Here is a 288358-nt window from a genome sequence, read left to right on the forward strand (position 1 = left end):
GGTAGACAAACCGGTGCAAAAGTACAGACCAGAAGCGAAGCCGTAAACCGATAGTCGAAACCAGATCGGGAATCAAAGTACCAAAACCAAAAACCAGGAGACAATCTAAAAACAAGCCAGGATCAGGTAGCCAAAAAAACATGTGGTAAGTAATGAAGAAAATCGAGGTCGCTCTAACCAGAAAAAACCCTAATACTAAGCACAGTGCAGACTGTGAAGCAGCATTAAATTGGTAGGGGTAATTGGGCTAATTGGGAACACTGCAGGAATGCGAGGTGGAATGCCGATTCCTCCGGGGGCGTGGCGTGACACCTTTTTGCTTCTTGCATTATTAGTCACACTTCTGAGTTTCTGAAAAAGCACTCGGAACTTTATTCAACAGGAAGCTTTTTTTATCAGGCTTACTCGCCTAAGAAGTTAAAGGCTTATTGGTAGTGCACATCTTGGCATTTATAGAGGACATTATTAATTTGGGTGTGTATTAAACTCTTACCTGAGCAATTGTAAAGTCATATAAATATAAAGTCGTGTATCATGTCTTTCCTCTATAGAGTTACAATACATGCCTGGGGTCCACTTAAAAACCTTTAATAACCTAAGTTGTTGTATAGTAGAGACAACAGTAGTCTTTGGATAGAAGTCAAATGGATGACATTTTTTTTCTATCTGAAGGTCTTACAAAAATATATATATTTATAGCTCAGTTTCTACAGTATATTAAGGTTACCATCAAAAAGTTCGAAACATCTAGACTGGGCACAAAGAAAAGATTGCCTGAGTGGTCCAACGGGTTGTGTTTGCCCAAGTGCAGGTTGAGCTGTACGATCGGGGGTTCGAGCCTGGATCGTGGCTCTAGGCAGCTGTGACTGCGATTCCCAAAGCAGCAGCGCACAACTGGTTGAGCGCCAAGGAAGACAGAGTGAGATTACCTGGAGCCTGTGGCCTCCCAGGTGCTTGCAGGCTTGCCATACTGCTGTCGAGAGACACGCCTCTTGTCCACTGGGTGCTGGACCTGTGCCTGTGACATTAAAGACGAGAGACTCAAAGGAGGGCAGGTCGTCAGCCAATCTTGTTTTCTCTCGTGTGCAGTTGTGGGCTTTGTCGCCACGAGCTGAGACGTGCAAAATACAGAAACCAAAATTGGGTGGGTATAACCAAAAAAATAATAAGGCTTATGGGCAGCTTATTACTGCTGTCTTGAAGAAGAAACAGAACAGTTATTTCAACTGATGTGCAAGAATGCTTAGTGTGCAACATGATGCTGAGCCCAAACTCATTTTTTTAAATTATAAACGTTAAATAGAAAAAAAACTAACAAAATGATAGTCTAATTAATTCAAATGCAAACCTTGTTCCAAAGTATGGAGACGATTTTCACAGTATTGAAGCCTAAATCCATAGGAGGGATGATCATATAAAGCCAAGATGGCTTGATGTTCATATTTCCTCCAAGTCAGGATAGTTTTTCCTTCACATTTTGTGATTTCTTACCGAATTCTCGAACACATCTAATAAAACCACACTTGCACATGGGTATGTATAATGTGGCAAAGCCACCATTAGAAAAAAAAGGACGTCACTTTTTGTCAAAATACTAATATTTATTAACCAATGGCTATAAACACAAAAAGTAAAACATCAGTATTTTAAACATTTTAAAGAACTTAGATTAAACACAACCCGTGTCCCCCCAATCTGGGTGTCCTCCCAGTTCTTTGTCCAACATCAACAACCAAGAGCTAATTTACTGTATCTTCACATTTTTCTTGGAATCAAGACTTGGTTTTAAGTTTGAAAAAAAATAAAAAGGAAAAGAACAAACATCCTTAACGAATGCACAATCTCATAAAAGTGAAGGAACACTTCCATAGGCAATGAGAGTGGAACTTTCTGCAGACTGCTAGACAGATAGATGGACAATTTTATGTGAGAACTAGAGAGGACCTGAGACCAACAGGGCACTTGTGAAAAAAGCAATCTGCAGCACTTTCACCCAAGATCTTTGACAAGTGCTTGCCAAAGTCAGCTCTGTGCCAATATTCCTGAGCATCCTGGTGTTTTCAGGAATTTCTGTCTGTCAGTGTGCACAATGCTGACCATGCTCCTTAGTCCCTTCTTCCTCCTCTGAGCCCAACTACCATGTATCCTCAGATTCTCTGTTCAAAGAGCATGTAGGGGTCTGGGAGAAAGATCAAGGCTACACTGGGCCATCCAGGATCATCTTGTGAGGAAGACATGGCTGTTCTACTATGTTTGTGGTGCAAGAGACAGATTGGAGATGCATCTTTTCTCTTTTATGCCTGAGACACCTTGCTTTTGCTGCAGATTTTGTTTTCAGTACAAAAATATTTTAAAATGTACTGTTCAAAACATCACTAAACGAATAAGTTTTTTTTTTAAAAAGAGCTTAAACTGGGTTCCTTCTTACAATTTACAACAAAATCTACACATTCTCCAAAAGCTTTAAATATTGCACACTGCAAGGCTTGGAAAGCCAAAATATTTTGGGGTGCATATCCTTGTTATTGTATCATATTCATGAAGTTGCTGTTCATAAAAAAGAGTCTAGATCCATGTCACTAGTCAATTGACCAGGATTTCCCCAAGCAGTACTGAACACCTGGGTGAGTGCTGTAACTGTAGGCTGGGATGAGTAAGCCAGGGCTCTCTCAGCTCTCGATAATACTGCAACCCCTGCGACCCCCCCAGGCACATGCAGGCTTTGTGGTGCTGTCCAGGAAGGAGGTGCTTCTCTTCCAATCGGCGCTGAGCCCCCTGTGCAGACTGCGTGGCTTGAGAAGTGTTAGAAAACGACTGGTTACAAGGTGGGCGGGCTGGAGGAATTTGCATTACACTTCCTCATTCTCTCCTGTGTGCGGATGCAGGGTTCACAGCCGTCAGCCAAGACATGAAAAACATACAATTGGTGAAATGAATCACTTGAAGGTGCAAACTCCTTATAGGATTACTGCCAGGTTTCAATGCAGAATCTTTATCATATACTTTCCCCCATCAAGTGGTTATTCTCCCACACGTAGTTCCTAAAGCACAACCCACTTGTTTCACCATTAACTGACTTCAGATGCCAAGTTATGCTTAACTAGAACTAGGAATTACTTTAATCACTGTTGATTGGCTCAGCATCACCATTCATTAACACAGAACAGTGCTTTGGCACACTGCCCATAAACACAATTATCTGACAATTTTTACTTGGACATTCCTTGGTGGCTTCTTGGCATCTGCATGTTGATTTAACAGCTGGGTCGATTCACCAGAAGTTAATTCACATGTGCATGTACATCACTATATACAGACATTGTGCTAATCATATACTGTACCACTAAGTGGGTATATGAACTGGATACAAGGGCTGCTGGAGGGAAAGCAGACAGGACAGAGAGTGCACAAATAAAGGTTTCTTCCTACAAAACAAAAACCATAAGAGGCCTCAGTTTCCACTACTAGAATTACCTCTCTCAGGCTGCCAGACAAGGCCTCTCCATTAAAGGCCTGATGAAGCTGAGGGTCTCTGGCCACTGGATCGAGGCTGAAATCAGAATCAGAAAAGAGGCTGTCAGTGAAGGTTGAACCTCCACAGGACTTACTCATGAACTTTTATACATATTGATATACAGTCCATAATGGTACTCTTCATTATTTGAGTTTGTAACAGCCTTTTCAAATATTCTTCTTTTAAAGACGGTAAGATTTCGACTAAAGTGCTACACTTCATTTAATTTCAGTTAATATCAAAAGCCAGGATGTACTGTAGGGCATGCATTGTTATGCAATCAGCTTAGTCCACTAGGAGAAGCAAGAAAGGTTCTGAATCTGCATTTTCTGAGTTCATGCATTCTATATAAATCTTACCATACTTAATTAATATTTATACATTCCTTGGAGAAGAGCCGTTTTTAGGAGCACATGTGATAGTGACCGTGGATCATGATGTTCAAGATGCAAAGGTACAAAGCCTACCCCTTACACACCCTTGGCACACACATCAAAAAGTCTGGGAGTAAAGCCGTGCACCTGCTTTTACAATTTGTACAAACCAGGGAATCACTGGAACAGTTCAAATTTGTCATGGGAACATTCAAACATACAGCAAATGGACTGATCACAGCACTACATCTGCATGGAAAATCTGAAATGTGAATGTTGGTAATCAGCAAAAATCTTTTTTACAACACTACACAAAGCACGAGATCACACAGCCAGTAAGTCTTATAAGGAGTAGTAGATGGGGTCTCAATCACACAGATGGCTTTCTAGAAACATTCCCTCAAAATAACCACTACAATGGTCTTCTACAGTTTTGAAATATCCTGCAAAGCTCAGAACTGAAGGCTCTCCCATAGTGTCCGACACTGAACCCATCTAGTTCTGCCTTCATCGTTTCAATAGTGTCCAAAGTCGTGTCCCAAAGGTTTCACCTACCTGTACCATTAAGATTTGCTCCAACACTTGCAGTACTCTAGCTGTACGTGTTGTTACAGTTGCTGGGACACTGTCGCCCTGAAATCAATCAAAGCCCATTTTAAAAAGCGCCTTTTCATGGCGAGAACCACCTCAAAACACTTTAGAAAGATTACAACATACGTTAATTTTGAAATTCTGCACTCACAGCTCTTCTATTGCTGTTGAGCTGGTCTCATGCCAACAGTTTTTAATTCAGGATACCATAAACACAGCTATATTTTTATTTCTAAAGGGTAAATCAAACTTTCTATTGGATCTAGCAAGGAAACAACTTCTGCACAGCACTGCGCGTTAAAAACAATTCATAATGAACAGAGATTTATAAGTAGGCAAAAGAAAAAAACAAAAGAACGAGAACACAAATGATTAGAAAAAACACAAAATGCTATACATCCCGGAGCACAGAAAATACAAGAACGACATTACAACCCTTCCCATTGTCCAAGAACCTACCCTTATCCATAAGACAACATTGTTCTGATCTAAACTTGGCCAAAGAAAGGACAGAAGTAATACAAACACAGGTGAAGGGATTATAGAATACAGGAGCAACAGATCTCCTACTGCGACTCATACACAGTCATCAGATCTTTCAAGGCCTTTTTTGCTTTTTCAGACCCTACAAGTATTATTTTTTATGAAGCATTTTAGTATTATTTCTTATTCATATTCTTTTATTTGGCACTGTACTGTATCGTGAATAATGGTGAAGATTTTGTTTCTGGCAAGATTACATAGTTGCAAAACTTGAGCATTCCTCTCTAAAGCCAAGAATGGAAAATGCCTCCCGGCTATTATACTAAATCCTGTCAGCACAGCAATGTGCTCCGATCCCTCTGTCAATGTCTGTGCGTGTCCAGGCCTTACCTGCTCTGAGGAAATGCAATCCAAGCCGGGTATACTGACTGTGGGAGAGTCTTGGCTGCAGGTGACAAGAATGAGCGAGTCAGAGTTGAATCTATTAAGGGCTGAGAGTGCGAGAACCGTGTTGACCAGCTGCACTCACTGCACAAACTATGCAGACTGCTGTCAAGGACCTGGATGCGGAGCAGTGTAGGCTCTGCATAAGGGACCAAAGAGGCTATGTCCACTCAAAACAGAATACACAGACATATAATTCAGGCACTGAACAACTGTTTTAAAACTAATAGATAACCTTAAGGGTTCAAAACCTTACCTGTGGGATCAGAGACAGACTCACCTTCTCAATTGTCCAGCACCATGCTGTCTGGGACTGAAGGCTGCAGGGTTGCTGGATCTGCCTCCTAAAGTAAAAGCTCTTTCTGGCTCTTGTGATCTCTGGGTACAAGACTGGTAGACGACAGACATTTGGGCCTTCAGGGGTTGTGTTCCCAATTGTGTGTCACTGTGAGTGAACCAGCATGGCTCTTCGGCCCTTCTGCCTTCCTCATTGTCCCTTCTCCCTGGGGCCCCAGCACGGGATGCTCCCCCTGCTGGCTTTCCTCTGGGTTGGCCTCCCCCAGGCTCGCCTCTGCCGACACTCTGTGCAGAGTACCTTATACCTCGGAGGTACTCACTCACTACCTGGCCCTGGACGTCACAGGCCGTAGCTTTGTCCCGAGCCCCAAAGCTTTGTCTCGAGCCAGTTCCACCATCTTCTGACAGGTTGTGCCTCTGAGTGCCGGTGGAAAGTGTGTGTGTCTGAGCATAGGAAGGATAACTCCTCCCTGCCCTGCTCTCAGTGCACCACACACCGGCAGCATCTGCACTCTCTGCTGGGCTTTCTTGGTGGGTGTTCCCCGCAAGGTAGCTGGAAGGAGGACCCTCACGCATTCCCCACCTCTCAAAATCTTTACTTGGCAAACCCATTGGGGATTTGCTGGAGAGCCTGCTGGCAGAGGTATCTCCCACAAATCTGTACCGTTCAATACCTGCAGTACTCTTTACTCCCAAGTCATCTTCTGGTAACCTGTATCGTTCATAGCCCAGACCCTGTACTGCCCTAGGCTCTGACGTATTGTCACTGTATCTTCTGTCTTGAGATGGGTGCTCTGTGTAACCTGAAGCAAATTCTTTAAAACCAGCACCTGGTGGAAGCTTTCTACTGCTGCCGTCTTCAACTTGACAGGGTCCTGGAATGTCTTCTTTTAATCTGTCCCCCCAGACAACCGCAGGCTGATTCCTGCCCGTGTAATCCTCAGGGTACCTTTGACCCGCAAGATCTTCAGGTAACCTTCTTCTTTCGATACCAGTTTCTGAGTAGAAATTACTGTGGCATTTGGGTTGGAGGTTTTCCACCCCTTCTTCTTGTGGATTTACAGAGTAATGTCCCCCACTTGTGTCCTCAGACGATCTCTGGCCTGCAGGATTTCCATCTGAGCTCCAAACACACAGAGAAAATTTTGCCACCGAGACGTATTCTCTTAATTTTGTATGGCCCCTCTCTATTCTGCTCTCAGGGCACCCATTATCCGGAGGTTCCTCCAATATTCTGTTCCTTGCGATACTGGGATAGGGAGTGCCTGTTTCTTCATTCAGACTGTACCTGGAAGCTGATAATCTAGGTCTTTTATAGTCCAACTGGTATTTATCCTCTTTAACACCTCTAATGTATCTATAACCTGGTCTGCCTTCAGAATACTTCCATCCAGAATGATCTTCACCTCTTAAGCCTTCATTATCAGGTTCTGAGAACCTGTCTTCCGGGATATCCTCCCACTGTCTTTGCCTTTTATGACGCAAAAGGTATTTGTCATCATCAGCATCTGAAGGATGTCTTTCCTTTGAGAGACTAGGTAGATCGTCAGAATATTTCTGCCTTTCATAAGTTGTAATGAAATCCTGTGCTTTATGGCTCCTGGGGTACCTTGGATCAGGGCTCCCACCACGCGAGGTGTATGGGTCAAAGTCAGTGAAGTAAGATTTGTCTCTGTGTGCTGGAAAGCCTGCAGAACTGTATCTTCCTCTTGGCTTCTGTTTTAAATGATCTACAGGCTCTCTGCACGCCCCATAGTGATTCCCCTGCTCATCTCCAGGAGACCTTCTTCTAGAGTGATATTCTGGGTACCTGGTCAAGCCTTTTTCAGAACACTCTCTCCTGGGCCAGTAGTCACGATCTATATCCAGAGCCCTTCTCCCAGGATGCCTCTGGCTGGGAAAGTCCATACACCTCTCTTCCCTCATCTGAACTTCTGACGATCGTCTGCAATCACTGTCATCCGGACCCCTTTCATCTGCGAGGAGCCCAGAATAACAATTGGGGCGGCTTGTCCAACATTTTTGTAAATAGGTCACATGCACATTTTCATTAAAAGACAACATGAAATCACTGTTGTCCCCAGCTGACTTTTACACCTTGCCTTCATTGCATTCATGTGATGACACTAAAATGTGAATCGCCAAACAGATGTTACACTTATCAAATCTACTAAATGACCCTGGCATCTTCTCAGAAATGTAGGAACTGGGAAAAAGAAAGCAAGTGCAGAGACAAGAGTACACTGACCTTCTAACACATGATTAGAAGTCCTCTTGCCCTTCTTTTGACTCCTGTTTTGCAGGAGTTTCAGAGCTGTGTGCGACAAGAAGATCAAAAAGGGATTTTACTTCATCTGAGGAAAATGAAACACAGAGTGAAAGAGAAAATGTCAAAGTCCACAATGCATTTACATTCCAGGCCAAACTGTGGATTGTGTTCATAGATATCTTAAGGAGCAAACAATTATCCAATCGAAAGGTTCTAAAACGTTGAACTGTTAAGGTAACTGTAGATTACATGCATACTGATGATTCTGAGCTGTGTTCAAGAGCACAGCCATTTCTCATATATGGTATTATTCCATCCATCCATTTTTTAACTGTTTCATCCAATTAGGGGTCACACTGGAGCCAGAGCCTATCACGACAAGCAAAGGGCTCAAGGCAGGATACAGTCAGGACAGGACACCAGTCCATCCCAGGACACATACATACTCACACGTGAACACGGAGATAACACACGAACTCCACACAGACAGCACCCCAGATCCAGACTTGAATCCATTGCCCCAATGCTGTGAGGTTGCAATGTGAAGCACTGCCCCAACATACTGCCCATGTGTTGTTATTATATTTGATATATTGTCATGTTCTTTATACAAGCAGGAAAGCAGGAATCTTCATTCAATGAATCACATTGCCTGTTCGAATTCTGAAGACACTGATGAATTATACATTTGTGTGTGCATGCAGAGACATTAGTACTATGTTTCAGTCAAAATGATACATTGTATTATTGTATAAGTAATATTGTGGAATATATAGGTAGTACAAATTAATACAAATATTAATTGATATATCTGTGACTTACCTTCATCATAGTTCAAGGTCATGAGTTTTTGGTCATCACCTTCTGGTAGTACTTCTACCTAAAATTCAAACAGCTTTGTTAATGCACTCACAGTCTGGGCCTGTCACAGTAGCCTTTTAAACTTTGTGTACGCCAGCCCTTGCCAGCAACTTCTCTTTAGGCACGAGGCTCAACACTTCTGCACCAATCAGTTCAGTTTCCTGCCCATTTCATTGGAACTCTGCATTACCAGGTATTCGCCATGTCCAAAGGTCTTCTCCAGGATCTCCGCCTTTTCCCTCAGGAAGGAGCTTATCTTAGGAATTTGATCTAGGTTCAAATAGAATGGCAGCGAATCGGGATGCAGTTGTTTCTAGGGAAAAAGACATATTGTAACGTCAGTCCCCAGTGGAGAGAAAGGCAAGGGGAAGGGGATAGAGTGTAATTATGAACCACAAATGATTAAACTGTGTCACTTTTTGGTGTAAATTACCAACATTATTATCTTGATAGGCGGTGCAACAAAATGTATAGCGAGGATTCAATAAAGAAGCCAGGATTAAACAGGCAAATACTTAATATTGAATATGCATATATGCAAGGAGTTAAAATGCAGAAATGAAATGGTAAAATAATTAAAAACAAAGTGTCTGGCAAATCAAGGGGAATCATACAGCACTCATGAAAATTACAACAACATTGTATGCTAACATAATCGAAACATGAACCACAAATAAAAAACAAAATGGAGGTCTTATGATCAGATTTGGTGTATACATGTGTGAATTCTAAATCGAAAACTTCAGTCCCACAGACGGCAGTACACTAAATAACTCAGAATCTAATCTTCACCCCCATCTATTGAATTAATTTTTAAAAATCACTAATTCATATTTCTTTGCCTGTCATAAAACACTGCAATCATTCCTACACCTGGGAAAACTTTCCCTCTTTGAGACAAGAAAAACCCAGTGAGAGGTAAGCACCGACTATTTAATCCCTTCACTACCCACCCAGGTTCCCACAGAAATTTCGCTTTTATCCTATAAAACCAGCAATTCCTCAAACTGAGGCATAAGCCAACAGCTTTTCTTACTTACCATGTAGATGAAGCGATGCTTCCGGCTCGTGACATGAGATGTAATACCTGTTTTCATCTTGATTTTGCACAGGCTGCACAAGTAATAAGGAACTTGGTTTTCATCTGGGAAGCGATATTCTGTCACGTATTTCAGGCCTGCTCATGAAAAGACAACCAACATTCCTTCAGCACATGGCCACACTGTGCTGTTCTTTGTGTAAGTTCAATTCACATTAACGTGTCCATTCACTTTGTAACTGCCTGCTCTAATTCAGGGTCACAGGGGTGCCAGAGCCAATGGGCGCAAGGCAGGGTACACCCTGGACAGGATGCCAGTCCACTGCCAACTAACTTGCCAGTGAGGATTTTTTTGGATCAAGAAAACCGGAGCACCCAAAGAAAACTTGCACAAATACAAGGAGAACATGCAGACTCCACATAGATAGAACTCCAGATCCAAAATGAAACCCAGGGGCCTAGCGCTGTGAGGCAGTAATGCTAACCACTTTGCCACCATAATTAACATTACACAGAATTTAAGCAAGATTTCTGACATTAAAGCACAAGTTCTAAATCGAACACAAAATACACAGCTTTTCTACTTCGCAGGTGCTATACAACAAACCAGGTTAAGAACTGTGGAATCATAAGAACAATGACTATGACATTCAAAAACATCCAAATCCAAACGAAGGCACAGACATGGAGCCCTTGCTTTAAAAACTGTCAGTCACAGCAGGACCAGAAATTAATTATACTTTTAAAGATACTTGGGAAACAAACACATAAGGGTTTCCTTGTTTTAACCCAACAGCAGCAGTCTATGTTGTTGGCATAATAATTAGTATATGTCTGCCTACGTTGTAAGTCTGAATTGGTCTAAGGGCTTAGTAAAGTTTTCCCAGATTTTAAGCAGGAAGATATTAGCGAAGTGGACGCTGTACTCACCCACCACTGGTTCAGACCTCTTGGGGTTTTCAACATAGTTTTTTAAGGTCCCCACACTTTCTGCAGTCCAGTTTTCTACAAAGCCCAGAATTAATAAAGGATTAAACGAATGCAACCTTAATAAAACTCTCAACTTTCATTAATTGCTCTTGACACTATTGTCACATAGATACACACAGTCAATGCACTAACCTTTGCATTGAACAGTTTTCAGTTTCTTTCCAAGTGCACCAGATGACCACCAATAAAAACAAAAGAACGACCAGTGAATTAGTAAAATAGTCGATGCAACAGAACACTTCTCATCTCACTCTGTCTGCAAAATTTCTACATTATGGTGTAGATAATAAAACTGCCCACAAAGACTTGAACAGTCAGGGTGTATAGTAAAATGTGTAAATAAAAATTGTTTCACAAATATTTCGAAATACATCACAACCTTAACGTCTCAAGTTCTCTATCAAGTCACCCAAATATGCCTTTATTTATTTCATCAAAGGTGTTATATTTATTTTGATAGTTTTCCTTTTTGATGAAGAACTAAACCTGAACAGAACTGCCCAATTCAAGGATGTCTACCTATGGCAAATCTATCTTCTTCTGGATCAGTTGAAGTTAACTGATGATCAGCATGCACAATTCTGAGCACTTTGTTAGAAGAAATATCCTTACTGTAAAACCACATTTCACAACAGGACAGGCAAAGAACTGCTTCAGCCAAAGTGGACTGATATCTGAATGGACTGATAGCACTGTCAACTAAGGTTGAATGGCGCTATAGTAAATAAAGGTGACCACCAGAATGTGGGTAATTTTAGCATTCCTCCATGGTTCAGACGGTTCTTAGAAGCTTTATAGATTAAAAAAAGAGTAATACGCATTGGATGAGATTCTCTCAACACTGACAGATTTTGAATGAGGGATACTTACCAGTTTGTGCTTCTTTCCGTTCAAGTGCATGTTTAACTGTATCTCACTGCTGCAAACCACTTCACAGATCTACACAAAGACATACAGAGGAGATAACAGATTTCAAAGCCAGGCAAGAAACAAAATCAATCTAGAAATTGAAAACATGAACAATGATGGATTGCAAATCATAAAGACTGTTATTGAGCCTGTTATTACATGTTAGGCCCAATATTGTTTTATAATTCTCTTAATGTTAATCATGTTAATTAAGGTGCAAACGAGTTGTATCACAATACACGACAGACTGGTCATACACATTTGTACCTCAACGGCTGTACAACGGCACCCCAAAAACTGTGCTCATCGATTAATAATGTCTCAACAGCTTAACTATAATTAGGAGCTTCAGAGGGATAAATCAAGAATATACCAAAAAGACAGCTTCGCTGTCAATAGCTTGTGGCTCAAACGGTAAAGGTGAGCTGTTACGGCTCAGATATCACAGGTCTGACCCTGGGATGGACTGGTCAGCTAGGATCTTGGGGACACAGTGACTCCAGCCTGGACACCGGCAGGATTGGAATGACATCACCAAGAGATGTGCTGGGCCTGGAGCCAGCCCTAGATCTCTGTCAAAACTCGGTGGGGCTTGTAGTGGGTCAATGATCAAGCAGTTCTGACAGGAGGAGTGTCTGAGGAAAATGTCTACAAGTCTTCCTCCTCACCGGGTGGGAACTGGAGCTGTTCCTAGAGTGCCCAGTCTCAAATAACTGGTGATTCCACCCTTTTTTTTAAAGAAAACAGGATTTATTCTTGTCTAGAATATGAAAAGATCAGATCAGAATATTCAAGTCGGGGATGTTAAACTTTGTGCATCTTAATTTGATCCAATCTCTCAGGTTACACGGCACTGTGGCACCAGCTGCCCTATTTCAACAACTGGACTGGGAAAGACTCACTTCTGAGCATGGACATTTTTGCTCACATACAAATAGGACAATGGTCAGCAACAGTTCACACCAGACAGCACTAGATCAGAAGAGAGTGCATGGAGTCTCAGCTGAATACTGGCAATGTGACAATTTGTCCACTGTGCACAGTCGTTGTCCATGGTAACATGTTTCCCATGGTCATATTTGGACTGATTCAAGACCACACACAAGCAAAGGCTAAAACATTCTGCAAATGGAGTGATTTTCCCAAAAATTCCCTCCCCCCAACAATCTCGCACCTCACAGCAGGGAAATTTCCGTTCCTTGACTTCTTTCTGTGCATTGAGCTTCTCTATTTTCTTATTCTTTTCAAAAGGCAAAGCTTCTGTAAGAGAGATGGGTGTCAAAAGGCTGAGGCCCTTGGGAGGAGGAGATAGAAGCAGTCACAAAGATATGTAAATGTTAACCCTGTAGTCCTTCTGTGCAACAAAATAAAATAAAATCACTAGTCTGGACTAGACCTCAGTTTCCAACCTTCTGAGGCATCAGTTTCAAACTGCACATAAACGTACATCTCTTTAACAGGCCTGTCATGACTCTCATTCTTCAACCTTCCGTTTTAATTAAGTGCGCAGATACAGGTTGAACAGGTTTTGTGAAAAGGAAAACAGTATACAGTGTTTGCATGTAAAAGATGCTCAGCTAGAGCTGCAAAAAAGAAATGCAGGTAAATATACAGACCAACTGGGAGGTCGCTCTGGCACTTTTCTGAATCGCCACTGGGGAGCTTCGTGGAGAACGCTGCCACCTGATACTTCTCCATAACTGCGGACAGAAACACAAGAACCAGGGCTTGAGGCCAGACCCTCGACTGAGGTCTACAGAAAATACTTTTCTACTGCACGGCAATACATTCCGATTGTGAGTTTCAAACGGCCAGACTCTAAGAATAATTCAGATTTCTGTCTTTCTCACCCAGTTTTATACAGCAAGATGTATAAGGTACATTTATGCATTCACATCTCATACAGTCAAAAAAAAACGTGCACACAAGACTGTGCCATACATCTTTAAAGCACTGTTAGGAATCTTCACAAAGTTGACAGAAACTTACTCTCTTCCAGGCTCATTGTTTTAAATTTAGACCAGTCGTCAGGAGACAAGGTCTGCACCTAGAAACAAAACGAAACAACAAAGACCTTCAGAGACTAAAAAAAAAAGATTACATTTCAGGCCTTTCACAGTAGACAAAAAACTAATAAAAAACAGGTAAAAATAGGGTTTTCTTTCCTCTTTTTCCTTTGCTTATCTCTTCCAAATCTCTGCTTTCCTTTTTTGTACTACTTTTGTACACTTATTCCTGTTTTCATATTATTCTTGTAATACACAGTTTGTTTAGGTACCAGGTTTTTCATTCAATAATGATTGTTCACATTTGTTCAATATTATATATGGTACCATGCAATATTATTTCTTTTAACTGTAAAACCAAAAAACAAACTGAAAATAAAAACAGGTAAATAATAGACCAGGTATGACCTACTGCTGTGGTACAACAATTGAGATGTTGTCTATCTTTCCAAACGCATATCTGTTGCACCCTGTAGTCTATCACCCACTCCACACTATTTTCAAACAGGAGCAATTTAAAAAAAATACATGGCATATTGTGAAAGGCTTGTAGCTTCCATCATACATTTTAACGTGAAAGATGGACAGATCATTTGTTAGAAAATCTCTTTTTCATCTACAGAGCTAATACAGTGCTCTAAAATAAAATAGTTAATATGCATAGGGGCTAACTTAACAAAGATAAGAGACAAAAAGCCTTTGAGAAAATCTGAAAAACTCTTGAACACCTACTGTAGAGAATATATATATATAATGTTGCTGAAGAGTAAAACAAACACAAAAGATTCCAAACATTCCCAACAAATGATGTAAAGAGACTGGACAACATTCCCTAAAAACTGGAAATCAGTGTAGTTAAAATAAAGTCCTGTGCGAAGTGTTTTTTCCAACAGGTCTCCAGAAGTTGTTATAGAAACATCTGGTTCTGGTGAAAGGTATTGTGTTAAACTGGAAACCTCTTTTCTACTCTACTTGCCCTTCCTCCATGGCCCCCTAAAATGGGAACTGAGTTTTGCTCTGGAGTGGACAAACTTTATAAAGCCTCTGTTTCGAGACCTCCTTGAATAATGAGCTGTACCACGCGTGACACAGCTGGGTGGGTTGTGAAGTAGGGTTTATGAAAGGGGTCAACCCAACAGAGCCGTGAGTCACCTGAACCTCCCCCATGCCCTCCTTCGTCTCCAGCGTCTGCGCGATGGGTTTCAGGAGGTGAATCACCCCAGGGTTTTTCAAATTCTGAGGCAGCATGTCTGGATGAATTTCTTTCTAAAAGTGAAAAAACACTGGCATGTCAACTGCTTGCATTTCTTATTATGTTTCCACAACGGGTCCCGGTTTACATAAGGGGAGAATATGATATTAATGTAAAAAACTGTCTGCACAGATACAGAAGAGTCGGTAAGATGATTCCCTGGGGGCTGGGTGGCGCAATGGTTAGGGCTGCTGTCTCGTGGTTCCAGGCTCTGGGGTGTCTTGTTGTGCAGGATCCTCAAGCTCTCATTGTGCTCTTGTAGGTTTTCTCCAGACAACCGCAGTTTCCTCTCCCTTCCGAAAGACATGTCCATAAAGTTGACTGCCAACTCTAAACTCCAAATTAAGAAACAAAGATGCAACCCCTTCCTCACTAATCTATTCTGCGTGGGGTAACTCTGCGAAACGGCCAACCCAACACAGCAGAGACGAGATTCTGATGAAGATACATAGGATGTGTCCCCCCAAGTCTTTGGTCGTTCAGTGTAGCTCGTGGACAGTCACAATTTGCCGCTGTTGTCCACTACTGCAGCTCTCACATTGCTGTTACAGAAGAGAAATCTCCTCAAAGAGATTCATGTGGGCAATGTAATGAAGCAGGCAGAGCAAGCAGCAGGAGAGGTGCTATTTCCTACCATACAGCAGGCAGTCTGTAAATGGGGCCCTTTGTGTGGCACAGCACCACTGAGGGGCTGGGTGAGCTGAAGGCCAGGGACACCTGTGGGCATCGTACAGCTTCACTTCACCTGGTGTCATTTTCTTTATATAATAGGTTTCTACGATAACCTGGAGCATCGCTTTGCTTTGTATCGCAAAGGAATGTTTGACACATTACCTGACAGATGCCTGAGCTCTTGGCTAAATGCAGCACAGCTCAGTCTGAGCGGTCTTTCCAGCTTCAGAAGTACTTCATGACTTGTTTGTCATGCTAAAACATTGCTTTAAATCAACATATGATATTTAACCTGCTCTTGTCCTCAGCCCTTCACATTAACTCACTACCTTCACCTTGGCTTTGACTTTAGGAGCCTAATAATACAACATTGCAGCTCGCAAGCCTGAATGAGGGCAGTCCTGAAACTCCCTACTGAGTGCACAGTTCGTACCGATTCATTCAGCTTTCTTAGAGCTGAAAGCAAGTTTTAAATAAGGCCTCAAACAGAAAACTGAAATTGCAATGGCTAACTTCTTAAGTACTCAGCTGGAGCAAAAACCAGACAACACAGGCGAGACTCAGGAGCAGGAAAAAAGAAAGGAAAGGAAACTACCAGGTCGACGACTGGCAGCAATTTGTACCGCTGAATAAGGGCTCAGCTGCAACAAAATCAGCAGCAGACATGCTGTGCTCCGGGAGAACCACTGTATTAGCCTATAACACAAAGCAGTGCAGCACCAACATGGGCTACCCTTATCCCAATGCATGAAAAAAAGAAGCAGCAACCAGACACTTACTCGTACTTGCCTAGAGTGAGAAAATGAAATGCCCACACTGAAGTATCGCCACGGTAACTCCTCGTGGTAAGACGTCCAGCGTTATGGGACTGGATATACTGAAGACTACCCAACAAGGTGATGAAACCTTCCTTCCATCACACTGAGAACACACTTGTCTCCACCGGTAAAAAATAATTATTTTGTCATGTGATAAATCGCACCACACTCGGTGAGAATAGACCTTAAGTCAGTCATGTGTGTCACTGTTTGTTGTAGACAAATATCCCATGTACAGTGCCTAGTCTGTCATGTCTTCACTGAGAGTCTGAGTGCTGCTGTCATGGCTTGAGTTGATTAAACCTCCTTCTGAATCAGGAGCTGAAAGAAAGGCCAGAGGAAACTTGGACGAGTATTTGCCTGCATGCGTCTGTAATTAAGACTGGGTACTTATCGAGAAAAGACAAAAATTGAGTCGGGTCTGGAGAGCGAAATCTGTCTGAGGACTTAGTCAATTCACCGTCCCCTATCTTAGACCTTGGCAGAAACGGACAATCCCTGAAGCGACCTCCCCAAGAAAATCTAAGGAGTCAAAGGCAGGCGACTCCCTTCTCCATTATAATTAGTCTAATTATTGAATGAGCTGCAGGGGAACGCCGATGTGTTGTCAACAAACATCCTATATGTCATTTAGGAGATAATTAGGTTAAATGTGTAACTGACTATTCAAGTTGGACCGAACATCATAGGGCCCTGCAGGAAGTGGGCACTGCAACAGATAAAAAAAACCGCTCCTGCCTGCACAGATCAGAGCACGCGGGGCTCTCTGCCACTGCCTTTGGCTGCTTCCCAGGGTCTTTTAAGACTCATCTGCTCCCAGAAATAACGTACAGGTAACTGTCCCTTTAATGAAGGAAATGTCTTGTATAGTCAACTGGAAAAGACCTTAAGAAAAACGGTTTGATTATTGATTTGAAACCTCAGGTTGGAACAAAACCAAGAGACACCAGACCCTCCAGGAACTGGGCCTGAGGCCCTGCTCGAAATGAAGCTGGAAGCTCCTCTTACTCACAATGTAAGTAAAGCGATGCGTACGGCTGGCAACGTGGCTGATAGCGTCGTTCTGACACAGGACTTTGCACAGCTGGCAGAAGTAATATGGATGATCCGAGTCCCCCGTGCTCTTGAACTGGACCACAAACTGCAAGCCTGCAGGCAGACAAGAGGTAAAACACAATGAGGCTGACCCACATCCGGCACAAGACGTCTTTTAAGAGGCTACCCTCGGGAAATCAGCAAAAAGGGGAACATCAGACCTCCCCATTGAATCAAGTCATGGAAGAATCGGTTGAAAAAGAGAACAAGTCAGGGACGATATCATATCGTATACGCGACTGCTAACAATGTCAAACTGGAGCTGCCATGCAGGAAAAGTGAAAGCAGGCAGAAGCATTTCTACACCAACCCAGCCAAAAAGAAAGTAAGAGAATTCTTGAGGTACAAGAACTTGTCATTTCAAGCAACAGATCAATTTAATCTGGTGTTTCTTTTTTTCTCCTTTTACAACCTTAATAATTGCACAGAAAGAATAGTCACACTGATCCTGACCAGAACGACATGGTCTGTGCAGACCAATCAAAGGTGTGCTATCCAACCTCAGGGATAGTAATTAAACAAATTAATTAGAGACTGTGCCTTTTCTATTTTATCAGTATTAGTTACAGTGGCGACACTTACCAATAATTGGCTCCTTGCGGTTTTGCATCTCCATATAGACATGCAGAACTCCCTTCTTTAGTAAACTTGCTTCTGAATCAGGAACTGAGAGAAAAATCGGAGAAAACTGATCGAAATATTTTCCTGCATGCTGTTCCCCAAAATGACTGCAGCAAGACTGATCACAACTGTATCACACCCATAGCTCCCCTGCCATCCCACTACAGATCCTGTGTAAAAATGTCACTTCTCACTCTGCTGTGTAACCACCCCCCCCCACCAGGACAGGAGCTGATGCGGCTCCATGCTGTCAGTGTCATGTGATCTCACTGATCTGATGGCATGATACTGCACGACATTGATCAATCGATCACACTAGATGAAACAACAAGCTACAGATGAGCTGCTGTTGCACTAAATATTTTTCAAAGTGGGAAATATGAAGTGGGATTGTGTTCAAGGGAGAGAGAAAAGGCGGCAAATGTTTATAAAAGAGCTATTTCTTTTGTTTTATGAAACACCCTTTTCAGGTATATAGTTTGGTTGGAAATAAAATAATTGTAAAATATATAAGAACAGACTACATTTTCATGTGTGATCTACATTGGTATATTTACAAATTTATAAAAATGTATATTGGCATTATGAAAGAACTGTTGTGTAATGTCATCTGTATTTTAAATGGTTTTATCTGTTCTCTAAAAAAATAAATAAAAAAGCACCTTTTTCAGGTTCCACACAGTTACTTCAGTACACAATCCACCATCTGTAGTTATGCGCGTTACTTTTGTCTTAATGTATGCAGCATGCTGACATGAATTTGATTTTTTTTAGGCCCATATACAAAATCACCAACTTTTACTTTGCTAAGCATACTGTAAAAATATTTTGGTTGGGGAGATCTGTGCTACCACAGTTGCCAGAGTATCACACAGTCACAGTATTGTTGCATGAGGGTACCACAGCAGCTCTACGAGTTATTTTAGGGCTATTTAGGTAGAAACCGAGATGGGAACCCCACTGAATAGTGCTAGGGGAAGCGAGGAGGTGATTAGTGTAGGGTGAGACATTGTTCTTTTTATTTTGGTATTACATTATGTTGGGAAAAACAAGGAGAAACCGAAACATTCGCCATTATTAAGAAGACGAAGAGACTGCATTTCAGCAGAAGTCACAAACCTTGACACCCCGTGCAAAATATTATTTCTAAAACTTAAACCCTTTATAAATTCCACTGTCCACGCAAATACATTATATATAAATCTCTGACTGCTATATACAGTAGGTCTATCTGACAATGCTATATATTGTAATAAGTCAGATAAAATAGTCTGAGTAGAAACTTAACTGACAAAAAAAAACATTTTCAGCTGCCATCGGGTGATAGTGAGATCAGTAAAGCTAACTGCACAGGGCCTCAACGTGTGCAAGACAGCACGGCAGATTCGCTCACCTGTCAGGCCTTCCTGGCGCAACCTCTTTTGATGTAGAAGGAAAATGTAACACAAAGAGGGACAAAGGTGAGTTTTGAGTTTAACAAACTTTATTTTCAGTGCTGTGCAGCAGTGAAACGTACAGTATAAGGCACATACTGCAAATGTTTCAGTACAAACACACACATTTCACTCAACACACATCTTAATTTGGCTGTCAGTGATGAGCTGAACACGTGAGACATTCCATCCAGATCATTTTCCAATTAAACATGCAAGTAATTAATGAATCAAATACATTACAAATATACGCCATTTAACCAAGACATACCTCAAATAACCACCAAATATGTTGAGCAGTTTTGCCAAATACATTATAATTGCTCATTCATAGCTACTTATATACTGTAAATGCTTAAGGTATCAAATTCAGTTTTCAACCCATTTCTGGAATCTGGTTTCAATCCAACACAAAGAAAAAAAGACAGAAAATTAAGAATCCTTAGTGTTCTGTAGTACCCATTAATCCCAGAATCTTTAATTCCTCACTTTATTGGCACTGAAGCAAAACGCAAAATACCAAAAAATGCAATTAATCTCAACATTTTAAACTTAGTTTTGCACAAATCTTTATTCTTCATTGCAGGCGGGAGCATTTAGAACTGCTGAACTTTACCTCCGGTTGCTCATGTACTCAAATTATCGAGTATACATTGCCTATAGCTTTTTTGTGTGCTGCAGTTTCTTTCCTGTTTGGAATGAGATCATAGAATTCTTAATGAGCAGTTTACAGCTTTTTACAATTCAAGGGTTGGCTTTTTAATTTTCTAACCGCATGTTGCAAGAAATTGCTTTACAGGAAAAAAATGTGTTCGTACCTGTCTGTGCTTTCCTCCCACAAGATGCATGTAGTACTGTAAAATATTGACATCTTTCACACCGCAAAGCTGAAAAAAGAAATGGATAAAAAAACATGAAAACAGGAAAATGTAAGCAAAGGGCCTTCTGTCAAAGAACAGCTGAAGGTAGTACTGCAGATTTACACATTTTGCCTCTTCAAAAAGTTCTCGATTTCTCTCACCTTACAGGAGTGAGATTTAGGCTCCTTCGCACACAGCTCATTGCTTTTATTCTCGCTGTCGAGAAAAATAAAGAACAATGAAAAAAAAAGCCTGAACACTTAACCTCTGCAACTACACATACACATTTAATATGAATGTTCCAAGACGTCACTACAAATTCTTTCTCCAGTAGTGAGTCCTTAAACAGTCCAAGGAGTGGTCAAAAAGGCATCACAACATTTTACTGACAAACGTCAACATGTACAAGAGTTAGTCTGCACCCGATAAGGTACAAACAATTCACTCGCTGATGACATTTGGGTTAGGGTAGATTTTGATTCAGGGTCTCTCAAAACATGTCAAGGCATCCTCAGAAAATTAGGGGAAATCTTTACTCCAAATCAAGTGCAGCATCAAGAACATAAAAAACGTTTCAAAAGAGAGGCATTCAGTCCATGCAACCCATCTGGTATTGAGCAGATAACTGATTCCGGGAATAATCCTATCCAGCCTATTCTTGAAAAAAGTCAGGGTATCGTTTTCAACAACATGTCGGGCTTGGCTGTTCCACACTCCCACAATCCTTTGTGTAGAGAGGAGCCTCCTGTTCTCAAGAGATCATACAGAAGATCTGTACTGGCTACACTTAAGGTATCAAGATATTATATGAAAAATGCTTTTCAATTGGATTTTATTGTTAATTCATGAGTCTGAATGTCATGCATGTCGTACCTGTGCTCTGCACTGGGCAAGTGAGAAGCCTGGGCTCCGCATTCCTCACTTTTCTCTGTGGGGAAAAGCACACATATGAACGTCGTGGTCTCGTAGTTCATATCAGATCTGCTCCATCGTTACTGGTTGAAGCCTTTGATTCTGTAAAAAGTGTAAACTTTTGGCCTCTTTTAGAATCTATTTCGGACGCTGTCAAGTCAGAAACATTACATGATCCTTAAAAACCAATAGATCCAAGTGGTGGAGAGAATATCTTTTAGATGTCATCTTTAATTCATTAAAGTGATTCAACACAAAGACGCAGTCAGTGGTTTACAGGCATTAAAAGGAATTTCTCTCCTGGAAACGAACTAAAAACAATTTAAACATATAAGCTCACCTTCCGATTCGAGCTGTTCCATTTTCCAATGATTTAAAGAAAACCAACTCCAATTATTTAATAACAGCTTAATCTCTGCTTTATGGGGTATTATAATATATATGAAAAAAATATAAACGCGTATAGGGGAAGACAATTTGTTTTTACACAAAAACTTCAGATGTAGCGAAGCAGCAAGTAGATATCACTGTATAGATGCTGCAGCGATGTAAACATGGTGCTTCCGGTACTTCCTGGACGCGCAGAAGACGCTAATTTCCGCCGTTCTGGACGGCTTCAAGGAGTGTTCGACATTACGCAGATGTTTAAGAGCGAAAATAAGAAAATGTTCTTCGATTTAATACAGGTTTTAAAGCCTGACAGATCTCGAATAATCCCTGGGAATACAAGGTCTTTGTAAATTGTAAAATGACATTTATTTTCACACTATATTCAAATTTATGGATTAAGTCATTACTGTGCGACGAAACCGGAAACCGGCTTCTTTTTTTCATGTGCGTTGCATTGTTGGTTATGTTTGTATTTTTTTAAATTGAAAAGTATTTAGTAATCCGAAATACGAATGCGTTGGTATTGTGGTTTTCTTGTTTTTGTTTTACAATTTATATTCTCTTTAAAAGGTATTGGTAATAATTTAGCAAACGTTTTCTGGCAGCGTGTTATTTTGTGCTTTGTTTATTTTTCATTTTTGGATAACTTTTCTCCTTTGTGTTATGATGTGCGTATTTTAAAGTTTAAAATACGCACATAACTCTAACCCTCCGATTTTCGTCTTCTTCCTGTGACGTGAAAGTTCTTTAATTTCAAAACCGGAAGCGGAAGTTTTTCCTTGCTGAAAGATTTTTTTGGGGCCGGATTGAGAGTGTTACCTATTTTTCATACTTTAGGTAAGTAGAGAGTTCATTTATAAAAACAGCTCTAAGTCTAGATTGGTGGTGAATGTCACTTCTCTGTGCAGGGGTAAAATAACCCTGACGTTTATATTTTCTGTAAGTCCGCAATGTTTGTTTTAGATCTGTACTGCGTCTTCTCCGGCGACTTCGATTTGCGCAGATTGCGTCGTTGATCGTTGATTGTTCATTTACACGAGGTTATAATTATTCGAATCCCTTTCAGTTTTGTGTGATTATTATATAATCCGAGTTTTGCTACTTGGAATTAAAGTTACTTGTTACGTTAGAACTCTCGTAGACTTCAATTTGTTGGGCGAAGTAAAGTTGGTGTTCTTTTTGGTGCCGAACGACGCATTATGCCTTCTTAAAATCAAAATCTCTAAAAACTTAGGTAGGCAGGAAATATAAGTACTAGAGCTGCGTAAAAGGGTGTTTCTAATTTGTCTTCCGTTTCTTTTTCTTCACTGTATTTTAAGAAAGAAACATGCATTGCCGTAAATATTATACATTGAGTTTGCTGTGTATTTATTATCTCTTTCCTGCCATAAAGTGAAAATTTGTTCTCTTTTAAAATGTATGATGAAAATGAAAACCTAAAATTATGAATGTTTGAAGATCCTATCACAGGCGATGACTTTCCCCAGGCGTTTTGTAAATGTTTATACATATACATTTTCGTATCATTTCCCAAATGTGTTCTGTTTACAGAATGGATGTGGATGTGAAGAGCAGTGTGGTAAATAAAAAGCCTAACAAAGAAGCACATTTCTGTAAGGTGAGCATCTGGTAGCACTGCCTTTGCACATACAACTTTATGGTGACAGTCGTCGTGTATTTAGTCTTGAATTCAACAGCAAAAATGAATCTAGTATATAGTGTTTGAGTAAATAATGCAAAATAAATGCAGTTCAGCAGAGCATTAAGTGTTTGCCTTCCAATATATAACAATATTTTAGAGAAGTGGCAGATAGTGATTTGGTGTTTTATCCTCCTGAGTGCTGTGCACCTGACTGTCAGGTACTGTTTTTTTATCCGGGTGGTTTGAGATTTGATCCAGTATTAAATTGAATGTGTTTAGCAATATGCTGTATAGTGAAATCTGGTTATTTTTCGCCTTTCACTTGTTCCAACGAGTTTGGTCAGCACAGGAATTCAATAATAATCGCATCTTGTCAAGTTAACTGCAGGTCTGTTATTTGATTTTGAGATGTCTAGTTCCTTAAATAAAAAAAGACTTGTGCTTGAAAATTGAGAATGTCTTGTGTGAAAACATTAGATTCCGTTCTTTTCAGCACTTTTTTTTCCTTTACTGTAGTTATGCCTTATATATTGCACATCAGCCCAGGCCTTACAGGAGCATTGCAGGGGCGCTAAACACCAGAAGGTAAGTGAATATAATATTTATGCTGTCTGAACAAGCGTAGTGAATATTGTTTCGCTTCCCTGGCTGTGCAAACACGCAGTTAAGTTTTGAATTCGGCTGGTAAAGACGTATTAAAGCTGCTATGCCCCGAAGAGGCTCATGTGACCTTTAGGGTCTTGCGTATCTTTGTACTTGCGTTCTGCATCTGTTCTGGCAGTTGTTCAGTTGCAGTAACGCGGAGATCATTGTGGTATCTACAGCCGCTCCTCCGCCAGAGCGCCGAGTAGGAGACTGAGGCAGAATGGAAGCCATCAGATGCCACGACTCGTTCTGCCCACCAGGCAGCTATGCCACATCATGCATGTGGTGGTGGCAAGCTGTTCAGGAGCCATGGTTCTCCTTGGTGTCCTAATTCCTGTCCAGCTGCGTTTACTGACCTGGACCACCAGGCAGTCTGCCCCTCGGTTGTATATCATGTGCAGTTTCTGATGTGATCGCTATGTACAGGTAGTGGACAAAACAATTGGAAATCTCAAGGTTAATATGGCGTTGGGCCACCATGTGCAGCCAGCGAGGTCTGTGTGTGCTGTGGCGGAGAGTCTACCAGTGTGTGGGAAATCTGCAAGTCTGCAACGCCATATTAACCTTGGGATTTCCAAAGTCAGTCAACTTATGCCGGGTTGGTGGAGGTGGAAAAACTGCTGTCTCAGATGTCAGTACAAAATATCCCATAAATGCTTCACTGGGTTCAGATCTGGTGAATGATCAGGCTGTGATATATGGATAAGCTCAGCGTCCATCAAACAACTGGGCGACCACAGGTGCTCTGTAGATGGGGGATTGGGGCATTGTCATCCTGGAAGACACCATTCCTGACAGGAAAGAAAAGCTGTGACGCATCATGATGTGAAGATTATCACTCGGCACCATGAAGTAGTGATTAGCACTGACCTTACTTTCTAAGGGAATGGACGTATCAAGCCATGCCAGAAAAAAATTACCCCCCTCTCCCAGCATTATGATCTAACTGTATCTATTTCTCCACTTCTCAGTAGTCCTTTGCCTTTGCTGTTTGCACCACAAGGGTCACAAACGTGCAATGCTGGTGCGATGAGCAATTTATGCAATGGTATCCTGAGTGGTGTCTGGCTCTCGGGAGTTCTTGGTGGGCCAATTCTGAGGAAGCTGGCTTCCTGTGCTCCAGGTTAACGTTTGCAATCTGCAGCTGCTCATCTGTGTTGTCTTGCACTTTGGATTAATGCAGGAACATCACAATCCTGGAGAGTGCTCTCCTGTCTGCTGTTGTGCTTTGCACCAGGCCTGCTCAGCGTTTTCCTTCATGGCATTAAGCACCTCATATACAGGTGCTTCCATTTTTTTTTTGCCCACTACCTGTATGTTTTGGAAATTTATCAGAAATCTCAATACTGACTCTTGTGGTGTCCGTCTGAGTGCTTCAGAGCTGAAATCATCCTCTTTTTTTTTATTTATACGTTTATTACCCGTTGCACGCTGTTGACCACAGATGTGTGGCGAGTGTCCTGATTACATACTGCTTTTTCCTGTTCAGTCCATGATCATTGTGCTGAAAATGGGACCATTGTGTTCTAAGGCACACTTGGAGTAGCAGGAAAAGCTATGCTTCTAAGGAGGCCCTGTAGCCCCTATCAGCACATGACTCTGGAGAGTGTGAACTGCTTGCTGTTGCACAGTTGTAGGGACGGGTTCCTGGAGTGGCTCAGTCCTTCACTGATGCAGCGTGCTTCAGTTCAGGTGATGGTGGTCTGCTTGTATAAAGCAAGACCAGTCCACAAAGGGATGTTCATAGATAAGAAAATTCTGTCTGTCATGTTTCTAGAACTGGTTAACTTGTGTTAGACCAGTTTAACTGATAAGTCTAGGTCATTGCATCTCATTTCTTTAGGAATGGGAGCTGTCCTCACATAATTCTTTTAAGAGGCCCTGAGCCCGTAGAACCTGCTGGTCCAGAGAGCCTTTTTTTTCCCCCACTTAATCTTGTGCAGTGCAGCTGATCTGGTGCATAACAGTGGGTACTGTCTTGCAGGGTTCAGTGAAGGGAGGCCTGTCCTACTTGTGTTGTGCTTTCTGATCCTTTGGGATGAAAGCACTATGCATATCTTATTTCAGGCCAATTTATTGACCTCGCATGGGTGTAAAAACCCAGCCAATTATTATATTCTCGTTCTGCGAGAGAGAAATGGACTCAAGATTTAAATGTTACTGCTCAATTCACTCTTGAAATAGAGCGAGCAGTTAAATATACAAAACCAAACTTCAAATTTGTTACATGGTGCCTGTAAGTCATGAAGTAACTCCTTATCCTTTGGTGTTTAAATGTATTTTTTGGATCATTTGTAGTCTTATTTTCCAAGATGTCCCTGACAAAATGAGAGTGATGGAGTTTAGGTTCTCATCAGTGGACCTCTTGCAGAACAGAGAGGTGCAGGGTAAGATAAAGAGTTGTACGCTGTATGGGCTGAAGCCCACCGGTCGCTGATGTTCTCTCCCAGTGAGAGGGGCTCGGCTCGCTGTTAATCTGTGTTGTTCACTAACAGCTGTCTTGTCTTTTTCTTCTCCCTGATGGTTAAAAACACATCCTTTGACAGAAAAAACAGCAGCTCGGTGAACCAGGTAAGTTAATGATAAGACCAAAATAATGTGCTCTGGAAGCTGCTGTCACACCTGCAGGTTCCTCTTGGAGAGGTGCTGTGGGTTTATGGCCAAGCTGGAAGAGTTTGTCCAGCTTGAGAAGGCCTGAAAGGCTTGCCATAAAAATATGGCTCGGAAGAGAGTGAGCAGGATTTTCGATGCCTCTCTTTGACGGTCTTGCCCTCTCGTGGATTTGCTTCTGTTTCTTCTCGCGTATGGTAGATGAGGACTCCTCACAGATGCAGCTGTGAAAATGTTTTTTCCTCCCTGTAATACAGGGGAAGTAAATGCTGCATATTTCAGGTTGGCATCCGGTTTTATCTAATTTGCTGCTGATAAAACTGGGCCTAAAACCTGCTGAGAAAACAGGTTAAAAATCAGTTTGACCTGAATGGATCACAAGGGTTCAGAGTTGAACCAGTTTTGTGAAAGATGGCTACTCTTTTTGCCACATAATAGGGTTTCTTCCCTGAAAGACATCTACCCACGTCTGATGTTCTTTAAGCCGAAGTGTATACTAAATAACATTAGGAATCGCAAATCTGCTTTTTTAGAAACTTCCCAGTGTGCATTACGGATGTCCGTGATGTTCAAATGGGACTGCCTGTTCCTTCAGAGAAGATAGTTATCCTAATGCAGGACCATTGTAGCTCTGAAAAGCACCCGATCGTGGGCACAGCTGGATTTTGGTTGGCAAGGTCAGCCGGAGGCCGAGTGGCTTTGCTGATGCCAGGTGTGTCTCTGCCAGGACAGCCCCCTGCAGGCTTGGCGGCACGCAAGCAAGGTGCTCTTAAGTACTTTGCTTTCCTCACTATTAACCTGTCATTGTTGATGGTTGTCATCCTTCTACTTCGCAGGCTGTTTCTTTCTGCAATGTGATCTCTGTCGCTAAGTGGCATTGATGAGTGAATTCTGTGGGGAAGCGTGTGCGTTTCCGGACTCCCAGGACTCCCAGGCATTTCCAGGGCAGCTGAGAGATATACCAGCGTATCCTGGATCTGCCCTGGGATTTCTTCCCAGTGGGCTGTTCCCGGTACATCTCCAGCAGGAGGTGTCCGGGGGGGCATCCTCAGCAAATGCCCAAGCCACTTCAGCTGGTTCCCCTTGATCTGGAGGAGCAGCGAGTCTAGTGCGCAGTCCTCCTGGATTGCTGAGCTCCTTGCCCTGTCATGGAGAGTGAGCCCAGCAGTCCTATCGAGAAATTTCAGTCCACGTGTACCCGTGATCTCATTCTTTCAGTCGCTACCCAAAGTGCGTGATCATGGGTGATAACTGTGACATAAATTGACCAGAAGAGGAGCTTTGTCTGAAAGCTCAGCTCCCACTTCACCATGGTTCAGTACAGTTTCTGCATGATAACAGCTGCTGCACCGATCCACTGGTCAGTCTCGCGATCCTCTCTCCCCTCGCTTATGAACAAGTCTACCCTGAGATCCTCTCTCTCCAGGGGAGAACCATGATCTCAGATTGGGAGGTGCTGACCCTCATCCTGGCTGCGTCACACTCAGCTGTGAACCTCTCCAGTGTGTGCCAGAGATCCCAGTCAGATGAGCCAAACAGGACAACATCATCCATAAATGGTGTTATATTTTAAAATAAGAAAGAAAATAGGTTTCACAATCTCTTGACAATCTTAAAAATCTACTTTTGTAATGATTTCGATGATATTCCTGTGGGGCACCGTGGCACAGAGGTTAACATTGCTCTCTCACAGCACTGGGTTCAATTCCCAGGGGTCTGTGTGGATTTTGTATGTTCTCCCCACGTTTATGAGGGTTTCCTCCTCTCGCAGTCGCAAATCATACTGGTAGTTTAATTGGCTTCTGGGGAAAACTGGCCCTGGTGTGAGTGTGTTCATGCCTGTGTATGTGTGTGGCCTGTGATGGATTGGGGTCCTGTCCAGGGTGGACCCTGCCTTGCGCCCTTTGTTTGATGAGATAGGCTCTGGCTCACCCGCAGCCCTGAATATGAAGAAGCAGTTAGAAAATGTATGGACGGATATCCTTAACACCCGTGACATAATTTCCATGCCCTTCGGCAGCAACGTAACCTCTTCGTGGAATGTTAAATGAGCTGTCAGGACAACTATAGTAGCTGGAAGTCACAGGACAGTTGATATGAAGGCTGCAGAGGCTTCTCGCTGAGTGGCTTTTTGTACCACCAACACTGCAAAGATGCACAAAATGTGGGGATGGGATTGCAGACAGGGATACTGTTATACAAGGCATATGTGCGTGAGGCAAAGCAGTATCTACTAGGTCTCGCCATTGCATCAAGTGTTTCATGCTGTGTTGATGAGACTGTCACCTATGTGAAGGTGCGATTCCTAGAAAGTGTTGAAGCTCCTGTTCTTCAGTTCAGATAGGCTAATTGTATCCCATAGTGCAGCAATGGAATTCAGAGAGGCATTCCTTTTTTGCCATCCTCTTCACATGGAAATGGTGAAGAGCTTTTTTTTTAAACTAAGACGGTTTTGCGTAAGAGCGTGACACGGGGATGTTGCTGTGGTCTTTGCAGTGAAGGCGTAATGTGAAGGAGTGGACTTGTATCAAAAGGAGGGACTGGCGCAGTAGCTCAAGGTGTCCTTGTTGAATCCACACAAGTGGGTGCCAGGACACATTCTGTCCGTTCTGCTTCAGAAAAACATGAACTGTATGAATTTGTGCCACATTCATTGAAGGGTTTTTGCCATGTTCATGCGAAATGTTGGCGCAAGTGGTGGAAAGAGACCCCATTTGCTTTTAAACTGAAATCCGCTGATCTGCTGCCTTCCAAGGCAGAGGAAAGTTGTAATGAGCTGTCACACATTTTGCAGAGATTTTGCTGGTCAGAGACTTTTAATGATCCTAGTTTTGCAAGTTAACGGAGAGTGTCCTTAACACCCTCATTCTTTTTCTGTCCACTTATCTATGCACTTAAGGTTTTTGAGCATCAAATACAACAAAAAAACAGTAACTATACCTGTTTAATATTGAGCATGACTTCTGTCTCTCCCTTTCTGCACTTTACCTCCTAATTTCACTATTTTGTGCAGCAAGGAAACCCCCCCCCCCCCCACTAGAGTTGGAGTGATGGATATTATACTGGATGCTCATGAAGGGTTATTTAAGCTACTTCCATTTTTACTGTTTTGAATTTAATACTTCTAGAACATATAATGATGGGTGATCAAATGTCTTATTTATGCTATTAATAATTGTAACTGTGGGGCTGCAATCATTTCTATAGGTCTGGGAGATTCACTATACTTTGATGAAGTTGGAGAATGTAGGCTTTAAAAGATGCTCACAGTGAACATAAACATGAAATGGAATATAGCTGCTATCTAAAATGTAATTATCTGATAGATTAGGTGTTGTGAAACCGAGAAAACCACAACACTCACTGAGAGTTCAGCTTTAACAGTCCTGCTCTTAAAAACTTAACTCTATTTGAATACAGTTTTTGGCATTTTGTGTGGACACTGACACTGCATTGTCAACCATACATCCCTGAAACTGAAGCTGTCGTGTGCCATACAGGTGAATAAATCCTGTGCTCACCTAGTGTCGGTGGTGTTGTAGGCCATTGAAGTCCGCGTTGCTCCCTTCTGACTTCTCTCTGTATTAATCCTTCTGCCATTGCCCAGGCTCCACGCGCCCAGGAGTAAATGTGAAGTCTCTCCTGGACAAGATATTAGTGACCTGCACTGAACCCATAATAGGTGAGATATTGGAATGACTGGTGGGTGTGTGGAGCAGAGCAGTATTTTAGTATACTGGCAAGGAAATTATCTGCAGCAATATTTGTGGGCTGACTTTTTAGGCTTTTAAGTAGCATACTAACTGTGGTCCACTTGGAGAAGCTTGTAGTTTCTCTGGATAATTTAAAACTAGTGTTACTATGATGTGCAAATATTTCATCTGATTTCTCCTAAATTTGTCTTACATCAAGGCATCTGTTTTACACATGCAGAAACCTACAGAAGTTTTATACAGTATGTGTGTGTGGTACAAGTAAATGTTACTTGAGAGCCATCTACCCATACATATTCATTTTATACCACCCCTACAAGAATCCACACAACTATACCAGAGCCCTGTAAATGTACACCACCGGCCATTCACTTACATCACTTACAGTTACACGTTCATTTTTTATGAACTCAGTTATTGATTGAGTGGTTTGAATGAGGAATAAAAGTATTCCTCATTTTAAAAAGCCTTCACTGACAAACTCTAAAACATCTGTTTGAAGGCATTATTTGATATTGATCATGAGAGGGATCAGTGGAGTTACTAACAGCTAGTCTCAATATACTCCTTATATAAGTACTTTGAAAACCCTGCTGAAGTGCCTGTTATGTTTTAATGCTTTAATGCTCTTATTTAGCGTTGCTTTTTTTTTTTGCCATTGGCAGGCCTGCAGTATGTGTGGGAATACCGTAGTCCCAGCAGGACTGTGCAGCCGCATTACCAGTGCAGGCTGTGCAAGGTGCAAGTTCTGAAGAGCGAGATTATAGCACACATTAAAGGCTGGAAGCACTGCTACAGGTATATGGTAAGTGGCCTCCTTGAAAAGTCTTGTGCAAAAATGACTGTTTTCTTTCCATTCCACCAGAACAACTCATGTCAAAGTTTTGTTAGGTTTAAGTAGAGATGGGCACAATTTTTAGATACTTGAACAAATCCTTTCCTAGATGGATGCACATTCTGAAATAATGTTTATTGCAGCTTGTTTTCAATGTAAAACAGAACAATGACATAACCTTCTTTTAAGGCTTTCAAACTGAAGAATATGTAGATAGAATTATTGTATTTTTGTGAACTAAACATAATATAAACACAGTTCTGGCAATATAGAATTATGTCCAGGTCTTCATTCAAGAATCTTGATTTTTGTAGCATTAGGTATGTTGTCGGCTACTAATGAGTCCAATGTGAGTTTTGACCCATACAGCATTTTGGGAACTGGGTGGGTCTTATTCTGATGCTGCACGGGTTTGATTTCAGTTTTGATCTTAACTGCCCAAGATCCTTGAGTTTCAGAGAATATGAAGTATTATTTTTCTTGCAGTCAGGAGTACTGTGTTTTTGTTCAGCTGGTATCTGAATGGTCTATAGTTTTTAACATAGCTTTCTCAATTGTGCCTTCACTATGATTGTTGCACCTTTGCAGGCCTAACCCATTTTCTTTTTGACTAGATCTCGATGTATTTGAATGGCACTGTATGGCAGAAAGCCTTATTATCCCATTTCTCACTTTTTTTCTGTTTCAGAAAAAGGTGCACCCTGACATGGTCCCGTTTGAAGAAGACAAAGCAGTGGAAGATCCTATGGTTCGCAAGACCATTAAAGAATCTGCTGGCGAAGTGGAGAAAGCTGAAGGAAGGGGGAAAATCAAGGTCTCAGTTGCCACCTGCTGGTCAGATAGTGCAATCAGGGTTGTCGGAAATGAAGCTCGGTTTTGTACTGTAAAATGTTTCTGAGAAGGTACACAAAATTCCTTTGAGCGCACAAGACTACACCCCGTTCATAACAGAGAAACAGCACAGTTGTCGTACTGGCTGCCAGTCTGTATCGGGTGAACTCCTCTGGCCTCATGGTTAGTTTCCAATCAGAAGGAATGACACTTTTTTATAATATAAAAATCCTCTGAAGTCCCAGTCACTGTGCTGAGTTTTTCAGTCATAAGTGGGACTAGGTGTGCATTGGCTCCCTTGATTCTAAAATAAAGGCACTGTCACTGTAGTCCTTTAAACAGGAGTCATTTGTCAGCCTGTGAATTACCTCACAGTTCACTGTTGTTGAATGTGTCACTTGTGATTATTCAGGATAATGCTTTTCATTTCTTAAATGCATTTGTAATGGTTTGTTTTGTAGTTTAAATGCAGTAGAAAATGGGATTGGCATTATAAACAGTGATCCCTCAGGTGAAGGGTGAAATTTAGCTTCATTTTCAGATGAAACTCTTAACACTATGCTGACTGAGAGGGTGCTGTAAGCATTCCAGTTCTCTTTGCATTTTTCTGTGTTGTACCTAGAATTTATTTGTACTTATTATTAAAAACTAGAAATATCCAGAGAGAATATTTATTCCTCTCTCTGAGCCAATTGATTGCTGCACAGATGTAAGAGATCCCCATGTGAGCCTCACATACACATGTATGCAGGTCCGTGTCCAGGTGCGTCTCAGCTGAGCAATAAAAACCACAGCACTGAGTGTTAAAAGGTCACTTCCACTGGGACAGAAATGTAATTAACAAGGTATTTCCTTCAGGCTGTAGCCATGTACTGAGAGAAAATCTGAAACAGTCGAAAGCTGGAGTAATTTACATTTTTCTTCTGACTTGGTAGAATTTTTTTACTTGTTTTCCAAAGCAGCATCTCCTGATCGGTCAAACTCACTCCACCTGGATCTCTCTTAAAGGCTTCAAGTCTTAAATTTGGCCTGTGAGGAACACAGTTGTAGTTCAAAAGTTACTTGACTAATAGAATTCAATTGTGTATTTCACTTTTTTATCCTACTTTTCATTATCTAATATAATGAAGCAAAGATGTCGGCACATCTCCTCTTCCGTTGATTCAAATGACCATGACTACATAACACCCTGAATGCCGAGAGCACAAGTGCTTCTTAAGCCACCTCATTGGATTGGTTACTCTGGATTTAATTTATTTCAGGATTGAATTTGCAAGTTGTTGGCAGCTGAATGGAATTTTTGTGTTGCAGGTCCTAATGAAGGAACCAAGTGAGGTGGCAGCTTTCCAGGGAATGCGTGAGTTTCTATTATTATTGCTGCTAATAGCTGTATTTTGGTATTCTTTGCACTTGTTTTTGTTGTTGATAGGTTGAAGAAAAACTGGGATAAATCCATTTGTGCAACCAAAGTAACAAGTCAGAGCAATAGACATTGTCACTGCATAACATAATTGACAGACTAAGTAATTCTGAATAAAGATTCTCTCTTTACTCATACTAATGTTGTGATTGAAATAAACAAAGTGCCTTAATTTTCTCCGAACAAAAACAGTTACCTTTTGTTGACCTCATTAATTTCCTGAGCAAAATACTGTTATTGATGATTCTTAAATATGCCAGTGTGAGTGCGTAAAGGGGTGATATTTGAAAAGTGTTTATTCCCAACCCCCCCCCATCTCGAATTTGATCTTTTTCCTCCCATCATGTGTTTTTGGTACAGTTTCTGCCGTGAAGCCAAGGTCAGCCAGACTAGGAGGCCAAAATCAAGGTCTGTAACTTGTTTTCAGAAAACGTTTGTAACAGCAACCGGGCTGAAACTGTGCGGGTTGGCATCTCACAAGGTAGCTCGGCCACAGGCACAGACCAAACATGGGATCAGGCAGCACTTCATTAGAAATGAAGGAGAAATGAATCAGGATGTGTAATGTCTTGCTTTTGTTCACTACTGGTGTATCAACTTCTTAAAGGAGTGCAGTGCTTTCTGCAGACATGTCTTGTGAATGGGATACTCTAGATTTAAGTTCTATCCACACTCTTAAAGGTACCTAAAGTCATTGTCATCCACATTACCATATACAAGAACCAAACTAGTCTTACCAGTTCCAAGTGTGGTTTATCAAAAGTGGAAATGCTGCAAAACTGACCTTTTGTTCATTGGCGTATTTCTGCATAGTCATTGCAAATGCTAGTAACGGGCTCTTCCAGGAGATAAATATCTTCTGCTTCAATTTATTGTTCATTATTTCAAGGAAGACCATAGAATGAAATGCTGAAATCAAGGTTTTGATTAATGTGAGAGATCAAGCCCTTCAGCAGAGCTTCAGAATTCAAAATGAAATGCTTTCAAACCTGGTCCTGTGTTTTTCAGAAAGCCATAAAAGTTGCATCCATCTTTACATGGCTGTAATGAAACGCCTGGAGAATGGTGGGATCTGAAGGACATTCCGATGTCCAAAGCATCAACATGAATGTGTCTCTGAAATATTTGAGCTAACGGTGTGCTTTAATCTTAACTGAATGTGACATGGCTGCAGGACCACACAGTTTAGGTTGTGGCCTCACCCCTCTATGGCCCTGGCTAAAGATTCTTAGCTTGGATCCCTTCTGTTTGGAGTTTGCATGGGTTTACAGCGGGTTAAGGTTCAGCAGAAGATTCCTCCCAAAGGAATGACATGACAAAACCTGGTTAAATTTAACCAGCTCCTTTAAATTATCGCCTTTTAAAATGGGGTTTGATCCCTGGTTCCTACTGGCAGATAGAACCAGTTGAATTGCTGCATTCTAGTCACACTGAGATCTACTAGATGTTGTGAGTTAAAAAGCCAGATGAATTAGGACGTTTTCAAGTGCTGTGTTCGGGACCAGTTGTGCAGTGTAGACAGGGTGAAAATCAGTGAGGTATTTGGACTCGCTTGGTCTTGTGCTGTTCCTGGAAGTAATGCCATATGCAATTCCTCAGTCCCTGTTGTACTATTTGTGCTACTTTGGAAGATGGATGAGTTCCTGTGGAACAAGCGAGAGAAAAAGGGAAAGGTCAAATAGCACCATAGAATGAACAAATCTTTTAGCAGATTGAAGTCCTGATGTATAAACAGCTTGGCCGTGGGATCTCCCATGTAAATCGGGGTGCTTGTGGTCACACTCAGTTCTCGTCTTATTTTGTGTCAGGGGAAAGATACCCTCCTGCTTTTCCAGACCAGGGGTATCCTGCTGAAAACCCTCAAGGAATCTTTCCTGACTTTCCTGGGAGAATGTATTCGAATGATATGCCAATGGGAAATGATGATTTTCCGATGAGGGGGCATCTGGGCGACATGCCCCTGGGGGGGTACCCCGGTGATGGACGGATGTATGAGAGCGATCTTCCTTCACGGGAGCTCGGCGCTGGCCCCCAGCAGCGCTACTGTGACGATTTCTCCAGCGGCGGGCGGTGTCCTGAAGGAGGCCCTCCGCTGGACAAGAGAGTGAGGAACGATTATGAAGCCAGGCCCTCCAACATCATGAGGAGGTAACGAGCTGAAGTGCACTGCTTCGGTGGTTTGTGTGTTCAGGTTATGTGCTGCTTGTCTTTACAGTGCATTGCCTTCTTTAACAACTCAGATTTTAAAACTGCCTTAGTTTTTAAAAAAGGGTTCAATTGAAGATGCCTGTTTTAAAATCCATTATGAGTCTGACCTTCCTGACCCAGAGTCCTCTCTTTAATGCAGGGAATTCGAGAGCTTTGCTGGCAGGAGACCAGAGGGCATGCATTTTTCTCAGGTAATAAATACCGGGGAGGAAAGACCACACACTGTGAGAATGTGTTCTGTTATGTTGGCATGGACTGTATCTGAAGAATGTTTGCGGGTAATTTGTCGTAATTACAGCTAGACTGACTTTGTATTGATGAACCTTTGAACAGTGGTGATACGTTGTCAATATTATTCTAAACAAAACTGAACATCAGAAGAGTAAAGGTGCTCAAGACAAGCGAACTTCTGCCTGATTTTATTTTGTGTCTTCACGTCAGAATGAAGGCCCCTACTCAAGAGCCTCTGAGAAGAATATTCCAGCTACTCTTTTTGAATGTCTGGTATGTATCCACTCTTATCATGGAGAAGGTTAATAAAGTTCCAAGAGACCTGAGGAAACATCTCTTGCCTCTTTGGAAATTGGTTAAACGTTTTAATATAAATGTTTTATTTGCTTTTGTTTATTACTAACATTTATACTCCCATCGAGGTGCTGCAAATGAAACTGGTACGAACCTGTGACTTTCCAAAAGAAGTACCCAGTCGTTCTGTGAGGCCTACACAAGATAGGAGACACAAACATTCTTCTACTTGAAGAAATATAGCTTTAGCAGGGATTTGGGTAAACTAGTGCATATAAGCTGCAGAAAATGTATTCTGTAGCTATCATGCGGTAGTAGCTCCAGAGGACTGTAAAAGCTTTTAGGTTTGGAGGTACTTTGTTGGCTAAAAATCTTTCTAATTGAAGTTTGAAATTCTAGTTAAGCTGACTCTGCACTATCTGCAGTGAATGCAGTTGAAAATTTGATGTATTTCTGTGTCTTGGGAGTAATCCTCCCAACTACACCAGTTTACTGTAGAATAAAAGAAGTCTGTCTTGAATGGAGTCCAAGGGGATGGGAGTTCTGTGGGAATCATTATTATCATTCATGAATTAAAGAATCCATGATAATGAACAAGCGGCTTCAGGTAGTCTAGGCTTTCAAATGGATCTTGAATTTCATAGACTTTTTACGTTCTTGCTCCTTCAAAACTGTATGTTTGGAGGCCAGACGTTGATGTCTATATATAGTCTCTATCATCTGAAACTCTCCTTCAATACCCTCTGTAGCCACAGTGAGGTTTGGAGTTTTTCTGGCTCAGAGGGAAGAGGGACACGGTTGTATGAACACCAACCACTTCTGACACTAATGTGGCTCACCTTGCACAGCCTCCATCTCTCCACAGACCAGGCTGCTGGGAGCAGTACTTGTAGCACAAGTTCAGACAAGTTGAGAAAATGAGCCAGCGTGTTTGCATGACAAGTCTGCATGACTTCTTATCTGGTTCTGTTTTGGTTGTCCACTTACTGTATTGATTGTTTGCTCCTGTAAGTGTAAATATATATGTATTAAGGCCTGGATAAGCTCAATCTAAGGTGAGAGCCAAGAAAGCCTTTATGCCCTTCTTGCTTGGTCGCCTGTATAGAGTTTCGTAATCCAACCACATGTCATCATGGAACTCCACTGAATCCCTTTCCACAAGCACCATGGCTATATACTTTGTATTAGTGTTAGTCCTACAAGCCCTTGCATTTCATTTTGGTTGATTTTATCTGTTTCATACAAGGGTTTGGCATACCTGAATATAATATCCATTAACCTTTCTGTGGCTGATAGACCAGTTGTAGGACTGTATTAGAGCACTTTAAAAAAAAAACCTGGGATCCCATCCTATCATTTTCATCACCCTTGAGATGCTTTATCACTTCCATGCTTCTTCAAATTCCCTGCCAACATTTCCAGCACGTAAAGCTTATGTATCTGTTTCAATGAACTTTACTTTGCAGTTATTTCTGAGCTTCTACTTCTCTGAATGTTAAATATGGGGTGTTTTTCAGCTGATTGTTTTAACCTGTTTTCTGCAGGAGAACTTTCGTATCGAAACCGAATCTGATGCGCAGATCGTCTTGAAAGTGACCCAGAAGCTGACTGATGTGCTGATGGAATACAGGCTGAGGACTATGTCCGCGGTGAGAGAGCAATCCAGCCAACCAGTGCAGAGGGAGGTGGTAGATATAGGTCTCCCTGGGAAAATCGATTGAGCCACTTGCCTTCTGTGGAATCCGTTATTTCTGAGGCAAAATTATTTCAAAGCCAAAACATCATATATGACCAACATTTTATAAAATGTCATGCATATATAACATGCTATGTGGCATATACAGAGACAAGAAAAAGTTTGTGAACTCTTTGGAATTACCTGGATTTCTGCATTAATTACTCATAAAAATGTCGTCTGATCTTCAACTAAGTCACAATAATAGACAAATGCTATCTGCTTTAACTAATAACACACAAACAATTGTACTTCTTGTCAATATTGAGCACATCGTTTAAACATTCACAGTCCAGGCTGGAAAGAGTATGTGAGCCCTTGTATTTATTAACTGGTAGAACCTCCTTTAGCACCAATAACCTCCACCAAACGTTTCCTGTAGCTGCTGATGCGACTTGCACTCTTAGGGTAGGAGGAATTTTAGGCCATTCTTACTTACAAAACTGTTTCAATTCTTTGATATTTCTGGGATTCCTTGCGTGAACAGCTCTCTTCAGGTCATGCCACAGCATCTCAATTGGGTTGAGGTCTGGATTCTGACTTGGCCATTCTGTTGTTGATCTACTCCTGTGTTTTGGGTCATTGTCTTGTTGCATCACCCAACTTCTATTAAGCTTCAGGTGACGGACAGCTACCCTGACATTCTCCTGTAAAATGTCTTGATACAATTTTGAATTAGTTGTTCCCTCTATGATAATAAGCTGTCCAGGCCCTGAGGCAGCAAAGCAGCCCCAAACCATGATGCTCCCTCCACCATGCTTCACGGTTGGGATGAGGTTTTGGTGTTGGTGTGCTTTTATTCCTCCAAACACTCCAAGCGTTTCTGCCAAAGAGTTCAACTTTTGTCTCATCCTTCCACAGAACACTGTCCCAGAAGCGTTGTGGAACATCCAGGTGGTCTTTTGCAAATTGTAGACGTGCAGCAATGTACTTTTTGGAGAGCAGTGGTGTCCTTCCATTAACACCAATCTTGTTCAGTGCTTTTCCTATAGTGGACACATGAACAGAGACTTTGGCAAGTTCAAGAGATATCAGCAGGTCCTTTGCTGTTGCCCTAGGGTTCTTTTTCACCTCCTTCAGCATTGCACTCTGCGCTCTTTGTGTGGTCTTTTTTGCAGGACGCCCACTCCTAGGGAGAGTAGCAACAGTAATGAATTTCCTCCGTTTGTAGACAATTTGTCTTACTGTGGATTGATGAACACACAGGCCTTTAGAAATGCTTTTGTAGCCTTTTCCAACTTTTGTATCTCTACTATTTTTTTCCTGATATTTCTTTTGATCGGGGCATGGTTCACATGAACAGCTCTTTCTTGAGAAGAGCAGACTCTGTCAGTACCCAACCTTTGTGTGCCTTTTTTATAGGGCAGGGCACCTCCAACCCACACCTCCAATCTCATCTCATTGATTGGAACACCTGACTCCAATTAGCTTTTAGAGAAGTCATTAGCCTAGAAGTTCACATTCTTTTTCTAACCTAGACTGTGAATGTTTAAACAATGTGTTCAGTACTGTCAAGGAGTACAATTGTTTGTGTGTTATTAGTTTAAGCAGATTGTGTTTGTCTATTATTGTGACTTAGTTGAAGATCAGACCACGTTTTTATGAGTAAGGCAGAAATTCAGGCAATTCCAAAGGGTTCACAAACTTTCTTGCAACTGTATGCACTGGTTTCACCGGAGAATGGGTTCTGCAGAACCTTCAGCGGAATTCCACAGAGAGTAAGTTCTTCTGTTCTGTTTCTCAGATGGCAAGCAGCAAGCAGTCCTCGGGTCCTGGAGAGTATCCATCCTCAAGAGTGGCTGGCATGGACAGATACACAGGTACCAGCAGCAGCCTCCATAGGGATAAACGAGTTCATGAAGCACGGGGACGGATCCTGCATGTAAAAAACTCACTGCCTCAACTCACTTAGGACCATATCTGTACAGTTGGTGTTTTAGGTGGAGTGTAGATTTTAAAATCAGATTGTGGTTGGAGCTGATTGTATAACTATAGAGCTAGTTTTCCCACATACCGGGTCATGGATTCTGTTCTAAAGAAGCTTTGTATTTGACAGAATAGTGTAGTTTAAATGGAAACGCACAAGAACAAATGAAGAAATGTAATAAGCATAGTATTGCAACACTTGAGATGAAAATAAAAGGCTAACCATATTTTTGTTTCAGGGCTTTGGGCTGAAACCTTAGGGTGTATCTCAGCATTTGCTGCGATGCCATTCTGGAGGTAGTAGAGAAGTTCTGTTTGGTCATGACCCGCTTATTAATTTTTTCTTCTTCTTTAGGTCACAAATGCCTATGAAGATCGTGGCACGTACTCCCCTGTGTGTCAGCAGCTCATCCAGGAGATTAACACTAAGACCTGCTGGAGTTCAATCTCAGAAAATGAGGGGAGACTGAAGACTGGCTGCCACTGTTCTCTTTCTTAATACATTTATTGTTACATCTTTTGTTCTTTTTTATTGTTTTTTAACTAATTGTTCGTGGTCTGTTTTATGACTTGGTAAAATGCTACTTTGTGCTGGTAAATATTTTTTGTCAACATTAAGTTCTTGTTAGTGATTATTTCAGCACAGGTATTGATAAATAAAAGTTTGGCCTTTCCCCTTGTCTTGTTTGCAGTGTCATTAGTAAACAAGGTAAAGATGTCTGTTTAGAAGGAATAGGAAGGTTTGTTATAGTGCTATTTATAATATAATAATAATAAACTTTATTTTATATAGCGCCTTTAAAGGTGGCTTCTCAAAGCGCTTAAGAAATCACCCTCTGAAGAAGTGGGGATCTAGCATGGAGTTCCTGGGGTGTTTTGTTCTACCAAACCACTTAAAGGGTTAATGCAAGTTCTATAGTGCTTTCATTATTCACTGTTAAATACAAAATATTTGATGGTGTATTGCCCACAAAAGACTTTTCAGTGGTATTTAAATATATGGAATTGAAAAAGGAATTAGTAAAAATTCAACAAAATGCCAAATACTTCATGCTTGAATTGCGAAATACACATTCACTCACTACATGAAATGTCACTCTCTGAACACCAGTTTCTGCAAAGTTTTTCTGACGATCATTATGATATATGTGCTATATATGCTTACCTAATACGTAAGGCAGTAAATGGATAAATTCATGTAGTACTTTAGGTGGTCTTAAATTTCTTTAATAGTTCATTTTTTCTTCTTTTCTTTTTGTAAGACGTAATGATTCTTCTATACTAAGTATTGTTAGACTTTTAAACTCCATTGGCATGGACAGTTAATATCAGACACTTTCACTCATACAATCTGCTATAATTTCCTGAAACGGGATTAATCACAATTTCAGTTAGCGTTGACAACAGGGATGTTGTAGGACTTTAGGACAAAACACGCTGTCAAAATGCCGAAGGTACCCTTGGATTGTTTCAGTTTTATTCATGCCATTGATTTTTTTTATAACTTGAAGAGTTCTACTAAACGTGTTGTGCCTTCTGTCATTGGAATATAAATCCAGGTTAATATAAAATAATTGTACTCAACTGTACTAAAATTATTGATGGATTTCTTGGTTGCGATTATGTCCTACGTATTTCCTGCAGTTCAGATAAGGTATTCAAGGGAGTAGATTGCCAAATTATTTCAGATGAAGAGATAAGGGTTACGATCAACTAACAGAACGAAATACCTGGAAGCATATGAAATACGTGCTAGTCTCGAAGTCCACGTATTTCACAGCATACTCTCACTCCCTCTTATCCCAGTCCTAACAACATACGTTTAGTGAATAGATGCAAGAAAAATCGTCCAAGGCAATCTGCTTCAGGTAACAGCAAAACCCGTCGCGTTAAAATGACGTAATTTGTTTCGAAAGACCCAACTTAGTCTGTATTTAGTGCCCATTTTAAACTCTGTATGCTTACACGTTTAATTGCTACTGTAGAGTTGTGGTAACTTAGTAGTTGCAGTAAAACGCTAAAACCCTTGTTTAAATGCAAAATCCAAATGTAAAGAATATATTGTACCTTCGCGTACGGTAGTCCTTCGTTCAGGCAGTAGCATGGCGTGCTCAGCAGTTCTGTAATCAATGGAAGGGCAGAGTTGTTGCCACATGAATTGTGAAAAGTGGAAACATTGAACTGGACAGACCTAAGCGTTATCTGCAAGCGGGAGATATAATTCGTGAGTTTATATGATTAAAGAACTGTACCCTCTGAGCCGGTACTACAGTTTGTTTTCCGGGACTGCCTAGTTTATTCAGGCTCTATTAGCTTTCTTCTTGTAGGATGTCGAGAGACCCAGAAAACAATTATTTGGAATTTGTTTTTCTTCCTTTGTGGGAATTATGCATTAGGGACATAGTCCTGCGATTTTAAAATGAGCTATTAAGTTTTTAAACTTTTACTGTGGAAAATCATAGTTACCCGATTTGCTTTAGAGTTTTCGGTGTTTTAAGCCAAAGAGATTTAATTTGATTTATTGAATCGTAACTGCAAACGCACCAAATACTTTTGTTAATTTTACTGAAACGTTTTTATTGCCGGTTCAACTATAGCCTAAAGTAATTAAGGCATTTCTAAGCGTTCCATGCATGTTGCTTTGCCTTGGTATTTTATTTATTTTGTTGAAGGTTGGATAGGTTATGAGTGGTAAGCTGACAATCGTGATTGAAAACACCGGTACAGCAGCCCGTGAAGTATCTGCTAACCTATTGCCTATCTGTTCTTACTTTTTGGAAACGTGTCCTGTCATTTTGGACTCTTGATTTTTAATTTATGGGTCCCATAGCACAAGTGCAGATGGGCAATTTAAAGGGAACATCCGTATGGCAGGTTTCAGCAGTAAGCTGGCATTTAATGGTTGGTTTCTCGTCTTTCTCTCCCCCAGTTTATCAACATGACCAAGAAGAGGAAGAGGCAGGACGATTTTCAGAAAGTCAAACTTAAGGTTGGGAAAAAGAAACCGAAGCCTGACAACGTGACCAATGTCAGCTTCAAGACCAGGGGCATCCATCTCCCAGAGCAGCTGAAGAGCAGTGAGTCTGGACCCACTACGCACAGACAGCTCAGCATCAAGGTAATGCACAGACCCGCTTCTGTAGGAGCAGACCAGGAGCAGAGGGTCCATGCTCAAGACCAGGCAAACTCCTGTTGCATCAGCACAGGACAGGCGCATGGGCTCATACAACATCTCAGATATGTTGACTCAGCCTGACTTCTTTGCTTCCGTCGTTGCATCATGGCTACAGCCAGCAGCCATATCACCCTGCAACTCCCAACTGGCAGCCCACTAAAGCTCAGCAGGTGTGAGCCTGGTCAGTACCTGGATGAGAGACCTCCTGGGAAAAACTAAGGTTGCTGCTGGAAGAGGTGTTAGTGGGGCCAGCAGGGGGCGCTCACCCTGTGGTCTATGTGGGTCCTAATGCCCCAGTATGGTGACGGGGACTCTATACTGTAAAACAGGCGCCGTCCTTTGGATGAGATGTAAAACTGAGGTCCTGACTCTCTGTGGTCATTAAAAATCCCAGGGCGTTTCTCGAAAAGAGTAGGGGTGTAACCCCGGCGTCCTGGCCAAATTTCCCATTGGCCCTTACCAATCATGGCCTCCTAATAATCCCCATCTATGAATTGGCTTCATCACTCTGTTCTCCTCCCCACTGATAGCTGATGTGTGGTGAGCGTTCTGGCGCACTATGGCTGCCGTCGCATCATCCAGGTGGGGCTGCACATTGGTGGTGGTGGAGGGGAGTCCCCATTACCTGTAAAGCGCTTTGAGTGGAGTGTCCAGAAAAGCGCTATATAAGTGTAAGCAATTATTATTATTATTATTATTATTATTATTATTATTATTATTATGAGCAGACCCTCCTTATTTTCCCAATGCAGCTGCTGCTTTGGTGACAGTGCCTGTTGCGTTTGCTGGGCCCGCGTTTCCACGGGTGACCGTCTCCCTCCTCTGTCTTGTCAGGACCTGCTGTCCCAGCTCCACCACTACAGCGGGGGGGTGAAGCAGGGCGCGCTGGCGGGGTTGAGGGAGCTGCTGGCCAAGAACCCCTCCCTGCTGGACGCCCACCTGTCCAGCGTGCTGAGCGAGGCCGCCGCCGTCTTCACCGACAAGGAGCCCGGGGTGCGGGCGGCCGCCGTGCGGCTGCTGCGCTTCCTGGCCCCCCGCGTGCCCGCGGAGCGCGTGGCCCCCTTCTTCCCCTTGCTGGGCGCCCACCTGTCCTGTGCCATGACGCACATCGCCGAGGGCATCCAGGAGGACGCGCTGCAGGCGCTCGACGTGCTGCTGGAGCACTACCCTGCCCTGCTGGCCGCTCGCTCCGCCGTGTTGCTCAAGAACTTCCTGGAGCTGATCTCCCAGCAGCGGCTGTGGCGCCGGGGCAGGGGCGGCGAGGAGCGCAAGACGGCCCCCTGGGCGCTGTCCGTCAGTCCTGGCCGCAGGGTCACCTCCCAGCAGTGGAGGCTCAGTGTGCTCACTAGGTACTGCCGCGGAGCTCTGTTCCGGCTTGAGTATTATTAACCTGCCAGCAGCCATATCACCCTGCAGCTCACAGCTGGCAGCCCACTGAAGCTCAGCAGGTGTGAGCCTGGTCAGTACCTGGATGGGAGACCTCCTGGGAAAAACTAAGGCTGCTGCTGGAAGAGGTGTCAGTGGGACCAGTAGGGGGCGCTCACCCTGCCGTCTGTGTGCATCTTAATGCCCCAGTATAGTGACGGGGACACTATACTGTAAAAAGTTGCCGTCCTTCAGATGAGACGTAAAACGGAGGTACTGACTGCCTTTGGTCATTAAAAATCCCAGGGTGTTTCTTGAAAACAGTAGAGGTGTTAACCCGGCATCTTGGCCAAAGTTCCCCCTGGTCTTTACCAATCATGGCCTCCTAATAATGCCCATTTATGAACTGGCTTCATCACTCTGTTCTCCTCCCCACTGATAGCTGGTGTGGTGAGTGTACTGGTGCACTATGGCTGCTGTCCCATCATCCAGGTGGAGCTGCACATTGGTGGTGGAGGGGAGTCCCCATTACCAGTATAGTGCTTTGAGTGGAGTGTCCAGAAAAGAGTTATATAAGCGTAAGGAATTAATTAACTTATTGGGCTGATGCTTTTATCTAAAGTGAACTGTGCTTGTACGCAATTGTACATCTGGTAATTCAGTAAGGAAAACCTCTAAAGTCCTGAGTACAGTTCTGTCTTGGAGTATCTGTCTGTTGGGAGTTTGCATGTTCTTCCCATGTTGTCGTAAGTCTTTGCTGGGTCTTACCTCCCATAGATCTGCAAGCTACGATTGGTTTGCTGTCCTTTCTGGAAGGCAGGGCAAGGTAGTTGTTTCTAGCTCATCCTTTTCTGGTTATGTGACTGTAGTAAAACTGAAGCAAGTGAAGATGCTGGTTCAAATTGTTGAGTCTCCTCTGGGGCATTCCTGATGCACTATTGCCAGTAATACTGTTGCCAGTATCTCTAAATTTTCAACTAATGATTTTAGCCTGGTGTCACGGAAACATTTTCGGGGTAATGTGTTTTTAAGAGCAAGATACTTTATAACTTATGGAAGTATGACTACTAATTAGCTCCAAGCATTTTATACTGCTAGAAAGCAGTCTTCTGTTTGGAAAGCACTTTGCCTATATAAGTTAAAGTACAGCTGGGCATTAGTGCCTCATAGCTAAATTTGACCAGTGAGGCGTGCATATATTTACAATTCAGAAAGAAACATGCATCAGAAGATATGCATTTTAAATTGTATTTAATCTTTTAAAAGGTAAAAAGGTAAAGGTAATCTTTTAAAAGGCAAAACTAACCCCAACAGGAATGCGTAGAGCTGCCCTGTGTTACCAGGCTGTGAGTGTATTTTCAGGTGATGAGACAGAACTGTACTGGTATCTGCGTTGTGTGTTTCCAAATAAGAAAGTTAGTAAGAATGGCTCGATTTGTACTTGCCTGTACTTGATTTGTACTTTTCGGGCCTGGCGCTCAGCGTGGTGTGTGTGTCTCTCCAGGCTCGGGCCTGGTGCTCAGCGTGGTGTGCATGTCTCTCCAGGGGCCTGGTGCTCAGCGTGGTGTGCGTGTCTCTCCAGGCTCGGGCCTGGTGCTCAGCATGGTGTGCGTGTCTCTCCAGGGGCCTGGTGCTCAGCGTGGTGTGCATGTTTCTCCAGGGGCCTGGTGCTCAGCGTGGTGTGCATGTCTCTCCAGGGGCCTGGTGCTCAGCGTGGTGTGCATGTCTCTCCAGGGGCCTGGTGCTCAGCGTGGTGTGCGTGTGTCTCCAGGGGCCTGGTGCTCAGCGTGGTGTGCGTGTCTCTCCAGGGGCCTGGTGCTCAGCATGGTGTGCGTGTCTCTCCAGGGGCCTGGTGCTCAGCATGGTGTGCGTGTCTCTCCAGGGGCCTGGTGCTCAGTGTGGTGTGCGTGTCTCTCCAGGGGCCTGGTGCTCAGCGTGGTGTGCGTGTCTCTCCAGGGGCCTGGTGCTCAGCGTGGTGTGCGTGTCTCTCCAGGGGCCTGGTGCTCAGCGTGGTGTGCGTGTCTCTCCAGGGGCCTGGTGCTCAGTGTGGTGTGCGTGTCTCTCCAGGGGCCTGGTGCTCAGTGTGGTGTGCGTGTCTCTCCAGGGGCCTGGTGTTTAGCGTGTTGTGCGTGTCTCTCCAGAGGCCTGGTGCTCAGCGTGGTGTGCGTGTCTCTCCAGAGGCCTGGTGCTCAGTGTGGTGTGCGTGTCTCTCCAGGGGCCTGGTGCTCAGTGTGGTGTGCGTGTCTCTCCAGGGGCCTGGTGCTCAGCGTGGTGTGCGTGTCTCTCCAGAGGCCTGGTGCTCAGCGTGGTGTGCGTGTCTCTCCAGGGGCCTGGTGCTCAGCGTGGTGTGCGTGTCTCTCCAGAGGCCTGGTGCTCAGCGTGGAGTGCGTGTCTCTCCAGGCTCGGGCCTGGTGCTCAGCGTGGTGTGCGTGTCTCTCCAGGGGCCTGTTGCTCAGCGTGGTGTGTGTGTCTCTCCAGGCTCGGGCGCTTCCTGCAGGCAGTGGTGGAGGAGCGGCCTGCGGAGGAGGGGGCTGGGTCTCGGGATGTCCTGGACGTGGGAGAGAGGGAGGGCAGCTGTGGGAAGATCACACCGGTGGAGCTGACGTGGGAGGAGCACAGCTTCGGGAAGGGGGGTGTGCAGGTGTATGAGAACGCGGGGGCTCGTGCCTCTGTGTGCTCTGCCTTCCGGCTCAGGTAACCCCGCCCAGTCACCTTACTGCACACACCTCATCATCACGTGGAGCGCAGGCCTCCCCTCCCAGCCTGACCTCCATTAAATCAAGACAGAGAGCGTAGCGTCTCAGCGACCCTTTTATTTTACCTGAAAGAGCGTTCACTTCTTAATCCCTTCTGGTTTCAAAGCACGATCTAATGGGTGGTGCGAGCAAAGCCTAGTAAAGCCAGGCCTTTTTAGGAATAAATATGCTCTTTGTGTTTAAATACTGAAAATTATTTCTTATTTTTTGCCAGCAGATTATTCACTTTTTTACTTAAATTTTACTGGTTTAGCAAAAAGCAAAATGGCTTTTGAATCAGTCAGTTCCTTAAGTGATGTATATTTACTCAGTGAATTTTGTTTTAAAAAATATTTTCCCTGTCTCACAGTTTTCTTCCCTTTCCTACTTTAGTTAGAGATTGTGAATGTACAGTGATGTCAAAATCATTCTGTATTTGTACAATCAATGTTGAAAAGCTGTGTAATAGAGAATTTATTCATTGTACCTTTTATGGAAACATTCTTGGACTTTATTAAGTAAATTCAAAGAGTGCAGCTGTAGACTTTTTTTTATTAATTAAACTAATGTAACTTGGCAGTTGTGCAAAGAATGACTTTGCCATAGGTTTTATTATGATATGGGTCTGGTCTTATGCCTCAGTGGGAAGCTCTGTGTTGTTTGTACTCAAGGCCCGACACAGAGCCTGGGACCGGGTTGGAAGAAGGCCTGACTTCAGTTGAGACGGTGAAAGGCTTTGCGTCAACGCTAGTGCCCCTTCTGCTGGAGGTGTGGGTAGAGGCCTCAACGAGTGAGCAGGGCAGCTCTGAGAACGCACACCTGCTGCACCCCGAGGCCATGTCGCTTATGTACCAGGTCCTGAACATCCTCCAGCTGCTGCGCTGCCTGGCTCCACAGCGCCACGACCAGGCCGAGCTGGTAAGAGCCCTTTCACACCAGCAGAGCCTCTAAAATGCTATTTCCTACCTGTTCCTTAATTTTGTCTGGCCTATGGGGAGTATTTCTAAAAATAGACATTAAAATATATTTTAATTAAAGTATCCATGTATGAAGTGCCTCAGTGCAACAGGCAACTTATGTTTTAAATTTTGTGCATATATTTGACCATTCCCCCATGTCCTTGTCATTCATGCACAATGTTCAGTCCAAATGACTTATTTATGAGTAGTGCTGTAATAAGAAGAATACTTTATTGCTTTAATCAAATGTTATTTTTAATGAATGTGTGCTATTTACTAAAGTTTGTAATTTTTCTTAGTGCACTTTTCCTTGGAGAACTTCCTGGGGTATAAGGGCAGCCCCGGATGTGTCTTGCGCACCCGTATCTGAGTTTGGCATGAGGCCCTGCATGTTTCGGCTGCCGTTCGAGACGCTGCTCACTCTTGTCACCCTATGCTGTCTTAGGACGCCTGGTTCCGCAGCACCTACCTCAGTGACTTCAGACAGCACTTCATGAAGAACTTCCCTTACGCCCAGGTGGAGGTGGCTAAGCACAAAAAGAAAGGAGAGAGCAAGAGGTACGAGCCTGTACTTTGGAGGTTTCTTTTCAGAATTGAAACGGTGCACCCTTTGTGTGTGCGTTTCTGTGATGGACAGAAGATTCCCATTCCGTAGCAGTTGGATCCATGTCAGGTTTTTTCTTATGCGCTGCAGGCTCCTCAGTGTTTTGAAACGCGTTGGTTTTGACCCCACTTAAAACGGATTCTCGGTATTGTTCTTCCCACTTTTGTTTTCTTTACCTTCTTTGACAGATATCTACATTTCATGACAATAAGTTGATGGATAAGATCTACTGCTTCTTCAGCTCTTTTCAGCAGTTGACGCAATTTGTGATCGGCGTCATCAGCTGTATAATATTGCTGTATCACATCTATATCCCACCTCGAACCCTGTGCTGGTCAGGGTAGGCTCAGGCTTAACGTGACTCTCTGAGGGTAAAGTCATTATTAAAAATGGATGGAGATTTTTTTTATATTTATGAGGACCTTGCTATTCAAAGGATTGGTGAATATCTTCTGTCGTGCGAGGTGGCATACAGCTGTATCCAGTATTACCTGAAATAGAGGTTTCTGCTGTGGATGCGTTTACATGCTTTGTGATGTGCTTGCGGTGCAGGATTAAGCAGCAGGCGGCGGCGGCGGCGGCGGGAGACGCTGGTGTGGACCCGCTGGCCCTGAATCTGACGCTGTGCCAGGTCATGGCGAACCTGACGTCCAGCGCAGACGGCCGCCAGGATGCGGACTGGCTGGGGCCAGTCAGGGCGTTTGTGAGGGAGAGCCTGACGAGTGGCGTCCGGCTGGGTGCCCGGCACCTGGCCAACCTGCTGGAAGTGGTGTGGAAGCTGGTGCTGACGCAGAGGAACAAAGGTGGGTGAAAATAATCCAACTTTGTGATCTGGATCGCCGAGCCAAGCAGCTACTGGGTTCTTCACATCGTTTTTATCCGTTTGATTGGTGACGCCTCCACATCAGTTGTTTTTACTTTGCTCTTATTGCAGTGTAGTACATGCTCTGTGACTCGACACTGAAACCTAGGACCTGTCCTACTGGTAGTTTTTATCAACCTTTTATTTCTTTTGGCCAGCTCTTCTATCCAACGCTTCCTACAGTGGTTACAGCTATCTGTTTACTATACAGTCGCTGAATTTCTGGAGTCATCTAGATGAAGTACCCTTGAGGCAGTGTCCCCTTCTGGGATTTGAACCCACAATCCCTCTGACCAGGAGTCTAGATCTCCAAATAGAATAACTATTTAAGAATAAAGAATTGAATTAACTTTTACCGCCCTTAAGGGAATTTGTCTTGCACCTCACATGCTCATAAATATGACTATAATACAGTACAGGAACAGTACAATACCATATTACAGAACAGCAATCAACAACATCCATCAGAACCCCTCCAGTACCATAAGATTAATAACAGACAGTTAGCTACTCCATACTACTACGCCACCCTGCCATGACTGTAGCACTGTGTTGTTGTCAGCTCTGTTTCCATGTCTTGTGATTTCGAGGTGAGCTGATCGACTATTGGCAATCCCTTTCTGTTGAGCAGGTGTGACGGAGGAGCTGCTGCAGGCTGTCAGTGCGCAGTACCAGCAGAGGAACCTGACGCTGCCCGTCAGAGTCCTGCTGCTGCGCTTCTTCAGCCGCCTCTACCTGCAGGAGCACGAGGTCAGCCCCCAGGTCTCCAGGTACACCTCCGCTCTCCTCTCTTCTTTCCCGAGCTGCTCGTAGAGGGGATCTGCGTGTCCAAATCAGCTTGCCGGCAGCCATATATCTCTGCAGTTCACAGCTGGCAGCCCACTGAAGCTGAGCCTGGTCAGTACCTGGATGGGAGACTTCCTGGGAAAAACTAAAGTTGCTGCTGGAAGAGGTGTTAGTGGGGCCAGAAGGGGGCGCTCACCCTGCAGCCTGTGTGGGTCTTAATACCCCAGTATAGTGACGGCGACACAATACTGTAAACAGGCGCCATCCTTCGGATGAGATGTAAAACTGAGGTCCTGACTCTCTGGTCATTAAAAATCAAATTTCCCACTTGCCCTTACCAGTCATGGCCTCCTAATAATCCCCATCTATGAATTGGCTTCATTACTCTGCTCTCCTCCCCACTGATAGCTGGTGTGTGGTTAGTGTACTGGAGCACTATGGCTGCCGTCACATCATCCAGGTGGGGCTGCACACTGGTGGTGATGGAGGGGAGTCCCCGTTACCTGTAAAGCGCTTTGAGTGGAAGCAATTATTAATTATTATTATTATTATTATTATTCATTGTCTTATCTCTCTCTTTCTCAGGAGCAAAGTGCTGTCTCGCTGGCTGGCCGCCCTGCCCTTGCAGCTGGCACAGCTGGGCTTCAGGAACCCCCACCTGTCTGCCCAGCTCCTCCACACTGTGCAGGCTGCAGCTGCTCGACGCAACCGAGAGCTGCTGCACAGCCTCCAGACACACGCCTGCAGGCTGTACGGTGAGAGCAGGGCTGGGCGGGGGGAATGTGGCGGACTATTGGTCACCTCGTCCTTGGACAGCTTTTTACCACTCGCTGCCTGCTTCAGCGTTTAGTCGCAGGCTACCTGTTTTACCTACGCAAGCTTTAGGAATAACAGTCTCTTCTTTAACTGAGATGTAGTTAGAGGGTGGCATGGTGGTGCAAGGTTTAGCATTGTTGTCTCGCAAACGCTGGGGCCCCGAGTTCGATTCCAGACCTGGGGCGCTATCTGAGTGATACTCGTGTGGCTTTTCTCCGGGTGTCGTAGTTTCCTCCCACAGTCCACAAACATACTGGTAGTTTAATTGTTTTCTGGGAAAACTGGCCCCGGTGTGAGTGTGTGCGTGACTGTGTTTGTTCTTGCCCTGCGATGGACTGGCGTCCTGTCCAGGGTCTAACCTGCCTTGCACGTGTTTCTTGCCAGGATAGGCTCAGAGACCCTGTGACCCCGAATTGGATGAAACAGTTAGAAAATGGATGGATTTGTAGTTAGTCCCCTAAGGCCTTTGGTGCAGATTACATTTTGTACTTTAATTTGAAAATTTTTTTTCTGTTGGAGGTATAGGTATACAGTTCTGCGTAGTTTTGAAACAAGTCTGGGATGGCCACCCAGAGAGCGCAGAGAGACACGCCCTGCTCTCTTATTCCTCAGCTCTAAAGCACATGCAAGAATGAGTGTATTTTATAAAACAGGCACGGCCCAAATCAAAAATTTGTGTTACCATAAATGCAGTGTTTGGAACAAGGACACAGTGTATTTAAACACAGAGTATAGAATGGTGTCTCTGATGTAAGAATATTTGAAACACCAACACAATGTCAATTCTGATGCCCAGCTGTTTGAGAACATCACATACTCTTTTAGTCAGTTAAATAAGAATTCAGCAGCTCAGTCTGGACTTTTATTTTAATACTAAGAGAACTGACTAAGTGTAGTGTTTGATCTAAAGATTGAACAGATTGAACTACATTGAGTTAAAAGCTACGGATGCCTTATTTTATAAGTTACCGTCTGATTGACATGAAATAATAGGTTTGAGGCAGTTCGATCATTTCTGCTGTAGCAGCTAAGTCAGATGCTGTGCTTGAGGCTCCACTCAGTGGCAGATCATCTCATCTGTTCTATCGCAGTTCAGGAGCTAGATTCACACCTTTCCCTGTAGCTCCTTTTTATTCTTTCTGGCTTACAAGGTGTCCTTGGATGTAGCGAGTGAACAGCGCTTACAAACACAAACAGCATGTGAGCTCATTTTGCAGGGGTAAACAGCCATACCTTAACAAACCCTTCTCTCCTTGTCAGTCAACAAATGAAGAAATAATGCAATAGTGTCAGAAATCAGCGCCCTTCCTGTGTTACTTACAACAGTATTATGGCTGTACCATTCTTGACCTTTTCAGATTTTCTGTTTAATGAAGTAAGTATCAGTGAGTCAGTGCAGTGGGTCTGTTGCCGTGAGATGTACTGCTCTTAACATATAAGCTCTTTGCTCCAAATATTGGGAATCCTCACAGTGAGCAGCGAAAACAGCTTGAACGCAGCGAAGCATGTACTAAACAAGACTGAGATAATCGCAGCCTGTTTTGTCGGGGTGGGATGTTGAGGTTATGTCATGGTGGATGGTGTCTGGGTTTCAAGTGCACTTTCTACCAGGTTCTGATTGGATGGCGGAGAATTGCTGTGGCCTGGACAGTGAGCATCTAACCAGCCATGCGTCACCTATTAATCTGACTGTGGGCTAGTATCTTGGCCAGCAGGTGTGCAAGCAAGAGTCCACTTGCTAAAAATGACTTTGTTCCGCATTTTAAGTTTAACAAGGTTTTAAATAATGTCTTCCTTAAACCTGTCTGGTGTAGCTGATGTTTATATAGTATAAGATGGCCTTGGAAAAACAACACCTGAGATATGTGCTTATGGAAAATGGGCAAAATTTAAATTTGAGTATACATACATGAGAGTATACATAACAAAAACACATCAGGACATCATACAAGAACACGTCAGGACTTTAAAATGTGGTTTATTTATAGATAGCAAAGGAACAAGTAATAGGTTTATTCCATGCAGAAAAAAAGAAGAAGAAAACAACGTTTCGGCCGTGGAGCCTTCTTCAGGTGTGAATAAACCTATTACTTGTTCCTTTGCAGCCTACACATGCTGACGCAGCTACCCACCTGAACTACTTATTTATAGGTATATACAAATCTAATTGCTAGCATGATATCCTAGCCCTAAGGATGAGAGTTACGATGCTACCTGCCTACATGTATGAAGCTGGGGGAAGGGATCTATTTATAACCCAGCAGGGTGTTCTGTCAATGGGGGGTTGTCATCCTTCTCACAGATTTTCATTTCTGAGCTCCAGTTGGCTGTAAGAATCAAAAGGCTTTTGGGACCCGAGTCATGAACAGGTTTACAGCATGAGCAGAATTTTTGGTTCAGAGAAAAAGCTGCAGTTTTATTCCTATTCATAAATCACCTGACAGTGAAGCGAAGAATGGGGTGGGAAAAAAGCACACTGGGAAATAATGTTAAGTGCGCTTAGAGTGATGAAGCATTAGCAGTGGCCTTTTGGGTTTCTCTGAAATGTGTCAGTAAGGCGGTTTAAGAACCAGACTGCCTGGCAGGTGCTGCTCTTTTCTTTCTTTTCTTGTAAGAGACGGAGAGAAGGGGCAAGTGAGGCGTTGTGTGTGGGTGCTGGGGTGGCAGAGGGGCAGAACCACCCCCAAAAAACCAAATCTGATGGGGATCATGTCCTGGATGAATCTCTCCATCCCGACCCCTCTGGGTTTGCATGTCTCCCCCTATTTATGCAACTGTCCCAGTTCAGGCGCTCCTCCACTGGAACACGCGGCCTGGACGCACAGGGAAGGAGGTGGAGCAGAGGAGATGTAGAAAAAAAAAAGAACAAAGGAGACTGTGATATAAGAGTGCGTTTGAAATCTTGTGCTTCGCTCATCACAAGACACCGTTTGTCTGCTTGGCCGTGACATCAGCAAGTGCGCAAGAGGGGTCATTTGTCTCTGATCAATACAGATGGGGCTGGAAAGAGTGTAGGCGGGCTGAGGAGAGGTCTGCCTCAGCTTTTTGCCTTAGGTTGTGTGTGGTCTTACAGAGGCCTTTTCATTTCGAAGAAGGGAGCCTTCTGCCCAGTGTGTGTGTGCTGGCTTATAGATTGGTATGCAGGGATTCCTGGTCTCTCCTGCTGGGCTGTTGTCCAGCTGCTCCATGTTTCTGAGGCTATTTTTGGAAAGCAATCCAACTTCCGGCTCCAAGCTTGTATGCTTATGTACTGGGCGTAATGGCTGCAACCACCTTCAGAATAGTTTGGATACACTTCCTGTCTTAGAAAGCAAGTATTTCAGCTTGCAGCGTTTCATCCCTGGAACTATATAATCTAACTTTATTTCTTAAATTTACAGAGCATAAGGGGTTATAAGTGAACTGAACTAATCAATCGGTATGTAGGCACCTTAGATCTGGTTTAGAGCCACCTAATAAGGTTTAAGTGTCAAGCATGCACAGTGTCTTGTCACACAGTCTGTCTTAAATCAGTGGTCAACCCCTGTCTGCTCGAAATTATTTTGAGTAGTCTAGTGAGAGAGTCTTCTGTAAAAAAATAACAAGGGAAAGAAAACCTTCGCTTTCAATACTGATTTTCCTGGCAAACAATGAGCACAAGGCAGGATACACCTTCGACGGGACACCAGCTTATTGCAGAGGACACAAAGGTACAAACACACGTACACTCACACAGGGGCCAATTTTGCAGAACCCAGTTAACCAACCAGCATGCCTTTTGGCTGTGGGAGGAAACCGGAGCACCCGGATGAAACTCATACAAACCGGGGGAGAACATACAAACTCCACACAGATAGCACCCCAGTAATTGAACCCAGGGCCCCAGCACTGCAAGGCAGCTGTGTTAACCACCGTGGTGTTATTTAATAACTTATTGCTGCATTGCTTGTGATACTGTTGAATTAAAAGAATGCTTCATATACTGTACATTATTTAAAGCTATTTGCTAATGTTGTATGTTGTAGTAATTAAAGGATTACCTGAGATGATTAAGGCACTACAAAGGGATGATTGTTTAATAAGTGGCTTTAGAAAAAGCTGTAATGGCCTCTAAGTACTGGAGGACTGAAATGTATGTTAAAATATAGTATTTTCTATCACATAAAAGGTGTAACAGCTTTAGAGTTCAAAGAAGGGCAACAAGAATGGTTTCTGGAGATTGTCTGATACAGATGGATTAAAGGTTTACATTCTTATCACTGTAGGAGATATTAGATTGAGAGGAGATTTCTTCCAGCTGGTATATAACATCTCAAAGTGTCTGGATGTGATATTTCACAATTTCATGCTCGGTAGAAAAAAAGAGCACATGGGGGATTAATTCCAGACTGAATATAGGAAAGGCGTCTTCATGCCAAGTTGGGTATTTGAAACCCAGGCTGAAGAGAAGTAGCTAGAAGATATTTTACATTAATTTGACTACTAACCTGCTAATGTACTAATCAAACTAGTACAAAGGGCCAAATGACCTTGTCTTGTATCTATGTTTTCTTATCTTATTACGTGTGATAAAAACATAGTGTACTGTAAGTTTGAATGCTGTACCTTAATGGTACTTTTGCGTTCATTTATATACTTTGTAATACCTGACAATGGTCTTTCGGCCATTATTGATAGCCTTTCCTGATAAAGTGAGTGCTTATTTTAGATAATTCTACTCAGATTTTTTTTGCGGAACTCTGCATTTTTCATACAGAACATTTGTGATAAAATCTGGAGATGTATTGAGGCTCTGTTCCTATTCGAACACGCTTGGGCTGCTGTAGATGCTGGATATCACGCGAATGCCCTTGCATTGCGGTGTCAGTGCTGTGAAACTGTTGTCATTTCTCTGCAGACCCAGAGGAGGGCAGTGTGGTTCTGCTGCCGCAGGACTCCCAGCACCGCCTGGTCCAGCTGGTGTACTTCCTGCCCAGCCTGCCGCCTGACCTGCTGTCCTGTCTGAGCCGCTGCTGCACCGCGGGGAGAGTGTCCGCCAGCCTGGCTGCTGCTCTCATCCGTATTGTGCACATGAGGTAACCTTGTCTTCCCTGGCTTTACACCTCCTCTGACCTGTCCCTTAGTCCGTTTCGCACGGCCGCCCGTCTGACTGGGCCCTTGGTCCGTTTCACACTGCGGCTCGTCTGACTGGGCCCTTGGTCCGTTTCACACTGCGGCTCGTCTGACTGGGCCCTTGGTCCGTTTCACACTGCGGCTCGTCTGACTGGGCCCTTGGTCCGTTTCACACTGCGGCTCGTCTGACTGGGCCCTTGGTCCGTTTCACACTGCAGCTCGTCTGACTGGGCCCTTGGTCCGTTTCACACTGCAGCTCGTCTGACTGGGCCCTTGGTCCATTTCACATGACTGCGTTGTACTGCATCACAAACGTAGCAGTGGCCGTGCTTCTCTTACCTTCATAAAGAACAAAGTCAAAGGATATTTAGCCATAAAATTGACTGTTAAAAGACAGTAAGAATGTTAAGAGGATTTACAATGTGCATGTATCTACAGGGTTGCATCTTGATGCGATAGAATTTGCTGTTTGTGATGAGAGGACTTTCAGTAGGAAGGCTCGAGAGCTCTGTGAAGGGCGATGTCTGCCTTTTTAGATCCACAGGGTCTGTGGATCATGATAGATAGTGAGTACAGCAAGCTGTCTCTTCCATTTCTTTTTCATTGCAGTTTTATTTTTTTGTTTTTGCTTTTCCACTCCTTGTGGGCAATTTTACACGTCTTAAGGTAGCTGTTGAACGGCAAAATGAATGTTTATTGTCATCATCAGTACTTGACTTCTTAGAAATATGAAATGAACTAATTTAGCTATTGGAGATGTTTGGCTCTCTGTGGGATTTACAAAGAGGCTCGTCTTTGTTGACTGCAGAGTGGAGACGTGAACTGGATATTCTTTAGTATAAATTGGATCAAACAGTCTCACACAATGAGAGCCCTGTAGTTAGAGATGGCAGGGAACGCACAGATCCTTCTTGTTAAAATGTTTAAGCACTAAGCTGCGACTTGATTTAGTTGTTGTGTCAAAAACAGACAGCAACAAGGCTGACACTCATGGAGCACTGCAGTGAAATCAGGCAACTCTAACTGGCCTTCATGCTCGTAGTTTTTAAATCCTCAACTTAGATTTTGATCAGTCCTCTGGGGCAAGACAGAACACAGTGCCAGGGTTCCTGATCTGGGGATGTTTGTGCACTCATCAGGGGTGATTGACAGGATACAAGCCCCATAATGTAGGCTAGGTCTGAGATAATCAGTGCAGTGGTTTTAGATCTGGGGCTTGTGTGAAGGGGTGCCGACAGCCTAGTTCAGTGAAGCAGCAGTGTGTGATTGTCACTGGGGGAGCAGGCTCCTGGCTGCTGTGATGCTGTCCTGGGCTGTGTCATTAGCCCCAGGCCCCTCACTCATTTTATGGAGAGCAGTGGGGTTGTGGAACCGATTACGTGTTCCCCATGCTGTTCTCTGCGCCCATGTGGTTTCATGAGCAATGCACCCCAGAGCTCCTCCTTTTTATTCCCCCCCAAGCTTTTGGTCAATTATTTTCTTTTCATCTCAAACCTTATGAGTCTCTGTGGCTTTTTCAAACCGGCCCCCTTGACGTGCATTTTACGAAAGAGCAGAGGTTCTGATGCAGACGCATGGCTATCCTCAATAGGGTTCTTTAAAACCAAAAACACAACAAAACATTTGTGTGGTTCAAGAATTCTCCACTCTATTGTGTGTGAAGGGCACATATGTTCAGCAAGTGTGTAGGGTAATCACACCCTGGTGTTCACCCTTGCCAATCTCAAGCAATGCTAATTCCTAGATGTCTCCTGTGTTCATAAGAAAACTCCATAAAGGCACTCCTAAACTTTTTTATGTAATACTTTACAAAGGTGTTAAGCTGCTGAGCTATTGGGAATGACCCTTTCAGGGTTTTATGTTTTAAGATGCGTGTCAATTATGTAATTGGAATGCGATTTAGACGTATGTTTACAATGCAAAAGGAATCACAGAATCATGGCGACCAAGGGGTAGTAGTGAAGAATATTGTATTAGTGGACAGAATTCTGAAGCGAGAGAAAAGACGAAAGAAGTGTATATTTAGCACTGTACCTCAAAAAGTGCCTTCAGACCCAGGAACTCAATCTAGAAAAATTAGCGTGTAATTAATAATTTATAGAGGTGAAGCTTATAATAATAATAATAATAATAATAATAATAATAACAACAACAATAATAAATTGCTTACACTTATATAGCACTTTTCTGGACACTCCACTCAAAGCGCTTTACAGCTAATGGGGACTCCCCTCCACCACCACCAATATGCAGCCCCACCTGGATGATGCGACGGCAGCCATAGTGTACCAGAACACTAGCAGTCAGTATTTTGTAAATCCTCTTTAGGCTCTGATAACCACATGGAGGTGCTTCTTGTGCATTTTAAAAGGCTCTTAAACTCCTCATGAGGTATATTCAAACTCTTCCCCTACAGAAGCCACTACAGCCCCTCCAAGTTGTGTGGTTTGGTCTTGTGATCTGCTCTCTTTAGCACATACGATAAACATTTTACTAGAGACACTGAAGAGCAATCATGATTACTTATTTTGATGCTCTCTAAACCACTTGGGCATTGAGCTTGATACAGGCTTTCTATTGTCATTCTGTTATATAGTCCTGTTGTAAAAATGCTTGAATTCAAGACATTTCTATAAGCACTGGAATTTGTTCCACGGTTTTAATTTGTGCATCATCAAAGGATGCAAGAAGGATGTATCGCTGAAAGTGCAGAGTTATATCAAAGAATGTTTTGTTGAAAGTGTACACTGTACTTGTAAGATCTCATTTTGAATATTATGTACGATTTTGATCACCTAGTTACAGTAATACACTGCTGCTCTGGAATCAGTCCAGTGAAGAGCAACCATATATTTCTAAGCTGGATGCAAGATATTGTCCAGTGTTGTGTCCACAGCCAGACACTAGATGGCAGTGTTTCTCTTCTCTTGCTCTGTAGCAGACCTGTGTGCTCTGATGTATTCATTCACAAGAGTGTTGGTGAGTGACAGAACACTGTGGTAAATCTGAATTTCCACTTGTTGTACTGGGTACAAGTTTAATTGAACAAATAATTAATCATCAAGCTGAGCATGCAGAGTGAACAGTTGTTCTACATCGTAAGCTAATCATACGTTAGGACTGTGGAGGGGTGATGCACACCTTCTTCTGAGTGACAGAAACCAACTGACAAAAGCTGCCATTTTTCAGATTGTCTTCAGAACTGTGTTTTAAAAAGTTCCATTGAAGAGGGAGAACCGTAGATTAAAACATTGTATGGTTTTGTGTGCTGCTGTCACATTTGGATTTTCAGTCTGTTGAGCTGCACTGCCCCTTGTTAAACACTTTGTAGATCATGTTTTTTTCTCTGGTTGTTTACAAGGATGCTTTGTTGGCTAAAGGCTAAGACCAGCGGCATGTACTGTTAATCTGATTTCTTTGGGAAATTGTTGATTTAATGTAATGGCTGTGAGCTAAACACGCTATATAAATGTCCCGAGTGTTTTGTATGCTTTAGGATTACCCTGAAGATTGTTATGCTCAAAAGCGATAATGCCATTTACATCTGTATCGCTTCAAAATGCGTTTTAAAGTCCAACTAAGGCAGTAAATGAGCTGCTTCCACAGACATTCTGTAGGCAAACGAGAGGAAAGAAATCTCTAGAGATCGCACAACATTGATTAAAACAGTTACTTAACGGAAGAAAAACAATGAAGAATTGCTAGTGGGCGCAGCTCTTTTTAGACAAAAAAAGAAAATTGATTTAGTCTTTCATAGATATTTTTTTATCAGCTGGGAAGGGATGAGCAGTTGTATAAAAAGAGACTGTTCCTAGTAACGATAATTAAATCTTCTCCTGTTGTATTTAAAGCCCATCTAATTAGATGTCTGTAGGCTTTTTCCTGGCAGTTTCCATCATTTTCGGAAGAGGTTCTAAAGCTGCACACAGCCAACGGCGCTGTGGCCAAAATAACCCTGTATAAGTGCCTGGAAAGGGGCTGTGTGCCCCGCCAGCTGTGTTGTTCAAGTCCGGCAGCAGCAGAAAGGTGTGCTTTGCGTCAGAGACGCATGCAGAGATTGCTCAGATGGGGCTTTCCAGGGAGGGGGCAGGAGTGACACTGACGAAGGTAATTCGCATGTACAAACTGAAGAACCGATGCCAGACTTGGTGCTCATTAATCTGCAGAAACCAGAAAAGATGCAAGGCATTCTTCACCTCTGCTCATTTCTTTTGTTGTTGGTTTCTGTCTGATACAGCGCTATTCAGAACTAAAATACAAATTGATAGCAAGATCAATGCATAACCTCTCCTGAGCAAATTATTTTAGACCTCCTCATTGATCATACTGGAGAATAGGAATAACTATTTCTACTCATTATGTACAGTTTTATAATAGAAAGTGGATACCGTAGAAAAAGAATATTCAAGTATCCACCAAAGAACGTGTATACAACTGTAAACATCTACTCAATTACATTGTTTTTTTTCTATCATAGTATGAATTCAGACATTTCTTATTTAAAAGGATGCAAGTATTTATGATGTGTCCTCCTATGCAGTGCTCTCCAGCTGTTGTTCTGGAGCGAGGAGCTTTTGGACATTGATACTGTCAGTCCTGCAAGCAGTGCGTTTGTCACAGTGTCTGTGTTATGTGCTCGATTATGCATTACTTTGATCAGGGATTTCTCTTTTGCAGCGGAAAAATATTTTATTGTAGTATGCAAAAATGAACCGTTGCGCTATAAGCCTAAATTAGAATAGTTAGAATATTGTGTGTAAGTTTTGGTGTGTAAGACCACCTTATAGAAAATATATTCTGCTCTGGAAGCAGACCAGAGAAAAGCAAACAGATACATTCTTTAGCTTAAGGGAACCTCCTATGCTAACAGGATGGAGGAACTGAACCATTTTAGTCTTGAACATGAGATGGCCCCAGCAGATGTCAGAATAACAGTAAAACATCAGGGGACACAAGTGGAAACTACATGGAAGCACGTGTCTGGAAAGACCAGAACAGGAGGCACTTCTTTGCACTTAGGGTTGTGGGAGTGTGGAGTAAGCTGCCCAGCCATGTGGTTGTAGCTGTAATACATAAATAATTCTAATTAAATAAATAATTCACTGACAGCATAAAGCTGCAGATCACGCAAAGCATTTAAGATCCCGATACTCATTTGATCAGGAAATGGACTCCGTGTGTGCTGTGCCATGGTACGGCAAAAGTTGTTGCTCTTAAGAGAAAATCAACATCTAATTTGCTGTATGAGGCTGACATTTGACTCACGTCTTCTGGAATCGATGAGGCAAAATTGTCAGCATTTGATGTCAAAGGGCCTGGGACGGATACTCAGAAAAATGGATATGTCTGCCTGTATAACTATAGGCACATATCAAGCCTACACGCGGACCATCTGGTACAATTGATAATGGACATAAATTCCTTCTTTGAGGCAACATGTTATGGAATCACACCCCAGGATTTCACTGAATAAATGTTCCTATATAGTGCGTCTGAGAGAGCTGTGTGCTCTTCTGCAGCCTGTTTGTGAGTAGTGCACAATGGTAGTGTTGAATGTATTTACAGTTAACAAGTGAAAGCCTAAGGATGTTTAAGTGCTGTCGTAGACTAGATCATGTGTAAACTGGTACCCATGTGAGGCCTGTATAACACAATACCACTGTTCAGTGCATGTTACCCATACAGCCCAGCAGATTTAATCGCAGCATTTTTGTAACAAGTATGCAGTACTGTTAGCTGGCTAGGAAGGTTTCAAAAAGTCCTAATTACATGTGTGGGAAATAAAGATTTTTTTCACCACCAATAACCAACCTCCTTTCGCCCCAGCTTTTCTGATTGACCCAAAAGAAAGTGAACAGAAGGCCATTCTTTACGCAAAGGGGAGTGGGAGTATGGAACAGGCTACCCAGCCATGTTGTTTAAGCCAATACTCTGGCTTCTTTCAAAAATTGGTTCAGATCATTTAGCTACTAGCTAGTAAATAGCGTAGATGACCCAAATGGTCTCCCCTCCTTTTGTAAGCATTCTTTTGTTCTAGCTCATAGACATAATTTTGCTATTGCGCATCGCTGTCGGAATGTAATTCAGAATTCAGCTCGTTCACGTTTGGGAATCCTGGTGTGTTTTTAAAATTGCGCAGAAATAGGGAATCCAGCCTTCTGCATTCCTGGCTGGGTGCTGGTGAGTGTGATGACAGTTCGTCATGTCTCTGGGCTGTCCCTACTTTCCTTGTGTAACTGGATGACGCAGTACCAGGCTTGTCGCGGGTGATCCTGCTGATGTCACTGGAGTACAGTTATGAAAACTGAAGGATTGGAAGCTGAATGCAATCATTTTTAAGGAGACAAAGGAGCCTTTGGGAAACTTGGTCTAGAATGGCGAAAATGGGAATCAGCATATTTGCACGTGTCCTCGGGGCCGTTATGTAAATCCACTTGTAGAGCATGATCTCTGTTGGAAACAAATATGTTATTTTGTGAGTTTAGCTCCCTGACCCCCTTCCTCTCGAGGGTTCGGAAGCCCAGGATGGCATGAGAATCTGTGAGCTGTCCCAGTAAGCCTTGCGGTGTGCGAAGTCTGATTGAAGAGGGGAGGAAGGCATGTCTTTGTGACACAGCTGGACTGTGGGCTCCTGGTGTGTAGAAACTGGAGCGTGCTGATCACACGGAAAGCCTGGCTTCAGTCTGCACTCACTCCTGAGCAGTGAGCCCTGGTTACTGGGATATTGAGGGACCCCAGAATTACGTCTGCCATATTTCCATACACTCATAAATAAATAGAAACAAAGACAAAAGGCTAAGTGCTTGTTTTTCCGAGACTAGTTCGATTGGCCTAATACAGCTGGAATACAGGAAATGAACCCTTACGGCCAGTGTTGCTCTCAAGCCTTGCCCATTCCCATCATGAACCTCATGAGAAGTGAAATTGCTGATAAAGAGCAAAGCGCATCTTTCTTGTTCGAGGTGACATGCTCTTTATATCCCATGCGTTGGGTGGTGAGCACAGCAGGGCTTGAAACAACAAGCCGATAGTTTGGACCCATTTGTAAGGCTCAGCGAATCACAAATTGATTTTGTTGATTTCTTCACACACCTTATTTTGACCCTAGCAGGTTTTCTTCAAACTCAGTCGACTTGCTTTCTTTAACCACAGTTAACCAAATTATGAAATGAGCTACTTCAGCTTGTGTGAATCTGAGACCCATTTAAGCTTTAATTTGCAGCGTATTGATGTTCTGCATGGGCACAATCATAGATTTCTGGGAGTGGCTCAGGCATAGATAATCAAGAAATGCAGCACAGATTGGTTCTCAGAATTAAAATATACTGCTTTGACAGCAGATAGAATGTATACTATATAGCGCCACGGTCGAAACAGCACAGACATGGTTATATCTTGTAGCTTGTCTTGTACATCATGTAGAGCTGTCAGGTGTTCATAATACCAGATGTGTTGTGGTGAAACTGGGAAATGACCGGTGAACATGTGTAAGTCTGTTTTTGCATGTGTGTTTTATTTCTTGGATCATAGCAGTGAGACGTCTCATGTTTATGCGGAGTGACAACCCTTTATTGTTGAAATAGATCAGCCACGCAGGGTCCATGCTGATCATTAGCCAATTACCATTGACTGCCTCCTAATTCAATCAAGCCTTGCTGGGCCGCATTGATTTCTGTGCTTTCTCCTGGGAGATGTCACCACGGGTGGGGCCCCCGACGAGGGCCAAGATCTTCCCCGAAGGGGTGCGTGAAACAGCGACGGCCCGATTTTTGGCCGGCCCCCCTACGGGAGGCGGGGGTTGCAGTCGTGGCCTGTTTATGAGGAGGCCACGCCATCGGCCGCGCTTGTGAAGGTCTTCCTCTCCTTCCATCCCTGTTTGTGCTTTGTTGCCAGGTCCTCCCTGAGCGGCTGGACGCTGGGGGTGCAGGAGGCCGCCCTAAGTGACGTGGACTATTTCAGCTTCCTCTTCTCCACTCTCACAGGTAGAGCACGCTGGAAACTTCCCCCGTGTGTGACGTGCGAGCCACGTGCTCCTTTTCAAATCAGTACCCGAGTCAGGACTTTCCCCCCCCCCCCTCTTGCCGGGTCTCAGACTGTGTGGTTCTGCCTCTCCTCTCTGTGCAGGCTTCTCTGCGGAGGAGCTGTCGGTGCTGCAGGGAGGCAGTGAAGAGGACATGTGTGGCTCCTCTCCCCTGTCCCCACTCAGCCTTTACCACACCGAGCTGGAGCACTTCATGCACCACTGGGACGTGGTGGAGGTATGGTCATGGGCGACGGGCAATGCTCTTCCTCTGCTTCCCTTCATTTTTTCTCTCCTTCGCTTCACTTCTCTCTGTCATTTCTTCCATTTCCTGTTGTCCTGCTTCCTTACCTTCTCTTTTTTTCCTCATCTGCTCTCTCCCTCTTTCTGTCCATCCCCATAATTTCCAGTTACTCCCATCAGAATGCAGATGAACTTGAACTTTATTGCCATATGTAACCGATACATGTACTGGTACAATGGAATTCTTACTGACAGAAAGTCTCGATTGTTAAAACAAGTGTAAAAACACAAAGTGCAGACAGTGCATCAAGACAATATACAAACAGTAGACAATGTACAAGTAAACAGTTTGAATGTTAACGATACAGACATGTAAACAATGACTGGAGATGTGCAATAAATAAGAAATCATAATGAGGTAGATGGTGTAGGCGTGGTCCGAGGGGCATGGCTAAATGTGTTCGCCAATCGCACTGCTTGAGGAAAGAAGCTATTGAAATACTGACTCCCCAACAGATTTAAGTTCTCTTTTATACCTGTAGCCATATCGTTATTTAACACTTGACTTTCCCTGCAAATATGTATGCATATTGTTGTTCCTGTCATGTTTTTTTTCTCTTCTGTCCGTCTATACACCAACACTGCTGCTGTAAAGCAACTTGGCCCCCAGGGGATAATGAAGACTCTCTTTCTCTCTATCTCTGTTCAGAGATGAAGGCCCAGCTTCGGGCTGGTTCGTACCTGTACCACTGATGCAGCATTTTACTGCAGGATAGCAGGCGGTTACAGCCGTACTCTTAAGATAAGCTGGCAGCAGACTGCACAGATCTCTCTCTGTCCCATTTCCCATGTCTGAAAATCCATCTTGTCCCAACAAATAGTGCTTTTCATAAACAAAATCCCTGTCTTATGACTAAATAATAGTTTGGTCAGGAAAAACAGAAAAAAGAGCAATCCTTCACCACCCAGCTGTAATTATCCACAGTAAGTTGATTATGCACTTGATATTATCTGGTCCTTCCTACTGGAACATGCTGCTAAAACATTAGGTTGCTGTGGCTTGTCAGCTTACCTCGAGGGAGTAGTACAAACTACAGCAGAAATACCGCCTTGCCCATTTACTGTAGCTGTTACCCTGCTCTGTGTGTTTGTCAGCCTGATCCTGACACCTGCTGTAAGTGGCGTCCTGAGCAGAGTCTGTTTTAAAGCCTCTCTTGGGAGAGTCTACAGTTTTTAGAGAGCTACAGCATGACGTGAGGCATTTGCTTCCTTCACCCCATCAATCAGCCTGCTTCAAGTCTGTCTCTACTTTTGTGCTTTGTACAGTTTCTTCTCGCAGGCTTTCTTTCACGTGTTTAAACATTTCAGTTTTCAGCGATTGCAACCATAATGCTTTTGACTCTCATATTTTTTCTACACCTATTACAGAAATTACAGTTGTCTTAATAGACTACCGATGTTTTATTTGCTCTTATGTCGTAGTACACTTGCTGACTAGGGAAAGGCCCTTTTACAGTGCTTAACAATCAAAGGCAGTTGACTTGCATGTCTGCTTTGCCTTACGTTGTTCACAGCCCAGTGATTTTTTTATTTCACAGATGCTGCCTTGCCTCACGCATCAGGTCATATTGTTAGAACTTCCATCAAGACCCACTCTTGTGGTACCAGAGAGAGGAAAGCACCTTTCCTGGCTTAGCAGGCTGCACTCTGTAGACTGTTGTTTTGCGATAGGTAGTGCGACGTTATGTGATGGCAGCACACAGTTATTATCTAAAGATTAAACGCGCCCTGAGCTGCAGTTAGGGGTAGTTTGATTCTTTTTTTTTCCCTCTTTGCATTTCCCCTATAGGGAAGTCTTGAAAAGCTCAAAGTGCATGTGGAGAGCTTTCTCAAGAGTTTGCAGTAGAGAGTGGGGGGGGAAACCCAAGGCTTGCTTTGTAAATGTCAGCTGGAGGCGGCATCAGTCAGCGGCCGCAGTTAAACGCCACGCAGTTCAGCCGTAATGAGACAGATGTAGGAGAGTGACAGGGCTCTGGTACTCCACAGTTCAGCTCCTCACAGGGGTTACTTCTTAAAAGAAAAGGCACGACAATCTTTGTTCTCTTCCAGTGCTTCCAGTTGTTTGAAAGACCAGGAAGACAGATCTTACAGAGGAGGTGGTTTTTATATGGAAGGGGATAACCGATAATGGCTGATGGCTTTGTCCTGAGATGGCGTAATTATTTTAAACCCTTTCGTAAAGATCAATATGTTGGTACTACCTTTTGAAGAATTTTTATTATGCTTTATTCCAGTTGCTCCAGTTCACCTAGCTGTATACAGTAAGTGGGGATTAGCATTGCTGATGGAACATCCCTGTGATGGACTAGTGTCATGTCATGACTAGTGTCAGAGGTCATGTGTTGTCTCGTCTGTTTAACTCTTTGGAAAACAGGATGAGGTCTGACCCGATGAGTCTGTGGCTCAGGTGTGAAAATAACTGACCTTTTACATTACAGGAAACAAAATGGCAAGTTTTGTTTTTCTACCCAAAGCCTGACTTGAAGCCAGGCTTTCAGGGAGTGAAGACATACTGATTGGCTGCACATCAGGGTGAACACCTTTACTCAAGCTACTTGTCCACATGTTGAACCAGACCCGAGTTGAAAACGCTCACATGATCGTTAGAAATAAATGTGTACAGTTGTTTTCCGGAGGGGCTGGAACCAGAGAGTGATGGTCATTTTAGCACCCGAAGAGGTGGCTGTGTTTTATCTGTGAGCAATGGAGCTGAAGGAGGAAGGAATTCACCTTTAGAAGACGTAGTTTCACATCAGCCAGTTTGTTTGCTGGAGTAGACCTGTCTTCATTTCATCATGGTTACTGTTAGGCATGCTGAAGTATTGTGAAGTCAGGTATGCAGTAGAGAGTCAGATACTGTGTGAAATTTTCTAACATCAACTGAAGACATCATCATGTACGAAATTGTCAATTTCCTGTAGATCAGGCATTCATGATGATGGTGACACAGAGACCTTGATAAAGATGTACTTTTCCCACTGGTTAGCTTACGCATGATCCTCTAATCATGGATTTTGGAGGCAAATACTCTCATGAAACTGAACCTATATGGCACAGACGTATTGCACATTGGAACAAGGTGAAGTTAAGTCAACTCTGACACATAAAAATTAAAAACATAATTGTTGCTGCTGCAGCATGTTTGGCTGTTCAGGGGGAGGGAGTGCAGGTGGAGGGTGGGATTGGGAAGATGTAAGAAGCTGTGAGAGTGGGTAGGAGGAAGTACGAGGAGGGCTCAAGAGATTGAAATCTGGTTGACGAATTCCAGGGGAAGTTCGAAAGCAACAACCCGGAAATTAATGGAGAGATTAGGTAGAAGTTGGGGTGAAGTTTCTGGGATAAATTTGGTCTTTAATATCTGTCTGGTGTAAGAATCTTGTGAAAGAATACAGGTGTCTTTTGCCTGAGTGGAGCCAAAAATGCGTTCGCGGTTCGTTTTATAATTGTTGAAAACTGTTTAAATGAATTAGTGCTAGTTTAAGTCCATGCATTCATAGTGATAATATAATTCTAATTCCTTACATTTTCTTGGCAAATTGAAGGTCAGAGGCCTTGACAGAACACAAAACTGAGCAAATGTGAAGTCTTAAATCTGGTTGCTTAATCTTGTAGACTCTCGTGCAAAAACCAGACATTTATATTTTCACCATGGGAGGAACATGGCTATAGTGGACAGCTGTTCTGTGACAAACCTTAAGCACCATGGGGAGGAGGGGCATGTGCTGGTGGTTCTGTCAGCACCACGTGTCTCTTCAGTCACAAAAGTGACCTCACTGTTTATATGGTGTCGTTATGTTTGTCCATGGCCGTCTGTGACTTGCTGCATTGCTCTGGAGGAGAATTCTATGTGGACTGTGTGACCGTGAAGGACTAAGGAGATAAATTCTGTTCCAAACGCCTGCATAGCTTTTGACAGCCCATGCTGTAATCAGTGCTCCTCTCCGCACGGTCGTCTCTGAGGGGCCCTGCGTGAAGCAGTCTGATACTGCTGTGTCTGTGTCTTCTCCATTGTGTGCGTCGAGCATGTCATATCATGGATAGCTGTTGATACATAGCAGGAATCTTCCTTTATAAACAAGAAGTGTGCAACATTTAGATTTTTCTTTTTACCTTTGTCCAATACATTTGGGTGTCACAGTGCTGCAGTGTGCATCCCAGTCTAAGTACCCTACTAGATCCGATTGGGCGGTGGGCCTAGCTGCCCCTGTCTCTTCCCATCAGGGCTAGGCAGACAGGAATATTAATCATCTTGGGGGGTTAGGGCCGAGATTATTGACAGGCTCCTGCTGCCCTCCATTAATGCTGATTAGAGCCGAGTCTGCCCTGGGGGTGGGGGTGGGGGGGAGCACATATAAAGACTGATAATTTGTAAGAGCTCATGGCAAAAAAGAGGGAAATCAGTTTTCATTGCTTATTATCATGTCCGGGAGACTGTCACCTTATCGCATTTTAATTGAAACGGTGTCCAAGACAAGTGGTACAGAGCTGGGATGAGGCAAGGGAGAGGGGGAGCCTACAACATCAGGGGCTTAGATTGCCTGGATCACTGTTCAGTGCTCTTTACCTGGAGGAGCAGCTTGTACTGCTTTTGACTTCAAGGGCTGTGGCGGAAACAGATATTTAATGCCTTTGCTCATACTGTGGACAAGGAAGAGCTGTTCCATTCCGTTCAGCACATGCGTATGATTGTGTATAAGATTCTGTTGTATTCACAACCTTGTGCTCACTCCTGTCATGTTATGGTAATACTGCAGTCTCTCGCTTAGCACTGAGGGTGCATGCTAAAAAATGGAGCCCTGTGGGAGTCATTGTAATAGAGACAATAGCTTTCCCAAAAGCACGATTCAGTGCATGTGGATGAGAGGATCCAGGGGCCTAGAAACTCTGGGTGCTTCTGTCTGATCTGTCTGCATGTCACAGACAGAAAAACAGGCATACAGCCTTTAAATTAACAGCCAGGACAAAGAGCCATTGGTGATTCAGCTCTAACCCTGCACACCTTTTGCAGAACTGCCAGAATTGGGCCTTGTGCGATTCACAGTGCCAAGTTAGGTTGAGGCTGTTAAATAATCATCAGGCACCACTGGCAGACCACCCTCACAAGCCTATTCTTAATGCTCATGGGAGCATATAAATGGGTTACTGTTTATTTTTATTACTGTTTTGATTAATCTTAAACTAGTTTTATTTTAGGACTTGTACTGACTTTGTAGGCATCTCTTATAGAATCAATATAGCAATGTAGAGCCAATTATGATGTGGCTGTATCATTTGTTTTTGTTTCACTTTTTTATTCCTGTTTCTCAATGAAATTTACTCAGAATGCAAGCTGAAGAACCTCACCTCATGAACTGATTTCTGTTGATGGTTGCGAGAGAGGAATTGGTGATTCTTAATGAATTAATTGGAAACTCCCCAGGTTTATTGCCCTTATCACCATAATTTGACCTCTTACACTGAGCCCCAGTGGGTACAGGCCTCTGACCTCATCACCCGAATTTCACAGAGACTGTTCCCTCTGCTCATCTGCTTCCAGACAGTCCAGAGAGAAGCAGCTTTATAATTGGCTGATATCTCCGGCCAGAGGTCCTGATTCTCTGTGTCTGTTCAGGCCCTGACTTCCAAGTCAATGCAAGCCAACTGCAGAGTGTTGAAAATGTCCCTCACCAAAGGTCACTTCAGGGATGGCAGACACTAGGCGTAAAATAGACTGAAATAAGAGGCATTGTTTTCACCTCTGTTTCTTACAATATATTTCCTTGTTTTTGATTAGTTCTGTGCAGAACTTGAAAACAGCATTTACATGAAAACTAAGGTTTCATTATTGAACAAGCACCTTGTCCCTCTGTCTGTTTTAATAATATGAAGGTCTTGTGTTTAAACAGGGTTGTTCATTGTCAGGGTGCCAGAGGAAAGTGATAAATGCTAATGAAATGCAGCATAATGATTCAAGCCTGACATTTTTGCATGGAAATTAAGCCCTAACAAAACCTAGCCTGAGGGTCAAAAATAAATGATAATCTAAAAAGAAAGAACACTAATTTTGCTTCACAATTAAGCTTCAGTTTTGACTTTTTCATTTCTGTGTCCAAGTCAATCAGACGCACATTGGAAGAGCAATGGTTTCAGAGCATGGAACAGACAGTTATTACACAGCAGATTTCATTTGCTTCAGTTCCAGTAATGAGACTGTATTGTTTTATGGATATTAGAATGCCAATAGGTGAAGACTTCCCTTTTCCCCCCTTTTATTATAAATGTTTGATAGAAGTTCAAATTAATGAGAGAGATTTGAAGTGTGCACTCCCCTTTCGAATGTGACAGTGTTGGCTTTTAGATTTTACATGGGACGACAAAAACTGCAAAATGAGCTTTAGCAAGCAGTTGGTCCAGCTGTTAACTCTTTCTCCTCAGCCCCTTTTCTACCTGTTCCTGTTTGTTACTGCTCAACTCCTAGATCCTTGTAGTTTTTGAGCACCTGGGGAACAGCACTTGTCTGATACATCTCAGATCTCTGAGCTATTGCATTATTGTTCTGTAGTTTTCTTTTGAACTGTGTGCGGGAGTGTTTGCTATTGCTGTGTTTCTAAACTTTTGAACAATTACTACCACATGCAGAAGAGCTGAGGGAGTAACGAACTTCTAATGAAATTGAGATATGACAGGGGGGTGACCCCTTTAGGTGATCACATGCGATTAAGGCATCACTGGGAAATGTCAGCCCTGTATTTTGCAATAAGCGCCGAACCACATAACTGTCTTTTACAGTGCCTGAGCAGTATTGATTTTAATACGGCTGAGATAGAAGATTTTGGTATACATTTCTCTATGTTATTTATGCCAGAATTACAGTACTTTCCCCAGTGCTTGGTTTGTGAATTGATTAGACTTTTCTGGCCTAAGGTGCTTCAGTGCTGTGTTTTTGATGGAATCCTGTTCATGTTCAAACCTCTGGACCATGGATTACAGCAAATGTAGCTTATCTGTTTGGGATGGTAAATTAGGACTTTTTAAAGATAAAACATGGCTTGATTGGTAAGGAAAGCACTATTGTATGACTGATGGCAACCACACTGCTTTGCACATGAATTAATTGAGCATTAATTGCAGTGGAAGTGACTGGATACAAGCTGCAGTGCAGTGAATGTGCAGATGTTCAAAATGCTGTCTACCAAGGGACACAATTCTATGATCATATTGGTGTCTACCATGCCTTGTGTTTGTGCTCAGTTGTTCCTGTCGGTTCAGTTCAGGATAAATGTTCAGTTTTAAAATGTGTAATGTGAGTCTAACTACAAATGTCATGCTAGTAATGATTGAGACCTAATGCAGTGTATGACTTTCAGTTTCAAGGTGTCATCATGATCACAGCTTCTTTAGAGTGAGCAGGAGTGGTCAGTAATGCATCTGAAGAGTACTGGCAGTACTGTCACAGTTATTCTTCTAAAAAGGCCACATAAGAAACCCAAGACCTTGGATTAAGTTGATTTTGGTATAGAGGATTATATAGGTCCTTATGAAATGTATAGCAATGATTAAGAGGCACGTGGTAATGCCTCAGTGGCTGTAGTTTGTCATAAATAGGATGTGTGGGAATCGATTTTGTCTGGTCAGGCAAAGATCCCAGCAAGCAACAGTAAGAATATCTAGAATAATGGGAACCTGTAGTGATCAGAAGACTAAAAGAGATCTAAAAAAAAAGATCTAAATAAATGTATGGACGTAAGCTACAGCTATAGAAAAAATGGTAGCTGCTTTTGTTACATTAATATTAATAAATATCATCCATCCCTCACTGTGGAACACAAATTTGTGGATACTTTATTCGTAGTCTGCAGGTGATACTATGCTTGCTTAGAAAGATCTGTGTCACTGAATAGGCTCGTGACAGGTTTGAGACTGAGCCTGAGATACATGGGGCTCATCCTGTCCACATGTAAATTTTACTGGGCCTGAAAAGTTGTTATGTCATGTGATACGCTTCTGCGGATTTGTTTTAGCATTTTTTTCAAGCAAATATTTAACACTGACAGTTTGCCAGAGGGAAAAAACAACCCTCAACCAAGGCTGCAGAACAAAAAAAAGGTTCAAGTCGAGATCGTGGCTCGTGTTTACCATCGTAGAGGTGCGAGTTTCCTCTGTTCTTTTTGTCTTTTTTAATTCCCCGGTTGTTGTTCTTTGCTCCGGCCATGATGTTTTTGAACACACGCATTGCTGTGGTATTGAGTACAGGGTGTCCAAATAGAACTCAGATGAGAGACGAAGGCTGCAGAAAACTGGGGTGGAGGCATCTGACTGCCGATATGTGCTGTTTGTTCAGCCATTTCCCGTGTGCTTTTTATAAAAGGCAGCGGAGAAACAGGATGAAAGTGCCCATCAGAAATGTTTGAAACTCTGCCTCGAGCTTGTGCTGGCGCGATCCGGTCCAGGGGTTAATGCGAATGAGGGGAGTGTGCACAGTAATTGGAGGTGACACAGGGCGAATTAGATGTGAGCAGCACTGGGGCCAGTGTCAGACAGCACGCGGTGGGTTTTTGTGATATTTTATGAGCACAAACAATAAATAAGTCTGGGTACGCATGCGAGGTAATGGAAAGAAATGAAATTACAATAATAGCATTACTTTCAGGTTGGATTAAAGAGCAAATGAAAGGACATGTAAGCGTCATTCAATTTGGCTTTTATTATTAGCCATCGACAGCCATTAATCAGAGTAAAATCCACTTACAAAATGATTAGAAAAGCCTCAAATTATTATTTCCTAATTGGTAATAGCAAGTTAAGGTAATTGTTGAAGTAGGCAGTTAACAGCTTGTACTGCAGAAACTTTCCGGCACTGCAGTGATGTTGGAGTTCGAACATGGCGCTTAACTGTGCTAAAATGCAGGCCTGCTCCCTAGGTGACAATTTCACCTTATGACCTTGCACCTATGAGGGCTGCATTTTATTATCAGTTCAATAAATAGCACTTTTCCATTTTTATGTTTGCCTCCTTCTGGTTTTGCCCTACAAATGATTTTTGTTGTGTGGAGCGGTGGCTCTGTGGCTAAGGATCTGTGCCTGTGACTGGAAGGTTGCCGGTTCAAATCCCGCAGCCAGCAGAGGAATCCTGCTCTGTTGGGCCCCTGAGCAAGGCCCTTAACCACAACTGCTCCAGGGGCCTGTACAATGTCTGACCCCAAGCTTTTCTGCCTGTCTGCGTGTCTGTGTCTCATGGAGAGCAAGCTGGGGTATGCGAAAATATGAATTCCTAATGCAAGAAATTGTATAGGGCTAATAAAGTGAGGTTATCATTATTATGATTTTTTCCCTGGTTGGCTTTGTGGCTGAGGATCTCCACAGTGCTCTAGATCTGGATTTCCCAATCCTGGTCCCGGAAGACACCTGCATTCCAGCCCGGCTCTCAGTTACACACGCACGATCTTAATTCACTTCATGATAGGATTCATTTGAACTGTTTTCAGGTCTTAAACATGCTGGAGGTTTGCCTTTTAACTATTGCATTTCAGTTCCAAAAGTATGAGTAGAAAAAAAAGCTTTCTGGCGTTCCAGTCAATCAACATTCAGAAAGACGCTTTCAGTTTGAACCTAAAGCTGGGATACCTGAATATAAGAGGGTGGAGACTCCAGCACTAGGAATACTATACTAAAAGCCTTTTGTTTGTACCCTTTCCCATAGCCTATATCGCTAACAGCATGTGTCATAGCATAATCAGATTTGCCCTTCACGTCCTTGTGAACTGAGTGATCGTAGGATTCCACACTCGGCTTAAAGTCCTTTTTAGCAGGAGGTCCAGTAAGTGCCCCCTGCATGTCTGCAGCAGAGGTACTTCCTGAAAATACCCATGTCATAGTGTAACTTACCTGGGTCTGTTACTGTTGTGGCCAGGTGTGCATAACTGGCAATGTGAAATGCTTGGGTCAAGAGGATATATATATATAGAGAAGTGGCAATTGTGATACAGGGCTGTCCGTTCTGGTTCGTTTCCATTTGTGGATTGGGAATGACAGTTTCAGTGACGCTGCTACAGCAGCATGTATTCCTGTAATGAAATACCTTGCCGCAAAGAGGCTTTACAGAAATTGAATTTGACTGAGGCTTCACACCCTCCTATAGTTTTCAGCTGAGACTCAGTTCCTGGAAACAGCTGGTGCCTCTGGCACCTGCAGTATTTGTAATCCAGACAAATAGAACATTTGTAATGTCTGGGAGAGCTGGTTCCTACAGTGGTGCTCTGAGCAAATGTTTTTCTATTGGTTTGTATTGTCTTCTTTCTGACCACTGTCCACAGCTCCTTGCTTTCCATGTCCCCCTTACTGTCCTGAGTGGATATTTCTTTACCTGGACATAAATTATTCATCCTGTCTTTGGTATTTATTGCGAAATAAGTCTCATACATATAAACCCTATACAATAGCCCTTGAATCTATTCTTATTATTGATGAGCTGACAAGTTGGTTTGGAAATAATACAGGTGTATATCAAGATGCTTCAACATTTATGATGTAAAATGTAATTGTGTATGAATAGGAGTACTGAATATATAAAAAAGTACAACTATAAAAATAATTGTTTTTCAAAGTACATAATGTTCATGCCTTATAAAGGTTAAACATAATTGCTATACATTTAATTGTCGAATATGCCGTAGACTTACCTGATAGATTCAGTGAAAATATTTAGAAGCTTCTGGAACGTCACCTTGATCGCCACTGGCTGTTTAAGGAGTCTGAAAACAAGCAAAACTCTCAGAACCACTTTAACATGGGGAAAATCGGAGAAGTGTCAGATCTAACGGAAAAGATTATTGACCATAGTGGTGGCTATGAAAAACCACATGACGTCTCAGTTTTGACTTTGGTGTTTAATGTATCTGATGTGATGGTCGCTACCCCTCCAGAAAGAGGATGTAAGAACATTTTACCCCAAACATGAGGTCAGAAAAGTGGTTTGGAGAATAATTTACATCCCCGGGCTATAACTGGGAACCTTAAGAAAACAAAGAGTTTCATCAGGGCTCAGTGCCTTCTTTAAGATAATGTTTGAGGTTTACCTCAGGAACCCCGTGAGAATTCCATAGCAACAAAGAAAAGACACAAGGTTTGATTAACAGCTTCTACCAGACTTCCTTCGTCTAATGGGACCACATGGTAGTGGTGAATGAAACACTGATGGAGCTTTGAACAGATGTACGATTAGCACAAAGGATAATGAAAATCAAAGTCTTCGTGTAGAAGTTTTTTATTACTTAACTACTTTACATAAATGTTACAAGAGGAGGCCATTTAGCCTGTCTAGCCTGTTTGATAAATGAATTGATTTGAGGATCTCATCCAGGTGTCCAGTTATCAGCTTCGTCAACATGGCTAGGTAGCTTGTTCCATAATTCCCCAAAGCTTGGGGCAAAGAAGTGCTTCCAAATTTTTTAAATGTACTTTCACGTAGTTTCTACCCATGTTCTCTGATCTGTGTTTCACTGGTGATTCTGAAGAAGTTCTCTGGTTTGACAGATCAGTGTCTTTTAGAATTGTGAATACTTGTCTTTAAGGCTGAGTTCTTATAGCCTGTCAATGTAGAACATTCCTTTAAACTTTGGAATATATCTCATTTCTCTTCTCTGAACTGATACAATAACAGCAATACGTCTTGTGGAATGTGGAGACCAGAATAAACTAAATGTTTATTAGTACTTTGTACAATTTTACATTATTTTAACATAACTCTGCACTTACAACAATATATATATATACTGATTGCATCCTCTCTTGGTGCTGTAGTTAGAACAGAGGGACAGGTTCCAAAGTTTTTCGCAATGTCTAGCCATTAACTGGTATCTCTTGTCAGGAAACTGAAGCTTTGTCACTACAGGACTATATAATAGGGAAGAGGCTGAACATCCCTCATGAGGAGTAAAACCCTTTAAAATGTACAGGAAGCACCTTCTTGTGATTATGAAAGACAAAAGAAGGTTCACAAAATACTGCCAAGGACCTAATACATTTGACTATCATTCATTTAGAAATGTGTAATTTTGACAGGTTTTCTGTTTATATATACTATATTAAAAGTCATAAAAGGTATAAATTAATTTGGTCTGTTTTTAGTTTTGTAGACTTCAAAGCTTGAAGTCTTTATCCCTTCTTTTAGTCTTTATAAAGCATGAATCTGTTTCCCGTTCATTTCTCTGCTCCCAAGTTATTCACACCAGATTTAATGAAGCTGCATCAAATGCCAGCCTCACTTGGTATTTGCTGAACAGAGGCAGTTTAACTTCTATGAATTTTCAAAAAACCTCTTCCGTTGTGAAAACACCCCTGATTTCCCATATAATTTGTTACTTCTCAAGCCTGTGGAGTTTATTTAAAATTGGCGCTGTGTTGCGGCTGTATGATCTATTAGATTGTACCGTTTTTGAGAGCCCTCTTGCTCAGGCGCTCTGAGATGGGCCTGGGGTCCTGCCTCGCTCTCTTTTAATGATTTTGGGACAGGCTCTGGGGTGCTGCAGCCCCTGCACCAGGACAAGTAGCTTTCTAATGCTGGCTGAGTCTTACTAAAGTAACTGTGCAGTGGCAGTTTTTTGGTTTTCTTGCATGAATGTCCTGAAATGTCAAGGCTCTCTGTGCGTTACTGATGGGAGAGAGGATGGAACAGGACAAGGGAAAGATAGACCAGCTGATAGACTGGATATCAGATAGACCAAACAGATTTTTATCCGTTTGCTTTTTAATTTAACTTATGAGGTTTCTTAATTAAGAACAGGTATCTTCTTGAAAAGAGGTCTTGATAATCCAGCCCATGTAGGAACTAGCAGCACCAGCAGCATCATAAGAAAGTGCATTATTTTCAGAAATATAGTGAGCATCAGAATACACGTAGTATTCAATGTATGCACACATCTGTTTTAAAAAAGAAAATGCATTTGAATAAGTTTGGGCATCTTGTTGCTTAACTTGCTTAATTGACTTAGTTTCATAAATGCTAAATTCCTTAATAATGTGAGATTGTGAGTGGGGGAAAAAAAAGAAAACAGCACCTTTATGCCATTGGTATGGTAGAATCTGGACCAAGGTTTTGTTAGACCAAAGACCCGATGGCCTTTGCATGACGTGTAACATCTAGGGCTCAGAGACCAGTGAACAGCCAAATGCTTGTCCAGGCTCTTTGAGAGGAAGGGAGTATAATCCATCTGCAATCTGGTGTAAAGCATGTACGTAGCTTGTATTACTTCCAGGAATGGCTCCACATGCTCATAGCTAGTGACTTTTGCAGTAGATGATATGTTGAATTTATCTGTATTTGTTGAATTAAATGTCAGTGTACCTTCAACCAAAAATATGTTCCTAATAACTTTTAGAATTTGTTTCAGTCATATGTGATGCTTCTTTAAATGCTCAGTATATCTGACTTCCAGGGAAACAGCCCGTATCGGGGACAGTGATGACTATTCTTTACCAGTACTGCAGAAAGAGAAATTGTTCTCTTGGCGTGGGCTGTATCTGGAATTGCATTCCCTGCACCACAGGAATTCATCTACCCATTTTCTGAGCACTTCATCCAGTTCAGTGTCTTGGGGGAGACAGAGCTTCTTTAAGCCCCTTTAAGGAGTAAAATATTTAAAACGTTTTGTAAACTGTTGTCATTTACAAACCTTTAACCAAATGCAGGCATTCGGGTGGCACTGAGTGGATTTATGACATAGGCATTTTGGAACAGCAGTACTTTACATTGTCTGATTTCATGTTGCTGTGCTTTAAAGTTTACAACATGTAGCTTAGTGCTTTGCAGGCAGCAGCATGGAGTAGTTTTAGGGCCTTGGAACGGAGGGTTGTGGGTTCAGATACCTGCAGGGACACTTCTGTGATGCCCTTAAGCAAAGTTCTTCACTAGGTAAATCACTGCAGGATTAAAAATAGATAAAAAGCACTTTACAGTGTGAGCACCCCCTGTGAATTCCTTTTCTGTGACCGACATCAATCTGTGCAGAACTCTCCTGCTTCGGAAAAGCTCATCTTTCATCCTTGTTTCCTTTTCTCCCTTTTCACAGGAAGTGTGTCACTGCTTGGAGACAGTTGGGTCCAGGTCTCAGTGTTTTGACATCCTGCAAAATGCCATCTGTAAAAACCTGGTGAGTCAGAGGAAGGGATGCTGAGTTAATATACTGTATGCGATGCCTGTCTGTATTGGTAAAGCAGTGTGGAAGTCTAAACATCTATTGACGTCTAGTTGTGCAGGTTAAAAGTTCTCAATGGTAACACAAGGAGAAAGGTATCCATGCTTAAGATCTTGGTTTTTCTCATAATGGTCTGTGCAAATGGCCTTTTGACACAAAAAAACCTTATGTATCACTCCTAAGCATTTTACATATATTTTTCCCTACCCTAGGATAACTAATGATGCTGAAAATGCTGGGCACTGTCAGTGTTTGTTTTTTACAGCAGTGATGTCCACTTATCTGTGAGCAGTAAAAATCACTCTTGATAGTTTAGAACTATTTAGTGATGAAGAACATGGCTAGATCGGTGCTGAGGTGCTGTCTGGGTGGAGTTTGTATGTTCTCCCTGTATTCGCATGGATTTCCTCCCCCAGTCCAAAGACATGCAGGGAGGTTAAGTAGATAATTGGCTGCTGTAAAAAGCAGCTCTGCTGTGAGTTTGTGTCAGTGTGTTCCCTGGGGTGGACTGGCATCCTGTCCGGGGTCTATCCCACCTCGCACCCACAGCTTCCTGCGATCCCACTGCAGCTCTGCATCGGATAAGCGGTTACTGAAAGAGAGCTGATGATGAACGCGGTTAGACTACTGCGTGTGGAAGGTGGAGATTAATCTCTTTCATGGCTGTACTTACGAGTACCCATGGTACCCGTCTTCCACTGTGGAAAACCGTTTCAGTCCCTAAAGTGTGAATTAGAAGAGAGAGTTTGACGGCAGTAAAACGGTGCCGCTGCATCTCAGTGTTGATTACAGAGTGTTACTGAAGTTTATATCCTGTGGTATTTATGGCAAACAAAGTAGGCCCGTGGTGTGGTCAACGCAGTCAGCGTCCCTCCGCCTTCCTGCGGGTGAGTCCCCGTCTCTCACGCGGCTTCGTGCCGTTGCAGGCGAGGCTGCAGGTGGTGCCCGACAGCACAGCGGCAGCCCTCCTGCGATCGGTGTCCCGGCTCCTGGGCCCCTCCCTGCTGCCCAGCGAGGAGCTGCTGCGCTTCCTGGCGAGCTGCTGCCTCAGCCTCCTGACCCTGCTGCTCTCTCTGGACCACGAGCCGCCCGCCCAGGACAGCTCGCAGAAAAGGTCAGGACCCGGGTGGGGGGGCAAAATAATGGCATCAGCATTAAAATAAATTCCCTACACTCCTACAGTGCTTTTCTGATCACACCACTCAAAGCGCTTTACAGGTAATGGGGACTCTCCTCCACCACCACCAGTGTGCAGCCCCACCTGGATGATGTGACGGCAGCTATAATGCACCAGTACACTAACCACACACCAGCTCTCAGTGGGGAGGAGAACAGAGTGATGAAGCCAATTCATAGATGGGGATTGTTAGGAGGCCATGATTGCTAAAGGCCAGTGGGAAATCTGGCAGTGCAGCTGACCCGTGTCTGTCTCCGTCTCAGGGAGGCGGTGTGGGGGGCGTGTGTGGGCGCCCTGGGGGGCGTGCCGCGGCTGCTGCGGCTGGTGCTGCAGGCCGTGCAGGTGTCGGAGCTCGGCGAGGAAGAGCTCCCCCTGGTGGCGCAGCTGCTGCGGCTCCTGCTCCAGCACAGCCAGCTCCGGAACCACATGCTGGCCAACGCGACCCTGCTGCAGCACCTCGTCCAGGACCTCACGGTACGTAACGTTTCCGCTTGCCGCGACTCGTCCGGGGCCCTCGGGTCGGCGCGAGCGTGCGGCTCTGAGCCGGTCCCGTGTCCTGTGTCTCCGCAGCGCTGCTGTCGGGGGGCGGCTCGCGAGCAGTGGCTGACTGACCTGCTGTACTGCTACAGCGTCGCCCTGTCAGCCCAGCATCGGGGAGCGGCAGGGCCCCGCGACGCCTACTGACGTCCTCCACAGGCGGGCCTGCCGGCCTTCTTCTCTTTTCAGCTGATTTTTTTATGGTCGTTTGCCTCGAAGGGCCAAGGGATTGCATTTCGGAAAATACCGATCCGGTGTATGTTGGTAATTTAATAAATGTCATTTAAGGGGAAAAAAAAGTGAAGCTTTGCAAAATTCCTTGGAGATTTTTTAAATGATGTGTGTAAAAATATATGCTGTACTGTGAATGATGATACAGGAAAAACATCAATGCTATACAATAAGAAAACACTTCGTAACACAATCCAGCTTTTGTATTTTCAGTATTTATCTTCATGAAAAAAATGCTGAACAAGCATTTCAATTTGACCACTTTCCTAGTGTGCTCATGGTGTATTACTAAATGTAGGCACGGTTCAACTCGTATAAGCTAATAACTCTGTTCTGTAAGTATATAAAATACCATTAACTTGACCTTTATCATACAATAGACTGATAGTAAAAATAATATATGAAGCACGTAAGTGTTCCTCTCACTGTGTATATTACAGGAGTCTGTACCTTCAATTTAATCTACATTAGCCAACAGCAGATTTATTTTGGGGTGAAAGAGCTGACTCAAAGCCTCAGCTGCTTAAAATGCTTAGCTCTTCAAAAGGAAATACCAGCAGCTGTGTTGCTGAGCTCCGCCCGGCCCTGCAGGTGTGACTGCGCTATGACCTGGTGCTGACAGATGCCTGCTGGGGGAAAGGTTATCGCTTGTGCAGTGAAGATGTGAATTTTAACGCAGGTTGGGCGCTGCGTCACGGTGTCGCGAAGCGTCTCTGGGGGGGATACTTGGCTCCTCTTGCCGACTCTGCACAGCGGAGAGCAGACAGCTGGTCCTCCAAAATGCTGGCCGGCGTTATCTGTGTTTTACTTGGAGTCTTGTGTCTAGTTGTGCAAGTTCTCAATCAGTCTTCCTCATGCTAACACAAGGAGAAAGGTAGCCCTAGTTTAAACCAAAATCTTTACTCATGATGCAAATGGCTTTTTGGCACAAAAACACCTTATGTATTTACATAGGTGCTAAGCATTTTACATGTATTTTTTTCTACCCGAGGATAACTAACCTGCATCTCAAGCCCCCTTAAAGCCAAAGAATACTTAAGGGACAAATTAAGGTATTTTGTGCTCCTGAGCTTGACCAATGTGGCTAGAGTTTGTGCAGGGATGGACAAATGAAAGACTATACCCACTGATCTCAGGTCGATGAATATGCTTTCTCGGAAATTCCAATGTCCTTTGAGTTTAGTTTTGGTTACGGTCCTTGTGGCAGTTCTGCCTGTTGTGTGAGTATTGTTGCTGCTGGGGCTCATTCCCTGTCCACTGCTCTGAGAGCCTGGTCTGTGAAAGAAGGCCATGTGTGTGCCAGTCTGCTGGTGCGTTGTGTATCCCTGAAGTCACGATGGACAGCCGAGCCTCTCCTTCTGTCTCACTCCTTCTCCCTGGTTTTGCTGCTCCGAGCAGCGGTGTGAGGCCTCATGTGGTAGGAGAACTGCTTGGCCTGGCCCATGCTCTCCAACAGGTGCACACATCCCACACTGCTCACTGTGTGAAAACACACACAGAACACGTTACCACAGGGCTGTTACACCTCCTCTCTGTTCTTATTCTGTCCATTTTTATACATCTTTATTATCATATACACTGTATAGTTTAATCTCTGCCTGTTACCCATTATCTCAGTTTTTTTACCTATAATTTCTTCTCCTCCTGTACTTTGTGTACAGGGAGAAGCAGTCTACAGCTGTAGGACACCACTCACACCTACTGGCAGGGCCAGTTCTGACGGAGCGCTTCACAATTCTAGTCCTGAAGAGGAATCACGCTCCAGCATACTCTGTACTGGAGGCTTCTTTGACTTAGAAGCTGCACTCAACTGGTCCAGTTAAGGAAATAGTTTCAGCTTGACATATTTAAGATTTCTCATTAAAAGCAGACTATATCCATTAACCTCAAAGCCTGAAATTCTGCAGTCCTGCTTCAGAGTAATGCCCCTATCTACTTTAAATCTTTATATAAAACATTGACAGTTAATTGCAGACAAGACCTTACCACAGGCCACATGCAGGTGTGATGCAAGGTTCACTGCTTAGTACAGGAGATCCCGAGCTGGAGATCACACATCAGCTGGTTTACATTCCAGCTTGAGCTTAATTACTTAATTGCAGTCTTAATTGAACTAATAAGTTGCTTGTTTAGAGTATTTGGAAGTTTTTTTTCTATATAAAAGTTTGAAATTTTATGTTGTTTATGAAATGCAACAGTTAAATGGCAGCATCCGAGCATTAAAGGCTAAAAGCAGTCAAACTGAACTGTTATTAATTCAGTGAAGGGTTCAGTTGTGTAACGCAGACCTCAGCTGGTGTGTGCACCTCCAGGATCACAGCTGGGAAGACTGTCATACTCACAGCGAGGCGGCGGGTTAAGGGACAGGTCGAGCAAGATCTGGGAGTGGCTGCGAGAGCTCAGCACCGCACTTCTGCTTAAGCGCTCCCTCCTGGCCTGGGATCCCCCTGTTGCACAAAACCAGCAGGAGAAACACGGCTGTAACCTGGAGTGAAAACGTGAGACCAACATGGCACAGTGATGGCGGACTGAACCTTGGGCCAAACGTACCATACATGTACACCTCCCCATTACTGGGTCTGCAGGCGCAGCAGTTACATCACCGCTGCTGTACAACACTCTGAGGCCCAGTATGCCACTCTGAGGCCCAGTACGCCACTCTGAGGGTCAGTACAACACTCTGAGGCCCAGTACAACGCTCTGAGGCCCAGTACGCCACTCTGAGGGTCAGTACGCCACTCTGAGGGTCAGTACGCCACTCTGAGGGTCAGTAGACCACTTTGAGGGTCAGTACAACGCTCTGAGGCCCAGTAGACCACTTTGAGTGTCAGTATAACACTCTGAGGCCCAGTACAACGCTCTGAGGCCCAGTACAACGCTCTGAGGCCTAGTACGCCACTCTGAGGGTCAGTATGCCACTCTGAGGGTCAGTAGACCACTTTGAGGGTCAGTAGACCACTTTGAGGGTCAGTACGCCACTCTGAGGCCCAGTAGACCACTCTGAGGCCCAGTAGTGTGTTTACATACTCTGATTAAGTTGTAGAACAGCTGTAGTGCAATAGTTTGTAAGCCTTTACTAACATTGCTTTAACACACTATTTCTTTATATGAGAGTCTTTTAGCCCAAGTCCAATGCACCACATATCCTGTCTAAGGGAACAAATAAGACTTCTTATTTGTGGTGCTAACTACAGCACCGTAAAACTCTAAAGTGGCTTGTGATCACAGAAAACGTACGGGAGCATATTTCATGAGGGTAGAAATATGATGTATCGTCGACCGTCTTAATTAAAACAAGGTGAGTCTGAGGATAATTATCCTGTAAACCTGACAGTTTCAAACGTCCGATGCAGGCCTTCTGGGCAGGCGCTGGGTCGTCTTGTGAGTGGAGGTGGAGTGCAGTTCGGAGCTGCAGACAGCGCCCTGACATTCCCGCTGACAGCGCTGAACTTTTCACACAGGCCAGGCCTGTCAGCGCGGGCGGGGGAGCTCGGCGTGGGGCAGCCGCCCGGCTCTGAAGGCAGCCTCTGTCTGCGAGAGCTGGCAGCCGGCCCCCCGTCCTCTCCCTTCATCACCTGCTCATGTCTGCTAAAGGCCAGGCCGTCTCTGCGCCGCGACCGAAACCTGCCGCTCTCTCGGCTGTTGTTGCGGCGGCGGGAGTGGCGCTGGGGACCCGGGCACCGCGGAGCGCCGTCTGACGTGTCCAGGGCGAGGGGGCGCGGCCTGGCACAATCTTACAGAGCCCCCTGCTGGCCCCGTGCTCCGGGAGACCCATGATCTTGAGCACTTCGCTATAGTGCCTGCTAAGAAAAGCGGCCATTTTCTGGTTTGCAATTCCAAAATTAACATTTATTTATTTGGACATTTGTGATGACAATATGCAGTCTAGGGACTGAGGGAATCTTGTGCTAAAAGGTGCGGTCATAGCAGCCATAACACCCTGCAACTCACAACTGGCAGCCCACTGAAGCTCAGCAGGTGTGAGCCTGGTCAGTACCTGGATGGGAGACCTCCTGGGAAAGCTAAGGTTGCTGCTGGAAGAGGTGTTAGTGGGACCAGCACGGGGGGACACTATACTGTAAAAAGGCGCCATCCTTCAGATGAGATGTAAAACCAAGGTACTAACTCTGTGTGGTCATTAAAAGTCCCAGGGCTTTTCTTGAAAAGAGTAAGGGTGTTACCTCAGCCTCCTGGCCAAATTTCCCATTGGCCCTTACCAATCATGGCCTCCTAATAATCCCCATCTATGAACCGACTTCATCACTCTGTTCTCCTCCCCACTGATAGCTGGTGTGTGGTTAGTGTACTGGAGCACTATGGCTGCCGTCACATCATCCAGGTGGGGGCTGCACATTGGTGGTGGTGGAGGGGAGTCCCCATTACCTGTAAAGGGCTTTGAGTGGAGTGTCCAGAAAAGCGCTATATAAGTGTTAGCTATTATTATTAATTATTATTAATTAAAGCCGTGTCTCATGCCAGGTCAGACCTGCTTTCCTCAGTGCAGATCGAAAACTGGATCCTGTTTCCTCCTTACTGACTTCCCAGATGAAAGCATGACAGGATCAATGAGCTAGAAGCAAATTAGCAGACTAAAAGGCCGTCTCCCATTCAAATTATAACCTAGGAGATGTTAAATGAGAAGCAAAAGTCCCTTCTGCTTTTGCACTCCAATTGTTAGTTGCTTTGGAGGTATTGAAGATGACCTTCACACACTAGCTAGCTGCCGGCTGTGGGGTTTTGTCTCTTACCGTAGATACTCTGCAGTACGGAGCTCTTCCTCCCGCCGGCCCGGGTGGGCGGGGCTCTGGTGGTGGGCGTGGTCTTAGGTGCCATGTGGGCGGGGCCGGAGTACAGCGATTTCCCCCACAGCAGCTGGATGAGCAAGGCCGCGGCCTCCGCCGGCGCTGCTCCCATCGGGCCACCACGCATCGCTGCCCTCAGCTGAGTCCGCACGTGGAATCTGAGGCGCACGCAGTCACAGCCAGCCACAGAGAGAGAGACAGGGACGGGCACAGGGTGAACAGGGCTGGAGGGGGAGGGCATCAGTATCTTTACAGACTGTGCTGCAGTAGCCTCTGGCACACTCTAAAAACTCATGCGGATTTCTGTTCATACAGCTAAAACAACTGGAGTACAATTTTGATCACCACATTCTAAAAACCATTGCTGTTCTGGTATCCACCCAGAGAAGAGCAGCCAGAAATATTCTGGGGCTTTAAGTAGGAACTACAGCACTATTTTTATATTTTAGGGTTAGATAGAATCAGCATTGATGAGTGCAGCTCAAACCACAATAAAAGTAAAATGTACACAGTAACGTGTAAAACTTCCAATTTACACCACAAAATAGACTGAATTCAGGTATGTGCAGCGCCGTGTTCTGCGATTCAGGTCAAGGCAAGAAAACATCCGGTGACTTGAAACAGCCCTATGACGTTGTGAACAAGCAGGCTCGTGAATACATCTCGTTTAATCCAACAGAAATACTGTTCTCGACTTTGAGACACTTTTTCCAACAAGCGCTACTTTCTTGTTAACTCTGCATGCAGATCACGTCGGAATTCTGAGGTGAAATGTCTGCTGCACAACCTGTACTTATTCGTGCACACACTCGTGCAAACTTTCACTCTTTCCCGTGACGAGACCAGGGATCTGTGACAACATGGCCACTTACAGTTTTTTCACGCTTTGAAGCTGAATTCAAAACAAGTCATTTTTCTCTCCACAGTCAATGAATATATACTTTATACAGTCTATAAGGTCAATGAATTTCCAAGATTCAAAAACCAGTATGAGAAATGAGGACTTCCCTTTAAGGGAATGCCCTACACTCAGGATATTCTGAAGGAACTGAACCTTTTTAGTCTTGAAAAGAGAAGATTACGAGAGGACCTCACATATTCAAGATCCTTAAAGACATCCCAGCAGATTTCTTCCAAATGAACCATGAAACATGAACCAGAGGTCACTGCATGAAAGTGCATTTAAGACTGAGAACAGGAAGCACTTCTTTACTTTGTTGTGTTTGTGGGAGTGTGGAACAAGTTACCCAGCCTTGTTGTTGAAGCTGATACCCTGGTTTCTTTCAAGAAACGGCTAGACGAGATTCCTGAATCAATTAACTACCAAATGGGCTAGATGGCCTGCATGTTCTCTTGTTTGTAAACTTTCTTATGTTCTTAAGTGCATACATGTTATACAAAAACAATTCTGTATGCAGGAATGAATGTTGCCAGACTACATTTATAAAAAGACAGTTACAGCATTTCTGTTAAAGTGCTGTAAAATGCTGATGCCGAGTGCTGTACAGTGTTGAAGAAATTTCAGTTCTGTGAAAGAACACCAGAAATCACAGATACATTTGGCATCAACAAAAGCCTTGTGCAAACAATTACCGTGCCTTGCACGCTGCAGGGCCCAACAGTGAACTTTTAGCCTCTCGTTAAAAGTAAATGCTTCTTTGAATTAAAACCCCATTTTCTTCCAGCTCCTTAGGTGTTGAAGTGTAAGTAGGCGTCTGGTCACAGAGAATGAAGGTGGCAAGGACAGGGTAGGATCATGGCGCACATGGGCACCACATGTCTCCAAGCCACAAGAGAGACCATTTTCAAGGCCCGTTACTGAAAGCTTTCTGCACTTTGGTGAGATCTGTAAGAAGATCACTGTCAGAAGACAGAGAAGTGCGACAGACTCGGTGGGGAAGGTGGATGGAGACGAGCACAACAAGACAGCGGCAAATCGAGAGGAATGATGAAACAAAATGATTTTCGATGGGGGGAAAACACAGTCTCCCCTGATCGGCCCTTGTCACTTAATTGGCTCCTCAACAAGAAGACTATGGGACAACCATGGTCTGACCATCACTCCAGGGTAAAAAAACTGCAGTCCCACAGCAACGCGCTGATCCGAATTCCCATCGGTTTTGCCACAACATGCCCACGCACGGGGTATTCACATCAACCTTCTGGGATCTGGACCAACTGGATGTACAGATATGAACATGCTTGTGTATATGCACTATCTTGTTATTATGTGATGGCCAGTTCTCACAGTGTGTACTCCAGCCATTTCTGCACAGCAGCATCCCCGTTAATGCCACTTGGCCAGATCAAGAGTTTTTCTAAGATTCCGATCAGCTCAGAGCACCGAGACTCAGAGGAGAAGGTGAAGACGAGACAAATCGAGACGTATGAGCAAACAAAATGATTTCGGTTGGGGAAAACACAGCCTCCACCGATCGGCTCTTGTCACTTATTTAGCTCCTCTGATCCACTGATCCTTATTCCCATTCATCCAGCTTTTCCACAACTCTCCCACACCTGGGATATTCATGTCAACCTCCTGCCTGCGAATCGGCATCAGGGCCTTACAGGATGTACAAGTCCACGCCACAAGATAAGTACACATGTATGTGTTCACCAAACAAGCCCGATGGGTCTCCATTCGTATACAAATTATTATATGTTACTGTAGGATCGCCAGTGCCATGTTTGGGGTTTTGTTGTGATCTAACCCTGCTCAAGGGTTTTTCTCAGATCAAGCTCAAATGCCGATGGAATGGATCCTGGGAGCGCTTGCAGGATCAGCCTTTGAAATAACATGGTGGAGCAGAGGCATCTGCTGTTTTGGACTGCAGCATCAGAGGATCGGGTAAGTGGTTGAACCACTTTTCCTCTTCTATGTTGCGTTCTGCGGCATGACGTGGCATGTGATCATCTGAGACTCGGATGTCTGCGCTAACTGCGCCAGCAGAGCCCCCAGGTGGAGTCAAAGTGGGTCTGACTGGAGTGACAGGGGAATGCGACACCGCTGGTGAGGACCGCAGGTTCCCAGCCATTTAACCTTGACAGAAAATGGCAGTGTAAATTACCCCTGCTTCAAGGCTGCTCATATTTAACAACCACCATCAGCCTTTAAGACCAGTCACTGCTGTCTTCTGCATCACCCCCCCTCGCCAGAGCGCGCTTGCCCAAGTCGTCCCTATCGATCACCGAGCCCGTCATTATAAAGCCATAGACAGCACTCCCAGCTGCAGCCCATGCTGAGCGCCAGGCCTCTCTCTCTGTAACTCCAGTCAAATGGCTTATCGATCCCCCTCCCCCACAGCTGTGATGTGAGGCCTCATTTGTGCTCATGTGCTGCACGCTGGACACAAAGGCCTGCTGGTTAAGACTGGGGAAGGCGGGCTTGCCCTTGCTCTGCGGCACGGTCTTTGTCGTCAAGTGGGGAGGTGTAGACAGCAGAGCTGAACACTGGGATTACTAGGGGGGCAATAAAAATGATCAACAGGAGAGGAGCCTATGGGGTCATTTTCCAAGGGACACCTGCTATTTTAGTTAAAAACAGTCTTGCATTCAATCGTTGGATGAGCCAACGGCTTGCTTCCTGTCCTGCCAGGTGGAACAGTACTAGTTAATCAACACAGACTCTCACTGCTCAGCCTCAGATTTGAGTGGGCACACTTCTTATCAAATGCTGCTTTCTGGAAACTCGGTAATCGCCATGCCAAATCACTGACCGCGTAGAGTACAGGATCGTTTATATTAGGAATCTGATCGGAGACTCTTATCATATACTGTGATAACTTTCCCTTACTTTGACTTTTTTTTAATGGATGATTCTCAATCCATCTTTGTCATCGATCACTTGACTGAATTTGATCATTTCGGCCGAAAGATAAGTCGTTGCCTCCACTTCATCAGTAGGGAAGGGACTCAGTTATAAAATCTAAAACATTTTTTAAACATTCTAAATCTGAGGGAAAGCTAAAGTGTTAGCTTTCAGCAGGTGGAAAAAATGGAGTTAAGTCCATTGAAGGAACAAGAGTTAAATGAACAAATTAAGAAGAAAAGATTTACATACATAAAGTCCCGTCCATCTAAAACATATAAACATCACAAGCAGCAATGCCAATTGTAAGGTCATTCTGCACTGCCCTACTATGATCCCTGTGAGTGTGCGTCTGTGTGTGTGTGTGTGTGCGCACGTGTGTGCCTGTGTGTGTCTGTGTGTACTCCTTGTGCCCGTTGCTTTCTGGGATAGGCCCTGGCTCCCCTGCGACTCTGAACTGGATGAAGCGGTTAGGAACTGGGTGGATGTTTTTCTTTCAGCTGGGCGGTAGTTGCTTGCTAGTGTTTGCGTCCGAGGACCCGCGCGGGTCAGTAATAGCGGCGTGCGCAGATCCCTCACCTCCTCCAGGCTTCCTGGATGGTGCTGGCCGCCCGGTTCTTTCTCCTGAACAGGTCCTTGCGGCTCCTCTCCCTCTCCACCACCTGCAGGCGCAGCTCCAGGGGTGCCAGCTCCACGCTGCCGCTGGTCCAGGGTCCCGCGGGGGCTTTCGGGAGCGGGGCAGGGAGGGGCCGGTCGGGCCGGGGGGCCGAGCAGGGAGGAGGGTGGCTCTGGCTCCGGGGGTGGCGGGGTGCCAGTGGAGGTAGCTGTGTGTTCTGGGTGGGGGTGTGGGTGACGGGGGCGGCCAGTTTGGGGGTTGGCACCGCCGTGTGGGTGCCAGGTTTGGCACTACCTGGCCTGCTGGAGCCTGCTGGGGAGTGACGCTCGCTGTTTAGACTCTTCCCTTCTGGTTTAGAAGCACCCTTGGTAGTTTTTGGGGGGGTTCCTGTCTGGCGCGCTGGTCTTGAGTGGGCCTCCTCTTCACCCCTGTCCACAGATCCCTTCCTACAGGAAGCAGGAGACTTCTTCGAGGGGCCAGGGGAGAGGGGAGTGTCCTTCTCAGGGGGGGCTAGGGCCGCAGGTTTGGGGGGCAGGACAGGCACAGCTCGAACGTCAGCAGTCCTCCCCCTCTGCTCGCTCTTGGCAGATCTGCTCCTGCGTTCTGATTGGACAAAGGAACACCATGAGAAAGGGGGGTCATCTTCTGAGGGATGGAAAGAAAGAATAGGAGGAAATAAAGAGAAAGGGACAAGTAGGGGCAGAGAAATAATAATAATAATAATTGCTTACACTTATATAGTGCTTTTCTGGACACTCCACTCAAAGCGCTTTACAGGTAATGGGGACTCCCCTCCACCACCACCAACAGCACCCACTATGACGGCAGCCATAGTGCGCCAGAATGCTCACCACACATCAGCGTTCTGCCTATTAGTGGGGAGGAGAGGAGTAATGAAGCCAATTCATAGATGGGGATTATTAGGAGGCCATGACTGATAAAGGTCAATGGGAAATTTGGCCAGGACACCGGGGTTACACCCCTACTCTTTTTGAGAAAAGCCCTGGGATTTTTAATGACCACAGAGAGTCAGGACCTCAGTTTTACGTCTCATCCAAAGGACGGCGCCTGTTTACAGTATAGTGTCCCCGTCACTATACTGGGGCATTAGGACCCACATGGACTGCAGGGTGAGCGCCCCCTGCTGGCCCCACTAACACCTCTTCCAGCAGCAACCTTAGTTTTTCCCAGGAGGTCTCCCATCCAGGTACTGACCAGGCTCACACCTGCTGAGCTTCAGTGGGCTGCCAGTTGCGAGTTGCAGGGTGATATGTCTGCTGGCTCAAATAAACAAAGGGACAGGAATGGAGCATGACACAGAGAGAGAGAGCAGTGAGAGAGCTTTAGGAAAGAGTGGTACAGCTATGGTCCTTCAGGAGTGCTCAAGGCCTAAGGAGTGACTCAGTAACAGAATTAATGATACAGTACCCACTTTATACAATAACACTGGATCATGCATGATATCTGATTTATCCTGTAACAGACATGAAGATATGGAACCAAATTCTGTTGTGGATCACAGTACCTCTGTTTCGACAGGGCTCCCCAGCTTTGCCCTTTGTGTTGTGACTGTGCTCTGCCCCAAAGGGTTTCAGGGTGGCGTGGACCCCAGGAGCCCTGCTGTCACTGTCCGAAACCAACAGGGACCTGAGTTTCGGTTCCAATCTGTCCACCGGACCCTGCTGCTCCTCCTCTTGACCCTGCTGCCAAGCCCCCTGGCTTGGTTTCCCCGCCTCCAGACCTTGCTGCTCCGCCTCCCGGCGTCTCTGCTCCTCCTCCCGCTTCCTGTCAGCGAAGACAACAGCACGCTGGGGTCGGCAAATGGGACAGAGGGTACTGGACACTCACCCATGAACCCATGAAGGGCACACCGCATAAACATCACGAATAACAAATGCTGCCCTACCCGGTTTGACGAAAACATAATTATGGAACAAGTTATAGCTTTAACCGGTTGATTATAAAACATAATTTTCTAAAGAACAAAGTTTTAAAGTGGCTTTTGCAGCCATGGTACATGGAGCAGGTGATCTAACTTTCCTTCAAGATGGTGCAAAGCTGGTGTGTGAAGGAGTTAAGATCTCAGTTCAGTGGGGTTTTTTTTGTGCTGATTTCTATTTCCCCCACTGAGACACTCCCAGGGCTGTCAGACAGGCAGGTACACAATAGACTGTTCCCTTGATCTGCTATCATCCCCGCTCTGACAGACTACCTGCCCCCCTCGGCCCCCCCCCCCCAATTCGTCTCCTGCTCCCTGACAGCTGGTAAATGTCATATCACACCACGGCGCGATGTTGTCCAATTAGCGCTTGGCAGCACGTGGCCCCGGCTGCAATCGCCAGAGCATTAGCGCAGAGCGCAGCCAATGACAGGTTAGTAATGTAGCGTGTCATCATCAGTTGCCATGATGGGTGTCAGGAGTGGCTCTGTGTCAGATCGCCGCCGCCTGTCAGAGGAGAGTCTTAACTCCATCTGTCAAGAAAACCCCCCTTCCCTGCCCCAGCTGAGCTTAGTGATCGAAACTGGGAGTCTGAACACACGCTAATTGTTCCAGGACTTGGCTGGGCTGTACTCCCTCTCACTCTCTCTGCCTGTGGTTTTGATAAGAGCAAATCGTTTCAAATAAAACTATTGACACGATACAAATGGATTGTGACTGCCGGCTTCGTAGCCCATATGGATTTTGCAGCCCGCGCTCCTAGCATACTGATAGATGAGCACCTTCCAGTTTGCGCTGCTGTTTGATTCCGATGCCAAAAACACAACCTGGCCTACAACGTGCTCGGAATCTGGCTTCATCTTAGCGCAGATGCTGTACAACCCCTGCGTAACTGAACACGGCCAGGGAACTTTCCTGGTTATGCTGCTTGGAGAACCCATTATGTAAATGCAGACGTGTTGGCAGTGTCACCTGATCAGACTGTGAGAGTTTATTTGTGCGTGGCCATGTGAGCCCCTCTGATAGGTCCTGGGCATCTCAGGCTAGGATTTCAGAAGTCCCACTGGCTGCCAGTTTATATTCCAGCTAAAATATTCCAGGACCACCTCTACTGCAGTACGTAATTAGCTGTTCATGAACTACAGCAGGTGCCTTTCTGCTTCCGCTTGACTAGCAGGGTGATTTTCAAAATGGGATCAAATCTCACTTCCAGGTTTCCTGCATGTTACAGTACAATTACACACGCCAATCGCACTTTTTTGGGCTCGCATGACCTTAAAAGAGATTAGGAGGGATGCAGTCTGGAGAGAAACCCAAAGGGAGAAGAGACGTCACAGCTGGAATAACAAGGGATGGCTGGTGTTGCTCTAACTGGCAGTCGTGAGTGGTGCCCATGCTGAGAAGGGCAGCAGGGGGCGGAGGTGGCCCAGGGTGCCGTGCGGCGGGACAGCGGAGAGACTCACTTGGCCGCGTCCTTGCGCAGCTGCTCGTGCCTCATCAGCAGGTTCTTGCGCTCGCGGAAGGCCTGCCGCACCTTGTAGCCCTTGTAGACGGCCTGGATGGAGGCAGCAGCGATGTCCTGGATGGCGGCGATGGACAGGGCACCGTGCTCCAGCATGAACTGCGTCACCTCCTGGTGCTCGCCCAGCAGGGCGTAGTCCAGAGGGGTGTACCTGCACACAGGAAAACAGCTACACACCACACGCCCACTGGGAGGAACCACCACTCCACACGCCCAATGGCACGACCCCCCACACCACACGCCCACTGGGAGGACCCCCCACACCACACGCCCACTGGCACGACCCCCCACACCACACGCCCACTGGGAGGACCCACCACACAACGCCCAGTGGCACGACCCCCCCCCACACCACACGCTCACTGACAGGACCCCCACACCACATGCCCACTGGCATGACTGGGCATGGAAGCAAACAGTACTCTCTCACAGCCAAGCAAACCCAGATTTGAGCACTGGAATTTCACTATCAACCACATTATCTGCAGTTAACACACTCTCACATGGGCCTTTAAGAAACCCTATTTTAGCTTACACTAGGAGCCATTAATGTTTGTGCCTTCCAGAATCATTATAAAGACTATAACAGATGCAAATGCAGTTTCATATATTTACATACATAATATTTGCATGTGCACAATAGCTGACAAGCAGTCTGGAGGAGTGAATACATCTACAGATACCTCACTGTACTAACACAGCCAGAGACCTTCAGTAACAGAGCCATACAGACCTCTCCTCGTTGTGCTCCATGTGGTTAGGGAAAGCACCGCATCCCAGCAGCAACTTCACGGCATCCAGGTACCCGTTATTACAGGACCAGTGCAGCGCCATCCTCCCCTGCACACACAGAGCACTTCATTCATTCCTCATGCCCTGCAAAATTCCCTCGTGTGCCTGCCCAATCCCGAGGCCCAAATCTGCGATCGCGAAGCAGGCGGATTGTGCCGAGAGTTCAAACCGTGCAAACATTCTGCGCATCCTGAACCCCCCACATGTGCAGTTATTAAGACTTGTCCACCCCCTCCTGCAGCGACACTTATCAGCACTGGGATACAGAATATAGCATGTAATTAAATACTGAAGAACAGCCCATTAGTAAATGCTCTCCAACTTCCCTGTGCAATTTAGTACATTTCCCCTGCCTTCCTACATTCATTAGCCTATAGAAGAGTAGAAGAGTTGTTTCAACATGGGTTAACCTACATCTCCATAAATCAAACAGGATGAACTGGACAGTCTGTAAAGAAGGAAGGTCTCTCAGCCTTGGGATTCCCAGAGGTTTCCACTGTGACGTATTGTGAAGGAAGGCTGGAGGTGAGGTGCAGTATCTCACGTCAACGAGAGAGGAGCAAGTGGAAGAGAATATTCTGGGTCTCTCCATGGGCTGGACCTGTGTTTTTCTGACACAGCGTTTCTCACTCCGGTTCTTCGGACCCCCATAAACCCCCCATAAGTCTGTGAGCCAGCCTGTCCTGAATCCTTCATTTGAAAAACCCAGAGCAAGCATACAAAAAGTGAAAAGGTGCAGATTTATCTAGAGTTCTGGGGTTGTGGTCAGATCATAAGTCCGGACCTCGGTTCTGATGCCAAGATCTGGAGTACCACCCTTCCCTCTGTGTTGTACACTCCATCACCGCCGTGCTGGATAGCATCGGTCTCTATAGTCCAATGTGACACCGGGCCTGCAGGGCTCACTGTAGAATGAGCCACGCCCAGTGGGTGCCCCCTGCAGGCTCAGAGCTGTGCCACTTCCGCCAATGCTATCTCTTCTGGCCCCAGTCTGATCCACAGCTCACAGGGCATGTGCGGAGCTTTGCTTACTGGTGCCTCATTGTCCTTCAGGAGAAACCAGCAGACAATGGCTCCTGTGTTGTGCCGACAGCCCGAGGAGCAGAGCAAGGCAGAGGCGATAATGACCACTTGGTGGTCGGAGAGGAAAGGAATTGACGAGAGAGAGGCTGTTTCACATCTGAAACACGGTACCTCCTGCAGTTCACAACTTCTTCGGCCAAATCTCTGGCGTTTTAGAGAGCATGTGAGCCAAGTGCATACATGCCAGCAGAATGTAAGAAAGTACAATAAAACTCACCAAATAAAAGTATAACAGTAACCTACGAGGGACGTAAGAAAAAGTAGGCTGTCTGTAACTCCGTACTGAAAAGATACTCATTGAAAGATAAACTTGTCTTTCCCCCCCCCCAATTCAAGGATATTTAAAATGTATCTATACTGTGCTGTGTAAAAGTGTGTTGGGCTAATGATTTGGAATTACTGATGACTCTTATTGCAATATTTGAGAGTTTGTCTCAGGTCTTATTTACTAGTACCAGCGGGCGAAAGCAAACTCAGCATACTACAGTATGCATTACATTGAACGTGAACGTATTTAACCTCTCGCATACTGGACCTGGTGTACTGATTTCTGTTGGTTTAAGGCCCAGCCTGACTCCTTGCTCAGCTCAGCTAACAAGACCACACTAGAAGACAGTGCAAGTCACCAAGACAACAGTACTTTCTTCTAGTGTGGTCTTGTTAGCTGAGCTGAGCAAAGGAGGCAGGCTGGGCCTTAAACCAACAGAAATTGCTTTCTACTTTGTGCAGTGCAGGTACTGTATATATGTCTACCAAAGGCCATGCTAAATTGATTCTTCCTACGGCAGCTTTTCCTGCCATCCCTCCCCAGGGCATCCTCTGTGTAATCATCACGCACCCCCATGACCTCTTCACCTGACCGGACGGCTAGAGTAGAAAAGGCACAGGGTCTATAGTGTCTGCCCGCACGCTCTCAGAGGACAAGCACTGCTCCCTGTTTCACAAAGCACATCTGCTGAGGGTACAGCGATCTGCCCATGTGATATCTTCATTGCTTTTTCAACGAGCCTTGAAAGGTTAAAAACAGACTTCAGAGATAGGGAAAAAGATAGGCCTCACATCAGAAGCGTCTCCATTACTTTGCACAAAAAAAACACAGTGTTTCTGAGATTATCTGAATGATACACTGCTTGACAAAATGTTACAGTATGGACCACTGGAGTGACACATCACATGTCGTATCTTATAATTCCTGGGGGATGTACAGTAAAGTAACAGCAAGCCAAGTCAGTGGGCTGCGATATGCTGATATGATAGATATCTGACAAGAGCCATGTGCTTTTTGTGCATTGCTGGAAGGATCATTTACAGGGGTTTTACAGGCAGTGGTGGAAAGAGTAAAAAAATGTACCCACAAGAATTTAAATTTAGGCCACTAGAAGATGCAAACATAAGAGGCAGGTGAGAGGTTTTACAAGGGGTTTTCCAAAAATAAGGCAAGTAATAGCTTCTGTGAGAATGCATTAATTCCTAGATCTGTCTGGGCATTGTGGTTCATCATGATACTAACACAATCAAAAATAGAAGAAACTGGTGTCGATCTCCCGGAGTCCTGCTGCTCAAGTGCTTCTTCATGGGGCCGAAGTGACGGAAATCATGGTGTTCCTGTTTCTCAAGGCAGGTGGTGCAGATCCTCTCACAGTGACTCTGAAAACACCTCTGGGTTTGGCTGATAGTGTGTGGCCTGGTGCTGTCATGTGGAAGACGATGCCCAGACACAGCACAGCAACCCAGGGTACTCTCAATGACCTCCTGCAAGCCGTCCAGCCTGTGAAAGTAGTGCTTCGTCTTCACAGTGCGTCACCTTAGCAGAGAAAGGACTCTCCTTACTGATGGAGTTGTTCCGAGTGTTTTTTTTTATAGCTGCAGACAACTGATATTTCCAACCACATGACAGGCTGCATGCAAGTTTTATCTCCTGTAACGGAGCCCTGCAGGGTATGAGCCCCCTTCTGGAGCAGAGAGAGCCTCAGATGGATGGGGGAACATCAGTGAACTGCTATGGCACCCCTAGATGCTCACAGGCACCATACACAGCACCCACATCTGCAGCAGAGGTCTCTCTTGATAAAGACATCTCACTACACCCACATCCGTTTCTGGTATATGACACGGGACCCTGTGGGCTGGCAATATATTTTAGCCCGTGTCATGCCCCTTTCATGTAAAAATCTACTCGCACTGCACACCTCAGTGTCAGACTATGTTTCACCACCAGGCCAGCCATTATTAAGCTGGTATTGCAAAAAGTCCTCTATAGTGACGCTGTTAATGGATAGACTGGACCATTGAATGCTCAAAGTGGTTGGATAAATCACATCTCATGCTGTTTAGCACCGATGGAAGATCAAGGCCTGCCCCTGAAGCATTAGGCCTTGTTCAGGCCTAATCGTTCAGCATCGTGGTTGGAGGTTTGCTTTCCAGATGTCAAAGCCACTGAACAAAGAGCCTCAGCTGCTTGGTTTGTAGTCCCACATCTCCACAGGCAAGTGTGACCCACCGGTGCAGGGTTCTCAGACAAGCCTTCTAATTGAACTAATTATTGGCTCAATTTGCATGGTTTAGCAAACCGATCGCTCCAGATTTACAAAAAAAACCTATAAAACCTGCTGGAATGTGGCCCATTAGGACTGGGGAGTGTCTTGGTCCCCTGATGAATTCCCATGAATATATTGAATAGCAGGTGGTTGTAGAGGGAATAAAGGTATCGTGCTGGGAAGAGAGGTGTCAACTCGATTCCTGGAGGAACTTAATGTATTCTAGTTTTTCTTCCAATCTGAGACTTCTATTAACCTAATTACATTCTCAGCCAGACACATACAATAAGATACTTAAGGTCTCTTACAGCTGATTACTCAAAACACTTCACTAAAGACAGAGTTACAAAGCCGGCTTCACAGCTCAGTTGCAAGTATTACCCTTATGCGGATGATTAGAGAGTTAGATCCACGACGTAACGAGCTCGGGCTGGAACAAAGAGCAGAAGACATGAGCCTCTCAAGAGCTCGCTCAGCCCTTCCATGGGGTATGGATGGTAAGGGGGGGGGGGGATAATTCTGGCTGTAAAGTTGGAGGGGGTTTCTCGGGGGGGGAGATGGAGTTGGGAAATGGGGGTTACCTCTTTGTCCTGTATGTTGGGATCGGCCCTGTTCTCCATCAGCACGGCCATGCAGTTGATGTAACCCCCGTAGGCGGCGCACTGCAGCGGGGTGCGGCCGGCCAGGTCCTGGACGTTGGGGCTGATGCCATTTTCCATCAGGATCTGACACACCTCCGCGTTCCCGCCAAGGGCTGCCCAGTGCAGAGCCGTGTGGCCATCCAGGTCTACCAAATCCACACGAGCGCCCCCTGCAGGCAGAGATAAGATACACACACACCTACAAAGACACAGTTCTCATAGACATTCCCTGCCGACGTCCACACACACAAAGGCACAATAACTGAAATCCCACCAGAAGCCTCTCAACTTTGCAGCACTTTAGAAGCCAACAGCAAAACTACAATGCTGGCCTTTAGTGCTTCTTCTTTGGCGTCGGCAGGGGACGTAGAAAGGCTTGCAAAACTATTCATCGCCTTCCAAAGACATCCCATTTTCCTGAATTACAAATGGAGTTTGTAGCAGCTTTTGCTGGTAATTAACTTCTTTCACCCATAGAAAGTGTTCAGTTTGAGCAGCCCAGTTCCTGATTACATATATTCACTCTAAAATGCTCAAATGTGTGCGTTTTACTCGTAACAGAAAAAAGGACATCCCTAGAAGGAGGCGAATGCTCCTGCAAGGCCCTGAAATACTGAAATACCCCAGATCAGACAATGTGGTAAGGGACGCGTGGTCTAGTGCAGATGTATGGGGGCCCGGCGGAGGGCCGTACCTTGGATGAGGGTGAGGATGACGTCGCGGTGGCCCATCTCGCAGGCGCGGAACAGGGGCGTGTGCTTCATCACGTCCAGGGCGTCCACCAGGGCCCCGCGCTCCAGCAGCAGCCTCGCCGTGCTCACGTGGCCCGAGAGAGCCGCCGCGTGCAGCGCTGGAGAGAGGCAAGCACACGCTGCTGCATGCATGGCAGGGCACCCGCAGGCCAGCGCAGGCACCCTGCTGCACAAGCCCTAGCAGACACAGCTGAGCACTGATGGAGCACATCACTACAGCACCTCACACACACCTGATGGAGCACATTACTACAGTATCCTCACACACTGATCACACACACACCTGATGGAGCACATTACTACAGCACCTCACACACTGAGGACACACACACCTGATGGAGCACATTACTACAGCACCTCACACACTGAACACACATACACCTGATGGAGCACATTACTACAGCATCCTCACACACTGAGCACACACACACCTGATGGAGCACATTACTACAGTATCCTCACACACTGAGGACACACACACCTGATGGAGCACATTACTACAGCATCCTCACACACTGAGCCACACACACCTGATGGAGCACATTACTACAGTATCCTCACACACTGAGCCACACACACACACACCTGATGGAGCACATTACTACAGCACCTCACACACTGAGCACACACACCTGATGGAGCACATTACTACAATATCCTCACACACTGAGCACACAGACACCTGATGGAGCACATTACTACAGTATCCTCACACACTGATCACACACACACCTGATGGAGCACATTACTACAGTATCCTCCCACACTGAGCACACGCACACCTGATGGAGCACATTACTACAGTATCCTCACACACTGATCACACACACACCTGATGGAGCACATTACTACAGTATCCTCCCACACTGAGCACACGCACACCTGATGGAGCACATTACTACAGTATCCTCACACACTGATCACACACACACCTGATGGAGCACATTACTACAGTATCCTCCCACACTGAGCACACACACACCTGATGGAGCACATTACTAGAGTATCCTCACACACTGATCACACACACACCTGATGGAGCACATTACTACAGTATCCTCACACACTGAGCACACGCACACCTGATGGAGCACATTACTACAGCACCTCACACACTGAGGACACACACACCTGATGGAGCACATTACTACAGCACCTCACACACTGAGGACACACACACCTGATGGAGCACATTACTACAGCACCTCACACACTGAGCACATTACTACAGCATCCTTACACACTGAGCAAACAGACACCTGATGGAGCACATTACTACAGTGAGCCACACAGACAGTTGTAGATTTCCAACTATTTTGCCTGAAAACAGGAGGCTCTTTCACAAGTGTACAAGTTACCACTTGAATGTGCTACAGTGCCGTCCAAATGTTTTGGGGCAGTGAGGCCTTAACTGGGATTTTCACTATGAACAATTATTTCTGGAGAAAGAAAAACAAAACGTACTTTTGTACATTCAGTTCACCTCTCTCTGGTTACTTAAACAAACTAATAGTGGCAATTGGTTTTATTCTCAAGGAGTACAAGATTTGGGACAACTGGCTTAACGTTGTCTCTTGCTGGCCAGTTGTTTTATTGTTGGACATTCATGATCATAGAAAAGCTGAGAACATCCTGTTGCTCTGGCTTCAACGTTTGCATTCAAATGCCAAAATTAAAACCTTTCTGTAAACAAAAGCAGGGCAATGTGAAGCTTGAAAACAGAAAAACTCAGTCAGAACCACAGCAGAAAAAATCGGCAGACCAGAATAAATCATTTGAAACATCCTGAGGGGGGACTCGGACAAAAAAACATCTGGAGTTGAAAGATGATCAGAGCTTCACAGAAACAACCTAAAACAAATGTCCATGAAATCAACACCGTCCAAGATGCAGGGATGAGGGTATCAAAATATTCTCAGTTTGCAGACAATGGAGAAAGCAGAGTTACAGCGGCCACATCACAAGACATAAACCTCTCATCAGCACCAAGAGCAGAAAGGCTAGATAAGAATGGGCTCAGAAGTCCAAGCTGAGCCAGGAAAGGTGAGACCAAGACAAACCTCAACCACAGCGATGGAAAGGTTGAGGTGTGGAGAAAGAAAGTGCAGAAGCTCCAGTCAACACCACCTCTTCTGTGAAGCCAGGCGGAGGTAATGTCATGGCCTGGGCACGCATGGCCGCCTCTGAAACTGACTCGCACGTCTTGACTGAGGATGTTTCGAATGATGGCAGCCGCTGAATGACTTCTGAAGATTTCAGAAACATTTTGTCTGCTTATGTGGAAGAAAGTGTTTGCATACTTATTGAGTAGCACTTCACCATGCAGTAAGTCAATGACTTACAATAATGACTTTTGAGGCAATAACTGCATGAATTCTGTAATCCATTGGACTCTCCAAATTCTTCATATAATGTTTTGAGATGCTTTTCCAAGGCTTTGCTGCTGCTGCACTGAGTTCTTGCCTGTTCATGGGGTTATTGCCTTGGTGGTGGAGGGGAGTCCCCATTACCTATAAAGCGCTTTGGGTGGAGTGTCCAGAAAAGCGCTATTTGTAAGTGTAAGGAATTATTATTATTATTATTATTATTATTATTATTAATAATAATAATAATAATAATAATAATAATAATAATAATAATAATAATGGGCCAATGGAAATAAAGAGAAAGTCAGGAGAAAATAGTGGAAATCCTAGACTAGCCATCTCTAAATTAAAGTGTCTTTATATGAACAAATGTATGCATAAAGTACAATGTATACAGTATTGTCTATATCTTTCATATTATCATATCTCTTAATCACTTTAAAATTAACAGTACTAATCAAACAGAAACACCCCCACAGTTTTTAGTAAGTCTGATATCTTACTAAAATTGATATCTATTTAATTTGCTTTAGAAAATGAAAAAAGTGGAAACATTTGGTGAGACGGGCCTTCACACCTTCCCTGAAAGAAATGAACTCTCATGTGTCTGAAACTCGCCACTTTAAACCTACCCTGAGTGGCTCTGATGCAGATGGGCACAGGTTTACAGCCAAGCTAATTCTACTGCAAACTAGACTGAACTCACTTTCCCCTGCTTTCTCTGCACTCCTCGGTTGGCGACTCTGAGCTAGTGGCTTGCCTGTGGAAGACAAGAGGGAGCCCAGTCTTCTGATGGAGAACGGGTCGGTTTCACAGCAGACGCAGCAGGGACTGCACCGCCAGGTTTTACAGATGATGGATGAACCGCACAGCCCCAGAAAATAACCTCTGTAGACCCGTTCTCCGGGAGTCAGGGAACACATCCAAGAATCCCGATTGTGTTTTCTTTGTGCTCGCAGCCTGCCAGATTACAGTTATTGATGGGCCTGCTGTGAGGCTTAAATCTTCTTCAAACACTGCCTCTGTCTAGCCTAACACCATTCAATTGTTCCTTTGTATTTAAAAAAAAACGACAGTGTCACATCGCGTCAGCCCCTCAGAGACTTGCATGGTGGCCCAATCTAAAGCATTAGCTCATCCAACCCTTAAATAAAGCACTGCCTACAGCAACATTCTCCTCGCCAATACGGACCTTCAGGAAATCTTCAACGCCAATAGAAAAAGTGGGTGAATTGTTATGTTACATTTGTCTGCCTCTCCTAAACTAGTTCGGAGCAGCGTGACACAGCTCGTTGTGTCTGCAACAGGAGAGTCTAGAGGAAGTCAAGACAGCGATGCCTTCGGACATGTGTTAACGCTCAACCAATTTGTTGCATTAAGGAGGCAATTTACATATACATGCATATTAATGAGGGAAGTGTCAGGCTGAAGCATTCACCAGTCTTTTAAAGTGGATCAAACAAATTAGTCATAAGAGTTAGTCGTACAAGTAAAGAATCAATGTGCTGAAGATAACGGGCTAACTGGACAATTCAGCACCAGGACTGTTTCCCAGCATCCAGCAGTCTGTATTTTAGGATGTGGTCCTTTTCACAGCTTTGGCACTTATTCTGCTGAAGGCAGAGAAAGGGGAAAATTCAGTTTGTTCTTTGTATGACAAGAGGGGGTCAGTAGGCCTTTTATTAAGACCATGTGGCTGCTACACAGCCCACGCCTTGATACACTGGATATCAAAAGTCTACACACCCTAATTTTAATTTAATATTTTGTTGATGTAAAGGCTGAAATCGAGACAAATTATGGCAGACCCTTTTTCACCTTTAATAAGATCTTATATCAACAATATTGTAGTTAACCAACAATATTTCAGTGAAAAAAGTGAATCATTTTCAGGAATAATAATTCAAAATAAAAAAAAAACTTTTAATGCCTTGGTTGCATAAGTGTGCACACACCCTTTAACTAATACTTCGTGAAGGCACCTTTTGCTTTGATTACAGCCTGTTTGGATAGGTCTCTATCAAGTTATCCAATGTAAATCAGACTGCAAGTCCAGAAAACACAAAGTGCTGAGCACTCATATACTTCCTCTGCAGCTCCAGGTTCTCTGAGCTCTGTGTTACAGCTCTGCAGCTCCAGGTTCTCTGAGCTCTGTGTTACAGCTCTGCAGCTCCAGGTTCTCTGAGCTCTGTTACAGCCCTGCAGCTCCAGGTTCTCTAGGCTCTGCAGTTCCAGGTTCTCTGAGCTCTGTTACAGCTCTGCAGCTCCAGGTTTTCTGAGCTCTGTGTTACAGCTCTGCAGCTCCAGGTTTTCTGAGCTCTGTGTTACAGCTCTGCCACTCCTGGTTCTCTGAGCTCTGTGTTACACAGGGCTCCAGGTTCTCTGAGCTCTGTGTTACAGCCCTGCTGCTCCAGGTTCTGTTGTCGTAAGAGACCCAGAGTCAAAAACGCCTCTTGCATGACCCCTCACACATGAACCTCTGAGCGAATACAACTTGTACCACTCCTCAGTGGGACCTAAAACCGAGCCTTGGCCACTTCCCCAAGCATGTTAAAGTGGCTTAGGCGCCACCCGACCCAAGCTGTGGCTGTTCTCTCCCAGCTTTCCCATGACAAACCCTGCTCTCAACCTCTGCTTCCTAGAGTGCGGCACACAGCAGTCCGCAGGCCGAGCAAAGGTCACACCCACCCATGGGTATGGCACGGAAACAGGGGCATACATGCCCCGGCAAGCACGTGCTGAAACGCAGGGGTGGGCTTGCACAGGAAAACCGAGCCGTCACTGAAGCGGAGCGTCGGCCTCCTTGCTTTCCCAGAGCGGTTCCTCAGCCCTGTGAGGCGTAGCCCCTGCGCGGAGCTGCTGGACGTACACAAGCTGTCTTGTACTCCTCGGCTTCAGGCCGCTGCCCCGGCAGGGAGGATGCTGCCTGCGGCGCAGACCCTCACAATGGAGCCTCTGTGAGCGGACCCCAGAGCTGCCAGCCGCCCAGTCAGCGATGTCGGCACCGAGCCTCCCTGCCAGTCAGGCAGCACGCCGCGGGCAAGGGTGGCGGGGCTGCCAGGCCCACACCGCCATGGAAACTGGGAGGAAGAGGTGGAGAGCCTCCCTTCCTCGAGAAGGCCGTGTGGAAACCTCTCACAAGGACCCTTCCCGGCCTGATCGCAGGCAGCACAGAACTGAAGACTCACGGGCAAAGGATGTACTGTTTCCCAGGTGTTTGCCCTCTGACTTCTGCACTGCTTCGGCTAGTGCCATATTGTCAAAGCCGTGCTCACTGCCTCCCCTGCTAATCCTCCTCCTTCAGGAGCTCTGTGTCCTGAACCTAAAGCAGTGCCCTTGACAGTCTTTGACAGGAGATACCAGTTGATATATACAGTATTACAATTTAGAAACAGAATTTAAAATCCCGCTATCTTACAAACAAATCAAATTCCAGCCAAACTTTTGATCTTTACTCTTTACATTTCGTATCCAGCAATCCTGCAATCCTGCCTCCCTCAGTCACATGCTCTACACTTGGTCAGTGGTCTTTCCAGGACAGAGGAACAGGGATCAGAGGCACTGAGCGTGCTACAGAAGTGATGTCACCCCTTTTGAAACCTAGACAGTGTAGAATTCCCTACACTGAATTCTATCTGAATCCAACTTTCCCTTAAACCCTCTGTAATTAATCAGATACCACTTAACATTAGAGAAAGCCATTACAACTTTGCTAACTGCCAAATGTGATACGTTGTATTCAATTAGCCTATTTAGGCTTCAATCCATATGCTGGTTCCGCTATGAATCACTGGTAACTGAAAATCATCTTTAAATGATTTGAATCACGTTTTCACATTTGTAGGCTGCAGTATTAATGGATTATTCGTACGATATGTTTTTAAAAACAGCATGCGATATCATCACACCAGTTTCCCTGTGCATTTATATAAAGGTAATTCACTTCATATAGCGGCAGTGTAATATGCACTAAAGTGTGCAAATGTAAATCAAATCTAGTTTAAAGACACAAACGCATTTAGCTTGATCCACGTCAGCCTATGTACTGCAAACAAATGACACCCTAATCATTAATTAGGCCATTTCAAGGTATGGAGATGCTGTATATATTACCGATTGCCAAAAGTCCGTTTTCCCATGACAGAAAAAATGAAGACTGCTACTGAAAAAAATTGAACACCAATCATCTCTTCTTGTAATTCACAACTTTTGAATGAATTCGCCCAAGGTGGTTTAAAAGAAGTATATTATTTAATTGTCTGGTTTCTTACAGATTCCCACTTTAGAAAATATTCCTCAAGTGTTTTGAAAACATGAATTTCAACAAGATCATTTATAGACAGCTTCTGTTTATTATACTTATCTGTATAAATGAGCTTGTTGAAGTTAATGTCTTATCTTTCATATCATCTATATAAAGTGGTTTTGAGATTGTAATGGCATAAAAACGAAATGAGCTGCACAAATGTAAATTAGTGTTGTAACAGTAGCGAGTAAGAAGGATTTTTCAAAGATCCTAACAGTCGTACTGGTTGGCGTGGTAGTTAGCACTCGGATCCTAGGATTCTGGATTCAATTCCAGCTTGGAGCACCAGTCTGTGTGGAGTTTGCATGTTCTCTCCGTGTTCAGGATTATTCCAGAGACGTACTGTATGGGCTAGGGAGGTTTGCCCACTCTATACCGTCTTTTTTAATGGGGCATTCAAGGCAATTTCCTGCCTGCAGGGGGTTTTTCACAGTTCATCCAGTACTGGCTATATGGTTACAGAGAAATGAAACACTTTGGGCTGCATGCCATCCTCTCACGTGCTGCTTTTGAGATGATCTGGTGTTTAAGCCAGAAGAAAAGCCTCTTTTTTCCACACGATGTGGCTTGGTGGGTAACTCAAAGTCACGCACACAAATCGCGCGCCCACGTGCAGAATGTCCACGTTGCGTGGCACCTCGGAGAGAAGCCCCGCACAGACCACAGTGCGCCATTCGTCCTGCCCGGCGGCTCATCCCTGACATCACTGCCAGCGGGCCTGCCCGGCTCACGTGGGGAGGGCGAGGGCAGAGCATTCCTCTGGCGAGGAGCTCTGGCCAGCTGACGGCTGCAGCCGTCGGTTTGTGAGCATGACCTTATGCCACTTTCCCCTGACCCAGCCCACTTCTGGCATCTGCCGCTGGCAGAGTTCCACCATGGAGCTGAGGGCGGGCAGTGCCAGGCTGGTTTCAGAAGGAGGGAGGCTTCTGTTACTCCTGTTAGTTCTGTGGCAGGCTGCGTGATAAGAGAGAAGAGGGCAATGCATTGTACCAGCGCAGGGGATGCCCCGCTCATGCTCATGGGCACTGGTACCACCCTGCAGCTTGCAAGGGTCACCTCCTGCGGGCTACGGGCATGAGCGCGCTGGAGGGAGCGTGGCAAGGGCTGGCCCTACGCAACGCCGTGAGCTGCACCAGCTTCCGCGTCACTCCTCGCACGGCACAGGCCCCGCTGGCCGGCCGGGTCTGTGAAAGCGTCGGTCTGATAAGGGACCGGACAGGAACTGACTCCCGCCTGCACTGAGGCTCCAATGTGCAGCTTCCGCCTCCTAGTCCACAACACGGCTGCTCGTTTCCCCCCGAATAACTGCCTGCCACACTCTGAGCGCCCAGCGTCACGGTCCTGCCACGCGCAGCAGGAGTCTAGGCCTGAGCGAGGTCTGGAGAAACGAGCAGGCTCCCCTTCCTCAGAGCTCATGACATCTGTCCACTAGGTGGCGACAGATGAGCGCAAATAGGCCCCCGGCACTTAAAGGCGCAACAAGAGCAGAACTGACAGAACTATTCAGCGATTCAATTAGTATTTACTACCAGGGAAAGACAGTGTTGCCGCCTAAACAATGCAGTTGATTCTTACTCTCGTGTGGCACGTTAATGAGAACCACAAGTCCGTTTACAGTTGCGGTTCAAATCATTGCTTTGGAAGTGCTTTCATCTTTCCGTCATTATCTATCATTCTTATAAAGGAGAGTCACAGCAATCACTACCGCGTGCTACTGGCTGAACATGGTCTCAGCACGCACAGCTGCTGCTAAGACAAACCACTTCGCCAGGGAAACTGTGAATCCCAAGGAAGAACCAAGCAGGAGAGGCAGACATGTCATCAGCGTCGTCTTCTCAGAAGAAATCTGCCTTTTTTCAGTAGAGCTTGAGCTACGTTGCCGCACTGTTCCGAGACAACAAGACCCCACTCAGATGCTTTAATCTGAATCCCCCCTCCCTGGCAAAATCGGGAACTGAAGGCTCGGACGCCTTACAGTTGTAACATCTACCGACTATGCTGTAAGAACAGTAGTGTAAATCAGTGGTCCTATAATTCCATGTCAAAAGGCTTCGATCACTCCACGGCTCGATCGGTGCAATACAATTTTTTTCCTCACAAATTTGCACCAAGAGATGGGCAGGATTTGGGGCTGGCAAAAGCCATATTCAAGGATGCGGTATAGACCTCTCTTGAGAATACAATTCTTAAAATGCCCTGCCTAAAATATTTTTTGAGTCAGAATTTTTCAATTTTAATAAAACACAGTAATGTAATAAATAGAAGATACACATACAGTAAGAAGAGCAATCTTGTCTGAGGTTGAATTATATCTAACTGCAGCTGTCAATAACTGATGGCATTTTTCTGTGCTTGCCCTGGAGACAAGTTAAATCTGCTCCCAACAGGTGTTTCTGTGATTGTTAATGTTTCTAATGGAAAACTGATACAACTTCGTTAGCACCAAACTGGTTTCATTTATTTCTCAGTGACTCTCCTGCTTGACTTTTTTTTTTGGCAGACTTGGGAGACTCAGGGTGCTGAGGTTTATGAAGAGGCAGCTGAGAGTACATGCCTTATTCAGGATGGGATAGGAGACAGACTCACCCCTTCGTTGAGAACAGCTGGAGTCCATTTATACACTAAAAAGCACACAGTGCCTTGCAGAAGGCTAAAACCGTTGTGTCTTTAAAAGGCCCTTGAACCCACGACCCTGAGGTCGTGGGCCCTGAGCCTATGTGGCAAGATTCCCCGGCTCCCTTGCAGTTCTGCAGAAATGCTTACCAGTGCCTCCATATTTGTCAGTCATGTTGATGTCAATGTCAGCTTTGAGGTCCAGCATGGTCCTGATTACATCATCGCTACCCTTCCCAGCAGCCCACATGAAGGCTGTACGGCCCTCCAGATCCACGTCGTCCTTTACAGAGGGGTGTTGCAAGAACACTGCCACTGTGTCCTGATCAGAGAGAGAGAGATAGACACACTGAAACTGTGTCCTGATGAGACAGAGACACACACATTGAAACTGTGTCCTGACAGGAGAGAGACACACACACTGAAACTGTGTCCTGATGAGAGAGACACACAAACACACACTGAAACTGTGTCCTGACATGAGAGAGACACACAGACACACTGAAACTGTGTCCTTATCAGAGAGACAAACACACACACTGAAACTGTGTCCTGATCAGATAGAGACACATTGAAACTGTGTCCTGATCAGAGAGAGACAGACTGAACATGTGTCCTGATCAGAGACACACACACTGAAACTGTCCCGACAGGAGAGAGTCAGACACCACACTGGAACTGTGTCAGGACAGGAGAGAGTCAGACACACACTGAAACTGTGTCCCGACAGGAGAGAGTCAGACACACACACTGAAACTGTGTCCTGATTAGAGACAGACAGACAGACACACACACACACACTGAAACTGTGTCCTGACAGGAGAGAGTCAGACACACATACTGAAACTGTGTCCTGATTAGAGAGAGACAGACACACACACACTGAAACTGTGTCCCGACAGGAGAGAGTCAGACACACATACTGAAACCGTGTACTGATTAGAGAGAGACAGACACACATACACTGAAACTGTGTCCTGACAGGAGAGAGTCAGACACACACACGAATGAAAATAAGAACAGCTCTCACCGCGAAGTTGCTCTGGGCGCTGTAGTGTAGCGGGGTGGCTCCCTGGCTGTCTGAGAGGATGGTGCCAGACTTGTTCCTCTCCAGGAGCAGGTGCACGATGCGGGCATGACCTGGGCAAACGCACACAAGCTTTAGCACACAGTCAGTCACATGAGGGTACAGAGCTGTCTTCACGCCGACACGTTTCTGGAGTCGCCTGCGCAAGTTCAAACGCCATAACCCAGCAAAGACAGGCAAGAAGCTGAAATTGTCAGCAGTTACAAACGTCTTGGCAAAGCTAACCTTTGAGAAAAATACAGAAGCTATACAGTATGTAAGAGCCACCAGCAATTGTTCTTCCTGAGAAAACTCTGCTTTTAATGTATTTTAATTTTAATCATGTAGTACAATGAAGGCCTTTTTCAGCAGAAGTTTTATGAAACATTCACTATGGGTGTCTGGTTTGGTAACCTTCATACACGTGATAAAAAATGAGCAGGAAAATGAAGGTAGCCAGCGACGGTATCGTCAAACAACAGCTACAGCTGGTAGACATGTATATCAAGCTTATAGTGTGGAAGTCAATCTAATCATTTGCACAGTGAATGTGAGCTCTTCCCACTACGGCATTAATTTAAAAGCAATAAAACAAAGATATCCTTTATTCCCACAGGTATTAACCTGCTCGGTTTGCACATCTAATTGATTATTTTATTTCATGTATAATATTTTATTTCATGTATCATGTATCTTAGGTATCTAGTTCAATCACCGATGACCCAATGTCTTTATTTTACTAAATTGTGACAATTAGTTAAACCTTCAGACTTGTTTGGAAATCTTATCCATGTACAGTATGTTTTTTATCTGTTCATGGATTCAAGATGCCTTAAATGAATTCTGTTATGGTTCTTCTTACCTGCCCGCAAACCAGATTTCCAGTGGGGACAATAAAGAAATTAAGTAAGAACTTTCAGCTTTTTTTTTCGACACAAAAACCTGCTCAAGATCCAAAACTATAATACTATTGGCTATGGTTAAATTTGAATCTTTAAATTACTATGGTGAGAAACAATCAGAAAAATCCAAATTTGCACCTTTCACAAAAATGCGGAAGATTCAGAGTATAATTTTAGTCTTGGATAATTCAGTCAGAACAGCTTCACAGCCTCTGTCAAAAACATTTCTGTATAAACAATACTAGCAGCTCATGTGACTAGTGAATTGGAAATTACATTTCTCTTCTTTAAATCACCAGTTTCTAAAGGCCTGGGACAATTAAATATCAACAAAACCCATCAAACTGGTGGTGTGCTCATAAAACTCAAAATTATTCAGCCCTCAGAGACCCGTGTTCCTTTCATTGAAACATGACTCACATAATAGATCGATTGCTTAACGAGTGATCCTAATCTGTAAATAACAGGTGATTCAGGGCGATAAGAATAAGTGGACTGGGGCTCTCCAGGACCAGATTGTGAGACCTCTGGCTTAATCTATATCCATCAGATTAAAATCTTTGCTAATGCGCAATCGTCCCATGACCAGGCAGTGGCACCTGATCTAACTTTGTAGCTTAACTTCCCTGTTTTAAGTGATAACTGCCGTTCTCAGATGTGCTGAACTAACGCTGATGAATATGTGCGCGTTTCTCTGTGATGCTATGAAAAGCCACACAATCGGCGACTTCACTTCCGTTACAAAATAAAACGGGGACTGTGTCAAAGGGAAGCAGTTGTGTGTGGAACTGAACGAAGGCGTCTGGGAACCGATGCCCTCACTCGCTCACTCACCCAGGAGAGCAGCCCAGTGCAGGGGGGTCCTGAACAGATTGTCGTAGGCGGTGACGCTGCAGCCCTCGTACGATGTCAGCACGGCCACCACCGCCTCGTTGCCATCAGCAACCGCGAAGTGCAGCGGTGTGCGGCCCTCGTAGTCCTGCCAGTTCAGGAGGGACTCTGTGGGGGCAGCCTCCTACGGAGCACACACACGCACAGCGGGGGCTCACACACAACACGGCGAGGCGCAAAGTCATTGTTTATCACACCACCCGTACACAACGTGCTCTTCCGAACTCCACAACCTGCTTAACCGACACCAGACGCAAGCTCTGAGTCACTGCCAGCTCCAACGCTGGTTGGTACAGGCCGCAGCCTGAGCGTGGCCATTTTAGCTTGGCGCACAAGCAAAACATTTAGTGGCCACACAGGAATTTTACTGGTCAGCTTCGTACTTCAGAAATAATATGAAATTTTCTTCCATCTGTCTTCTGAACTGCTTTATCCAGTGCAGGGGAAACCAGAGCATAACCCAGCAAGCAATAGACGCATGGTGGGATACACCTTGGAATAGACACCATCACAGACACACACTTACACCTGTGCCAGTTTTCCCGGAAGCCAATTAACCTATCCGGATATCTCCGGAAACCAGAGCGCTCAGAGGAAACTCACATGAACACGGGGGAGAACACACAAACTCCACACAGATAGCAAACTACATCCAGACTTGAACCCTGGGCCCCAGCACTGAGGCAGCAACGCTAACCCCTGCTAACACCCATCTGAACGTTTATACCTGGTTACCTAAATAATTACTACAACAACCGAAAACAAGGTTTTCGTGTCAGTTCTCAAATACAAAATTGATACAAGAAGGTGGTGACATACATTTTAATTCAAGAAAATGCTGTAACAGGCTGAACGAGCTGAATCCTTGCAGCCTGGAAAGCCAGTTGTCGTAGATCTAGGTCTAGTGCCTAAGGCGGTTGTTCAATATTATCTTTTCAGAAATGCTTCAGTACCTAAACCAACTCTGTGTGTGCACGACAAACTTGTCAACACATCTCAGATGCAGTCATGCAAAGCAGAGGAAACACCCAGATGAAATGATCCGATCATTTCAACCAATTGCAACCTATGGGATGATATCGAGTTGAGGCTGTAAAATGTCCCATGCTTTTTACTCTCACTGCCACCTTTCCTGTCTTTGGAACAGCTAATTGGAAAAGGGGCTTAATTTTAGTGCTCAGAAGACAAAAGGCAATTTTAACATATCTATGACTGTGAAGCAAATATTCTCATTTAAGTACTTAGATTGTGGTAGACACCTTATTATTAAGATTAGAGATGAATCAATGAAAATATTCAACTTGGTCAAGCTACAGCGCTGAAATAAAGCACACTTTAAAATCCCCAAACTGCACAGACCTGATGTTAAATGCTGAACGTACACAGATTGGGATGTTAAAGGTATAGTTGTATTGAAACTATTGATGTATTTCAAAACAATATTTCACAGAGGGGGTGAGTAAGACATCATAAATCAATCAGGACATCTACTGTATATGATAAATAGCACTTCCATTGGCCCTAGAGGAAATGATAGATAATTTGCTACAGCTATTATTATTATAGTAGTAGTAGTATTTCTAATCAAAACAAAATACAGGCCAACTAGCATAATACACAATCTTAGGCTGCACTGTTTTCTGATTTTTGCCAGGAGCTACCCTGCAACTTTTGCCACCCTGCAACTCACAACTGGCAGCCCAGTGAAGTTCAGCTGGTGGGGACCAGTAGGGGGCGCTCACCTTGCAGTCTGGGTGGATCCTAATACCCCACTATAGGGACAGGGACACTATACTGTAAAAAGGGGCCGTCGTTCGGATGAGATGTAAAACCGAGTTCCTGACTCTCTGTGGTCATTAAAAATCCCAGGGCGTTTCTCGAAAAGAATAGAGGTGTTACTCCAGCATCCTGGCCAAATTTCCCATTGGCCTTTACCAATCATGGCCTCTTAATAATGCCCATCTATGAATGGGCTTCATCACTCTGTTCTCCTCCCCACTGATACGTGGTGTGTGGTGAGTGTACTGGTGGATCATCCAGGTGGGGCTGTGATGCTTTAGAATGTACTGCAGGAACATTATGGAATTCAGAAATGTTTCTCTGTACTTTTGCAAACTGGAATACAAGTATTTTATACATCCTTTATTAACATAATTGTGTGTTAGGATGATGTCTGAATCCCTATGTTACACTCATGCCTTCTGGTCCTGGTCTCTGTGTTGAACCGGTGTTGAACAGGAGGATTTAAAGACACTCAACTGACGATTTATTCGAATGGAAATTTTGTGATCATAATTGCCCTTGTTCTGTCCCAGTGGCTCTCAACCAGCTGGTTACAGCTCCACTCCAAGTGGTCCTTCCAGCCTCCTCCACCCTAGGGGTGCCTGTCATCAGCTGGGCCGGACCAGGATAGGCCCCCCCTCCCCCTCTTCTGCGCTCGGCTGTGGGTGTCGAGTGGAGTGAAACCGCGCCACAGCGCCGGGCTGTCTGTCTTGCAGGGGGAGCGGGGCGGCCGACATCGCCAACTCAGACACCACAGCTGCTCGGCCACAAATCGAAAGGTCGTGGGTCGGAGGAAAAGCACGGCACTCAAGCCCAGAAAGGCAGAGGCCCTCTTCCACTGATCTCATTCAGAAAAATTAAAAAAACACAGCATTGTTCATTGGCCCTTGGCTTTGATCACTGCAAAAGCACACAGTCAATAAACAGGGTCACCAAAACAAGTCCCTCCACCGAAAGGCGCATCAGGAGCACAGACAAGAGGCGTGTGGGATGTCACGAGAGAAGCCAGGAGCATGGGCTCCACCCGCTTGGTACGGTTGACTCACCAGGATGCAGCGCACAGTGTGCGTGGCGCTGGGGTCCTTGTTGTGGGCGGCCCAGTGCAGGGGGATCTTGCCCTCGACGTCAGGGATGCCGATGTTGGAGTCGTGCTTGATGAGCAGCTTGACGTGCTCGGGGTGGTTGTAGTAGGCGCTCCAGTGCAGGGCTGTCTGCTGCAGGGGCCGACACGAGAGCGGGGTCACCCGCCGAGCTCCACGAGCGCCGGGCCCCACGCTCTCCCCTCCACACCCCGCAGCACCTCGAGCGACAAGCGAGGTGCCGAAGTGCCGGCCTGCCCTGGCCCTCCTCACAGCGCAGTTCAAATCACCAGTGAGACTACTGTCAACTTTGGCCAGTTAAGCAACAGACTTTAAGAAAATAAGAACCGGGAGTGGGAGGGGAAACCCTGGCATTACACAAACCACTGGCTGCTAACGAACAAAAAAAAATACCCGCTTGTTCCTTTTTCAAAAACAGCAAGAAAAAAAAAAGGAACTGGAGAGAAATAAAGATGGCTCATCTCGCAAAATGAAGGGCACGTGCCTGCATCAAGGGCCAGCTACAGCAAGCAGACAATAGCAGCACCGAAACACTGTGTTTCCTGTGCGGAGGTGCTCAGAGCGTGCCGTGACTGGGGAGTTTGTGTTCTGGGTCCCTCCATCCTCGCCTGGGAACTGCACGATCTAAGCAGCCCACAGCCTCAGTGTTTGTGTGTTTGTGGATCATTTTGATCGGTTTTGCATCACACTCCCAGGCTATCACTTAAAGACAATTACACAGCATGCCCCGGACTGAAAGACACATCGGTCAATCTTTATTTAAACAGTTCAAGCAGGGAGCTGCGTCACCATGCGTAGGCTGCAAAGGAACAGATAAAGGTTTATTCCATGATGAAAAGAGAAGAAAAGAAACACGTTTTTTCCTTACACCTGAACAAGGCTCCATAGCCAAAATGTTGTGTTTCCTTTCTTTTCTTTTCAGCATGGAATAAACCCACAGCCTGTTCCTTTATTTAAAAGTTCAAGCAGGGAGCTGCGTCAGCACGCGTAGGCTGCAAAGGAAGAGGTAAAGGTATATTCCATGCTGAAAAGAGAAGAGATACAATGTCTTTTCTTTTCAGCATGGACTAAACCTTTGCCTGTTCCATTTTTTTTACACAGACGCATCCACAAGAAACAGGTTCGCTTCTGTGCTCTCAGCTCGGCCAGCGAGCCCGTTCTCAAACAAGAGTTAAATACAGGTTGGCGCTGATGGGAGAGAAAAGCACCACCTTATTTTCCACTGGGTCTGTGCGAACCCCAGCTGCAAGTTCAAAATCCGCTCTATTTATCAGCGAGGTGGTGGGGGTGGGGGCGCCGTTTATTAAGGCTGTTCCTTTGAATTTAAAAAAATCTTAACGATTAGCAGCTACTGCTTTGCACATTTGGCCTGCACATGGTGAGTACTGTACCTATCACTCTGCATGCAGTAGGACACAACCAAGTAGTGCTCAGAGGGTCTTTCAGCGCCAGGGAGTGACCTTCACTTGGCAATGCCCAGGACACCTCACAATAAACACCCACACCGAGGAGGACAAAATTAATTTAAGTGGGTTGCCAGTTCTGGATTTTCCATTTTTAATATACTTTTAAATGTAGTTCAGGTTGGTAGCTGCATCAGGATGCGTAGGCTGCAAAGGAACAAGTAATAGGTTTGTGACACCTGAAGAAGGCTCCACAGCCGAAACGCTGTGTTTTCTTTCTTCTCTTTTCAGCATGGAATAAACCTATCACTTGTTACTTTTTTAATGTACATGCAGACTATGCTATGAACTCTCAGTCCAGTTAACAGCTCTGTCTTGTATATTTTCTGCGTGATTAGCAACACGGAGCGTCAGACCGGCCAGGGGCTGGAGAGTTTAAGCTCAGAAGGTTAAACTCTCCCTGCACAGGGTTCGTTGCTGAAACTCCGTGTGTACGCCAAGCCCAGGCAGCTGAGGTTTATTAAACGAAAAAGCAATGCTTTTATTCGAATTTGTTTTATGAGAGTTCACATCCTTCCTGCAACTTGAGAGCAGCTCGCACATCTCAGGCTGTGTTAATTGCGGTGTGTGGCAGTGATGGCTGACTCGCACATGACCTCCGAGATCCCACAGAACCCCCGAGCCTGAACATCTGGGACAAAGCAGAGCCGACGTGTGTCGAATTCCACAAGCAAAACTTCAATGGGACCCCTAATCCCTACTACGGGGGGTCAAAGAAACGCCAATCCAAATCAACCACAGGACAAGATGTCTGGCTGCCTCTCACAGCTGTTCGCTTACTTATGCCTGCACATTAACAATGAAATTAAGGCCGTGCCAGCAAATTCTTCCAATTCAGGGTCGAGGGGGAGCCGGAGCCTAGCAAAGGGAATACCCAGGGTACACCCTGGGCAGGACGTCAGTCCATCGCACAGCACACATTGACACACATCAGGGCCAGTCTTCCCAGAAGCCAATTAACCTCCCCGTATGTCTTTGGTCTGTGGGAGAAAACCCAAACAACCGCAGGAAGAATGTCTAAACTCCAGGCAGACAGCAACCCAGGTACAAAACTGAACCCAGGGCCCGAGCACTGTGTGTTAACCACTGCGCCACCACGCAGTCTATTTTCAATAATGTCTTAGCATTCTTCTGATAGCATCTGCAAGGCGTGTTTCGCGGTGGGCCTGCCTATCACCTTGTTCTTGTCCTGGGTGTCCACCTCCCCAGGAGCCATGTATTTCAGCAGCAGGGCCAGGCACTTGGGGCTGCGGTGTCGGGTGCTCAGGTGCAGAGGGGTCATCTCCTCCAGGTCCTTCTGCAGCCAGTCCGCCCTGCGAGCCAGGAGCAGCTTCATGAACCGCACACTGCCCTGCAAGACACACACTAGCCCCGGTCAGTACAGCCTGACTCCACTATACACAACACACACACTAGCCCCGGTCAGTACAGCCTGACTCCACTATACACAACACACACACTAGCCCAGGTCAGTACAGCCTGACTCCACTATACACAACACACACACTAGCCCCGGTCAGTACAGCCTGACTCCACTATACACAACACACACACTAGCCCCGGTCAGTACAGCCTGACTCCACTATACACAACACACACACTAGCCCCGGTCAGTACAGCCTGACTCCACTATACACAACACACACACTAGCCCCGGTCAGTACAGCCTGACTCCACTATACACAACACACACAGCGCACTGTCAGTACAGCCTGACTCCACTATACACAACACACACACTAGCCCCGCTCAGTACAGCCTGACTCCACTATACACAACACACACACTAGCCCCGGTCAGTACAGCCTGACTCCACTATACACAACACACACACTAGCCCTGGTCAGTACAGCCTGATTCCACTATACACAACACACACAGCGCACTGTCAGTACAGCCTGACTCCACTATACACAACACACACAGCGCACTGTCAGTACAGCCTGACTCCACTATACACAACACACACACTAGCCCCGGTCAGTACAGCCTGACTCCACTATACACAACACACACACCAGCCCCGGTCAGTACAGCCTGACTCCACTATACACAACATACACAGCGTCCTGTCAGTACAGCCTGACTCCACTATACACAACATACACAGCGTCCTGTCAGTACAGCCTGACTCCACTATACAGACTGCCTGCTTTTAACAAACAGCCTTACAGATATTATTCCTTAATTCCATTAAAAGCGCTTTACAGGTAATGGGGACTCCCCTCCACCACCACCAATGTGCAGCCCCACCTGGATGACCCATAGTGCACTACTACACTCACCACACACCAGCTATCAGTGGGGAGGAGAACAGAGTGAAGCTATTTGATAGATTGGGATTATTAGTAGGTCATGACTGGTTAGTGCCAGGGGAAAATTTGGCCAGGATACCAAGGATCATCTTAAGGATGGCACCCTTTTAAGAATACAGTGTTCCCACCACTATACTGGGGCACTGCGATCCTCACAGGCCGCAGGGTGAGCGCCCCCTACTGGTCCCACTAACACCTCTTCCAGCAGCAACCTTAGCTTTCCCAGGAGGTTTCCGATCCAGCTGCTGACCAGGCTCACACCTGCTGAGTTTCTGTGGGCTGCCAGTTGTTAGTTGCAGGATGATGTAGCTGCTGCTATACAATAATGGGCTGATTAAAATGATAAAAATGGTTTATTTAGAGTTGTACTGTAAAGAGATAGCAGGTGGTGATGTTGGGTTTTGCACATCAGCATCACAAGTCGGAAGTAAGAGTTATTAATAGCTTCAATATCAGGTTTGCTAAGCTCCAAACAACTTTGATTCTAGGCTTATGTGCAATGCTGTCGGGCTCTTTCATTCTTGTTTCACGTTTCATTTCAAACATGAAAGGTCAGGTCATTCATGAATTCTTTCAATTACGTACTACTGCCTCTTACAAACTTTTCCCTGTCTGATGCGGATAACCTTATACACACTCCTGCTCCAGAACTGACAACTGTAACTTGTTAATGTTTTGATGTGTACACTTTAATAGGCTACAAGATTTAATAAGTTCTGAACCAGCTGGCCAGTGGATTTCCTTATATCGTTCCAGAAAAATCTAGATGCATTCCTTGGTTCTACTAGAGGCTATGAATGAAGACAATAAGATGAACCATATTGTGTTTTCTCATGTGGTACCTTTCTGTGATTACCGAATTCTATTCATCCATTTTCTAACCATTTGATCCAAAACAGTGTTGGGGTAGAGCCAGTGCCTATCCCAGCAAGCAATGGGCACAAGACAGGATACACCCTAGACAGGAACCCAGCCCGTTTCAGGGCACACACAAACACACCAACTTTCCCTGTAGACAACTAACCTACCAGTATGTCTTTGGATTGTGGGAAGAAACAGGAGAACCGAAGGAAACCCACAGGAACACAGGGAGAGCATACAAACTCTACGCAGACAGCAACACGGGTCTGGAATGGAACCCAGGACCCCAGCATTGTGACAGTGTACCTACCCGGCTTATTTAAATCCTAGAATATTTGAAGAGATTACCAGTTCATGTTTGGATTGATTTTATAATTAACTGTCAACTCATAAGATTTTTCCTAGTAAAGATACACTCTTCCCTTACATAGATCAGAGTTCCAGTCTCACTCCATAATAGCTGCAACTCAGAGCACCTGCTTGACCCTTAGAAAAATGATATTTTCAGGTGTAATTTTGAGGAATTGTAATTTTAAGGAGTTTGTAATCTCAGCTTCATTTCCAAAGTTGGGGGCTTTGTTGTTTAATCAGGTGGAAGTAATTTAGGGTAAAACAGCCAAATCAAAAACAATTTTCTACACAGAAGTCAGAAACGGGGCTTGATTCAGGTGGAAATTGGGTTTTAGTCCGAAAAAAATATATCTGTTATGGCTAAAGCCATCCTTCAGATGGAATTCAAGGTTACAAAGCACTTTTATTTTTGCCGATATTATCTGGATATAGGAAAAAGAAAACTTTACTCCAGAAGCTACAGAGAACAGAATGCCAACAGCTTGCTGTGTGAATGGGTACTCTTGAAGGCGTCATTGCAAATGTGCACTTGTTCTCAATTTTATTTACCCGTTTAAATAAAGGATTCAATCAAATAAAAGGATTGACTTGGCTGTTACCTCCCGCTCAGACACAAGGTCATAAAACAAAAAGCTTGGAAGAGAAACACAAATCCTAGTGCTGTATAATTTCAAATTTGAAGGATCACCACAACAAAGATCGGATTAAAAAAAAATGAATTGCACTTGCTGAACGCCACTTAAAACAAGGTTGCGTTGCATAAAGGCTTTGCTGCTGTCACAAAAACCTGTCCGCATTACATTGGTCTCAGTGCGATCCAAAATCTGAAGGATATTTTTTTTAAAAAAATCTTTCACGAGCTCACAAAGTTTATGTTTCATCTCTTCTGCTGTATTTTAGTAAAGAAAAGAACTGAACTTTAGGTTAGTTCAAAATATACAGGGAAAATATTCAAGTTACGTCTAAGTACAATGACAAGCGATGGAGGGACTGGCTGGGTTATCCTGGGTAAAGCAATCTCTGTGCTATTACAAACAGTGCAGCTAGTTCAGTATCAATCCTTTAGTGCAGCACCAGTGCTAAGATACCAGTCTGGCTCAGGGCCTTTGCACACTTGCTCTGAGGACAGAGAGACAGCTGGTAATTGCTGGTTTCCTCATGAACTCCCCTGCTCTTATTGACAGCCTGCCCACACAGGCCTCTGGAAGAGTGTGGAGGCAGAAATCCCTAGAAGGAACCCCGTCTCCTCTACACAAAGATATCGGCACGGGTGATCGGCGCACGGGAAGCAGACAGCGGCGGCGGTGTGGAATCGATTTTCCTGGACATGGGAGCCCATGCTGGTCCTCTCTGGGTCTGTGACGGAACAGGGCAGGGTTACAAGCTGGGGGTGGGGTGTGGCATCCGCCTGAAGCGGCTCAGATGGGGAGGTGGGATGGCTCTGTCCCTTCAATGCTTTTCTGGATGAGAATGACAGCAGATAGATGGATATAGAAGGGCCCGCCAGATGAATGAAAAAAGTGGATCATAGTTACAATGCCAGGCTGTGTGCTGCCTCATTTATAACCTGTACAGTAGCACCGATTGACTCCTCAAGTACGTCATCCTACAGTTGGCAGAAAGACTGCACACGCTATTCCAGCCAACGTTTTCCACCTATTTTAAGAGCACGAGTATATAACAGTAGATTTGTCCACGTGCAGTTAAAGCATGAGGTACTAGAAAAGTCAACTGAGTGCATCACTGATACAGCCTAATTTGGCATCTGCTCTTCCATTCGAGCACAGTGAGGTATTGTGTAGGGAGAGAGAGGTGAAGAGGCTGGAACTACCCCATCCCAGAGTTACCAGTTCTCAGATCATAGCTAGCATGTCCTTAAAAGAGTTTGCATTTTGGCTGGTCACCGAGCCACATAACATTTTCATAAATGGATACATTATCCACTGGAAGGACTAATGAACAATAAAGGAACCGATTGTGCCGCAATCCACAGATAGCGCAGATCGGAAGATCCTGTGTTCACACATCTGAGAGCTATTTCATTACTCCTGCTTTACAGCAGCTGCCGGTTTCATTACAGCAAAAGAGGATCCAGGCACCCTTTCCAATGATCTCCCATTCCGAGTCACTCTAGTTTCATTCGAACCATGGAATCTCTACAGAACAACAGCTTGATCTTTATTGAGGGCTAAAAACTGAATGGCAGGGGAACATTCCCTGTGAATCTTATGTAGGGGAGGACTTTACCACAACTACATACTTACAGTATCTCCAGAATCCGATGTTAGCCACAGGTTAACGTACACATGGGTTTTTGTTTTTGGGGAAGCTTTTTATTAAAAAGAATGTAACAAATTAAAACCTCTCTCATTTGTTTCCCTTAAGGATTTTTTTTTCACGTAATCCTTTAATTAACAATGATGGCCTGAAAGCCCATTTATGCAGTAGGGAAGCTACGACTGCAATTTAAGTGAATTAACTTGCTCAAGAGCAGTGACCCCAATGGGATTTGAACCCGCAACTCCCTGGAGTCCAGGGCTGGAGTTATCATGAAAGTTGATTACTTTTGGATGGAAAAGCACCAGGACTTCAAATTCATCATAAATGAAAAGAGACAAAACCTAGAATAGTCAAGAAATATATAATAATAATTATATAATGATAATATAATAATTGGAACAATAAGCCAAGGTCTCTGAGTTTCCAGCCTTTCCTTTTTAACTGTTGTTGTACAATATCGCATTGGGCAAGAAGAGACCTCTTTTAGTAGAGAGTTTTTTTTTTAATTTCTTATACTTCGCTTTTCTTTGCAACCCTGGGGAGAAATGGGACAGACCAAACTGTTTTGATAAGCAGAACAGAAGACCCAGAAAACAGATGTGCCAGGGAGCAGAGGCAGGAGAGAAAAGGCATCAGAGAGAGAGAATGTAGGCCATATCTGGGCAAACAACCCCAGGCTGAACTGCCTTGAAAACATTTTAGTCATTTCAAAGAAGAAGCAAAGAAAAAGTTGGTTACCAGTTAAGGTAGAGTGGTAAAGAAGGAAGTGGTGTCCATTCAGCAAAGGAGAGACAGAGCTGTGTAAAAGGCAGAGACTGTGGTAGAGATGGGGAAAGGGGGTGGAGGTCCAGACAGAGGGAGAGAGAACGGAAGAGATATCCAGTTGGAGAGACAGAGAGAGCCGTGTGTGTGCGGTGAGCGGGGTGGGAGGGGTGGGGGCTGTGTGTCCAGTCAGGATGAATCAGGCTGCTGTCTGACAGCCTCCCCTGCCCTGACAGGGCAAGAGCCGCCCCTGCCTCCCTATTCTCAATCCAATTAGAGCACTAATCCCTCAGCTCGTCGCTCCGCGCCTCAGCACGGCAGCTATTGATCAGTTGTCAGCGCGGTTCACACCCTCCCCGTCCGGCCCGCTCTGACAGGAGACAAACCTCTCAAATTAGACCGCACTCCGGCTGCCCAGGAGGCCCCTGCCGCCGCAGCAAGTAAAAGGCCAATAAAACCATAGAAAAATAGATATAATAACAAAACCCCCCGAACACATCAGAGCATTTTGACAGGGAGCCCGTTGGCTAGAGTACAGCCAGCAAGCGACCCTAACCCCGGCCTCTTTCTCTCCCTCGCACTGGCACTTTGACTGAATTAAAGGGCAGGACAATTAAGGAGTCTGACCAGCCCGGATCAGCCCAGGATAGAACGATCATCAAGGGAGAGGGCCGTCAATAGCAGACAGGGGCAATGTCAATAGCAGCCTCTAATGCCCACATCTGCACTGACAGCCTTGCTCCACTTGGGGGCACTGCCTCCCCATGACTCTGCCATTGCCCCCCCACCCCTCCTCCTCCTCCCCTCCTCACATACTCACTCACACCGGAGAGGCGAGCGCGTCGAAGGCTGGCCGACAGCCCTGTGAGCGCGCACAGCCAGCAGAGCACAGACAGCTAGGAGCGCGAGAGCCCGAGAGGCACCTGCGGACGCGCTGCACCTCCCTGCTGCTGAATCGGACATGTGTGTGCTATTTACTGGGTACACGGGAAAGGAAATGACTGGGAAATCAGTTCCATAAGCGCCGGGGCCCTGGGTTCAACTCCTGGGGCGCTGTGTGTGTGGAGTTTGCATGTTCTCCCTGTGTCCTTGGGGGTTTTCGCCAGGTTCCCCGGTTACCTCCAACATTCCAAGGCACACTAGTAGGATAACTGCCTTCTGTAGAAATTGGGAAGGGTATATCTTGACTCTGAAAAACCCTATGTGCTGACAATGAATTATAAAAGCAATTCAAACTTTAACGGGTAACCTCTGCATATAATCTAAGATTAGAATTAGGTGGGGTTCAGTTCCTGACCTGGGGTGCTATCTGCGTGGAGTTTGTATGTGCTCCCCGTGTTCATGTGGCAGGCAGGCAGACAGACAGACACTTTACTTTTACTGCTGTGGAAATGTGTCTCCCACAGAAGTACAAAACACACAAGCAAATCATAAGAGCCCTATAAAATCACATGAAATCACAACAACAGTATGTAATGCATAAATAGTTGGATAAATAAATGGGTACGAAGGGGAATACATTTACATAACTTCATTGAGTGGTTTTATTTCAGAGAGGACAAGGACTTCTTATAAATGTTTTTATATTACAGTAGACTGTGTAAACTGTTATAGTATCAAAACTACCAAAAATAAAAAAATTGCATATTCACCAAATTCACAAAGGCTTACAAATTGATGCTCTATATTTGCAAATATTTCTGCACACCACCACTTGCAATATATATCAGTTTAGTTTTTAGTTTTGACACGCAATTGACCATTTCAGCCCCACATTTCACCTGAGGGCAGTGTTTTACAAAACAGTACATTGCAAAGATAAACTAGTGTCACTGTATGGCATGGCAGTGAACAGGAAACACAAAATAAATATTTTCTTAAAAAAAAAAACAGCTTTCCGTATGTCGTTAATTTCACCCTACAGTCTGTATGGTAGCTTTATCTAAAGCAGAACCAGACTTGACAGAGGATATAGCCGGCACTAAGTGAGAGTTTAAAATTAGCTTGGTTCTCAGTGTTCCCCTGCAGGACAGCTTTATCCACACAGCTAATCTTTGAGGTGAATCACTTGATTTGCAAACACAGTTCTTGCACACTCAAATTAGATCAGCTTACCGCTCAGACCAGACAAAACACTGTCCCCATTTAACCGAGCTAAAAACAACACTGACATCAGGTCCTCTCTGTTCCTGCCCTGGCAGGGGAAACTTTATCTGCACCTGCCCTGTGCTGGTGGCTACACCTCACTACAGGGCGTTCAGAATAAATCAGGCATTACAGAAAACACGTTTCTGCTTACAATTAGCAAAATAATTATGCAAATCTAGCAGCCCTCTGAAACTCACACTTATGTCCAATTTTTAGCGAGTACCAGTTAGTCAGCTGGTGGTGAAAATGAGTTGCATCTCTAATGATACTTGTCATGTCACTTGTCACTCTTTTACAGCACAATGCTAAAGACCTGAAGTCGGCCACAACTAACTTTTTTTTATTTCACATGATACAGCTCCAAAATCCGCACGAAAAAACAGTTCGGTCCTGCGGATAATACTGCTGCTGCTGAAAACATCAGAGGACACATTGAGGCACAAAAAAATCAGGACAGAAAAGAAAAAAAATTAAATTGGAAGAGTAGAAGAATACAACCGAGAAAGGAATTTGTGCTCCAGACTGTGGTTATTCTTGTCCCATAATGCCAGTTGCACAGCTCGGCAGAGGCTTAGCAAGCTGCTGACGAGCTATTTTTTAACATTATTTGCAAAACAATATTGGAAGAATGGTATTAAAAGGAGGAAAAACTAATATGTCATTTTTACTCATTGGATTTACTTCCACGTTGTGACCCAGGAGAGAACATCCTGCCCCATGCTACCACGGACGGGCTTTGTGAAACCAAACTAAGGTATGCCAGGGAAAAGATTTGTTGGGTTTTTATTTAAAAAAACAAACAAACAAACAAACATATTTCTCGAGTGGAAAAACTCACAGCGCCACGCAAGGCTTTGCATCACCGTTAGCAGAACGGGGCGAATGATAATAATATAATACTAATAAACTTTATGTTATATAGCGTCTTTAAAGGTGGCTTCTCAAAGTGCTTTACAGGATGACAATAACAATAAATAAGAAGAATACAACAATAATAAGAATACACAAGATAAAACACAATTACAATATATAGATGAGACCGTGGATGGTGGTACTAAGATGAGCAGAGGGGTGAAGAATGGAACCAGTTAAGTAACAGCTTTTCTAAAGAAGAGGGTTTTGAGTCTGGATTTGAAGGAGTTTAGAGAAGGTGACTCTCTGATATCCTTGGGCATATGAGACCAGGAGGAATTCCTCACGAGAGGAGGCGTGCTCAGGCCCACTGATTATACTTTCCATGAGATCTAATCCCTTGACAGCGTCTAATCTGTTCCGGAGAGATCCTCCTGCATCAGCATCGACATCACAGCCTGCCCCCTCCCCCCCCCACAAACACACACTGGATCTCCCCGTTCCTCGGTGAACTTATCCTCCGCACGTGGCGGGACTGCAGCGGGCCAGCCGTCTCCCGCGGACCCACCCGGCTCAACGCGTTCCCAGAAAATCCACTCAGCCTCTCTTGCCTGGATGCGTGAAGCACGCCGGTTATGTGCACACGGGACGGAGGAAGAATTTTTTTTTTACGCATTTTCTCTGGGTGGACACACTGATTCACAGTCTGGTTTTGTATAAAAAAACAACAACCCTCAGCTCTGTCAGGGAGGAGGTGAACTCGTGCCCTGGCAGGCCCTGGCTGTATTTTCGGAGGAGATGGCAAAGCAAGGCCATTACCCCCGGCCCTGCTCCTGTCACACAGCCCCACTGTCAACAGGGGGCCTCCGGAGCCATGTGGAACCACTTTGTTGCCTCTTCAGGCCCACTGTGCTGATGAGACACACATTGCGACCATTATTGAAAAATGCAGCTTTTATTGAACTCGCAGCACAGGCTAAGCCTATAAAGTCGAGAGGACAGCAGACTCCACTTCAGGCTGCTCGCTTTTGTTCTTTTTTAAAAAATAAAAAACCCCACCCTCACCCCACAGAGTTGCTTGTCTCCAGAAGTTTCTAAACCTGAAACATGTTGTTTTCCTAAACACACGACAAACATTTTTGCCTTAACTGAATTTTCACCCTAGTTTAAAATTCAGAAAGCTCGTTAGTTTTGAAGGCCAGCCATTCCACATCATTAACACCACTCAGCACAGACAAATCAGAACGTGGTCCTCTCAGCACCACGCAGTTACAGCTCCTGATTCACCAGCTCTCTCAGAGGTGAAAGATCAATAACGCAGCTTTAGAAAAACTTTTAAGACGAGTCATCGGAGATAACATAAGCCAAAATGTTGGTTACCTGCTTTTTATTTCACTCTTCCATGCCCATTTCTACACCTAACCATAACGCAGATTTGTAAAATGTGTTCAGGTGGGAGCTCACCATTCAAGTGAAATTTGTGAATCAAAAGCAAATTTGCTGAGTGAATTATTGAAGTGTGAGAAGCCTGCTTTGAAGTGCACCTGTGGCTCCGTACAGTGCTTTCTCAAGCACAGCCACTAGTTGGTGCTATGTGCTGTGTCTGCGGAACAGTGGCTACGTTTCATGCTTGTTAACTGTCAGCCTGGTCAGCGCAGACAGGCAGAGCAGGTGCTGTACTCTGTCGTATCCTTCAGTCTGGCCACACATACAAACAAAACACACAGTACATTTGGGCAGTAAAAGAACTAGGACAATTTAGTAGGGTGCAACAACAGCAAGTCCTATTTTAAAAATAAAAATTCCCTACACTTATATAGCGCTTTTCTGGACACTCCACTCAAAGCGCTTTACAGGTAAAGGGGACTCCCCTCCACCACCACCAATGTGCAGCCCCACCTGGATGATACGATGGCAGCCATAGTGTACCAGTATACTTACCACACACCAGCTATCAGTGGGGAGGAGAACAGAGTGATGAAGCCAGTCCATAGATGGGCATTATTAGGAGGCCGTGATGGGTAAAAACCAGTGGGAAATTTGGCCAGGATGCCTGGGTAACACCCCTACTCTTTTCGAGAAACACGGAAGACGTTTGTTTGTTTTCGGAAGACATTTCGGGTCGAACAGGTGCAGTGCCTGTCGTGTGGATAAGAACATGGTGTTGGGGCCCCTAAGAGTCTCCCCAGTAAAGACGCCCATGTGCAGCACTTAACTGAGCCCTCCTCCTTGGCTCCACCAGCTGAGCACTGGCCTTAAAGCTCCAGTTGGCTCACAGGAATGAGTGGGAGGTGGACGGCGTGATGTTATCTCTCCTGCTTAGGAAAGAGAGCTTGTGCAGCGAGCCTACTGGTGTTGAACTGGCCACTCCAAGAGAAAATTAAAAAACTGGAGTTAAACGGGCACTCTCTCTGTAAAGAGCATACTTTAGCAGGAAGCTCAGGGTTAGCCCCTGCCTTATAAATCAGTTATATTCAGTAACAGCAGAAATGTGATTTGTTGTGGAAATGTGTTACAATAAATGCTACACTACTGGGCCCAGAAAATCAATTGAGCCAGTGCTGCGGGCAGAGAGCTGTGTCTGAGTGCAGTGTATTACTTTCCACCTGCTAGTTCAAGGCTTTGAGCTGCTTTATTTGAAGTATTATCCCGAGCAACAGCGCAGTGCGCACCATTATTTAACAGCTGGTTAAAACAGGGCCTGCCTCCGAACGGGCGGCGAGACTGACCTTCTGCGCCGCCAGGTGGAGGGCTGTTCTCTGGCTGCGGTCGGCCTTGTTGACGTGGGCCCCGGCTTTCAGCAGCGTCTCGGCGCAGTCCAGCCGGTCGGCCAGCACGCAGTACATCAGGGGGGTGCGCCCAAACTGGTCCTCCCTGTCCCGCAGAGACGGATCCGCTGCGGGGCCACAGACACGGTTAGAAAACGTCAGAAGGGCTGCAGCTCCCTCTCTCTCTCAAAAAGGAAAAGGAAACCGTCAAGCCTTTTGTTTCCATGCGTAGTCCGTACAACCTGTGTCCGAGTTGAAGAAGTCAGGCCTCTACCACTTACACGATCAGAACGAGCTTTTGAAAACGGCTGGAGGATTTTCTGTGTGAGAACTCTGCCTTGCCTCCTAATGAGTCAAAAAGGGTCAATCCTCCCCTTTAGTGTAGAGTGGTGTTTTCCCTGTGTGCTGTATGTGGCCGTCTCTTATTCGAGCGACTGATCCCAACTGCAGCTGCACGCTGCGTCAACCATGGATGTAACAAAAAAAAAGCCTCTTTTCTCCAAAGTCTCAGTACATCCTAAATCCCAGAACCACAGGGATTTAATAATAACAATAACAATAACAATAATAATAATAATAATAATTACACTTATATAGCATTTTTCTGGACACTCCACTCAAAGTTCTTTACAGGGAATGGGGATCCCCTCCACCACCACCAGTGTGCAGCCCCACCTGGAAGATGCACCAGTACACTCACCACACATCAGCTATCAGTGAGGAGGAGAACCGAGTCATGAAGCTAGTTCGTAGATGGGGATTATTAGGAGGCCATGATTGGTAAAGGCCAATAGGAAATTTGGCCAGGACGCTGGGGTTACACCCCTACTCTTTTTGGGAAACGCCCTGGGATTTTTAATGACCACAGAGAGACAGGACCTCGGTTTTATGTCTCATCTGAAGGACAGTGCCTTTTTACAGTTCAGTGTCCCCGTCAGTATACTGGGGCCTTAGGACCCTCATAGACCACAGGGTGAGCGCCCCCTGCTGGCCCCCCAAACACCTCTTCCAGCAGCAACCTTAGTTTTTCCCAGGAGGTCTCCCATCCAGGTACTGACCAGGCTCACACCTGCTGAGCTTCAGTGGGCTGCCAGTTGTGAGTTGCAGGGTGATGCGGCTGCTGGCATTTCTCAGGGAGAGAGGGAACTCATCATCAGGAAACACGGGTGTGAACTGCTGGACCATACACATACACACCTATGCACACGTCTACAGAGCAGCTGCTGTGTTCTGCCATCAACACCATTCCCCTCACACGAGCCCTGGGCCAGATCAGGCTCATCAGCAGTGGGAGGGTTCTTGGAAATGTCAGAGCTGGATAACAATAATTTATCAGGTCGGGATTAAACCCCTTTATTTTTAGCTGTGCACATAATAAGGGCTTGAGCGCTACGGTCAAGACTGGGTGAGTCCTACAGTAACTGTTGCTCCTCCTGCTGACAGTCTCTGTGTTCTGTGTTGCCATGTCAGCCCTGCAGGCAAACGGCACTGGGACTGTGGATGAGCCACAGGAGATGAGGGCGAAAAGCAGCGATGGTGACAGAGTCCCTGAGGAGGGCTTATCAGACTGGGCTACGGGGCTGTGAAGAAGGCACAGCAGGGAAGGTGAAGCTTCAGGGGGTCAGCAGATGAGTTGGGGAGAGAGGAGAGAGGGTGGCGAGAGTGTGTGTGCTGGGTGGGCGAGCGGCAGGGGGCTCAGAGATCAGCGGGGGCAGGGTGACTGACCTGTGATGAGCCTGTGGAGGGCGCTTCGGTCTCCATTGACAGCGGCGGCGTGGACCTGTGAGCCCAGTGGGGGGGCACTGAGGAGGGGGGTGTCCGCAGGAGAGAGGGGCAGCAGGGCTGCCTGCAACACATACAAAAACACACCGTTACACGCGAGACACGCAAGTGCACACACAAAGGGAACCTCAAGACACGCACAGCTTGGCTTAAGGAAGCTTGGAGCATGGCGTAACACCCACCCCCCCTCAAGCCCCTCACTCTTCTTTTGCACAGTATCACACAGGAGTTTAGTGGAACAGTGGGTAACTGTCGTCTTCACAGGGATGGCAGCCGAAGCCCGGGCACAGAACACGCGACAGGAAGGACACGTGGGAAATTCCCGAACAGCAGAATGTGCCTGTGAGATCCGCGAGGCGCGGGAATCTCTCACTGGGCAGCAGGCCTCCCTTTGCTCATGCTTTATTCACCCCTCATCAATACTGCAGCAGGCTGGGGTTCTGGGGGCTCCCAGCCCAGTGGTTCCCCATAGCCAGAGGAGAAATCAATTAGAGATTTGGCTGTGTCATCTCTCTCTCACACACACACGGCCAGGCCAGCACATACAAGAGAGTTCATCGGCGCTCAGCTGTTGTCATCCCTGTCCGCAGCCCCCTCAGAACAAAACTCTCATCGCTCAGCTAGCAGACCCTCAGCTCAGAGGGAGCCTTCACCACTTTAGAGGTTTCTTCTGCCGGAGAGACTGGTGGAGCCATACAGAATTCCACTGCACCACAGCAAGCCAGATGCAAGCCAATCTGCGCCATAGGGGTAGGCCCTGTTCTGCCACACAGACGGCTGAGAAAGGCATACTGCTTCCTCGCCAACTGACGTGGTGATGAGAACTGTCCTGGCCCTCCGCAGTACGGAGCCAACCAGAAAGACTTGGGGCGCACATCATCAGGGACATTGTGGGCTGGAAACAGATTCGAGGGGCACATTCAAGCTACTGGGAAACTGTACAGAATTTGGGAATTGGAAACGTAGTGGCGTGTTTCCCTGGCCTTACGGACTGTGGGGGGGTGGGGGCCGAGCTGAGCTTGGAAGCTCATAAGCGTACTTCTGTGTCACCGTATCACACGGAAACAAACAGGGGTCCGGACTCACTGCACCAATCGCACATTTTCAAGCCACGACATCACCGGCGGCCTCGTGTCTATCGGAGGGCTCTCCCGTTCAGCTCATATAGAGCCCCTCCGCCGCGGAGAAGCCTGCCTCCGCGGCTCGAGGCTGCGTGCCGGGAATGTTCCCACACGGAGAGGCCGCGCCGCGTAGACCACCCTTTGAAACCTGCAGAGCGGCGTTTTAGCAATCTGCCAAATTCCGGCAAGGAGCCACTCGTTTCATTCTGCAGCACCGCCCGGCGGGGGTCACTGTGGGCTCGTAATTGAGCTCTATAAAACCCGGCGAAGGCAGACATTATGTGCACAGTGGTGCTTTAAAAACAGGGCGGCAATCCTGGAGCAGAGGGCAACAGCACTGGCAGCCTTCAGCTGAGCGCAGGGCATTCCCCACAATGTTTTTGATGATGGTTTCATGGTTCCTAATGAGCAGACAGAGAGGAAGAGAGAGAGGGAGAGAGGGTGCATCCATCATAATGACACCACTCTACACACACAAAGGCATTAGAGCCCTCAGATAGGCAACGCTGTAATTATCGAGCACAAAGACGAGAGAGGTTGCTGGAAGGAGCCGAGGCTGTGGGCGGACGAGCTCCTGTGGGCTAGGGCCTCCGTTCAAAACTCATTAGCCTGGAGAAGCGGGCTGAGGGAGCGCTGCCTGACCCTCTGCACGGCCCTGCTTACAACTGGCCACGCCAGCGCGACCGAGTGGCTCTTCCGGCGCACTTGTAGCGAGACGATGGGTTTTTAAACACTTTCAATTTGACGCGCTTTTGAATAGTGCAATCAAACGTATGCAGCCTGATCGATCCCCCCCAAAAAAACCAAGTTGGGAGAAAAGTAGCACTCTTCCGAAAGTTCACGTGGGATCCAAAATACCAGCCACGAGGTTAAAAAAATGTTGAAGAACTAGGGCCATCCAAGCACCGGCTCAGGGCCTCCCGGCTTTCTGTTTGGCTCAATCCCTGTGGCGTTTCCCCGCGATGCGCCAAAAATGAGCGCGTGGGGTGTTGCTTTTCTTTAATTCTGGGGTATGGCAGGGCAGACCCAGTGTCAGGAGCACAAAGACGAGGAGCGGCTCTTACGACGAGGGCTCCTGGAAAGGTGCTGGAAAGTTGGCAGCACGCTTTGCCTCGGTGTCCGAGTTGCCGTGAAAATGAGAGAGAAAGCAGAGGAGCTGAAAACAATAGATGACTGTGGGGGAGACTCTCATATTGAAAGGAACGTGCAGAAGGTGGCCCAGGACAGCCTTGTCCCTGGTATCCCTCGGCAGTTGAACTCAGGATGAGTCGACATTACAACAGGGCCTTTATCTTTTTCTTTTCTTTATCTTTTACCCCTACAAATACACAGGCTTGTAAGGCAGGTTTACCACGGAAACAAAAAGACAAAAGATAGAAAAGGTTATTCCGGAAAGGGCTTTAAGTGCCTCACCACAGACTGGCAGAGCACGGTCTGTTGAACCCTCAGCAATCAGGTCTGCCCGACTCCCCCGCCCCCCAGCTCGTGCTGTGCCAGCCCGGCCAGGTCAGGGCTGGGAACGCCGCTGCATTCCTTATTTCCCTGAAAGCTGTGGGAAGTGGATTCAGAAACCTTCCTGAATGCAATTACTGCCTGCCGGGGTGGCATTCCGACAGGTAATTACCAATCCCATTGAACATTCTCACGTTCCTCTGCGGAGAACAGGAGTACTGAGCGGCCCGGCCCTTCCAGTCTGACACGGGCACAGGCATCGTCGCAGGGGGGCTAATTGGGGTTAGTTGTTTTGCCAGACTCTGGAATTAATGGGCCTGTTTAACAGCCCCCATTGATAAAATGGGTCGACTGCTCTTAAGCTTTTATTGAACGGTTAAAGGAAATACACGTCAAACTTAACACGTTTATTTGGCCTGAACTAACAAACATCCCCCCAATTAGCTTTTCGGTACGGCTCTGTTGTTTTTTTAAGATTGTTCTTTAAATAATTATTTGAATAAATGTTAGACATTGTGGTGTCTGTGAATTCACATAATGAGGGTTCTTACAGTCCCCTGATCACAATAAAGACCAAAGAGAGGTTTGGGGGTTTTCAGGCTTAAACCAGGGTGAGTGGTGTACTCAGCAAGTGATTTTTTTCATTAGACTTGTGCTTTATAACCTAACAGTCTCTGTGTTTACAGGCTCACTTTTGTCAGAAACAATCTCCCCTGTTTACTCACTCTCGGGCTTCATTAACAGTGCTAATACAAGAAGAGGCACTCACACCAGTTTTTATGGAAACAATTAACCTACAGTACCAGTATCTCTTTGGACTGCGGGAGGAAACTGGAGCACCAAACGAGCAAGGGAGAACATGCAAACTCCACACAGATAGCACCCCCATTTCTGGAATGGAACCCAGGTCCCCACTGCTGAGTGACAGCAATGTTAACCACTGTGCCACTATCCTAACCCTAAACATGTTTTGAAAATTAATATTTTATTTGCTTGCTTATTATTAATTAACCTGCTTGCTTAAACTGAAGAATTTTATATTTGAGAGTTGTTAAATGCCAGCAGAATAGCAAAAAAAAAAATCAAAAACCAAAAAATGTTGATCGCAGATGTTGATCACAGAATGAATATTTGGGGGAAGCATCTTTGGTAGAAACTAAAGTTACCAGTCTTTGAATACTTCCGCAAGGCAGTATATATATTGACTACAAGTACTGCAATATAATATATATTAAGGGATATTAAGTGCTGGGTCATATTCTTTTTTTTTAGGATACAGGGCATTTCTCTTGTTATAGACTATCAACGGTTATAGACTATCACTGGATTGCAGTTTATAAGGTTTGAAATCTGGGTCTGTAAAATGTAGGCCTCTGAGATGTTTTGTGTCTATGCATTTTTGTTTAATGTTGTGTTTGATATTATTTCTTTATTTAAATATTTGTCAATTTATCACGTTTTGACTCTGATTGCCCTTTTGTCAGAACTGTGCTAGAGAACATAAAGAACTCATTAGTCAGAAGTTACATGCCTCAATTAGTTATCTACCACTCATGTACATTTAGATATTTTTTAAATGTCCTGTTCTCACCCCTATTTTGTAATAATATATATTTACATACGTGTTTCCATATGAATGTATTAACCAAAAATGGGCTACAAACACAACTAGCTTAACATTTTTTTATAAAACCAAGTCAGAGACACGTGCAGCAGGGAAGATGGTATAATAATGAGGGACTTCAATTTCTGTAACAGAGACAGGGGACACACAAGCTGTAATGATGAAAACAGTTATTGATTGCTTTGAAAAGCGGAGGTGAGGAGGAGGTTCTTGAACTGTCACAGACTTTTCAAACAACCAAGATGATGGGTGAGAAGTACAGTACAGAGGCATGAGGGACTCTGGTTATCTTTCAAGGTGTTTTTTTTTTCAAAATATTACTCGTATAGTATTAAATTACAATTTATAGTTTCACGAAAGTAGACGTAAAGAATAACACCATTTAAGAGAGTAACCTGGAATAAAATGATATTGAAGCAGTACATTTTAAACCTGTAAAACTAGTGAATGAACAAATCAGACTCTAAAATAAGAACATTCTAGAGAACAATGGCCTAAAAGGTTTAATGGATCAATTAAAAATAACAGCTGAAAGAGGACACCCTGTACACAAATAGAAGGAACCAATACTTAAAATAATGTAAGCACACATTTAAATTACAGGTATTAGAAGCCTGAGAAAAGGAAAGGGCACTGCTACAGACCATAAAACTAATATGAACATTTTTTCAATACTACACAAAACAAAATTACAGCAGAAGATTGAAATTAAATCATCACATGGAAAAAATGATTTAATTATAACAAGTTTAAAGAGATGATCGTACTTGATGAATAACAAATTGTCATATGTCTCAAGTTAAAGAAGCATACACACTATGTCTCAATACAGAGACCAAAAATACTAAAAGTATTTTAATGAACACTTGCTGAAAAGCATTACCATCACAATCAACGAAAAGGGGGAGTTATTCATCGCCCAATAAATGGAATCTTTTGTCAGACGTTTAGGGCTCATGGACATATTAAGAAAAGAGCACACAATTATGGTCATTGACTTAAAGAAATGGCACTACTGCCTTTTACTGTTCAAAAAAGAATGACCATAAGACTTAAAGGCATGTAAAAGACAGGTGTAAACTAATCTTTTTAGTGTCAAACTCATTATGTGACGTAACTACTGCAAATCCTGAAAGACACAAAGTCAGTTCTGCTGAGTATTTACAACTCATCAATAAACTAAGAAACTGTGAACACAACCACAAATGAAAGAGGAGATGCATTCAAGACTGAACATAGGTGGCACCACTTCATACAAAGAGACGAGCTACACAGCAATTTTAGCTGAACTCTCCTGAATTATCTCCAGGAAAAAAAGGTGGGATGGGATTCTTGGAACAATAAGATAATCGCAACAAATGAGACTGTACAATCAATTGTATTCTTATATACAACAGGACCTTTCAATCCAGAGAATCAAGTCTCAAGGGACTTTGCATGACTTATACATATACAGTAAACAAGCACAGTAAACTAAAAATACCATGTATAAATGCGAAATGAAAAGAAAGAAAAAGATTATGAACTGAAGGCCATCAGAACACATGTCAGTTCTGAGGGGAAATTTAAAAACGTCCACAGAGGCAGCACTTTTAATATGGTCAGGTAGGGTATTCCACGAATGAGGGACTCCTGCTGAAAAGGCCCGGTCCCCTACCATATGATGTGAGGTCGTTGGAACGTTGAGAATCCTAGAGTCAGCGGAACAAAGGGAGCAGACTGGGATGTGTGGGGACAACAGATCTTGGAAGGTACACAGGAGACATCCAGTTCCTGGATGGCTTTTGAATGTGTTGGGTTGAATGGGATGCTTTCTGTTATTGGCTTTAGGTTGTGTGTTGGTATTGTATGTCTTAAGCTGTATGAGCTCACCAAACCAAATTCAACACAGCTAGTTATTATGGCAATAAAGTACTTAATCCGAATTTGGAGATGGTTGAAAGGTTACAAATGTGAGGAAGCTATTCTCCCATTCTTAAGGCCGACCCTCAGTGTTCTAACTGTCCCAGAAAAGGGCTGGCAGCCCTGTACTGTAGTAGAATGTGAGGTATAGTACAGGGCATTAAGACTCAATCCCTAATCCACCTGTACTTTGAAACCTGGAAGGAGCTGCTGTAGAACATGTCTATTAATACCTGTGCCTTTTCTCCTGCGCTGTGCATCTGATTTTGGGTCTTCTGTGAGCTTCTCTCACTCCAGACCAGAGGCCTCAAAGTTCCTGGGAGGATTCAGCATTTTCTGCTGAATTCTTTGTTTTACATTTTACACCAGTGATGTGCTTAACTCCTCTAACTTTCCTGGACGTTTTGTATTAAACATGCTTTCAAGTTCTTTTGCAGTCCATGGCTTAAAGTCCCAAATTCTCAGACCGGCTATGAAATCTCGGTCACAAAATCAATTCATTGATGGTATAGAAAAAATGTACACATTTCGAATTCTGCACAAAATGGTGAACTTTGTGAAAGTACTGTAAGTGGCCTTGCTGTCGCAAACCCCAGATCTCGCCACAGGTAAGAGCAACAGTCTGTGAGAATTGGGACGTAAAACAGCCCTTCCTGCTCACTAGTCCCTGTCATGACTAATGTAATGGGATGCACAAGCGTACAGGTTGTGCAGCAGGCGTTTCATCTCAGAAATGTTACAACGTGATCTGCATGCAAAGTTAACAAGAAAGTAGTACTTGTTGGCAAAAGTGTCTCAAAGTCGAGGGCAATATTTCTATCAGAAATAGCAAGAGCTATATTCATGAGCCTGCTTGTTTACAATGTCATAGGGCTGCTTCACGTCACCGGGTCGTTTGTTGCGACATTCTGAATTGCAGAACACGGCGCTGCACATACCTGGAAATTTAGTCTATTTTGTGGTGTAAATTGGAGGTTTTGCACACTACTGTGTACATTTTACTTTTATTGTGGTTTGAAATACACTCATCAATGCTGAAGCCTTCTAACGCCAAAATATGAAAATAGCACTGCAGTTCCCCTTTAAATATAAGTTACAGTAGTTTTCCATCTGAGACCAAAGGCCACTTGACCATTTGGTCTGCAGTGTGGATGCACAACTTGACTTGAGAGAGGAGGACGGAGAGCTGAAATAGGAGAATCTAAATTTAAAAATGAAACCCAGGGCCTGGCGCAGTTCCTCTGACAGCGTGGCGTGCGGCAGGAGACCAGAATTCTGAAACTGGTTCAGCTGAAAATCACATCTCTTTTTAGTTCCACTAAAAATAGTCTGTGGAGTTCATTCTCTAGTGACCCACTTTTGTTTAATCCCAAAAATGAATGTAACTAACCTGTCCGTTAATTAAACAGCACTCACCAAAGGGAGAAAAAAAATCATTGTTTTCATATTCAACGGCCGCATACCATCAGCTGCTTAAAATAAAATCCCTTCAGCTTCCTGATTTGGATCCGTAGGCTTTATCGGTGACCTCAAAATAGTTTCTTGAAAGGAGGTTTCTTCCATTCAGGCAGAGGAATTAATGCGTTCTGATGTTCATTTCTTAAAACACTGAGACTCCAGGAAACCAGGGTCATTCACACGTGAGGGAAAGGACAGCAAAACTAGGGCACTTTTTCTAAAAATACTTTTAAGGAGATTCCCACGGAAACCAAGTCAATGAGAAAGTACCTAAATCTGATTCATTTAACATGTTCGAGGAGGGACAAACTTAAATGTTAACACCATACTTCAAATCCGCTTACAAAGAGCATACCGGTTCCAGGTCGTTTAAAAATGGCTTTAAAAAAGGAAAACCGAGACTACAAACCTGGAGTTTACTCATGGCCGTGCTCCAGTTGAGTAAAGGCAAAGTGCCTCTCAACCACTGTAATTGCCCCGAGTAAGGGCACGTTTTAGAAGAAACGCACAAGGGTTCAATTCACACTCGGACCTGAGCGAATGCCACTTTTTCTGGGGGTCTTGTCTGATCACACGGAGAAACCGAGATCCTTAATAAAGGACTGTTAAGCAATACCTGAGGGCGCTGCACTGTGCTCTGGGACTGTGGGGGCACAGGCAGCCATGACGCCCACAGAGGTGCCCGATTTCAGTTTGCCCGTCCGTGCCCACGTCACTCAGTGCCACGTTACTACAGCAATGTGCTCGTAGCGTGAGACCGGCTCCCTCGCAGCCCCCCACCACCCCCCCCATGCCCGGCCCGCGCCGCGCCGCCCCCTCCAGCGCTACAGCCGTTCTGGAATGCATTAGGGATTCACGCAAACGGCAGACGGGCTCCCGTGCCAACAGCAGGCGAGTTGAGCCCAGGGTTCACGTTTCTGATGTGTGCGGGCACTCTTCCAGCTGTCTGGCACAGCACGGGCAGAAAAAGAAAGAAAAAAAAAGAGAGAGAGCTACCCGACCCCCCCCACCCCCACCCCCACCAGTTGCATTTTCTGGACTTTTTATTGGCAATCCAGCTGAATCAGGGCTTTGCAGGCCAAGCCATAAAAACACCCTGGTGCACAGCAGCTGGTGGCTCCGGGCCGCGGTGTGAAGCTGCTGCCTGGTGGGAATCTGGGAAACATTACGAGAAACGAGCAGAGAGGTCAAAAGTTGAAGGAGGAGGGATGAGATGATTAACCTCCCGCCTGCAGTGGCCAAGCCTGGTACACCCCCCCTGGGGCAGGGGTCCCAGACTTCATTCCTAGAGGGCCAGTGTCCCGCACTGTCCACCTAGAGGGCGCTCGACTTCTGTTCTTAGTTCCCTGTGATTATTCATGTCTTTCCTGTGTCTGCTCTGCTCCTGGCTCGGCATTGAGGGCACGGATGTCCTGAGACCCGCCTAGCACCAGGTCGCCCCACGTCCGTGACCTGAGGGCATAGGTTTCTATACCGACACCGTCTTACCCCCTGAGTCTGGGCTAACCCTCGTGTTGCCCCTTTTACACCTACGCATTGGGTCTCTACCGCTGTCCTGGTCATTCCACGGCTTGCCCTTCCGACATCCGTGACAGTCAGCTTCTGGTCTTTTGGTTTGTGTTAGAACCCCGAGGAATCAATTCAACAATCAACTTAATTATTTTCTCAGACATCTTTAATTGAAGGTCTTTCCCCCCACCAAGTTCAGAATCGATCATTCTTCTGGTTGCACCCCTCCAATTTGGAATTGCCGACGGTGTGTTTTGCACACCTCGGCTCACAGCTCAGAAACCCCACGACCGCACACGGGGGACGGGTGAATGAGGAAGAGGAAGCAGACTCCTCCGACTCCACCCGCCTTCCCGCCACATCGTCATTTAAACATGCCACCGGCTGCAGCGCCCTCTACTGGAGAGGAGGCTCTGATTGGAAGAGAGGGGTATCCCTCACTGAGGGCACCGCATTGCCTGCTGGGGCGCTGTGCTATTCACAGCGGGGGAGACCCCCCCTGGATGATTAAACCCACCCTCCCCTTGGTGGCCTTAAGATGATTGCACCTCGTCTGTCGGGGAATCCCAGTCACAGCTACTAACACGACCCAGACTCGAACCCGGGACCAAACTGGAACCATTTGAGTCACTCAGAAAACACCTCATAAGGTCTTTTGTAGATAATTACACACAATATTCATGCTAGAAAAATCCCCCGGAGTCTAGGTAGAAGTAATACAATTACAGCTAATTAACTGATTAATTAATTCATTTATTTATTTGTTAGATCAACTACAGTATGTGAATTCAAGTGCATCTTTTTCTAAGCTGCATGTTGTTTAACTTGTTGTTGTTGCTGCTGCTGTTCTGTGTTCATGGTTTTGGTGTTTGCTTAATGTCTTTGTATTCTTTGTATTAGAGCATACATGTAAATACGCATTTCACTGGACTTGTGCATCTGACAATAAACTGAACTGAACAAAAGCCAGAAGACACCACCTCCCACACACAGGAATTGAGTCTGATACCACAGCCCTGGAACACAGACTGGAAGAAACCGCTGTCTGACTTCAGACCAGTGGAGGAGACATACTGGGCTAGACTGCTCTTCTTTTCTTACATCTGTAAGTGTCATAGACCTACAGTATCTTGTTTGGACTGACGAGCTCTGGGCTCCCTTGAAAATTTCAGTGTAGGCACTGAAGCCGGACTAAAAAACAATTATTATTGCTTTTGAAAAACTGGAAAGCAATCACTCATGTCTGCAGTGGTAGAAACATGGAAGAAAACTGGGTTTCTACACAGAATGTGGACTTCAGGGCAACTAACCGTGTATCTCTAACAAGGTAAAGAAAGGCCAACTTACTGAACAGCAGTGACTTTAACCAGAAAATAATATTTTAAAAAGGCACGTGATCTGATTTGTGCAGAGGTATGAAAGCCATTTTCAGTTTCATCACCTTTCACCCACTAACACCTGCTAACGAGCGAGGAGGGCGAGCCTGCGAGGACACTCTACAGACACAACACCACAGAGCCCCGTCATGGCCAGAGGGGAGGAAGTTAGCTCCAATTATCTGCATCTGAGCTTTCAGTCTTCAGCAAGCGGATATCGGCGAAGGCTCCCTGTCTTCTCCAACCAGTCCCCTGCTCCCCACCAGAAAAATAAAACTGGGAACTGAACCACAGGCCCTTCTTCCTTGACACAGGCCTTTCAGCCCACTCTGTTTTGACGAAGAGACAGGAGACAATGTCAACCTAGCCATTTGTGGAAATATGTCATTTCCGACACGTCTTACTGCAGGCCCTGCTGGATTTCATTCCCGATACTTACGCAACTGAGCCATTAATTGAGTTAATAGGATTCATTTAAACTGTTTGACTGATCTCAGCTCTTAAATATGTTGGAGGTCGCCTTCTAATTACGACATTTCATTAGTGTTCAAATCAAGCAACTTGCAAATTCAACTAAGGTTTCAATTGAGTAATTAAGCTTGTTTGGAACGAAAACCAGCAGGGGTGTGGACTGCCAGCACCAGGATTGGAAGATCAATTGTTGTTTCGTGTTTTCTGAGGATGTAACAATGTTAAAGAACTTCACTTGACCCATCAGCATGCTTGAGGAAGGGAACACCCCAGCGCAGAATTTACACTCTTGATCAGCAGCGCAGGCTAGAGGGAAAGATCAAAAAGTCAGTCTTGCCGCCTGCCTTCTAAAGCCCAGCGATTAAACTATTAGCCACGAAAAACAGGCCCCATGTGACAGAGCGACTCCACACCCAATCTGTGTGCAGGTGTTGACAGAGAGGCTGATGCAAGGTACTAATGAGCCCGCAGGGGACCACAGCCCCTTCAGCAGGGAGAGTAATGTAATTACCTCATCCCTGAGCTGTCAATCACAGCATCAACAAGGTGTGCATCCCCCAGGTGCAATAAAACAAGGAGCCTGGCACAGGTGAGCACTGCCATCCTCTCTTGAAACATGAGGTTCGTTTTTCCACTGCAGGTGAGCAGGGTGATGTCTGTACTGTGCAGGATTTAGGGGTTAATTCCTGCTGGGTGCACAAGGCTGCAGGCACAAGTTGCCGTCTGTAGTTAGTTCAGCTCGCCGTGCTGATCGTTACAGAAGCCACATTAAAAATTTGGGCAGATCCACCCAGAACTAAGATGCTCAATTGGACCTGATGGGCAGGCCCACCATTCCCCTTCCTTTCACGGCTTTGGCATATTATTTTTGGAAATTGTAGATTTTAGAGCCCTGCCATATTAACTTGTAGCTACAACACCAACACAACACAACACAACACCAAGCATAAAACGGAGCACACTCAAACATGTGAAGCTTTTGGTACACGGTAACCTGGCCTCGCACATTATGACCCAGCTTAGGGTATGCACATTATATAAGTGCAGCAGTTCTAGGTTTGTGACTGGTCTGATAAAATGTTGATCAGGAAGTGTGGAAAGATCATGAGTCCTGTCATCCCTACTGTCAGCGTTTCAGAAGGAGGAACAGCGTCTCTTAATTGGCACTCTCCCCTTTGGCTGCCAGCTCTACCACAGAGCCTGTCTCCTCACCCTAATTTGCCCACTGGAGTCTCCTATTATTATTAGCTTGCAGCGACGTTGCAGATGCTGTGCAGGTGATTATTCCTTCCTCCTCTGGAGGACATCCTTTTCCAAAACATCTGCGCATTTCCAATCGTGGAGTTAGAATACCAGCTTCCATTCACACACCGCCAGCGCGTGACATCCTGATACTCCTGTGGCCGTCTACTGAGCCACTCATTGAGAAAATTAGAAAAGACGAAGGAGAGAAGATGGTCATATGACCACCGATAAAGAAGGACATAGCAGGAAGTAATCAAGACAACCCGTATTTACACATGACTCTGCAAATAATGAACTTGAAACTGAAATCAACACATCCTCGTTGAACAGCAGGCTATTTTTCTGCACAGTGCAGAAACTGTCGATCTAGTCTACCGAGACCACTGCATTCTTCCACTGCTGAAGAAGACTGTGGATTCTGGTACAGTACAACTCCTTGTCATGCTTTCTTAGCTCACTGCTGACCACCTCCTTCTGGCCATGGTCATTTTTAACATGGGATATAGAAATACACTACAGCTAAAACAACACCAAGCACCACAGGAAGCCTACTCAAACATGTGAAGCATTTTTCAGATGGTAGCTCGGCAGTACTTGGCTACAGCTGGCCACCGAGGACATTTTTGGAGGGGGCAAGACGGGAGCTGTCCACGGGGATGGGATTCTGTGACAGTCCGTCAGAAGAGCAAGATGGCTTCAGAGGTGCATGCACTCTGTGTGTGGCCCTGTGCTGTTTGGAAGCAGCGCCTCAGACATCAGAAGGGTTACAAACGAGAGGAGCTTGTAGCTTGTAGCTAACTGATCTGAGGATCTCACCCAGCCTTGTCTTGAAAGAAGCCAGGGTATTGGCTCCAACAACAACATACTTGTTAGCTTGGGTAGCTCGTTCCACACTCCTACCACCCTTTGCGTAAAGAAGGGTCTGCCTGGTCCAGAACGGCGTACCCAAGCCCTGTGGTAGAGCAAGAGAAAAGCCTCGCTTCCATCAGGGCAGCTCGAGACAGATTGTCTTCTAATCGTCTCCGTGGAAACCATTCGGCATCTGAGGCCTTCCCCCCCAGGCCCAGGCCTTTGGGAGAGCCCAAGTCCGTCCAGGCTGTTAGCTTTCCAGCGGCCCCCACCTCCCGTAATCCTCGCCTGGCGACGCGCTGGTCACTGCGGTCACTGCGGACGAGCTCCGTCCTTTGCCAGCTCTAGTCCGGTGTCACGCCCATGCCAAGGGGGCGACTGCGGGGCTTGTCTTTGATGTCCGCCTCCCCCGTTCTTAAAGCGGTTTATCCGCCTTCTAGCTGTGTTCCCATCGCGAGCCGAGCGACCATACGCCTCCTCCTGACGGACACGAATGTCAACAGGATGTGTTCCCCTGGCAACGGGACGAGGAGCTCGACGACAGCCCTGCCCGTCGTCCATGCCCCGCGGATGAGCCTCACACTGCTACGCGACTGTTCAGTCCAGAAAGATCAGGAAATACTATTTTTTCAGGATTTGAAGCTTCTCTATGAAGCAGATGGTAAAAGAAACCAGACGCATTCCTTCTGTTCCAACCCTTTTAAAAATGGCTATGTAGACGGCACAAATGTGAACTGCCACACGAGAGAGTCACTTGGCTTGCACGTGATGGAAATGCAGCGAACCGAGGGGGTGAACACAAGCAGCCAGAGACTTACCGAATGCAGCCAGACCCAACCTGAAACACAAGGCAGGCTGCACCTGGTTATATGTACAAATACTGCACTCTTATTGTAATACGTGGCGATTTCAAACAGAGGCATTACTGCCTGGGGTGCCTAAAGATCTTTACAGTCTGCAGTGTAGACAGGCTTTCGGTTTAACACCTGCATCTTCCCACAGAGTAGCACCTGTTACCGCCTTGGCATAGGGAAACAGCAACATGCCTCCATGCCCTGCAGTACTACGGCTTTTTGCATGCACTCCTAACCCTCAGGCACTGGAGTCTGGCCACCACAGGCTGTGAGAGGGTGAGAGCCTTGCACTGCATGAGGAGCAGAGAGCAGCAGAACAGCCGACAGCTGACAGAGGGCCAAGAGAGACAGGATGGTAAGGGGCGAGGGACAAGGGCCGGTGCCAGGGCAGAGTGCCCAGCACCAGCACGGACTCACTGGAGGATCACCCTAATCCCGGCACTGGTAGGATCCCCTTTGATCTCGGGACTTCAAATAGAACAAGCCCCCCCTCACCCCCGCAGGCCTGACCAAACGCTCCCAGAGCTCGCAGGCACAGGCACACTGGCGAAAGAGCGTGACGAGGCCCGTCTGGGACAGGAGTTAGGCATCCTCGGGGCCATAACGGACTGCTTTTACTCCTTTTCACTCGCTCAGATATGGAAATCAGATCCCCACTTTATCACACTTTGATCTGTTTCACGTTTTCAGGGCTGCAGGCTTTTGTGCTGACAAAACGGAAAATTCCAAACAGTAATGCAAAAAAATACAATGAGTGCTGCCAACCCAAGACAGTTGCCACTGCTAATTTCTCAAGTAACAAACGTCTTCACTAGGTGCACAGTTTACCTAGTAAAAAGAGCACACAGTCATTCAGTTATGACTAACTCCAGGGTTGCAGTTCAGAATTAACATTATCTCATTTCTCTATACCCTGATCTCCAAACGTTTGCTTGATCTGCGCCCAAATACAGACCACAAACATTCATACACATAAGCTGTATATTTTAAAAAGTATATATGTGCACATACAGGTATGCATCCCATATCATCAGCCTCTGCTGGACCAAGATCTCACCAGGATTCCTTGGCAGTCATGCTAGTCTGGTTCATCTACCCATCTAATTCTTAGCCAATGTGCTTTTTGTCCCCAGTTCTGGATTACTCCATTAAGATAAGATAAGATCACTTTATTGGCCATATACAATTTCTTGCATTAGGAATTTGTCTTTTCGCATACCCCAGCTTGCTCTCCATGAGACACACAGACAGGGAGAGAAGCTGGGGGTCAGAGCGCAGGTTCAGCCATTTATACAGCGCCCCTGGAGCAGTTGGGGTTAAGGGCCCAGGGGCTTGCTCAGGGGCCCCACGGAGTAGGATTCCTCTGCCGGCCACGGGATACGAACCGGCAACCTTCCAGCCACAGGCGCAGATCCTTAGCCACAGAGCCGCCGCTCCGCCCTGCACCTCGTTACTCCTGTAGTATAGGAATTAAATATGCTACTTGCTGCACACCTGGCCCTTTGCAGTTTTAGTTTCTTTTGTTAAAAATCTTCATACTATTTGTTTACACTACTGTTTACACCATACACAGTTAATTAAAATACGAAATGCAAAATACAGCACTTGGGTAATTTCAACAGAAGCACCTAAAGCCGGTAAAACTAGATGGTTCAAACTGCAGAACAGGGGCTTGCCAGACTAGCTGGAGGAGAGCACAGGTTTGCCTTTGAGTGACACAGGTCAGCAGGATAAGCACAGTGATGACAGATACATATTGTAACGCAACGGGGTTCAGGCGGGCGCCCTTGCCTTCTGCCTACACAGGTCGGCCCCGCACCGTGGGGGACGGGAGCCCGGGCCTCCAGCGTCACTCAACAGGGACCCAGTTTGCCCAGTAGCTGTAGTCCTGCTATTACAGGAAGGGCGGTGACGTCACTGCTCTGGTAAGCCGGCTCTTACACAGTGCCTGTCGGCCGTATGCGTTACACTCTCCCCCGCTTAACTCGCCGTCCTCGGCGAAGGGCTATCCCACCCCGCTCTGACACCAACGTAACGCACCACTGACGGCCGTATGCATCACAATATCATGTCATTTGCCAAACCGCTTCATACCATACGGTGTCGTGGGAAGCTGGAGCCTACCTGGAAAGCAAGGAGGGCAAGGCAGGGTACACCCCGGACGGGACGCCAGTCCATCATACATGGGGACAATTTGGAGGCCACGGTAAAGCCCGAGGGGGGGGAACTTTGGCCCGGACACTGGGATAACTCCTTACTCTTATTGAGAAACGCCCGGGGATCTTTAATGACCACTGAGAGTCAGGACCTCGGTTTAACGTCTCATCTGAAAAACGGCGCCCACTACAGTATAGCGTCCCCGCCACTATACCAGGGCCTTCACACAGACCGCAGGTTGAGCGCCCCCAGCTGGTCCCACTAACACCTCTTCCGGCAGCAACCTTAGCTTTCCCAGAAGTCTCCCATCCAGGTACTGACCAGGCTCACACCTGCTGAGCTTCAGTGGGCTGCCAGTTGTGAAATGCAGGGTGATGTGGCTGCTGGCTATGACAGATACATTAAGGAGTTATATGAAGTGTTAAATAGCGTGGACACAAACATCTCTATCTCGCGTCTTGACCCTGTGCCGCTTACATGACCTGACGCAGCTGTTTGTGCACCTGGGTGACATTTCCACCAGGTGTGTTAAAACAAAACTGGACAACTGCCTAGCCTGGGAGTTGCTTGTCCTACTGCTGTACTTGTCAGACCAATCCTCTCATTCCTTGCGTCCCCTGGCCTCTGACCTGCTCGGCTCAGTGCTGCTGGAGTGACAGGCAAATGAGCAGTCCACAAGCCGGAAGGATTTGAATGTTAGTTTGAGTTTATTACCCCATTGCCGCCACAGGGCTCCTGCCATCTCTTTCTCATGAGCCCTGAGGCCACTTCCAGCTGGAGAAAGCCGGGTGACGTATGGAGGACTGTGCACAGGGAATGTATAGTAGTCTCACAACACAAAACTCCTTCAACCGGCCTGTCAGCGACAGTACAAAAAGCTCTCCTGGTCAATCATTTTAACTGCTCGGGCAAACACAAAAGAATTATTTCCATTTCATATGCATCAAACTCACAAAGCGCAGCTTAACATGTGTTACAGAGGTCAGACCCACACATCTTAATGAAATACGAAGTGTTAGTCTGGGCCTCCAAATAGTCATTTTGTTAAGTAAGCATTTATTACAAACTTTAGGGATCACTGCTTACAATAGCATAGCTTTCACATCCTTGACCTCTCCCTTACTCTCATCACACCCTGTCATATGGGCTGTGTGGAATGTTTCAGATTCACCAAATTCTGTTCTGTAACCTGACAGAGCTGTTATTTTTTTCAATTCAATGCCTTTACATCGTCACTGCAGCAAATTCTTCAACAGCCATTTTTACCAAACCCACACAATTTGCAACATATTACCGAGTCAATATTTCATCATTACACCAAGTCTTGGAGGAGTTACTGACATGCAATTTGAGCCAAGCCAAGGCAGGCGCTGAGAAAAGCAAAAGAATACATCCCATGTACAAAGGCATTTACAATAATAGTTCTTATTAATTGCTTACACTTATATAGCGCTTTTCCGGACACTCCACTCAAAGTGCTTTACAGGTAATGGGGACTCCCCTCCACCACCACCGATGTGCAGCCCCACCTGGATGATGCACCAGTACAATCACCACACACCAGCTAGCAGTGGGGAGGAGAGCATTTTTGGGGATTTTTAATGATCACAGAGAGTCAGGACCTTGGTTTTATGTCTCATCCGAAGGACGGTGCCATTTTACAATATAGTGTCTCTGTCAGTATACTGGGGCATTAGGACCCAGTACTGGCCCCACTAACACCTCTTCCAGCAGCAACCTTAGCTTTCCCAGGAGGTCTCCCGTCCAGGTACTGACCAGGCTCAACCCTGCTGAGCTTCAGTGGGCTGCCGGTTGTGAGCTGCAGGGTGATATGGCTGCTTTATACACAAATGTGCACATGTAAACAATATACATAAACAAACATGCATATATTTCCACATACATATATAAGCACATATATCTACATTCATCCATTTTATAACCAATTCAGGGCTGCAGGGAACCCTGCAGGGAAGCCAAAGCGAACTGTGTAAGGCAGTATACACCCTGGAGGAGACACCTGTCCATTGCTGGTCACACACAGAAACAAACACACACACACTCCCACCAGAGCCAATAGTTCCCAGGAGTCTGCAGATACACATCATATATATATATATATCTGAACATATACACCATACACAAACATGCCAGTTCCTACTCCTTACAGAACTGAGCACTGCGTTAGGTAAAGAGGGCATGATGGGATGGAATTTATTTCTTCACTGGCCTGTCTCGCCTGCAAGCACATGAGGCTGGTGTCCATGTTTGACACCAGTGCAGCTGGGAGACCAGACATATCGGGAACAGACAGGTGAGAGCAGCTCTGTGGCCACGCCAGCTGAACGCTGACTGAGCTTCTTGCCATCACGAATCAGACTGGGAGAGCAGGGCCACTGCCGTTACAATGCCTGGGCACTGAATGCTTAAGTGGGCTAAAACAGTGATCTAATTAAATGCCCAATTAGGCTGAAACAAACCTTCTGTCCACCGGCCAGGTGGCTGATGATTACAGTAAGCTAATGGAAACCAAAAAAACAACAACAAACGTTTTAAAGAGGAGGTTCCCATCAAGGACAGTACTGGCAAGAAGTTACATCAGAACATTTTGAAACGGTTCCTGGATCATCTTAAAGGAGCACTGGGGACTCCTGTGATTTCTTGACTGAACAGGCGTTCTCTTATCAGACATCTTGAAAGTCCTGCTCCTATTATGGCTCGGAGCTGCGCAACCAATTTCCAGTAAAAGTAAGCCCTGAAAACTTGTCTCAGCCAGCAGCTACAGCTACGTGTGCAAGATGGAGTAATCTAGCAAAGAACACAGCTCTGAGCCCTCTTTAAGGTACAATGTAATATTGTGGCGAATGTGAGACAGTGAGTACCCAGCCATTCTATTGATGCGGATCAGTCAAGAACCAGTTGGGCAAGATCAACTGCCATGTAAGCAGGATTGGTCAAAAGCACCTGCAAAAGTCCAACAGTCACCGTGCTGCACTTCATGAAGGCAGATTTCCTACTGGCAAATGCTGTGGAAAAGACCAGCCTGATTGTGCACAATGTTGCTACACTGATAACCCGAATCACAAGCTCCCTTCTGCTCGAGTAACAGAAGGCACGGGAGCTCTGAAACAAACATCTGAACAGAATCGTAGCCTGCAGATGTACAGCAGGACAGTGCACGAGGCGAGTTCACAGGACCTGCAAAGAATCAGCAAGCCAAAGCTTACAAATGTCATGGCTAAATTATTGAACCGAAATTAGCAAGTACCCATCATTTAAATATTTATTGCATGCATAGATCAATTAATCAGTAGAATCCACTTGTGATGGATTTCACTTGTTAAGCTGATGACTAAAACTCACAACCGCAGCCAAGCTTACAGCTATTCAGAGTTCACGACATGACAGCCTGTGGAACTTCAGCATTTATGTTTCTGCCAGTCTGAAGGTCTAAAAAATGCTTCATGAGGGTCTCTCCAATCAACTTTCAAGAGTTTTGGACTTTTCTATAACCACATGTATACAGTAAGGCCTGCAGTAGATGGAAGTTTCAATTGGTCTAATCATGCAGGTAATTATTTTACCAAATTAAGCAGAACAGCATTCAGGAAACAGTCATAATCTGCAGTCCAATAAAAACAAGCCCCTGGGTATTCTGCAAGACTCAAAAGAGCTCTGATTCATGGGGCTAGCTGATCCTCAATTTTAAAATATCTCATCCAAATTACAGGATTATTTTGGTGAAGGGTGTAACAACTCCTTTGTTCAACTTAATGCACTGAAAACCAAAGAGATGGTCATTGATTAAAGAAAGCAACAACCAACTGCAAAACCAGAGTCACTGAGGAGCACGAAACTAAAATTGTCAACAGTTGCAAATATCTTGGCACCACTGTGGATTTCAAGCTAACTTTCGAGGAACATACGGACGCCATATACAAGAAGACCTCTGCTCTTTCCATGTGTGTATCACAGGCAAACTTCCCATCTGGGACAAGAAAGCAAGCAAGGGATTTTAATTTCTTTGAATGTAGGCGTGGTTCTAGAAGCTAGAAGCGGCCCTGCTCTTGCTTCGCTGTCGGAGAAAGGCAATGTAGGCCCAGCGATTTCCCAGCTCCATGCCATGCTGTTCATGTCCTCGGAGGCAGGCCTTCAGACAGCCGCTGCTCAAAAAGCAGATTTGTTGTGCCGCACTGTACCGATGGTTTACTCTTTCAGCTTGCTTGCACTGAAAGCAACGGTCTGGCATTTCCCATCATCTGTAACTGTGAATACAAACAAGACAGGAGGCAGCTGCTCAGCGACGGTTTTTAACCTGCCAATTCTGAGAGGCAAACACAGCGACAGAAGGACCAGGTGGATTAACTCCAAATCACTGGGGCTTCCAACAGCACTCGTGTGAGGGAGCTTGTACTGCGCCGAGCTGAGGCATACCCTCCTGTGCTCTGTCTCTGAGCTGGAGGCCGAAACACCAGCCTGTGAGTCCAAACCCGTCTTTAAAACTCAATTAGGAAATCAGGAAATCATTAAAATAACCCCTGAATTCAGACCACCAAATGTCACTGAGAAAACAGTGATGGCTCTTTCAACAAAGTGGCTGCACAATATCTAGTTATGTTCTTTAATATGAAGCAGAAGGATTAACCAATATTTGCACTTTTTAACTGATCCCTTTCCGTGGCACAAACTACATGGGAACTTCTGTCAACATGAAAGTTTCGGTCTTTCCTTTATTTTCACCCTATCCCCGTCTTCTTCAGTACCTACAAGTGACAATGTGAATGTATCTTCCTACTGCACTCCTTTCAGTGGGTACACAGCTAATGTGCACTACAATCTCCCTAAAAACAGCAATACAAAATGGCTATACACTTTACTAGTTGGTCTGGAGCCCTTTAGCTATGTGCTCTGGTCAACGATAAAATCAATCTTCTACGATTTTAAAGACAATGGTCTTTTCATGTTTCAGCATCTAAGGCAGACCGACTTGCTTCCTGATTTTCCTATACTGTATTATGCACCTGGAGCTGCGCTGAGCTCTCTGTGCCTATAAACTACCATGGGATTATGATTCCCCCTCTCATCCAGAACTTGATTTAATTGTTTCAACAGCTACAACAAGGTATCTAGTGTCTCCTTAGAATGACCATTTTCTAAAATCAATACTCAACCAGCCACTTTTCCACGGGACAGAGAACTAAACAAACTGGTTGATATTTTTAGCATTAAGCTGCATTATGCATTAAGCAATTAATTTAGCAATTTAGCAAGTTTTAAAGACAGGTTTCTGACTCACAGACTGGTGTTTCGGCCTCCAGCTCAGAGACAGATTTTGTGATTTTTGTGATTCTTGTGATTTTTGTGAGCTCGCAGAAAATACATTTCATTGCCAGCAACTACTGCTGGACCCTGGATTGTTGTGCATTTGATAAATAAATTTTGATTTGATTTGATTCCTGATTGGGTGCAGTATGGGACAACCATGTTACCACCTTGTACGTGACTTTTGACAGAGCGCTTCTGGTAGCAGATGACTGATAACGCTCTGAACAAACTAGTGCGATTGTGCCAACAAGCTGCAATGTGCTTTGTGGCAGCTCTCAGGTTACTGTCAGACATGACGCCTTCTACTGCAAAACATTTGGCTCGAGCCGAAAGAATTGATTTTGCAGGACTGTTACAGAGTCTGAGATACCTCTAAATCAAACTTGATTCTGTTGATTTAGTGGAGTCCTTCATTGAAGCAGGCTGCCCAGGCAAACAGTACTATTGAATGCAAAAACGGTGTTGGCATGGACGCATATACTAAGTATCAGAAAAAATGCATTGCTTATAACTGCAGCAGATTTACAAAGTTATCGGGAAGATTACTTTTTTTTTGCACTGACATTTTATTGAGCATGACATGAAATAGGTAGGAAAACATTTTCCTATTAGGAAATAGGAAATTCCCATTAACAGTGGTCATCACCAGGACTGATCGACACTGGCTCGACTGTGCAAATCACAGCCTAGTAGTGTCTTTAACCATCACTGAGAGCAATGCAAGTCGTCTACCTCAAGCATAGCATGCTTGGTACAAGTTTGCACACCGTACTGGTAATGCATTCGCCTGTTCACTGGTCTCTGAAGCCTAGATGATCCCAGCTCATCCCACAGGTGTTCAATGAGGCTCTGGTCTGGCAGGCAGAGCAACAACAGCACAAGTCCCACATTCCCGTCTTGCAAGAAAGCCTTTGTTACCCGAGGAGCATGAGGGCATGTGGGTGCCCTTCCAGAATGTTGCCACATCCAGATGAGCCCCAAGGCTAGGAACAGTGTAGAGCTGTTCCTAGCAGTGTTTTTAGTGCAATCAATCACTAAAAACACTGTCCTGTAATGACCCGACCAGACACTCCTGGCCAGACCATCACACTGAGACCCTCTCATCAACTCTGGCAAGATACAGTGACTCTCTCTCACAAGTCATAGCCTCACATGACTTGACGGACTATGACAGGCTGTAATGCTGTTCCAGGACAGAAATTGTCTGAGCAGGCGCATTGGCATAATGGCTTTGGTGTCGACTCGCATGCTGGAAGCAGAGGTTCGAGTCCTACTCAGGGCGTGAGGTTTTGCCAGCAGCCATATCACCCTGCAGCTCACAACTGGCAGCCCACTGAAGCTCAGCAGGTGTGAGCCTGGTCAGTACCTGGATGGGAGACCTCCTGGGAAAAACTAAGGTTGCTGCTGGAAGAGGTGTTAGTGGGGCCAGCAGGGGGCGCTCACCCTGCGGTCCATGTGGGTCCTAATGCCCCAGTATAGTGATGGGGAAACTATACTATAAACAGGCGCCGTCCTTTGGATGAGATGTAAAACCGGGGTCCTGACTCTCTGTGGTCATTAAAAATCCCAGGGCGTCTCTCGAAAAGAGTAGGGGTGTAACCCCGGCATCCTGGCCAAATTTCCCAGTGGTCTTTACCAATCATGGCCTCTTAATAATCCCCATCTATGAATTGGCTTTTATCACTGTTCTCCTCCCCACTGATAGCTGGTGTGTGGTGTGTGTTCTGGCGCACTATGGCTGCTGTCACATCATCCAGGTGGGGCTGCACACTGGTGGTGGAGTCCCCATTACCTGTAAAGCGCTTTGAGTGGAGTGTCCAGAAAAGCGCTGTATAATTGTAAGCAATTATTATTATTAATTACTGTTGATGTATTCAGCCACCAAGCAACAGCGCGGTGGCTTGTGAAGCCGTGAGTCTACTATGTACTAATGGCACATAGGCGCTGTTCCCTTGGAAGCAGAGCATGTTGGTCCCTTCCTGCTCTTTCTTGGTTTTCACCAGGCTTGACATTCAACAAGGTTAAATGTTGATCACATTCCGCATTGACACACTCGCTACAAAGGTGATTTTGTGCTGATGCAACAATCCGACTCACTAAAGATTATCACAGACTGTCTACATTTAATCAATATGCAAAATCTGTATCATTTATCTCTCTATTTTATGATGCGCAGTAAATATTTTGTTACCGAACCTGCTTATTAACCCCCCTTTTGTTTGTTCCCCTTTTTTGTGAGCCCCCCGTTTCTGCGTTTATATTCCGAAAACACCAGGCAGTTAAAAAAGAAGTCTTTGCTAAGACTACCAAAGGACCTCATAAAATACAAAGTTAACACTCATGCCAAGAGTCACGAAACACATTTGATTGGTCACCTTTAAAATCACAGCCTGAAAATACACTAAATCTCATCTTGCACTAAGAAAGTTTCTTCCCTTCCTTCTTTTTAACACACAAACAACTCAGATGAAAGCTGGTGAGACAAATAGCCAGAAAAACAGGAGAACTGTCCCTTACCATGACTTAGTGTTGACTTCGGCTCCAGCTTCTTTCCTCACTCCATCTTCAGCCTAGCTGCACACCCCATTCCCACTCGGAGAGAAACTGTCCATCCTAAACAGGAACAGAGCACTTAAGCACACCTCACCTGTACGCACGGCCTGTCAAGAATTCATTTTGAATGTTATTTCATGATGTGAATCTTTAGGCAGTGTGTATTCTACTGAAAGTCATTGGAGAAGCAAAAATGAGACTTGAGCATACTTGTAATTTCTTTGAAATTGAGGATCTAAGCTACCTAGTAATTGATTTGATTCCAAGCACATATATATACTTACAAGATGGAAATAAATAAACTAATATAATAATTAATTGCACTTCGTATAGTTTTTGTAGTATATATAGTTCTTATAGAAATGTTCTTCTACTGTACAGACCTTTTCATCCCACAGGATCTCAAAGCACTTGACATACAGAAGAGCCCTTCAACCCACTTCCACCACTGAAGGACAGCTGCACAGCCATTCTGTGCCAGCAGCCTCACTACACAGCAGAGCAGGGAAGAATCACTTCAACACCAGAAAGAAAGAGGGAGACTTGGGTGGACGACACTGTGCAATCCCAGACTGCAATTCAGCTCCGGCTCCAGTGTCAACATTCTTATTAACAGTGCCATGGGATCGTCAATGACCACCCAGATGAGACTTGAGTTTCATGTCCCGTCTCCCAAGGACTGCACCTCCTACAGGACAGGGTCACCGATCACTATCCTGGGGCTTGGTTTTTCAAAATGATGATCAAGAAGAAAAAGTTTCCCCTACTGGTCCACCACTGCCCACTTCCAGCAGTTACTAGCTTTCCTCAGAGGTGGCCCGTCCCAGCACTGATCAGGCCCAGCCCTGCTAATTTTCAGAGATCCGAGGACATCTGGTTATAAGGCAGTATTGATGATGCAAAAGTGGTCACCTAAAGCCCTTTCTAAAAACCTACACTGCACAGGTCCTCCGGGTAAAGAAATTCTTTATCGGCATTCTTATTGCTGACATCTATCTCTGTACTACAGCACCAAGTAACTAGAGGTAGCTGTAGAGTATGTTCAGGAAGAGAAGGATATTTTAAGAGACAGGCATGCTAAATTAAGTAGACGGGAAATGGTGTATTACCGCAGGAATACTTCACTTTCAGTTAAAGATGACCAGGCCAATTATCCTAATAGCGGATGAAGGAGAAATAAAACAAGAAATTACAATGAAACAATTTTATCCCAAAGTGATCCTTGAATCTTACATATGCAAACCTAAACCTAAAAAGCAGTAATAGCTTCTTCTTCAAACTTGTGTTGTCTCTCTAGCTACCAAAGACACATTTTTTTGCGATCTTTACTAAATTTAGGTAATGTCTGCAGCACCGCCGGCGCCGGGTCATGTAACTCACCAGACAGTCTGAGAGGGAAAACTACTGGAACGAGTCATCATGTATACAGAAAGTACAAACAATGTTCTTTCAAAAAAAACAAATTTTCTCTCTTCCACAGTCTTTTCCACGATTGAAAACACACACACCCGCTGAACTCTGGGAGTTATAGTTCGTCCCAAAGCACTTTACTAGTACCAGAATCACATCTGGGTTTTGAAATCTTAAAAGACTACAAACTCCAATATCCTTTTCCCTCGAGCCTTAGGAGTAGTGAAAGCGTTTGAAGGCCGCTATGTTTCTGGGATTTGTGGTTTCATGCACGATGACGGAAAATCTACGAGTCATCAGTAAAACTACAATTCCCATCTTTTCAGTGAAAAGTATCCGGAACTGTCGCCCAGGTAGCTGTGGCCCCGGTTTAGGACACTGCTATTCGTTTCCTGCTACAAGAGACTGGAGGTAGTACGGAGAGAGATACCAGGAAGATAAAACAACATCGTAACCTCAACTGACTTTACTATACCATGAAACTTACTGCAATTTTACCCTCTCCAGACTTCCACTACATTACAGTATTACTGGTAGGTGGAGTCGAGTCGGGTTATTGTAATCGAGCCGCTGTTCATCCTTTGCCTTTGAAATGTTGTGTGAATGTGTACGTACGGTGGAGAGCTGAGCTGAGCTCTACCGGCTGAAGGAAAAAAGGGTGTTTGAACACAACGTGGCCTACAGGACAAGTTAAAAATAAAGATCGATACACGAACAGAAGTGAGATACTGGCTCTGGTTGACTTATTCGTAGGTCGTGGGTAGAATCAAAGTCGTTTTACAGCGTTCAGCGGAATTATTATTATTATTTTGTTCAGGCTGCTTGTGTATAGAAGTGTGTTTCTCTCTTTCCTTTCCGCAGTGCTTGTTATGCATCAAGAGCAAAACCATCAGGAAGAAATATATTTATGCTATTCAGATTTTGTCAAATTAAAACGGCTAGCCTCGTAATCCATTTGAAGTCTTCGATTATACCATTGCGATGTTCTCGCTAAGGAAGGTAGTGAATCTGGGATATAAAATTCCCCTGAGATTTTCCCCCTAGAAAGGAAATTAGTTTAATTAAATTGGAAGACACACGATGCATAACTTCTGTATTGGTTCTGACTTCCTGTGGGGACGGATATGGATTTCACAAGTTGATTTCAGTTTCGCTGACAGCAGGAGTGCAGCATTCGTGAAGCGTTTCACTATGCAGATGTACCAATTATCTACAAAAGGCAGCCAGGGTGATGTGCCACAGCAGCGCAAGTGTCGAGACACGTCGGAGAGGCTGCGATTGTATTACCTTTTGCAGCTTGGAAGTTGAAACTTATCTGAAGTTTCAAGTTTGCTGCTGACAAGGTTTCACACAGCGCTGCAGGTGTGCGCCCGAAATCACGTTTCACACAGAGTGTCAGCACAGCTCAGCACACCATGGCCAGGCGACGGACGATCTTTACTGAATTCACTTCGTTTTATTGATTGGATATGTTTTTTAGTAGTTATATTTAGAGAGCTGGGTCTCCCCCTCAAACACCCCCTCCCCCTCACGTCTTGCTACAGCGAAGAAGCCGGTTAGAGAAGAGTCTTCTGTTGTGGCTCATTCTCATTGGTCGGAAACCCGGAACTTGTCAGCAGAATGCGGCATGAAACGGCGGCCTGTAATGTTCAGATACTCCAAGAAGTTAGCAGTCTCGGGGATTTGAAACGTATTTAATAGCTAGATTTGTGAAAAAATCTCTTCTCGGGAAAGAGAACCCGATTGCCGAAGGGTTGATTTTGTAGTTTTGGGGATATAGTATGTTTTGAAAAGGAAACAAGTCTCTTGTACTGTCTGGATTTTACATTGTTTTGTTTTTTGCTTTGAAGTTTCACTCAAGCCTTTTCAGTATTTAAAGCTTATGGTGTTAAAATGATAAAATGATTGATCAAACAACTTAATTCTGACTTTTAGACTTTTAGTCCTGGTTTTAAGCATGTTTTGCAAGTAACTTTTTAGTTAATTTTATGCAGGGACCTCCAATTTAGTTCAAAGTATAGTAGAGGTACCCCTTAATTCTCCACTGAATTATCTTTTCTGTGGAAAAGATACCTATTTATATCAGAACTGTACATTACAGCATCAAAATTAACAATGTATTTTGGACATAGTAACTTGTTTGTACCAGTTTAAAGCTTTTGTTCCCAACTGTAGTTTTCAAGGAGCTTTCAGGTACAAAGTGAAATCAAAGTTCTATCAAATCACTTAATTTCAAGCTTTGGATCCAGGTTTTAAGCATGTAAGAGGTTTCCGTTTAGATATTAAATGTTGTAAGTAGCCTTTTAGTTAATTTATTGCACAGACCTCCATTCCTGATCCTGGAGGCTGGTTTCCATGTAGGATTTCTAGATCTCTTGAAAGTACCAGCACCTGAAGAGCAGGGAGAAGCTGATAGCAGTCTAATTGAGGAGCTGGATTAGGGTTGTGTTGCAATAAAGACTTGTAGACACACCTGCCCTCCAGGACCTGGGCTGGAGACCCATGATCTAAGGGTTCAGTTAAGTAGCCGATATCTTAGTTGGAATGGAAGCAGCAGGTGTGGACGTCTACAGGGACGGGAATTGAGATGCCTTGGTTTACAGCAGGTACTTCCAGTTATAGTGAGCTCTGGAAGGTGCCTCAACTCTGATCTTCTGAGTCCTGTGTCACGCACATACAGGATCCAGATAAGAATCCCTGCTTTGGGGGCTCAAAGTAAACTCCATGTTTCAGTGGTGGGCTTCATTTTTGGTTGTTGCAAGGTCATTCTTTTTATGTGCTTTGTGTCTATGTGGCGTTTGTGTGGCCTATATATAACCCTTTTCACGCGAGTCTCACCACCCCAGCCTGCGCTCTCATGTTGTTTGTCTCCGTCTCCATGCCCCAAGGCATTCTGAAACTCTGACATCTTGGATCCTTAGTTACCTTGCCTGCCGTGTCGGTAACAATGCTCAACTGAACACCGTTTGCCTTTTTAATGGAGGGAAGTTAGCTCCAACTTCTGTGATCATGTTGTGGGGGGGAAGGAAGATCACAGATTGCAAACCCTTATCCTTATTAAAGTAGGGAATCATTGAACCTTGCATTAATTTCCTACATTTTTTTCCATTGGTCTTTCTATCAAAGCGTGTTCTGTGTGCGCCAATGTACTGTTTGTATGAGTTTGTGAAAGACCGTGCAGTGTGTGTATGTAGCTGTGTAAATGAGGGAGGAAGACCAGCAGAATGTTCTTCTTTACCTGTTAATTCTTTTCTTTTTAGATTCAGCTTTATTAGGGCTAGGCAGGACATTGGGAAAGTTTTAGATTCCAAAGAGCAGACTTTAACCAATGAGATAAACAATGCTAAACACAGGTGCAGCTCGCATTCATATATCGCATTAGATGTGGAAATTTAAGGTTATAAGGGATGAACACAGCAGAGATTTCAGAAAACAAGCTTGACAGTAGAGTTCTGTTCGTGTGTGTGAAAGACAATGGCGAATGTCAGCGGGTGCAGTTGACCCTTTGTTTCATAAACCCGGATGGTGGTGTTGTGTTTTAATGTAGTCTCATGTTTTGCGTATTGATCTGTATAGCAGATTTGGTGTGCTCTTTTTTCTTATTTGTATAAAACAGGATGCTCAGTTCCTTTTGATTTTAGCCCTCCGTTCCCGTTGCCTGCCACGATCCAGCCTTCAGTACAGCTGCGTGATTCGGGCTCTGTCTTTATAACCGCTGAAAGGAAAGGATGTGAACAGCTGAGGCTAGAAGCTTGAAAGGTCTAGATCCTATTAAGCTGGTGCTGGAGTGGAAGTGGACTTTGAAATGAGAGTGAGAGATGACTCTCAGGTGGCTCAGTCTGTTCTGTTCCATCGTGGCTGGCGGGAGTGTCCCAGACCTTAGGGAGCAACATGAAAGGCACTTTCTGTAACCCTCATGTTACCTAAAGATACGTGCTGCTAGAAACAGGATCACAGCGCCTTGCAAAAGTATCCAGACCCCTGCACAGATCCTACACTTTAAAGCTTGCAGTGATGACACCCTGGAATAGCAATGAATATTTGTAACACACACAATCCTCTCTGTGCATTCCAATTCAAAAAGCAAAAAGAAGTAAATAGGAAATGAATCCTGATTGCGTAAGTATTCAGACCTTTGCTGTGTCAAATCTTAATGAATTTTGGTGCCCAAAATTACCTTTATGAGCCACGAAATAATTTGTGTGGCCTCTGTCCCTTTTCAATAATAGTGGCTCATATGTTTTCAGGATATACTTGTCTCTGTAAGGTCCCTCGGTCGGGAAGTAAAATTCATGCAAAGACTTGACCATGAAAGCCGAAGAGCTTTGAGAACAACTCGGGGATAAAGCTGTATGAAGGGACAGAGCATATCTTTGACCGTGGTGAAATTGATTATTAGGAAAAATGGATCAGGCTGTCCCTCCAAAACAAGCATTGTTAAGGAGCAAAACACGGTTGAGGATGCTGCTGTGAGGCCAGTTGCAGCTTTGAAAGAGTAACAGAGTTCTGTGGCTCAGTGACTGGTTCAGTGGAAGAAAGATGGGTCAGCAATATCCCAGTTACTTCACAAAGGAGGCTGGTGTGGAATTGAAGACATGTCAAATGTGACTTCCTTACAAGTCAAGTGTAAGGAAAAGTGAACTTCCACGACTGGCCCAGTTCATCTCCTGACTGGAATCCCATTGAAGATTTCTTGTTAGACATGAAGACTTCTGTCCATAAGCAAGAGAACCTGAGCAAAAGTACCTATATTTACCAAGATCCGTCCCAAAGCTGCGTGCAAAGTTGGTAATGACTTCTTACCCATAACAACCTGTTGCTGTAATTGCTGCCAAAGGTGCTTCTGCCGGATAGAGTTCCGTTTTTTTCTGCCTTTTCCTGTAATGTATCATTCAAAGAAAGATCTTCAGTTTTCACATTCAGTTTATAAAGAAAATATATTTTAAGTTCACACACTGAGACCCCATAGGAAGGGTCTGAATACTTTTGCAGGGCAGAGAGAGGGGCTTTCTGCTGACTGTGGATTTGCATCTTTGGATGGCAAGCTATTTCATTGCGAGCTGTGGAGTTCATCGAGAGGGATGTAGGACAGTAAGAAATGACCTCTAGGCCTGGTCCTGGTGCGCCCACAGCCTTCAGGTGTTTTTGGTGTCGGCTGTCATTTTCCCTTTGTTGTGTGTCACAGAGAAACACTCTTCAGATACGTAATTGAAGGCTCGGTTGGAATGGTAACCCCAAAGACCTTGGAGCTCTTAAAGAAAGCAGGGGTGAGGATCGTCTGCAGACCCAGAATGACACTTCATGGTGGGGTATAATGGCTACCAAAGTCTGGGCAGCTTGGCAGTGTTGAAATACAGGTGCCTGCACTTGCAGGAATGTCTCATTGGCCTTTTTTCCCCAATAAGTTCAGGATTGTTCAAAATGCCAGATAAATCTGAAATACTATAAGTAGACCCTTGGTGGGAAAGCTCCAGGCCAGTCCCGTACTTAGGAATGTAACACCTGTGTGCTTTACGTTTGGGGTCACTGCTTTCAGTGATACTTTTGATTAACCTTACGAAGAGTATTTCGGTATTTGCCTTGTGATTGTCGGATCTGAATAATGCCGCTGCAGGCTGCGAGCGAGCAGTATGGAGCCTCCTCACTGAACCCAGTGCCATATGGCAGCTCCTGGCAGGACAGCTGAGATGGAGCAGAGCAACAGGACCCTGTGTGTGTGATTTCTCAGTAAAAGAGCTATATTTTTCTCTAGATCCTGGCTAAAATTAAATCAGACGATAGACCTAGTGCTAAAAGCAAATTCCAGAAGCTAGTTCTATTTCCACCTGCAGGTGCTGCCTTTCATTCCACAGGTCTGTCATTTAACTACATGCACAAGCATCAAACTGTGTTATTGTGTCCTTGCTTCTCAAGGCACAATATGTTACATTGTGACAACTGCGACACGCGGGGTGTAAAAAATGAATGTCATCAGACAAATTTGATAAAAAAGGCAATGTGATATATTTAGATCATTAGTTACAATTTTTAATTAGAATTACAAGAAACAACAACAACAGCAAACAGCCCCACTTAACACACTATTAATAAGATTATTCCCGTTTTAGTTGATGCTGTTGAAGTCAGACATTTTATGGCATATGATTAGCATGGTTAGGCGATCTAGCTCACAGTGCTGGGGCCCTGGGTTCCATCTCAGGGGTGCTGTCTGTGTGGAGTTTGTATGTTCTCCCTGTGTTTTTGCACTGGTTTTGTCTAGGTGCTCTGTTTTCCTCCAAAGGAAAGGAGTCCAAAGGCTCTGCAGTCCAAAGGCTGCCTGGTAGGTTCAGTGACTTCTGGGGAAAACTGGCCCTGGTGTGAGTGTTTGTGTGTGCTTGTGTCAGTCTTTGTTTGCCCTGTGATGTATTCACAACCTGCCCAGGGTGTATCCTGCTTCCAGGGTAGACCCTGGCTCCACCAAGACCCTGTACTGGATAAAGCAGTTAGAAAATGGATGGGTGGATTAAGAGATGTGTCTGAATTCAATGAATCTTAAGGTACCTTCCAAAAAAGGCATTTTCTTAAACATTGAAGCTTTTATGCATCAAGATGACGTTTGGTCGTCTTATTGTTATTGTGGTGTGTTAAAATTGGAAAAATGATTCAAAATAATCTTATTTATGAAATAAAACGTACAACACTAAATACCAGCGTTTCATTTTAACTGAGAAAATAACAAAGGCCCAGGCCGTGACCTCCACACGCCAGCCGCAGGATCGATGCTCTCCCTCCGTGTTGCTTTCAGCACAGTGTGTCATCACCGCGGCCCTGTATCCTGCAGAAGCTAGAAATTGAAAGTCTGTGATGATTAAAAGTATACGCTTTCTATGCATAAAGGCGAAAGTAAATTTGGACTTCCGCAAATGAGTTGTGGAATTGCTTTGTTGATGGGTTGTAGGGCTTTTTGACAGCTGGCGCAGGCCCCAAACAGAGCAGTGCAGACTCAGAAGACGAGCTCCATCTGGCTCTGTTTCTCCCTGCCTTTATTATTGGTCAGTGAGCACTGAAGGTTCAGTATGTGCTGGCTCAGCACCCCAAACAAATAATTAATAATAATAATTATAATAATAATAATTATAATAATTGCTTATACTTATATAACACTTTTCTGGACACTCCACTCAAAGTGCTTTACATGTAATGGGGACTCCCCTCCACCACCACCAATGTGCAGCCCCACCTGGATGATGCGACGGCAGCCATAGTGAGCCAGTACACTCACCACACATCAGCTATCAGTGGGGAGGAGAACAGAGTGAAGAAACTAGTTCATAGATGGGGATTATTAGGAGGCCATGACTAATAAGGACCAATGGGAAGTTTGGCCAGGACACCGGGGTTACACCCCTACTCTTTACGAGAAACGCCCTGGGATTTTTAATGACCACAGAGAGTCAGGACCTCGGTTTTTACGTCTCATCCGAAGGACGGCGCCTGTTTACAGTATAGTGTCCCCGTCACTATACTTGGGCATTAGGACCCACATAGACCGACGGGATGGGCCGACACGCCTGGAGAAAATTCTCGTCCCAGGAGGCGATAGGGTGGGAACTTTCAGGAAGAGCTGGACACTCTGTCCAGTTACTGCTGAAGCTGACCTGCGCTAATTGCTCTTTGTGTTCCGCCAGCGACATCATTGACGGATGCCTGCCGGATAGTGTGGTTTTAACTCGAAGCGCGCGTTAGAATTAATTCTAGCGCCACTAAAGCACTAGTGCGTAGCTGATCGGTTTAACTTTTTGGTAATGGTATTGGACAGAAGGAGAATTGCTAAAACCTTGAGAACTGAAAGAAGGGTATGAAACTGACCCTGATGAAAGCAAACTGCTGAGGAAAGAGTTAAAGTAACCGAAGGGACGTGACCCAGTTTGACTGACGTCTTCATATGCAGCATCTGTCTCCATCGATGCCCGTTTCCGTGTGGCACTCCTTAAAGTAAACTTTACTTGGGACTGCTGTTCTGCTCAGTCATCAAGATCTTGGAATTTGATACTAATCCATGTCACGTTCCCCTGCGGTTTAGTAAACGTAATATACGGGCATACTGGTATGAGATGTGGAGATGGCTGTATTCAGCCGTTTTTCACGAACATTTCAGCGTTTTTTATTCATGTCATTACAAGCACAGCCAGAAGTGTCAATGGGGATATTGAAATTAATCAGCACATTTGACATTTAATTAAGGGGTTAAATAGCATTAAACACATTTAAGTATTTACAGTTTGGTGAGCAATATTACAATACAGAAAATATGGGAGCAGAGAATGCCATTGCAATAGGAAGAAAACTACAGTTGTAGTAGTTGTAGTAGTAGTAACAAAAAAATACTGCTGTGACCATTGAAAAAAAATGTCGGGTCTAAGAAGTGAAGCGATTCTTATATGGGGGGGTGCCCTAGCAGTGCTTGGCTTTGAATTCCTGACACAGGGCACAACTCCACTCAGGAAACAGCATCTTGAGCATTCGCAGTGTAGCTGTGACGGGCAGCAGTTACCAGCAGAGTCAGAACAAGGTGCTCAATTCCTGCGCCGGAACACAGCGGGTTCAGCAGTCATCGGCACCCTCGAATCTGTGCTTTTCCCCAGGAAAGATCAGCGGAGGTCCTGATAAAGTTCCGGTGCAGCCCAGCGCTCTGCTAGTGCCACAGGACAAGATGTGCTGAGGGTGTGGCTCACGATGTGTGTGCACTCAGTAGTCATTGTTTGAGTAAACGCATTGCTCCTTACTTTAAATGCATCAGCCGGTGGAGGCTGTGTTTCTGCGTCACCTTGGCACACAGGAGTTCCAGACCATTGTCATTAAGTGCTCTAGAATAGGGGTTTCCCCACTTCAGACCCCAGAATAGTACATTTTCTCTGTTTAAGAGTTTCAGGTTTGGATAGAGGGATGCATTGGTCCAGTTAGACCTTTAACACTCTTCTCCCAGGTTAAGAGCTGTTTCTAGCTTAAGCAGACAATACCTTTGCTGGTTTCCTGACCCTGAGGACCAGAGGTGAGAACTTCTGACCTTGACCATGAAACAGAGGGCTTCCACTGAAGGAAACGAGCACGCAGAAGCTGGTAGTTTGAGCTCTGCCACATGAACACAGAGTGACTCCTGAGATCGAGGGAGGATCTTTTTGAAAGTATTTCTCAAATGGCACACACCCGCTTGAAGACCCGAAAGCTATTTACAAATACAAACATGAACATGGAAATAAATAACAGGCTACAAGACTGATTATAAAAACAAATGGCTTGACGTATGCTAATCAATTGAATGCATGTGGCTGCTTCATACCAGGATCAAAACGAAAAATGGTTATGACTGCATTTCTAGACTCAACCCTTTTTTAGAGTAAAGCACTAGGGTGTATAGTTTCTTTCGACAAATGAAGTCTGCGCTTTTGGTTTAATGTTGTTCATTAGAATGCTCTAACTGAGCAGTGGTCTGGGTTAAAGATGTTAAACGTCAGCAAAGATCAATCGAAAGCTAAAATATGTTAATTTGTTTAGTATTTATCTCCTGAAACAAAATTTGGTGAAAGCAACTTTGGCAGAAATTGTAGCCACAAGCCTTTGGGTAAGTCTGTACCAGCTGCAATTTTTGGCCATGGTTCTGTGCAAGCTTGCTCTCGCTCTGTCAGGTAGGTTGAGGATGACTGATGGAGAGCGTTTTTAGTCTCTCCATGGGCTCTCAGGAGGATTCAAGTCACTGGGCCACACAAGGACCTTCGCTTTCTTGTTAAGCCACTCCAGTGTAGCTTGAACTTGTGTTGTGCGTCATTGTCTTGCTGAAGGGTGATTATTGGTCTCAGACTGTGGCTGGTTCTCTTATTCTTGTCTTTTGCTCCATCCATTTTGCCTTTGACCGTCCTTCACCTTTCCCAGGCCCTGCTGATGAGCAGCAGTCCCATAACGCAACTCTGCCGCCACACTGCTTGACAGAAGGGCTGACACAGTGGCTGAGCGATGCGCTGTGTTGGGTTTGTGCCAGGTGTGACACTGCGCATTTAGACCAAAAAGTTTTACCGCAAAACTGTTTGCCTCTTGTTTGCCTAATCGGTTAAACGCTTCCTTGCAAATTGTATATGGGGTTTCAGATGTTTTTTTGTTTTGTTTAAGCAGTGGCTTCCTTCTTGACACTCCGCCATAGAAGCCTGCTTTGACACAGACATCTTCTTCCATTGAGCTCTGCGTCTCTTTCCAAGTCCCTGTTGGCCTCACTGTAGCATCCCTGACCTGTTTGCCCTCTGGCCTGCCTGCTCTGTCTAAAGGCCCTCTCTGATCTAGGACTCATCTGGGCAGAACAAAACGCCTTCCATTTAATGATCAGCATCACTGTGTCAAACGCATATCCAGTGGGAATTTTTTATACCCTTCCCCTGGTCTGGTGCAGCTGAGAATTTCTTTAGCTTGCTCCCTTTATGCAATCTGAATTATCAGGTCATATTAGAAGCTTTTAGACAACTAGATTATTAAGGGATGTGCTGCCTGTCTTTGGGAGGAGAGGGGCAAAGTGTTTTATAGTTGCAATAAAAGTCCAGGAAATGAGTTATAAAAGAGGACCTGCTGATAAAGTGCTCAGTGCATTCATTCTGTCTCCTGTCCTCCAGTTGGATTATCTCAGAGCAGAATCCTAACAAGCTGCCTTATAGGGTGTACTGTAAGAGAGATGTAACTGTTGTTTGCACTCCAAGCTGTCTGAATTTGTCCACAGGATTGTTAATTTTATTTAAACGCTGTCCCTCCTAGTGTGGCAACATTACCCGTTTTGCGTCAGACCACATTATTATCATTTCTATACTTGAAAATGCCTCTCAGGAACAGCATTTTCCACATGCAAAAGAAAAGATGGCCCACGTTTGACTCCTGTGGACTGGATTCAGACAGTGGATGTTTGTACCAGAGGCATTGTGCAGCATTCAGAAACTGATGCTCATGAGAGTGCCTTTTAAATGCTACAAAAATAAACAGGATGTTTAAACAGTCCTGGAGCCCAGCTGGTTTGTGCCTTCAATGGCCTTACTGGTGTGGAATGTGAAGCAGAGATGCTGTAAAGAGACCAAACGTGCCTCCCAGGCAGAGCATTAAGGCAGCTTCCCAAGGAATAAGTCACATTTCCATGCTGCTCATTCACTCCTACCTTTCAGCCTCAAACTCATCCAGGTGTGTGGCCTGTCAGCCAGTCCAGTACTGAATTTGCATGGTATTGTTTCTACAGTGTCCCAGAGTTTCCTTTCGACGTTTTTCAGGTTCTTAAACCTTCTTTTTTTACACTTTGTGGTGTAAAGTTTTGTTCTTATGTAACAATAACCAAGAGGAGTGCCTATATTTTAGGAATACTTCCTTTGATAAAACAATATGCAGTCCTGCCAGGCTAGAAGCCCAGATTCAGAGTTAATAGACTTTTTTTTCCTGGCTGAACTTAAAGGGTTAAACTCCAGAGCTGGGACAAAACCAGTGTTTTGTCAGAGATGGGGATTTAGGGAGCAGGGGTGTAGCTGGAATCAGTCCTTGGCCAGGTCAGGAATCGCACCTCATCATTCTCTCAATTCAGAGTCTGTGAATGAAAGCGCTGGTTCTCCTCAAGGGTATCTGCATCTATCTGTTTTCTCACCAGTTTGTCCAGAACAGAGTCGCAGTATTGCAGGGCATGCCCAGAAACACACACTCGCTCGCACCAGGGCCAATTTTATAGAAGCAAAGTATCCTACCAGTGTGTGTTTTAGACTGGGGGAGGGGGCAAAAAAGGAGCATCTGGAGGAGAACATGCAAACCCCACGCTGATAGCCTCCCACAAACTGGCCCCAGGGGCTGCGAGACAGCAAATCTAACCACTCTTAAGGGCTCCTCTCTTCCTCTTGTTTTGTCACTCTGTTATTTCTGACATTTGAAGATATTTGAATTTGAAGATACAAAATTGGTGACTTCCATGTCACCAAACACAGCACTCTAGATAAGGTCACCATTAGCAAAATGAATGTGTTTATACAAGGTGATTATCCTTTAAAAAAAAATCACTATGAGAGTATTCACATTAGACTCTGGTGATTCACAGAGTAGCTGGGACACTGTGTGTGTAGGGGAATTGAGGGCAGATGAAACAGGAGCTTGCCATCAATTTCAGCAGCTCTAAAAACCCATTAGGGGTTTGTCTATGGGACAGTGGCTTGGCGATATGCCAATGAAAAATACAAGATTGAAGATAACAGGCTTCATTGTATAGCAGTTTTAACCACTTCGGCTTCCAGTCCGCAGGTATTTGTATATCACTTAGCCGACACCAAGATGCTTCTTGCTTTCATGCCTGCTTACTGTATTTTCAGGCTGTTTTTAGATATGGAGTTTTGGAATATATGTAGGCTTAAATATGTATTTGTCATCACTTCTCATTGTTCAAGAGCCTGCAGCAAGTACAGCCTGAAACTGATTAAACTGGAACAATGAGAGGCTTTATTTCCATCCCTGTGTGCTGTGTACAGGCTCATGTCTCATCCTCAGGCCACTCTGATAATCCTCAGGAACTCCCATGGAGTGCAGTGACGAACGCTCAGTTTAACGTGGGGCTTCTAGAAGGTTTTTACAATTCCTTTGAACGGCTTCCATCTTGTTTTAGTGACGGCCTCGCATTCCTACGCTGACGTTTGCAATAATGTCATTATTATTCCCAATTATTTGGTCTCACTGGAATGGGGCTATGGATATTTGATCTCGCCGGAATTTTAGGGCTCTTTTATTTTCCTGTCACCTCCGTTTGTTGCATAAGCAGTCTTTGGCCTCTGCATTCCGTCTGTGCTCGTGACAGGTGCAGCTCTGCTCTGCCCCAGCTGGGATCCGGTCGCGGATTCTTGCAGACTCGGAGCAGACGCAGCCCTGGATGACAGCAGACTCCGAGTCCTGCTCCTTCACTGGAATCTCACCTTTGGTGGAAATGGCGAACACAGAATGTTATCCTCACCTGTTTTATGTGGAAGTGTCTTCAGCGGGGCTGTGAAGAATTGTGGACCTGTTTTGTGGCAATCGTGTAAGCTTTATTTCTGCGCAAATGACGTGCAAATGTGAAAATCGAATCACAGTTTTTGCCATCCCGTGAATAGGCGAGGCATACCCAGTGTCGTTTTTTATGAGTCAAGTATAGCTGTCCAGTCAGTTAGCTATGTGACGCTTCCCTCCCCGCACTCCCTCTCATAGAGCCAGATTAATAATGGACAATTTAGCAAACAATAGGCTGCTATCGATCAGACTGATTGTGTGTTAAATTCTTGGCAGTATCCCTCCCCACCACACTGCCCTCTGGTTATACGGCAGTGCTGTTCAATTCACAGGCCTGGGAGCAGTCGTTGCCACTTCTCTCCTCGCTCCTGGCTCAAGAGTGGCTGTGTCTGCTTGTGCTCTGCGTATAATATACTGCACGCATTCACTTGTGCACACATTACAACATCGAACCGTCTGCTTATTAAAACTGGACCTCAGATGTCCCAGGGTGGCAATTCCAGCACAAAATGCCTGACCTGCCCTGCTGTACAGCACAGTGCTGTTCTTATAACTCTTTTTGGCTTAATCTTTTCTGTGCATTTCTTTTCCATTTTGTTCTCATGACGAGGCACTGACAAGATGTTTTCCCTTAGCGCACAGCACATCTATTCACTGCGGTCTCAGGATGTCAAGACAGGAGCCATTCCAGGAGCTTCCAAGTTGCCAGTGTCAGTAGTGGAAATGAATGGACGCCTGTAGATTCCCCCCCCCCCCCCTCTCCTGTGTTCAGTAAATCAGCTCAGCTTGATCAAAGCTCGCCTCCTTCCATTATTCTTCCCCCGGCCTTTCTGCTTCGTGTGTGGTGCAGACTGCTCGATTTAGGACTTTCCTGTCAGGCTCTTCTGCAGTCTACCCTAGAAGCTGGCTCAGCGAAACGGGAGATGGCAAATATGAGACAAGATGGTTTCAAGGCAGTGAGTCTTCTTGAAATGTGTAAACATCAAAATTAACCAATAGATGCCAGGTTAAAGAAAGGAGTGTTCCTGACAGAGAGGATGAACCAGTTTTGACCAGTGACTACACCAGAATGTAATGTTTAGGCCCCACTTCAAAAAGTCGTGGGATTTTTTTCCGTTTATGTTGTACATTGTTTCAGTGGGATGGAGCTGTTCTTTTTACCCAAGCAGTCCTGTGAAGTATGTGTAGCTGGAGATTCAGTTAGTGGTAGTACATTAGATGCAGGATCTCTTAGACAGCAGTTCCAAACCTTATCTGACCAGATAAGTGCACTTGAGGAGAGAAGGTTTTGGCCTGACCCATGAATGATTTATAAGACAAGGAATAGGTGGTAGAAAGCAGCCTCCATTTATTCTTTTTAACTACACCAGCCGTTTAGTAGTAGTAGTTTCAGAAAGATTCATTGAAACATTTCATTAGGTGTCTGAATTTTTTTTTTTAATTTGGGGATTCACCAAGTTTTCCTTTAGGACCCTCCCAGTCTGGGATACCATTAAGTGTAGCTTGACGTAATCTGCTCTGTCCCGTGCTGGAATTCGATCCCAGTCACCCCTAGGGTTGGACCTCAGACAGGCTCTTCTACCACAGGAGGAGGTGATTGTTACTTCTATAACATTCTCAGGGCTTCTGAGACCTGCTGCACAGCCCTTGGACTAGCACAAGAGGGACGAGGACCATGCACGCCCTTCTCCAGCATGTGCTCTGGGCAAGCCAGGTGCTGTTTGTCAAGTTCGTTTCAAGCAGAGAAACGATGGTCTCTCTTTCTCTCTGGTAACGTGCCTCAGTCTCGGGGTCCTGAGAAGCCACAGAGGAAGATCCTGTGTGTTAAACTGGTGGTACCCTGGCTGACTCAATCCCATCCAACAGCTGTGTGTCACTGCTTATGGGGCCTCGGCAATAGCCAACCCAGACTCTAGTGGGTGATGTGAGGACAGTGTGTGGTCTTCATTCCGTCTCGGCCTCGTGTGAGATGCAGCACTGTGCTCTTTAAAGTGACGATAGCTATAAGCCGGAAAAGCTGCTTTCAAAAAAGCACCTCACTTGTGCTCCTCCAGCCCAACCCTCCTTCTCTTGGTCTGTACCTCCCTCTTTTCCTCGGCTGCACTTGTCAAGGGCGCCATTCAGAGGAGCCATTGCATTCCAGCTGTTCTGTTCCAGCTGAAAAGCGCCATGCCCGATGGAAAGCAGCAGTGCGATTAAACAAGTTCAATAGTCGTATTCAGCGGCCAGCATCAAGTGGGAAAGAGCTGTGGGAAGAGGGGAGAGAGCATTAATCACTGTGTCCTTTGGGCGGCTGGTTCCTCATCGCTGGAGTCCACTTGCGCCGTATTTCTTAATTTGTCAGAGGGGCACCTTTCATCGTTCCCTGGGTACGACTGCCCAGCCGTTAATGTGCCACTGGAGACTCTACAGTAACGCTTTCCTGCGCGCCGATAATTTACTCAACATATGAATAAATTAGCCCCTGGGGCAGCGAGCCTGCGCTCCTCTGCTCCCTGATTAGTGGCGTGGAGCTCGGCCCTCACGCAGCCCCCCTCTGTCTCCAGCAGCACCACCGCGCAGCACAGGCTCTGCTGAGCTCAATTAAACAACCAGATACAGGAGGCAGATTCATATTTGTTCGCTGTTGGCTAATGGCGCGCGTCTCCGCATTCATATTCCTGACTGTGTCCCTGCTCGGCCCCGTCCTGTCTTTGCTTGCTGCTGTTTTTCTCTGGGTTTTCTTTAAAATTGGGCTTTTTTTAAGGTCTTTCTTTGATAATTGTGTGGTTGAGGGGAGGGGATGGATTCTGGTTCCTGAGAGAGAATTTCTGGAAACGCTAAGGTTAATATTTGGCACCTAGAAAGTGCCGAATCTGTATTTTAGCTCAGAGGTCCCTGGGACTCATTTCCATCCCAGAGCAGATAGCTTCAGTCACGTGCACACAATCAAGAAAAGGCCAGCGAGGAAGGTTCAAAGCGAGGACAGAGTTTGAACTTGTTCGGGTGAGATTATGGTCTTTGCGTATGACAGTCTGTCACAAAAGCAGGTGCCTTAACTGTGTAAAAATCTAAAATATCTTATTACTTCAGTGTCTTCACTCTCTGTGGGGGGGAAGACGACAGAAGAGAAGAATGCAATCTGGCCAGCTAGGAGCAGACACAGCTCAGCCATTCCTGGATTTTTGTTTGATTACGAGCTCATCAGTAATGAAACGAGAAAGAAAACCAGATTTCAACACTAAACCCACTGGAGAAGCCGCACAGGCCTCTGAGCTTCATTGTAGGCGTTGTTCGTCACAGGACTGCTTTAACGTCAAGTACTGTCCTTTTATACTCAGTGCTTCAGGTGTAGTTTTTGCATACTGCTATGAAGGGAGATAGAGGTATAATCAATGACAAATATTTTGAGATTGAATCAACTGGTGTTTTTCCAGCTAACAATTGAACGCTCCACTGCGTGTGCAGATTAGAGCAGTACATTAATATTCAGCACGGATATGTCCTGATTCGATGAGATCTGTGTACAAACTAGTAGGGTTAGTGACTTTTTTAATTACTGGTGCATTGATATTACGTTCTAGCCAGAAATCAGACTGTAATATGCGAGATGTTCTGTGTATCAAGGGTATCTTAAAATGAAAAATGTAAAACAGCAAATAGGGAATACTGTATTAATCGGATGCTCCTTGGAGAAAAACCCAGAGCCAAGCAGTAGCCGTTTCTGAAGCTGGACGAAAGGGGAAAAGGGATACAGTTCTGTAGAACAGCAGCTCTGCCACCCTGTTGAGACTGAGAGACTGCACAGCTCAGGTGTCTCTTACGTTCTGAAGAATACAGTGTAAGTACCCCTCTGTCAGCTGATTTTGGGCAACCAAAAAATAGTGTATCCGTATTGGCATTTTGGGAAGTGGGGGAAAAGTCATTTTGTTGTTACTGTTGTTATAGCATCGTAAAAAGTGGGTTCCAGAATCGCTGTGGAAGAAAGGAGGAGCTGGGTGTCTATCATAAAAGAACATGGGAAAGGGGAAGAACATGACTTGACATTGTGGTGTGGACTGAACAGCACAGTCCTCAGCACAACGCACAAAGCTGCTAGAGACAGAGGTACCAAATTGTGATACATCACCACGACACACTCTTGGCTTTCAACAGTGGTCGGGCGATTGGACGACATCGAGCGTTTAGTGTTTAGACTTTCGTGTGGCCGTCAAGAAGGAATGAAGGCGTTCTTTGTGAGTGGAGTTGAGGTAGCTCACGTCAAATAATGAAGTGTGAAAAGGAATTGGGTACAATTAAAAACGGGTTAGGGGCTGCAGGTAGTTTGAGATTCTCCTTTTGAATCTCCTCAGAAAATGAATAGAAGACCTTCAGAAACTGTCATGCCATTGTCCTCACCTCCTGCAGTCCTGTGTATCACGGGGAAGACCTTCAACTGCTCTTCCACTGCCAGCAGAAACTAGCATACCGGGCACACACAATGAAATGTGGCAGCTCTCAACTGACAAAGTGGTGACCCATTTTCACCACCCCTGTGATGTACCAGTGTCCTGTCCAGGGGTAGGGGGTCAAAATGCTTACTCATCTGTGTTAAAACCATGGAAACTAGAATGTTGGCTCGTTTGTGGAAATTACATGCCTACCATTTTGACTTAGGGCAACAATTGTGAGGTGAGTCCCTGTCCAGTGAGCAAAAACAAGTAATAATCTTATTGTTCCAGTATAGAATTCCAATATTGGCCTGGGAGCTGCAGTCAACTGGTAACTGTCGTGTCTGCAACTAGGAGAGGCAGTGCTTGCTTGGGAGCCCCCGCCTCTCATCGCCCCCTGCTGGAGGCCGTGTGCACCTGGCGCCCCCCAGTCAGTTGCGCTCAGCGCAGGGAGGCATGGGACCCCTGAGCAGCGTGGTCGGTGCTTGTGAATAGACCAGCTGCTGGTGTCTGGCTTGCTAATTATTCTCTAGCAATGATCTTGCTAATTAGTGAGCTACCTATCCTGTAATAAGGAGCACTTATTTATATTTTTTTCTTAGCGTGGGTAGCGGAAACTGTTTTTTTTTTAGTGATTTATGATTTTTTTGATGAAGTTTGCTGTTTCCTGGTTCAGTTTTTTGTTTCCCCAGTTGTTTGGCGATCTCTCTCAATACAACAACACAGGCGAGGTGGACACAGGTGTATATATGCTGAAATGCACGCTGTCGGGCAGCTCATGCACTGTTTTTTGCAACTCAAAGTGAGTTTGCTGAGTGTCTACAGCAATACTTAGGTGACGCTGTGAGCGGTGAACTATCACGCTCTGCCTGATAAAAGAGTGCAGGCTGACGTAGCCTTTAAGCGAAGCAGTGATCTCTGGATGAGAGGGCCCTACCTGCCCAGACGCCCTATTCTTTCTGAAATTATGAGTGGTGGTCGATTTTGTAGATTCTCACAATCTGCTTCTCCAGCAAACTGGAGGTTTACAGAGTGGTGTTTTGACACTACAGAATAAGCAGCCATCTGACACGTGCAGTTAATTGCTTGCTGCTAATTAGCAACACAGTTTCCTAGTGAAATCACAAAAGCCTCCTTTACTGGTGTTTGAATGCTTGCATTCGTATTGCCCTGAGGGCTGAAAAATAGGTTGCGTGTGGTGAGGACGGCAGTTATGCTCTCGGCATCTGGGAGAGAGAGATATCACAGGTAGGTTTACTGTTAAGTACATAAGAATAGCAGCAGATGAGTGGGGGGGCATGTGGCCTATCTACCTGTTTGGTAGATAGTGGTATAATTGGAAACTAAGTAGAAGTGCATTTAAACTGAGAACTAGAGGGGCTTCTTTACCCTGAGGGTGGTGGGAGCATGGAACAACATATGTTGAAGCTGATACTCTGGCGTCTTTCAAGAAACAGCTTGATGGATCAAGTACCTACTATCAAATGAGGTGGATGAACCATTCTTTTGTAACCATCCTGGCTTCTCACTTGATCTAAGGATCTCATCCAGAGAGGCTTGAGAGAAGCCAGATTATAGGCTTTAATGTTATGACATGATGACACAAAGCACTACACAATATGTACATTACAATTCAGGGAATGGATTCATTTTTGACTTTACTCCAGAGGAGACCATTGTCCATGTGTCCTCGTGTGACCCCCTCCCACACCCCACTGGTCTGCTGTCAGTGGGGCTTTCTCTTTTGCTTTCACCACTGTCACACTATACTGTAAAAAGGTGCTGCCCTTCGGATGAGACGTAAAACCGAGGTCCTGACTCTCTGTGGTCCTTAAAAATCCCAGGGTGTTTCTTGAAAAGAGTAGGGGTGTTACTCCAGCATCCTGGCCAAAGTTCCCACTGGCCTTTACCAATCATGGCCACCTAATAATCCTTATCTATAAATTGACTTCTTCACTCTGTTCTCCTCCCCACTGATAGCTGATGTGTGGTGAGCGTTCTGGCGCACAATGGCTGCCGTCACATCATCCAGGTGGGGCTGCACATTGGTGGTGGTGGGGGGGAGTCCCCATTACCTGTAAAGCGCTTTGAATGGAGTGTCCAGAAAAGCGCTATATAAGTGTAAGCAATTATTATTAATTATTACTTTACAAATATGACCAATACGCACCTCCTGGCTGTTCGTCCCTCATCTGTCACCAACGTTTCCTTCCACCGATGCAAACAGCAGTGCTGTGGGAGCCTGTTTTCTGAAGAACTTGGTATCCTGAGAGCGAGAGGTGTAAATAAATAAGACAGTGAAACATCCCTCACTCAGCCTTGCACTGCCCACAGTACCTCTCGTCAGGTTGGCCAATAAAACCTTCCTTCAGGCTTTCTGAGGTGATTAGTTACAGTCTGAATTACTGACAGATGTAACAATTAAGAGCAACGATCTTCTGCCTCTTAATTGACAATTGCTTTGTGGGAGACTGGGAGGCCTCCACTAGCTCTGGGTCATAAGGTGCCGTCAGTCACACCTGCCTGAAAAGTGCAGTGCCCGTCTTGGCGATACACAGTTTGAGCTGCTGGTGTGGGAGCGCGCAGGCCTGTATGACTCCCTCCACTTTCTTGCCGCGCTGGTATTTCCTTTCCTGGGACGAACGGGAATCGCGGTCTTCTGGTTAACGGTTTTTACAAGGTGGCGTTGTCATCTAGCCTGGCCACTCTGTTCGGGAAGCCCTGCAGTAAGGCACAGAGCGCAAAGCCTGCTGGCTGCCGTTCGGGAAGCGCGGCCTTGCGCGAACAGTGCTTTAATTGGGGAGAGAGTGGTGAGCAGTGTGAGTGTGTGATCTGAGAGAGCGGAGGGCTTGACAGAAGGAATTAAGCCACCCCTAATGTCCTCGAATCAATCTCCAATTAGCTAGGCAAGCTAGGAGTGTGTGGGCCTCAGATCAGAGCTTGGAGCAATATTTTGTTTGCTTAACTGCGTCGATCAGTCCAGTGCACTCTGATGAATGAATAATTTTTGCTGTATCGACCCCCGGCTTACCTCTGGGCGCTTTTGGATTTTGTTCTGACACGATTACGAGGCATTTAGCTCGAGGCTTCTCTGTGCCATTCATTCTCCGAGAAGATCATATCCTCTGGTTCATAAGCCTTCATTTGGAGTCATTGTCGTGATGTACAGTACGTCCTGCACTGAGGTGTTGGCGATTCAGTGTTGCCGATTCCTCCTCACGCCGAGTCTTGTTCCAAAGCAGCTGTTGCTAGTCCAAGGATGCCATCCAGCCGTTGTTTGAAAGTAGCGATGTTGGCAGCGCTGTTTGATGGTGTGGCAGTGTTGCGAAAGGTGAAGGAAAAAGAAGAACTCCACATGGCATTCCCAAAACAAAGAACAATCTTGAAGTATCTTGCAGCTATTACTGATTTTTTAAAATTGTATTATTTAATAAATAGTATTATTTGTTAATCATTTCTAAATGCTTTGTCTAACAAAGACCAGCAGGGGAGATGGTGCCTCTCTGAGCAAACAAGAGGTGCAAGGCAGGGTACGCCCTGGATGGGACGCCAGTCCATCGCACCTGGGACAATTCTCCCAGAACCCAATTAACCTAGCAGTATGCCTTCGAACTGTAGGTGGAAACTGGAGTACCTGGGGGCAATCCATCCACACGTGGGGGGAACATGCAAACTCCACACAGATAGCAGCCCGGGTCCAGAACTGAACCCAGGGCCCTGGTGCTGTAAGGCAGTAATGATAACCACGGCTTCCCCATGCCACCGAATATTAAATAATATCATTTTTTCATGTAATTTTATTATTTGATATCCCTAAAATCGAGTTTGCACTGGGAGTCATGTTTCTGTGCCTGAGGCTGGCTGTTCCAGCGGCGTCTGTGATGACAGTCATGGAGTTGTAATGGAGGAAAGTGTGTCACAAATAGGACTGCAGGGCACTGCGATGTGCGACACTGCTCTGACTGTGGAGTGGAGTGGGGGCAACAGCAGTGAACGCAGAAGTGAGATCTCTTGCCACAGCCACCTTTCAGCTGTGAATCCCCTGAGCTTTGAAGTGTGCAGTTGACTCGTTTTAAAAAAGCGCACCGGTGAAGATCATGGTTAAGATCGTTTCACGATCAGCAAATGAACAGTGCCGGCTTATTGGAGATGAACTTTGAGGTGTGTTCGACCAGGCCCAGCTAGTTTCGACCGGTCAGGAGTTGAGGCCCGTGCACTGGTCTGGGCAGCCCAGTTAGTGGAAATGCTGGGAGTACAGAGGGCCCAGTGGGGTTCTTGTGAGCTCCTGCAGTGAGGTATTTGGCAAGGGTGAGGGCTTCTCCAGCAGGCAGGACTAGGCTGGAGCATGGTGTGTGGTGAGACTGTCCTAAGTTGTGGCCCTTTGCCCAGCTCGGTTTCCCAAGCGCTGAGGGGAAACCAGGAGCCACTTGGCGTTCCTGAACTGCAGGGTATCGTCCGTGGCCCAAGACTGGCTCTGTTCCTGCTCCTGCTGGTTGTGGTTTTTGTAAGATGCTGTTGTTTTTAGTCATTAAAGGTTTAGGGTTGAAAAATGCAGAGCAATTTGGACTGGCAAGAAAAAAAAGTCCCTCATGCAGTTCTAATAGCAGGTTTCCTAGGTAACAACCAGATATTTTTCTAATGCAAAAAATGTTAATTATGTTTTGCGTAACGGGCACTTTCTGTAGGTTGCACTTCATGGGTGTATTTGATATTGCAAATGCTGGGTGCCTGGGACATCCAAGGGCCCCATTTGCTCCAGATAAGGTAAAAAACTAAGGAATTTAATTTATACACCGTTCTGTGAAAAAGTATTCATCCCCCTTTCTTTTTGTAGGATGGCCAAGTCCATGTCCAGAAATAAACCCCATAGAAATTTCGTGGCAGGACCTGTAACAAGCAGTTGGTGTTGGAAACCCCTCCAAGTCAGTCCTGAAGGAATGGGCCAGAATTCTTACACAGCAGTGAGAGAGACTGATGACTACTTACAGGAAGTGGGTTTGGTCGCAGTTGTTGTAGCTTAAGGTGGTGCAACCAGTTACTGAGCCTAAGGGGGCGTTAACTTTTTCATACTGGGGCATTGAATGTTGGAGGACTCCTTATGGAATAAAAGAAAGAAGCGCCAAACTTTGGTGTTATTAGTTCACTCAGACATGAAGCTCTGGTAACATTCAGGGGTGCAAATCCATAATAATTTAGAATATCCGAAAGGGAGCAAAGACTTTTTTTTTTCAAAGAACTGTACGCCTCGTGCTTCCCTGGCACGTTTTCCATTATAAAAATGCCCCCAAAAAACATGAAATTGCTTTGAGCGGTTACTTTTTAAAAAGCAGCCAGGAAAAATCTCTTGTGCACAATGCCTCTCATTCCCTCCCTCTTCAAAGTGTTTGTCAGGTTCAGCGTTGTGTTTTTCCAGGAACCGGTGTTTCTCACTTGCGTATCGGCTCCTATTCCCCGCGTTAGGAGAGAGAGAGGCCTTGTGGTAACGCCGCCTTATTCTCCCTGGTCTATGTTTAGAGTGCAGAGCGGCTTGTTTTTCGGTGCCTGCGGTTCATTACTGCACATTGGGGACTGTCAGGCCCTCAGAGAGCATCTGATTGGCAGCTTTCAAAGGAGACTTCAGGGGCTGTTACTGCTGCCCGTGCAGCCCCCCAGGGGCACAGCCCCGCTCTCCTCCCCTCCTGTCGCGAGAGAGGGGGCGGAGGAGGGGACAGGGCGGGCGGACAGGAGCCGGAGAGCTCCAGGTGTGTGTTGCTGCTGCATGGCGCTCTGGATTAGGAGCCAGACTAAGAGGTTTAGCTCCATGAGCAGTGCAGCAGAGGAATCCCTTTCTATGCAATGCTATCATTGCGATTTTACTGCTAGTTAGGGGAAGAGTTTTGGAAGAATACTGCTCGGAGGAGATGAGGTCACAGATTGTGCTTGAGAATGGGGTTTGAAAGTTGATCCCGCGCCAGCCCCTGCCCTGAGCTATGAGGGGGGGGAAGGTTGTTCTTCGAGATGTGATTCCCAGCAGATCCCTGCTCCTCTTACTGCGGGCTCAGTTCAGAGCCAAACTAGCACGGTACGATTCTCAATCGAAAAGCTGCGTCAGCATATTGTCTGTCAGTTATGAGTATAATTGAAATGTTACCGGGCAACACTGCGGTGGAGCAGTTAACAGCTGCTCCTTCGCAGTCCTGGGTTCCTGGGTTCAATTTCAGTCCTGGGGTGCTGTCTGTGTGGAGTTTGTACGTTCTCCCGTGATCCCATGGCTTTTCTCCAGATGCTCCAGTTTCCTGTCATTGTCGGGAAAACAGATTGGTGGGTTTTGTCCATATTACATTTCTTTACTTTGTTATGGAGAGCAATATTTGTTATTGTTAACAATAATGAGAGTTGTGTAACGATAAAGAGCTACTGGATTTTGAATGTTCGTGTCAATCTGTAATTTTTAGCAGTGTGAGTGTTTGTGGAGATAATCCTGTAGCAGTGAAAGAATGTCAGGGCCTAGGACATTGAAAGACTCATGACTGATAGGTTGCGGGTTTGAGTCCCTACTGTAGACACTGCTGTGGCACCCTTGCTCCAGTTCATCGGCTGTATATGTGGAGACCAGCATTACAGCGGTCAAGGCCCCCCCCCCGAAATCAGGATGAACTCTGGACCAAAGAGTAACTATGTGACTTGTTTTAACTGAAGAATGATGAACAGGGATTTAAAAAATACAGATAAACCGATGCTAAAAAAGGGAATTATTTTAGAATTATTCAAAACCGTGGTGTTAGGTTTTCTGCAGTTACCACCGTTTAAGTGAGAATGAAGCTGTAGTGAGGCTAGAGGGTCTGAGTAATACCCTTGTGTCTGATTAGAAAATGTACATTAGTGTGTGACAGGATGCTCTCTGGTGTGGTATTAGTGGACCAGAAAGTGGAACTGTTCCCTCTAGAGCAGGAATTCTAAACCAGTGTCCTGGTGCTGACATGTATATGACATTTTAATGCAAACAATTCCTCTCCACACTGTGAGTGATAGAATTCCCATTCCGTCCTCTTTGCAAAATGTTAAGCCTAGTTCTTCGGCCAGATTTAATATCTTTAGTAGAATCTCAGCTACATAACGTCATCCTACCTTAAGAGGCGCGAAAGTATATTTTTCCTCTACCCTGTGTCCTTTAGGGTATGATTGATGTGTGTATTTTACTCTGGAATCCAGCAAACAGTTTAGAGTTGTCTGGAGGGGTAGATATGGCCATTCCATTGTATCACAAGCTGTGCCTCCGACAATCCCCAAAACTCTCTCAAGTATTGTTTATGCACAGTGGCCCTGTCCACTACCTGGTGTGTGTGTGTGTGTGTGTGTGTGTGTGTGTGTGTGTGTGTGTGTGTGTGTGTGTGTGTGCGACAAACAAAATGCTTTTCAAATACAAAGAGCAGCGCATGAGGACACTGTGTTGTGTTTTCCGTCTGAGCAAAGTTAATGGCATGCTGTTTTCTTTTTGTTTCCAGGTAACGTGGCTCTATACTCCTGTGAGAAGTGAAATAACAACTCTTGATAGCGGAAATATTGACGAAACCTTAAGTAAGTATAGCTCTGGTATGCATGAGGTTCAGAGCAGACCACTTCGCCATTGATCGCCTGTGGAGCGCTTTTCCTCCAGCCTCCTGCAGGACCCAGAATTCCGTGCTGTGAAATGGGCCTGCGGAGAAGTTACAATGCATCGTTGCTGTTCTGCATAACACTGGCGTTACTTGCCTGATATAAGATGGAGGTGTGCAGAAACCCCAGCTATAAAAAAGACCTTTGAAATCCTTCAGGTTTTTCTTTTTGTTTTGTATCGGGACATATTGTCAACTATTTGTTAAGTTACAGTACTGTTGTGCAAGGCAGAAGTGATCACACACTCCATTACCAGCAATGTCGGTCACTGGTCAATGAAAAATATTTTGAAACTATAGATGTGTAAAACCGAATGACATTTAGGACGAAGAACCACACAAAAGCAGTAAGATTGGTGGGAATCGTATTTTTTTAATGTGAATGAACTGCACACGTAGCTCCTGGAGATCATAGATCGAAAAAGCACTGGCTGACGTGAGGGAAGAGTGTTACAGGATGAAGAGTTGAATACGCGTTTCCTGTCAGACATCACAGGTGGCTGTTAATTTATTCAGGGAAGAGGGTTCCTGAGTGGCTCAGGTGGTGATGGTGCTTCCATCACCACCTGACAATGGGAAATTTGGACAGGAGACCAGGGTTACACCTCTACTCTTTTTGAGAAACACCCTGGGATTTTCAACGACCGCATAGAGTCAGGACCTTGGTTTTACGTCTCTGCTGAGGGGTGGCGCCTTTTGCAGTATACTAATTCCCCAGTAGTCACTCTACTGGAACATTAGGACCCACACAGACTGCAAGATGAGCGTCCCCTACTTGTCCCACTAACACCTCTTCCTGCAGCAACCTTAGTTTTTCCCAGGAGCTCTCCCATGCAGGTACAGACCAGGCTCACACCTGCTGAGCTTCAGTGGGCTGCCAGTTGTGAGTTGCAGGGTGACATGGCTGGTGGCTATATAGAGTTTGTCAGATAAAAGAATATTCATGGACAGCAGGACTAAAGAACGAGCAGAATGAGACTTCCTGGTCTGTGGTCAGTGGGCAGTGCTGCCCACCAGATCCCACCAGAATAACAACACGTTTTCTTAGTGTGCTGTTCGACCACTGAGAGACCAATCCTGTATTCATTACTTTGACCGTGTCATTTTTTTTCTTTCCAGACAATGCTGGTGTTGCTTTAGTGAATTTTTATGCGGACTGGTGAGTATTTAGGCCCCCTCCATTTCTTTAAAACTGCAAACAAAAAAAGCATAATTAACACCTTTATATTTGATTTCATCAAGAATTGAAAGGTGGCTTTAGCTTTGTAGACTGCAAAATGTCAAAGGACCCGGTATTTAGGTGCTTTAACCTAAATGCTTTGAATATGAGGAACAAAATGCAAGAAACTGAAGTTATTGCATTAGCAGGTAATCACAATGTAATTAGAATCCCAGCAACATGGCTCACAGTGATAGTGAAGAATACCAAGATATTATAAAACATTCAACAGTTGGAGCATTATCTAAAAGAGCAGTCTGGCACAGGGATTAAAACTAGAGGAATCAAGTCTTAAAACTAGACTAAAACTAAAGGAATCAAGTCTTCAAGACTTATAAAAACATTCCAAGTATGTAGTGTTAAGAGTATGCTATAGAACACCAAGTTCAGACATTGGTTGAATTCAGTCTTATATAATGAAATCTCAAATGTATAATATGTAAAGCAGGAAGTGGTCCTCATGGGAGGTTTAAGTTTTACTCATATGGTTTGGGAAAAGACAATCAGGATGTCAACACCTGAAACTGATGTGGTAGACATGGTTTATGACAGTTTCCTTATTCAGCACTTTGGAGCATCTACAAGACTATATCTGCATTGATCTTTTCAAACAATATTGAGTAAAGAAAACAGGTGAAAAAAACAGGGAGCTTTGATTGTAAAATAAGATGCTTTGAGGCATACTTTGAAACAGGTAGAATGCAAAACAAAAGTTTATAATTTCAAGAAAGCAGATTATGAGACAGAGATTAAGAGACGTAAAATGGGACAGGTTATCAAACCAGTATGGAAATCCTGTACCAATTAGATTACGTAAATAATTTGCCCAAACTATTAAGTAAATCAAGAAAATCTAAGGAGAAAGAAAGCACTTTATAAAATGGTAAAAAAAAAATGAAAAAGGAAATCAATAAATAGCAAGCACAGGTAAAAAGGAATGAGCTATCCAATACAGTGTAATTTAATGAGCTGTAAACTGTATGTTTGCCAGGCTTAAACAAATGTCCTACATTTGTTAAGGCTAAAGTAGCCTCAAACAGACTAAAATAATTTATTGAACAGAAAAAAACCTCCAAGATTAAAGTCCTGAACAAAGAGACATGAGTCAAGTATTCAAAACCCCTGCAGGAATTTACTATGTGTCAACCCTGTGGACGTCATCAGAATTGACAGTCAAATCTGAGGACTCAAATGTAAACTAAAAGGAAATGTATTTAGAAGCAGCCCAGCTGTGTCGTTGAAGCTTTTACTTTCAAGAAATGACTGGAAGGGTTCCTTGGATCACTTAGCTACTGACAACCTAATGAACTTGATGGGTTGAATAGTCTCTTCTTGTTTGTAACTTTTCTTGTGTCCGTTTACTTCAGATCAGACAGAAGAGATGAGAGGAAAGTAAAAAGGCAAGGAGTAGAGGAAATAATAAAGCCAGATGAATGACAAAATGTCAGAAATGAAGAACAGGATTAAAAGGAAAGCACAACGGAGAGGGGAGAGAGGAAAAAGATGGGGATTGAATGAATGTACCTGTTTTTGAATTTGATACAGCGCTTAGCTGTGAACACGGGGGGTGGTGTAACTGTGTTCCCTGCATGCTTGTGCTGTGTCCCAGGTGCCGGTTCAGTCAGATGCTGCACCCCGTCTTCGAGGAGGCCTCCAATGTGGTGCGGGAGGAGTTCCCCGACCCCAAACAGGTCGTGTTCGCACGCGTCGACTGCGACCAGCACTGTGAGTCCCGCGCGACACGCTCGCCTCACGCATGGCCTCTGTCCGCGCTGGGGGGGACGGGGACGCGAGAGATAAGATCACTTTATTAGCCATATACAATTTCTTGCATTAGGAATTTGTCTTTTCGCATACCCCAGCTTGCTCTCCATGAGACACACAGGCGGGGAGAGAGATGCTCTGGGTCAGAGCGCAGGGTCAGCCATTTATACAGCGCCCTTGGACCAGCTGGGGTTAAGGGCCTTGCTCAGGGGCCCAACAGAGCAGGATTCCTCTGCTGGTCACGGGATTTGAATTTCTCTGGGCAATGTCTTGCCGAGGGCTTTTTCCTGCTGGTCAACGGCAAGGGACACGTTTTGCAATCTTAGTCGGGATTTTGTGGCAGCAGGTGGAGAGCTACAACCCCAACAGGGCTGCAGGATTCACAGTCTCCTGGTTTCCCTGGGTGGCACTGCAGGGTTATCAGTGACTCCATCAGTGTTGTCAGTACTTCAGGTGTTTGGCTATGAAGGAGTTTTTCGATACAAGTGGAGCCTACAGGCTGTGAATTACACTCATCTGCTTGCGCTCTCAAATTATCAGTCATTTTTCTTCAATGACTCAGTTGGGCCAACTCCTGAGACGCATGATCTAATGGATTAGGGCCTGCTGAGAAGGGGCGAGGTTCAGCGAAGGTGGGGTTGGTGAGCTCACATGCTGGCTGTGGTAGCTGCTGATCTTGTTCGTACATTGTTTGGTATACAGGCAGTTCTCAATCTACACTGCGGATCTGTTCCTGAGTAAAAACAAGGAATTAAGAACTAATCTCCCTTATAAATGCACAGAAATGGGGGGAGGGAGCATTCTGAGTCCACTCCCAACCAGAGGGCTAAACTCCCGAATAGTCACACACATTTATACCCATAAAACATCTATGCAGATGTGTTAGAAGTCATTTTTATACCAAATGGTTGTTTGTGTTGGTCCATTTCATGTAAAAAGTGAAGGCAAGACTGTCATTACGGGTCGGTGATGAACAGTGTGAAAAACAGCAGCACTGTGCCTGTAGGTGCATGTGCACTGCATAGCTATCTTCATCTCTAAGTCACATTACCAATCAGGTTTTCCTTAGGTTTCGCCAATAATTCTATACACTTATTTATAGGCTTTTTAGGTTGAAAAGGTTGTTCTTCTTTGTGAAGAGATGAGTTCCCTTAAACTAACAATATTTACAAATTCTTTGCTTTTAAGTCCTTTTTTTTCTGTATAGCAGCTTGGCGTCTTGCTCCCTTCCCCCTGGGACAACTGGGTATGTGCAGTATATATATACAGCTGCCTGTAGCCCAGGCCTGTTCAAGTGAGACCTCAAGGCATCCTAAATTAAGAAACAGTACATGTTTTGGGGGCAATTCAAAACAAAAAAGGACAAATTGAAACTGTAAATTGAGAACTGACCATATATTGTACATCTTAATGTCAGACTGTGATTCTGCTGTGTTTAGCACACGTCTAATGAAAATGCTGCACCATCTTGCTAAAGTACACTCCATCCAAACTTAAAAGCTACATGAAATAAATCCCCAACCAATACCAGATATATGGCCGTAATATGAAAATGAAATGAAACTCTGTTTTTAAGCCAGATTTGACACACACAGCAAGGACTAAAAGAAATTGTGATTTTTTTTCCTTGTATGTGGTGCTGTCTCTTCAGTAATGTCCTGAGTGCCCATGAGGGTCTGTGGCACTGTCAGTCCTCTCTGCAGGGTAGTGAGGGGTCAGGCATAGAGATGGGCAGGATCTAGTCATTGCTGCCGCGTGTTCAGTAGTGTTGCTGCGGAAATGGCCCACCGACACTATTCATTTCGACACCTGCCCCTGCTACTCTTCAGATGCAGCACATTTCAAGCACAGCCTCTCGAACAGCAGCACGCCCAGGCCCAGGCCCAGGCGCACACGCGCACACACACAAAGGCACACAGTGGCTTTGCATCTGCAGCTGGACCACAGTCTTTGAGATAAAGCAAATTAAACGGAATTATTGATGACCTGCACAGCGTTTGATGGCTAATGACAAAACTGCACTTCCCTCTGTAGTCCAAGTCCGCTTAAAGACTCCCAGCAGGGAGGCATGGGGGAGCTGCTCCCACTCCTGCTGAGAGAAGTAAAGAGGAGACTTTGGAGAATTTTTCACCCTCTTCTGGGCACTGCCTTTCATCTCGGAGATGAGTGAGCTCACTGGTGTCTTTCATTGCGGTCTCCGTACAGGGTTGATTCTCTCTCCCTACCTTACACAGTCCTGTCTCTACTGGTCCTGCACCAATCCTGTCTCTTAGTCTTGTTTTTGCTCGACCAGTGGCCCTCTCTTCTTAAGCCCGTCTTGTTTCTAGTGGTCTGACCCCTTCCTCCATCTGTACTGGGCCAGTCTCCTGTACGATCTCTCTGGATCAATCCCCACCCTTCTCGTTCTCTGTCTTTTTTTTTTCTGGTCCAGTTCGTAAGCCCATAAGAAAGTCCAGGATGAGGAAAGGCGGTTGGGAGGACCTGTACTCGATCAATAAGCTGCTTCTGCATGATTGTTTGTCGTGTGCTAACATTTGTGTACTGCTGATCCTCGCAGTGTTTGGGTACGCTTATTTATTTAATATTTATTTATTGAAATCATTATCAGTAAAGCACATCAAGCAGTTAAAAACGGGTTGTCGCAATATCTTGGAATTACATTTCTGGTATGTGGCAGCCCCTGCCGTTACCCAGTTCCACACCTTGCCTGTACTTCCTAGAACCTCATTCTACTGCCTGAGCCGGGAGCAGCCTGCGTCTGTTGGCCCCATTGAAAGACAAAAAGTGGATAACTTTCGAACTGCAATTAAAGACCAAAATCACAATTAGAATCTCTGTCGGCACCCAAAGGTCACTGTGATCAATTCGTCAAGTCGTCTTATCTGAATGCGCTCCTGCGATGACACACAGACAGCTGGAGCAGCCCCGCTTTGTATGCATCAGTGTCTGTGCTGAAGCTGACATTCCACAGCCGCAAATCAATCGCACAGACATTTCAAACTCCGTTAAAAAATAAGCCTGTCCCCAACTATCGAGTTGGCACCGGAGCTCTCGTGCCTAAGACCGTCTACTTACTGTCTGTGCTGGTTCTGGGTGACGACCTGCCAGGACGTCTGTTTCCTCCGCGCCTGCTCGGCCCGTGTGTTCACTTCCTGCCGTTTGCCCTGGCGGCGGCTCTGGCTTCCACCCGGTCGAGCTGTTGGCAGTCGTGGGGTTGAGGGAGGAGCAGCGAGGGTGGCTTGTTTAATCGCGAGCAGGACCAGGCTGACTGTGGAAGATGGTCACTGCAGTGTCTGTGCCCTGCTGCTCTTCATAGCCTAATGGGCCTCATTAATAAGACATGAATCGGGAATTACAAGCTGAGCAGCACATTGTACTAATGATCTTATGGCCAGCCACTTCTGGTGTGATTTGCATAATGAAACACTGAATTGCTGACCTTTAAGCTCTTTATTGTAAAGCTGCAATTAAAAAGGGAGCAGTGCCCGTTTCAAAATGCAGCACCGATATGACTGGAGCTGTAATTTATGCCCGCTTGAAAGTTGGGCTGATTGCACTCGAAGAGAGAGTTGAAAATGAGAGGAGCGGCACGGACGCCGAGCTGCAGAGGTGGTCAGAGCCGCGAGGGGGCTCGTCGTCTGCAGGTCCGGCAGTGAGGGCTGACTGGGGGGCGGTGAGGGTTTGGGGGGGCTCAGAGTCTGGGCAGAAACTCTCCCCGCTGCGTGACCATTCAGTTCACTCCAGCGCCTGTCTTTTAGTACAACAAAGACTGAAGTGCATCTAAAATACTTGATAATTCATCAAGCAGCTGAAGAGCTGACCTGGTCCAAATTCCTGCAGTGAAATGGATTGGAAGCAAGTTTAAGAATCCTGTGTGGGGAGGGCTGTATCCACCATTTTGACGGGTATTGCACAGACCATAGCCTTGGTGAAAGGCGCTGTATAGCTTCGTCAGGGTGTATTTTTTCCCTACCCCACTTTATTGCTCCCAGCTTATTGCGTTTTGCCTCTTTCTCTCCCCGTCAGCCGACATCGCTCAGCGTTACAGGATCAGCAAGTACCCCACGCTGAAGCTCTTCCGGAACGGCATGATGATGAAGAGGGAGTACCGAGGTCAGAGGTCGGTGTCGGCCATTGCGGACTTCATCCGGCAGCAGAAGGTGGACCCCGTGAGGGAGCTGCAGAGCCTGGAGGAGATCAAGGCCGTTGATGTGAGGAAGCCCAGCTTGCCCCGGGTGCCCAAAGACACACCTCACACACCTCACACACCTCACACACCTCACACACCTCACACACCTCACACACCTCACACACCTCACACCACCAGCTCCACTGCAGGGACGTAGCTCACGAGCTACCAGCAGTTCTCCGTCGGTTGGTCCTGATGCTTATTTTTTCTTCTTACAGCGAAGTAAACGGACAATCATTGGCTACTTTGAGCTGAAGGACTCTGATAACTACCGGACATTTGAGAAGGTGGCAAATATTTTAAGGGACGACTGTGTCTTCCTGGCAGCTCATGGGTAGGTGTCCTGGCACTGGCTGAAACAGGGCAGTGTGCTTCGAGTGTCTGTGCTAGGATGGAAATAAGACCCCTGACAGCACAGGAGTGGGATACTTGTATGTACATATACATTAACTATGTATAATTTCACACTCGCATGCGTCCTTACTTTGAGTAAACCCACACAGGCAGATCAGGAGTAAGGGAAAATAAAATAGTACAAGATTAGGAAACCTATGCAATGTCCATTACATAATGTCTAATAATAATGTCTATAATAACATATCAAATATGTATATATTTTTATATATTTATATAAATATATGTATATATTTTCCCAAAAGATCCCAGAGTATTTTTCAGATAGGATGGGCCTCAGTGTATTCACCTCTGAAACGCAGCCCCCACCTGAAGGACAGCCTCTCTACACAGCACGTTATGTGGAGAAGTGAGAAACAACTCAATGAAAGGGTTTACTTTAAGGAGACAAGACTATACAAGATGAGCCCAGCCATGGATTTTGGCAAGAACTTTCTGGGGTCACACCCCATACTCTCAGAAACAGTGCCATGGGAACTCTGATGATCGGACCATCAGTCGTTAAAGCCTAGGCTTAATGTTCCATCTGAAGGACACTCTTCTATCAAGCATGGGTCTAGCTGTTCTGTGAGGTTAGGATTCTCGGCCTTTTGAAACCGTCCCTTTGCCGCAGGTTTTAATTCCTGCTGTTACACTGCTGCAGTTCACAGGTCGAACCCTGGCATTACCCTACAAACTCACAGCCTCCAGACCCCTGTGAGGCGTCAAAAGAATAGTGCCTCAGTAATGCCCTGAACCCTGGTTCATTCGGAAATCAGCCCTGTTCGTGTCTGTTGATTTAACTGTACTTGGAATACAGTGTATTTCTATTAGAAAGGTGTTGCATGGATTCGAATTTTGTTGTAGTTATCAGGGGTTACTGACTGTACATGAGCTCAATTAGTGTCAAACACAGAAGACTACTAGGTGATTTGATACGAAGGCCCAGCGGACTTGTATTACAGACTTGAAACAGGAACCGGGGGAGACAAGTGGGAACTATGTGGGAGTGCATTTAAACCAGGAGCAGGAAGGTGCTTCTTTACACAAAGGGCTGTGGTAGCGTGGAACAAGCTACCCAGCCATGTTGCAGAAGCTGGTACCACGGCTTCTTTAAAGAAGCAGCTGGAGGAGACCCTTGGATCACTTAGCTACTAACTACCAAACAGGCAAGACAAGACCAATGGCTTCCTCTAGTCTGTAACTCATGTGAAATGCAACCACTGGTCACTTTTAAGTGCTTTCAGTCATTGTTTTTTTAAATGTGTTTCCAAGATGTTTTCTGTTTTTTTTCCCCACTAGTCAGACTTTTAACAGACCATCAGATACAGTCATCCCTCATCCTCCCTGCATCCAGTTACGTCTGCCATTCACAGTGTTTAAATTAAATTATTAGGTCTGCAGAGAACTGACAGCTTCTTATTTAATTTCTTTGCTTAGTACTTATTTTGATGACCTGTTCATTAGTAATCAAACACGACAAAGACACCTTATCTCTGTTCGGCCCTGAACTTTGCATTGATGACGGGGGGCTGAGGCTTGCATGCTTCAGAGTGCTGGTGTGTTCTCCAAGGGAACCCTTAACCTCAGACAGCCCATCGACCCTGCAGTGTGTCCACGGCAGCTTGCTTTGCTCTTTTTAAAATGATCCACTATTCCTTTCTCCCTTAGAGCGATCCGATTTCAATACCCCCAGCTTATTCCTCTCTCTTTCTGTCAAACAGAGACGTGTCAAAGCCAGAGAGGTTCAGCGGTGACAACGTGATTTATAAGCCTCCGGGGGTGAGTAGTTAAACCTCCCTTTCCCTTTTGTCAACACCGTCGGGCATCTCAGCCGATCTGCAGCTCGTCTGCTCCCATGCAGATGTTGTCCAGCGGGAGAGTGAGCCATAGAGGGCACTGATGGACCTTTCGGGCATATTTGTCCCCCACCTGTCAAAAAAAACTATCTCCGTTCTCTCCCGCGTTAACTCTCACTCGTTTATTCCTTTCACCAATCTGCTCCAGGAGAACATCCCCGACATGGTCTACCTGGGCTCCCTGACCAACTTCGATCTGGCGTACGCCTGGGCCCAAGACAAATGTGTTCCCCTGGTGCGCGAGATCACCTTTGAGAACGGAGAGGTAACAGCACCTTCGCCTTCCTCCGACGTTCGTCAGCCACCAGGATTTGATTATATAGCAACTCTTCACAGTGAGCACCCCAATACCTCACCACCAATATGAACCACACAGCACACGCCTGCAGTGCTCTTCATCAAGTGTTTCCTCCCCCCTGGCCTGTTTGCAGACGACCCTGCTGGTATTTTTCTTCTCCTCCATCTGGACATTGATCTCAGACTGGCCTTCTGGTGTTTATCTGTGCCTTTTCTTCGCTAAAACAACAGTCACTATTGATCTTGAAGCAAAACTTAAGGGAAAAACAGCTTTGAATGGAACATCTGTCTTTGCCCTTCCTGATGAGCCAAAACCAGACTGTTCACTTATTAAGATTTTAAAATCCAGCACAGGAAGGCCTTGTTGCTGGCACTTGGCAGCTGAGTGCGTTCAGTGCTGTCCTGTGGCACTTACCACCATTAGAATGCCAACAACTGTGTGTCATTCATTCTTTTACATCAGCTATGAAATCGGAAAGGACCGACTTCCACGTTGGGTTTAGTGCAGACGTGGATTCGAGTGTCATCCGCACAGCAATGCCCATCAAAATGAATTTGAACTCAAGCAGCCCGTGAGGAACTCCACTGGGGCAAAAACCAGACATGACTGCACGCCCCCTCCAGGACCGGTTTAATGTAGCCTACGTCTCCGTGAAGCAGGGCAACGTGCCAGCACGAGGGGGGAGTAGTCTGGGACCCCGCTGGAAGGGTGTCTGTGCCTGCAGAAGTATCGGGCTTGACTGCTGCTCCCAGCACCCCACCCTGGGCTCAGCGCCGCTGTCGCTGGCCAGCTCCTCCCTCAGAGCGGAGTGCCAGAGACAAAACAAAAAAATGTGGCAGCCCCTTCTCAGTTGACTGAAAGTTCTTGTAGCGCAGTGTTTTCCACTTGCTCATTTGCATGTGAATGTTCTTCCCGATATTTCGGCTCGGTTGGCGTGGCTGGAGGGCCCTGAGTGTACTTTTCCCACAGAGCCCTGGCCCCAGGGTCCCGGGAGAGTTCCCGGGGGGCGGCCGCTGAGTTTTTGTCCTGTGCGTGTCAGTCTCTCCCCGCGCCCCCGGCCCTGTTTGCACAGGGGCATGTTTGGGATCCCAGTCCGGCTCTCTGCTGGGCCCCTCGCCTAGCAACCGGAGAGCCCCGTGCCCCCCAGCCGCTCTGTCAGCCAGACAGCCCTGCAACACAGCCACCGCCTGCTCGGGCCTGCTCGGGCCTGCTCGGGCCTGCTCGGGCCTGCTCGGACCTGCTGGGCTCGCTCCATCTCGGGCCATGACGGTTTTATGTGCAGTACACCACCCGGACTAGTGCCATTTTCTGTACTGTTCTTCAAATCAGTGGCTTCTTTCAAAAGATATACTGTAGGTCACGACAGGCTCCCCTGTTAAAGGTGAAAATGTGGCATTTAAATGGGTTTTTTTCTGAATCTTAAAATAATTCCATTAATGTAATGTACCAATGTTGTTTTCATTAGTACATAAGAGTGGGCACTGTTGTGAGATGTTTGGGAGTAAACATTTGGCTGAAAAGGCAGTGCTGGGAACACTGGAGCTTAGTGAGGGTGAGCAGTGTGTCTCGGGATGGGGGACTCAACCCAGGTGTGAGAGAAGAGGCAGTTGCGGCGTTGCAGTTGGGGGGGAGCAGGGCTGGGCGTTTGACGGATCGCTGGTGCGGTCACTCAGCGTGGCTGGGCCAGGGGCACAGGTGCATTGTGGGAACTGGCTGCTAACAAGACCTGTCTCCCCCTGCCCAGGAGCTAACAGAAGAGGGGATCCCCTTCCTCATCCTTTTCCACATGAAGGACGACAACGAGAGCTTGGAGAAGTTCCAGCAAGAGGTGGCGAGGCAGCTCATCAGCGAGAAAGGTACAGCGTGCTCCCCTCCAGGGAGAGGCGGACAGAGAGCAGCCAGAGGGAGCAGGGGTGTAGCACATTAAACGACACCAGCTGCCGATTCCTTTTCCAGGGACGTTCCAGGGAAGCTGGAATCTTTCAGAGAGAAAAGGCCTAAAAATTCCGCTTTGCATTTCCAGACAAATGCATAATAAACTAGAGGAAAATGATCGGATAATGAGGCGTTCTTCTCTCTTGATGATTCCATGGTGCTCCCTGTACTAATCTTGACACAGAGCTAGCCTGTAGAGTTTCTCTATCCACTGAAAATGCTGAGTGTCAAGAATTCAATTCCTGAGTTCTTTCAGCAGTCCTATTTAAAACAAGAATCTGAGGTTTTTCTTTTCACCACCACATGTCTATTGTTCTCTACAACATTTATAGTTACTGGTTGTTACAATTTATTATGTACCATTTTTTAATGTACTGTCTACATTGTGTGGTGTCGTCTGCTGTACTGGTATGTCCTGAGAGATCGACATGAATAACAATTCCAATGTTCATGTACGTCTGGCATTAAACTCCTCTACTACTACAGCCACTATTTTTATCGGCAAATGTCATGAGTGCCTATTTGTATTTGTAGAAAAAAATAATGATGAATAACAGCTGTTATATTCCTAGTTGGTTTCAGCCGAAAGCGTCTCATAAATTTGTAAAACCTATCATAATAGGAGAAAGCGCTGTGGAACTTGTGTAGTCAGGGTGAATTGTCATGAATATTTTTGAAAATGCCCACAGTCCACTATAATCCAACGGACGTCAGGGTATGCTATGAAGTGGCACTTCCTGTTGCTTATCCTGCTTCCTGTCTGTGCTGTAGGCTCCATTAACTTCCTCCACGCAGACTGTGACAAGTTCAGACACCCACTGCTGCACATTCAGAAAACCCCAGCTGACTGTCCAGTCATTGCCATCGACAGTTTCCGCCACATGTACGTCTTCCCAGAATTCAGCGACTTGACGTAAGTACTTTGCTCCAAGATCTGATACTTTTTTTTTAATTAAAAGAAACTTTTAATTAAATAGGCAATAGCAGCATTTTCCCTTTCAAACCTACGCGCGGTAAGGTTTTTTAATCATGGCTGCACAACTGCAACCCTAAGGGTTATCTTCCAGTGCTGAGCACCTAGTGATTAAACCCTCATTACAATATGAGCCCAAAACTCCAGGCGCTACCTGCCTTGGGTTCTCCCTGTAAACACTGGATTCAATTAAATTGGCTCCACGTGCTTAATAAAGACTGGACTTGTGAAGGAAATCGTGATTTTTACAAATCTGCACAAGTGATTTGAAACGCTCTGACCTTAATATATAAGTAACCGCTGCAGGCCATAACACACACGGGTCAAAGAATGTTATTTTATTGAAGTACTTTTCTGTGCTGCTTTGCATTCTGCTGTTGTTTAACCTTAGTGAATTAATGTGTAATTGTTTTCATGTGAGAGGTCCCTTCTCTCATCAGTTTATTATTCTCCAAACACAGAAGCCCCCCCACCCCCCCATACTCCTGTCCATGGCAGACTGGGCGCAGACTCCAGTCTGCTCCTTTTCTCTTTGAGGGGAAACACCTGAGTGATGTTTCCAAAGCTCTGAGATGGTGGGACCACTCAAGCTAGGTTGTGTTCTGGCTGGGATCTCCCTCTTTCTTTTTGCCACTGTTTCAAAAAGCCCAGATGATGCCAAGTCTTCACAACAGATGCTGGTCCTTCTCAAGGCAGTGCGCTGTTGCAGCTCAAGCGACGGTACAGTCCCTGTACCTGGTAATGCTCAGAGTCCCGCGGCTCAGTTCCCTCAGCCGGCTGGGGAAGTGCTTTTCATCTTGGCGATTACAGCGCATTTGACATTTGCTAGATAAAATAGATCTGTGTATGCTGGCTCTTTGCGGCTAGTGACAGCAGATGATGGGGGATGAAATTTAAATTGATTGTCTTCCCCTCTGCGTTTATCAGGGCTGCGCGTGCAATTACCGCTGCTCTGGAGGAGCTGTCGGAGGCCTGGCGTCGATACGCGCTGCCTGACTGGCGCTGCCGTTTGGGAACGGGTTGTTTGATGCCTGCAGCCGTGTGTCGCAGGAGGCGCGAGCCCAGCAGCTGCCCAAAATGCCAGATGTGCACCAGCACATCTGGACATATCCATGCAGCGCTGTAGAAGAGCTAGGCTCTCAACACACGGTCCGCATGAGAGGCCTCAGACGGATCTGAATCCAGAAGACCACTGCTGTGTCGGCGGCTCTCAAGCCCCTTCCCGTGAATGAGGAGGTGCTCCGGCCTCTGGGCGGTGCGCTCCCCAGCTGGGCTCCTGGCAGCGCCGGACTGACTGCTCCTTTTTTCCCCAGGGTTCCTAGTAAGCTCCGCCAGTTTGTTCTGGACCTGCACTCTGGGAAACTGCACCGAGAGTTCCACCACGGACCCGACCCCACAGACACCACCCCGGGGCAGGTGAGTTTGGGAGAGAGGGAGGAAAGCACAGGGCTAAGGCAGAGATCGCTCTGGTCCTGAGGGAGCCCTATGTCTGCTGCTTTCTGTTCCAGCTGGTCCCTTAATCACCCGTGCTAATTACTGCTGGGAATTGATCTGCTTGCCGATTTCCTTTTTTTTTCTGCACTTAGGCCTGGATTACAGAAAAACCCTAGCTAAAATATACTATAGCCAGCAACTTCAAATTAACAATTTGCCCCCTTATTTTTCACTTTAAAGCTCATAACCGGCAAGTAATGGATGCAGAACTGACGCAGGCGGGAATGATAATGTATCCGAACGCTTTCGCTACGAACATTAGTTTTGCCTTCTGTGTTGGTCCATTTGGTTACATTTCAGCTGTCGCACCTGAGTGAGGGGCTCCAAAACTCAGCAGTTGACACAAGTTCTAAAACACACGAACAGTTTTTCTGTCACGGCAGAAAGGACGTTTGCACTGCTACCTCAGTGGCCTCGGACTTCCCTGTGCGGAATGCAGAACTGCCAGTGGAGCCATTTACACAGTGTACAAGGATCACTCCTGAGGATATTTGACAGACGAGGACTATGCATGTATTTAAGACATTTAACTCAACTTTCCTCTGAAGTTGACTCTCGGGGTAGCCAGGGTGAAATATCCCACTGGCAGGACTGTTGTACAGGGTGGACTTCTTGTGCCCAGTGTGGAAACTTGGCGTAAACCAGGCTCAACCCTGAATCTGCACAGCAGGGAGAGGAAACTACACACTGCCCTCTTGTCCTCTGTGTTCACTCCACGTTTGCCAATTCATTATGAGTTAAAGCTCCCGTTTGCCTACATTCGCAGCTTGAATCAGTTTTTAATTTTTATACAGTGCATTCTTGTCCAGAGCAGCATTTGAACTCTTTCTAAATCTGTTTTCAGTACAGGGCAGGGAAAAGGTACTGTACATGTGGCTCACCAGAAGTTTTACTCATAATGTTCAAAAGTGATCTGAGTGATCCGGCTTACATTAGTATACAGCAAAGCGTTGGAAAAAATCTGTGAGGCACTGGGCAGGTTACCACAGCCGTGTCCCACGTATCGGAGCCCTGTGCAAACGGAAGCTCGGTCTACGGTGTGAGGGTCCCTGCAGCGGAACGCCTGCTGTGACAGCCCTGACAGTGAGCACAGCCAGAGACTGCGGCACCACCAGGGCTCCTGGGCCATGCGGGATAGCTCTCCGGGGTTAATCGGTTAATCTGGCTTGGTGAATTTGCAGGAGGAGAAGAAAGAAATGCCCAGCAGCCCCCCAGAGAGCTCCTTCCAGAAGCTGGCACCCAGCGAGACCAGATACACCATCCTCAGGGACCGGGACGAGCTGTAGCAGCAGTCTGAGACAGCGGGCAGGACAGGCAACAGGCGAGTGCAGCCGGAACCATCACGAGTCTTGTGGACGAGCAACCAGACCCAACGGCACCAGGAATAACCTATATTTTCATAACTCTTGCGTGTACAATTTTTATTTTGGATAAAACGGAGAAAACATTTCTCTCTTGGGGGTGGGGGGGAGGGTGGGACGGACAAAAAATGTTTTTATTTTTATTTTTGGAGCTTGTAAATATGTCTGTGCTTAGTGGGTCTTTCTATGCAGTAGCTAAGAAAAAAAGCAATTTTGTTTTTTCCTTTGGGTTCGCCCTTAGACGTTTTCTACAACTCATACGAGACTCTGCAGATGGATGAGTTGTCCTCGTTAAATTAAAAAATATTGCCGTTTTATTTAAAACCCAGTGCGATTCTGATCTTTGGGTGTCAGTTCCAGCTCTCCTGTCTGAAGTGAGTTATTCATTTTCATATGTCCAGGGTGAGAATGTGGACGTCACGTGTGTATAAGTCCTTCTGCAGAACTGCAGCTCCGCTCACTGCAGTTCATTCCACAGGCGTGGGTGTGGGAGGGGATGGGGGGAGACGTCATTTCTTTAAAAAAAAACATGAGGGGAAAGGAAATGCAAAAAAATAAAACCTTTTACAAGATCTCTTTATTCGTCCATTTATTGCTCCGGTCAAGTTGTTTATGTAATAACACAAAAGAGAGTCATACGCGAAGGAATATGTTTTGCAGCTACACCAACAAAACCATGTTTTCATTGCATTACATTCAGGCACTGATCACTGCACGATTTCTAACACTATTGGCTCACTAGAGAATAGCATGATGCAGAACATGCCCTATAACAGTCTGTGCGCTCATATGTGTGGGCGTGGCACAATAGTGTTATAAAATAAAAACCTGCTGAAAATGAGGACCTCTTGCATATATCTGCACATACATACACATACGTGAAACCATTCACTATGCCATCTGATCGCCCGTGAATCAACCTGCACCAGAATGCAAGATGCCTTTTTGGAGTCGGCAGACAGATGGGGAGGTGTTCAAAAGGAAACCTGTACTCGGAGGGTAAACGTTTAGAAACCTGCAACGTGAGGGGAAGGCAGGCCTTGTGACTAATGATTAAGAACACCGACAGTGCAGTGTCCTGAGGTCACTGGGACTTAGCCTCCGTGACGTGACTGGCGCAGAAACAGCAGTGTGGTCTCTGCAGCACATTTAAAACACAGCAGTGCTTTGTTCCGCTCTTACATCAACATGTATAATATGGTGCTACCATACCGGCTCTGTGTGGTACATCAAAAGTTGCCTTCATAAAGGGGCTTTCCAGCTTACTTAAGTCACGGCTCTCCATTGATGATCTAATCACATTTCTAAAGACATGCACCTTAACATTTAAAAAGATTTTTTTCCACCATTCCTGAGCTATGTTTTTGTGCCTGATATGGTCAAAAACTTAATATCCTGTCTTGTTCTCTAAAGTGCATTATTATTGAACAATTGGACAGCAAATCATAAATTATATAAAACCATAAGATGGTGGCATCAGTCCTTTGGATTTAATTTCACTTCTCCTTAATGGAAGTCATTACATGAATAAAATGTTCGATCACATGTTTTGTTACAGGTCTTATGTCAGTTGCTAATTAAAATACTTGTAGGAACTCAGTCCTTGAGTGTAAGAGTTGCCTGTGCTTGATTCACACCATTTTGTTCTAAGATAAATTAGAGATGTCTTGCTCAGAGCTTAGGGAGAAAGTGTAATAGGCCATTCCCTGTGTGATAGTGAAGGGGGGGGGTGTTCACTGTTTGAGATCCTGTAAATCAAGCACTGTAAAGTAGCACTGCTTTTTTCCCGCTCTGTAACACATTCTTCTGCACGGGGGGGTTATTGCTAACAATAAGGTTATGTACTGTCAACATATCTTGGGTGCGTACTATTTGTATACCACATACAGTGATGTCCACTTGTTTCCCTACATCAGTCACTTTTTTATCTCCAGTAAGAATAGTGGGAGTTCCTCAGTGCACATGCAGAGCTTGCCAACTTTGGCTCTTTCAATTCATGCTCCAACCAGGACTAAATGATTATTTTAATGATTCTTATATGGTATGTGTTGGCAAAAGTTCTTGATTAAGATTAGGACTAGACTACTATTATACTACTATCGTACTTCATTATACAACCTAATTCAGGGAAGCTATTCTGACTTCGATTTGTACTTGGTATCAAATAAATAACCGATAACCATTTGGAATACTGTGCAGCTAAATGAAAAGGCCAAATTTGCCTTCATCCCTCTCAAAGGAAGGCTGTTGACCACAGCTCTCATCACACTACCACAGAGGCTCTGTGCCTGTGACTGCAGAATGTTCTGTCTATAAATGGAGAACAGTTTGAACAGGTCTAGTATTCATCATGAAACTTTATAAATTGGTCTCCATTTATCATTGTGGCCAGAAATGCACACTAATCAGAAGGAACACAAAATCTGGAAAACTAATCAAATGAAATACTGTAGCAATGGAGAGGAGCTGTAGCATATGAAAGAATATGCCTCCTTCACTTATGTGAGAATACTTTTCACTCCGCAGCTGCAAACCTGTTTATGACCTAAAACACGAACTTCTTTTGGTACGTACTTGTATTCTCAAACACCACACCCACCCAGCCAGCCACTGTTAAAGTCACAGTTTGACAGTTAAGTATGCAACCACACTGTAATCATGCCACATTGTGACTAAATAAATGTACTGGCCTGAAGGACAGTGTTTCCCTTTAAAATGGCTTCTTTGTCTTGTCTTTGGGGCCTTCTTACAGAGTTTCTATTGAAGCCAGCTAGGGTTTTTACCACTGCTTCATAGGAGATAGTAAAAAAAAATCCCTGAGTGGTACTGTGCTTCTAAGACTGGAGCTTGCGTAGCCACAGAGCTTACGATCTGCACCACACTTGTCCCCAGAGGCCTACAGGCTCCTGCGGTTTTCAGAGTCTTCGGTCTCATCTGCCAATTACTTGATTGTTCTCTAAACACAACATATTTAACGGTTCTCCGTGTCTAAAGTAGTTGAAGGTGTCTTAAAAACCACTTTGAAAACTTGTGATTGTACACAATTCCACATTTTAAACTTGAAAAAAACAACAAAACACAATTCAACACAATGAAAGAGATTCAGGCTGCCATAAATCTGTTCCTTTTCAGAAAAGCCTGCATTATCACTCGGTAAGAGAGACAGATGACTGAACAGAGGGTCCGCTGTGCTGTTGAAACCGTCGCTGAGCTGTCCAGATGGCTTCCGCGATCGAGCAACAGATCAACAGGAGCAACTGCTTATCCAGGGATTCCTTAAAGAGAGTTTGGGTCCTTGCATCATGTACAATTTTACAATTTACCACACTTTGAGGAAGAGCACAAGCAACGGTAAACCTAAGACTTGCTTCTCATCTCTTACTACCCTGTAATGTTTTATAACAACACTATTACCAGCAGGACCTCAACACTGCATGACAAAAATTACCAAGCAAAAAAGGCTACTGCTGCCTTCTCCTCAGTTGCACTTTGCATGAAAGCCTGCTCATTCTGATACTATAAAAATCTATTGGTGAATCATTTTGAGGAACCCACGATTGTCAGGGCAAGTACAAAGACCTTACCACAGCCTTTGACAGATTATCCCTGCTATTACAATAGTCGGGCACAAGGTGGTACTGTGTGATCTGTGCTTACAAGTGTACCTTAACCACTGCAGTGAATATTGTACTGGATTTAAGACAGGCAAAGACTTACAAATGCAATTATTCAGAAATGAAAAATAATATTCACCCTGATAAAAAAGAACCATCCCCAGTTTTCCTGTGAAGAAATTTAAAATGATCTGTTTGCAAATTATTGTTTCAGCTTCTGTCCTCTTCGTTGTTGACAGAGCACTGCTATGTCATCTGAAAGTAATCAGAGGTTTGTCTGCCTCTGATCATTTAAAGACTGCAGCATTTTGCCATGCTTTGCTGTGGGGTTTTGATCTAATCCTTAAATAAATCAGTACAGCACAGGCAAAAAGGATTCTGTCTAGTTAACCTGTCTTCCCGTTTAAAATAGGCAACAGCATGACATAGAAGAGGGTCTTTATCTTAAATGCTTCCAAACAGAATAAATCTAATCCACTCCAGTAGTTGCTGCTTTATGGCTACGAAAATCTGTTGACATCAGTTTCTCCTACATTTTATTGAAAATTACACAAGTGACACCAATTATATAATTTGAGTGGTGAAAGTACACTTCGTCTCCAGGTGTTCACAATTTGGTTTATGAAAAACACACTGGAGACAGAACTGTGCATCCCTCTCTCTGCACAGCTGAATATGTGCCAGGTCTTCTCACTGCACATGGGCAGGGCAGCAGGAATCTGGGATATTAGAATCAGCTACAATTTGAAGGACCCAAGTAGCAGATGTTGGCACATTTCCTGATAGCTGTGGTACCCAACCCCAAGGGAGTTCAAAGAATTCAGACTCTCAAGCCTCTGCATCTGATATCTGTAGCAGCCACCTAGTCCTGCTGTAAACAGAATGATAGAAAGTCCTTTTTTCACAGCTCATGCACTTGCATCAACACAATGCACCCTGGCCTTGCCCGTTCTCTTGTGTCGGAGTGCTCCGACTGAAGGCCATCAGTGTCAGTGGAGGCACTCGCACTCGGTCCCCCAGTGGTAAAGTGTAGGAACTGCAGCCCAGGCATGCGCGGGAAACGCTCAGCTGCTCAGCTCCCCAGCTCAGTTCTGTGCATGAGCCGAGACGAGGCCTTGCAGCAGGACAGGAAACTGCTGCAGGGTTTCATTCCCCCCCGAGCTGTTCGCAGCTTAACAGTCTTGTAGAGAAAACCGACCCAAGGCTTGCAGTGTATCTAACCTTCAATGCAAATTCAGTGACAGATTCACAAATGTCTCAGCTGATGGTGGCATTCTTGTCTGCCAGAACCCAAACGCATCAGCCCACTCAACAACAGCAAACCAGCACAACACTACTTTGAGTTTGCAGCTAGTCAAGGACACACAGGTCCTTGGATTTGCTCTAGGCCTTAGCCAAAACCAGGACCCAGGCAGGACATTTTTTTTTAGGTGTTAAGTAGGCATTTTACCATTTATAGACAGGGACAATTACTTGTACGTGTTGCTTTCATTTATTTCAATCACTTGAAATTTGGCAACCAGTGTGAAAAAATGCAAAGACCAATGCAAACACCTGGGAGACAGTTTAACTTGGAGCTCGTCGTCGGCTCAGCCTGGCACACGCCTTCTTCAAATAAAAGTGCCACCTGAGTCACATGACTCCCAATTACCCATTCATATGTCAGACACTTTTTCTCTTAAATCATTCTCTTCAGCATCAACTGATTCAATAAAGTAAGTGTATATTGCACAAGGCCACTGTATTGTAAAATTCCCTCTCCCAAGCTACAAAACCTGACACTATAAGCTCACAATCCTTCCTTGTAGAATTTCATATATTATGTGCTTTTCAGTGAAATGTTTTAACCTTTGTATTACCTCCATGCGATATCTACTCCCGACTGTCCCCTGAGTACATTACTACCGTTTTTTATATAGGGGGAAATTCAGGGACCAGCTAAAGTCCTGCAACCTCCTGTATCTTTACACTGAACCAAAAGACACTCCTTTCTTCAGATCTTACGACATTATCAATTTTAGGTACCCTGGAGCACCGATGCTTGTAATTCATCCTGCACCTTAGCAGGCTGCTTCTGCTTTCCACGTAGAGAGTTTCAAGCTGCACTCCAGCGCTCAGTGAGGCAGGAAATGCCTTTGTCAGATAAGACCACTCTCATGAGCGGGGCTCACCAGTACTTCCGCCAGGCGAGCCCAAGGGGTACCTGCAAGCCATCCATTCCATTCCAACTTTAGATGAGAGGCCGTAGGGACGGGCCTGATGATTTTACGGCAACTTGTGTGTTTGGAACAATTAGAACAGGCACAGGAAATGTATTTGAATAGCATCTTTGGCAAAGTCATTCAGATTCCTGTCTATATTCTTTCTGCTCCCGGAGGACAATAAGAGGTCTTGCATTGACTCATAGTTGTGATGTTTCCAGGGGTTAGGGAGCTAGACACCTAAAAAACAAGGCAAACTCTTCCCCTTGCCGAGTGGTTCAGTGAATCCTTGGTGTCACTCTCTGATCGGGCTGAATCTGTGCAGCACTGGGGGACAAGTGGAGAGAGGCTGACAGTGGAGAGCTGCTGTCAACTCATGTTGCACAAAGCCAAGTCCAATTCCCACTCCATTTCTTTTTCAAAACTCAGTTACAGTGAATTCCAGGCCCTTTCGTGACCATGTGTTACGGAATCCCTGTAAAGGGGCAAAGGATCGGATGAAAAGGGAATGGAGACGAGAGGTAAAGATGGGAGCTGATTTGACAAAGAGGTGGAACGGGAAAGCGAGACACACAAATGGGACCCGCTATCCCCTCGCCTCCCCCAGACCCTCTCCTCTCCTCTCCTCCGCTCACTGCTTCTTCTTGTCCTCCTGCTTACAGAGCTCAGGGCAGCTGGTAGACAGTTGCTGCAGCTGCGTGTCCACCTTGGCGCGCCGGCTCTTCTGCAGCAGGTTGCCCCCGGCGTATCCCAGCAGCCCTCCGCTCACAGCCGCCGCCACTCCTGCCACCTTGAATCCCGCCAGCAGCCCCAGAGGGCCCCCCACGACCCCACCGATCACAGCGCCAGCCACGGGCAGCATCGCCATCTTGTACCTGGCAGCCTGCAGAGAAAGAAGGAGAAGGATGACAGAGGAGGGGGGGGGCAGCCAAAGAGAGAGAGAAAAAGAGAAGTCAGAAAGGGGGGAATGGGGCAGTTGGAGAAGAAATGGGAGAATAAAAGAGATGGAATAAAAGAGGAGGAGGGAGAGGAAGAAAAAGAAGAGAAGTGAGGAGATAGGGGAGAGTCAGAAAGAGATAAGGAGATGAAGAGGGGAAGAAAGGGATGAGAAAAGAGATAGAGATGTAGAAAGAAGAGAGACAAAAAACAGATGTTAGAGACAAATTACATTTAAATACAAAAACACAAAACAGCTAAAAAAGAAACATCTCATCATTTTTTTTTCAGGCTGTAACATGAATGAAAGCCAGGTTCTCTCAGCACCACATGCTTCCAATTTTTCATCTGCATCCCATTATAACCCATTAAAGATCTTTTCTTTTCCCAGGTTCCTGTGTAAAAGGAGATGGGAACAAACTGCAGGAGGAACAGCAGGGCAGTCACTTTATTAATTTTTAATGTGGAAGCATTTTCGGTTTTTTTATCAATTTTCAAATGTCACTCAAACTGAGCTGACAGACTAGCAGCTGTGTTCTTATATCACTGTCTGGCCAGGCCTTCTTCTGTCACGACAAACATCATCGGCCATAATTCAACCAATGTCCCAACTCCCATTGGCAGCCCAGGGCTCAGCTCAGGCAGTCTTTATCTATCCTGTGCTTCAAGAGGGACTGGGGAGGTGAGCTGTGGCATGGTGAGATGGCAAAATGAATAGTCTTTCCAGTTTGCTGTTCACTGATTTTTCACACTGATGGGTGAGTACGTGGCCACATACTGCGTTCATAAAGGTTTAAGTGTTATCCTGGCAAAAACAAGTAACGAGCTGATTAAGTTTTGTTTCTCTCACAATAAATCACTTTTAAATGACGCCATTTACATATGTGTGTGAAACAGCAAGTGAAACTAACAATTTGTGAAAGCAGTATGGGCAAAACTTTACAACATCCATCTGTTCTATTTCAATCCTATTTCATTAGAAATGGCGGATATGAATAGCCTATTAATATAGCTTGACTTCAAATATGTTTCATATTAACTCCACAGGAAATTGTATTTCATAATAACATTGAAATAACACCTTTTGTGAAATGTTACCAAAACTGGTTCAGATGTAAAGATCTACAATTCTGCCTATATTGATCTTTGTCTTTGAACTGAACTCACTGATGGCCAGTCCGAAACGTGGTGGAAGGGCATTTTGCCGACATTAAGAAATACCACGTCTCAACGTCTCTTATTTAAAAAGCAGCTCACAGCTCCCATAAAAATAGAATGAACATCAAAATTCAAACCTTAATACAGAACTGGCTGTTTTCACAAATTTAATTTAAAACCTCCAAACTTTAAATGACTCATGAACATCCTCCTAGTGTTACTATAATTGCACCTGGTAAGATAGAAGATGGCGTTCATCAAACACTTTCTAAGGGGCTGCCAACTTCTGACACTCCTCTGATCTCCGATATCTTCTGAAGTCAACACTTTTAAACTGCTGTTTACAGACAAATTAATTAACGACACTTGCCTACAAAGCGAGAGCATATTTTTTCACTCACCCTGTGCATTTAATTGCTTTTTTTTCCAAATTACAACCTTCTTTATTTAGGTCTTAACAGACATTCTGCTATCATAAATGAAAACAGCAGTAGAATTTTAAGAAACTGCACTCATCAACATCTGTGAGGGATTGGACCAGGTTGTGCTCTTAATTGCTTTAAATGTGATGTTACATAAGAACATAAGAAAGACCATTCAGCCCATATGGCTTATTTGTTAGTTAATTCCTAATTGACCTGAGGGTCTCATCCAGAGATTTCTTGAAAGAAACCAGGATATTGGCTTCAACAACAAGGTTGAGTAGCTTGTTTCACACTCCCACCACCCTCTGTGTAAAGAAGTGCTTCCTATTCTGAGCTTTAAATACACTTCCAAGTAGTTTCCACTTGTGTCCTCTCATTCGCGTTTCACTGTTCATTCTAAAGAAATCCGCTTGTTGGACTTTGTCAATGGTTTTAAGGATTCTGAATAGTTGCTACGGGTCCCCTTGTCTTCTCTGTTCAAAACTAAAAGGTTCAGCTCCTCCAACCTGGGATTGTACAGTATAACATCCCCTTAAGACTTTGTCAATATCTTTGAGATTTAGAATATCTGAATACCTACTCTGTAACCTGTAGTTCAGGTCACACCACAGACACTGTCAGAGGCCTGGCCAGCACTGAGAGGGACAGTCCAAGCACAGTCCTATAGCTTTAGTATAAGCTCTTCATTTTGCTGAACAAAATCTAAATCAGGGCTTTTTAATTCCAGACCCCAGAGGTCTGCTTAACCCCTCAGCAGCTAAAGGCTGTGGAGAACTTATTAACTGGTCCCGTTAAACCTTAACTAGATCAATACAGCAATTATCCCAGGTGAAGAGCTGTTTATAACAAACGGACACTAAATGTAAAAAATCTGCTGGGAAAAGGGCTGATCTCAACCAATGATCCAGTTGTGAGTAACTGTGCATGTACATCATTCTTCCATTTCAGAAATATCGACATTCCTCTGATGTCTCTGACTATAGCTTCTCTTGACTGCATCTTCTCTAGAATTGATTCTCCAACACCCTATTCGCTGGGGTATCTAAATCCACACTGAACAAACCTCAGTATGTCCACAAATTTCAGCAACCAATCCTCAATGTTCAATCCTGACCAGGTCACATGCAAGTGATCACATTACTCTTGTCCTGGAATCCTTGCAGCTATCCTGGCTTCCTATAAGGTTTTCGTGTGGACTTCAAAATCCTCATGTACTCCTACAAGGCTCTGTATGGCTTAGCACCTCTGTATGTGTTTGATTTATTATCTTCCTACTCGCCAGCTCGCAACCTTCAATTGTCTCTCTGGTCTCCAGTTTGTCCCCCCAAGCTTGCTTATTCTCTATGGGTGCCAGGGCCTTCTCTTGCTAAACTCTTGTTTTTAATTGTGCTAATGATGTCGTCTCCTATCATTGTTCCTTCTTACTGTAAAGCATTTTCAGAAGCTACTTTTGAAGGTGTTATATAGATAACGTTTTTTTATTATATACTGTAATATGTCTACATTAAGAATACCAGAGATTACACAGCATTGTTCTTTTAAAACAAAAGACTGATTCCGCGGTTGTTACTTTTTCTTCTCTGAAATCCTGAGTTGCCATTTCACCTCCCTAGCTGTGCCGCCCTTAACGCTGACCCAGAAAAACAAAAACACAAAACCACACACCTCCTCCAGACGTTGCTGTCGGCCCGCCACACAATCCTCCTGCTCACCTCCAGAGCGCTTCTGACCCCACCCCCCACCACGTCTTCACTACTGGAGCGTTCTAGCCCCATTTGCGCCCAAGAATCGGGAGTTTTCTGTTGACAGAGCACCCTGAGAACTTGCCGGCAGCTTGTGGTACAGTGCATAGCTTCATGATCACAAGAATACTGTACTGTGGTACAGTACATAGCTTCACGATCTCAAGAATGAGGAGTACAGAAATGGGCAGCCAGCACATCATCACTTTGTCATTGCTGACCAAGGTGAATAAGAACGTCTTTTGGTCAGGTCTTATGACATTTTGCCAGAGGTGGGGGTGGAGGTGCTGGGTAATTCTAGTTTCTCACCTCCCTCCAATCATCAAAGCTGAAAAATACATTAAACCACCACATGTCTGTGTAATCCATCTCTCTATTCTATACTATGACTCTGCTGTAGCTCTATTACTGTTTAATCTGTTTTTTACCAAGGAGTACGACAGTAGGCCACTATGCAACGTCTTTGAAATGCAAAGCAAATTCTAAAGACAAGGTAGTAAAGGTGTTCTGACAACCACAAGCTTTTTTTTTGTTTCTTTTTAGATATAATACAGTAGAGCAATTTTGTTTTGTTTTTTAGGTAGGAGTGAAAAAAGCTTGTGGAAAACTGAAGAAAAAATGTGCCACTAAAAACACTTTGGAGATGATTGTCCTGAGGAAATAGCTGTAATGGCTTCTATAATCTCTGGGCTGCACCAGGTTCACTCCAGCCAGGAGAACAAGGCAGACTGGTGGGCAGGCAGCCAATTTCTGTATTGTAAAGAGAAAATAAAGGCCTGCTAAATTAACACTTAAGGCATTTCCCCTACCCAGCCATGGCTAACCCCTGCTTAACCAATCAAGAAGGTAAACAAGTTATTAAACGTAACTGGAGGTGAATTTACTCTCTCCACAGTAAGCTTGTGACAGCCGCCAGAGTGGTGAGAAAGAAAGACATTACAGCTGTAGTGATTTTATTACGGAAAATAAAACCAGCTTTTCTATCTGTAAGGATGCCATGACTCTACAGTGAAGAGGAAACACTATATGTTTCAGTGCAGTACAGTTTTTTCCACATAAATGCTCCTCTATATTATGAGATGGGAACAACATTTAATAATTATTATTATTATTAATAATATTATTTAAACTACTATTCTTTATAATATTGTACTGCCTAATTTGTACAATAAGTAGAAGTGGTTCTCTTTATATTTTTTTTGCTATTCTTCTATATTCTTTAGTATGTTTTTGAGAAAAATAAAAATATATAAAATGTGTTCATAAAAATATGTTTTGTTGTTGTACTTTTTTAAATTGATACTATTGTTCGTTGATCTTGAGAAAACGTGGTGCTTCCTATTTGCATGAAGCAAGTGATTTGACTAATCATTCTGTACAGTGCCATGGAAAAGTATTCACTCCCTTCCCTTTTTGTTGAATTACGAGTGATGTATGCAATTATTTTAAAGTGGACATTTTAAGTAACACATGAAACCTGATCATTGGAAGGAGGTGAATATGTTTACAAGGCACTGAATGTAAAGAAAGATTATCCAAATCACCTACATCATGAAAATATGACATAAAAAAGAAGCTCGCAATATTATATAAATTAGAAAACTCCTACTTGTGGTATAAAACGGCAAGAAAGTGACGGTACAATATTACAAAAAACAGTCACATAAAGGTCATTCCCATCTCATAATATAGAAAATGAGTAGAGAGTTTCCTCTTCCTATGAGTTCCATACAGTTAGACAAGCAGTTTTGTTCTCAGTAATAAAAACAATACAGCTTTATTAGTAAAATGTTTTTTTACAAGCATTTGTACTTTAGGAAAATAGGAAACCTTTTTCCTGAAAGGGGGGTGAACATTTTTACGAATACTTTTAAACATAGCAATTAAATCAAAGGTACTGTTAGTTCATATTCTTAAGGAATATCGCTCAGTTGTTAATTGGTAACATTTATGAATGATTAGCTGTCCTGTGAATTTAATGCTGTGAAGAAAGACTTTGACCAAAATTTGAAAATATTTTCTTCAATAAAATATCTGCAAAAGGTAACTTCCTTAACTCATTTAAAAAACACTGCAATTACAAACTCTTCACTTCATCGAGGAAAGGACAAATAACAGGTTGTTTAATAGAATTAGATTTGAGAGCTCTTGCTTTGGTTTGGTTATTGAATAAATGAAAGCAGTTTGGGAATATGGCAGTGATTTTAAACACCAAGGCACAAACCTGTTTTTATCAGTGTTTCGCCCGTATAACAGTGTTGTTGGGTTTGGAATACACATAAAACCACTCAAGATGCCGTAGTGACTGGCTGGAGAACTCACAGATATAAGCAATGGCCATCAAAGCACTGCTGAGGGCAATAAAGCACTGCTCTGGCCCTCCACATCAAGAGGGGTTTGTCTAGTTGGCCATCCCTGCCTCACAAGGAACAACACAGAACAGACGCAGAGCAGGCAGCCCAAAATAGTAAAAATACTTTTACTTTCATTATTAGTATTAGCATTTCTTGCTGGACGTCCTGGAGTTTTTTTAAAAATTTCAGAACACACTTCAAAAACAAACAAAGCCATTTATTAAAGGCTATTTCATAGCAGCGTGGGCTTAAATGTTCTTTTTCTACTCTCGGAATATTGTCTCACATTGACTCGCTGCGAGAGACCATCCAAACAGAGATCGATTTCCTTATTTCACTCCTCTTTTGCATCCCCCACCCCCACCCCACTCCCTCGCTCGCTCTCTCTCTCTCTCCCCCCGCCCGACTGCAGGTTTGTCCCCACTTCCCTTATTCCGTTAATTGCCGGTTCCCTCAGTATTGCAGGAGGCGGATCAATGGGGTAAACACTGCAGATTGCTGGCAGGCAGAGAGCCATCGATTCCTCAGCAGGCGCTCTTCCCTACCTGCCCCAGGCTCCGGGATCCTTCTTGAACGTTCGCAGCGGCAGTGTTGACATGGTCTTCAATGCTGTCAATCTTCTCCTGTTGGGACTGAGATGCGATGGAATTATGTGTGAGCAGCCCTGCTGGGAAGCAGCGGTAAGCCAATACACACAAATTTAATACCCCATAATCAGGGACTCGGCAGCCACTTTCATCTGCTAGTCAATGTAGCTGCTACAGCTCCTAATGGCACTTTATTAACACCGCCGTACCGACCTTATTGCTGCCTTCTCACCCTGTTGCTTTATTCCTCAATAATTTTAGGATGTTTTTCTTACTGTGTGCATGTTTTGATTTCAATACATTTAGAGGCAGGCAGGTGGGGGCAAGTATTTAAAAGCTTTTCCAGATAACAGACTGGTAAAAGAAGGAAAAGTGTGTACCAAGATGCATTCCGCATTCTTTATTCTTATTTTTCTTCAATTACAGGTTGCACGACTAGGTGAAGGGAGCTGGGTTTACATGGCAGTGCAGGGCGCTTATAAAATATTCAGAAAGCAGCAGCTGTCTCTCAAGTCTGCGACTGGGGAGTGCCAGTGGGAGCCCCTCGTACCTCCCACCTTCATGAGAAGCAGCTCTTAAACCCACTATCCACTCAGCACCAGCTGGAGGCGCTGTGGCCAAGGGGTGCTGGCAGTGTGGGTGCTTAGACCAGGAAGCAGGGTTAAGATGTCACAAATCCACACTCACTGTCCTTCTCTATAAGCATACAACAGGCAGCTCCTCAGATCAAGCTAGAATATACAGTTACTCTAGATCATGCAATTAGGTACAGTTCAAGACACAGAGCTGAACTGTAAGTATTTGCTTGTTCAATTAGTTGTATATAATTGCATAATCAGAAGAAAGTAGGAACCACAAGGAGTAACGTTTAGCCCATCTAGCCCGGTAGTTATTAGCTGATAGATCCAAGGATCTCATCCAGTCATTTCTTGAGAGAAGCCCAGATATCGGCTACAGCAACATGGCTAGCTCGTTACAGACTCCCACAGCCCGAAGAAGTTCTGAGTTTGAAATGCACTTTCATGTAGTTTTCACTTGTGTCCTCTAATTTGCACTTCTTTGTTCATTCCGGAGGTTTCCGCTGGCAAACGCCTTTGAGGATTTATACTTGTATCAGGAACCTCTCCTCTGTTCAAAGCACAGCCTGTCAGTGTAGGACATTCCCCTAAGCCACATCATGTAACGGGTTGCTCTTCTCATTCATTTATATTCATATTGATATAGGAATTTATATCTTTATTGACTGAAAAATCAGGAGTTACGCATTTGTATGGAATAAAATGTAATGTGTTTTTGCACTGTGCTGATCTTAAAAATGTGCTGGCTTATTTCAGCTTTCAAGGGGTTCAATGGCAATATGTTGTTTGAACCTGCAGGACTGCAGTGTTTACTCAGGCCTGTGGTGAGAACTAAAGACAACACCAACCCAGCCACCAAGAGAGACAATATCAGCGGAGGTTCACGCAGGATGTTCCAAAGAAGAACTCACAGGGCCTGTTATGCAGCATGTCTATTCCGTCTCTGCTCCATAAAATCATGATGACACGGTAACTTTAGAAGCACAACAGTGTGGCAGAGCAGTTGACTGTCTTTCCTGTACAACTTTTCTTTGCATAGATGTTTAGGCCCTACCTGTTAAACAGTGAGGAGACCTGCTCATACAGAGCAGGTCCACACAATTTAATCAGCACTTAACTACACCTAATCCCTTGAGGCTGTGATGAGCAGTAGTTTTGCCCATCCGAGTCTCAATCAGCCCGAGGACTGAATTCACAACTGCAAGCAACCAGGCACTAGCTGTGCAGCCACGCAAAGGAACCAAGCCTTTTAACTCACTTCGGGTCTTAATCACAAAGCCCTTTCCAGCAAGCGAGTTTCTCCCTTGTTTCAGAAAGCGAGAACGGACTGTTACAAAATGCAGCAGCGTCAGTCAGGCTGGCTAAAGTAGTTTCAAATTTGTATCCTGTAATGCTTGTGTGCCACTTCATAGCTTCCCTGTGTTATTTGAGTATTTGGAATAAACAGATAGAAATTTAGCAAGTCTGTGAAAATGAGAATACAGGCGCTTGATATCTAGCCCTGAAAATGAAAAAAGTCCAAATGTATGCAACCAAATCAGCCGTGTTTTAGTTGTCTTCTTCACTTCGTGGACAGAGAGGAAAGAAAGAAAGCTAGCCTTTTCTAAGCACTGCTTACCCAACTAAAGTATCATCATGAAAATGTAATTCACTGTTCCCAGACTGGGTTTGCTGTGGTAGTATGAGTGTGTGAGTGAAGAAGAGCTGCCTTAGTCCCCCCGAGTGTACAGCACACAGTCCCCCCTTTTCCACACAGCCTCCACCCCCGTCTGTCAATCAATACAAACCCCAAAGGACACTGCTCCTCACAATACCCTGAATACATCTAACCTCTCTACATTTAACATGGGAGACCCAGGTCTACAAAGGAGTTAACCAGGGGAGTAATGTGGAATTTTCAGACTGTAATCTGTTATTTCTGCAATTAAATCAGAGACGAAGTGTGAGCTGCCTTCACAGTCTCAGTGCACACAGCAGTCGGGCTGAGGAATCCGTCTATAACTTCCTACTAATATTTTAAATATCCAGCAGTTGATACATGTATAACTTGTGCTTCCCTTGTACCTCTAAGCTTTTCTTTTTGGGGACACGTCTTCTAGAGCAGCAGAGCTCAGGGGTTAAAATGGGGTTTACAGGTGTGAGAACAGATCGAGATTTGTTTTTCACAATACTGTATGTGGCCTGAGGCACCTAGATGGTAAAGCAACAGAAAATATAAACTAATGAATTCTGTAGTGCCTTGTGTCTTCATATATGTGGAATTCTTGTGCAGATAGAGGTGTTCATTACTTTTTGGTTATCGTTTTTACTTCAACACTGAATACCTTATCATGTCTTGCTACTATCATTCTGATTCACTGGTAACCTCTAACAAACAACTTGATGAGGTTTGTGGATCAATAAACTACCAGCAGCTGTGCGAGAGAGATGGGCTGACTGGTCTCCCTCCGTTTGTCACCTGTCATGTGTCCTTTATGTTCTCTGTCAAATAGCTTCTCCATACATCTCGATGATTTCCGTCTGCTTCCAGGACATGTTTTTTTGAAAACAAAGATGAGCCGAGGGGTCTATTACGAACTGTAAAGGTGATCGATACTCACATGGACCAGCTCAGCAAACTCATTCACAAGGCCATTTAGCTCTAACAAGTCCTACAAAAAATGAAAAAAAGAAAGTGAGGAACATTCAAAGTTCACCTAAAAATAGAATGACAGGCACAATTTACTCATGCTAATGAAGACAACTCCTTAACATCCAGAGCTGCAGGTTTCAAACGAAGGCTTTCGCCTGCACTGATAGTAGGTGAGCATTTCTCTCCCTTCTGTATCTGGGTGTGTAAATCTGAAAGCACGAGGTGTTGTTCTGCTGGGCTATACAGCGGTAAGTACTGTATAGACATGCTGTCCTGGTTACCTCCTCCAGCGTCTCCCAGGACTCTGCAGCGTTCTGGTCTCGGGGTATCTCTGGCAGGGGCAGCTGGGTCTGAGTTTGGAGGGGAATGCTGCTCTCCTCGCCGCCAGAGAAACTGCCTGCCAGAGGGAGAGAGAAACCTGGTGGGAAGACTTGACACGAAGGCCAGCAGAAGGCGTGGATGTGAAGTACAAATTAGCCCCTTGAACGGAAATCCCAGCAGGCAGCTGGGTCCGCGTGGGTGCGAACTCATTTACTACGCCACTCGGAGCGGCAGGAGGCGTGCCCGTGATGGCGGCACGTACCTAGTGCGGTGAGCGAGCGGGAGAGACTGGGAGCCGGGGGACTCTCGGGGCCCGGGGGCTGGACGCCTGTCGGCGCGGCGGTCTCGGAGTGGAGCCGCAGGAAGTCGCCGGCGGCGACGGAGGCCTGCTCCCGCGTGGGCCGCACCAGCCTGTCCAGTGCCCTGGCGTCCTCGCTCCGCACGCGCGCGCACAGCTTCTCCATCTCGCGTATGTTGGCACGCAACTGCTGCAAGACAAGGGCACATCCATCGCGGGTCATGAGTAGGGCTGCCAGTTTTCTTAATAATTTTAATTTCTTAATTTCTTAATTTTCTTAATAATTAAGTTTTCTTTATTATTATTTCTTTTATTTCTTTATAAAGAAAGGTCTGGACAAACATTACTGATTACACCAGCAGCAAGACAGAAGAAGCAGCCTATGCTGGCCATGAAAAAACTGCAGTAGTCCCATTATTTGTGGGAGAAATCCTACTACATAACCCTACCATTGAAAAGCTTAAAAAACAGCTGCAGTATTTGAGCTCTTCAAAGGTCTTCAGCTAATGATGATTTAAAGAGGCAAAGAAGAAATCCTGCGGGATTCTGTCCCCTCGTGGATAAGAGCTGGGCCCAAGCACAGACTGAACTCTATGATCACGGGTTCGAACCTGTGTCATGTCACTAGCTGATTGTGACTTGAGTGCATGAGGGATTCAAAAGTGGGTTTGGAGATGCCTACCGTTCCTCAATCTTTAATTCCACACCTGTTTTGGTGATCCATAAAAAAAAGCAAATAGTCTCTGTTGGTCACGTAAAAACCACAGCAGTCCCATTACTGGGGCTGTTAGTTACACTTACAGGAAGGAGGAGTAAGGTAGAAATCTTGTCTCATAACAGCTATTTGGGCTTTGAGAATGAGCTTGCAAATGCTGTACTGAGATGAGCTGCATTAAGCATAGTCATCCTCCAGGCTAGTTTTGAAAAGGAGCTGACACATTCCATGTGTTTGCCCCAGAGAGCAAAGGGTTTTAAATCAATGAATCAGCCTCACACAGCATGTCTGAGTGAAACAGGCTTTAGGGTCAGAGGCTACGGACTTATCAGCAGATGTACCTTACCTCCCATGTGTTGAAGAGAATATTAATTTCTTCTGAATAAACACACAGGATAATACGATTAAGCTGTTAAAGTCTGGTTTACTGTCCAGTTAGCAGAGATACAAGGCAGCTAGGTAAAAATGTTCTATACCAGTCCTGGGGAGTCAGAAAGTCTGATGGTTTTTATTCAATGTCTGTGCTTAATGGTCTAATTGAGCTAATCATGGACAAACTAAACACTTTCCAAAGGTCTTCAGCTAATGATGATTTAAAGAGACAAAGAAGAAAACCTGCTGGATTCTGTCCCTGTAGGATTGGAGTTGGGCCCAAGCACAGAATGAATGTTTATGATCACGGGTTCGAACCTGTGTCATGTCACTAGCTGGCTGTGACTGAGTGGATGAAATAACTCAAAGGGGGGTTCGAAGGAGTCTGCCTGCACTTCCTCATTCGCTCCTGTGTGCAGATAAGGGATTTATAGCTGGGAGCCAACAAACTGTAGGAATCACACTGTTGGCTATTTCCAAATCGTGGGGGTTTAGCAAAGACAGACAGTAGTTCTAAAAGTATTTTAAAAACCCAAACACCGCACAATCTCAAGCTGGCTTCCATAGTAGGATGTGAAAAACAAGATGAGGCAAAAGAGATCTGTCCTAAGGATGAGAGCTACAGCAAGTACTCCACTGGCTGTACTGACTGGCTCCCTGAAGCTTTACTACATGGTATCAACTCTCAATCCTCTGCGACTACGTTTGTCACTTCTCACTCTCTTCAGGGCAGTCCAGTCCATACTGGACAACTGCAACCATGTGTAATGTATAACTCTACCAAGGAAGCAGAGAAGATGCACAGAAACGTCGCAGTGAGTGACGGCAGAGGGCCAGAGACATAAAAACACAAGGCAGGGCATTACAGCTCTCGTTAAGGAGCCAGTCCTGCAAGGGGGTAAATTCAGCCATGCCCAAGCGCTCCTACAGAGCTTCAAAGGCTTGATCTCTCTGCTATATCCTTTGTGACACTGCTACTGCACTGCTACGCTTATGTCGGTAAAATGAATCATTAAAAAAAGCTTCCATTAGAACATTTCATACATCACAGCCTGCTGTTTCCAGTATCCTTGAAATACACTTTGTTTAGTAAAGGGTTCTTTGCTGGAGCCAGTCTGAAGCAGAATAAATGCATTTCATTTTAGCGTTACTTTATGTACCAGTGTGATGCAGCCTACTCTATTGGGGAGAGAAAGAAAACAGTGGGGAACACATTTATGAGATTTTAGAAGACACAGCAGATGAGAAAAAAAACAAACGAAACCAAATTTCTCCAACAGATCAGACTGACCTATTTGAGTTACTTCAGAGCCGTTAAAGACAGGAAAAATACATGTACAAAACAGCATTTTAAAAAAGGTTAAGTTGAAAAGCAGGTTCTTTAAGAGGAGGTGAAGACTTGAGCCCAAAAAAAGCAGCACCTCACATGTAACATCACACTGTGGGAGAAAAACACAAAAACAGCAGGGGTTGTTTTATTCTGATTAACTTAATAAGGCTTCACACGGCAGGGTGACTCCTCTTTAGGACGCTAACTGCAGATGTGCTATCGTTACCAAAGAGGTAGGTGGTGACCAAAAATATCTCAGATCCTCCTCCGATGGGCTGCCTAATGTCAAATACTAACCGTCACCCAACTGACACCAGAGCATCGGTGCATGAGCCCAGGCCCAGAGCACAGCCAGCCTCCCGCCTACAATGCTATCTAACCACATATCTCTGCACGATCGCAGAGGTGATAGCGCTATCACCCCGAAATCTGCACAGAACACACACAAAAAAGAAGGGCATCAGAACAAAAATCAAAAACAGAAACAAAAAACACTTCTTTGGAGAGAGAAACACTGGACTGTTATTCTGTGAGTGTGACTGGTCCAAGCCTGACAAAAAAAAACCACACATGTAAAATTTTATATACGGTTTACATAAAAGCCCATATCCCCCAGTTTTACTTTTATTTACACACATTAAGACAACCACTGTGGTTCAAAATTACCATGACAAAAACACGAAAGTGGTTTTAATCTAGGGGCCGGCAGAGGTACAAGATGATTATAGATTCCAGTTGTAGACACTTTAATAACAAAGAAGTGTTAAACTAGCGATTTGATGAAAATCATTTATTTTAATGTTTTATTCGGAATCAGCGATTCTGTGATCAGAACACATCCTAGCCTGTAGTTTTTATCTGATCTTTTAGCAGTAATGATCACGCTGGATCCACAGTGCCAGACTCCTGTTTTCTGAGCTGGCTCTCAATTTCTTTCTTAGTAGGTTTATTTGTTTCACAAAAAAAAAACCTCTCATTTCAGAACAGAGGTGGGACGGCCTGATTCTTAAATTTAGAGTGAAATTTAGCCTCTAATCCTAACCTGCACTGGAAGGTGGCAGATATTTAATCTATGAGAAGTTACAGGAAGAGTCTGGGTACTGTATAAGAAAGGTGAGTCTTTCTTGTGAATGGCTTTTCTATTTCATAACTACATAATCTCCTGTATTGTGGTTGACGAAATAGAACATCTCTCCCAGAGACACGTTAGCGCAGGCAAAATAACCCTAATTTTGGAGCTCTTTAAAAACACTCACTCTAAAGGTAGTTCTTATGTACAATAAACAGGATTTTATTTCTAATTACGTTCTAGCCATCAAGAATAGAGATCAAAACCTCTGAGAAACTGAACAGTCCATAATTTTGTGGGACAAGACCTAGGTTACAGTGCAGGCATTATGTGACCAACAGCATTACGTGAGTGTGGTGAATTTGGCACTGCTGGACCTTCTGAAGTGGTATCGTGAAGAACTAACGGGCTTTTCTGTTTAGAGGAAAATAAAAAAAAAATCTGGATTCTAGCCATCTTCTGAAAAATAGTGACACAACAGCACATTCTAGTTTTCTTCACCCAAAGCATCTGAAAGTGAAGTTGTTTACTATTTTGTTTGGACACAGATTAAAGCACCTTTTATTGACAATATAAATGCCCTTTGGGCTTCCCTGTGATTGTTTATAGCTGGGCAGCCTCTTGGAATAAGAATCTGCTTTCTTTAGCGTAGCCAAGGCAGAAAAAAGAACGAAAAATATTAACATGAACAAAAACAAAGTCAACAGAAAGCCCACAGCGGTGACAATCAGGCAGGCGGAGTGGCACACGTCCTCGGAGGCTCCTTGGAGATTGCACCCCACTGTGCAGAGAGGCCTCTTGATGAACACAGGCAGGATAAGAGCTGCCAGTCCTCTCTCCCTCTATCCACCTCTCCCCCCGTCTCCTGCTCAATTCAGCTGGGGCCGGAGAAGGGCACTTCAGCAGAAACCGGGTAAAACACTCCCTTTCAGTCTCGCTGGCTCTCCCTGTGTCTCTATGTCTGTACGCACCTAGGCAGAAATACACACACAGAACAGCAGCCTGTCTTTCCCTGGAATGGGCTGCTGATCAGCAGATGAACAGCACAGAGCAGACCCGGCTGCAAGACCACAGGGAGGAACCCTGGGTTAAAACAGCTAATATCTGCACCCCAACTGTACATCTACTGTATCACCAAGGTATACCTTCTCTGCCTCCGAAACCATCTTAAATTGAAATTGTAGCCAGACAAGTTAAACAACATGGTTTATGAGACAGATAAGGGTAAGACTATGTTTAACCGACTTATCCTTATCTTTGTTTCTAGGGCATATAAATCAAACAGGTATAATGAATTATTCCAGAATTGTAAAAACATTGATAATATCGTTTGGCTAGTCCTGGAGAATTGCACTACTTCTTTAATATATATAAATACGCAAAACCAAAATAACTACAAAGATAAATCCAAATAACTGGCAAGAAAACCTTTTGGCACACAATTCTTTTAGCCATCTTACCAGAGTTCCAAAAATCTGTCCCTCTCACAGATCTTCTGATTCACGTGCAAATGAAACTTTCACTTTCACAAAGACGCAGTCCTTAACCCTGGTTCGCGTGTCTTAGTTAAGTTTTATTCAGTGCTATTTTGACTTGTTACATATCAGCAATTGTTAAGGCTTTGATGGAGATCAATTCTACACAATTCTACAGTGAAAACTGTAGTGTGAACTCACAGAAATCTCAGGGGTCTGTAAACACTAGTTCTACATGCATTCCTCTTGTGCCTTCATATGTGTACTAGCTGTCGAGGCAACACATTCAAAATATAAAGGGTTCAAAATTTGTATTATTTTGTAACCTAACTAATTCTTCTCCAGGTATTTTATTTCACGCTTACAGACATTTTATACTGCAAATTTGGTTTTTACACATTTGCTGCAAAGACATTACTCTCTGCGTTGCCCACATGATGACGCCATACTCTAAACAAGCATTGTGCTTAAAACCAAAAAGCAGAAACATTTTATTTCTGAAGTATTTGTCTATTTTTCACCTTTTTAACTCACACTACTATACACACAAAGTGTAAATGTTAATTCCAAGAACTACTCAAATGCCTTTGATTGGTTATGCCTGTCCAAGACATGACATATTGACATTGGATGGCATTCACTAGTTCCTGCTGCCCTTGCCTAGTACTGCAAAGTTCAGGTAAAGCTCATCTGATCAGCTGATTACGTTGCTGGATCATGTCTTTCTGTTGTCCCTCGGGCTTGCACTGAAGGTATGTTTCAAACATCGAATTTAATCAGTAGCATTTATGATTCTACGTCACCTTTTGGGGTGCAATCAAACAACATGGACCCCAGAATACAGCTTTCACCCACAAACAAGAGCCCAAAACCTGGGGTCAAGTCCACGTCTGGGGTCACTGAGTGATAAAATCCTCAATGAAACCGCACACCCACTGTTTCTGTGAGGAAATGTTTTTACCTTCACCATGGAGAAAACTATTGTTTGCTGTTATGGCTTTGAGTTTAACCACTATTAAAAATAAAAATTCCATTGTGACTGTTTTAGGTACAAAGCTTGCTACCACAAGCAGAGATCTTCCACGCATTAGAAAACTACTCTAACAACTTTACTGGAGTAAAACTGTTAACCAAAAATACCAAAATGCACCTCCTTGATTTCCTCAAAACCCCACTAGTGTCGTAGTGGTGAGGTAAAGACTGAGACCCATCCTCCTTTGTGGCAGTTGTGTAAAATGCAGAGCATGATATTTCTCAGTCAGCAAGACAGAAAAATGAGCATTAACAGGAGGCTAAACTGCAGGGCTTACTGGTGGAAATGGTGAGAAAGAGGGAGGGGAAGCAGCAATAACTGTTGTGAATCCAGCAACATCGTGTAGGTGAGCTCACCGTTTTTAATTTTAGATCTGCTCTAATGTGTTCAGTATGTGGCCTTCCGTAACTCTGTCACTGCATGAGGGAGGCTGGGCAGAGAGAAAGAGAAGCAGAGAAAGTGGAAGAGTGTGACTGGGAGGGAAAGGACTGAACATTCCATGACACATGTTCCTCATCCCCGGGCTGCAGTTCTCGGTATCCGAATGGTGATGACATCACTGCCTAGTGCCAGAGGGCACCTTCCTGCTGAGGATTCTGGGATACACTATCTGCACTACAACGCACATAATCTTCCCAGCTCCTTGCCCTGACTTTACCAGGGCAATTGCTCTCAGCTCGGTCAACCGTCTGCCTCACCCCTGCAGCCCCAAGTTCCCCTTACTGGCACCCAGCTCAGTCAGATATCACGTATTGGCACATTCAAACAGCCCATGAGTTAAAACAACCCATGATCTAAAATCAGTAATGTGCTGCTTTTAAGAAAGACTGGTATCCTGAACTTATAGCCTTTCTCCATGGCAAGCGTTCACTGAATCAAGCCCAAGAAAAGAGTTACCTTTAATCATGCTGACAACAAAGAAGTGATCTTTGTTATTCAAGAAGGACATTACCACATATTTCACTGTTCTTGATTTTCTTAAATCATGGGTTTTTGAGTCTTAAGAGAGGAATTCACTTAAAAGCAGTTACAAACAAAAAAGTAGCCCATCTGGCCCATTTGTTAGTAAGTTACTAATTGATCCAATTTCATCCACCTAATGGTGCTATGATCTCATTATGACATTTCTGAAAAGAAACCAGGGCATCAGTTTTAATGACATGGCTGGGTAGCTTATTCCAGACTCCTACAAGCCTTTGTGTAAAGGTGTGCCGCATGTTGTCAGTATGAAATGCACTTCTATGTATTTTCCGCTTCAGTCTTCTGGTTCATGTTTCACTGCTGATTCTGAAGTCCAATGGGTTCACTTTGCCAGTGCTTTTTCAGGATTTTGAGTACTTGTACGAAGTCCCCTTGTAATCATCTCTCTTCAGGACTATAAAGGTTAATTTCATTCAGCCTGTCTGTGTAGGATACTGACTTAAGCTCTGGAATGTATCCAGAGCAGCAATATTTGTAACATGGTGATCAAAATTTTAAACTATTCTAAATGAGACCTTACCAGTGCATTATACAATTTTAACATAACATTCTTTGATTTAAATTCTAAGCTATTAACTATATCCTATAACATTATTTGATTTAAATTCTAAGCTTATAACTATATATCCTATAGTCTGCTTTTTTAATTGTTTCATGGCATTAACCAGAAGGCAATTCATTCAGTTGTGGTTTGACAGGGATTTTACTGAATTTTACACATCAGCCTCAACAAAGAGACTTTTTTTCAGTTTATGAGTAACAGTGTAAGAGTAATTGCTATTTTTTTTCCAAAAGCTGACACCCATAATTCACAGCAGGTGCAGGTATGGGTGTCAGGTAATCCATTCTGCTTCTGTTTGCGGATCTCTGAAGCACAAACACATCAAAAATTACAATTAAAGAGCAATTTCTAGGATGTATTAAAATGTGCTTTCTGTGCAGTTCATTTTTTTTTCCAATAGCCACAGCTTTCCAAGCAACAGAACGAATCCTTTAAAAGAACACAGCAGGTAAGTCTCTACAAACCTTTGCAGATTTTGCTTTCAATAGGAAGGTTAGACAGAAAAGAAAATAATGTCAGGAGAAATAAAATACGGAATTATTAAATACAATATGCTAGGAGTCAGGAAGGAGCAGGACTACATCTGTCACATCAGCTGGTATTACAATACATCAAGTCTCGCAGATTTGCTTAAATGCAAATTTCTAAATAAACAGCAATAAAAAATTAAAATCCTTTTACAATCACACCGAAACACACACTCCATCACTTGGAAGAGCCAGCCTGCGATCTCACAAGCCTGAGCACCAGGATTGTTTTATCCAATCCTTTACCTACAGAGCACAATAGCTGATACAATACAAATTAATTATATTATGCAAATCACTGGTTTCGGCCATTCATTCAGGACAGGATAATTGCATGTCTGTTGATTAAAACAGGATTGCTGTGTGTGGCATCCACTTGACTAAGCTGTGGGGTCTTAAAGAACACGACTATCAATCTCTCAAAGAATGCCTAATGTGTTATTTTTATTTTTCTATTTTTTTTTATTTATTTTTAATCCCATAAACACTTTTGGAAACAGCAATTAACCTTGGAATGATAAAAAAAAACATTCTGAGCATATTAAGCTCATTATCCAAGCCGAGGATAGTCTCATCAAAGTCTGGATTTCAACCAAATAATATGAATACAAAGTATGCTAAAAACAAATCCCTTTCAATGGGAACATATTTTGCAAAACAAATAAAATTAGATAAAAAGGAGCAACAAAAAAAATGTACATATGAAAGCTTTCATTTAATCATGTAGAATTCCAGTGAGATTAAATAAATGTGTTTTACTGTTTGAAAATTAAAGAGGCAGGCAATATCTGAATACGTTAGACCCAGAGTAAGTTAGACATCAGAGTGTACTGGGTAAAATAAAAACAGCTTTGTAAAGACAACAGGGGCATGCACTAAAAACACCCGTCTGGGTTGCATCCTGTGGAAAACATGTCTTTTCGAAGCCCAACTGGAAGAATCCCCCCACTCAAAGGCTCAGTTTCCTTGTGGTTTGCAGAAAAACGCCGATATTCAGCGCCGTGAGTCAAGTACTGTCGCACCTGTGCAAGCACGTGCGTGTAGTTGTGTGTGAGAGTGTAGTCACAGCTGTAGCTGCTAAGGCATCAGTACTGATGAAAGTATGTGTGAAGAGTAGTAGAAAGTAGCCCTACCTGCACAGTGCGACTGGCATTGATGTGTTCCTGGTGCAGCCTGTCCCACTGCTGGCAGCGCTGGTACTGGAGAAGACGAGAGAAAGACTCTGTAAGTGGTAGCTCTATCCAAATCCTCACACACATGCATTCAAACTGCCCGAAATCAAAAGCAAAAATGGTGTGAAAGACATTGCACGTGTAAAGCATTTTTCATCCCGCAGGATCCTGGAGACATATTTATGTATTGGACAAGACCCTCGTCCTCCATATCTAATGTTCAACCCCCACATGGGTGACATGCAACAGCCATCGTGGTCTTGCAGCCCCACAACAAAGCACAACAAAGATCTGGTGAAGAAGTGAGAAATTGCTTCACCTATTCAATTAAGAGAGAATGTTAGGTAACACATTTTGCTCAAACCCAGAGCAGAATTTAGCCAGGTAAAACATCCCTATTCTTACAAACATTGGCCTGGGATGTTTCTGGATCAGTCAGCTCATACTATAACTACTGTATGCAGCTAGAATCAAACCTGTTCAGGAGCTATAAGATTGCTGTCTACAAAGAGAACAGGGAATCAATGGACATAGGAGATAGATACAGTATATTGTGTTGTTAAACCGTACTTCCGTGGATTAATAAAGGTGCACATTATTGTGTGCAAAAACCCATTTTTCAACATCTGACATCTTCAAATATGTTTCCGTCTAAATAAATTCCTCCAGCAAAGTATGTTTCTTCGTGTTTCTAAACACAGGACCATATTGTTTCTTTTTAGCTACTGGACGTGCTGCAGCTGAAGCCAAAAAGTACTGTATCTGGTATGCATCCCCATTTTAACTGAGGAAAACTCCAGCAATGCCTTCAGGAAAACAAAGACACCGCCCCAATCAGGAGAGCCTTTCCACAATGACGACATTCTTACAAAGAGTGGTTGAAAAATCAAACAGTAAGCCCGTACTGCACACTCTTCTGGACCCCTTAGGGATCCTTATTCAACAGATCTCAGCAGATGCTTTTTCTTCAGTGCTCCTCTAACCCATCCCAGATCACAAGAGTACTTAATTATTCTTTGCCTACAAGTGTCACCATAAAGCAAGCTTTTGCTCTTTCCTACCCCATCTCTCTAGTATTAGTCTGAACAACTGCCCAATAAACCCGCCTTGCTTATTTTTACTTTTTACACACGGATGATAATCCAAGCAATGAATGAACAGACAGGTGGAGGATCAGACGAGTAGTCACACGCAGGCCCTGATGAGGTCACAGCTGAACTTTCCACACCCCAGAAGAGCTTCGAACCGGCTACCTCCGTCAGCGGAGCTCTCACCTGCTGCTGGCCTCACCCTCCCTGTTTCCAACAGCTGCCACAGCAGCACTGTGCTGCAACACGGATCAGGGCCAGGGCAGAGGCTCTCTCTTGCTTTCCAGTCACAAAAGAGCGCTCCTCTCCACCTATGTGCAACTGTGTGACTTCATTTTTCATTTAAAAAATGGCTCCTGAATATTTTGATTATGACAGTGCTGCTTACAAAGCATGATCCGCTGCCTATTGAAAACCAAACTTGTTTTCTCGTGCCAGTAAGTTCTGTTCTTCTGAAGAAAATGATCAATTTACTGACCGCTAGTCTGATGTCTCAACACTCTTCCTGTCCAACTAGCGAAGGCTGGCCTGTCATGATTGTGTCCTGGCACTGGCCTGGGTAAGTCGATCCCACAGATGTTCTATTGGACTCAGCTCTGGACCATAAGGTAGACCACAACAAAACCTCAACCTTTTTTTTCCCCCTGAAGCTATTCCGTTGTAACTCTGGCACTGTTCAATCTCGCGCTGTCCCGCTGGACAATCGACTCTTCTGGATTGGCTTGCAGGATCTGGAAACCTGCTGGTTCGAGGACGTTGTCAGTGTATCGCCGAGCAGTAGAGTTGCCCTCAATCTGCATCTGGGACGTTCCTGTTTTCTCCCCACATCATGACACTTCCACCCCCCACAAGCTGGCTTAAACAACACAAGTCAGCTTGATGCACTTCATCCAAACTCTGTTTCCACACCTCTGTCTTTCGTCAGGTCTGCTGAAGTTTAAAAAAATTCTATCGGGTGATAAAACCTTCCACTACTCTCCCTGCCACCACCTCAGCTGTTCTCTGACCCACAGAAGATAGTGATTTCAATTCTCAACTGTCAACATGACAGCCTCCGAGCAAGTCCACTGAGGTCATGCAGAAAGCAAGTTCCAGTCAATTCTATCGACGTATAGGCTAATTCTTCCTGGGATTTCTCATGCTGTGGTCACTACGGTCAGAACATAACTCTGCAGATGGATCGGATGGATATGACAATTGTAGGTCATGGAGCTGACCCTCTGCCTTCCATTGGATGTGACTTGTCCGTTTTCTAATTTCTCTGGAGCAATCAGCCACGTGTTGAAATTAAATATTCCAATCACCAGCTTGCTTCACAGACAGGTTACTTTAAATCATGCTGACAGCAAAAAATGATCATTACTCAAGCAGGGCATTACCCCATATTTCACTGTTCTTGGTATTCTTACATCGCGGCTCTTTCTGCATATTCCTTGCTATTTTTAAGAATTCACCTGACAGTACTGTCGTATTCCAAGAGGCAACACTGCTTAAACAACCAAGAAACTATCTGCCCATTAGTTATATATCAAGAGAGCTACTGATATATTACATTGCTTTTGACCAAGCACTTATGCCAGATCAAAACACAGTGCTCCATTTAGGGAAAAAGTACCTTCCTTTATTCTTCACTATCAAGAATGAAGAAATCAATAGTGGAAATCCCAGGGAAAAGAAACTAATCCTAAGTACTAAGGAGGTCTTCCCACAATGAACTTATTTGACTTCACCCCACTGCAGCACGATGAGGCACCATCCTGCTCCCTTTCTCCCAGCACAGGTATGGGAGAGCAGTTCTCGTGCCCCAGTCCAGCTGGCAGATGCAGGAAGAGGAGAGCCTGCTGCAGGTTGGCTGCCCAGGGCCGTGCCCGCTGTGATCCCCTCTCCCCTGCCGGCAGTGACAGGTGCCGCCCTGCGTGCCCCCATGCCCTGCTCTAATCCTCCCACCCGCCCGCCCCTCTCCTGGCGTCACTGCTCCTCAGGCTGAAGGGATTTTTGTCCACCAGGTCATTAGCAATTCCAAAAACTGCCTGAAGAGATGTGGATGGTCTGGGACTTCCTCCCATCGTAGAAGTGTTTGGTTTTTTCTAAATAAACGATCCAAGCGTAGCTCTCCACCTGATAGCCACTTTGCCCAACAGCTTTCCTTTTTTTCCCAAGCCAGTCCACAAAAGCTGGCTGTTGCTGCACAATGAATTCATTTCTTTTCCCAAAACGTGACAGAAAGATGAGTCAAGTGTAGCCCTCCCCCACATAATCAGAGCAACCTGCTGGGCTGCAAGCCCTGGAGAACTGCTCTTAATCCCAAACCAGGTTCGAAGGGTCTCACCGCACCGATGCCACTGTAAAAACGTCAAAAAGAAAAGCCCCAATTATAAGAAAAGGGTCCACTTCTTCAAGGAGCTCGGAACAGCATCTAGCGGTTTTCCCCTACAGATCCCGCTGCGCTTTACCTTCTCAATGTTGATCTGGTGCTTCCTGAGGCGCTCCAGGTCGGTGGGGATGGCCACCTTGATGAACTTGTGGATGGGCACCTCCAGGCGCCGCAGGGGCAGACTGCCCGCCTCATCCGCCATGGTGCCACGCTGGCTGCCCTCCCAGCCCAGCCGCCTGCGGAGGGGGAAGGCGATGGCATGCTCACAAACCCAATTGGCCTGGATAAGGTATGATCTCGGAGGAGCCAGAGCCTAGCCTGGCACACAAAGGGACATCACTCCACCATTCTGCCTAACAGGACAGTCAGAATTACTTTTTATTATTAATAACTGTTGAAACCACTAAATCATATCCCACTGTTGAGAGAAGAAGAGTTGTCTATGATTCTCCATTGAATGGTATAAGTGGTAAAACTTCCCCTTGGCCTTTACCAGTCATGGCCTCCTAATAATCCAAATCTATCAAATAGCTTCATCACTGTTCTCCTCCCCACTGAGAGCTGGTGTGTGGTGAGTGTACTGGAGCACTATGGCTGCTGTCACATCATCCAGGTGGGGTGGTGGTGGAGGGGAGTCCCCATTACCTGTAAAGTGCTTTGAGTGGATTGTCCAGAAAAGTACTATATAAGTGTAAGCAATTATTAATTATTATAAGTCTCACCTTACAGCAAACAAACTGTGGATGATCCAGGCTCAAAACCACTACTACTTTCACAGTACTGGAGAGAAAACTGAAAAATGTGCAAGTGGGCAGATACTGACATCTTCTTAAGCAAATATCTGATAGTATTTCAAAATAATTTCCACAGGTTTCTTAACAGTTCACCAGAAAGTACTGAAACAAAGCAATAAATCTCAGTGGGAAAATACTGAAAAACTCAATGGTGCTTTCAATTGCAATTTAACTGTCTGATTCAAAGTGATTTCCACAATTCATAATAAATCCTGAAATGTAGTGATTTTACTTCAGTGTTGTGTTTAGAATTCTTGTTTAATAAACCTGGGCCTCAGGCTACTCTTGGATAAATCTGGGAATTCCTGTTTAATAAACCTTTTACATGGGTCTGGACAATAAGCAACAACAGCACACAGTTTGTTATAAAATATAAAATCAACCCAGTTCTTTTTTAACCCGCTGTTACTCACTCAAAACATTGAGTGCTTCTAGGAAACTAGTTCCCTCATGATCAAGGCTTTGATTTTGTCTAAAAGTGTGAAAGGGTTTGAAAGTTGATGAGACCGTATTATCCTGGTAAATCTTCAAACATCAACACAAATTCACCTATAGTGCCCTGAAGCAGAGGCTGCTTATTTTATAAAAATATGCTAGTCCTGTCATGAGTAAGCTTGACATGGATAACTTATATTGAATTATTCACTCAAAAAACATTTATTCAATTTGTTATTAAAGCACCTTATTTTACTTTTAAAAATGCATGCAAGACACAGGTAGTAAATTACTGTACATCTGTCTACCTTTTGCTGAGGATTCCTGGAATTAATCCACTATTGCTGTTTTTAGTATTATCAGCACTTTTGAGAAAAGACGTTGATGTTATTTATAAATATGCCTTGTAGTTTTGTTGATTTTGGTATTTTTACTTTGCACAAAATACTGTAACAAGACCTTCTAAAGTTGTGTTAAGCCAACTTTGATACCTACTAATTGTTTTCTGGTTCTGAAAAACTAAAGTGTTAAAGTGTTCATTGACAATTAACTTTATATTTTAGTGTGTTGATTAATCGTGATTTTAATCCTGCCTCAAGTCAATTAATTTAGCTGTAGTGGGAGAGACCCTTGTTGTTTAGCGTGCCATCACCAGAAAGACGCTTATTCTAAGAGCTGAAGAGTCTACGACAGAAACAGACTGAAAAATGTGACTACACAATGGCCTGGACTGATACTAACCACAACGCCTCTGTGTCGCCTACGTTTCCTTTCAAAGGAGGGATTGCAGGTCATTTGTTTTCATGTCATGGTCATGTTTTAATTGCCAGACTTCACAGGTTTTATATAGTTAACATCAAGATATGGTTAAAAAAAAGTAAAAATACGCAATTTAACACAAGACTGGTGTTACGGTATTAGTATTTTGTGCGCAGCTAAAATACTAACACTGAATACGAAAATGGCAAGTGGATTTGTGACATAAAACTTAAAAGATCTATGCCAAAAATGCAAATGTTTGTACTGGATGTGTTTGCCAGGAAGAGAGAGCAAACGTTACATCAAATATTAGGGTTCTTCTGCAACTCACAACTAACATGAGCCTCATACCCGTATTTTGATACAGAAGACAACAGTTCAGTTTACTCGCTTCGAATTGGAAAAGTGTAAGTAGTCGCAGACAGTTTTTTAATATTTTGAATTTTCAATCCATTCAGAAGTGAAAAGACGTATACGTGCTGGACACTGTCATTTCAAAACACCTTAAACAGACAGCTACACGTTGTCAAATCGAGTGTGCTCATTGGAGTACATAAGTTCTTAAAATGTAATTACGTACCTTGAAACAAAAGTATAACAGTATTACTCCCCACTGTTAATTAATGCGACAACTTTCTGTTAGTAAACAAGACTCCAACCTGTTTCCCAGTGCGCCTAAAAAATACTTCCGCTCTCACATTGTGTAGCAGAGAAACAGACCCGGTGATGAAACAAAAGAAGGGTACGTAGAAGGCCCGTTTGAATACGTAGAAAAGGTAAAATGAACGGAAACTGATAAAAGGCGACTATTGATGAACATATTTAATTTCACAATTTATCATAACACAATAGTTATTTTTATTCTTTCAGATGTAACCTCAGAGTCACTCTAGAGCTCTCAGTGTATGGGGGGGAGGGGTGTGTGTGGTTGTGTTTTTTAGTTGGTGTGAAATCTCAAAGGGATTTCACCGTGCAGTGCAACCTTTAGTGCAACAATGACTAATAATTTTTAAATATCACTTGTAAATGCCATCGATAAAAAAATCAAATAAAATCAGCAATGACTAATTATTTTAGATAAAAATAAATGATAACATTGCGCAAGATTTGTTTTAACATCCACATCTGCCTCTATAATGGTCAGCGTTAAGACCGTGATTACATCTACACATCCTCATGTCACCCACTCTTGCCCAGACAACAGGTTTGTGTGTGGCAGTTAGGTTACATGTTTGATTTTAATGGTTAATGGTCATTTTTGATTAGCAGTATAGTCAATTTTGTTTTAAATACTGAGTGGCATTAAAAACACAAGCCGTAAAACACTTTTCCATTCGTCTAAATTCAAAATAAACTAGGGAATGGTTTGATTCTGAAGTTGTGGCAGGTGTGCAGCAGTGACCACATTTTTGTCGAATGTCATTTGGACTGAGGATGTCATGATGCAGGTGAATTATGTAGATCTCACCCCCGTAGAACACTGCAGTGCATATAAGATGATCATCAGTGGGCATCAGTGATCGGCTTTGTCCCAGGATGTCCAACACAGCAAGACAGGACTTGCAGGATATTTTCAGAACCTTTGTAAACAGTTTCAGTCTACTATTTCAGTCATTTGGGCTTGCAACAGGCCAGGTATTGACACCACAGCCTGAAGAAGCTGGCAGACTCTGTTTTGCGGTGCTACAGGCTTTATCATGGCCAGGTCTTGGCATGGCAATGTTGGGCCGCAAATGGAGGCAACCTTGGTCCACGTAAGAAGGGAGGATAAATCATAGTTCAGTATGGCTGACTTGGCTTGCTGGGTATCTGTCAGGGCTGAATAGTGACACAGTGGTTAGCTGGGGCCCTGAGTTCAGTTCCATACCTGGGGTGCTATCTGTGTGGAATGTGTATATTCCCTACATGTTTGTGTGAGCTTTCACCAGGTGCTCTAGTTTCCTCCCACAGTCCAAAAACACACTGGTAGTTTAGTTGGCTTCTGGAAAAATTGGCCCTGGTGTGGGTGTGATTGTGTCTGTTTGCCCTGTGGTGGACTGGCATCTCATCCAGGGTGTGGTATCTGTCAAGCCCACTTCTGCAGTGGATCAAAACTGGGCCTGAAATACTTAAGTTCTGACTATTTAGTTGTATTTTTAATCAGAACCTCTGGTACGCCTCTAACACACGTCCTAGCATCAGAAATTAGATCTCTTAAGTGCAAGAAATGCCCCTACTTCAATACAATCCAGAACAACATCGGTGCTTCTGGGAACTGGAGCTCCACATTACAGGTTTGTTTATTTTGTGAGACTCATCAATTAAGATTCAAACCCAGAGTGTATTCAGGTGACTGGAGGACTGAGGAGATAGCACTGTGGGACTGTGCTGGCCGACTGGTCCTTTGTGTGTCTAGAGTGGAGTAGGATTGCCTCTCTTGATCTCCCTCTATGCCCACTTCTATGGTGCATATTTTATGAATGAACTTTAAAACACATACAAACATCACTCATTCAGGAGAGTCATTGGGGGGGTTGAGTTTCTGTGAACTCTGATCTCTGAATGACTCAGTTTGATCCATTGTTTATGTAATTAGTACCACTTAGGTTTCAATGTCTCCAATCTTTGACCTTTTGAAGCTACCTGCAATGCGTGCAAGGCTGAGGCCGTCCAGCTACTCCTGCCTGTTTTTGAAATGTCACTCAAGCTCCCTTCAATTCGGAACACTGTTTTCCTAGAGTCTAGTCGCCGTTCGTATCGTGACATTGTGACTGGGACCGGCTGCAGTTTCTTGGGAGTAGCGGAATTGACAGTAGGGTGTCTCTGGGTAAGGAACAGGGAGGGGGTGAGGCGGATAGGTGCATTTTATACACACACACACACCTGCTCTGGCTGCTCTGTCAGAGCCCCAACAGGATGTTCCCTGCTCCCTGACTCAAGGAGGGGATGACGGATTAGCTCCTTATTTCTGCTCTCCGTTCAGCAGGGGGAGTAACCCACTGAGAGCCCTTATGGAGGACTCCTGCTTAGGGCAGTTGTGGGACTGTTTTTGCAGTTATCTCTATTTAAAGCCACATCGAGGTGCAGCGAGGTTTCAGACTGAAACAAGATTAACCCCCCAGGCTTCTGTTTCCTCACTAAGGTCTCGATCTCCTCTGGCTGCAGGCTTCCTTTCAGAGGCTCCTGATCCTTTTCCTGCATCATGGACGGACACCCCTGTGTTTAAGTCTTTTGAATTCCCCTTTCCTGCCAAGTTGTCTTTTTTTTCGGTATTTTAAAGTGCAGGGTCCTTGTGTGGACCAGCTGTGCAGGTGGAATCGTTCGAGCCCCATGGGTCTAGACACGTGTGATGATATTGCTCCACACGTTCTATAAACACGGGTGGAGAGGCGTAGATGAAAAATAACATCGTCAGATGGTTTAAATTCTTGGGTTTTGTTGATGGATCTGTATCATAGGATCCTGCCCATTAAGGCTACTTCATCCATCAATTTTCTAGCTGCTTTATTCAATACAGGACGATATAGGGAGAGCTGGAGCTTATCCTAGCAAGCAAAGAGCCCAGGGCAGGACACACCCTGGACAGGACACGAATCCGTCACAGACGCAAACACAGACACACACATACTCACAACCAAAACCACTTTTCCCATAAGCCAGTGAACCCCTTTCAGTATGTCTTTGGACTGTGGGAGGAAATGGGAACACGTGGAGGAAACACACAAACACGGGGAGAACAGACAAACTCAATACAGATAACACAAAAAAAATTGAACCCAGGGCATCACTGTGCCACAATTCTCCTTGACCCCGACTTTCTTTGGGTTCAGATCTGAATGGAAGATAAGCCCATTTTCTCTGATTTGCTCTAAACTTTCTACCTTTCATACCATATACAGAATAATCCACTTACTGGTCAGTTATTAGGTCACTGAGGTGCAGAGGGCAACTTTCAGTGTAAGAATCTTAGCATTATTCAAGTGAGTCCATATTTTGAATTCTGTTCCATTCTTTGATTTCAAAATCCTCTGCATGGTAAGACCAATCAAGGTTGAATTAGAATATCATGTATATTCAATATAAAATGAATATACTATGAACACAGTCCTGTGCTATATAACATCTTAATAACATATCGCGCGGTGCTGTGAATGTGTGACCAGGGACTGATCGATGTAGCTATTTGTTATGATGAATGTTTTGAACTCTTTGACATGAACATACAGCTGCTGAATAACAAAACCGCCGGTGTGGGAGGATGGAAAATCTGAAAATCCTGTGGTTGAAACAGAAAAGGTTAAACGCTTTTAAAATTTGAAGATATATAGTCGTTACCGAACCAGACATTAAAATGAAATGTAGGTCCGTCACCTAATGATCTGGCTGGTCTCTTCTCTGAGCTTAGGGGGGATAAAGGCTCATGGGACAGGATGGTCAGAAAATATGCAGATCGCTTCCTCTTCAGTCTGTCACGGAAGAACCAGCCCACCCCCCTTCTCCTAAACGAGCAGACAGGGAAACAGAAACTTTCTTCTCGTCTGTCACTTTCCGCTCCTGTGGTTGATGGAGCCTCTCGAACGCCAGGCAGTGGTGATGGCGTGCTGACGCGTCCTCACAGGAGGCAGGGAGGCAAGCCGCCGGGGGGGGCAGCCCGCTCTCTCAGGCTGTGAGCCACAAGAGAGAGGGCACGTGGGTGGGGAGACAGCCAGGGCCCCACTTGATCCCACCCAACTGTATGGCGAGACAAGTCACCTCACGAGGCCTTCCGGTGAAACCAAAGGAATGAATTCTTTAGAATTATGCCGAAAGTTCGCACAGCCCAGCCATCTCTTTGTGAACTTGATTTGTGAGAGGAAGAGTCGTGCGCCTGTTTCCTGCGTGTTTTTGCCTTCAGGGTGCTTTCAGTCCTTTTTGATTTGGTTTCAGGCAGTCAGATAACCTCCCATTTCACACTCGCCAGCTAACCTCATGCTTCACGCTTGCTAGCCGCTCGACAGACAGAGAATTTAGTCACCCCAGACAGCTAGACCCCAGCCATGCAAACAGCATTCTGTGATCTTGTTGAGTTATAAAGACTCGCACAACCTGCTCTTCAGCTGCCTGTCTGTCTGTCGCCCCAATATAGCAGCAGTGTGGAGCAGTGGGTACAGTCCTGGACTCGTTACTGGAAGGTTATGGCTGTTGTATCCTTGAGCAAAGTCCTTCAGTTGAATTGTTCTGGGAGAAATGCCCAGCTGTATAAATGAGCACAGCTAGAGATTGCTCTGTATGAAAGCCTCAGCCAAATAAATGAGTAATACTCATCTTATTTTGAAACCTAGATCCGTGCCTTCTAAAGCAGTCCTGATGAGCAAGTATTGGGAAGACTGCAGCATCAGCACAGAGAATCCCTCCAGTAAAACTCTCTGCTGCTTAAATAGGTTTACATGTAAGTTCCTTTTGGAGATCAACCAGATAAAACGGTAATAATTAGTTGTAATAACTGCCCATAGCACCAAAAATGGTCTTTTTGTTTTGACTTTTCTTTTTCTTTAAGAAAAGTCTGTTTCTTTTTTTTCAGTGGCATTGAGATGTCTTTGTTCTTGTAATTTGTACTGTACTGCGTCTGAGAACCCAGAATTTCGTTCAGTAGGATGGAAGAGAGGTCCAGCCAGTCAGAGGTTTCATCAATAAAACCTGAAAGATGAAGTCCTTCAGGAGACATGGACCTATGGCCCTATTCTGACTAATAAATGTTTCTCTTGTAGTCTGGCAAACAAAATCCAAAAGCAAGAGCATTTTGGAGATGTATTGCAGTGTGATACAGAAAATAACCTGGGTTTTGCTCTGTCACCTGTGTTTGTGTAGTTCTTGAATGTTTTTAGATGCTTATTTGGCTTTTGGCTTGACAAATCTTTAGGATTTTGGTCATAACAACTTTGATTAAGCAATGGAGTTTTATGTGGGCTTTAACCACAGTTATTCTGACTTCAAACTTCCATTAAATCTGCAGGAAAAAGAAAACTGGATCACGGGAAAGGATTCTGATTTCTGGGAGGCGTGTTTTTGGCCAAATTGCAGCAGGACGACCTTTCTCTCTACGGTGACGTCAAAGAAATGGGCAGAAGCCGGACCTTGGCCGAAATCTCAGTTGGCGTTTGGGGTGAACGACACCAGTACACCAGTGCTGGTCTCGTGCAGGGTGTGGGAGGGCCGACAATAGATTGAGCAGTCAGAGGAGGGGGCAGGAGTCCCAGGGGGAAGATGACCCCTTTGCCCCCCTGACCCTCTCTGTGAAAGAGGGCTCGTCGGGGGGATTAAGACACAATGGGTGCAGGCCGGGTTCCACTGCGCAAAATTAAAGCGTGGAAACGCTGAGTGGATTGGTGAAATTTAAGTGGCAGGTGTGCTGTAGCAGAGATAAACAACACTGTATTAGCCATCTGGATGAAAGGAGCGTGCAGCTCAGCTGAATAGAGGCAGTTTCATGGCTCTTTAATATTGCATCAGACCACCAGCACAGGAAGGAATTAAACCACCTCCCACTGCTCCTCACAGGGACCTGCAAAGAGCCTGCAGCTGCCCTCCCCTTTAAGGTGTGACTGTTGATCTTTGATTCTAATGGGTTTTTTAATTAACACTCAAGGGTATCTGTTATCTGTCTGACTTGATCAGTCTCGACAATTAATGACTGACAGCTTCTTTAAAACCAAGGTTTTTCCTGGTGTTAGATTCCGCCCTGTGCTTTTCAGGAATTTCATTTTTCAGACCCCATCTCTGGAAAATGCAGCGTCATCTACAGGAATAGCTTAAGTTTTATTGACCCAGTGCTTTGCGGCTCCAGTTGAATTCTGTTTGTGTACCTCATATTTTGAACGGCCTGGAGCACGGCGTTGTGTATAGTGATGCTCCAGCAAGACACTAGGCCATTTGAGAATTTTATGTAGCTCAGCATGAAAAGGTTGAATGATGCAGAGTTACTCTGCGATAAACTGCATGTAGGATCAAGTGAAGGTGAAGGTATAGGAAGAGGTTCTTATGTTTATCAAGACTTATGAAATAATCTAATCAGTAATTTCACTTTAACATGAACAATTTTCTTGATTTATTTTTTGCTACCAATACTTTCTGTGAAGCAAAACATTTTCAATAATATTTTATTTTCCAGTTCTGGTTATGCACGGTGGGCCATATGGTGATATGGTGGTTAGTGCTTATTCCTCACAGCTCTTGTGTCTTGTGCTTGACGCCAGATTTGGGATCCTTCTGTGTGGAGCTTACATGGTCACTTGGCATATATATATATAAGGTGCTTTGGATTAATAGATGAGACACGCAATTTGCAAAGCCCAGCTTGCAGCTGAAACGTATATATGTAGCATCCATTCTTCCAGCCACAGTACAGTGTAAAAGACACTGTTCCCTGTTTTTTAAGATAGCAAAGCCTTGCTTCCTAAGCAGGTATAAAAACTGAGTGTACTGTTTTTTTATTTTAATTTCATTGTCCCAGAGTTGCTCATTTAAAGAGCAATGCACAAAATGATAATACAGGACTATAAAACAAGGAATATTTTACAATAAATAGATCATTACAGACTCCTAATAACGTAAAGACAAGACAGGGAGTATCTACAGAGGAATATGTTTGTCTCTTAGCAAGTCAATGCAAATGACTTCTCTTTGAATGTAGGGTTTACAACATACAGCAGATTTCTCCCAGATCAGTCTACACTTTCAGATTGTTTAAAAATCTTTTAGTGCCATTTCTCATCAGTTCCATTTGCAGATGGAAGACGTTGCAGGAGCAGACTTTTGACAAAAATGAAACAAAAGATGCAGAGAGCTAAAATTAGCCAGGCCAATTGTACATTGTGGTCGCAAATGTGCTTTTTGGAAGAAAATTGAAAAACTGGAGCAGAGCAAATAGAGCTCAATAGGAAAATTGGCCTGCATATGTCACAATGGTGTGCGTGTAGGTGTTTGCATGTGTGTAGTGGGGGATATGTGCACATGTGTGTGTGTGACTTATCAGACGGAGATAATGAATCACCAGTCGTTTCCATCCAAGAGGCTGTGTAGATTGTAATGGTGAGGGGACGTCGGTGAAGATGACGAGCCCTTGGTTCGCAGGAGAGAGTGATGGGTAAGCCAGCATGCTGTCTTGGCTGACATCCGTGACGAAGACAGTGTTCACAAGCAGGGCTGAAATGTCAGCCTCAGAATCAACACGGTCTTGTCTGCGACCGAGTTTCTCATGGTGACTCCTACCGCACATCACTGGGAACTTGCTGCTGAGCTCGTGCACAACCACGGCTACAAACCCTAAACGCGCTGCTTGTTGGCTGTTTGAAATCCTTGAAATTTCTGCTTGACTCTTAATTCTTTTTCCATATTAGTGGTGAAAGAATGCAAAGCTCTTCCCTGCACCCATCCAAAATAAGTGGGGTGTTCCCTGACGTTTGTGGACACAGAATCAAACCTTTCTAACAACCAATTCTACAAAATGCTCTTGGGGGGGGGGGAGGAATATTCCTACCTGGGAAAATGATGTCCGAGACTGTTTTGCTTTTCCTCTGTGTGCTTTAAGGTAGCTATGTTTTTCCTATAGGGATACATAACTGTACCTGCATTCATCTGAATACTGGCCTTTGGCTCTGTGCATGTTTCTCATGTTCTGGTGAATGGTAATGTGCTTAGCCTATTAAAGAATGGTATATTTCTTGTGTGAAAGAGACAGACAAGACAGGCAAAAGTGCCAAGAAAAGAGAAAATAAGTGGTTCCCAGTCCTGGTCCTGGTGACCCATGCACCTGCTGGTTTTCATTCCCTCCCATCCTAATGAGATAATTAAAGCCTTGATTGATGTAAGAAGTAGCTTTATTGGAATATTTGGATTTTGCTTCTAGTGGCAAGTTTGGTATTTTATTTCACTGACACAGTACAGGAATTAAATCACCAACATGTTTAAGAGCCGGGGACAAACAGTTCAGATTAATTCAGTTCAATTCAGTGGTATTTGCATAGCGCTTTTTACAGTGGACATTGTCACAAAGCAGCTTTATAGATTTCTGGGACTGAACCCTCAGAAGAAAGGAAAAACTCCCTCAGACTAAAGTAGGAAGAAACCTTGAGAAGAATCTAGGCTCAAAAGGGGGAGCCTGTCCTCCTCTGGCCGGCACCGGGTTCATTAAAACGTACAGCTATGAAAGTCGTCTACTTCATATTACATGGTGGGGAAAAGCAGACTAGTATTTTGGGCTCAGTCATGTAGGGTGAAGTCCAACGGCGTCCAGAATGTTCAGTTAGTTTCCTTTGGTTGTGATTTTCACTGGAAAGTTGAGTTAGGGGGTGGGGTCAGTCCGGTGGCCTTGTGGAGTCGAGTCTGGCAGGTGCTCATGTGAGCAGGCCTGCAATATCAGAATCTTCTTCTTCTTCTTCTTAGGTCAAGGAAGTGTTTGATTGTATAACTGAGGGCTCGGCTGGAACAACAACCAACAGGGGTGTGGGTCACCAGTATTGGGAACCACCATTCTACTGGATGGTGTGGCAATAAAAAGCTGATCATGCGAAATGCCCCTCACTCTTGTGATTCCTCTGGGGTGTTGTTGTGAACAAGGATCAGACCAGACATTTGTTTCAGAGGACAAATGTTACATCAAATGCTGCAATCAATGCAAAACTGCCAGATGGGCTAAGGCACATCCCCTAAGCTGTTGTTCAGGTATTTCTTTTTGGTTCTCCAATCCCCATTTTCATTTAGACAACACAAAGTTCATTGTCAGAGTGAAAATATACTCTGATTAATCTATTAAACCGTTAAAATGTGTTTGCAGTTCCGAAATAATTAGTTTGGAAATCAAATTAGAATGCTGCTTGAAAATGAAATTGCAGCGCTATGTTGCACTTCTATAACACTTCTATTCCCTTTTGTTTGAGAGATCTGTCATATTTAAGGCCTTGCAGGTCTGTAATTATGGATAATTCCAAATATTCTTCTTTTACAGGTTGCCCATCTCTTGTGTGAATCTCTAATACACTGGTTTTTACAGTAACTTGAGGATGAGTTGTCTGCTCACAGCATAATTAATAATCCCATGAGTGTTGACATATATTACTTTGAAAGTATGCTCAGCAACTGGCAGACAACCCTGAAATAATTTGGTGTTAGTGCCTGAATGGTGTACACATATAAAGCATAAGACGCGTTTGGGGTGACTATCAAAGATTACTCAAGGAGGCCCATTTGCAGATACTTTTCCTATTAAAATTAATGTGATACAAAGTGTAGATGAATCTGATAGCTTTCAGAACCTGTGTGGGTGTGTAGGAGACGGCAGTATTTGTGACCTCATTGCAACAACACTCCCACTCTTGTGCACTGTTCTATGGGAACTGGGTCTCAGCCCGCCTTGGCTCTTCTAGCGCAATGCTCTGGTCGCCTGCCATGTGTCACGACCAGTGCAAAGTGTGTTTCGAACATCATTTATGGATCCTGCAAAGATCCAAAGCTTTGAAGGGTAAAAGCAGGGTAAAGCACCTGCTGTACTGACCTCCAAATGTTTACTGTGGTCAGTTTGCACATACATGGTTCATTTGTGTGTGTGTGCATAGGACATGTTACCCAGCCATGTTGTTGAGGTTTATACCATGGTTTCTTTCAAGAAAGAGCAGGATGAGATACTTCAATCAGGAAAGGGGGGGGGAGGAATAATTCTTTACACAAAGAGTAGTGGGAGAATGGAACAAGCTACCATGTTTTTCAAGCTGATGCTCTAGTGTCTTTCAAAAAAGAGCTAGACGAGATTGATCCTTAGATCAATTAGCTGCTTTATATAGCTACTATGAATAGTTTAGGTGTCCAAAGACTGAAAACTGTAAACTGTTGTGTTTGGGTTTCTTGAACACCTCTTATAAAAATAACTGTTTTATCATTCTTATTATTAAAGCAACACAATAAATCAATACTTCTTCTTAAGTAGCAATCATTTAGGTTACACAAAAGTAGCAGGACACACTGAGGGCTGTGCAGGACTTTGGGAGAGCCCACGTGTTTTCCTCATATAAAGCTGTATGTTTGTGTGTGGTGGAGTATATTCCCCTTGACAAAGACAAATGCAGCCAAGACTTTATCAGACAAAATAATAATTACTATTTTATGATTTCAAAGTGCTGAACAGAAAATCCAGTGAACCAAAGGAAAGGAAAAATTAAAACAAACTAAAGAGACATTTAAAACCAATCTTTTTTTTCCCCAAAAAACAATGCACAACTCGTACCACAACGTTTGAAAAAAGCTATCAGATAAAAACACTTCAAAATATTAGTTTGTATTTTTTTTTAAAACCACGGCCATATTTTTTTTTTACTTTCAGTCAGTGTGGGAACAAGCCCTGCAATAGCTCTGAGAAAAAAACAGAGCTGATCAGAGCTGGCAGTATTTGCAATAAATACAGGCAAAGCCAATACAATATACCATGCATATAATCTTTTTTTTTGTACAAATAAAGACATTATGCAACAAATTATCTCATATTAATAAATGGCATCAACAGTATAAACATACAAAAAAAGTACAAACGCGGAATGTATCATCTCAGCCTTCTGCATCTTTTCTAACTCTCTCTATCCTGCACCTCCCTTAAGAGCCTTGCTGTTTTCTGCAAAAGAGACCCTTGTACAAGCCCTATTTAGAAGAAGATCCATTCTAGTGAAGCACCTCATCAATCGGCCTTCTCTGATCCTGAATTAGCCACCACCTCTCCTCTGATGTCTTCAATAAAAGTACTAAGTGCTCAAGCCTCATTCTCTTGGCGTTCCCACACTCCTCCCAGTTCCTTTGTCCTATATCACTACAGCAATTCAAGTTTGTGGAACTTCGTCGACAAAAGTTAGTGCGAATGGTTTGCTATTCCCGCTATCATCTTTTCAATCTTAAATTCGGCTTGCGCCTCACGTCTTAGTATTAAAATAAATTAGAGTTCGAAAAAGAAATGAGGCCTTTCTATTTATATATATATTTTTAAGATAGCACTTGAAAAATTGCACTTTGAGTACTGGAGCTGAGAGCCATTGTCGGTTTGCTTTGTGTGTTGTGAATGTGTTCCATTAATTTAATGCATTATGTAAGAAAAAATAAAGGTGTCCTACTCCACTCTGATCTGAAACTTACTGTCAACCCTCAGATGCACCCTTCAGACAGGATATACACCAAAAGCGTCTGTCAAAAAAACAGCATTTGTATTTTCATACAGTTTTACGTTTTATTAAAATAATGAAATGTCTACTGTTTTTATTTTCATTTGCCCAAAATAGAAAACGTATTTCGGGACGTTCTGTTACTTACAACTGTATAACAGATGTAGTTCTAACAGTGCTGGCCCACGGCTCGGGTCTGAGACATTTCTGGAGATCACTACAGACGAACCACAGTCAGAACGTTAACGCTGCCGCCCGCGAAAGGACCGCTTCACCCAAGAAAAGTGCCTTTTTTTTTTGTTAGCAATTTTTTTCCCCTTCCCAAAACACAGAGAAAGGAAATACAAAAGCAGCAAAGCAGGTCATTTTTTTTTTTGCCTTTGTTTGTTTTGTTTTTTTAACCCAAAGTTCTGCAAGAAAAACTGAAACAGTCCAGGAACAGTGAGTTTCTCGGCAATGGAGATCAAGAGAGTCCTGGGCACTCCTTCCTTCTTTCCTCCGGTTCCTCGTTAGTAGCGTCTGTGGGCCTGCGCAGGCCGCTGGGGGCTCTCGACGCTGGCCGGCCGCCTCCAGTAAGTTGTACTGCCAGGTGACGGGCTAGGGGCTGGGGTGTAGGGCGGCCCCCTCAGTAGGGCAGGGTGTCTAGGAACTTGTCGATGACGGGGGGTGGGGGCACAAGGTCTTCCAGCTTCAGGTAGAAAATGCGCTGGAGCCCCTGGGTGCGCTGGGACCTCAGCTCTGCCCTTGTGTTCAGCACCCTGGTCAGCAACGCTGGCCCTTTGCTCACCCCTGTGCCCCCGGTGCCACCCCCCGCCCCAAAACTGAGGTGGTCCCTCAGGCAGCAGATGATCTTGTTCTGCATCTCCTCCACTTTCTTTGGTTCCTTTAACCCGTGGCACTGCTCTGTAATGGGGCGAGAGGAAAGAGAGTGCGCGCATGAGACACCAGCTTAGTAGTGGCGCCTGGACTTCACGAAGGATCCAGATCGGTCCTAGACTCGTTCCCCACTCCCTGTTTTTCTACAGTAAAACCCTGGGTCCACAACAAGCTTTTACAGCCTGCCACCTGCTCATCACAACCCTGCTCTGTCAAAGTCCTCTTTCTGCAGAGAAGAAAGCAGCTGATTCAGTTCAGCCCACCACTGCAAATAAGATGACCATATATTGATTTATGTGCATAGGTAAGGCAATTTTATTGTAAAGGAGATTTTGCTATTTACCTGTGCATTAGTTTCATATTCCATGCATGGAACAGTTCATTAAAATAAAGCCCATGATCAACAACTTGGCATTTTTCCCCATTTTCTAACAATGTTCCCCCTTGGCGCTTTCAGGGGAAAATAGGGAAATAAATTACTTTGCCGCCTTCCACCTGGCCTTCATTCAGTATTGAAATAAATCCCGACACACTCCAAGTTTAATCACTGACTCGCAGCACATCATGTCACTGGACTGAAGGAGCCTCCTTACCTCGCCAGGAAAAATTCCATTTGGCACTCAAAGGGAAACCAAACCACTCCGAACTATCGAGCAAAACACTCTACCTTCCTCCTACCTGTCTCAGCAGTGTGTGAGTTCATGCCTTGTGATAGACGCCCTGCTTTGCGCTAATTTGTTGCTGTTTTTTGGGGGCATTTTTAAGAAAAACAGAAATGATTAACCATTACTTTAGTTCAGTGCCACAAGGTATCTCGGATACACTGCAGATGGAACTCAAGCAGTGAAAGGAAGGAGCAGGAAGGAGTCATATAGAGGGGCCTTTTTTTTAATGCAGTGAGACCACTTTAACAGAGCTCACACGATGCCGATACCACATGCTCAGAGAGGTTAATACAAACACAAGTACTGAGCGCTTGACAATTAGTGAGATTATATACCACTCAGAACAGTGAAACGTGATTATGCAGTTTACAAATTAAATTTACCATGGCAACACAAGAGTCAGATAGAAGCAGTCACACTAGGCCATGAGCTCGTTAGTATGCTACTAATTTGTTCTGTGAAGGTTACAGTGAGGATAGGGAAGGGTACGTGGTGAGGGTCTTTCATTCAGAAAGGTTTAAAGTGTTTCAGCTGAAGAATTTCGCGACTGAATGTCTGACGGAGATGTTTTTGTGTTGTTTGAATCACGAAATACAAACCAGGTCAAGCTGCCACTGCTAGGACGCCGCTGTTCTGGGCGGAAACGATCAAAGCGCACCTCTGAGGGCCTTGGCACGTGCGTGCCTGACCTCCAGGGCACCGAAACTGGGAGGCATGCCAACTTGCGCCCAGGCGCCCCCTCATTTTAAAGGCCGGGTGGATCGATCGGCGCTCGGTGGCAGGAGACTGCTCCACCGCGCCAGCGCACTCCCTGCCTGTTCTGTCGGAAAGGGGAAGCCGTCCCCCAGTTCTCTCAGTTTTCCGAGCCGCTGCTCTTTGCTCGATAGCCATGGCAAATATTATTAATTCAGCGAACCCGGTGTGGATCGATATCCCTCACCTGCAGCTCTCCCTCCCCTCCCCTCCCCCAGCAATGCCGCTGGGATTGTACCTCGCCGAGGGCTGCAAAGGGGAGGAGGGCGGCCACCTTCCACGCAGCTGAAACGGCTCTTTGGGATCTCCGTTCCCCCTAGTGTTTTTGTTCGTGTGTGCGCCACTAATAAATAGTGATGTATATATAAAATAAAAGGCAGACAACACCAACATGTCCGGCCCCTCAAGTGCTGATACTATAGAACACAGGCGTGCTGTGTCTTTGTCAGCACAGGCTCTTCGCCTCCCCAGGATCTAATCAATTTCCTCTCCCTGTTCGACACTTTTAGCCCAGTCGATACGCCCGGCCGACGGCGAGAAACAGGGGGAGGGGGTATCAGTGCCGGCACAGCACGGCGACCCATTTGTGAAGTGTGCTTCCCCCGGTCAATTCTGAGGATCAGCAAAGTGCTGCAAGGAGGAGGAGGGGGGGAGAGGTGAACTGACTTTTGTGTTAGTTTGAACAAGACTTGAGTGCTCTCCCTCTAACTTCCATCTCAGCGCCCCTGAATCCACTTTAGTGCAGAGAAAATATATCGAACAAAACTGAAAATCTGTCCGTCTAGAGATGGACCGCGGTGAAGTTTAGAGTCTCGGGTCTCGAAAATTATAGCCAAGTCCAGGAAATCAAGACCATGAACCACAGGCAGAATGTTTGGTTAAGTGGTAGGTGGCTGTGAATAGTGGGGACAAGATAAGATGCTAACTGAAAGTAAAACGGTTATGAAAGTAACACATTTAGTCACTATCAGCCATTCCTGAACTGAGGCCCCTTCATGTGGCACCACCCAGGCCCACCACTATATTTTTGTATCTTCCATAATTACTCTAGAATATAATGTTATTGCCCTCGTGCCGTGGAGAACCTAAAAAAAACTGTTGCATGACAAAAATACAGAGGTTTGGACAAAGCATGGAGAAAATGACAGACCAAAGTGATCCAGAAACTCCACTGCTGGTCTGTCAGACAACAGGACATTTGCAGGAAATGCATTTCTTGGTAGAGAAAGAGAAAGATCTGAATCAAGCAATAGAGTGATCTGAATCGACTGTGTTTTGATGCACTCATGAAAAGATCTGGCCAGTTTTTATCTGGAGCGAAGAGGCTGAGTTTAGTGTCTGAACGAGGCCGGCGTCTCGATTTGTTTAGTTAGAAAACATATTGGAATAATACAGCACAGCCCACATTTTGACAAACATTCTATCTAAACTGCTTTTCTTAAAATGAAAACGTGAAATATCACGAGACCTATGGAATTAAATTCAGAACTAAATTCCCCACCTCCAGAAGAAATGTGCTTTACTAAATCCCCTTCAAATGCTGCACCTGTAAATTATTGACTTGTAAGGGTATGATCAAATTTAAAATTCTACTCTTCATTCTCTTTTTTAAATCTGTTTTTTTGGCACACCATTTGTTTGGATATGTTTTGGTTCTTGAGAAAAAAAATCTAAATGTGTGTTTATTTTCCCCCTGGAACACACCTCTGTGACATCTCAACTCAGCAGATGTTTGTCTGTAACATGTCAAGAGCTGTGTGCTGCAGCACTACAGTGCTGTTTACCTCACATACTAAAAACAATCTCTCTTTGGTGATCCTGTACTTGTGTTTCTTGCTCCCCTTGTTGCCAGTTCTCAGTATACACGGACATGAAAAAGGATGAAGCAGTACAGTGCTTGCTTAGTGACGGCGCTAAATCCCAGTTTTTACAGAGTTTAAACAGAGCTGCAGAGCAGGTGGTGCCGCCTGCACCTGCAGAAGGTCTCGGCTGCAGCGGGGCAGCTGGGGAGAGATGGGGGCTCAAGGAGAATCATGGGAGAGTACGGCAGGAGACCAGCTGGCCTGCGCTTCATGCCAGAGCAGAGTGGGGCTGCAAGGGCACCAGGCAGTTGCCAGAGCCCCCATCCCTCTGTCTCCTCTGGAGGAGCATGGCGGTCCTCTGACTAATCCTAATCCTAATCATTTTCGATCCTAATCTTCGCTCACTCATTCATTATTTGTCATGGACCCCTTCCTTCTTGCAGTTCATTTTAGAGTAATTCCCAGCAATCAGTTCTGGTTACACTGTAACCAAGGCTAAGGAGAACAAATGGATGTTTATCCTTTGTTTTGATTTTCTCACAAAGTGATGACTTTCTGAGCTTTGATAGCTTCGGATAGGGAAAAAGGTTTTGAAGTTTTTGCCTTCGGAACTGAAATTTTGAGGCTGCAACAGCATGAGCGGTCGTAAACAAAAGTTCCTTTCCCGGAGAAGTCTAATAAAACACCCCTGAAGATACCTTGCTTGCATTAGAAACTCCCATGTCTATTAATTCAAGTCCTGTTTCTACTTCCTGCTAATCGCCATGCCCCCTGTACTGGGCACAGAAGAGAGAGACAGTAAGGATACATGGTTAGCACATCACACATGGTTTGGGGTAACAAGGTGGGGAGACCAGCTCTCTTCATCATGGGGTTGAAACTCTAAGGGGACAGTATATACTAGCAAATCCACCATGCATGTCTTTAGGAAGTGGGGGAAACCCATAGAAAGACCTTGAGAAAATGGAGAGAACATGCAAGCTCCACCCACATAGGTCTGAATCAAACCCAGGTCACTGGAGCAACAGTGCAGCAGTGCTTGACCATCATGCCACTGTGGTGCCCATTGATTCACGAGTGCCTGCTCATTGGATCAGCGCTTCCACCAGTCAGAAAAAATCCCTTTCATTGCCTCAACTCCCATACATGTAGGCCGTGTTCCAGCAGCTGTGCAGAGCTGCCTCTCCCTGCGTTGTGCTGATAACGACTGCAGTGTGGCGCCCACTGGGAGAGGCCATGTGCTGTGCTCTGGGTCCCGCCGCCCAGTCAGTCAGCTATCATTATAGGGCGGCTGCCTTGACTGCCCCCCCTGCCCCTCTCCATCCGCAACCCCCCAGCCACCCTGAGCTCCGGCTGGCTCGCTCTCAGCCCTCAGCCTGATGAATATTCATCCGCCCGCCCGGCGACACAGCCCTCCAAGATGTAATTATCCACACATAACGAGACGGGGAGATTGCAACAGACACCTCGGACGAGGCAGTAAAAGCCCCATCGGTAGGAAGTGTTTAACTTCGCCCAGATCTCCGCAAGATCGGGGGGTGAATATGAAAAAGGTTATGACTCAGAGTAGGCCATTTGTCCCCTCGCATTAATTATTTAGGAATAATTAGCAGACAGATCCAAGAACGTCCTCAAGACATTTTGTCACACATTCCAGTAAAACCGACTTCCACAACAGGGCTTGCCTTCCAGTCGCCAATTTCCTATTAAATAAATAACTTGTTCTCAAGTTCCTCTGCTCTGTGTTTGTGTTGGGTTTCTGCGATGTTAACTATTAGCAGCGGCGATACAAAGGCAATACAGACCATTTAGACCATCAGACACCTGCCACCGTGTTATACTGAACTCCATTTGCTACATGTGTGCACGACCCATACAATTGAATAACCTAAGCAGTCGCCCCTTGATTAAGGCTCCAAAAACATGATCATAGACTTTCTCTCCGCAGTATGTTTTATACTGTATGTATTTTTCTTCCTGTTCACATATAACATTTGGGAAAGGGAATATAAGCTGTGTGATGCATTATTTATGTGTTGGTCCAGTGTATTCTTTTTTTGTGAAGGGAAAGGCAAATAACTTAGTGCAGCCGGATGCTTTGTGGCCCAGAGGGAAGACTGTAGGTGGCCAGTCAGGTGCAGGATAGTTAACGTCACTCACCTCTTAACAAGACTAGTGCTGCCAGACAGGCAAAGGCAGAGATGTCCAGGTTAAGGCTCTGCAGGTCTGAAGAAAAGGCTTTGATGGAGTCCAGCCACTCCCCAAACCCACGAAGGCACTGGAATCGGTGCAGCACCAGCCCATTGCAGAAAATAAACTTGTCTTCTGAGAGGTTTGACCTGCAGGGAGAGGCAGAGAGAAACAGGTGATCATCCCAGTTTAATATCTCCCAAGTATCTCCCAATATACAGTACACCAGCTAGCACTGTGGGGTTGAAGTTATTTAGATCAGGAGAGTACGCAAATGGACATCAGTGGTCCAGGGTTTCCTGAGCACTTTAATGTAACGTTTCACCCATTGAAAAGATAGCCTACTCAATCGCTGCTTGACAAATATGAGTTAATTGCTACTGTTAAAAATAATGTTAGTTGTAGTACATCAACCCAGCGGACTTGTTCAGAATGAACAGTCCAGAAACACAAACCAGAGGAAAGTGTGTCAAAGTGCATTTAAACCAAGAACAGGAGGCACTCCTTTACATAAAGGGTTGTGGGAGTGTGGAACAAGCTAACCTGCCATGTTGTTGAAGCCGATATTATGGCTTCTTTCAGGAAACAACTGATTGAGATCCTTTTAGTTACTAACTACTAAATGGACCAATTGCTCCAAAGGCCTCCTCTTTTTTGTAACCTTTCTTAACACAGAAATGAGAATCTGTTGGTTAAACACCAGCTGTCACAGAATGTGCTGCACTCGCTCATCTTTACAGTAAATGGAGTAAAGGATCACTTCATTTCAGACCGTTTCCGTGTATTTTGGTCATACAAAATGTTAACTAATTTCTGCCTCTTCATTGGAAACACAAGGCTGACTCTTGAGTGAGAAAAAGTCAGGTACAAAGAGAGTCCTGTGGAGATACTATGTGAGCCACATGCTCCCAATACATACAGTAGGCTCACTGGTCCTACTGTTAATACTGCACTGAAACATCAAGCAAGGAAACAATTAGAATAACAACAAATTAGAAACACTGGCAAAGAAGCTTACTTCAAAGATACAAATGTAAGTAATTAACTTGTGTTTTCCAAATTAAACCATTTTAAAACATTCCTGAAATTACTTGAAAAGGCAGCGGCAGGTCATGTTTATTCTAAGACGAGAAAGCAGAATATAAGTCTGGAGACATTATGTTTGACATCCTGATACATATGGACCCTAAGACTCTTAATCTGTTTTCATAGTTTCTTTTTATATGTGCATCATTTTGTAAATGCTCTTCATTCTTTTTGTACACACACTGCGTAAAAGTGCTGTGATTTTGCAATTCAAGTAATTCAGTATTTTAGCAATGCCCAAACATATAAAGTTTTGAATTTCAGGTTTTACATGTTTAATGTTGGCTGCATTAGATGTGTAGGCAACAGGATCACAGTTTGTCTCAGTTTTGTCATGTGAACTAAGGAACATAGGACAAGCAGTTTTAAATAGCAAAGGAACAAGGAGAGGTTAGCTCTACGCTAAACTTCAGGTGTGAGGTCTGCTTAGCGCAAGGTTATGGTTATATCTTAAGAAGCCTCAACAGCCAAAAATTCATGTTTTTTTATTCTTTCTACTTGTTAGCGTTTCTTAACTACTGCTTGTACCTTTGTGGGTTGCAAACTGATTTAGCTCCTCTCTCGACCATCTTAAATAGTATTGCACCTACGATAGGAATACTCAATAACCTTGTTTACCTTGTGGAACAAAAAAAATGGCGAAAAATGTGCTTATGATGCAGGAGACAGGAAATCAGATCAGAATGTTCTGCCTCCTGAGGAGTGAGTGGGGCAAATGATGAGAGGGGTAACTGGTGGTTTCTGAGTGTTCTCTATAATATAATATGAAATCATTATACCTTGAAAACCTTGCACCAAACCAGCTATGTTTTACGTACACAGAAATTTACAAAACATATAATGCTATAAGTAAACATTACAGAACAGATATCTTCCCAAATCTACTCATTTCACACCTCTCCTACAGCAATCCACACAACAGCACCAAAACCCTGTAAATGTACTACCCCCCACAATTACACAAAGTCCATATCATTACACAATCCACTGACTGTACTTGCCCGTAAACTATTAGTCATCTACTGTGAACTTATTAACTGATTGACTAGTATGAGTATGTGGTAAAAGAAACCTTCATTTTGTTACGTCTACATTGAGGGACTCTGAAACATGTATTTGAAGGCATGGGTTGACATTCTTTGTGCAGAACATGAGACGGTGATCAGGGATCATAATCATGTATCCGAGTCCGGTGACTCTGGGCTCTCCCCTGTAACACCTTATACTGCTGTCCTAACCTCCAGGCAGGGAGGGGGAAGTTCCGAAAGTGACCAGGAATATTAAAAGCTCATTTTCCTTGCTATGGTCCTGCCCCCAGGGTAAGGCAATCAGAAAAGCATGTGCTTTATTAATGTTGGCTAATGGATGTAAGCTTGTCGACATCTGCCCTGGAGGTGCACAGTGTAAGACAGGATATATTCAATACTGGAGGGGCTTTTAGGAAGACATGGGATCCGTGCTTGGAGAGCAGGGAAGCATCACTGGGAAATTAAAAGGCAGAAATGGCCTGAGCTTACATGCAAGTTCAGAGATTAAGTCGGGCCAGTGAACCCGTCAGGAGAAAAATTTCTAAATATATAGCTCATCTGCTGATCTGCAGTTAACTTCACACAGACTTCCAGGAGAATTATTTATAAGATTACTATTTTTTTAACTCTTTGTGACATCTTAATAGAATAGATTTTAGACTGCTGTTGCACAAAGGCTCCTGATTCGATTATATGTCTGATTAGACATTTCAAAGGTGCTTGGCGATTCTTTCCCCCTTGGTGAGTCTAGCGCACCGCTGTACTGAAACCTTTGAAGCTGTATCACTGCACTGGACGCTGTCAGGACAATCTGCAGAGCTTTCTGCGCCACATTTTCAAACCACACGGTAGTCTCCAGGAATGAACAGTGGGTGCTGATCGCGAGAAATCGGTTGAGCAAATCGTCCTCGTGCGGGAGGAGAGAGACAAGGGCCAGCGCGGCAGAATCACAGATCTGAAAGACCGGCGCCTCACTTTCATCGTCACCGCAGGAACTCTCCTCAGAGAAGAACACCACAGTAATGGGGGGGGAAGAAAATCAACTGCTGTGGTATCATCCTCACAGAAGAAAATAAACGCGCACACTGGCTCTGTGTAGCTGCGGTAAAAAGAAATTAAAGCAGTCTCTCTGAAACACTGGGCACAGGCCTGTGTCTGTCCGTCACAGCAGGGAGAGGGTTACTTATTTATTTCATTTGTTGTGTTTGTTTTTAAGAAATAGGGGGGGAAAAAAAACTTAAAGATTTGTAATCCAGAGAGCTAATTTTTTCAATGAAGAAGGTGTGAATCTCTTGTGTCATGAAGCAGCAGGGTGCTGTCTGACTGCGTTCTTTGTATGAGCTTACAGTTCACACCAAGGAAATGAGACACAGTTGCAGACCTGGAGAGAAAATATTCTGAGAGCCCCCTTGGAAAAAGTAGTTGCGGAAATATGATGTAAGCAATGTGTTTTTTGTTTTCCAGAATCTGAATGAGCCACCTGTGACAAATGTATTTACAAGATGTGATTCACTTAAATGTGGTTAAGATCATAAGAACAGTTATCAACAGGAGGAGGGCATTCAGCCCATCAAGCCCATTTAATAATTAGCAGCTAATTGATTCAAGGACCTCTTCTAGTCTTCCTTGAAAGAAGCCACGGCATCAGCTTCAGCATCATGGTTTGTTCCATACTCCTACAAGCCTTTGTGTAAAGCAATGCCTCCCGTTCCCAAATGTAAAAGCACTTCCACATAGGTCTGTTAGCAGTATGACTGTATTGACTGTAGCGTTATAATGGCACCACTGAAAAATTCAACAGGCGTGGCTTGTTGACAAGCACTGTCTGGAAGTTCTTGCCTGAATAAGACGTTTCTGTACATAAAGGAAAACATTTCAGGAGGGTTCTCTCAGAATGTAACTGCATCAGGAAGGCAGCTGTCAGAAGGACTTCAGAAATCCAGTCCTGTCCTGAGCTTTGTTAGTTAATTGACAAAAGTGGCTAGATTTTACAAAATAAAGATGTCTTACTGGTGAGAGATGTCTGTGGGAATTTTAAGGCAATCGTTCCATTCATTTTGGTAAATGTGAGGTAAAATGAAAAGAACTATTTAGCTAGATGTCAAATTGCATAATTACTTGTTTCACGTTTGGAAAGACAGAGCAAGCAATGTGAAAAATGAGCCGTGCCAGCAGCAGTGGAGGGGGGGGGGGTTGCTGCCTTCCCCCTGCTTGCTTGCTGTTTGTGGGTGCAGAGACAGGGCCTGGTTGAAGACGCGGTGTGCTGAGAGAGCGTGAGTCAGCGTTCCTCAGCCCACGGCCCCTCAGCAGGGCTCCACTGTCACCTCCCACCTGCAGCCCCTCACACACCTGCTGCTAACCCGGTCACATGGCCCGCGGACACCCGGCTCTTCCTCCCGCAGCTCGGGAACACGCTGCTTCGGAGGATTAGGCCGGCTGAGCGCTTCTCAGATCGCGCGCCTCGTCGAGAGACGCACCTGTCAACCCACTGCCACAGGGGCGTCTTCCAGAGCTGCTTGCTGTGGAGCAGGCAGTACTCTGTGCTTCCTATAAGCCGGCGCACACGGTACGCTGAGCGAGGTGCGTCGCTCTGGATATCGTTCCCTGAAATATAGTTTGGGGAATTGTCCTTGCTGTGTTCCAAAAAAAGTTTAACACCACCTGCAGTGCAGTGATGTGTTTCACCGGCCCTCTGTACTCAGGCCTGTGATGGTTTGGTGAATACAAGTCCCACGTTCCTGTCTGATGTGTTTGTTTGGACGTGTACATATATGGGCACCCTGCTTGTGCATTGCTCCTACTCCAAACGAGCAAAGCTAAACACCTGCCAACAGTGGGAGTTATTGTCTGAATATAAATCCTCCCAAATGAACAAGAACGTGTTCAAGAATAGGGGAGACAATGAAGATACTCCTAGTCTTAACATGGAATGACAAAATCAATTAAACATACAGATCTCCTCTTTGGTCTGTTTTGGCCCTGGAGTTAAGGGAACCTTCAGATTGCACTGAAGTTGTGAAGGAAGGAAAGGGGGCTCTGTGCTTTGACACTGAAGGCCTTCCCTGCAGAAGGCTAGACAGCCCTGCTCAGCCCCCATTCCAGACCGCCCTAGCTTGCGGTCCTGCTGTTCATTGTGAGATCCCACTTCCGCGCACAAAGGGGAAAGAGCCTGCGGTTCAGAGCTGGGCTCTGCCGCTGTTGCCTTGATACCTCCCAATAAACTCAACCAGCCAGATTCTCTGTGCGGTCAGCACGATGCTATGGCAACAAGCACCAGGCACTGGCTAGCACTCTCACACTCCGCAGGTATTTTTTTTTATTGATTGACCGCAGAGGAGCACAGCGGGAGAGAAAGACCCCCTTCACACTCCTCATCCCCTACCGCCGAGCGGTAATTTAACTGCCGACACACACACACACATACACATACCAAAAAAAAAGCCTTGGGACATCACAGATCTTTAAGGGATAAACAGATCAATTTCTTCAGCTCACTGCTCATCATTTTACCAGTGCATCCTCTAAGAGGGTGCGGTGAGCGCCTTTTTTCAGCTCGCCGCCGTTCCCTCATACAGACACCTGAACACCTGGCATCAGGAGATGAACGTATTTCAGGATTCAAAATGGAATCAAGTGGCGTGCTGTCACAACAGTGCTTGCATGCAAGCACGCAAACAGGGCCCAGGATTCTTTGAGAGGGCAGCGGTGGCATCAGCCTCCAGGCTTGCAAAAGTAAATAAAAACAGAAAGAATCAACGCCTGTGAATCAATTTGTGCGACAGCTTTAATGAAGTGGGTTGTCATCAAACACCGTGCAGATTGCAGAGCAGGACAGAGTAAGCGTGTTTCTGAATACTGGGAGGTGGCAGGAGAGTTTGCTACGGGGGAGGTCAGGGCTGAATATCATTAATAAAATGAATCATCTATTTCTTACGCAGCAGCCGAAAAGTCTTCATTTTGCAAGAATGCGACAATCTGCACCTTCTCAGTAATGAGTGATTATTAATATATTGAGTGGCGGTAGAATATGTGTTAATGATAGGAGTAATTTCACTAAAAGCCATTGCATGCTTTGAAATAGGAGCTGTAAGTGCAGAATAACTGAATTATAATAGTCTGTTGTAAGGGAGTAAACTACAAAGTGATCAACGTTGTCGATTAATACTCGGGCATAATAGTCACCCCTAATTTTGTCAGAATCGTTCCCCACTTCACCTGCTAGACTGCTGCACGTATCACACCAGCTACCCCTCACGTAGCTCAGTGCTGGAATTCAGGCTGCTGGAATTAATTCTCATCTGGACTGTCCCGCATGGCTGCACTCAGAAGAGGCAGTAAAATGTAGCCCTAACCGTCGAGAACTTTCACCTCCGCCTTTGTTCCCTCCCCCCCGCATTGCCCCGCCAGTCTTCAAATCGGCCCCCTTGGCGCAAAGGCGATACAACCGGGACAAAACAGCAAACCACCAGACCCGGCTTCTCATCCAGGGGGTGGACACAGCCACTCGCTTCGCCTCGGTGGAGGGGGTCTCACCTGTTGGCGAGCCGCAGCACGAAGAGCTCCAGGAAGGCGGAGTCGATGAGCAGGTTCTGGTCGTCCCGCGGCAGCTCGGAGAAGCCCGGCAGGCGGTCGGCCCAGCTGCGCGTGACCTCCATAGAGCTGGTGAGCAGGCGGTAGAACTGCTGGATATTCTGGGCATCGGTGGAGGCCGTGGGCTGGTCAGTGGCACTGAACTGAGGGGAGAAACCGAGGGCCTTGCTCACACACCGGCCAGCACCGGGGCGACTTCCTGTCTGGCTTTCAATAACAGGAAACCCAAAAGCATGCGGCGTGACAGAATCACGTCTGTCTTTGAGGACGCTCGTCTCTGAGGTCAATACGACAGGCCTGCCTGACTCCAGTCCTCAGGGGCTTGCTGTCCAGCAGGTTTTAACAGCCTCTCCAAAAGCTCCAGTTTATTAAGAACAAAGAAATGCTTTAGCTGGCCCAATTAAGCAAATAACGAGTTTAATTAGGTAATTAAGGGCTCAGGTGGAAGGCAAAAAAGAACCCTTCTGGCACTCTAGGAGTGGTGTGCTCCTGCCCTGAAAAGATTCTAAACCTTTCTTATGAAGTTTCAGCACAATTTTCCTTCTGTTGTAATTGTGCAAACAAAGCAGTAAATTTAATTTGGTATGAAATTCTTCAGCAATATGACCCATTAAAAATGTTGGCAAAAGGAGGGAACGTGATTTTTTAACTTCTATAAAAACTGCTGGGTATTTGTACAAGCATATACACACATAACACTTAAACATATTTGTGTTAACCATTTGTGTTCTTTATTTTTATTACATCTACTTTTTCTGCTACTGTAGCTTTCTTTAAATATGTTTTTCATTTGGGGACCATCAGGAAGGCTACAGGGGGCAAATTATTTCAATTAGAGCTTTATTCAGATCAATAAAAAAGATATATTCCAAGTGAAATTTTAAAGATTGATACAGAGGGACTTATTAGTCTTGAAAAAGTGTCAATGTTTTTCTTCATGTATGAGACAATGCATTGACTGTGCCAAAGCAAACACCTTCATTCAGATCAGTATGTGCTAAGAAAGGTTGAATTCTTCAGATAATGTGTAAAAGGTGTAAAATTTGTGAAGGGACAGGGGGGTACCCAGGACTTGAAAACCAAGCTTTGATTGGTTGAATTTAGAGCAAGTGTTTTCTAAACAGCCAATCAAGCGGCATTACATAGAAACAGAAGTCTTTGTAGGTGTACTGGACACTAATCTTGCATTTTAAGTATTTTAAGGGATCCCCTTCCATCTGAATTTAGACACTGGTATCTACAATTAAATTTAAGCCCATAGAATAAGTGACAAGCTAAATTTTTATATGAAAATCTCTCAAACCAGCATCTTCTCAGTGTTGCATATACATCCAAACACACACGTGTGTGTGGACACTCATATACACACATGCACATACACAGGCATGCACTCACACCCGTGTACACATACAAACACATGTGTATGTGCACACACACATACACACAGGCGCGCACATGCACACACACATGCGCAACACACACGTACACACAGGTGCACACATGCACACACACACATGCACGTACACAGGCATGCACTTGCATTAATGCTAACACACGTGTATGTTCACACACATACACACAGGTGTGCACATGCATGTACCCAGGCATGCACTCACATATATACACACACACATACACATACACAAAGGTGAGGAAATGCACACACACACATGCACGTACACAGGAATGCACTCACTCACACACACACACGTACACCTACACCTACACAGGAATGCACTCACATACGTGCATACACACACACACAATTACACAGGAATGCACTCACACACCTGCACACACACACACACACATGCACCTACACAGGTGCACTGACAGCTCACCTGGCTGTAGTCAAGCTCTCTGGGTGTGGACTCTGTGAGTGCTCGCACTAAGGCATGGAGGAGGCTGAGTGGAGGGGAGGGCGGCGAGGGCTCAGACTGCAGCGGGCTCTTTGGTTTGGAGGGCAGGCGACCTCTTCTCCCTTTCAGGTTGTCGGTCCGGACCACTGCGGAGGAGAGAGGAGAGGGGAAACACGGATGAGCACCAGCTCCCACTGCACTCCAATGCAGTTAACATCCAGGGTTCCTGGCTGAGGGGTCCCTCGCTGTGACTAACTGTTGCGTGGAAAGTGCAAAAAGGCAATCAATCGGACGCATGCATACGGAACAGTTGAGTTTTCCCTCCTCCGGTTTGACGCGGAAGATCATCTAACAATCAAAAGGGGAAAACTTTGCCATTGGAATTGGCTGTTGCTGAAGGTCAGTTTTGTAAACAGTACACAAGTGGTTGAATAAGCGTGGCACAGAAATGGCATGTGATATCTGACTGCGCTCACAGGTGCCCACTCGCTATCGAACCATGAGGCACAGCAGCTCCTGTAATTAGTGTGCTGGCTCGCTAACCGCTGCTATAGTCTCCTCACATTTTTCTAATCACTGCGGTTTTCACAATGACACAACCAGCCCGTCTGTCTTTGCTGTGGGTGGAATCTACTTTCCAATTGTGTCTGGTGGCCCAAGCCGATATATAAGATTTTATCCGCCTTTGGGTTTATATTGAATCTCAGTGATTAATCACAGGTTACCAACCGATATTCACAGCCTAATGTCGGACACCAAACGGATTTTGCAGTTTCTGGAAATTCCAGGTGCTGGAGGGTATTTCTTCCGTTACATATCAAACGCAGTAAGAAAAATGCGCTTGTCCTCTGATTCATTAACAATCATGAAGGGAGCCTGGTATAGAGGAGAGAGGCTGTCGTGATATAGAAGCTGATTCACTGGGATCTTTAAGAAAATGCCCTCGTGATTCTCTCGGCTCACGACGACACTGTCGTCAGCAAGAGCAAGAACGAGCAAATGTCAACCACTGCTTCGTAAACTTCACAGTGCTTTTATTTATTATATTCTGTGTTGTAGTGTGTTATCCCAACAATTGCTGACCAGCAGGGGGCAGAACTGTGCACTTTGGGTTTTCAAACTGCAAAGCACAGAAAAACTACTCAGATTCCTGCAGTTTTCTGCAGTTCCCCTCCCCCCCAAGGTTGCAATCAGGAAGAGAAATATGCAAGGGGAGAAAATAATGTGCAAACTCAAAATTTGAGGAAATCTTTCAAAAACCTCAAATCTTCTTCGAAATCCTCATGCTCACCTATATGGCTTGACACCTCAGTACCTGTCTGAGCTATTATCGCCCTACTCCCCACCTCACAACCTTAGCTCTTCTAATTCTGGTGACGGGTCCTTCTCCTGTTCTGCCCCCAAGCTCTGGAACTCCCTCCCCAAGGATATCACAGAGTCACCTGCTCGAAACTCCTTCAAATCCAGACTCAAAACCCTCTTCTTTAGAAGAGCCTTTAGTTCACTGGTTCTGCTCTTTTCCCCTCTGCTCCTACCGTATTCAGCACCCCCATCTACTGTCTCCTCTAACTGTTTATTCTCACCCTGCTTATTTTGTGTATTTTTTTTTTTATTGTTGTTGCTGTCATTCTGTAAAGCGCTTTGAGAAGCCACCTTTAAAGGCGCTATATAAAATAAAGTTAATTAATTATTATCATTATTATTATTAAATCAAACTTCACAGATTAGCCATCCCCGGGCTCTGGCCTGAATGCCGGGAGAGCCCCTGTTGTAGTGGGAGCACGGAGCAGCTCTCCTGCGATCGCGTCTCTACATTAACGACTTCAGCTGGCGCGGCTCACAGCTCGCTCTGCCGTGTCTCCAGACATCAGCGCGTAATATTCAGCAAATTACACACTGCCAGCCCGGCTCTCCGGCTTGTGACAAAAAAATAGGTTCAGTCATTAATAATCCTGCTGCAAGTGATTACCGCTTTGGGAAGCTAATTACTCTGCACAGGAAATTCCACTTCCATGGGTTTAAAGGGTATCACAGTGCTAATGGCAGAGCCTTCTGACTGACCACATTTGAGCGCAAGGCGACTGGCGCTGGTGGGACCTGTCTAGCGCGGGCTGCGACAGACCAGGGCTGCGCTGCCGTATGGGAAGGGCAGCCTTGAAGAACCGCTCTGAAGCACGGCGATCAAGCGGGTTCATCTCTGCCGGTCCTTCTGCAAACAACTTCAAAGTTCCAAAGTTGCCTCTGTTAACAACGCTCAATCTCTCAGGAGCGAAGAGGATTAGTAAAGTAGCTGGATGGCTCCAGAGAGGGATATACTGTATAGCTGGACAGCAAAATCTGCTCTCTAAAACTGTTTCTTATTTGGGGATCACTAGAACGAAATGCAGAACATTGTCCGAATATTCATTGACTCTTCCAAAAAACTTTTTTCACTCCCCTAGCTTTCATTCCCTCAGTTCCCAATTCGTAATGTAATGTTCTGTTACTTTTTAAACACAATTTAAACAACCAAATTGACACCATTGGTAATGTATAATACGTTTAAAGTAAACCTAAGGGAAAAAAGGTTCAACTTTCACAAAAAAGCTAATGCTGGATATTTTTTTATTATTTAATATTACCATTTGATCTTGAGTGTGTGAGTGAGTCTGTTAGTCAGGTCGGGAGGCGCAGCCGATACTCAATCAATGATAGACAACGACTTTAAATAAAACTCTTTGGGTTAGTTGGGCAGGGGCAACATCTGAGGCCTACGCCTCCTGAGGCTTGCCTGTCAATCGGCCTGGCTGGACCCTGGCGTGCGGACAGGGGGAGAACAGCCTTACCTTCCTTCACCATTCCCACACTCAGACACTTCTGAAAACGGCAGTACTGGCACCGGTTGCGTCTCCTCTTGTCCACTGGGCAGTTTTTGCTGGCTAAACAGACGTATTTGGCATTTTTCTGCACCGTCCTCTAAAGATGGAAAGGGAGGGTGTAAAAAAAAAGAAAAGTGAGGATGAGGGGGGGTACAAGCGCGTATCTCTCCATTCCCCTTCCTCTGCAAGGAATTAAACAAGAAGCTGGCAGGTCAGATTTTAATTACAATGTGAAAGGCTACAGTGCCATTGGTATAATTAGATAAAATTAATTTCCTAACATGCTAGCCCGCAGGAAAAACAATTTTATTAGCGCTAGCCGCTGACAATGAGAATCAGCGCGGCGCGTGCTGAAGCTGGTCTCAGGAGACAGGCCGGGCTGCGTGATAAAATTATTTCTGAAACTACGGGGTCATCACATGATACCTCTGGGGTTTCCATATCTCGCCTTTTAATATCCCTTTGGGGATCATTTTCTACTCAGCTGCCTCCCGTGATTATTACTGACCTTATTAAAATAAAATAAAAATGATCTGGGTGCACTTCCGGTGCCACTGCTGTTCGAAGGAGAAAAATATGACAACATATAATTGAGTTCTCAACTCTGAGCAGGCAACACGACATAAGGGGTTACAGAGCTAGGGAGAATGGTGCTCCACACACTTGTGTAATTCAGGAGAGAGGGCCATTATACTCCTCACGCTCATTAATTCAATAGCTGCGTTATCACTCCAAGAATCAAGTTACACTGAAATAATAACAAGGCTTTGCATTTATACAGTGTTTTTCATCCGGAAAGATCTCCAAGACCTCACTTTCTAGGGAGGAGGTTACTTGCCTCTCCCTGCCACTGAAGGGCAAAACTTTCAGTTTTTTGCAAGAGGAGAGAAATTCATTTCACGGTCTGTCGAACCATCGGGGCGGTTGGGCTAGGCCGGACCGACGCTTCTTTTTCCGTTCAATCCAGCAAGAAAAGGCATTTTTGGGGAAAATGGGGACAAAAAAAAAATTCCAATCCCGTGCCCCAAGTGTTGAGCGAAAAACAAACCAGGCAGTATATTTGTCACAGGAGAAAGTCATATGATGAAATGAATACAACTTAAGTTCCAGATGTCTCCGAAAGGTGAAAAGAATTTCGGAACGGGAGGGATAAGGCTAGTCAGAGGAGTTGCTTTTGTGATGCTTTACAAATCTGGAAAAGCTTCCCTCATGGAATTGTATGAACTATAAAATGAACGGCTGAAAGGATACATTTGGTTGTTTTTTTTTTATTTCTTACACTTCGGAATAAAAAGGCTCTGGTGTGAGGCTGTGCAATTCGGCAGTGAAAAGTAAGACTGTCTGCAACTGTACTGTAATGCCATTAATCTTTATTTATTTCATTCGAGGAACGAGGACCTCACCATTTACAGCAGGGGGCCTGACCATGACCAATAACTAGCCACAGGGTTATCGAGCACAAAGGCAGCTCTTCACAATGAGCGAGTGAAGTCTCTGTTCATTAGGAGAAAGCTACGGCAACATTTTCTCTTCAAGGGTGTTTATGAAGCCTGAATGTCTTACCCGCCTCAGAAACAGGGCTTAACACTTTCAAATGCCTCTCGTAAACAATTCCTTAACTCATAGAGCTTATATAAAAATATGAGTGTTCTGAACAAACCCATTTCTTCTTAGGATTTGAGAAGTTTGAAAATAAATTGAAATACCATTTCATCCCATAAATTGAATTAAATTAAATTTAATTTAATTCTTAAATTTGCAAATTGACACGACATTTTCGACATCTTGAAAAATACAGCTCACTGATTTCACGATGATCTAATGTCAATCTATATTTTTGAAAATGTTAATTTATTTCAGTGTTTTTAACATCCACTGTGTGCTTCCCCCTGGCTTTTATTGTACATTACAGCACATATTAGAAATAATCCCATGTTTTCGAAAGAGTCAGTGAAAAGCTATGAGTGGCCAAGTCAGAATTAGTAAGATCATTCAGCAATGATTTGGGATTTTCATGTCAAACTCCAAGTTGTCAAAGAGAAGATACTGCAGTAGGTTTCCATTTGACATCAATCCAGAATCTGCACATTCCAAAAGCTGAAATCCCAGAAGGTTTGGTGTGAGTGAAATCTCACATGAAAACTCTTAATTGCACACAAGGTTATTGTAGTGTATAACACCTGCTGAAACACTAAATTATAATAATAACTATATTGACTAAATCTAATAAAAAAGAAAAGAATCACCAAAAAGAGACGCATGGGCTCATTTCATGTGGAAATTTAAACAGGAAAAAATTGTGTTATAACTGCAAGTTAACATTATAACTTTCGGACTGTTACTAATTCTTATGGAATAAAAATAGTTTGAGTGTGTAACTGCTTCAGCGTGTGTTGAAAAGGAACGAGAAAATATTAATTCCCAGCTGAAAAGAAGAAACACCACATTTCAGTTCACCAGAAGAAGCCTCTACAGCTGAAATGTTTTTTTCTTTTTCCAACTTTTCAGCGTGTAATCAACCTTTACTTGTAATACAAATTATCTCCAAGTATGACTCTTTTTCCATCAAAAACCCATATTGGATTATTGGATCATGCTGTGCATCTTTAATGACTGATTTCATCATTTAAAAATGCTACATAGCATTAAGACTCCTCAAGATTTTACTTAGAAGTACTTATACAGTAAGTCCTTACAAGTAATAATAAAGGGGTATTAATAAAATAATATGTACTAATATATTTATGTCATCTTTAATAATCATTACAAAAAATAACATATTCTCCATTTATCTTTCGATCAACTTTATCCTAAAAAAGTCACTAAAAACATGTTTGCATGTTTAAAGATTTTGGCTTTGTATATTTTATTCAAGTATAATTTAAAATGTTTTGTATATGTTATTAATATGTAAAAAAAATAGGAAACATCACGAAAAACAACTCAAAGATAAACATTTTGAACAAAGTAAAATTGCTGTTATTCATATATAATAAATATGACTACAACCTAACAATATTTAACATCTCAGGAGGCAAACTCATAAAATGCATGTCTTAACACAGAATTGGCTTGCAAGTATTTTTTTGTTCAAACATGTTATAATGTACTTCTTGTGTTCTAATCTCAAGAATAAAAAGAATTTCAAAATTAATCTTGTTAAAAAAGTTGGATCTTTCAATTGTTACATTTTCATTTCAGTATCAGATATTTGTTCTTAGTATTAGGTACATGCAGCATGTAGCGTGTAGTGCTTCATGCTTCTATAAGGAATGAAGACATCAGAAGAAATCACAAATGTACAATATATTTTAAATGTATTTGTAAAATAACACAGCAGCAGTAGTAGGTGTGGAGCAGGACTCACACAGTAACTGGAAGGTTACTCTCATACATAGGGCACAGCTGTTGTCCCTTTGACCAAAGAACTTTACTCAAACCGAACTGTTCGCAAAAAACTCTGACGTCTTTCTTTGTTGGCCTCTATGCTTAAGCACAGGCCCGAGATGCCCTATATATATATAAATCTGTGTATTTGTTTGAGAATTCTGTTATTGCCTCAGTTGATGCCCTAGTACGAACAACCTCCCAGAACAAAAAACCTTTTCTATAGAAAGATTTGTGGAATACGCGGAACATCTCCCTGGACGTGGAAGGGATTTGCATCAGGAGGTTCACACTAGAAAGATCATAGGCTCTTCTTCGGCACTGCCGTTCCGTAATCTATCAAAATCAATTATCAGTTCTGTGTTTGGACAGGACTAAAAATGATCGATAAGTCAAAGAAGCCTCCGTTTATGATACCCTGCCTACCCGCGAGTATTTTAATTAGGGCAGTCGGCTTGCTGTACTTCGAGGAGGCTGAATTAATTATTGTTCATGCCCTGCACTTTGCTGAGCTGATTGTTTTAATGACGGGGGCTGGGATGGCGAGGGTCTCTGCCCTGCAGTCAGGCAGGCTGCTCGTTCACGAGCGTCTTCCCCGTCTCTGCTGCCGCGGCGCGCGGAGGAGACCCTGGCAGCCACAGGCCGTGAAGGGGCACGGATGCGGGCGGCCAGCAGGCAGCGTGTGCGATCGGTGCCGAACACAGGAGGGCGAGGAGAAACCGTGTGCTACAGGGACAGCTTGGCCCTCTGTTGGCACCGTTTTAAAAAAAAAACACCAGGCAGGTACTACGCCCCAACAGGCAGACCACCCCTCTCGGTGGTTTTGAGCCTCTGAGCCTCGGAACCCAGTTGCATTGGTTGAATGGCATTCGTGGGTGAATACCTGTACATCCACCGACCATTCGAAGTCTCCTGGGCAAATCTCTATCTTTACTTACGTGGGCTTGCCCAGAAAGCAACGCAGAACCTTTTTTTCTTCTGACTCCAATGACTGACTAATTGTTATGAAGACTGTCGGTTACAACTTAGCAACAGGAAGTGGGAAAGTTAAATCCTACACTGAAGCCTCATCGCTTTCCTAATTTCTTGAAAAAGCAAGGCATATGAATTTGTGGGGAATATGTAGCAACAGATAAGAATACACACTGAAATAGTACAGAATGTATAGGTGGGTCCTTTGTGTTAACTCGATATTTTAGCAGGAGGAGTAATATGGCTGTAATACAAAATACTATATTATAATATTATTATGGAAGTAATAGGACTGAACATCCTACTGTATGTAATCTACCCATCCAATTTTCTAACTGCTTTATCCAATTCAGGGTCACGGGGGAGCAGGAGCCTATCCCAGCAAGCAATGGGCACAAGCCAGGATTCACCCTGAACAGCACGCCAGAAAAACTATATTAATGCTTCAGATAAATCTTTCTTTTTTAAAAAGAAATCCACGTCATTTATATATAGAGAGAGATTCTGCATGGAAAATGTAACTAGATTAAAATTTCTGACCACATTTTGAGGGTATTCAACCGTATCAAGTAGACACAGGTTTTTTCATTTATTGAATAATAACTAAATGATCAGTGGAGTTACAGAGTTTTAAAAATGATCTCTAGTAGGTTCCGTTCACCTTCTTAAAAGCCCTTCACTTTAAAATTCTCTAGAACAGAAAAACTGCAGTTCTACTCACACAAATGTGACCTATGTGTTACACCCAGTTGTTGTCCACGATTTCAACAAACCAACAGTGGCTTTTAAAATGCAAAATGCGCTAACCCCTGTAAAGCTATTTAGAACTGAACTTTTTAACACCGACTGCTTCCAATGTTCACTTTACAACAAATATTTCAGGAGCAGGTCCCAAACATTTAAACTTGAATTACCAACAAAGCTATGGTTTTTTTTTACTGACTGCAGATGACAAATCTTGACTGTGGCAACGCTGTAATGCCATACTGCTTCAGCTTGTGTCTTCACTATTACAGCAGCCTGCTCTGTGACGTGTGGCACATGTTTCTGTTCATGTTGGCAGCTCTGCCCTAGGAGTTTTTTTTCTGTATATTTATAAAGAACTACAGCTTGTGTGTGTTTTTTTTTAAGTGCACATTGTATTCACACTGTAACCCAAATCTAATCCTGCCCTGTCGCACTGCAGGTGTCATTACCACGGTGACAGAGGGCTGTCCAGCTGCTGTTGCTGCTTCCCCATTGAGCCAGAGAGCTGTCAATCAGAGCAATTGCTCTATGACCCCTGTGGGGATTTCCCTGAGTCTGTCAGACACAGTGAAAAACTGCATTATATTCTAGCTGTGACAGGCACATTACAGCTTTTTTTAATTAGAGGGAATATGTCGGCAAGTACATGCTCGGAAAAGCACTTTGGCACAGTATTTATTTTTTTGTTTTGAGGGAGATCATAAACGTCACTGCAAAACTAGCATTCACTGAGTGAGGGATATTGTATTTCGGTGACAGCACACTATCTGCTATGCTGCCTGAAAGCACACACTGACATACCATCCCACTCTAACTGATAAACCAAGACCATTGTATCAAAGCATGTGAAAACGTTCAGAAATATGCAGAAAGTGCGGTTTATTAAATACTTGCTAAGGCAAGCAAACTGGAGAATCGCAGGGCACATTCATTTGAATCTTTTCCGGTGTTACAGAAATTTTGGTGGAACTGTTTTGCTATGCATCCCCTGTTAAACCAAAAGGCAGCTGGAGGAATGACTTTTGACCACTCCGTACGCTCAGCTTCTCCCTGTTCATATCAACAGAATGAGCCCACCTCTTGTCAGCCGGGTAGAGCTCTAGGGGAATGTTAAGCAAATCAAAAGTCAATTCTGAGCACCTAGACAGGTGAGGTCTGCAGCTCTCTCCAGTCAGATAGGTGAAGCCTCTGGTTATGATCTGAACGAGCATCACGGCAATAAAACAACCCCTCTGTGACTAATGCGCTGGCCTTCATGGCCTCACATATGAACTGTAAATAAAGCAGAAGTCGGGTGGGGCACAAAGACACCCAGCCCCTCTCCTGAGAACTGTTTACTCTCATTGAGCCGCACCTATCGGTGCTGCAGTAAAAGGGCTGAATTATCCTTTCATCTGTGGAGGAGCTGATTATCAGCAGCGGGCTGGTGGTGGTGATGGCCTGGGGGCGGGTGCTGAGCCCCCCCTCCCCCCCCAGAAGCGAGCAGAAGCAAGCCGGATAACCCACACAGAGCAGACTCATGACAGGGAACATGTGCTAATGGGTGAGGCTTAAATTAAAAGCCTAGCAGGGATCAGCCCCCAGACCCCCCCCCCCCTACGGCCACCTCAGTGGCTATCAGAAGCTCGCTGCTCTGCCAGCTGAATGTCTCAGAGCCTCCTCCTAATTAAAAGTTCTCCGGCATTTTTTTTTTCCAGGAAGGAAGTGGGTCAATTTTAATTGGCTCTCTGTCCACTGTTAGGGTTAATGTTAGGCTCATTAGGAGAGACGATTTGTTATCTTCCAATCCCTGCCATTTATTTTATCGGTTTCAATTTGCCTAATTGAGATATGAATTGAATTTGTTTATTGTTACTGATTTTATCTGATTTTCGAACTATATCTATATATAAAATTAAGGAATTGACCCCCCTCTTTTTTCTGAAATTAAATGCTGAAATTCATTTAGTCACTATAAGCTGTGTTTGTGAAGTCCTGGGCATTACAGCACAGCTTACGTCTATTTTGTCTGCAGAGCGCCCTCCGTTTCAAACCTTAAAAGAAAGATTTATCTAAATATAATTATATGAAGATTTCCACGCACTTGCAGTTTGCACAGTATTCAAATATGTGTTATTTTAAGCCGCGTTTCCAGTGAACAAAACATAAGAACAATTACAAATGAAAGGAGGTTATTCAGCCCATCTAGTGTGATGCCAGTAGAGTCTGTGGCTTAAAAGACATTTTCATGAACAATAGCTTTTGAACACAGTTCAAACAGTAAGAAGTATGGCTTTGATTAAAAGACGGGCTCGGTGACTTTAAACTTTATAGGCAACCCAAACGTAGCAGCTTAGGCAATGTAGCCTGCAGGACGTTTGATAGAGGCCTGCTATTGAAAGGTTTAGTGCCAGGATGTGCTTCTCTAACTCTTATTAAGAGAACAAAATATACAAAATATGTAACAGAAGCCGTTACAAAATGCATTTCCCGAGGTTAAAATTATGGGGGAAAAAAGTTTTTGCAAACTACAGGCTCTCTCTGATCAAGCGATTAGATCAAAGTTCATTGCACATCTTTCATTTCTAAACAGTAATTGTACACAGATATTGGGGAAAAAAAACAACTAATAAAAATTCTGATTACATTTTGCAAAGCGGCTGATTTTCCTCAATGTCTTGCACTCCTACTCGACTGCCCATCTAACCTACTTCCTGTTATTGATCAAATTACTACAGAGCACCCCAGCTCCACTTCCCCAGCTCTGTCTGGTTTAGGAAAGGATTCCTACACAAACCGTCCAGGGGGCAGGACTAAATCCTGTCATGAACAAAATACAAATTCTTTTGCCCGAACCAGAAATGCTTTAAATGTGTTACAAAACAAATACAGACAACACAAGGATTTAGAACTAAGCAGAGGAGCTCTGTAGGTATTTTGCTGCAGGCCCAAGTGATTCATTAGAGTAGTTCTTCAACATGTGGATCTGATACAGTACCCTGGATCTACATACATACAAAAATGATTCCTTGTGAGACAGAAACCATACAGTGAGTACCATAAGACAAATTTAGTGTACATGTCAAAGATGGAACATGTGCTTAGTTTCTTTTTTATTCGTATAAGCCGCGGGATTAATTAGTAAACAATGATTTTTGCACAGTTAAATGATTCTGGGGTTAAACCACACTTTTTCGTTCGCAATCTCTGCCATTGTTTGTGAAAACACTGACAGATGTTGAAGTGTTGACGACTGGTGTCGACAGCACAGCAAATTACAGTAATGGGCAACCATGCCCAGAGGCCCAGCGGGCCCTGATTTTATTAATTACTAAATAAAGACAAATTGTAAAACTAATTGAAAAAGACTAATTTATTTGGCAAGACCATGGGCATTATTCAATTATCCTCATCCTCCTTTTTTCCCCACATACAAAAGAGGTGTAAGGAAATTATACGTCCCCGCTACCAAATAAGATAAATTAAAAAATGTGATGTGGATTTCTGGACGATTTTATTCTAATTCTATTCCTGCATTATATCAATGTTGATTTCAAAGTGAATTCACAAATTAAATTGGGACATTTTTTATTCTTTAAAATAAAAGAATGTAATTCAGATTCGTTTAGATAACACTGTCTCAGCTTTTTAAAAGAGACTGTACATTTAGTCTTTTTTGTCTTCATTTTGTCTGTTTTGTTTTAGATCTTTTGCAAAACATATTCTTTAAAGAAAATGCCTGAGCCCTTATAGAATATGTCCAATTGCTCTAACATGGTCTCTTTATGCTGCTCAGTCTAGCAATGGAACTGTTGTTTCAGTTGAGCTCAACAGAGTTTTTTTAGCCACCGCACACACACAGCAATGACATCTGAAGTTTTTTAAAAACTGCAGAAATATCTAAACTTTCAAAAATCCTTTGAAAGTTTAGAAATTTCCAGTGCATTTACTGCACTTCACATGACTAAAAATGATAGTTTCTGGTTTCTTTCAAAAACAAATCACAGACAATGTAATTCAAAATCACAGCTGTTCAAAGATCATTTTCAGATGAACATGTTTCTGAAAACTGCAATTCTGGGTGCACTGATTCTGTGGAAAGTACATGAGGGACACTATGAGGAGCACCATTTTAGTATTAGTATTTGTTTGCACGAGTGTTGGTTTATGCAACGAAATTCCCCACAGACAAATAATGAGCCCATTTTCGACACACCCCGACAGTGCTGTCTACGTCATGAAGACAAGATGAAAATGTACTGGCTGAAACAGCTAGTGTCCTGACTCTAACCTTACCAGCCTGAATCTTTAGCAATTACAACACTGAGCTTTTTTTGTCAATTTACCCTCTAAGAATGTTACTGTGAAGATAAAAGCTTCCCGTGACACTCACAACTTTTTCTCTGATTGACAAATTCTTATTTTTGAAAAATATATACAGAATAAAGTAGTCAGATTTTGTGCTGCTGTACATAAACTGAAGTAACCATCAATACATTTGCATGGTGTTAAACTGTTTTAAGGGAAGAAAGAGGCAGACAGACACATTGCTGAAGAGCAACAATCGAGCATCTCTCTTATGGGCATCTAAAAATTCAGCGTTCAGTAACGAAAGGCACAGTAATTCTACATGACTGCATCTCATGCTTGAGCACAACATCAAAACTGGTTTGTCCACGATGACATCAACATTATTCAGCAATCCTCATTTCTACGGCAGCAATTAAAAATGATCATATGAGCCTACACAAACTACCTGTTGGTCAAAATAATTCACTCTGACAAGCATCTGTGCCCCGTGTAAGAAATCAGACCACTGAAAGAAATCAGACCAGCACAGAGAGGATATTTCACTTTTCTCACTCAGTAAGGATAAGACGAAATGGAACGACCTGTGCAATTACCGTGGCAACCACTTGTAGCAAAATCCCAGAGTTCCAATTCATGATGATCAGTGAGAGCACTTGATGCATTTCTGTGAGAGAGAGACTGTCTGGGATCCTTCTGCAGTGTCTACTCAGGGTTCCAACTGGGCTCTTAGCTACTTAATTACTCCGCTATTACACTAGAAACGTTGCATCTTAATTGGATTACTGCCATGGCTAAAACATACTGCTGAATTGTTTAGACTTTCGATGGAAAGCACACATTTCTGAACTGTATGTCATGTGAGAAAGCCCAAACTGCTTCATAATAAAGAGTAAACAAACACACAAATCCTCACTCATTTAACAGTGGCTTTGTCATGGGAACAGTACACACTGCAGAGCCTGGCGGCATGGTCAACACACACACCTGCGGCTGTACCACACATGCAGCCTGACTGTGGGAAACACGCGCATATCTACTGCCTTTGAGTCCACATGTGAGATACAGCTCCTGTTCAGCCTGCCAACAGGAGCGACACTAGGGGAACTGCAGTCACAATTTTTGATCGGTTACAAATCTCAGTAACAGAATAAATTCATTGACGTGCTGGAACATTTTTACAAATTTCGACATAAATACAAAATCGGGAATTTGTGAAAGTCGTCATGTTCCCACGAATTGCAACGTGATGCCACCCTTCCTGCTCACTAGTCACCATAACGACTAATGGGATGTGACGTTTAAGTACGGGTTGGGCAGCAGACATTTCACCGCAGAAAGGTGATCTGCATGCAGAGTTAACAAGAGAGCTGTATTTGTCGGCTCAGACCGTCTCAAAATCGAAAGCAATATTTCTATTGGATTCAAAGAGATGTCTTCACAAGCCTGTTTGTTTACAATGTCGTAGGGCCGCAACACATCACCGGAGGTTTCGTTGCCTCGTTCTGAATCGCAGAACCTGGCACTGCGCGTACCTGGAAATTTCGCCCGTTTGGTGATGTAAACTGGAAGTTTTACACGTTACTGCATACGTGCTACTTTTATTGCGGTTTGAACTGCATTCTTCAATGCTGATTCTTACCCTGAAATACTAAAACAGTGTTGCAGTTCCCCTTTAAACTACCGCCCGAGCACAGCACCACCAGAGCCTCGCGTTGGGACACCGTCCTGCTGATCTAGCCAAAGGGAACAGCGCGGGCAAGAGGAAGAGGAAATCGACAATTGCGGACCATCCCGCTTTTACGCCGACAACTAAAAAAACCCGCGCCGCAGGCCTGGCTCGGGCCCCTCGCGAGAGAAGCTGGCGAAAGTGGAGGGGGAGGCGGCACCTCCGTTACCTTGAAGAATCCTTTGCATCCCTCGCAGGTCCGGACGCCATAGTGCTGGCAGGCGGCGTTGTCTCCGCAGACGGCGCAGGTGCCCTCCCCCGAGGAGGGGACGGTGCGGCCCGGCGGGGAGGGCAAGCTGCCCTCCCCCAGCAGCGGGGGGCCCTGGCCCATGGCCAGGGGCGAGAAGTGCAGGCTGCTGGGCTTGCTCAGGTGGAGCGGGTACAGGTGGGCCTCCAGGCCCGGCTGCTGCGGATGCGCCGAGGCGGAGGAGGGGGCGGAGGACGAGGGCGACCTCTCGGGCCGCAGGGGCAGGCCCAGGCCCGGCTCGTAGCACATGCGGTCCCCGGCGCCGCCGCCGTGGGGCGGGGACTGCTTGAAGAAGAGGGGGAAGCGAGGGCTGGATTTCAGGGGGCCGGAATCCATCAGGCTGCTGGAGCCCATGCAGGTCTGGGGCACCGGGGGCAGGCTGTGGGGGTCTTCCCAGATGGAGGAGGCCCCCGGCTGGACCGGGAATCCTGGCGTGGTGGGGGTGGAGGGGGGCGACTGCTTGAAGTACATGGAGGTGCTGGGAATGGCGTCCTCGGACTGGGGAAGGGGCAAGGGCGGCGGGGGCGGGTAGGGAGCCTCCTCTTCTTTAATGACCGGTCTTTGGGTGGAGTGCATTTGGTACAGGCAGGAGGGCTTGAGCTCGTAGCTCGGGTAGTTGTCCATGAAGGTGCTGAAGCTCGGCAGGGAGGTGGTGGCGGCAGCAGCTGAGATTTCGGTGCCTCCCAGATCCATGCCCAGCTTGGTGTAGTCCGGGTTCATGACGTCAGAGCTGTAGTCCCCGGGGTAGGCATAGGTCTGTGTGGCATAGCTGGAGCCAGGTGGGGAGGGGCCATACTGGGCCTGCACACAGGGCATATCTGAAAGGCAACCCAGAAGAAGAGCACATTAACGCATCCTTAGAGTGCAGGATTTGAATCGCTGTTGCTTTTGATCTCTTTACACGAATGACACCTAAACCAAGACAGGCGTAAGTCCCCCTGGTTTCAGGAAAGATAATTTAAACAGCTGCCCAGTCCCTGACCACAATACATAATGACGCAGTATTTTTTTTTCTTCAATGAAAATACTTTGGCTGAGTTAGTATTAGTTGCAGTGAGGCTTTCCCTTTAAGAAAGGGGACACCCATAAGGTCAGAGATTTAGAGTGAAATTACAGTGGGGGTATTGTGGCCGAAGGAGTCAGATGAGCCATCCAGTTCAGCCCCAATCCTCTGGGAAAAAGTTTCCTGGGGGAAAAAGACAGAGAGCCTGCCCCTTCGAACCCAAGCCCCCGAAAACGGCAGCCTTGCACTCATCAGGCAACAAGCCTCAAGGTCTTTAGTGATTATGTGCAAACAGAAAAAGAAAAAAAACCCCACACACTACTGCTGAGAGAGATAAAGCAGGAAACACAGAATGGCAAGCAAAATCAAATGCTAATATCCAAATCTCACAAAGGAGCACAATGGCAACCGCTGCTAGGAAAACTTCCAAAAATGACTTTCCTCATGCAAAATATATACTGAATTACACAAAAAAAACAACGTGACCAATTGGGCACCCAGGGTGCACTACTCTTCTGTTTTTTAAATACTGGGCAGCCTGCTGACACCCAGCACGGTTTTACTAATGAAAGAGAGCCAGTTCTGCACAAAACTCCATCTTGCACAGACTGCAGATAACGATATCCACCAGCGCATGCTAATGCTTTTGCTGTCAATATAAAGTTTCAGGGCACATGAAGCACAACAAACAACCCCCCCCCAGATAAAATCCAAACCTGGTTGAGACTTCCTTTAAAGCTCTGTTCCGCATTTGCAAAAGGCAAAATAGGTTTGGATGCGTCCTGCCAGAGCACTTGAAAACTATCGGCTTCCCCTGATTACTCGACACAGATGTTGCATCAAGCTGTCTGAATGTTGCTAGGCATCAGTTATGCACGGTCTGTATGATTGCAATCTACGTTACTTCTGCATTTCTCGGGAATGCCACCTCCAAGCGCTGTGTTACAGTACGTGCCAGGATGCACAACAGAATGAGAAGACGGACACGACAGATCTTTGCTAACCTTTTTTTTTTTTTCCCCGAGACTGCCCTCATAACAAACCCAGTCCAGTCAGAGTGTATCACCTACAGAAGCAGATGGCTACGGTTTAATATGCATGGGCAAGCTGGTGCAAAGCAAAAATAAAAACAAGTAAAAGTATGTACAAAAGACCAGTTTAAAGGCAGTTACATGGTCAAAAAACAAACAGATATATGAAGAAGCAAAGAAACTTACAGACAGTGAAGCATTAGGCTGTGCCAAGGGAGAGAGAAGCTCTCAGTTAAAAATAATGCGGGTGCACAGCTCTACTGTGCAACAGCAGAGAGAACAGACATTGAGGAGGGCGAACCCACAGAGCCTCATTAGTTATACTCAATCCTCCGGGGCTGACCAGACTCTTATTCTTACCACGAACAAATTAGCCATTTATCCCCATGAAGGCCTGCAACACACAAGGCACGCAAAAGCATAAAAAACTGGAATCCTCAGATGGGTTCAAGACCCGATACAGCAGAAGCCAACGCTGCAAAACTTCGTTTTCAAAAACGCCTTGTGTGTTGTTGTTTTTTTCCTGTTCCCAATCCTATCGTTTCTGGGCTTGTTCCGAGAGGCATTAAAAACCCAAGAAACGCCACAGGTTCCAAAACTCGCCCGTGCCTCACCGTACATTTTAAATGAGGAAATTAGAAATGGCCAGAGGATCTTTCAGGAAATGGGTTTCCAACAAAAATGCTACCCTGCGGACGATGACAAATTCACCATGAGAAAGCATTAATGATGAATTGGGAAGAGAAAAAAAAATGTGTTTGTTGCACAAAAGCACAGGCAGTTTTGCATAAAGGTAAGACTGAAATTAGATGGCTCTGACAGTTCTGGTATTTGATGATGAAGACACTTTCACTTCTAAATGAAGAGGCCAAGTCTGGAATATTTTTAGAAGGAAGGCAACTAAAACAGGTGACCAACCAACTTTACACGGAAAACATTGAAGTGTTATTCCTGTAATATTTGCCTTGGAGCTCTATTTCTACAAATAAACTGGTTGTAATTTTAGTCTGTTTAACATTCAAGCTCATGACAAATTAGCAAGCAAAACAGTTATTGGCATCTATTTTTCTAAGTGCAGTAAAGTAACAGAACATGTTTTACAATACAAATCTAAATATACTTTACAAATGCTTAGGAGATGTTACAGAAGAATTTAGGCTTTAGTTGTGTGTTTAAAGGTCTACATTCGGTGATTTTCAAGAAAATAATCATGTTTATTTCCCTGATACTTTTATCTGAGCATAAGGTTACTTTAAATTATATCTTAACAAAAAAGGTAGAAACACTGGACATTGGTCTCCCAATATCAAAACTTAAAAAATATAAAAAATGATCTGTTTTTTAGGGATATAAAACATACCCCTAGAAATGACATGACTTGGATGTTTTAAAATGAAAAACGTTAATTCTCCTTAAAGTAGAACTGTCATGGTAATTTCACTGTTGACCCTTCACATTTTTAGAAACGTGTTATCATATAAGGTACAACAAATAGATAAGCGAAGATCAAAAGAAAATATGTCCAGGAAAAGAAGGAAAATATTTTACACTGATATTTAAAGGGAATATGCATATGAACTACTTTATGTGCAACTTTTCTTTACTGCAAGTTATAAACAAAATTCTATTCATAATTTAAAAATAAATATTAAATTATAATTTTTGGTGCAGAAATCTTTTTTTAGATACTAACCTTTTATGAATTGAACTATGGTGTAACGTCTAGACATAGTATTGTCTTGGACTACAATACAGGGTTGTCTTTAAGGTCACATCAAAAAGCATAATTTAAAAAGTCTGAGGGCAATAAGCCTTTCTCCATATCACGGGTGTTGCATAACACAATTATCTGCGATGTGGTGTTAGCTGTTTAGATTAAAGAGGGGAAAAACGTGGTCGTGTGATGTGTGTGTGTTTACTTCTCCTATTGTACTTATAATAGGAGGCAGAGACCGGCGTAATCACTCCTGCTTGCATGCTTACAGAAGTCATGATGTTTGCTCTCTAGAAGGGAACTGTCAACAAAGAAAAGGTCCCATTGACGTTTTCTTCTTCAACAGCTTTTTCCTCTGGTGTCTTCGTAATCACTAATATTCCGGTACGTAATGTTTGTTTAGTAAAATCAAGAGACTGTATCAATTATGTACGGCTCCTGCGCCGGCTGTCCTCAGGCGACTCTCGCGCTGCACAAGCCGGACTACGCGCGCACACACACCCACTGTGTACGCTCACAGGAAAGGAGAGAAGTTTCCAAGTGCGACAAACTTCGCAGCTACTTTCTCCCCAAGACATCCATTGTTAGGCTTTTAAAAAACCCGAATGACGCTCAGACTCCACATCATTTGTTCCCTAAATGTTGCGGTTTCGTCTGACGACAAACTCTCTTAAATTTCAAATGCTGTTTTTTTTTTGCTCTCTCTCTCTCACTTTCTCTGCGTTTGGTATTCCGCAAGACAATTAGAGATAATTTACCGATCTTTTTCAAAATATTTATTTCCCCTTAGACAGCAGAACGAATAATAATGAAAAATTGTATTTTCTAAAGCACCCTTAAATCCAGCCATCTCAAACCAATAGAAAATCGTTTAGGAAGAAATATTATATTCTTTTAATAAGGCGTTTCATTTTTATTTTGTTAGGTATTGCTTTGACAGGTTAGTAAACTGGTGTTCTCTGTTAGATTAAATACTGTGATACCAACAGTGTAATGATAATGTTGGTGTTGGTTGTGTAAATAGTAGTGTTGGGACATTTGAATGAATTTTTATATTAATGTTATATTATTATGTAAAAACAATGATGTACTTGGGAGAACTACACTGAACATAAAACACTACATTCTTTTGTGTAAACATATATCTTTGGAAAGTTTAATTGATATGAATACATTATTTCCTTATTTTAATTATTTAGCACAGTCTTTAATAATACAATCATACTTCCCTTAACATGTAAGAGTAAATATTTAACATTGTACCATTCAATACTCTGTCCTTTTAAATATTAAAATTAGATGTCTCTGCTTTACAGTTTCACCCCAGCACCAAGCTCTGAAATACTAACTTAAATATGAAGTCTATACTGATTTAGTAGGACGATAGTTCCTGTGTTAATGTATTATAAGAATTGCACTGTAAACAGGATATAAGTAGTGAAAATAAAGCAGTGGTTGACAGCTGGAACCATATTTTCACTCTAAATGTAGCCCTCCTGTATCCTATAGTGTCTCCAAAACGTGACAGGTTTTTATCATCCATTACTGAAGTTTTTTTAAATACAAGCAAAATACCTGATACTCTATTCTACATTTCCAAACAGAAACTGAATTTATTTGGGGTGTTTTCACGTACAGAATATACACAATACTTTAAACTACTTTACATGAACCAAGCCCCTGAAGAACATATTTAGACACTCATCGTTCAAACAAAAAGTAAGGCTTCAGAGATTCAAAATACCTTATGAGTCAAACTTTCTTATAGGAAACTCACGACACAGCACGGCCCCCTTCCTCAGCCCTCCCCCCACGATCACACTGGAAAGGGTGGGTAGGAGAAATTAAGAGTCGATGACTTCACTGCGTGGTTGGGCTGTGTGCGTCTACGCAACTGACCAGCACTTCCTTCCACACAGGAAACACTCGCTGAGGAACTTCATTCATAAGTTCAGTTTTCGCCAAAAGTGTCCTTTTTCTCCTCTCTTTTCTGAGCAAATTCGACTGTCTCGTTCAAGACCATGAAAAGAAAGGGGAGGTCTGTTTGTTTTCAAAAGGACGATTTTAAATCAAATTATTCAAAGTATGGACCAGTGTATTCTACCTTCAAAACTGTGCAGGAGCTGTGATGTAGGTGTCACTGCCTCCAGCTTGTTCTTTCCACTGGAGCACTGTGATGTCACCGACTGTGGACCGTCACAGCCCCAGCACAGGAAAAGATACGAGCAGCTAGAATTCCCCTATGGCTTTTCGTCGGATACTGCACTTGATAACTAAACAGCCTGAGCTTCACCAATTTTATCACATTACCACCGTCTCCAGGGGTTGTTTCTGACATTTAGGAGAAAAAAAAAACAACGAAAAGATCTCAGAATGATTTTCTACTGCCTTCAAAAAAAAATCTAAATCGAAAAAAAAAAACACTAGCTACAGTTTAAATTGGTATGCGATTTCTCCTACAACCATTATATATCTATTATATTTACAGTTGGCTGTGATTATCGCCAACATACAGATGAGCAATCTGAGAAAGATTCAGTTTACACTATTTTTAGTTCAAATATAGAACGCTGTATAACTAAACATTACATTATTTTTTGAAGATTTGTATTCAGTTATTCAGCTTCCCATATTGCTGCACGGATATGTCACTGGAGAGCTGTGGCGGCAGAGCGTGTCAGCGGTCTTTTCTGTGCTTGTGCATCACGGTGACAGAGCTTGTACATTATATTTCAACACAAATGATGTCAAACTCACTGGCTTCCATCTTGCCCGTCATCCCTAGTGACCCCATTCAAGCTGCTTTCAAACCAGACAAGAGAAACCAGGAAGTCCCAAATACCCCTATCTCTCACCCGTCCCTGAAGAGAGTTTACTTTCTGATCAGTTTCTATTTAAAAAAAAACTGGAACATAAGAAAATCCTCACAAAGATATTGTTTTAAATATCGGACCCTACAGAAATGCCACTGCGCTGATGCATATAAGTAATTACTACAAATACAGCATCTGGCTTCAGAGGAGAATTTGGTCAGGGCCAACAGCATATGAAACTCCTTCGTCTGGGGTAAGGGGAGGTATTCATGACCCACTCTGAATTTGTGATAGGCACCAAACTAAATTTTCTTTTGTTGAAGATAGAACAATGATCTAATTTAGGCATTGTGGCACCTTTCCTGACTACAAAAGGTACTGTCTGCTATGACTCTATGTCAAAGATGAATTTGCCCTTATTGATTCACTTCCTAGGAAGAGTCTGCCAATCAATGAAAGAGAGTGCACAGACGATCAGGTTAAAACAGAACTAAAGCAAACACAGACACCCCCATAGAAAAAGTCATGTTTTAGTCACAAGCTTCACAGTGGTTAAGGGACACAGGGAAGGGAACTGATAATTAAAACAGTCTCTGACCTCGAGGTGTGCATTTTAGGTGGATAAAATGCAGCCGTTCCAATAACTGTGCACGCTTGCTCATAGTCAGAATGCCATTGATCTAACAAACAAAAGATGGATTGCAAAAATAAATATATAAAGAAAGACTTAGTCAAATTAGTCAAAGAAGTTTATGGAAAAAAAACGAATGAATTACAAAATAAGGCGGGAAATTATGCAGACGCAAGCACGCAAACAGACACCTGCAATTGTTTGCTAAGCTGATACACTGTGCGGTGCACGTCCAATGATTAGACGCAAGCGCAGATTGGGTTAAGACCCTGATTTCTAAAATTGTACATATAAATAAGTTTGTTTTTCTTTAAAAAAGGCAAAATATTGCTGCTGCGGCCTATGGAACAGCCGCACCCTGCGCCGAGGCGCTCGGGTCAAATGCCCTGAAGCGATTCGGTGAACGTGTGACACGGCACCCCGTCGTGCCCAGTCAGGCACACTTGACATTTTCAAAATCGTCTGTCACACTTCCTCCCTCTCCACCTTATTAAAATGGTCATTTGTGAAATCACCGAACTGCGTGCCTGCTACATTCTTTGTTGGAATGGAATTTATCATCAATATTATCCCTCCTGTTTTAAAAGCTGTACTGGCTATTGTGCACTAATTCAATTAAAAAATATATACCTTTATTTCGTCTTCATCTCTTATAAAGATGGGGTTTATTGAAATAAAAGCCCCACCCCACTCCACTCCCTAAACAATACACACTCGGGAGTCATTAAATATATGCTTTCCAAATCTAAATTTTTTTTTTATATTTTTCTAAAAACATGTCGGTTGTATGATTAAAGTGGCTTGTTCATTAGTATTTTTTTTAACCTCAAAAATACGTCTTGAATTTCGCTCCACTTTGCCCTTGATTAGCATGACTGCTCCCCTATAGGTCAAAAATGTTCAATTTACACTGCTATAAAAATAACCGCTAGATTTCTAAATGCGATTATTATTAGGCTGTTCTTATGTTCACTCATGCTTCTCCAAAAGAGACTACTTAGACTTTTACAGTTACTTGCAAAAGTATTTAAATGTGCTCAAACTAAGACTTTGAGCATCACCGTTTGCAAGAAACAAGCCCTGACATCAAACAGCACGCCGAGTACAGCCTTCACAAGGAGACTTACCTGGTTGAAATTTTGCTTGCTGAATTGTGGTTGTTTTTCTCGGCGGAGGAGTGACGAGCCGGTGGGGAGAGGCTGGCTCAGCGGACTCTTCTCCGGGTGTTGAACTGTCCGTTGGCCGGGTCTCGGAGCCGGGGCTCGGCTGGGGGCGCTCTTCCGAACCGGGGTCTGGAAATGAGCAGTCGAAGCCAACCATATACATAAGCAAGAAAAGGCTGACTAAATCGTAAGCTGATAAATGGTCGAAAAAGTCGATAACAACAAAATACAGGTTAACTGGACTATTGACAAATAATTGTAAATGCGTTTATAAAAAAACTGAAGGCTATTGCACATATTAAAAAAAACTTTAAAGGCTCGTTTTTTTTTTCTTAAGAGGACATTTCAAAATATCAAAATACACAAATGCAACTGGTATATTCTTTATATATACAACATGCGAAAAAAAAACAGTTCTCAGGCTCAACAATAGAATTATTCCAGAGCAATTTTGTTTTTATTTTGGGTCGGATTTCTTTCTTGTATTTGAAAACCTTTCCTTCCCACCGATTTTAATAATTACTCAAATCGTAAAAGCGTCGTGAAATTTCAAACAATTTCTTATCATGAAGTTTAATATGTTGCGGAGAATTAACAAAAATAAACATAAACATGTGAACGAAACACTAGTTATATTTTGGCAATTCGGGGTCACTGAAAATACAAACGATAACATGTGAAGTTTAGCTTATTGTCTTGAGTTATGCGGTTGACACAAACACAATTTAGGTTGTGTGGAAACATAAAGAGTCTCTAAAAAAAAAGTCCTACACGATCGAGTCATAGTCTGTGGGACACAGAACACATACGTGACCAGACTCTCACAATTGTCAGCAAGAAATGATGTTTAAGAAACGAACGAATGGACACACAAACCAACATTTAACTGGTGGTAAAAATCAAAATAATCTCTACAACTATGTATCGTATCTCCAATAAAGACAGTAAAGCGTTATCTCCAAGAAACGTTACACATATCAAACTATGCCTGCCAAAGTACCAAAAAGTTTTGAGTGGCAAAATTAGCAGAACTTGAAATGGAAAAAAATAAATGGATAATCGTTTTGTAAAGGAAGGAAATAAGTATACAAACGTAAAGACCTATTTTATTGTAAATGTAAGTATTTTAAAGTAGTCTTATTCCTTGTTGACTATTAGACAACGCACAAAATAAACTTTTAACATCAGTACTGAAAATGTTCACCTGCGTTTTTGTCAAAATCCAACTGAGTCCTGCGAACACAGTAAAATATTTTCATACCTATTTTACAGAGTCTAGCGCCCCCTCTCCGCCAAAGACAAGTTTTCGAACCAATCTCCGAATCCTCACCTCAACAACGGCGAACGTGAATTTGTACAGACCTTGTAAGTATTCAACCACTGTAATCATCACTGACAGATATGATGACAACGGACATTTGTGTGGTGTCTCTATTATTTTTGCCTTTCAGATAGTGACGGATTTCTATGAGATTTGTACGGGTTTCTAAATAATAGCAGATTTCTGAATACAAATAAGTGCTATACAACATTTTAAGCTGGAAAAAATGTTTTTTTTTTCCAAACAAAATGCAAATTGACGTGCTGAGAATTTATTTTTCCCAGTACAAAGAAAATGACCAGATAAAACTCTCATCCCCCCTCCAGCGAAAACAATCTGAGTTTATTACGATGAATTCTGGATATGTCTCAATCAGGAACTGTATCTGGAGCTTTTCTTTCACTTTTTCTTTTACGGCCGGGACTTAAAGCTGCCTAAAACCACATTGCGCTCACTTTCTCTCGAAAACACGCACCATGTTAGCCACGGGAGTTATCTATTAGTCAGAACCACCTAACGCATCCCACAGCACTCGCTGTCTTTTTGCAAGTTGAAACTGGGATTTTATTTTTGCGAAATCCCATACAACTCGCATTTAAAAAAAAAAAAAGATATGCCTCCGCTCGTTGTGATGATTGTAACAGAGAAAAGTTTGGTCGTTTTCGCCAGCAGCGCCTAAGCTTTCGACTGCGAGACGCTCCCACGCGCGCGCCTGTAGCCGGCGCGCCGAGCTGGAGAGCAGAGCTCGTGCGGCCGCTGCTCTGCCGCGGCTGGTGACTCGGTGGGTCTGGTTACCTAGAGAACCGCGAGTGATCTTTTAAACACGCACCTTGTGAGAGGCAGGAGCCCCCCAACTTCAATAACCCAGACAGCCAGAGCCTCGCTGGCAAGCAAATGAAGACAAAAAAAAAGATAAAGAAAGAAAGAAGGAAAAAAAAAACTTCAAGTACAGTAAATTAGCTGAGGGAACCTGTCAAAGACCCTTTTATCCGAGCCTTGGCTGCTCGGCAGAATTGAAGGCGTTGATAATAAAGTCAGAATGAAATATGAAAATTAAACTTGTTCTCTTCTATGATGTATTTGATTTACTCTAACCCTTGTTGGGGGGGAAAAAATATAGAGCGCGTAAACACACATTTTGTGAGTGTGTGTGTGCGGTTTCACTAGCCTGTGTGAAATAATGCCCGTGATGCTGTTCAACAGCTAGCAATCGCGCCTTTTCAAAGTGGAGCTACAGCTAACGGTTAAAGGCTATTTTTCTATTTTATTATCAAATATTGGATCGACCAAAGAGGCATTCATTGCGATACACAACCTCCTGCCTCAATCCATGTAAAGTCTACCTTATCACAAGTCTTAAACCTTTGATGTTAGGACACTTGTCAAAATACTTTTGTGTCAATTCTACCTTTTAACGGGAGACAGAAGTGACTTTTATGGATACTTTTTTTTCTGATTGTTTATCAGGTGAAATGTAAAATCGAGTTTACGCGAAAGCGATGCTGGATAATTTTGAAGGTCATTTATTTTAAAAGACGCTTTCTGTCTTGGGAACAATCGCACGTAGTAACCGAGAAAACTACTGAAAGTATTACTGCTCGTCATCACAACTTTTGAACAACAGCGAGACCTACTATTAAAGATGCTTTAGCAGAAACGCGGAACATTGCATGAAACCTGCTGTTCGCTACACCGTATGGGCTGCGAATAGCGAAGAAAGAGCGAGACCCTGTGAACACCGTAGAAAAGTTTCCATCACTGACATCTAGTACAGCACAGATATTCTTATGTTTTTCACAGGTTATTACACCATATAAATTAAATAAAAGTACTTTTATATAGCTTGGACATTACAAGCGCATTTGATCCTGTTACGTCTATGAGTAATTTCTAAACCCTTTATGAAGTAGTTCATTAGCTGCTTCGCACTACAAACCAAACGTTGTGAAGCTATCCTTTATTATAAGTAATACAATACGCTTGATTAACATCACGCTTTCACACCCGGCGCACACGTGTAAAAGTTAAAAAGTGTCTGCTGTCTGGACCTTGCGATTTTACTTCGCGCGAACTACCGGTATCAGCAAATCCAGGCACCCGGCGCTTTTGCAGGGATTTACACACAAGTTCTAAGCAAAAAAAAAAACCACCCCAAACTGCTACTAAAAGAAAGCAAAAAAAAAAAGAGAAGAAGGCGTCTTCGGAATAGCTATTTGTTGCGTGTGTCAACTTTGCCGATAAGACAGAAGGGAAGAGCAGACTTGGTTCACGGAGCGTCTCCTACTCTCGCGAATCTGTTTCGCCGCCCAGGCTGAGCGGCATCCCATTTCCATGACAACCAGAAAGAATACCTTTCTTCTCGCCGAGTTCGCTTCCACTCGCCGCTACATCTCGAGCTTCCCCAGCCTCCTCATTCTGTTCCTCCTGTCCTAAGATTTCTCATACAGCATATGCAACAGGTCGCTGAGCTATCCCCACGCACGAGAAAGTTTCAAAACCGAGACCGACGCTACATTTGTCAGGAAAATTATAGAATGAAACATTAAAAAAATTAAAACAACAGCTCTGTTCGTTTCGTTCCCCCATAGCATACCCATCTAAACTTTTATGAAGTCCATAAGAACACAGATTCATACATACTTGCTTGCTGTAGCGGTTCCGTCTTTACATGTGATATTAACCCACTTAAAGTGTCCTGTAGATTTCCAGCATTGTAAGAAATAATGAAGTAGTAGTTGTAGTAAGAGTTGTTGTAGCAGTAGCGGCTGTGACAGCAAAGTTTTTTTTTTCTCTTTAGAAACTGTAAAGGGTAATTACTCCTTTTGCATTGAAATGAGCAGTGGGTCCGTGCGCTCCGGTTTCCCCCGTGTCCGTGTTGCTAATGCTGATGATGCGCTGTGATGAAGTTGCAATGTGTCTTTGTTTATGTGGAGAGCTGAGAGAGAGAAAGTCTAATAGCTCATTTATGTGTGTCTGCCTTCTACATAGAGCGGCTGGTATGCGAGACGTCAATGTGACGTCATTGGAAAGGTGACGTCACTACTGTAGCTCCCCTGTCTCAACCCAGAATCTCTGTGTTACAGTAGCCCTCTCTCTCTCTGGCTGTGCCAGAAAAGACAGGGAAGGGCCTGCATTGGTCTGCCGTTTGAAGGACCAAATCTGTGTCTAAAAGCAAAGGGAGGAGTAATTCAACGCTTTCTTTCTCAGTGCGTTCTGTACTAAGCACCAGCATGAAAGTGATGCGCAGATATTATTGCTGTCATTATCGTTCCCCCTGCTCGTTAGGCTCCATCAGCTGTGGAAACGGCAGGAGAAAATGAAGGAAAAAAGAATCTAGCAAAGCATTAAGTTTTTCTTGTTTTTTTTCCCTACTGTTTTATAAAATAACGTCTTAAAGTAATTTGATAAGTACTTGTATTTGAGGTGTTTGAAGGCAATCATTTTAATCTGCAGTGAACAACCCTCGTCTAAACAGAACCAAAATTCTTGCGTACCAAATTTACACTTTTCAGGTGTAATTTCACTGGCTAATAGAAATTGTAAACTGAGGGATAGTCACCCGATTTTCAAAGAATATTAATTGACTAGAGAAAAGGAATTTAAGCAGATTGTTCAGCCTAGACTGTAGAGTAAAAATTCCCTATTTGTTTCTGAATGTTATTTTAAACCGCAAGTCTATCAAGAGACAGGGGCTGCGCTTTGATGATTCTATTTTTCCGCCTATTTACGACTTTTTATCGTGGAGGTTTGTGAAGAAATCGAATTGTAGTAAAACAAATATTGGAATCTAGAAATAACAGCTCCGTTCATTATAATTATTGATAATAATTGTACTTAGCGTCGTTGCTCTCAAGACATCTGACACTGTCAAACGTTAGTGTAAACAATATTATTTTATTTAACAAACATCTTGGGGGCAGTGTTCTCACATTTGGTTAAAACATACGTTTATTAAGAATCGTACATCAATTTGTTTTTGTACCGTCTTTATACAGTATATGTATACCTATGTGGAACTGAATGTACATATCATTATATATAGATTCTACCCCTTTTTATGTGTGTATACCAGCTCCCCAGAGGCACCGCTGCGCTTTGAGGAATACGAAGCCACAGTTCCTATTATTCCTAAAATTCATATTAGCTCCTATTATAATTATTTCAAGGATCTGCGTTTCTAAGGGAAGGCGTCCAACCGCTCGTGCTTGGAATATTTACATGGTTGATTTACCCTAGTACAGCTGTGATTTTATCTCTTACATCAGAATATGATCTAGAGCTTAGAACAAAAGCCTTATGTGGTGGAAACCCAGCAATCACCAAGATCAGAATATCCCTTCGAAAACGAAGTGTACCAATACTGTATTTGGGACCAGGTTACCTGAGCTTTACTTTTGCGCGGTGCAGTGAAAATGTTTCATTATTGTGTCCAGTAGTGAAACACCACTGCTCCCCGATATTCTCAATAGCTTGTCTTGTAGCTCTCTGAAAGAAGACCCAAACCAAGCCCTGTGAAGGTCACTATGACCTTTGCTTCTTTTGCCGCGCAAACTCCAGTTCTTGTCGGCTTTAAACAGTCAGCAGCTTTTACAGGTTTTTATGAAGTGTTGGGCTGTGTTTGCTAGCTGTCCAACTTGAGCGGACAGAAAGATAAGACAGTGCTACGGAGGTCACCTTGGGCCCTATTCAAGCGAGCCTTTTCCGACACATTTACCTGGGCTTTTTAGAAAAGGAAAGGAAATTCCCAAAAAACGATAACTTATCACATTATCCATAAAACTTTATCTTTGTATACAACGTCACGATCCGCCCCGTTTGTTTGGAATCGTAATAACCTTGTTTCATATCGCGCCGTTCATGTTCAATGGTTATGTAGGCTCTAGTTTGTAGGAGCCGTTATTAAAGGAGCTTTCTGGGAAATGACCGGGTCAAGATATGTGACTTCGGGGGACAACCGGGCTGCGTTTTGAATAGTCTAGTAGTCTGAAAGGGACTGGGGCTGAACTAGCCCGCACAGACAGGAGTCAGTAGGAGAGAGGAAATGTACTCGCCCCAGATCGCCTGCAGTGGGCAGTAAAACGGTCATTGTCCATAGCGTGTAATACCATTTTGCCCCCGCGAACATTCTAGGGTGTTGTCAGAAGAAGCACGTTACAAAGGACATCTCTCGTTTCGACAAAGTGCAAACAAATAGGGTTTGCTATATGATGGGGCAGACATCTATGCGCACAGTGAAATCTAAACACCTGATTTAACCTGCTGAGTACCGATTCTGTCCACCTTTGACATGCATCACATGCACTGTACATGATCCAGTTAACCATAGTTAAGAAACAACTCGCCTCATAAGTCCTCCCCCCTTCAACTTGTAAAAAACGTTGTTTCGAGGGCTTTATTCATTGCTGTGTACACTTCAAGGGTGTCTCAGCCATACATCTTCTTCAAGTAAACAGCTAGAACTATAAAACAAACACTGCTTTGGGTTCTATTTCTTCTATTTCTTTGGGTTGCTAGAAATAGCAAATTCCTGCCCTCACCCAGGACACAGGATCCAGCTGTTGAACCAGTAAAACAAATAAGCGATTAAACAAAAGAAATTGATTTCTGAACTATGCCATTTAAATTGAGATCGAGATGTGTGTGTCATATGCGCTGCAGAAAAGTCACAATACGCCTTAAAATTGAAAATAGTTTTATAATTAACAGATTATACAGCGCTGAGATGCGCGTTTCAAGGTGCAGAAAATGTTACAACCATGCCGGAAAAAATACACCCCAGCAGCGACGTTAAACAGAATAATAAATGAGGTTGCTTAAATCCGGGTCAGAGTCAGCCAATCACAGAGCGCGTGGTTTCCTGGCCGTGCACACCCTCTGACCAATAAGGTGCCACCGAAGGCGGGGCGAAGGCTTGACGCACTGAGGCGCGTGATTGACGCAAGCTCTGTTACTAAAATTAGCGACGGGCCGATCCGGCGGTGTGAGATAGCAGAGATCCCATTCATTGTGCCGGGGCGGGTCCGTTTATTTTAGAAATTTGATTGTGATCCAGCCAAGCCAAATATAGTCGTAGACAGGTATTTTTAGCGACAGCGTGTCCTTTCATTTGAACTAGTTACATCTCTTTACTACAATTAATGCACGCCGATTCTGTGGTGTTTTGTTTTTTGCCAATTGCTTCTTTCTTATACTCCCGTGTTTTGTGCCATACGTTTATTTTTTTTTAGATGCACAAACGGTAATAACAGTGGTGAGCTGTGACTATCGGAAGCGGTAGATGTGCTACTGGAGGGTCGATCTCCGTTAGTATCACTTGTCTTTGCTGTTTTCGCCCAGAACTAGGGGGCCGAAAATCGGTTACTTTTAACGAGGTGGTTGCGTGGGTGAGCCAGACTACAGAAGAACGTCTCAGGTAAATAAGCATCGAAATTGTGTTGTTGCAGAGAACCAACGGCATGCTTTTTATATAAAAATGGATTGCTCGGTGCTTCTGTGTAGTTTTTTATGACAAATCTCTTGGCGTTAATGAACTGAAGTCGGAGGACTTTTCAACATCGCATTAAAAGAAAATAATCTAAAACGGATCTATTTTACTATTTATCTATTTTACTACGCATTCTTGCTAATCTGCCCTATTATTAGGCCCATATAATCCTGTTTACATTAAGACTGTGCTGATGTATTATCAGTAGCACGGAGGGAACCCTCTATAGTTGTGTAAGTTTGAGATTCCTTCCCTAGCCGAGAGACGGCCTGGCAAGAGGAAATATTAAATGAATGCGTAGCTCGCAAACATCTGAAATATTTCTGCGTATGAGTAATGGCGAAGCCCCGGTGATCCCCGTCCTTAACAGGAGAACAAGTCGACGTAACTGGCTTCGTTTGAATCAAACTCGAATTTGCTCAACGCAGATGCCTTACAGGACAGTCATTTCCATGCGTAAGTGAGGCAAATTGCGTATTTAATCATTATTATTGCAGGTTTCTGGGCTGACAAGTCTTGTTTTTTTCACAGGGTAGACCTTAAGACGTCGGGGGAATTCCCTTAGCGAGAGGCACTCAGTCTTAACTAAGTTTACTTAGAAAGCAGCCCCTCATCACCCATGCCGAAAATTCCTATTTTTAAAGTAGTGTGGGTTTTTTTCACTCCAGTTTGTTCAAGCCGATTTCCTCCCAAATGATAAACCCCCTAGGGTACACCAAGATGCACAGCCCAAACTGATTAGCTGCTGAAGCAGGAACCCTTCTGTTAAATCGGCGTCTGCTTGCTTGTAGCTTACCCAGTAAGATGTGTTAGGATGTGTAAGTAACCTGCTCGGATGGCCATTTCAGATCAAATTTGAGTGCAGTTGACCTCCAATGCAGTTAAACTAAATCGGTTTTCTGGCAACATTCTGGGAACCCACACACCTACTGGGGATTGTTCTAACCATGCTGTTTACTTTATTGAGCTCTTAATTGAACCAACAAGCAGCTTGATTGTTTTTTTTTTCCTAATCAGATGTTGAAATTTTCTGAAACTTTCGAAACGCAGTAGCTTAAAGACCGCTTTTAACATGTTTAGGAACTGGGCACAGTTAAAGAGTATTAATTTGCCTTGTGATTGGGTCAAGTTATGGTTTGGTAATGTAGCTGAGAGCTCGGTCAGAACACAAAAAGATTGAGTTAAACACTTTGAATCTGACACTTCTGTGAGCTCCGTAAAACTGAATCCAAGACGTTTTCCACTTAATCTGAAGTATTATCAGCAGCATTGCACTGAAAAGTCTGAGGATTCTGGTGGAAAATCTGCGCTTTGAACTGTGATTCACTGTTACATTGTGTTCCTGAACTTTTCAAGAAATATGTCATTAGTGCGTTCTTCCTTTCTCTTTGTAGTCTCTGGCATCACCTCCCAGAAGCACGGAAAAGAACTGTGTTCATCCGGTTTTTTAAACAAGGAAAGGAGAAGATGATTAACAGAAGGAACCATCACTTAGAAATGTGTAATTCCTGTACTGACCACATGTGAACTTTGGTCATTTACCCCGGTCCATAATGCACCTTTCTGCTGTGTTGTGACTACACAGGACGCAGTGTGAAGCACCATTTTTCATTGTGTTTGAATGAGCGGTTTATCCAAATACTGCAGGCTGTGATCCCCCCGGGCACATGCCCACTCACACACATGGTTTTACACCGTAGAAAAGCTCGATTCCCCTAATAGGGAGTGGTATGGCTGATTAAAATAACCACAGTGGAGTGTTAAGTTCTGCTCTTTCCAAGAACTGTCGAATGGGAACAGGATCTGATGGAGGTGACTTCTCTTTCTCTATTGATAGAGCAATAAAAGGTTCTTCCTTACGCCTTGACATTTGTGTTCCATTTCTTGTGCTATTTTGTGCCAATATGTGATTTCGGGTCGTTTATCTCCACCCTACAGGTAAACCGTGTCAAAACTACATGAAACAAAATAGCTGTAGCCGACTTGAGCTGCATATTTTTTATTTCTTGGAATGTACTGTTGTTGATGGTAGCAGCCTCCTCCACCGAGGTTGAACTTAGGCACTCCTAGGGAATCCCAAGGCATTGAATACCACCCTTATTCCAAGGATATAATTCCCAGATTATTCATGCAAACCCAGGGATTTCCCAAGAGGTGTCAAACAGTGTAGTGCACCACTAGCTTTGATCTCGGAGCGGTACTACTGGACCAGGATAGTAACACTGATGTTTGATGAACATCCTATAACCTCACTGTGGAACTTGACCTGGTTCTTTGTCTGATCCATTTTCCATGTGGTTGCTACTGGGCTGCATGAAAACTGCTCTGTAAGTGTGGTTGAAGCCCTGGGCATTGGCTATTGGCTTTTCATTACACTGTACTGGATTCAGTAACTTGTCATTTCATATCTTATTGTGTCAGTGTGATACAGAGCTCACTGACAACATGCATGCCAATATGCTGAGTTAATCTGAAATTTCAATGATGGAACAACGGGGAACTGGAAAGAAAGTTGGATGAAGAGGGAAAGTAAAGTTTGCAGAATTGCGTGTTATGCATTTTTGAAAATGAGGTGCCAACATACAGAAACCATGATCAGCACCACAAATGCTACACAGGGGAGCAGTGGTTAGGGTTCTGGGCTTGTCAGTGGGAGGGTGTGGGTTCAAATCCCAGGTGAGATATTGCTGTTGTGCTCTTGAGCACAGTACATCACCCAAATTGTTGCAGTCAAATATTTAGCTATATAAATAAGAGCAGATGTATGTTGCTGAGGATGAAAGTAGCCAAATGTGTAAGTACTGATTTTACGTAAGGGGCACTGCAGAACTGTTTTAAGAACCATTATCTGTCTTTATGTCAGTATCATTTATATATATTTCAGAGAATGCTTTTCTAAAAGAAAATGTAATGGTTTGCTGAATCAATCTGGGGAGCCATATTAATGAGTTTATTTTTTAATGCACCTACCATTTGAATCGGTGCAGTAGTTTAAACTTTTGAAATTAGACTGGCTCACCCAACTGGTCTGGCGCTCGGATAGAAGGTTAAAGAAAACTGACAATCGCTCAGTCTTCAAGAGGACCAATTTGATTTTAAATAAAAGAATCATCTGGGGGCCAATTACTTCTGAAGCCGTAGAATGGAAAATGAACGTTCTCTGCGTCATTGTCATGGCTGAAGTTTTTTCAAATTAATTTCCAGAAAGAAAGAGTAAAAACACATATGGAGCACCTGCTCTTACATGCACCACAATTCGGCAATACTGTGACTTACATCGCAACTTCATTGTAAGAGTAAACGTGAGCCACCAGGCCTTTGTACAGTGACTATCAAAAGCATTTACCCCCCTTGGACTTGTTTACATTTTTTTGTGTTATAATATGGATTCATAATGTACTGTATTGGCAGAAACTGGCAGTTTTCGCAATTGGTTGACAGAAAACAATTTATAATGTCAATGTGAAAACAAAATTGTACAGATGCTTCTAAATTAATTATAAATATAAAACAGAAAATAACTGATAGCATAAGTATTCACACCCTATTCACACCTCAACATTTTGTAGAGGCACATTTTGACAGAAATTGCAACCATAGGTTTTGGAGACGTTTCTACCACCTTTGCACGTTTCGAGACCGCAATTGTGGCCCATTCCAGGTTGGATGGGAAAAGTTGGTCCTGCCACAGAGGCTTCATTAGATTGAGGTCCGGGATTTGAGTGGGCCACTGCAGAA

The 288358-nt window shown here is 44.4% G+C and overlaps 7 protein-coding genes and 2 long non-coding RNA genes across 23 annotated transcripts; 4 read left to right on the plus strand and 5 right to left on the minus strand.

Moving 5' to 3' along the window:
• Window positions 1-348: 348 nt before the first annotated feature.
• LOC148651302 (uncharacterized) lies at window positions 349-22031 on the minus strand. Of its 5 annotated transcripts, none has more exons than XM_088601412.1 (23): window positions 21781-22031; window positions 21402-21456; window positions 20690-20744; window positions 20487-20555; window positions 19629-19653; window positions 18197-18280; window positions 17532-17668; window positions 14930-15043; window positions 13761-13818; window positions 13388-13471; window positions 12946-13031; window positions 11733-11801; window positions 10995-11019; window positions 10803-10877; window positions 9874-10010; window positions 9024-9146; window positions 8795-8852; window positions 7952-8017; window positions 5687-7679; window positions 5353-5407; window positions 4444-4521; window positions 3475-3550; window positions 349-1018 (listed from the first exon to the last, which is right to left on the minus strand). In XM_088601412.1, the coding sequence occupies exons 1-22, from the start codon at window positions 21800-21802 to the stop codon at window positions 3506-3508; spliced, it is 3513 nt and encodes a 1170-aa protein (XP_088457538.1). In that variant the 5' UTR covers window positions 21803-22031; the 3' UTR covers window positions 349-1018; window positions 3475-3505. The 5 variants fall into 5 exon arrangements, with proteins under 5 accessions (XP_088457538.1, XP_088457539.1, XP_088457535.1 ...); XM_088601413.1 differs by lacking the exon at window positions 349-1018 and adding an exon at window positions 1581-2869 and having other exon boundaries at window positions 7514-7679; XM_088601409.1 differs by lacking the exon at window positions 349-1018 and adding an exon at window positions 1581-2869.
• A 172-nt stretch (window positions 22032-22203) lies between these two features.
• Window positions 22204-40600, plus strand: LOC148651303 (uncharacterized). The gene is made up of 15 exons (XM_088601417.1): window positions 22204-22667; window positions 23382-23448; window positions 23989-24057; window positions 26664-26688; window positions 30335-30409; window positions 31106-31245; window positions 31964-32089; window positions 33418-33463; window positions 33887-33934; window positions 35335-35674; window positions 35874-35925; window positions 36176-36238; window positions 37804-37908; window positions 39739-39814; window positions 40276-40600. The coding sequence occupies exons 2-15, from the start codon at window positions 23383-23385 to the stop codon at window positions 40290-40292; spliced, it is 1248 nt and encodes a 415-aa protein (XP_088457543.1). The 5' UTR covers window positions 22204-22667; window position 23382; the 3' UTR covers window positions 40293-40600.
• Window positions 40601-41888: 1288 nt separating this feature from the next.
• Window positions 41889-80820, plus strand: tex10 (testis expressed 10). Of its 2 annotated transcripts, none has more exons than XM_088601416.1 (16): window positions 41889-42144; window positions 42850-43038; window positions 43930-44444; window positions 46939-47154; window positions 47867-48113; window positions 48600-48722; window positions 49324-49561; window positions 50252-50390; window positions 50992-51161; window positions 56099-56276; window positions 64207-64295; window positions 64438-64571; window positions 78682-78762; window positions 79734-79921; window positions 80248-80458; window positions 80555-80820. In XM_088601416.1, the coding sequence occupies exons 2-16, from the start codon at window positions 42859-42861 to the stop codon at window positions 80666-80668; spliced, it is 2823 nt and encodes a 940-aa protein (XP_088457542.1). In that variant the 5' UTR covers window positions 41889-42144; window positions 42850-42858; the 3' UTR covers window positions 80669-80820. The 2 variants fall into 2 exon arrangements, with proteins under 2 accessions (XP_088457542.1, XP_088457541.1); XM_088601415.1 differs by having other exon boundaries at window positions 41891-42144; window positions 48600-48712; window positions 49311-49561.
• A 127-nt stretch (window positions 80821-80947) lies between these two features.
• On the minus strand, window positions 80948-155370 carry invs (inversin). The gene is made up of 18 exons (XM_088601414.1): window positions 155129-155370; window positions 153713-153808; window positions 129796-129916; window positions 128032-128198; window positions 116911-117084; window positions 114217-114384; window positions 111332-111512; window positions 109560-109669; window positions 108680-108851; window positions 99187-99342; window positions 98433-98662; window positions 94173-94279; window positions 93381-93590; window positions 91504-91763; window positions 89942-90581; window positions 85501-85712; window positions 83095-83199; window positions 80948-82231 (listed from the first exon to the last, which is right to left on the minus strand). The coding sequence occupies exons 2-18, from the start codon at window positions 153713-153715 to the stop codon at window positions 82116-82118; spliced, it is 3132 nt and encodes a 1043-aa protein (XP_088457540.1). The 5' UTR covers window positions 153716-153808; window positions 155129-155370; the 3' UTR covers window positions 80948-82115.
• Window positions 155371-155514: 144 nt separating this feature from the next.
• Window positions 155515-196272, plus strand: erp44 (endoplasmic reticulum protein 44). Its single transcript, XM_088601418.1, has 12 exons — window positions 155515-155691; window positions 180066-180138; window positions 181335-181374; window positions 183044-183159; window positions 187225-187409; window positions 187606-187721; window positions 189505-189562; window positions 189788-189904; window positions 191682-191793; window positions 192644-192785; window positions 194159-194261; window positions 195521-196272. Exons 1-12 carry the CDS (start codon window positions 155635-155637, stop codon window positions 195623-195625), a joined length of 1224 nt encoding a protein of 407 aa, XP_088457544.1. The 5' UTR covers window positions 155515-155634; the 3' UTR covers window positions 195626-196272.
• Window positions 196261-227949, minus strand: stx17 (syntaxin 17). Of its 8 annotated transcripts, none has more exons than XR_015925715.1 (9): window positions 227813-227949; window positions 225324-225480; window positions 221744-221809; window positions 212511-212736; window positions 212209-212324; window positions 211896-211946; window positions 208676-208762; window positions 201492-202398; window positions 196261-201447 (listed from the first exon to the last, which is right to left on the minus strand). XR_015925715.1 is itself a non-coding variant. In XM_088601421.1 (9 exons), exons 3-9 carry the CDS (start codon window positions 225444-225446, stop codon window positions 202147-202149), a joined length of 921 nt encoding a protein of 306 aa, XP_088457547.1. In that variant the 5' UTR covers window positions 225447-225597; window positions 225967-226036; window positions 227813-227945; the 3' UTR covers window positions 196261-202146. The 8 variants fall into 8 exon arrangements, 6 of the variants coding, with proteins under 6 accessions (XP_088457547.1, XP_088457546.1, XP_088457548.1 ...); XM_088601421.1 differs by adding an exon at window positions 225967-226036 and having other exon boundaries at window positions 196261-202398; window positions 225324-225597; window positions 227813-227945; XM_088601420.1 differs by adding an exon at window positions 225967-226036 and having other exon boundaries at window positions 196261-202398; window positions 227813-227944.
• A 10365-nt stretch (window positions 227950-238314) lies between these two features.
• nr4a3 (nuclear receptor subfamily 4, group A, member 3) lies at window positions 238315-281012 on the minus strand. Of its 3 annotated transcripts, none has more exons than XM_088601428.1 (8): window positions 280777-281012; window positions 276780-276944; window positions 268383-269278; window positions 257059-257188; window positions 254216-254379; window positions 252318-252517; window positions 245641-245819; window positions 238315-240287 (listed from the first exon to the last, which is right to left on the minus strand). In XM_088601428.1, the coding sequence occupies exons 3-8, from the start codon at window positions 269274-269276 to the stop codon at window positions 240010-240012; spliced, it is 1845 nt and encodes a 614-aa protein (XP_088457554.1). In that variant the 5' UTR covers window positions 269277-269278; window positions 276780-276944; window positions 280777-281012; the 3' UTR covers window positions 238315-240009. The 3 variants fall into 3 exon arrangements, with proteins under 3 accessions (XP_088457554.1, XP_088457555.1, XP_088457553.1); XM_088601429.1 differs by lacking the exon at window positions 280777-281012 and adding an exon at window positions 275620-275701 and having other exon boundaries at window positions 276780-276941; XM_088601427.1 differs by lacking the exon at window positions 280777-281012.
• Window positions 244077-245630, minus strand: LOC148651309 (uncharacterized). Its single transcript, XR_015925717.1, has 2 exons — window positions 245416-245630; window positions 244077-245382 (listed from the first exon to the last, which is right to left on the minus strand). It is a non-coding gene; the product is annotated as an uncharacterized LOC148651309 (long non-coding RNA).
• A 3024-nt stretch (window positions 281013-284036) lies between the features above and the next one.
• LOC148651310 (uncharacterized) lies at window positions 284037-286479 on the plus strand. Its single transcript, XR_015925718.1, has 2 exons — window positions 284037-284548; window positions 286015-286479. It is a non-coding gene; the product is annotated as an uncharacterized LOC148651310 (long non-coding RNA).
• Window positions 286480-288358: the final 1879 nt, after the last annotated feature.

The sequence above is a fragment of the Lepisosteus platostomus genome, chromosome 12, assembly GCF_059453375.1.
Source record: "Lepisosteus platostomus isolate fLepPlt1 chromosome 12, fLepPlt1.hap1, whole genome shotgun sequence".
Lineage (NCBI taxonomy): Eukaryota > Metazoa > Chordata > Actinopteri > Semionotiformes > Lepisosteidae > Lepisosteus > Lepisosteus platostomus.

Excerpts from the sequence above, each read along its gene's own strand:
- tex10 (XM_088601415.1), top strand. The coding sequence starts at position 42,859 with ATGACCAAGAAGAGGAAGAGGCAGGACGATTTTCAGAAAGTCAAACTT. Across the intron at positions 43,039-43,929 it reads ACAGACAGCTCAGCATCAAG|GACCTGCTGTCCCAGCTCCA; the intron begins GTAATGCACAGA and ends CTGTCTTGTCAG. Across the intron at positions 78,763-79,733 it reads ATGCCATCTGTAAAAACCTG|GCGAGGCTGCAGGTGGTGCC; the intron begins GTGAGTCAGAGG and ends GTGCCGTTGCAG.
- stx17 (XM_088601419.1), bottom strand. The coding sequence starts at position 225,446 with ATGGCGGATGAGGCGGGCAGTCTGCCCCTGCGGCGCCTGGAGGTGCCC. Across the intron at positions 212,737-221,743 it reads ATGCCAGTCGCACTGTGCAG|CAGTTGCGTGCCAACATACG; the intron begins GTAGGGCTACTT and ends CTTGTCTTGCAG. Across the intron at positions 212,325-212,510 it reads CCGCTCGCTCACCGCACTAG|GCAGTTTCTCTGGCGGCGAG; the intron begins GTACGTGCCGCC and ends TCCCTCTGGCAG.
- erp44 (XM_088601418.1), top strand. The coding sequence starts at position 155,635 with ATGAAACTTACTGCAATTTTACCCTCTCCAGACTTCCACTACATTACA. Across the intron at positions 155,692-180,065 it reads ACTACATTACAGTATTACTG|GTAACGTGGCTCTATACTCC; the intron begins GTAGGTGGAGTC and ends TTTTGTTTCCAG. Across the intron at positions 187,410-187,605 it reads AGGAGATCAAGGCCGTTGAT|CGAAGTAAACGGACAATCAT; the intron begins GTGAGGAAGCCC and ends TTCTTCTTACAG.
- LOC148651302 (XM_088601412.1), bottom strand. The coding sequence starts at position 21,802 with ATGGAACAGCTCGAATCGGAAG. Across the intron at positions 7,680-7,951 it reads TTCTAATCATGTGTTAGAAG|ATGAAAGGGGTCCGGATGAC; the intron begins GTCAGTGTACTC and ends GGCTCCTCGCAG. Across the intron at positions 3,551-4,443 it reads AGCAAATCTTAATGGTACAG|CCTCGATCCAGTGGCCAGAG; the intron begins GTAGGTGAAACC and ends TTCTGATTTCAG.
- nr4a3 (XM_088601429.1), bottom strand. The coding sequence starts at position 275,683 with ATGAGCAAGCGTGCACAGTTATTGGAACGGCTGCATTTTATCCACCTA. Across the intron at positions 257,189-268,382 it reads GATGCAAAGGATTCTTCAAG|AGGACGGTGCAGAAAAATGC; the intron begins GTAACGGAGGTG and ends TTCCATCTTTAG. Across the intron at positions 245,820-252,317 it reads GTGCTGCGGCTCGCCAACAG|GTCAAACCTCTCAGAAGACA; the intron begins GTGAGACCCCCT and ends CTCTCCCTGCAG.
- invs (XM_088601414.1), bottom strand. Across the intron at positions 93,591-94,172 it reads ATGGAGCACAACGAGGAGAG|GTACACCCCTCTGGACTACG; the intron begins GTCTGTATGGCT and ends TCCTGTGTGCAG. Across the intron at positions 83,200-85,500 it reads CGTACTGCAGAGTATCTACG|GGGGATCCCAGGCCAGGAGG; the intron begins GTAAGAGACAAA and ends TTTGTGCAACAG.
- LOC148651303 (XM_088601417.1), top strand. The coding sequence starts at position 23,383 with ATGGATGTGGATGTGAAGAGCAGTGTGGTAAATAAAAAGCCTAACAAA. Across the intron at positions 33,464-33,886 it reads GGCAGCTTTCCAGGGAATGC|TTTCTGCCGTGAAGCCAAGG; the intron begins GTGAGTTTCTAT and ends TTTTTGGTACAG. Across the intron at positions 37,909-39,738 it reads GGCTGAGGACTATGTCCGCG|ATGGCAAGCAGCAAGCAGTC; the intron begins GTGAGAGAGCAA and ends TCTGTTTCTCAG.